The sequence below is a fragment of the Helianthus annuus genome, chromosome 7, assembly GCF_002127325.2.
Source record: "Helianthus annuus cultivar XRQ/B chromosome 7, HanXRQr2.0-SUNRISE, whole genome shotgun sequence".
NCBI lineage: Eukaryota > Viridiplantae > Streptophyta > Magnoliopsida > Asterales > Asteraceae > Helianthus > Helianthus annuus.
Window position 1 is genome coordinate 3202783 of NC_035439.2, and position 286937 is coordinate 3489719.

At 37.3% G+C, this 286937-nt stretch overlaps 22 protein-coding genes and 3 long non-coding RNA genes across 73 annotated transcripts; 1 reads left to right on the forward strand and 24 right to left on the reverse strand.

Moving 5' to 3' along the window:
- Window positions 1-29732: 29732 nt before the first annotated feature.
- Window positions 29733-36510, reverse strand: LOC110867598 (CMP-sialic acid transporter 3). Of its 2 annotated transcripts, none has more exons than XM_022116576.2 (16): window positions 36214-36510; window positions 34653-34871; window positions 34077-34193; window positions 33923-33979; window positions 33662-33739; window positions 33428-33472; window positions 33221-33280; window positions 32977-33099; window positions 32823-32900; window positions 32266-32335; window positions 31076-31183; window positions 30847-30980; window positions 30662-30738; window positions 30540-30579; window positions 30404-30464; window positions 29733-30038 (listed from the first exon to the last, which is right to left on the reverse strand). In XM_022116576.2, the coding sequence occupies exons 2-15, from the start codon at window positions 34821-34823 to the stop codon at window positions 30414-30416; spliced, it is 1209 nt and encodes a 402-aa protein (XP_021972268.1). In that variant the 5' UTR covers window positions 34824-34871; window positions 36214-36510; the 3' UTR covers window positions 29733-30038; window positions 30404-30413. The 2 variants fall into 2 exon arrangements, with proteins under 2 accessions (XP_021972268.1, XP_021972267.1); XM_022116575.2 differs by having other exon boundaries at window positions 34653-34882.
- A 16594-nt stretch (window positions 36511-53104) lies between these two features.
- Window positions 53105-58170, forward strand: LOC110867599 (chitinase-like protein 1). Its single transcript, XM_022116577.2, has 4 exons — window positions 53105-53469; window positions 54806-55193; window positions 56560-56719; window positions 57519-58170. The coding sequence occupies exons 2-4, from the start codon at window positions 54815-54817 to the stop codon at window positions 57934-57936; spliced, it is 957 nt and encodes a 318-aa protein (XP_021972269.1). The 5' UTR covers window positions 53105-53469; window positions 54806-54814; the 3' UTR covers window positions 57937-58170.
- A 12927-nt stretch (window positions 58171-71097) lies between these two features.
- LOC110866141 lies at window positions 71098-72135 on the reverse strand. Its single transcript, XM_022115445.2, has 2 exons — window positions 71956-72135; window positions 71098-71460 (listed from the first exon to the last, which is right to left on the reverse strand). Exons 1-2 carry the CDS (start codon window positions 72046-72048, stop codon window positions 71164-71166), a joined length of 390 nt encoding a protein of 129 aa, XP_021971137.1. The 5' UTR covers window positions 72049-72135; the 3' UTR covers window positions 71098-71163.
- A 918-nt stretch (window positions 72136-73053) lies between these two features.
- On the reverse strand, window positions 73054-74304 carry LOC110866142. The gene is made up of 2 exons (XR_002551186.2): window positions 73852-74304; window positions 73054-73611 (listed from the first exon to the last, which is right to left on the reverse strand). It is a non-coding gene; the product is annotated as an uncharacterized LOC110866142 (long non-coding RNA).
- Window positions 74305-79022: 4718 nt separating this feature from the next.
- LOC110867600 (F-box/FBD/LRR-repeat protein At1g13570-like) lies at window positions 79023-81679 on the reverse strand. Its single transcript, XM_022116578.2, has 5 exons — window positions 81544-81679; window positions 80482-81100; window positions 80301-80408; window positions 79571-79729; window positions 79023-79470 (listed from the first exon to the last, which is right to left on the reverse strand). Exons 2-5 carry the CDS (start codon window positions 81079-81081, stop codon window positions 79174-79176), a joined length of 1164 nt encoding a protein of 387 aa, XP_021972270.1. The 5' UTR covers window positions 81082-81100; window positions 81544-81679; the 3' UTR covers window positions 79023-79173.
- Window positions 81680-83655: 1976 nt separating this feature from the next.
- On the reverse strand, window positions 83656-88434 carry LOC110867601 (F-box/FBD/LRR-repeat protein At1g13570-like). 2 transcript variants are annotated; one of them, XM_022116579.2, is made up of 5 exons: window positions 88273-88430; window positions 85813-86446; window positions 85123-85230; window positions 84877-85035; window positions 83697-84096 (listed from the first exon to the last, which is right to left on the reverse strand). In XM_022116579.2, exons 1-5 carry the CDS (start codon window positions 88305-88307, stop codon window positions 83800-83802), a joined length of 1233 nt encoding a protein of 410 aa, XP_021972271.1. In that variant the 5' UTR covers window positions 88308-88430; the 3' UTR covers window positions 83697-83799. The 2 variants fall into 2 exon arrangements, with proteins under 2 accessions (XP_021972272.1, XP_021972271.1); XM_022116580.2 differs by lacking the exon at window positions 84877-85035 and having other exon boundaries at window positions 83656-84096; window positions 88273-88434.
- Window positions 88435-90086: 1652 nt separating this feature from the next.
- On the reverse strand, window positions 90087-186844 carry LOC110867612 (F-box/FBD/LRR-repeat protein At1g13570-like). Of its 3 annotated transcripts, none has more exons than XM_022116602.2 (5): window positions 93865-93963; window positions 91646-92251; window positions 91155-91262; window positions 90911-91069; window positions 90087-90562 (listed from the first exon to the last, which is right to left on the reverse strand). In XM_022116602.2, exons 2-5 carry the CDS (start codon window positions 92240-92242, stop codon window positions 90278-90280), a joined length of 1149 nt encoding a protein of 382 aa, XP_021972294.1. In that variant the 5' UTR covers window positions 92243-92251; window positions 93865-93963; the 3' UTR covers window positions 90087-90277. The 3 variants fall into 3 exon arrangements, with proteins under 3 accessions (XP_021972294.1, XP_035831385.1, XP_021972293.1); XM_035975492.1 differs by lacking the exons at window positions 90911-91069; window positions 91155-91262; window positions 91646-92251; window positions 93865-93963 and adding exons at window positions 184076-184234; window positions 184320-184427; window positions 184811-185416; window positions 186726-186844 and having other exon boundaries at window positions 90090-90562; XM_022116601.2 differs by lacking the exons at window positions 90087-90562; window positions 90911-91069; window positions 91155-91262; window positions 91646-92251; window positions 93865-93963 and adding exons at window positions 183181-183727; window positions 184076-184234; window positions 184320-184427; window positions 184811-185416; window positions 186726-186844.
- On the reverse strand, window positions 96032-99257 carry LOC110867604 (F-box/FBD/LRR-repeat protein At1g13570-like). 4 transcript variants are annotated; one of them, XM_022116587.2, is made up of 5 exons: window positions 97894-99257; window positions 97013-97660; window positions 96827-96934; window positions 96582-96740; window positions 96032-96500 (listed from the first exon to the last, which is right to left on the reverse strand). In XM_022116587.2, exons 2-5 carry the CDS (start codon window positions 97643-97645, stop codon window positions 96177-96179), a joined length of 1224 nt encoding a protein of 407 aa, XP_021972279.1. In that variant the 5' UTR covers window positions 97646-97660; window positions 97894-99257; the 3' UTR covers window positions 96032-96176. The 4 variants fall into 4 exon arrangements, with proteins under 4 accessions (XP_021972279.1, XP_021972280.1, XP_035831384.1 ...); XM_022116588.2 differs by having other exon boundaries at window positions 97013-97682; window positions 97894-98050; XM_035975491.1 differs by having other exon boundaries at window positions 97013-97648; window positions 97894-98037.
- Window positions 105291-107631, reverse strand: LOC110867607 (F-box/FBD/LRR-repeat protein At1g13570). The gene is made up of 4 exons (XM_022116598.2): window positions 106580-107631; window positions 106039-106146; window positions 105786-105944; window positions 105291-105701 (listed from the first exon to the last, which is right to left on the reverse strand). The coding sequence occupies exons 1-4, from the start codon at window positions 107192-107194 to the stop codon at window positions 105423-105425; spliced, it is 1161 nt and encodes a 386-aa protein (XP_021972290.1). The 5' UTR covers window positions 107195-107631; the 3' UTR covers window positions 105291-105422.
- On the reverse strand, window positions 109406-110305 carry LOC110869338. The gene is made up of 3 exons (XR_004863158.1): window positions 110296-110305; window positions 110108-110215; window positions 109406-109778 (listed from the first exon to the last, which is right to left on the reverse strand). It is a non-coding gene; the product is annotated as an uncharacterized LOC110869338 (long non-coding RNA).
- On the reverse strand, window positions 130350-131693 carry LOC110867617 (F-box protein At2g14710). Its single transcript, XM_022116614.2, has 2 exons — window positions 130623-131693; window positions 130350-130575 (listed from the first exon to the last, which is right to left on the reverse strand). Exons 1-2 carry the CDS (start codon window positions 131604-131606, stop codon window positions 130495-130497), a joined length of 1065 nt encoding a protein of 354 aa, XP_021972306.1. The 5' UTR covers window positions 131607-131693; the 3' UTR covers window positions 130350-130494.
- LOC118480535 lies at window positions 159573-163132 on the reverse strand. Of its 5 annotated transcripts, none has more exons than XR_004863157.1 (7): window positions 162396-163132; window positions 161987-162268; window positions 161355-161902; window positions 160751-161023; window positions 160630-160675; window positions 160303-160429; window positions 159573-159847 (listed from the first exon to the last, which is right to left on the reverse strand). It is a non-coding gene; the product is annotated as an uncharacterized LOC118480535 (long non-coding RNA). The 5 variants fall into 5 exon arrangements; XR_004863156.1 differs by lacking the exon at window positions 160630-160675 and having other exon boundaries at window positions 159573-160072; window positions 162396-162554; window positions 162889-163128; XR_004863155.1 differs by lacking the exon at window positions 160630-160675 and having other exon boundaries at window positions 159573-160072; window positions 162396-162554; window positions 162630-163128.
- LOC110867618 lies at window positions 169876-172123 on the reverse strand. Of its 22 annotated transcripts, none has more exons than XR_004863149.1 (5): window positions 171714-172121; window positions 170922-171165; window positions 170621-170703; window positions 170220-170263; window positions 169876-170090 (listed from the first exon to the last, which is right to left on the reverse strand). XR_004863149.1 is itself a non-coding variant. In XM_035975501.1 (4 exons), exons 1-3 carry the CDS (start codon window positions 171957-171959, stop codon window positions 170660-170662), a joined length of 534 nt encoding a protein of 177 aa, XP_035831394.1. In that variant the 5' UTR covers window positions 171960-172121; the 3' UTR covers window positions 169876-170090; window positions 170621-170659. The 22 variants fall into 22 exon arrangements, 9 of the variants coding, with proteins under 9 accessions (XP_035831394.1, XP_035831393.1, XP_035831392.1 ...); XR_002551707.2 differs by having other exon boundaries at window positions 170621-170828; XR_002551706.2 differs by having other exon boundaries at window positions 170217-170263; window positions 170621-170828.
- LOC118479256 (F-box/FBD/LRR-repeat protein At1g13570-like) lies at window positions 178831-181951 on the reverse strand. 3 transcript variants are annotated; one of them, XM_022116608.2, is made up of 4 exons: window positions 181806-181951; window positions 180336-180969; window positions 179754-179861; window positions 178831-179219 (listed from the first exon to the last, which is right to left on the reverse strand). In XM_022116608.2, exons 1-4 carry the CDS (start codon window positions 181838-181840, stop codon window positions 178923-178925), a joined length of 1074 nt encoding a protein of 357 aa, XP_021972300.1. In that variant the 5' UTR covers window positions 181841-181951; the 3' UTR covers window positions 178831-178922. The 3 variants fall into 3 exon arrangements, with proteins under 3 accessions (XP_021972300.1, XP_021972304.1, XP_035831387.1); XM_022116612.2 differs by having other exon boundaries at window positions 180336-180981; window positions 181806-181950; XM_035975494.1 differs by lacking the exon at window positions 181806-181951 and adding an exon at window positions 181632-181787 and having other exon boundaries at window positions 180336-180981.
- Window positions 186845-190242: 3398 nt separating the features above from the next.
- Window positions 190243-218546, reverse strand: LOC110867602 (F-box/FBD/LRR-repeat protein At1g13570). 6 transcript variants are annotated; one of them, XM_022116585.2, is made up of 6 exons: window positions 218417-218546; window positions 218156-218192; window positions 217392-218001; window positions 217211-217318; window positions 216975-217124; window positions 216511-216896 (listed from the first exon to the last, which is right to left on the reverse strand). In XM_022116585.2, the coding sequence occupies exons 3-6, from the start codon at window positions 217980-217982 to the stop codon at window positions 216603-216605; spliced, it is 1143 nt and encodes a 380-aa protein (XP_021972277.1). In that variant the 5' UTR covers window positions 217983-218001; window positions 218156-218192; window positions 218417-218546; the 3' UTR covers window positions 216511-216602. The 6 variants fall into 6 exon arrangements, with proteins under 6 accessions (XP_021972274.1, XP_021972276.1, XP_021972275.1 ...); XM_022116581.1 differs by having other exon boundaries at window positions 217392-217993; window positions 218156-218195; window positions 218417-218545; XM_022116582.2 differs by lacking the exons at window positions 216511-216896; window positions 216975-217124; window positions 217211-217318; ... (1 more) ...; window positions 218156-218192; window positions 218417-218546 and adding exons at window positions 190243-190654; window positions 190739-190897; window positions 190984-191091; window positions 191170-191817; window positions 192051-192195.
- On the reverse strand, window positions 204966-206295 carry LOC110867614 (F-box protein At2g14710-like). 2 transcript variants are annotated; one of them, XM_035975493.1, is made up of 2 exons: window positions 205612-206295; window positions 204966-205523 (listed from the first exon to the last, which is right to left on the reverse strand). In XM_035975493.1, exons 1-2 carry the CDS (start codon window positions 206260-206262, stop codon window positions 205506-205508), a joined length of 669 nt encoding a protein of 222 aa, XP_035831386.1. In that variant the 5' UTR covers window positions 206263-206295; the 3' UTR covers window positions 204966-205505. The 2 variants fall into 2 exon arrangements, with proteins under 2 accessions (XP_035831386.1, XP_021972297.1); XM_022116605.2 differs by having other exon boundaries at window positions 204966-206294.
- On the reverse strand, window positions 209236-211179 carry LOC110867610 (F-box/FBD/LRR-repeat protein At1g13570-like). Its single transcript, XM_022116600.2, has 5 exons — window positions 211055-211179; window positions 210193-210814; window positions 210014-210121; window positions 209768-209920; window positions 209236-209681 (listed from the first exon to the last, which is right to left on the reverse strand). The coding sequence occupies exons 2-5, from the start codon at window positions 210793-210795 to the stop codon at window positions 209394-209396; spliced, it is 1152 nt and encodes a 383-aa protein (XP_021972292.1). The 5' UTR covers window positions 210796-210814; window positions 211055-211179; the 3' UTR covers window positions 209236-209393.
- A 4733-nt stretch (window positions 218547-223279) lies between the features above and the next one.
- Window positions 223280-228734, reverse strand: LOC110867615 (F-box/FBD/LRR-repeat protein At1g13570). Of its 4 annotated transcripts, XM_022116610.2 has the most exons (6): window positions 228581-228734; window positions 226870-226877; window positions 225317-225950; window positions 224315-224422; window positions 224070-224228; window positions 223292-223698 (listed from the first exon to the last, which is right to left on the reverse strand). In XM_022116610.2, the coding sequence occupies exons 3-6, from the start codon at window positions 225926-225928 to the stop codon at window positions 223531-223533; spliced, it is 1047 nt and encodes a 348-aa protein (XP_021972302.1). In that variant the 5' UTR covers window positions 225929-225950; window positions 226870-226877; window positions 228581-228734; the 3' UTR covers window positions 223292-223530. The 4 variants fall into 4 exon arrangements, with proteins under 4 accessions (XP_021972305.1, XP_021972302.1, XP_021972299.1 ...); XM_022116607.2 differs by lacking the exon at window positions 226870-226877; XM_022116606.2 differs by lacking the exon at window positions 228581-228734 and having other exon boundaries at window positions 226870-227027.
- A 15878-nt stretch (window positions 228735-244612) lies between these two features.
- Window positions 244613-249156, reverse strand: LOC110867613 (F-box/FBD/LRR-repeat protein At1g13570-like). Its single transcript, XM_022116604.2, has 5 exons — window positions 249029-249156; window positions 246757-247362; window positions 245695-245802; window positions 245454-245612; window positions 244613-245103 (listed from the first exon to the last, which is right to left on the reverse strand). The coding sequence occupies exons 2-5, from the start codon at window positions 247351-247353 to the stop codon at window positions 244819-244821; spliced, it is 1149 nt and encodes a 382-aa protein (XP_021972296.1). The 5' UTR covers window positions 247354-247362; window positions 249029-249156; the 3' UTR covers window positions 244613-244818.
- A 2371-nt stretch (window positions 249157-251527) lies between these two features.
- Window positions 251528-253527, reverse strand: LOC110867605 (F-box/FBD/LRR-repeat protein At1g13570). 4 transcript variants are annotated; one of them, XM_022116590.1, is made up of 5 exons: window positions 253370-253527; window positions 252489-253136; window positions 252302-252409; window positions 252057-252215; window positions 251528-251972 (listed from the first exon to the last, which is right to left on the reverse strand). In XM_022116590.1, exons 2-5 carry the CDS (start codon window positions 253119-253121, stop codon window positions 251652-251654), a joined length of 1221 nt encoding a protein of 406 aa, XP_021972282.1. In that variant the 5' UTR covers window positions 253122-253136; window positions 253370-253527; the 3' UTR covers window positions 251528-251651. The 4 variants fall into 4 exon arrangements, with proteins under 4 accessions (XP_021972282.1, XP_021972285.1, XP_021972284.1 ...); XM_022116593.2 differs by having other exon boundaries at window positions 252489-253124; window positions 253370-253514; XM_022116592.2 differs by having other exon boundaries at window positions 252489-253139; window positions 253370-253514.
- Window positions 253528-256656: 3129 nt separating this feature from the next.
- LOC110867606 (F-box/FBD/LRR-repeat protein At1g13570) lies at window positions 256657-259050 on the reverse strand. Of its 3 annotated transcripts, none has more exons than XM_022116595.2 (5): window positions 258663-259050; window positions 257755-258388; window positions 257576-257683; window positions 257167-257325; window positions 256657-257082 (listed from the first exon to the last, which is right to left on the reverse strand). In XM_022116595.2, the coding sequence occupies exons 2-5, from the start codon at window positions 258367-258369 to the stop codon at window positions 256804-256806; spliced, it is 1161 nt and encodes a 386-aa protein (XP_021972287.1). In that variant the 5' UTR covers window positions 258370-258388; window positions 258663-259050; the 3' UTR covers window positions 256657-256803. The 3 variants fall into 3 exon arrangements, with proteins under 3 accessions (XP_021972287.1, XP_021972289.1, XP_021972286.1); XM_022116597.2 differs by having other exon boundaries at window positions 258889-259049; XM_022116594.2 differs by having other exon boundaries at window positions 257755-259050.
- Window positions 259051-270269: 11219 nt separating this feature from the next.
- LOC110869340 (F-box/FBD/LRR-repeat protein At1g13570-like) lies at window positions 270270-271690 on the reverse strand. Its single transcript, XM_022118641.1, has 4 exons — window positions 271061-271690; window positions 270873-270980; window positions 270628-270786; window positions 270270-270515 (listed from the first exon to the last, which is right to left on the reverse strand). The coding sequence occupies exons 1-4, from the start codon at window positions 271688-271690 to the stop codon at window positions 270270-270272; spliced, it is 1143 nt and encodes a 380-aa protein (XP_021974333.1).
- Window positions 271691-279052: 7362 nt separating this feature from the next.
- LOC110869341 (putative F-box protein At3g52320) lies at window positions 279053-280189 on the reverse strand. Its single transcript, XM_022118642.1, has one exon. The coding sequence runs from the start codon at window positions 280187-280189 to the stop codon at window positions 279053-279055; it is 1137 nt and encodes a 378-aa protein (XP_021974334.1).
- A 2593-nt stretch (window positions 280190-282782) lies between these two features.
- On the reverse strand, window positions 282783-283571 carry LOC110869342 (putative F-box protein At4g09870). Its single transcript, XM_022118644.1, has one exon. The coding sequence runs from the start codon at window positions 283569-283571 to the stop codon at window positions 282783-282785; it is 789 nt and encodes a 262-aa protein (XP_021974336.1).
- A 2455-nt stretch (window positions 283572-286026) lies between these two features.
- On the reverse strand, window positions 286027-286653 carry LOC110866143. The gene is made up of 2 exons (XM_022115446.2): window positions 286510-286653; window positions 286027-286423 (listed from the first exon to the last, which is right to left on the reverse strand). Exons 1-2 carry the CDS (start codon window positions 286624-286626, stop codon window positions 286136-286138), a joined length of 405 nt encoding a protein of 134 aa, XP_021971138.1. The 5' UTR covers window positions 286627-286653; the 3' UTR covers window positions 286027-286135.
- Window positions 286654-286937: the final 284 nt, after the last annotated feature.

A 286937-nucleotide genomic window follows, 5' to 3' on the forward strand; every position in this document is an offset into this window, starting at 1 on the left:
ATTTATCAGCGCCAGAATCGAATAGTACTCTTGCAAATATATTATTTACGAGAAAAGTACCTGTAAGCACATTGTCGTCCTTAACCGCTTCCTTTGCATCCATGCGAAAAACTCTCGCATTTGACTTCTTTGTCTCTTCCGCCTTCTTGGCATACTTTGGGCAATTACTCTTTATGTGCCCCTTTTCGTTACAACCATAGCAGGTTGCATCCTTTATCTTTTTGCACTCCACGGTCTTATGATCCTTGGACTTGCATAGCCCACAGGATGGAGTCTTTTGTTGCGACTGTGAACCAGACGCAAACCTACACTTCCCGGAGTGAGGTTTCTTGCAGACCTTGCAGTGAGGTCTTCCATCAGCTTGCCCCTCCTTCTTTGCCTCCGACCCTCTCTTGCCCTCACCGTTTCCACGGTGCTTTTTCCCAGACTTTCGTGAGGTATCATCCTCACGTTTTCGCTTTTCAGCCTCCTTGCTCCTTTGTGCCCTCAGACGGACAGCATCGAGTGTAAGAGACAAGGAGAGGTCAGTAACTGACCTGAAGGTCGTCGGCCTAGAGGCCTTCACACTGGCCTTGATCGCCGGCTCTAAGCCCCCAATGAAACGGGCAATCCTTCGAGGTTCTGGTGTCACAAGATATGGCACCAGGCGTGACATGGTGTTAAAGCTTGTCAGATATGCTTGACAATCCAGGTTTGTCATCACTAGTGAGACAAAATCCGCCTCAATCTTCTCAACCTCATGTTGAGGGCAGTAGTTTTCTTTTATGAGAGCAATAAACTCCCCCCATGACATTTTGTATAAGGCAGACTTACCTGAAGCCTGCACCAGAGCTCTCCACCACGCCAGGGCCTCGCCCTTGAATGACTGGGACACAAACTTAACCACGTCCCTCTCAGCGCACCCGCTGATGTCCACAATCGTGTCCATCTCGTCTAGCCAGGTGATACAGTCAACCGCACCTTTCTCCCCTGTAAATTCACGGGGCTTACATGATACAAAGTATTTGTAGGTGCAACCCTTAGCACTGGATGCATCAGTATATTCTCTATCGCGATGAACGCTGTGCTCAGTGGACGAGTGTTTGTCGTCATCTTTCTTGGGTTCAGAGGGTGGTTTGGAGTGTGTCTTTGGTTTAGAGGGTGGTTTTGACACGGTTCTGCCTTGGGACTCAGTATATTGACGATCAATAGCTGCCTGAACAGCATTGTCAATCAGAGCCTTCAGTTGTGCGCCTGTCAAATGCACTGACGCATTGTCATAGTCATCTTCATTTGTGTGGCTGTTCTCGCCATTGGGATCCGCCATGGTAACTTGAATCTGTTACAGAAGATAACAAAATTTTATTTAGGCGATTATTATATAATTGTCTTTTATGACAATTTGTCAACCATGGTACAGAGACCATATTTGGTTAACTTATTATTTCATTAAATATTAGGATTTGAATATATCCTATTTCAGCTATATAAATAGTATTAGCGGCATAAAGCCTAATCATGATGATGTTTTATAATATTAGCCGAGATTTCAGAGAATCAAAGGCATAGAGAATTGAACCGTAGTTCTTTTATCTCTTTCTGACAGGGAGTCATAGACTACCACCGCCTTTTGTCTTTATAGGACAATTATTATGGCCCATAGGCACTACACCTCTAACGGATGTTTTAATATGGTTGGCCCGTAGGCACTACATCTCAAACGGATGTTTTTAATAAGGTTGGCCCGTAGGCACCACATCACTAATGGATGTTTTTATAAGGTTGGCCCGTAGGCACTACATCTCTAACGGATGTTTTAATAATACTGGCCCGTAGGCACTACATCACTAATGGATGTTTTAATAATACTGGCCCGTAGGCACTACATCACTAATGGATGTTTTAATAATACTGGCCCGTAGGCACTACATCACTAATGGATGTTTTAATAATACTGGCCCGTAGGCACTACATCACTAATGGATGTTTTAATAATATTGATCACCTTCATTGGTGATTTAACCCACGATTTATAAATCATTTAGTGGGGTTTGAAATCCTTAAAGGATTATTGTATAAAAATGACGTGCGTGATTTTTAACGAATCACATCTGCCATGATTGTTAACATGCGTACAGAGGTTAACAGGGAATCAGAATCTTTTCAATTAGGTCGTACCATCTTGACTGGATCTTAAAAGACACCAAGCTAGGTTTCACCTTTAAAATTCTTTATTTAGGCAGATCAATATAAAAGGAATGGTTTTGATTTATTTTATACATATTAAGACAAAACTCATAACATACATTCCATAATTTCAAATACAATTACATATTGCCCTAAACGGGTCTTTCAAATAGTACATACCCCCATAGGAGTTTAAAATAAGTGACAAGTCCACGCAGGGACTAATACAAGATAGGTGTCCATGCAAGGACTAAAGATAGTCCATGTAGGGACTGAAATACGATAAGTTGTCCACACAGGGACTTATTTTAAAGTAGAAATTACATTCGTACAACTATTAAGGGCTAGTGGTCACGTTTCTTCTTTTTGCCCTTTAGTAGATTCGCCAAGCCTTTGAGAAATCCTCGGTGGCTTTTCTTCTCTTCCTCGAACTCTCTCTCCACACGATCTAGTCGATGGAGTATTTCTTCCTGTTCAGGAGGAGAGAAACGTGGTTGTGGCGCTTGATGCGGAACGGGAGGTCTGGGAGGTATTGGATACCCATGAGCTGAGTAGTCCGGTGGTCCCATGTTTCCATGTGCTCCGTCAGGGTAGCGCGCATTATATCTTGCCGACACCACATATGGGTCGCGCTCATAGCCGTAGTTGTATTGTGCTTGTGACGGTTCGAACGGGTTGTAAGCCGTCGGACCCGTATAAGCAGGTATGGGTTGGTCATACCCAAATGGCGGCGAATTTCGTGCAGTTGGTGCGGAGTTCGCCTCCTGTATAGGACTTGAAGGTCCTTCTTCTTGTAGCGGCGGATAGTGGCTACTACTAGAATGTCGAGGAGTGCTGAAGTGGATACCCCCTCCCCCTCGTGTAGACATACGAGCATTTGTCCTCCTACGCCTTGGCGGATCAGGTATTACTGGTTGTGCCGGTGGCGGAGGTGGTGGCGTAACTGCCTCAAAGCGTGAATCCTCAGAGGGATCCTGTGGATGTCTCGGTTGTTGAGATGTCTGTTGAGGTGGTGTGTAGTACCACTCATGTCGGTCAAACATCGCTTGGAAACTGTCTGGTCCTTGATAGGGCGTTCCATGGAAGCATGACCCATCAGAAACTTCTATCGGATGCGTGGGCGTACCACGAGCTGGTTCAGTAGGATCCTCATCTTCCTCCATGGGATCTTCAGAAAAGTGGTCTTGTGGACCAAGCGGAACAAATCCTGAAGGTTCCTGTATGTAGTCAGCCGGATTAAACTGACCTATGTAGTATGGAGTAGGGTCGTCATAATTCCGGGTCGATACCGAACGTTGTAGAGGTATGAAGGAAGGTTGTGGGTTGTTGGGATCATTTTCTGAATTTGGCCCAAAGGAGTGCCGGTAGGATGGCGTCGAGCTGTGCGAAGTGGAATGCCTCGCTGGTTCGTAAAGATCTCTTCGTCGTTGTGGTTCTTCGCTCCTTGTCATCGAAGGATGTCTTGTACCAGATGGTCCAGCTTCGTTATCGTGATGTGTCACGATTTCTCCTCTGCCTCTTCGTCCCCTTCCTCTTCCTCGGAATATAACAGGTGGCATTTTCCTGCTTAAAACTTATTAAAAATCGAATCGAAAATTAAAGACAAAAAGGAGTATCAATCCGAATTTGTCCTAAGTTCTTGTCTAGACTCAAGTATGTGCAATTGTGTCGTTGAGATTAAACACAATAGGATAGTGTCTAATTCACTCAATGTTGGCTCTGATACCAACCTGTCACACCCCGATTTCCACGTGTCTCACCGGTGGGCCCGGTGGGGGATTACCGTGACGATGTTGGCAACAATATAGTCAAACCACACAATTATATAATGCACAGCGGAAGCATGAGATAAATATATAAACTTCAACCTTTGATTGTAATATCAAATGTATTACAGGGGTTGAATATATCCACAGTGGATCGTAAATAAACATAAAGTATTTGTTCCATCAGATACTGCAATCAAGCTTGCGAGACTTATCCCGACGCTAGGGAGCTAATACCAGCCAATTTACGTTTAGGTACCTGCACTTAATCTTTTTGGGGAAAATACGTCAGTTTACACTGGTAAATACATTCAACTGACACATTTGAAAATGTTTATTAAAATTGATTTGAATGCACAAGGCACAAACTCTTTTATAACTTGGGAAAATTATAATAAAATCTTGTGAACGTTTTACATGTTCTTTTATGCGTTCAGTAGTCCGGGTCGTGCCGGGTTAAAGATTTATAGACACACCACGTTTGCGTAAAACCGTAGTATAAAAACCAACGGCTACGTCTTTTAAATTTAATGTCGACACTTTATACCGGGTGTACGCCTACACCGGGATGTCGATGGTCGTGGCCATTTCGTAAAATGATGCCAAGGATATCCGGGACAACGGTCATTAAACCCCCCAAAGGCTTATAAGCAACAAAACTGTTTAAATGAGCCGATCATATTTAATCAATTAACCACCTAAGCGATGGAATTATATAATGCTCAATCAAGCGGTATTAATATACCGTAACCCAAGCCCATATAGGGGAAATAAGTTAAAGTATTTACCTTTGCAAGTATATTTCCTTATTTTGGATTAAATCACCGATAGCTTTTACTGGGGCTCCTAATCTGGAACGAAGGTTTTAATTAACCTCTTAGAATCCTAACGGGTCGTTATAATGGCCGTAGCCTAGACCGGTTGGTTCCGATATATATAGATATGGCTTAATTGCGCGAAAAGGCGAAAACCGAGAATGGAGTGTGATTCTGTCCCAACAAGTTCAGATACTTGTTTTATATGGGTTAATGGTTCACACTCTGGATTTTGGGGTTCAAATGATATTATTTGACCCGTATCGGCTAAATTATGAAAACTAGTTTCATAAGCCGAACCGTGCGCGCAATAGGCGAAACGGTTAACCATGAGAGTCGTACGCTTATTTCCTAAGTCAATATGCCTTAAATGGGTTGTGGTATCAGTAGGATACCTTCCGTGATGCCCGTAACGAGTTTAAGTTAGTATTATGCCCCGTAGGGGCTTTTCGGTCATTTTAAAGACTTTAAAAGGGCTTTTCGGGTTCTACAGGAATTCTGAGTTTCCCGAACAGCTTATAAAGCTTAAAATACTTTATTTATTATTTAAAACCAGTAGCAACTGGAATCGGATCAAAAGACCTTGTAGAACTCATGTTTTGGCCAAAAAGGGCATATTCGGTATTTACCGAACCGTAGCCATAACCGCAGGTTATGAGCAAGGTAAAAATTATTAAAAATCTTTAAAATTCCCAAAATATTATTTTAATACAGTGGGTAAAAGTTTTGGTGACGAAATCTTGGTTTAGATAGGTGTTATGCTAATTGCGCCGTTTATTACTAAAGTTTATTTAAATTGCGCTTTTTAGCATAACTCTCATTCTAGACCTCGGATTGACGTGAAACTTTAAGGACATGCTTAGAATTTAATAAGCAAGGTTTTGGTCCGTTCACGTGTCCGAAATACTCGTTTTAATTTTAAAAAGGCCGTTACGGTCAACTTTTAGGTGAATGACGGAATTGCGCAAAAGACTCGGATAACTCATGAACCGACCACAGAGGTTTATTCCAACATGTGACCTGGTCCTAAGAGAGTCCTATGGTATATTTATACCTCACTAAAACGGGTCAGAACTGAAGTCAAAGCAAAAGTCAAACTTTTGCGACATTCGGCTCCGAACCGGTTCAATATAGCAAATGATCGATTCAAACGAGCGCAAACAAGTTTATATACTTATTATCATGTTTTATGATTGTCAAAACAGGTTCCATAACATATACATTACAGATTATGCATAAATCGCTAAAATAGCTTTCTGTTGACTTTTTAACCGCACGTTTGACTCGACATTTGACATAGTTAGAGTGGTGATCAGGGGGAACCATTTTTGAGGTTTATTACCCACATAAATACCAACTCATAACCACTTTTGATTCGTCATAAGACTGAACCATTACTGATTTATTGTAAAGTCAAACCGTAGTTACGACGGTTTGGTTCTTAGCCATTTACTAAGGAAATGTGAAACCACAAAGGGTTAGATCACTTACAGAAGTTGATTCTTGCTTAGAGAGCAGAGAAGGCTGCTTGGGAGCTCCTTAGAATGACCAGAGGTGTATGTTTAAGTTGTGTGAATGTTATGTGCAAAAATGTGGCTATTTATAGCCAATGCCAAGCATCAATGATCATTACAACCACCCATAACAGTCCAGGAATGATGGGTAGGTGTCCCAGAGGGCTATGGGTCGAGTAGGGGGCGCCCATGCCTCATTTATTGGAGATTGATCGTTCACCATGCTCAAAAGTCAAGAAAACAACAACTTTCTGCATCTGGGCGTCTAATGCGGCCCGCATGGAAGTTCCATGCGTTTATAATGCGGGCCGCCTGGGATTTAAATACCAGACGCGTAATTGAGGAGGCTCGCGGCCCGCCTCAACTTAACCCAATATGCAATGCGGGTCGCGTGAGGTTAAGATTTCAGAAATTTTAAATCTTTTGTCATGATTGCGAAATCCTGGTAATTAATAACGAAATCTTTCGTAATGATTTAACTGACCTTTCGGGTTTGAAGGGGTAACTTTGCGGTTTGGCCCTCGGTTATTTACCGATAGGGGCCTCGTGTTATTTACCCGCATTATAAAGTCCCTTGTTAGTTTATTAATTGTTCAGAAAGCCTTAACTTTCATTATTGACGCTTTTAACCCTTCTCATACGAATTTGAGTATAACTCTTTCGTTTTAAAACGGAACTTCGCGGAATTTATACAGTATATTCTAGTGAGCGTATAATACTGTTACGAAGTCTTGGGAACGTTAAAGGGTCACTCAGAGGTATAATTAAACATGTTGACACAGTTAACCCCTGTAGTTCGTAATCTCTCACTTTCTTCCGCGTTTTGCTTCCGTACGATTTATGATTTATTCGTTCGAAGGTACAAGCGTTATTTAGGGTTACTATACAGTATATTTACCCTTGTTGACATTTATAACCCTCGAATTTATATGCTTTCAAGGTTTGTCAAAATTAGTCCTTTATTTATTATAGACGCCACGTGCAAACAAATGACACGTGTTAACACATCATTGGACACAAAAATTCGAGGTGTTACAAAGACAGACAGAAAGATACGAGAGATAGAGAGAGTATTCTGTCAAGAACACACACACACTGGATGTCAGTTTTTAGAGACAGAATACTCTCTCTATCTCCTAAAAACTGACATCCAGTGTGTGTGTGTTCTTGACAGAATACTCTCTCTATCTCTCGTATCTTTCTGTCTGTCTTGCTTCTTGAGTGTCTAACTAATGAAGTGAACACACTACATGGGTATTTATACCCATAACAGATGATCTGGTCGAAGGATTAGGTTTACTGATCGAAACATCATCTATCGATCATACTGCCATCGAAGGATCCACATATACCTCTAAGGATGGTATATCCTTCGAGGTCCATGAGTATCCTTCGTGGGATATCTTTCGAGCTCATCGAAGGATAGAAACAATCCTTCGATGACCCAACCTTCGACACAGACAATTTACAACCATAATATAACTGTTTGGCCAAGTCAAACCAGGAGGATGGTTGACTTGGTCAAACTTACATGACTTACAAAGACATCGTTTTACATCATGACCGAATACAGACAAAGTACAGACACAAGTGCACCAACAAACTCCCCCTTGGCTGTAGCTTTGTCTCGATCTTTGTGTCTTCAAGTCTTTGACGTCCTTTTAAGTCTTCAATGTCGGAGGATCTTCAAAGTCTTCACGTCTTGAAAGCAGAAAGTGTATCAACAAACTACCCGTATCATGTAGGAAGTGTGTTGACAAACTCCCCCTTAACATAAGCTCCCCCTTGAGTTATGCTCGTGAATGACTTGATCTTCAATGCTTAAGATCCTTGTGGTGTTGATGATGGTCAGCGGCAACTCGATCATCTTCATCATTTGAGTGCCTTCACGTCGTGTCTTCATTCCGAAGCTTGTCATCGACCATGTTCTCCTTGCCTTTAGAATCTGCACATGCAAGAAATCTAAACGCGTAATGAGAACAACTGCTTGGAATATAGTTAGTATAAACAAATGACACACGAATGACCATGTCACAATCAAACACCGTCCGACAGTTTGAAAGTTTAATAAATTTGTCAGTTTTAGTTTCCAACTTTCAAAACTTGCAAATTTCGACCGTTTATGAAGATTTAGTCAATTCGGTTTTCAGTCAGGTTTCAGGTAACGAAGACTCGAGCTCCAACATCGTACGATCGAAAATAAAGTAGAAATAAAATCTTTTTGGCTTTTATAAAGTTTATATTAAAACTCACTTAAAATCTTTTTGGTATTTTTAATATTTCGAAATGTAAAGACTGAAAGCAGTAAATAAATATATACAGACATTCTTTTTGCGAGTTTCGAGGGTAAGAGAATCATATCAGTGTACGGTCATGCCAAAACACTCTTGTTGTTCAGTTAGTTAACATTAAGATAAGCATCCTATAACAATTATCGGTATTGTTGTCCACTTAAGCTCAACTTATCAGATGTAATCATGGCGAGGGGATACGTTAAGGTATGATTATACTTACCGACCGGTGTTCATCCACATCACGACACATTCCCGTATCAAGGTATGCACGAGGGTTCATCTTACCGGTGAGTATACCGATTATCATCTGTTTGACCGTATATGATGTGAGATTCTCACTTATTTTGATTTGAAAACAAGCCCTATGTGATAAAATCACTTATTGATGAGGAACTTGATTTTCATATGCATGAGGGCACAGGAGCAAGTCCGTGAACAGGTCAGTACTTTCGTACAGCAGAGAGACGAACTTGACTCCCGGATAGATGTGATATTTTATCACTTATTTGTTTGGACATGTGATTGTTTATCACTTATTGAGGTCGAATGCAGTATGAGATATGTACACGTATGTATAGTATCATGGAAGATCTAGACTTGCGTCCCCGTTATTTTTCGGTAAAAGATACAACCATGATACCCAGATGATAAGCAGCATAAAGACCGAATATCTCAGAACCTTGGCAATCTCTCAAACGAAATTTCGGTACTAAGATTTATATCACCCTGCACACTTTAAAATGATTGTGAGCCTACCGATACATCTTATATAGAGCTGCTTATCGTTTTTCATTTAAGGTTTAAAGAGGTTTGGATAGACCACTGATGTACTATCATTTTCTCTTTTGCTCGCCAGGAAACTCATTTTTGTTTTTTATTGTTTTTGTGTTTTTGAAATTTTTCGATGTTTTTGGATTTTCAGATTTTTGGATTTACTCCCCCTAAAATCAATAAACTAAGACAAATATAAAACACAAGGTATTTACAAAAATGATTTTCCGATGTTGGTTTTACTCTTGCTTGACCTTAATGCCGTTTACCAATAATAAAAAGTCAAATCTTGATTTGTCAAATGCTTTGGTAAAAAGGTCGGCACGTTGGTCATCGGTGTGGACCTTAACAACATCGATTAGCCTTTTCTCAAAGCAATCACGTATGAAGTGATATTTGATGTGTGTAAAATGCAACATATAAAACACATCAATTAAGGCATAAAACTAACCCTTTTTAAGTACTAATGTTGGAAAAAGAGTGTTTTTGTCTTCCTTTTGTATTTTCAGGATGAAATGAGCTCAAAATCACAAAAGAAGCAAAAAGACCACTAATTCTACCATAAATACAAGAAAAGGAACAAAAGTGGACTGCCCGGACCCTCAACGGCACCTCCCAAAACAAAGAGAAGAAAACAGAGTCTGAACACGCCCCGTGTCCAGCGAACACGGGGGCGTGCCCAGGAAGCAGCAGAAAAGACAAACCAGTAGAAGCTTCCATTGCTCACCACGGGGCCGTGCCCAGCGGGCACGGGGGCGTGTTGAAAGTACAGCAGGCGCATTAATTGTAATTCGCAATTACAATTAATGAAGAGAGAGAGTGTCAGACGGGCACGGGGCCGTGTCCAGTGGACACGGGGCCGTGTCCAGCGTTCTGTCCAGCCTATAAATAGAGGAGCTTGGTTTCATTCTCCCTCATCCCTTGGCACACCACCTCTCTCACACCTCATCCACCACCCACCACCACCATAACACCATCATCCACCACCATCATCCATTGTCCATCGTAGAGTGTGTGAGTCGTCTCGGGATCCAAGATTGATCGTAAGAGTTCTTGACAATCAAGGCCATGTTTGCCTAAGTCTCTTACATCACTTGGTGAAGACAAGTGTTTAGTATAATACTTTTTATTTTTAATCTTTTGCACTTTTTATTTGGTTTTGTATTAATGACTTTAATAACTAGTTACTTATGTTGAAGGTGATCTTTCCTTATCGTTTGTCCGTGGTGTCTTGGCATTATTTTACTGTCTATATAAAATAAAAGATTTTCACCATTCATATCTCCACGGTCTATATGGAGGTACGTTGGCTACCTGGTCGGGGGTTAAGGGAACGGTTTGGTAAAGGTCTTGCCCTTGTTCAGCGTTTAGAGGTCCTGCTTGGGACCTGGGTCAAATTTAGTAGGATCTCCTTCAATGCCCATAGGTATTGGATGGCGGGGATCCAAACTCTTTGACCCCCTCATAAGTTAACTACTATTAATACTATAACCCGGCTATTTAGGACTGTATCCCTGCTGACTCAGACTACTTAGCCGAGGGTAACGTCACCGCCAAAAGCGGGGCCTACCATAATTTGCATTAATAACTTAATTCATTATCTTTCAATAATCCGACCCTTTAGGATTGTATCCTTGCTGACTCAAACTACTGGGTTGAGGGTAACGTCGCCTTCAAAAGAGGGGCCTACTACAATAACTAAGATAATCTCTTAAACAAGTGCAAAAGTGCGAAAATAATCAAAGGTTATACTAATACACATGTCGGATCCAAGTGATTCATCTTGTCTATCTGTTTTTATTTTATTTTATTTTTCAGCATTTAGTTTATTTTTATTTTTCTTAGTTTAAAACATTTTTCTAACTTTTTGATTTGGTTAGACGTTGAGGATAAACCGGTATTAAAAGCTCTTGTGTCCTTGGACGACCTCGGTATCTTACCAACACTATACTACGTCCACGATGGGTGCACTTGCCCATATGTGTGTTTAGTGTTAGTGAATATCGTGTTTTATAAATTTAAAACTTGGTTAAAAGTGTAAAAAGGGCTTAATTATATATTAAAAACATATACACACTGACACGCATCAAGTTTTTGGCGCCGTTGCCGGGGACACAAGGATTTTAAGAAAGTTAGGAATCAACGGCCTAATCATCTTTTTATTTTTCTTTAATTTTTAGGATTTTTTTTTAGAATTTTCAGCTTCTGCAGAGCTCAGCACGGGGCCGTGCCCGCTGAACACGCCCCGTGCCCAATCATTGGAACTGGCAATCCTGTTTTATATCAGACAGTAGGCTGAACACGGGGCCGTGTCCACTCAACACGCCCCCGTGCCCAAGATTCAGTTGCTGAAAACAGAACCGTTTGATCCCGACGGTTGGTAATTTCTGATACAAACATGAGTAATAATGATTCTTTTTACTTTCGGCACTCTTATGGTTTGTGGTGTCGAATATGTGGAGGCGAACACGAGGAATTAAAATGTTTCTTCCTCACTTATAGGCCACACTATATAGACCCACCAATTCCTTGTAACCTTAAGAGGGGCGAAAATAAAAATAAACATTATTTCTCCCTTGAATGCGCCCAGCCAGACATTCTAGGAGAAATGCTCCTTGACGAGCTATTTCAACTAGAAGAACTACTTCTAAATTGGTCAAAAGAACTTAGGAAGGATTTTTTAGATCCATCCCAAGAAGATGACCATGAGGAAATGTTGGAATCGCATTCTGACAACCTCGTTGCTCCCGAAAATACCTTTCTTCCTAAACAAGACGTGGACGATAGTCGTCCCTGTGCCGATTGTGCCGTGAAGGACTCCCCATCGACCTCGTTCGGTGCATACATAGACCTGAGCGATTCGGCATACACCTTCTTTAACGAGAGCCCGGGAAAGGGTTGGACTTGTCCACCTAGAATGAAAATAGGAATTACCCTCACCGACAACCTCTTGCGTTCTCGCCTTAGTATAGGACAATTAAGGTATCTTAGGCACTTTGGGGTTGTTCCAACAAGTCAGGAGCCACCCGATAAAAGTTAGCTCCTTAGAAAAGACGAAACTCCATAAAACAGCCCTCCGACACGGGGCCGTGTCTGGCCACCACGCCCCCATGTTCGCTCAGAAGATTTTCTGCTGATTCTGTCAGAATACGGACAAAATGTGTCAGGATTTTCTCTGCACACGGGGCCGTGTCCAGCGGACACGGGGCCGTGTTCAGTGTGCTGTCGTTTTCTTTAAATGCAGCCTGAATCCTGCTCATTTTTGACCACTCCACCAAGCAGAGATCCCTGGAATCTTCACATATACCATCCTAGGTAAGTACCAAAAGAAGGTTCCTAAGGACCATCTTGTCTTTTCCACTTTTGTTCATTTCCTCTTCTTCCAAAAATTTTTCAAACCCTACCTCCATGGAAGCTTGGAAACCCATGATTCCAACCTTCTATGCAAGGTTTGTAGGAATTTTCGCTATGGATTCTTGTCTAAAGTTAGTTCTATAACTTTGTTTTTAAATTATCTGAGCTCATAACACGACGGAAGTATATAGAAATAATTTAAAAACCTAGAACCATTAGACAAAAAAAAAAAAAAAATTCCTGCAGACAGTTGAACACGGGGCCGTGCTCACTGAGCACGGGGCCGTGTTCGAGGTACTGTTTTGCAAAAATTTAGTTATCCTCGGCTTATTTCGCAGAAAATGGCCAGCTGAAACAGCGGAGCATCTTCAAGGAATAACCGAAATGGAAGGAGATCGTCCACCGCAGAGGATTCCCTAGTAAACTACGTTTACGCTTTAAGGGAAGCCGTGGACGAATTGACAAGTGTAGAAGAAGCTTTAGTGGACCGCGTTAATCATCTGACGATAAGTTTGGAGGGCTGCCTGCAAGAAGTAAACCTTCTGCACCAAAGGTTAAACCTTCTTGCTTCCCCGCCTTTGGTTCCGGTGATAACACACAGGGCGTGGAATGTAGTACCCGAGGTTATCATCCCAGCAGAATGGCACGCCTTGCACCAAGTACCGCAACCAAGGGTAGTGCAAGGAGTCCCGGTAAGCGCTCCTCCTCAAGATACCGACGAGAATGAGGCTACCTTCTACCTCCCAAGGGAGATAGAAGAATGGCTTTGAGTGAAAACCGAGGAGCCATGGGCTGAAGAATGTTTCTACATCGGGAAGCTATTCCCGAAATTTTGCTAAATAAGTAGAACCTTTATGATAACCTTATGTACCCCTTAGTTAATTAACTATCTTTATGTAATCTCTCTATTAGCAATGTTATGATGGTTTTTATGATTTATGGACTCATGGTGGTAATGGATGAAAAAGGGAACGAGAAAAATGGAACCATGCAGAAGAACAGAACAAACCGACAAAAATCTCCATAACAGAAGGCTCCACACGGGCCGTGCCCAACCAACACGGCCCCGTGCTGAGCCCCCTGCAGGAAATCACCCAGTTCAGGTAACTGGACACGGGCCGTGTTCAGCGGACACGCCCCCGTGTCCAGGCTTCTGTTTCACTTCTATAATTTTTGTTACTGGCACTTGACCACGGGGCCGTGCCCGGTCAACACGGGGCCGTGTCCAGAGTGCCAGTAACACAAATCTTTGTTTTTAAACACACTTTTACATATTCTAATCAACCAAAAATTTTATTTTTGGACACATTGAGGACAATGTGTAATTTAAGTGTGGGGGGGGGGGGTGCTAAAACCTTGAAATTTTGCAAAATCCTAAAACAAGCCTTACACAAAACTCTATTGGAACCGCTAAACACCCCAAATTTTTTCAAAAAAAAATTTTTTTATTTACTTGTCTTAGTTTAAGTTGGGAATAACAAGTTATAAAAAGGTTATATATTTTTTTTATTTTACAACCGATAGCGTCATGATAAAAAGAACTAACATAAGAAAATTACGAAACGGTATAACAAGTCTAGCTAAAATTCGATTATATATGCTTGGTCACATTAAAAACCCATTCCCACAAAAGTGAGTTTTGAGCCTTTATTGAGCATAAAAATATACATATTTAGATTAAATGCTCATTTTTCGTTTCTTGTGTGAATAGCCGCTCGGTCTTTACAAATCTAGAACTTGCCACGACGATACATTCCCGGTCCTTACCAACTTAAACCCAAGTAAGTAAATGATGGAGGCATTAGGACTAACTATTTTTCTTTCAAAACCATTATTTTTCATTTTTTTTACCTACCCAAAATCCCCCTAGAAAAACCCCTTTGAGCCTAAACCTTTCATTTCATTACCCCCAAAACAATTTTTTTTTTTACCCACCAAAAACCTTTTTTATTTTTTTTTTTTCACCCTTATTTTAGTAACAAGCTCGGTTTTTCATAAACATACCCTCTACGTGACGAAAAAAAAAAAATATGAATAATGAAGTCAAAAACAAACAAAAGCTACAAAAGCTTGTTTGGAGAAATACTTCAAAAATAAATGTCACTAAAAATAAGGTATGAAAACCGACACTTGTTACGATTTTCGCCCTTTTTACTAACCACTAACCAACCACCCACCTTTAAACCCAAGCCTTCACCCCAAAAGTCCTCTTGATATTTACAAAGGTAAAAAGTTAAAAAGGAGGAGGATTGATCGCTTGGCAAGCCTATGGAAAACGTAAGTCCGTGCCGCTCTCGAGCGATTCACTTAAATATACACCTTCGGCCGAGTGTTGAGTGATCTCCCGTGAGGTATGTGAACTTGTATATAAATGGAATTTTAATAAGTCATGTTATACCAAAATAAGTAATTTATCTTAGGAAAAGTTCAAAATAAATCATGACGAATAGGATTGTAAATAAAATAAAAATAAAACCTATAAAAACCTTGGATTCCCGACACTCTAGGACAAGCTAAAAAACTTCTCTTCTACCTATTCCATTTGGGAGTGTAAGCCACATTAAAAGAGTTTTGCTTGAGGACAAGCAAAAGTTCAAGTGTGGGGGTATTTGATGTGTGTAAAATGCAACATATAAAACACATCAATTAAGGCATAAAACTAACCCTTTTTAAGTACTAATGTTGGAAAAAGAGTGTTTTTGTCTTCCTTTTGTATTTTCAGGATGAAATGAGCTCAAAATCACAAAAGAAGCAAAAAGACCACTAATTCTACCATAAATACAAGAAAAGGAACAAAAGTGGACTGCCCGGACCCTCAACGGCACCTCCCAAAACAAAGAGAAGAAAACAGAGTCTGAACACGCCCCGTGTCCAGCGAACACGGGGGCGTGCCCAGGAAGCAGCAGAAAAGACAAACCAGTAGAAGCTTCCATTGCTCACCACGGGGCCGTGCCCAGCGGGCACGGGGGCGTGTTGAAAGTACAGCAGGCGCATTAATTGTAATTCGCAATTACAATTAATGAAGAGAGAGAGTGTCAGACGGGCACGGGGCCGTGTCCAGTGGACACGGGGCCGTGTCCAGCGTTCTGTCCAGCCTATAAATAGAGGAGCTTGGTTTCATTCTCCCTCATCCCTTGGCACACCACCTCTCTCACACCTCATCCACCACCCACCACCACCATAACACCATCATCCACCACCATCATCCATTGTCCATCGTAGAGTGTGTGAGTCGTCTCGGGATCCAAGATTGATCGTAAGAGTTCTTGACAATCAAGGCCATGTTTGCCTAAGTCTCTTACATCACTTGGTGAAGACAAGTGTTTAGTATAATACTTTTTATTTTTAATCTTTTGCACTTTTTATTTGGTTTTGTATTAATGACTTTAATAACTAGTTACTTATGCTGAAGGTGATCTTTCCTTATCGTTTGTCCGTGGTGTCTTGGCATTATTTTACTGTCTATATAAAATAAAAGATTTTCACCATTCATATCTCCACGGTCTATATGGAGGTATGTTGGCTACCTGGTCGGGGGTTAAGGGAACGGTTTGGTAAAGGTCTTGCCCTTGTTCAGCGTTTAGAGGTCCTGCTTGGGACCTGGGTCAAATTTAGTAGGATCTCCTTCAATGCCCATAGGTATTGGATGGCGGGGATCCAAACTCTTTGACCCCCTCATAAGTTAACTACTATTAATACTATAACCCGGCTATTTAGGACTGTATCCCTGCTGACTCAGACTACTTAGCCGAGGGTAACGTCACCGCCAAAAGCGGGGCCTACCATAATTTGCATTAATAACTTAATTCATTATCTTTCAATAATCCGACCCTTTAGGATTGTATCCTTGCTGACTCAAACTACTGGGTTGAGGGTAACGTCGCCTTCAAAAGAGGGGCCTACTACAATAACTAAGATAATCTCTTAAACAAGTGCAAAAGTGCGAAAATAATCAAAGGTTATACTAATACACATGTCGGATCCAAGTGATTCATCTTGTCTATCTGTTTTTATTTTATTTTATTTTTCAGCATTTAGTTTATTTTTATTTTTCTTAGTTTAAAACATTTTTCTAACTTTTTGATTTGGTTAGACGTTGAGGATAAACCGGTATTAAAAGCTCTTGTGTCCTTGGACGACCTCGGTATCTTACCAACACTATACTACGTCCACGATGGGTGCACTTGCCCATATGTGTGTTTAGTGTTAGTGAATATCGTGTTTTATAAATTTAAAACTTGGTTAAAAGTGTAAAAAGGGCTTAATTATATATTAAAAACATATACACACTGACACGCATCAATATTTGATTTCGATGTGTTTGGTCTTTGAGTGCTGCACAGGATTTCTAGTGATCTGTAATGCAGCAGAATTATCAACGTAAATAGGAGTAGTTAGGAATTCAAAACCGTAGTCGCGTAATTGTTGTTGAATCCAAAGAACTTGGGAGCAACAACTTGAGGCAGCAATGTATTCAGCTTCGCATGTTGATGTAGCGACGCACGTCTGCTTCTTGCACTGCCATGTGACTAGGCGATTTCCTAAAAACTGACATCCAGCCGTTGTGGATTTGCCGTCGATTTTGCATCCGCCAAAATCAGAATCACTGAATGCGATCAAGTCAAAGTTATTATCCCTAGGGTACCATAGACCGGTGTCAGGGTAACCCTTCAAATAACGAAAATCCTTTTGACAGCTGCAAGGTGTGAGGCCTGTGGGTTGACTTGATATCTGGCAAGCAGGCACGTTGGGTACATTATGTCTGGCCTTGATGCTGTGAGGTACATAAGAGATCCGATCATTGCGCGGTAGTATGAGGGGCTAACAGCTTCACCCTTCAAGTCTGGAGTAATTCCGTGATTTTGTGGCAGTGGGGTACCAATGGGCGTAGCATCAGACATCTGGAACCGGCTCAAGATGTCACCAACATATTTAGTCTGATGGATGAATATCCCAGACTCAGTTTGTTGCACTTGTAGGCCCAAGAAGAAGGTCATTTCCCCCATAGCACTCATCTCGAATTTATCCTGCATAATGCGCTCGAAATTCCTACACAAGACATCATTAGTAGAACCAAAAATAATATCATCAACGTATACCTGTACCAGAAGAAGATCTCCATCTTGTTCTTTGATGAAAAGAGTACAGTCGATAAGACCTCTTCGAAAACCGTTCTCCAGCAGATAGTTAGATAAGGTTGCATACCAAGCTCGCGGTGCTTGATGAAGACCATAGAGAGCTTTGTTGAGCAACCAAACCCGATCGGGATGGATAGGATCTTCAAAACCTGGAGGCTGTTCGACGTACACCTCTTCTTCAACCACACCATGTAAGAATGCACTTTTGACGTCCATCTGGTAGACCTTGAATCCTTTGAATGAGGCATAAGCCAGAAAGATCCGAATTGCTTCCGGACGTGCAACAGGTGCATAGACTTCGTTGTAGTCGATTCCTTCTATCTGACGAAAACCTTGAACGACTAAACGTGCTTTGTTCCGGATAACAACTCCGCGGTCATCCTTTTTGCATTTGAAAACCCAACGGGTACCAATCTTCTTGTAACCAGCAGGTTTCTCTACGAGTTTCCAGACACCAAGCTTCTGGAATTGTTGCAGTTCTTCCTGCATTGCTTCAACCCAAGAGTTATCTTTCATGGCTTCTTTCCAAGTTCTTGGCTCTTCCTGTGAGACATAACACGCGAAAGACCAATCGTTTTGTTGCCCGGATTCTCGAATAGCTGCACACAGGCCTGCATTGTTGTTGTTTCGCAACATGTTTCTTGTTTGAATGCCACTTTGCACATTTCCGATGATGTTTTGTTGAGGATGGGTATTATGAATCCTTGTTTCTGGATTATCTGGAACTGGAATATTTATACCCAGGTTGTTAAGATTGAGATCAACAACTAAATCAATGCCCGGAATTGACGAAGAGGATGATGCAGTAGCTTCAGCTGTTCTAGGAGCATCCACTGAAGGAGTACCCTCTGAAGTACCATGAACTGCTGTTGGAGCTTCTTGATCTGCATCTAGAAATTCATCATCCTCTGAAGATTCGTTCAATTCGGCTGCATCATGAAAATCCTCATTGTCGAGAGTATTATTGTTCACCGAAGAAGGTTCTTGATTGACAAGAATTGGACGAACCACCGGTGAAACTGTTGCATTGTCACTCTCGAAAAACATCCTTGCCGCAGCACTTTCTTCAACGGCTTCAACATTGATCGAATTGAAAAAGTCATCGTACTCAAACATCCAAGGTTGACCAGGACATTTGACTGGCAAAGTGTGCCTTTGTACTCTGACCTCAGACCATTCCTCGACCCTTTTAGTCTCTAGATTCCAGACTCGTAAGTTAGGGGTGGCATACCCAAGAAAGTATCCATCAATTGCTTTTGCCCCAAACTTTCCATTAGGATCGATGATTGTACATGGAGCTCCAAACGGTTCAAGATAAGACAAATCTGGTTTCCGTTTTTGAAGAAGCTCAAAGCAGGTCTTGTTGTGCCTTTTGACTGTAAGGACTCGGTTCAATGTGTAACATGCAGAGGCCACAGCTTCAGTCCAGAATGGAATGGGCAACTGCGACTCTACCAACATTGTCCTAGCAGTCTCGATCAATGTGCGGTTCTTACGTTCAGCGACGCCATTTTGTTGAGGAGTATAAGTTGCACTAAACTCATGAAGAATACCCTTTGAAGTGCAAAACTCCGCCATGGCATGATTTTTAAATTCAGTACCATTGTCGCTACGTATCCGCCTAACCTTTAACTTATACAAATTCTCAATCTGAATGATCAAGTTTTTGATAATACCAAAGGTTTCACTCTTGTGTGCCATGAACGCCACCCAAGAAAATCTTGAATAATCATCAGTAATCACGAGGCAGTATTGATCATTCCGAATACTCTTGTGCTTGACAGGACCGAACAAATCCATGTGCAAACGTTCAAGAGGAACTGCCACCGTGTTGATCTTCTTTGTAGGATGTCGTTTCTTTGTTTGTTTTCCTTTCTGGCACGAAACACAGACGTCTTGAAGATGGAAATTTTTGAGAGGAACACCATTCACCAACTCATTTGATACCAAATGATTCATTTTGCGTAAGTGAATGTGACCCATTCGTCTGTGCCAAGAGATAGAGTCTTTTTCTGTGGCTTTGGAAACGAAACAAGTTGCTTGTGCAGACGTAGTAATAGCTTGGCTCATATCAAGGACGTACAAATCATTTATCCTTGGAGCTGACAAGAGAATCCATTCTTTTGGAATTTTGAAGCCGGGTTTCAGCACATGACATCCATTAGCATCAAAGTGTACTGAGAACTGCTTGTCACAAATTTGAGAAACACTAAGAAGATTGTGATCAAGTTGTTGCACAAAATTGAACTTGTCAAAGCTGACAATCTCGTTGGATATCATTCCTTCACCCGTAATATAACCACCCTTATCTCCAGCAAAAGCAACATAACCTCCTCTAATAGATTTGACGTCATAGAGAAGCATCATGTCGCCTGTCATGTGCCTGGATGCCCCACTATCAACAATCCAATGACTACTGATAGTTCCTCCTGGAACACCCTGCACATGAACTCAATCAATTAGTTGGAGATGGGGACCCAAGCCATTGTGGTCTTGGGTCTTCCATTTTCATCAATAACAATAACTTCTTGTCTTTGATGATTGGTAAATTGTGATAGTCCCCTTGATTCAGTAACCGTTTTTGGTTTCCAGGTCTGTTTTGTTTTACCAGTGTTATTTTTTAAAATTTTAACTTCATGGTTGTCTGAAGTTTCTGAATTTTCTGGTTTGACAGAAACAGATGTTTTGTTAACCACATCGGTTTTAATCGCCTTTTCAATTTTCTTGACCTGTTGGCGTTTCTGTTTCTTTTCCCTTTCTTTTACAAGGCGGGAATCTTGCTTTACAGAAACAGATTGCTTACGGTCAGTTTGGTCACGGGGAACATCAACTTTTCCCTTTTGTTTATGAAGATATGGACAATTTCGAATTATATGTCCAATTGTTCCACACTCAAAACATGATCTTCGTTCAACAAACCCTGAAGTATCATGTGATTGTCTAGCCGATGATGATGAACTTTGTGATCCCGAGGTACTAGGTTTTGAACTACTTGGTTCATTTCTTTTCTGTACAGTTGCTTTCTTAACAAAATCTAAGTTAGATTTGTTTTCAAACGTTTCAATTTTGTCCGTTCCCGTCGATTTCACAAAGTTTACATTTTTGTTCTTCTTTTGATTCGGCTTCTTTTGTGCTTGAGCCGGTGATTTTCCTTTTGGCTTGGTGTGATTTTGCTATTTCTGCACTGTTGGTAATTTCTTGTTGCCATATTGTTTTCGAATTTCGTCCTTTGGAATAGGAGGACACTGTGTAACTGTAACACGTGGTCCTGTCTTTCCCAAAAACTTACTTGTCGAGTTTTCAAAAACTTTGCTGATTAAGGATTGATTCACATTCTTAATGGGAAAGTCTTTGTCTGAATAGATTTTATCATCACCAATAAGAGTGTACAGCAAGTTCACACTCTCCGACTCTTTTGCAGACGAGGACTCAATTGCAACAGTCTTAGCGGGTTTAGCAGGAGAATCACATAGAATGTGATTCTCGAGAGGTATGTCCTCATTTTTGACTACCGCATCAGACTTTGCTGGGACAGCATCATCAGATTCATCATCAGAAGAATCAGCATCCTCAGTAATGACTGGAGGATCCTGATTCAGTTCAGCAGAAGACACACATGTATCTGCTGATACATCCGAATCTGATGATACTTCCTTTGTATATCCGAGCCCTGCTACAAACTCTTTCACATCTAGAGGCACAGATGGTTCAAAGAACACTCTGTCCTCCTCATCCGGCATGGCATCATAATTATGTCTCACTGGTGGTGGACAATTCTTATAGCCTATGCACGTGACGTCCCTTTTCTCCTTTTGGACATCAATGATGTGATCCAACACATAGCTAGAACTCAAATAACTATCTAACTTGAGTTGGATTGCCTCACTTTCCGTTTTTACACAAGCCATCTCTTTTTGCATTGTCTCAAGGCGAGATATATACAAATTAATGTCAGTTTGTTTTCTGGAAACCATTTTAGTTAACTCGGTTTTATCTTTCTTTAACTTTTCGATTACCGATTTAAACTCCTTTTCATGATTTTCATAAAACATATTGGCTTCTGTACATTTGGAAAGGTCCACAGTCAATTTCTGATTGTGAATAAAAGTCACATCATACTTTTCTTGCAAAGCTTCATGCTTACTTTGCAAGTCACACAAATTCTCATTCACTGTAGTATGTTTGTCTTGCAAGTCAAACAAACGAGCTTGTAAAGCATCATGTTTGCCTTGCAACTCAGACATACTTTTCTCTACATCAGCACATCTAGCACGCAACCTATCACATTCATCACAATTTACAACAGTGGGTTCATCGACACATACCTGACTTGATGAACCGTCGACATTAGCCATAAAGGCTGAATGGAGAGAAGACGAAGAATAAGCAGCTTGATCCACCAGAATAGATCTTCTATCACTTAGTGCTGCAGCTTCCTCCAAAAGCTCATCAATGTCAGCATCAACCGAAACATTTGCTGTCTCACCCACATGATCATCACCTGAACTGGATGATTCTTCATCAACACTCTTGCTGTACCCAGAAGAGTCTTCATCTTCAGAAGATTCACCACCACTAGCGGAAGATTCTCCACCACTAGTGTGAACTGCCTCCTTCACAATTCTAGCAAAACAAGCTGTACCATTCTGAGCATCACCACTCAACTGGATTGACCAGTCACATCCTTCATCCACTTGAACCACAAGTGCCCGGTTGGCATTTGATGTTCCAGCTTGGCCCTGGTTGTTGACAGGCACTAATGTGCGCTCATTGTTTCTGTTCTGGTTCTGCTGGTTGCCTTGGTTTCTGAAGGGGTTCTGGTTCCCGTGCTGTGCTGGCTTTGTACATTCCCTTTTAAAGTGACCCTGTTCACCACAGTTGAAGCACTTTACTGCTTGTTTATCGAACCCATACTTGCTGTCTTTCTTGCTTTCCAAGCTGGTTCTGCCAGTACTTTCCATGAAAACCTTTGCCCTTCTTACAGCACTAGCAAAAGCCCACTTGATATCCATCAAGTCCATCTCTTCCTTATCAATCTGCCGATAGTCTTCTTGTGTCAGATTAATGTTGCCAATCTGACCTTCCACTAACCCACAGTACGCGCTCACTATAGTGTTAAGCAGCTCCATGTGTTCCCTTGCTACTTCTACACTGACCTTAGAGAGGCTTGAAGTGTCGAGCTGTACTGTATTTGGTTTTGATTGCTGACCAGCAGATGATGTCCCTCCATAACACGCATGTTGTTGAGCAGGAGGAGGAGGAGGTGGTTGTATTGGATTTCCATACATGTCTGTGGTGGGAGCTGGCTTGACAGGAACTTGCACTGGATTGCCATACATATCCGTGCTTGTGACAAACACCGTTTGTAGTGGAGCATGTGGACCGGTTCTTGCAGACGAATAATTGGTAGTTCCATAATACATTTCTGGATTTTGTGGCAATGGAACTCTTTTTGCTTTTAATGTTTCCTCCTGATCCTTGTTTTCTAAAAGCTGCACGAAGTCGTTGATATTTGTAGTTCTCAACACTCCGTTATACTTCAAGATTTCCAAGAAACTACTCCATTGGGGAGGCAAAGCATCAGCAAACTTCTTCACCACCTCTGCTGTAGTTGTCGCTACTCCAAAATTGTTTAGCTCTGTAAGCAAGTGATAAAACCGGCTTGTCGTGTCTCCCAAAGACTCCTTATCCATGCACGTGAAACAGTCAAATTCTTTCTTGAGAAGATCATGACGCAATTGGCGTGTTGCTTCATTCCCTACTCCTCTGGTTTTCAACCCGTCCCACAACTTCTTCGTTGTCTTGAAACTGACAAACTGGTGGTAGATATCTTTGCTTAACGCCTGAGTGAGAATGGCGTATGCTTTCTTTTCCAGATCATACGTTTTCTTTTGATCTTCAGGAAGATCGGCAAACGTAGCAGTATCTGAAGCAGCAACCTCTATAGCTTGATCAAAATCTGTAGTGAAACGTATCCACAGTTCGGTATTTTGACCAAGAACGTATGTACGAAATCTATCAACCCAGCCCGGATACTCGTTTAAGTGCATCAACTTTGGAGGACGATTCAAACTTCCGGTTTCGCTTTCGCTCAATAAGATACTTTGAATGCTCGGAGTTTGATTCGATACTAATGCCCATTGACCTGTCGATATGGCATTTGCTTGCGAAGATGTCGACACCGGAGATTCGGCCCGTGAAGGAGATAAACTTGTACTCGTGTACTTTCCACTGTCTGGAGCCGGTGTACCCCACCATGAGGGAGTGGAACCTGTACTTGTATATTTTCCACTATCTGGAGCCGGAGTTCCCCGCCAACTTGGATTCATCTTTGATAAGAAAAATAAATTCTATATCAATATCTCGAAAGATGACAGCCAGCCGAATGATCCAAGCTCGAAAGATCTGAGAAACACAAACTTGTTAAATCTAAACAGACCACAATCGAAGGATCAACACTTGTTCGAAGGATCAACAGTGTTCGAAAGATCACTGTTGAATTTCGAACAATGATTTCGAAAGATTCACAATTGAAAGATCCTTATCTTTCGAGTATATATCCTTCGAATAGATTCCCTGGATCGAAGGATAAGTTACCAGCTTCGAAGGGTGTTCGAAAGATGCTTATCTATCGAAATTCCCTTTAATCGAAAGATGATCTTTCGACTTCGAAGGATATCCTTCGAACACTACTGACACAACTGACAGAAAAATGACAGGTTGGTGAAAAAGGTGATGGGTTGGTAGTCAACTTTCGGCAGAAGGGTATGATCAGACCATGCTTTCTACCAACTCAGACTTTTCAAAAAAAAATATTGCCTAAAATGGAAAGTCTTATCCAGAAAATCCGGTCACCGGAGAAAGCCGGAAATACGGCCGGAAATCACCAAATTTCTTAAAAACAAGTTTTAAGTTACCCAACCCGTTCTTTAACACACCCGGTTAGTTTAGAACACGTTTTTATGTCAAGAAAAGCAAGAAAAATACTAAAAACGGGTGCTAAACCAAGTGTCCAAACACTCCAAAGTCTTGTAAAAACTCGGTTTTAACAAGGAAAAGAGCCAAAGCTCTGATACCACTTGTAGGTCCCTCGGAGGATGAGGTCAAACCTTAACCTTGTTATATGAAACACACTAGCAAGTGCGGAATCCAACCTAGAGTGCAAACCGAGATGAAACAAGCACAAACACAAGACACACAATGTTCACCGATTAACACCACTTGTATTAATACGAATGAAAGGTTCGGTTACAAGCTCAATGTTTACAAATCAGTTTTGCAAACTCTCTAAGTGTGTGTGTGTTCTTGACAGAATACTCTCTCTATCTCTCGTATCTTTCTGTCTGTCTTGCTTCTTGAGTGTCTAACTAATGAAGTGAACACACTACATGGGTATTTATACCCATAATAGATGATCTGGTCGAAGGATCAGGTTTACTGATCGAAACATCATCTATCGATCATACTGCCATCGAAGGATCCACATATACCTCTAAGGATGGTATATCCTTCGAGGTCCATGAGTATCCTTCGTGGGATATCTTTCGAGCTCATCGAAGGATAGAAACAATCCTTCGATGACCCAACCTTCGACACAGACAATTTACAACCATAATATAATTGTTTCGCCAAGTCAAACCAGGAAGATGGTTGACTTGGTCAAACTTACATGACTTACAAAGACATCGTTTTACATCATGACCGAATACAGACAAAGTACAGACACAAGTGCACCAACAGTGGAGGTGGTGGCGGAGGATGTGGTGGTGGAGGTGGAGGTGGTGGCAGGGATGTGGTTGTAGAGGTGGTGGAAGGAGATGTCTGCCAAGAAGAGGTTCCAAGAAGACATGGAATCATGTCTGTGTGGTGAAGAGGTCTCGCAGACCTTTTTAATGAAAGGTCTGCAAGAAAACAAACAAGTTGCGGACTCCAAACCTCTGCCCGCGTCTGCGCGGCGCAGACATAAGTGGCCAGAAGTGTTTCTGGCCAAAAAACAAAAACCACCTTAGTGTTTGGCAAACATAAAAGTCCTTTTCAAAAGAGTAAATTTCCATTTTAGTCCCTGTGTTTTGGCTTAAATTGTCACTTTAGTCCAAATCGTTTTTTTTTCTCCTATGGGTCCCTAACTTTTCTCTTTTTTTGCCATTTTGATCCATTTCATTAACTCCATCCAAATAAGTCGGTTAAGTCAAGGGTTTTGCTATTTTCACCCAACGTTTTTTTCTTAATTTATCCTTTTTCCTTTATATATATATACACACAAACCAAAAGCGATTTTCATATATACACAGACCAAAAGTGATTTTGATTTCCATTTTGGATCTATGAATGCAGGGGCGGTTCTTAGAAGGCCACTTGCAGGGCCACGGCCCGGGCAAGTTTTTCGGCTGTAGTGCTAATTTTCCGCATTTCGATTGAAATTTTTTATATATACTATGTTTGGCCCGGGCTTGCCCGGGCTTTTTTCAGTGACCGTGTTTTTCGGCCATGGCACGTTCAGAGGGCAAGATCCGCCACTGTGTGAATGGATAATACATTAAAAATCAATATTCAACCATTACAACATATCCTTGTCTAATTGCAAGGCACTAAGAATCATAGCCAAAACCCAGCTACAATACATCGCCCAACCGATCATTCGTGACCATGATGACTGTAACTGGTGGTGGTGTTATCGAGAGGGTAACTGTGACCGGTCTTTCGAGCAGAAAACAAAACAAAAAGCTTTGAACTCACCGGAGAACAACCAGCATATTTCAGTTTCGTGCAATCATCCGGTGCCAATTGATACTAAGTGCTCGATTCGAATCTCAAAACCAAAATAAAATCAGGTTTAGAATCGTTGGGCGTGTATTAAACGGTGGTGACGACGTTGGTGCACAGAGGCAGGAGAAACGATGGGGATAGTGGTCACCGGTGATGGTTGGGGTAGTGACGGTGGTGATGGTTTGGGGTAGTGACGGTGGTGGTGGTTTAAGTGTTGTGGAGGAGTTGTCGGTCGAAATTGGTAACCGGCGGTAGCTGTAGCAGTAGTGATGGTGGTGGTTGTAGCGGTAGTGACGGTGGTGGTGGGTGTTGATGATGGCGACGGAAGAGGTGGAAATGATGGTGGCGGTGGAAGTGGAAAAGAAAGGGTCTGTAACCTGTATTTATATGGCCCAAACTATCTACACACTTGGTGTGTAGATAGTCACCCCAAAAAGGTGTTTTTTTGTCCTTATGTGCACACCCTACAGTGTCGAACTGTGGCCAAAACATAGCGTTTTGGTCCATTTAACCAGACAAAGACTGACGGGTCTGTTGACCGGACCAAAACGCCTAGCTTTGGCCGCGTTTTGGTTCTGTCAACCAGACCGGGTGTCAGTCTTTTATCTGGTTGACAGGACCAAAACGCGGCCAAAGCTTGGCGTTTTTGTCTGGTCAACAGACCCGTCAGAAACCCGTCAGTCTTTGTCTGGTTAACCGGACCAAAACGCCGCGTTTTGGCCACAGTTCGACAATGCAGGGTGTGCATATAAGGACAAAAAACATATTTTAAGGTGTGTAAATAGGCAAATGGGTGTGCCAATAGGTACACCCCTTTATATATACAATATTAATTATTAATATATAAGTAAAAGAAAAAATATATTTAAAAGGGATTGGATGAAAATAGCCAAAAAAAATTGTAGACGGACCAAAATACCCCTAAGTTAACTGGGATTTTTTTGACTGAGTTAATGAGTTGGACCAAAATGGCAAAAAAATGGGAAAATTCAGGGACCCAGAAGAGAAAAAAAAAACTATTTGGACTAAAGTGGCAATTTGGGCCAAAACTCAAGGACTAAAATGGCAATTTACTCTTTTCAAAATGACTTTTTGAAAAGGAGAAAAAGCCATCAAAAAGGAGTTTTTGAGAAGTTGGGGGCTTGTGACTTTTTGATCAGCTTTTAACTTTTCAAAGACCAAATTACCTGATTACCCCTCAATTTAAAAAACAACTTATGAAAGAATGTCGCTTTTAGTCATTTTACATTAATAAGCCAAGCCAAACACTTTTAAAAAAAACAACTTATTGACTTATTGGCTTTTCTCATCCCATAAACTAATACAAACAGTTTTTTTAAAAAACTCCTTTTCAAAAAGTTATAAGTCAATAAGTCATTTTCACAAAAAGTCCTTTTTACCTTAAATAAGCTTAGCATGCCCTTAATGGTAACTTTTCTTATTATCATCTAATTGAAAACATGATCCTAGTATATGTTTAAATCTTGCTTGATTTATAATCTCATAAGCAAAAACAGATGGTTGCTCCTTCAGGTTATGATTTTTCCAATTCAGCTATTGATCCAACCAACATGTAGGAATGGCAATAATAAACCATTAAAACTACCACAATATAAACCGAGCCGAGCCAGGCCAAGCTCGGGCTCGGCTTGATTATAAACCAAGCCGGCTCGGTTTGGCTCGGATTTGAAGCCAAGCTAAAAATCTTAGCTCAAGCTCGGGTTGGTTTTTAATCAAGCCGGCTCGGCTCGAATTTAAAAATAAATATTAATAAAGCTTCAAAATTCTATAGTTTAAGATACGGTTCAATAGTTCAAAAAGAGATGTTGAAAATAAGTTCAACCTACTACATTACAAGCCAAATTTAAGATCAGCCATATACAAAATAAGTTTCAAATCCCAACGAAATACTACGGTATAAGTTTATTAACATCCAAATCAACTTCCTAACATGTCATAAATATCAACTTCCAAACATGCCATAGGTATCTAAGTGCACTTCTAGAGCTTCCAGATAGTTTACAACACACTACAAATCTGTCCATCTTAAACTTTAAAGGTTCGCTTGTTGTGCTTATTTACAATGAGGCTGAGGCTGAGGCTGCCCTGGTTTGTGATGTATGGACCTTGATAAAAACTGGTGATCCAATATCTTGGTTTACAAAAGTATTCACCGTTAGTTTAAAGCGAACAAGTGACAGAATAATTGGATTGAGGAAGAATGGTCAAATGATAACGGAGCACTTAAGTATGAGGCATGATAATTTAACAGGAACGACACTTGAAGTTTACGATTCCTACTCGGAACACACAATTATCTTCCAGTGTCTGTTTCCTTTGATTCGTATATCATGAAGACCTCTTACACAGAATCACTACTTCTGCTTAACCACTCTGCTTCTGTCATTCTGTAATGATGACCGTATTTCATCATGATATATGTTTGGGATAATTGGTGTTCAACCCATCACTTGCTGGTATTTATCTATGCTACTATTTTGTTACTTTCTTTTTCTCGCAAGTATACATCTCATAACATTTTTTGCAAGCAAACATGTGAGGATCGCAAACATCCTTGTTATACATATGTTTTTTTTCTATTAAACATTTTCTAGCAAGGATCATTGTGGTTGGGTTAGATTGGTTATGTTCTTTTCAAATATCCTTGTATATCATGATAGGTATCATGTGTTTGTGCATGTCTCTATATATATGTGCCACTACTGGTAGTGAGGATAGACTTGTTATACTTGGTTATGTGTCCACCCGTGTGTGTGTGTGTATCAAGCTTAAGAAGTGTCCTGACATGCTTAGTTACGATAAAAGAGCCATGGTCTACGGTGTATGAATGATGAGCAATAACGGAGATCCAAAAATCCTCGTTTATGATCGGATTTAGGAATAATGGTCAACCATAATTGAACACATATGTAATCGTAATGGTCTTTAGAGGGTGTTTGGGATTGAGTTTGGAAATGACTTATTAGCAAAAGCTAATAAGTCAATAAGTCATTTCCAAAAGCCAGGATTTGAAACTTTTCCAAATGACATGTTGACTTATTGGCTCCAATAAGTTAATAAGCCATTTCGAATCTCAATCCCAAACACCCCCTTAGTAACCGATAATTGAACAAGTATGTCAGCGTGATGACAATATTGAATAAACTATATTTGAATGGATGAATGGTCTAAAGTAAACAATACCAATAAATTGTTATTTTTCTATCTTCTGAACCTGTATACAGATAGTGAGGTCCGAAAACATGGCCGATTTCATCGGCTACTTAAAATCGTTTTTTGATTGGTTGTTAGTGGGGTAAACTCTTTCAACGATATCCACAAAGACCATAATACCCCTCATAGAGGGTTTTCTTTTCTTCTTAAAAATGGGAATCTTCCGTACCCTCCACAACTAGAGCCCGAAAAACTCTTCAAAGAAGAAACATGCATTGACCTTCACACATAAACAGGTCAATTAAGTTAAGATTTATCTAAGGGGTCAAAAGGGTCGAACGGTTTGAAAATTATCCAAAGTGTATTAAAAATGCCAAAAAAATAAAAATACTAAATCGTTATATTAGAAAAAAAAAATACTTGGTTTGATAATTTTGAAAGTTTAAAAGATATGGATGAACAAGTATTTGGATGTTGACCCAACCTGCTTGTTTTGACTTGCACTAAAAGCCAAAAGCTACCCTTTTGACCCGACCCGTTTTAACATGTTATCAACCCTGTCCATTTAGCCACTTTGAGTAACTTTTCCCATTTTACCGTTCAAAAAATTATAGCAAAATCAACACAGTAATTTTTGAAACTTACTCTGGTCGATTCAAGTAGGAAGTAGAGGCCTCCTTTCATCAGATTCTACACGATGACTAGCCTGCAAGAGTTAAAAAAAAGTCAAAAACAGTTTTTCTTAATAACCAAACTTATATAAATCACTGAACATCTGTACCTCCTCATTTGCCCCTGCTGCTATATTCACGAATTGGTCCCTATTTACACGTAAAAAAATGAACAGGCTTAAAAATAATTTTCTTATTAAACAAAGTGAAAATGTCATTAATAGTTGAGTACCTATGATTGTTCTCAACCGGTTCCAACTCCAATACCCCGTTTTCTTCTTCCTTGACTTTTGCAAGAGGTGAAAAAAACTAGAAAATAAACGAAACAAGGGGTAAATTAGTAAAATCACATAACAGGTTGAATGTATTAAGACTTAAGAGGACAACCTCTTCCTTAACTTTTGCAAGAGGTCATACCTGATGCATTGAGATGAAAACAATAGAAATTCCAAGCATAAAATTTATAGTCAAAGTGTGACCAAACAAAGCTGCAGATGCAAAGCCTGTGAAGATCGTGGCAACTGTTGACGAGTATTTTTTCAAAATCGTATCTGCATGCCATAAATCGGTTTTAGAACGAACTATATGTAAAACAACAATATTATGATTCGATTTTATAAACGTTGAACATGTTATATAATCTTACCAGCATATTTGAAGAAAAAGGAAGATAAAATTCCTTGTGCTGCGTTGTTTATAATTAAAAGCATTGTGGCTTTTGAATGTCCTTGCAAAATATCAAAGCTTTCGGGACCTGAAAAACATGATCATACCAAGTTAAGGTTTTAACTGTAGATAGGTAAAGTTTAACAGTCAAAACCTCTGATTCCTTTAAAAGTCACTAAATGCATTAAAGATTGTATTTTCAGGTCATCCTGGACCATATTGACCCATACCAAAAAGATCTCCGCTTTTAATCATTACCCAACCTGCCTGACCCGCTGAGTTTGATATCTCTAATTTACATGTAGGTAACATTGAACAGCAATTTACACCAAATAACAGTTAGTGTTATGCATAATTTCGTTATAGTTCATACAATAAGTAATAACTAATGGGTTACCACCCGCGCTCCGCAGCGGGTTCGAAACGTAGATTTAAAAAGAAACAAATTGCGAGAGTTAAAGTTATTTGATGATGCTTTATTTAAGGGGCTAAACATGTCATTATTTAAGTTGAGGGGATAAACATGCCATTATTAAAGTTAAGGGATAAAGTTGTTTATTGTTAAAGTTGAGGGGCTAATGTTGTTTTAGTTAAGGGGCTAAACATGTCACTATCAAAGTTGAGGTGCTAAACATGTCATTATTAAAGTTGAGGGGTAAAGTTGTTTGATGTAGTATTGTAATTATTAAAGTTGAGGGGCTAAAGATGTAATTATTAAAGTTGAGAGAATAAACATGTCATTATTAAAGTTGAGGGGATAAAGTTGTTTATTATTAAAGTTGAGGGGATAAAGTTGTTTATTATTAAAGTTGAGGGGCTACAGTTGTTTCACGGGGCTACAGTTGTTTCACGGGGCTACACATCATTACTAAAGTTGAGGGGCTAAAGTTGTTTTAAGGGGCTAAACATTTAATTATTAAAGTTGAGGGGCTAAAGTTGTTTTAAGGGGCTAAACATGTCATTATTAAAGTTGAGGGGCTAAACATGTCACTATTAAAGTTGATGGGCTAAAGTTGTTTATTATTTAAGTTGAGGGGCTAAAGTCGTTGATGTTTGATAGAATAGCATACTTATATTTATAGTATATAAAATATAAATAAACATGGAATGAGTTAGTCAAATTCAAAAAACATGCAAATTGGAAGACTGAATATTCAGGTCAATTAGTACCTTTGATGATGACGGTTCCAAGGATCCCTAGGAAGTTGAATATTGCACCATATCCATACAAAAACAAATTCTGCAATTTATAACAAGGTAAAAGTTTAAAAGACACAAAATATTGCACTTTAGTTGAATATTGCACCATGCCCATAACTCAAATGTACACAAAACTTACAAAGACTAAAACAGGACAAAAACTGAAAAAAAAAGTAAGTTGGTATTATATGAAAAAGAAAACACGTCTGTCATATTGGATGCTACAAATAAACAAATAAACGAACATTTAGATATTAGTTTTATATGTAACCGATAGTTGAAGAACTTGGTACACATGGCATAAGTTAATTATTAGTGTTTTGTACAAAAGGTCCACATAACGAACCAAATGTGACAAAAAGCCATCTTTTAATGACTCGTTTAAAAAAAGGAAGTGCTAAGTACTAAAACCGGACAAAATTAACAAATGAAATATTAAGATCACCTGTTAGTAACAACAGATGAATGTTCTATACAACTAAAAAGAGAAGATGATAAAGTAATTAATAAATGAATATTAAAACCACCTGCATGTAAATGCTTGTATCATATTGACTCTTGAGAGCGTATTCATTGAAAACTGATGCCATAGATGGAACAGTGACCTGTATATTGCACTCGTCAAGTTAAATTAAATATACAAACTTCAATAAAAACTACGAGGAACTCAAAGCAACTTACAAATATAACAGTGTAGATATATGCACCCATTGCAACTGGAAGCCCCATTGCCGTAGAGCCTTCAGGTAACGAACGCATTTGATTTATGCTAATTCCTATAAGCAACAGAGCAAGAGCCTCCCACTGTAAAAAAAAAAAAGGAATATATATGTTTAAAGCTTATTACTAATGCTCATAGAAAAGTGAATGTGGCGATTGATCTCATAAAAAAAATAGATAAAAAAGTTAAAAGCTCATCACAGACCTGAATTATTGAAAATCGACGCTTCATTATCATCTTCAACAAAATTGCAATCACCAAGACCTGCAATTTTAGTTGGTATTAGGGTTTATTAAGAAGAATAAAGAAAAAAAACAAATTTAAAACAGGGAAGACTGGAAGTAATGTTTATGTCAAAAATATGTGATCTAAAAAGTTAAGACATAAGGAGCGACGCAACAGATAATTTACCTTCAGATTGCTTAGCATCTTTACAGTTGCAGGATTAAAATAGAGCTGCAAGAAAGCTGTTCGTATTAGATAACAGGCTCCAATTAAAATTTCAAGATATATGCTGTTTGTCAGTGATCATCAAAACATACAATCAGCAATGTGACTGATACTAAATAATGTAACGAATGAAATTATATTGTTTTTCCTATTCATGTTCAAAAATGTATTTCCACCCTACTAGATTAAAAGTACCTGCATAGTGAACTTTAGATAGTTATTAATAGCATAAAGGAGTGCTGGAACAGCAAGAAGCACATTGTTGCGTGCTGCCTGCAGAAGAAAAACATGGCAGACATCAAAAAACAAGCTTACTGTTTTATAAATAATACAAAACAAATAATGCATCTATAGGTAGAAATTAAAATAACTTCAAGCTTAAAAAGATAAAGCAAATAAAATGATCTTCAGAACTCAATAACTCAAAACTGAAACTTGGTGACACACTAACATTACCTGTACAAAACTAGAGATAGAAAGAAGTGGCTTCTCTCCGATCTTCTGATTTCTAGCCTGAAAAAAATTAAGCAGTTTGTAAAACCATATAATATTAGACACATGTAAAATAAGAAAATAATATTAGACACGTTTAAAATAAGAAAAACCCTACCTGGAGAAGAAGCATTACAAGTGCAAAGATAACCTTTGCAACTTCTGTCAAAAAGTTAACACTTATGGGACTAAATTTGAACTTTCCATCAACCTTTGACATGTACACCAAAATTGGCTGTAAAACAAAATGAAAATCGTAAGCTGTGATAACATATGCAACATGAATATAGTGCACAACTTATTATACCAACATATTTCCAGTCAATAACAGTTTGGAATTTGGAAGCGTGAAATATATAAATGCTAAAAGCAAGAAAACCATATGTGTTTTTTATATTGTCTAGCAAGACCTCACTACAACTAAATATACAAAACGATTTACCATAGCCGTTTTAAATATGTGTTCTTGTAAAGTTTCTTGAACCTTTTGTTAGCTTGGTGAAAATGCCCATCAAAAATTGTATGAATAACCCAAGAAGATACAAACGCACCGGTTACAAAAGGTGCAAAAGGTTTATTTTAGAGAAATTTACAGTGGTGACTGGTGAACAAAAAGCAACAACTTTCAGACAAAATTATACACAAAAAGACAAATCTTACACGTGCAGAAGGAACATAACAGCAATAAAATTACCTGTAAGCCAACTAACATGCAATCACCAACAACCAATAGAACATTGAGCACCCGTTGCTTTTTCGAAAACTTGCTACGATGTCTATCATAAGCCCGGGAGACTGTTTTTGCAGACGGATTCACCAACTTGGAATGACAGACACTGCATTCTATCATCCCTTGTTTCATCATCCAATCCCTCCCTCCTTCACTCCCTTATCCTTCCTCTAAATGTCAAATCTACACTTGTTCTTCACAACAACACAAATCACCATTAATCAATAATCCAAAACCTAAATCAATGTCCAGACATACTATAAGCCTAAATCACAGGTCATATCCATTTATAATCATCATTACTATTGAGATATGCAATAACATTTCTGATTAACAACAACTTCGAAAAGTAGCTCCGGTTCACACTAAACCTCAATTCATTCAGATCTTAATTCATCATGATAATAAAAATAATCCAAAACCTAAATCAATAACTAGACATACTAAATCACAGCTCATATGCATTCATAATCATCTTCACCATAAAAATATGCAATAACATTTCTGATTAACAACAACTTCAATTCAATCGGATCTTAATTCATCATGATAATACAAATAATCCAAAACCTAAATCAATAACTAGACATACTAAACCACAGCTCATACACATTTATAATCATCTTCACCGTTGAAACACGCAATAACATTTCTGATTAACAACAACTTCAATTCAATCAGATCGTAATTCATCATGATAATACAAATAATCCAAAACCTAAATCAATAACTAGACATACTAAACCACAGCTCATACACATTTATAATCATCTTCACCGTTGAAACACGCAATAACATTTCTGATTAACAACAACTTCAATTCAATCAGATCGTAATTCATCATGATAATACAAATAATCCAAAACCTAAATCAATAACTAGACATACTAAACCACAGCTCACACGCATTTATAATCATCTTCACCGTTGAAATACGCAATAACATTTCTGATTAACAACAACTTCAATTCAATCGGATCTTAATTCATCATGATAAAAAACCTAAATCCATAACTAGACATACTAAATCACACAGCTCATACGCATTCATAACCTTCACCGTTAAAATACGCAATAACATTTCTGATTAACAACAACTTCAATTCAATCGGATCTTAATCCAAAACCTAAATCAATAACTAGACATACTAAATCACACAGCTCATACGCATTCATAACCTTCACCGTTAAAATACGCAATAACATTTCTGATTAACAACAACTTCAATTCAATCGGATCTTAATTCATCATGATAATAAACCTAAATCCATAACTAGACACACTAAATCACAGCTCATACGCATTCATAATCCTCTTCACCATCGAAATACGCAATAACATTTCTGATTAACAACAACTTCAACTCAATCGGATCTTAATTCAACATAAAATTAATAAAATTAATTCCAAAAACGGATCAATTAAGCTCCTGAGAGCTCAGATCTCGTAACAATCATATCAAAATCCACCTTCTTCACACAATGAATCGTATACAGGTAGAGATTAAAAGTAATTGAAACTGACCTAAAAGTATGACGTGGCAGTGTAGGTTAGCTGTAGATCTGAGAGCTCCGGCCACCGGAATTTGAGGTGTGGCGGTTGAATGAGGCGCGAAATAAACCCTAGAAGAAGATGCGAGAATGAGGATTTGAATGATGCGAAGAATATGGAGAGAGTTTGTTGTGCAGATCGAATAGATTTGGATTTGGATTTGGATTTGGATTATTATTTTGTTGCTTTAAAATGACAGCACCACCAAAGGGGTTGACGCTTTGCTGTGATGTGCAGAAAAGGTCACCGACATTGGGGGTAAGAGTCAAATCATGGTATGACTTGTAATTTACATGTACTAAAATTAAGAAAGAAACAAAATATGGTATCAGAAAATTACCAAAATTTACAAAATAGGCATAGACTTTAAACATTTTGAAAATAGACATTCAAGGCAAATCAGACAACGCTAAGGGGGTCCGGAGTGGGCGGTAGAGGGAGGCGGCAAACTCGGTTTGCCGAGCGGGAACACCACCGCCGACCCCTTTACTGATCGGCAAAGTTAAAGGGGCGGGGATGGCATACCGATTCGGGGAAGAAGATGATTGAGAGAGGGAGGGTATTGTGGGTGGGGTCCATTGCTATCTCAACCAATCACACTTTTTTTTCCTTTTTTTTAAATAGTTTACCACTTCACCAAGTGTTTAAACCATTGCCAACAATTTTCAACAAAGTTTAAACACTTTTGCCTGATTGACATGGCGCGCTCTGATTGGTCGGTTTTTTAGTTTACCACTCCAAAGTGTTTAACCACTCCTTACACCCTAAAACAGCGTCGGCTAAGGTGGCTTGGTCTGCACAATAAACGAAGAGAAGTATCAGGGGTCAACGAAACTATCCAATAAAACAAGTGCACATGCAAAGGCCGTAGCCTTCGGGTAAGACTTAACCCCTGCTTTTAAAATTTAATTTGAACATTGAAGGATTTTATATAATAACTAGAAAGTTGCTAGAACGAAGGTAAAGTATAAGTCACTAATGCCCATTTAGGCATTATGGAAATACAAAGCATTGTCACACTAAAGTCCTCAGCTTTTACATGTATTGCCCTATAATTGGTTTGCTTGTGGTCCCTGATGTACTCTACAGGAGTTTCCGTGCCTTTCCTAGCTCTGGCTTTGCTTCTTTGTCGGTTTAATTTACATGTCTAAGATGTTAGTTTTCAAATTTAACATGTCTAGTTTGGTGGTTTTCCTGGATATGTCTTTATAAATAAAATAAAAATGTTAATTTCTCACTTATTTTTAAACTAATCATTTTATAATATGATAAATGAACGGGTCGAGTTGATCTTGAGCTTGCATAAGCTCAAGCTCGATTCTTTTAAATTTTACAAGTCTAAAACTCAAGTTTGCATAGTGAGTAAGTTTAACTTTTACTCAGATTGTTTTTTATTAATCAACTAACTAGAATTAGTACCCGTCGCAATGCGACAGGGTTTGGTACGGACAATGACACACAACACACTCCAAGTCTAATTATTATTATAAAATCTACAATAAACACAACACACTTGAAGACAAACTGCCATTACAGAAACTTTTAAAAAGATACAACGTCAACAATTTTTTTTACTAAAGGGCTAAACCTAATGCATCTAAACTATGCTAATACATCTTTATGACACAACTGGTTATCTTGTCTTCGGAAAGCGGTTGCATAGAGGCAATAAACCAAAATAGCAGAGTCAGATGGAAATGTGGTAGCATCATTGACCCAAAACGAAGAGGTACCCACCACATAATTTGTCACACCCGGTGGAAACATGAGGAGAGACCATGACGGACCTTTCAAGCATACGATAAGAAAACATCTAATATGATTAAGCATCATCTATATTGGTAGTTTAAAGATTACAAACCAAAACAATATATTTAGTTTACATGTCACAAATTTAAAAGTACCATGTTTAAAGACACTCAACCAAAAGAACTATTGTTTATAAAGATCAAGGATTTGCCAAATATATCTCATATGTGAGGAGAAATACTAGCCAAATGCCATAAAGGTATCGCCAGTGGCGGATCTAGAAAATCCGCCAAGCCGTAACGTTTTATAAAAAAGCCGTAACGAAATCGTAAAAACGTCAAATTTTTCCAAAATTTACACTAATTTTACACTACCGCCGGAACGCCAAGCCGTAGCGGAGGTTGCCCCTTCTTATATGCTAGGTCCGCCCCTGGGTATCGCTCAAGATGCATGCAAACTTCCAAAAGTTGTGAACCGGAGTTCACTTATCTGAAAAACATGCTTAAAACGTCAGCATCATGTTGGAGAGTTCACATGCTTAAATGATACAAATGAAACCGAAATTATTTGATAAAAGTTTAGTCTAATGGAAATTACGATAGTCAAATCATGGTCTTGCAAAACCATGACGTATGTACCGACATAAGCCCGTAACCTAACCATAATGATGTTCCCTCGCCACATCGCCACGCAAGGCGATGCAAAACAAGTAGAACACAGTTGCACTCCCACAGGGTCACGGCCGACCAGGAGCGGGGTTCGTTAAACCCAATAGATATATTCGACTGTTCTGCGGTCATACCACAACTAATGGTTACTAAAAATGAAATACCACCAGAGGGTGAGGGTAGCGACATGGGTGTGTCACTGTCAGCCATGTTCAATTCTTGATGTATTCATGTTGTATGTGATGAATTCTTGTTAATTATGTTGAATATGGTATGAAATTAATTTGATGTTTTGTTGTGTTGATGAATGAAAGCAAGAAGTAGAAAGAAAAGTACGAAATAATTGTACATTATGCTTAGATAGTAGTACGCACACCAAGTATTTGATGAAATGCCTAGTATAGGGTTAGTATATGAAATTGTATGCTAATAATGGATGAGTATGAGTAGAATATGATAATGACACGATTGATAGTAAACTAACATGAGGAATGTGCTTTAGGTGGAAATATAGTTGATTGTATGATTTGGTAAGAAGTATGCATAACTAGCTTGTGTTCTATACATGAATGGTATGATACACACTATGTGTTTGATTGATTGTAGTTGAGGTTAAGAAGCGAGTTGATGCTAACTGTGACGAATGTGAATGTACTAGGAAGAAAAAAAAAGTTGGAATGATGATATAGGTTAGCTAACCATGGGTTATGGTAGGGCTGAGCAGTATGCGGTTCAGAACTGTCAGAACTGATGAACCGAACCGGAACCGCTAGATTCAAACTGTATTTTTGTATATAGGGTCTGGTTCCGGTTCTTAAATTTGGGTAAAAATGGTTAACCGGTTCGGTTCTGGTTAAAACCACGGTTCCGGTTAAAGAACCGCTAGAACCAGTTGGGATTGTAAATATTTAAACCCTATTTTATTAATGAGCTTTTCAACATCATACGACCATCCTAATTCTTATTCCCCCCTCTTATATTCATTCCACGATCTCATTTTTCATCTTCTAATTCTTCTCCATCTCTCAACCCTAACCCTAACTGCTATCATACAAGTTCATCTTTATCAACACCCTGCAAATACAGGTACGCTATTCTACATGACCTTTTTTTATGATTGCATATATTTTCTTTCTAGATGTTTGTTTTCTGATACATATAGTTTTCTGTATATGAAAATAAAAATTGAACAAAAATAATCAAATCAATGTTGATCAAATTGTAAATGTGTATAAATAGTGTATCGCTTTGTAAATACAGTAGATGCATTACTAATCAATCTATTCACATGAACCAAATACACTAGATGCATTATTCGTTTATTTTTTTAATTGCTAACACTTGGTTTCATTTAGATGTTTGTGAGAAGATTGAGAGGATGAAGATCGAATGAAGTTTGAAGATGTTTGTTTTAATTGTTAACACGATGGTTGTAATAGTTTTATTTAGAGTTTGTTTTATGGCTTGAAATTTTTTATTGTTGATTTTCTATTTTTATTTTGGTTGGTTTGAACTCTGAATGTTGCAACTCTTAGTTAATGTTTCAAATAGTTTGATTCGTTTTTATTGAAATGTTAATTTTATGATTTAATTGTCAACCGGTTCCCGCGAGAACCGTTTACACGAGAACTGTTTAACCGGTTCGGAACCGAACCGGAACCGTTATAATACGATTCGGTTCCGATTCTTAAATTTAGCAATTAACGGTTCCGGTTCGGTTCCGGTTTAGTTCGGTTCGGTCCGGTTCTAAACTGTTGCACAGCCCTAGGTTATGGTGCTACTTGTAGGATTATGGAAATACTAGTGTGGATAGAACTGACTATGTGTATATATATGTGTGTGTAACTAGGTGATTACATGGATGTATGTGTTGTACAACATGGGTATGGAATGTATATGGTGTTATTAGTATGGCTTAATACATCGATATGGACATATATTCTTAAGTTGGAAGTTTGTAGCTTGACCGTCGACTTTCTGAAAAGTCAACAAATATATGAGGAATGTGGTGACAATTGTGATCAAGTGACAAACAAGAGGGACTAAACGTAGAGATTTGAGTTAAAGTTTCAATTAAATAGAAAGTTCAGGGTTTTGTATGTGTGTGTCGACACCCGCAAGGAGAAAGAAGAGGAGGATGCTCAAATTGATGCATTTTGTTCAAAGTAAAGAGGAAATCCAACCCTATCTAATGCATGAACTCAAATCCTTAATCATCTAGACTTTCTAACATGTGGTAAGTTGTAGTTTTTGATTTGATGACGTTACAAGAAACGAGTATATATGACAAATCTTTGAATTAGTATGAAATTAAGCAAGTAGGTGTGTTATAGCTTGTCATTTAGTTTATATATACTATATAATATAAATAAATCATCGTTAGTTTAAAATTCAAAAACATTAAATTTACAAAATCTATTCATTTATATTAAATTTTCAAAATATTGTTAAATTCGAAGTTATGTTCGTTAAATTATTATAAAAAAAAAAAAGAATGGTACAATATTACCATATGAACATAACCATCCTCATCAGCATCAAAACATAACATACACCCAATTAGATCATATTAAATTTAACAACGAACAGTATACATACACCCCATCCACGACCCTATAAACACATTTATATGTTGTTAAAATTCCCTATTTTTAAGCAAGAGTTTACTTATTGAATCATAACACTTTGTTAACATTTTTAATGGTTACATGTTATATGATGTTCAATTGTCGATTATAATTCAACGTTGCCGTCAAGGTACGACCCAAAGAGTTACACTTTGGGCAACGAACATATAACGGTGTTTTAATCGTTAATCACCGGATCACGAAATAATAAGCGTAATAAATGCAACGGGTGATTATTTGGAATAATTACGGAGAGCCGATTTATGTGAATGTTGTCTAAGTGGCAAGATGACTAAGGCCCCTTTTACCGGAACTAGTGAAATGGCCAAAGACCTGTTAGGACTCATACATACTGATGTATGTGGTCCATTCAGGATTATGTCAAGGAACGGGGAAAGATACTTCGTTACATTTACTGATGATTATGGTAGATATGGATATGTTTATCTTATGAAGTTTAAACATGAAACCTTTGAAAAGTTCAAAGAATTCCAAAATGAAGTACAGAATCAACTAGGGAAAACGATTAAGGCACTTCGATCCGATCGAGGTGGTGAATACATTAATCAAGAGTTTGATGAACATCTCAAGAAGTGTGGGATTATATCCCAACTAACTCCACCTGGAACACCCAAACTTAACGGTGTGTCTGAGAGGAGAAATCGAACCTTATTAGATATGGTTCGATCAATGATGTGTCGTACAAACTTACCACATTCCTTTTGGAGTTATGCTCTTGAAACTGCTACACGTCTTGTGAATATTGCTCCTACTAAAAAGGTAGAAAAGACACCATATGAGATGTGGCATGGTAAACCACCTAAAGTCTCTTACCTTCGCATATGGGGATGTAACGCTTATGTTACCAGTGAGTCTTCGGACAAATTTGATCCTCGCGGTGAAAAAGTTGTTTTCATTGGATATGCATATCCGGTTGGTTATTATTTCTATAATCCTGCTGAAAATAGAGTTTTCACTAAGCGTCGAGTAACATTCCTAGAGGATGAGCTTATGGCGCGAGGAATTGGAGATAATCTTGTGGATCTTGAGGAAATTCGAGAACCACAAATTGATCAACCAATAGTCGAATCTGCCTCTCAACAAAATGTTGTTGGAGATGAACCTGATAGGATTCAGGAATCTGATGTAACACTAGGCATCCGCAGAAGTACGAGGGATCGTCATGAACCTAATCGGTATTCACCTAATAGGTACGTCTTGATAATAGATAAAGAAGAGCCCTCAACCTACAAAGCTGCGATTTCAGGTAACGAATCTGAAAAATGGCTCGAAGCCATGGGCGTCGAGATGCAATCCATGTATGACAACCAAGTCTGGGATTTGGTTGAACTTCCTCCCGAATGTCGGACTGTAGGAAGTAAATGGGTTTTCAAGTTGAAAACAGACATGGATGGAAATGTGCAAACCTATAAGGCTCGGTTGGTTGCTAAAGGATTTACTCAGACTCAAGGAGTTGATTATGAGGAAACCTTCTCACCAGTAGCCATGCTTAAGTCTATTAGGATTCTACTTGCCATAGCCGCGTATTATGACTATGAGATATGGCAAATGGATGTTAAAACCGCGTTCCTAAATGGACATCTTACAGAAGATGTCTATATGGAGCAGCCTGAAGGTTTTGTAGATCCTAAGAATCCTAAGAAGGTTTGCAAGTTGAATAAATCCATTTATGGATTGAAACAAGCATCTCGAAGCTGGAATCTTCGTTTTGATCATAAAATCAAACAATTTGGTTTTATCAAAAATGAAGATGAGCCGTATGTTTACAAGAAGGCAAGTGGGAGTTCTATTACTTTTCTAATCTTGTATGTAGATGACATACTTCTCATTGGAAACAATATCCCGATGCTGCAGGACGTTAAATCCTGGCTTGGTAAATGTTTCTCAATGAAGGATCTTGGAGAAGCTGCTTATATTCTGGGAATTAAGATTTATAGAGATAGATCTAAGCGGCTACTTGGACTTAGTCAAAGTACATATATTGATAAGGTCATTCGACGTTTTTCAATGCAAGATTCCAAGAAGGGTCTCTTGCCAATGGCAAGTGGAATCGTACTAAATAGTCATCGGTGTTCCAAATTGGACAAATATAAAAAGGATATGAAAAAGGTTCCATATGCCTCTGCTATCGGTTCCATCATGTATGCCATGTTATGTACTAGACCGGACGTATCGTTTGCTCTGAGCTTGACTAGCAAATATCAACAGAATCCTGGTAAAAGTCACTGGATTGCTGTGAAAAATATCCTAAAGTACTTAAAAAGAACTAAGGATATGTTTCTGATATTTGGCGGTTTGGAAGAAGAGATGAGAGTAAAGTGTTACACTTATGCAAACTTCCAAACGGATCGTGATGATTCACGATCTCAGACAGGCTATGTTTTTTACTTTAAATGGTGGTGCTATAACTTGGAAGAGTTCTAAGCAAAGCGTGGTGGCCCAGTCGACCACTGAATCAGAATATATAGCGGCTTCAGAAGCTGCTAAGGAGGCTGTTTGGATGAAAAAGTTCATTGCTGATCTCGGAGTTATACCAAGCATACATGTAACACCCCGTGTTTTCGAATGTCAAAGTCAAAGTCAAAGTCAAAGTCCAAGTCAACTTTGATTTCTTTGACTGGTAAATGTTCTTTTTGCTTTTTTGTATTATGTGGAGTAAGTGTTGTCTAAATAAAATGATCGAATGTTTAATCAATGCGACCGAACTACGACTGTGAATAGTAGGAAGTAACAATGCGATAAAGTTAATCAATCAATAATCAAGCTAATCGACTCATCAATCGAACTCGAGACTCGAACTATGCGAAACTGGTGTGGTAATACTTACGTGTGTGTGTGCCTTACGTGTTACTTGTGCATGTTTACTTTATGTTTTATGTGGTATTTAATCGAATCAATCGAAACTCGAATCGAAACTCGAATCGAAACTCGAAATTCAATCGAACTCAATCAAAACCGAAGTCGAATGGTAAATTAGAGATGATTGTATGTTAGATATAGTAGTTGGGACTGAAAGTAATTTTGACTAGGAACTCTATCGTATTCGTATCATCGTCCATCGAAATCGAAATATCAAAAATCGTCGCAAAACGCTCGAAAAGGGATGGCTGATCGAACAGGAAGCCCTGATCGAACAGGCCAGCCGATCGAACATGCTGTTCGATCGAGCAGGCCGCTCGACCAGAGCTCCTGGCCGATCGGTTGACACTTTCCCCTTTTGGAGGCCTATAAATAGCCCTGTCATTGTCACTCTTTCTACTTTTGGAAAGCTCTGACCGAACCTGCCTTGTTCTTCACCTTTTCTCAGATTTCTCTCAACTCTGGTAAGTTTTCATCCTAGTTCTTGTACGTTTTTGATCAATGCGTGAATCTTCACCTTTCTATCTTTCAAATCTTGAATTCTAACCGTGAAATCACCAAGATCTAAGTGTTCTTGGGTGATGTCATCATGGTGTTCTTGAAGAACATCATGTTTTGGCCTCATTCAACCATGAATAGCTTAGATCTAACCGATTTCCACATAAACAAACGAAAATCCATAATAGATCTTAACCTTTCCGTGGTGTGAAGGATTGAAAGAAGAATTCTTAACTTTCTTTCAACTCTTTTACACTCAATGCCTTAAAACTGGTAGAAAACGAAGCTTGAACCAACTCACTAGTCACTCTAACAGTTGGATGGTTTAAGGTTCGGATTCTATCTACGAGGTTCACCAATTTCGGGTTAGACATCAAACCGACGTTCCGAGCCGTTCACCGGCCGGACTTGGGTGATTCCTGTCCGAACGGGATAAATGGATAAGGACGAAGGTTCCATTGTTTAAACTCGTTGTCAAGGAATATCGAAATGACGTCAACAACCAAAACAGCCAAGTGTTAGACGAAAGGCCGACCAGGTCAGAATGCTGGCCGAACGGTTAGGCTGTTCGAACGAACAGCCCAACCGATCGACCGGGCCAGCCGATCGGCTAGCATGAGGTCCCACACTTTGACAAATTTCATGAAGTATGGTATTGAATGAGGTACTGTTCGATCGAACAACTGTTTATCAACATTACTCATCGGATCATGAGATACTATGCTTCAGCACTTAATCGATTCTACAACTCGTTCGTAGTATGGGGTGCCACTCGCTCGAGCCTGCTACTCGATCGAGCGACATCCAACTGAGGAACCACTATTGAAGTGTATAACCGATCGGATAAGCCGGCCGATCGAACAGACCGTTCGATCGATCGACCTGAAAGGTAAGAACACTTCAGTGTTCTCAAATACTGCAACAAAAACTTCAAAAGTTCAAACCATCATACACAAACACATCAGAGGAAGAAACAATCCACTCGAATGGTCCAGCCGATCGAGCCTACCGGCCGATCGAACAGGACTGTTCAAACGGACTTTCAAACCGAACGAACAGCCCGCTCGATCGAACCTGCCGTTCGATCGACCAGGCTATTCGATCCAATGCACTTGTTTCCATTTCACTTTTTGCTCATCGTTATGCTATCAAACTATTCAGGCTAACTCTACTTTCAAGCGCTCCCTTCAATCCATTCCAACCACTGTAAGTATACTCGAACCCTTTTTGTTTTAGCACTTTTAGGTGTTACATACGTTACTTATCAAAATCACAATCACACTATTCAAGCTATTTGAACGCTAACCGATTGCATGTATTACGTGACTAAATGAATGCTTGTTGTAATGTTTACACGTGGAATGCTGTCTACCTGCCTTAGCAACATAGTACTATAGTTTGGACTCAGCACCCGTTCACACGGGGGTTGTTAAGGACAATTACTTGCATGGATTACGGTGGTAACCATGTATTGCGAACTGTCTCGGACAGTCAACCCGCAGTCGTTGGTATCGATAGATCCATGTCGATAATTAACATGCTTCGTTTCCCTCTGTGTACGTGCTGGTTATGCGTAATCAATTTCGAACTCTATATGCTATTATCAAATTTGTGTGCTCACCTTTACATTATATGTATTGACTTTATTTTAACGTATGTGACAGGTGTTTAGGATGCATACTTGCTCTTCCTGCTGTGAAATAGAGGCTAGGAAAGAGTCTAGAAACCAAGACAATTTATAAATATTTATGTTAAATCTGAGTTGTCGGAACAGAATTACTTGTTTGGATGTTATCTGTAATAATGTATTTGATTATTCGGGATACGGTATGGGACGTATCTATAACTGAATTTTATGAATAGTTGTTGTGGAAACTTCTGAACAATCTGTTTCGCTCAGTGCAATTCTCCGATGATTCCGCCATCGGTTGGGGTGTGACAATACAGAAGCCTATCGAGATATTTTGCAACAATACAGGTGCAATTGCTTAGGCAAAGGAACCAAGGTCGCATCACAGCACGAAGCATATTCTCAGAAAATTCCACTACATACGGGAAGTTTTGGAAAGAGGAGACATCGTAGTAGAGAAAATTGATACTGATCAGAATCTAGCGGACCCGTTTACTAAGCCTATACCTCAAGTGAAACACGAGAAGCATGCAGATAGTATAGGTCTTAGATATGCTAGACAGTGGATCTGATTTTGTTATTTAGTAATTTGGTGCATTTTGAACTGTAAACAGTATTTTATGTTTATTTGAACTTAATGGTTGAATGTCTTTTAAACTATTATATCTGTGTTCAAATATTAGTACGTTAAGTATATATGAATATTGTATTCTAAAATGTCCGTAGTCTATCAGATTCGTGAGAACCAATCTGGTAAAAGACTATTGTGAATTAGATGGTTGATCCATATAATGGATAGTCAAAGTGTTGAGAACCATATTCACTGATATGATTAGTTGAATCATATTGGGCGTAACTCGTTTCAAAATGATCTTCATGGATCTTAGTCATAAGACGTTTTGAATAGATACGATCATTGTATCCTTAGACCTGTGGTACATACTAGAACTAACTTAAATGAATGGTTGCTCTTTGATTCTATCTAACGCTGTACGTAACTGGCAGTAATAAGGATAGTTTTGGGAATGATCTGAAGTTTAGTGGGAGTTGTTTGTAGCCAAAGGGATATGTGCTTCTATACTTAGGAGAGGAACACTCTGGCGCCTTTCGTTGATTTGAACTGGTGTTAAACGCGTGGCCACACTCGAACTAGTAATAGTTTGATAAACCACTTACAAATCAGGAACAAAATTGGAAATGGTTGAATAATATATGAGAATGAATTCGATCCATGTCTCATGTTCAACAAGTGTTCAATACAGAGGGATAAATGAGTCGATTACCAGGGCTATAGTATTTGATAACCAAAGAATTGATTAGTGCAAAGAATTAGTTGACATAAATTTGTCATACCTTACCGGGGGCAATATGATGCAGCTAGGCACCCACTATTGTCTACATTGAAACTTAATCGGCCAATCGACCAAGTGGGAGATTGTTGGATATGATGTTCAGTTGTCGATTATAATTCAACGTTGTCGTCAAGGTACGACCCAAAGATTTACACTTTGGGCAACGAACATATAATGGTGTTTTAATCGTTAATCACCGGATCACGAAATAATAAGCGTAATAAATGCAACGGGTGATTATTTGGAATAATTACGGAGAGCCGATTTAATATTATAATTAATTTGTTAATTGTAATAAATCGTATATATATATATTATTAGTTATCTAGATAATTAAAAGAATAGATAATTGTTTTAATTATGAGATAATTATGGAGGAGTTATATTTAGAATACGATTGGTTTAAAATAAAAGATATATATCTTTTATATATTTACTCCCATAAAAATCTCAATATTGAACTATCAATTTAATATATATTCGGAACCTTTGTTGAAAAGAAAGTATGCTTTTCAAAAGTATGCATGCTTTCACAGAAGTTTAAAAAGAAACAGAAGGTATTGAACTATAAAATTAATATAGTATACGGAACCTCAATTTTGGTGGTTTACTTGGCCGTCGCAAACAAAGAAGCAAGAGAAGGAGCAGATTCCTTTTGAAGTTTCAATTGGCTAGTAAAACAAACTCTTTTGTTTTTGATTACGCATAAGGTAAGGTTTTGAACTTTATTCTCTTTAGATTTAGGTTTCGTTTGAAAGTGTTTCAAACGAACAAATCAAATTTCGTGGTCAACGATCATCTAGCGAGATCGTTCGTTGAACCAAGGTGTCTTTCTTGGATGTCACGATTCTTTAATTTTTATAACCTATTTTGATTGTAATGAGATCACTGGTGGAAACGGTTTAGAACCGAACCTCGTGTACATGTTTTCCGCTGCGTTCAGTTTGTTTGACAAATTGATTAAAAATTATTTTCTAAAAGTTACACGAAAAATCCAACAATGTCAAATATGGAGGATTGGAACACCAAACTAAACTTGAGTGACCTGACTGGAACCAAAAAATATGAGTAACCTAATTCGAACAATCCTGAAACTTGATTACTATTTTACAAAGTTATACTTTAATGAAATTGATATTTGCAGTTTTGTTGAGTTTATCGGTTGAATTTGATTATCTGTATTGTCAACTCGAGTCAAAGCATTCCTCCCATTGGTTAAAGTCAGAGGCTTATGTGCCTGAATGTTCATTCAGGGTTTAACATTTGAGACATCGGGTTCAAATTTGTCAACAAAATTTCAATCTTTTAAATGTAACAATTTGAAAATGGATTTTTGTGTGATTTTTTGGTCTTAAGGATTGGGATCATAAACTTTCTATGAACACGTTGACAACGAATTGCTTTATCATGGATGTCATAGAGAAAGACTAAGGTAGCGTTCGTTTCATGGAATGGAATGGAATGGAATTAGGAAGTTTTTCTTTGTAAAATTGATCTTGGTTGGGGGAGGAAGGAATTTGAAATCCCATGAATTTCTTTAATCAATGAAATTTGTGACTATTTCAACACTCCTTAGAAATCCTTCACTCTAATGAAGGAATGGAATGGAATGTTGAAATAGTCACAAATTTCATTGATTAAAGAAATTCATGGGATTTCAAATTCCTCCCTCCCCCAACCAAGATCAATTTTACAAAGAAAAACTTCCTAATTCCATTCTATTCCATTCCATGAAACGAACGCTATGTAAAAGCATAGGAATCCTTGTTAAAGACCAAGTGGCTTAGTGTTTTGGAGGAATTGGGCAATTTTTTTTAGTGTTGAGTTGATTAGCCTTTCTAAAATTTATTGCTTTGTACAAGTTATTGGTTTATCATTATCATTATTTTTAGATGGGTGCTACTTTCTACACCCCCCTATTTACTTTTTTCATCCCCCTCCTCTCACATACTTACAGGTGGGGCCTGCGTGGGACCGACAGTTTCCCTCTCACAAGGGGGGTGTAATCAGGAAGGGTGGGGGGTGCGTATAGAATGAGCCTTTTAGATTTATGAATTATGTAATTTATATTATTTAACTCGCAACACGGATACATATTCTAATTTTATTAATAAGATCACAAAAAATAACTAATGGGTCCTAAATTTTGATTTGGTGATGTAACAAATAACGGTGGTTAAATTTTACGTGATCATACCTATATACTTTTCTACAAAACACAACTATATAGAGTAATTTCAAAGTTATTATCTTACAACACATTGATCAATAATGTATTTTATATGTACACATTATACATATACTTTGTCCAAAACACAAACCAAGTCAATCAGGGGCGGACCCAAGCCCACTCTAAGGTGGGCGGGCGCACCCCCGGGGAAAAAAAAATTTAATGTTAAATTCCGTCGAAAATCCCGTCCGCACCCCTTGGAATTTTTCGTCCGCACCCTTGGAATTTTTCGACCACACCCTTGAACGCACCCCTTAGGTAAAAAGTGTTATCAATTTATATTTTATTTTTTTAGTAAACTCTTATTCAAAAAAAAAATACTACCTAAATTATATAATTTTTAATACCTAACTAACTAAACCCAAATACCCATACATTTACCTACTTATAATTCCTAACTAGCTAACCCACTAAGTCTTAACCCATTAACCAAACCCAACAATATTTCAAACTATAATAAAATAATTAAAGCCCAAAACCTTTAGAAATTCTCTCTCGCTCTTTCCCTCTCTTGCGTCCCTGCACTGCCAACGAACAACATCACCCAGCGACAACAGTCCAGCAGCCGGCGACCACCGTAATCAGCCACCATACCATCGTCGTTTGACACCAAGTCTAACTGGAATCCGAACACGGGTAAGTTTCTTTGTTATTTTGATGATTTTGGTTGATATTATAGGAGAAAAAAAGGTAATAAAGTTGTTAAATAGGTTTGAAATTTTGTGTGATTTGACGTTGTTTATGGGTTTTTAGATGATTTTTAGGGTAATTATGTTGTTTATATATTTTTAAGGTGATTACAACTAACGTTATGATTTCTAGGCTTGAATAGTTGAAAATTAAAATTGAAACATTATGTTATGGAGCGATGAACTTATGTTATATAGAGAAAGAATTGTTTAAAAAAATTTAGTTTTAAATGATGTTTTGGATAGATTTCAGAAAATGAAAACCCGTAGGGCGTCGACGTTTTAATTATGTTTGTAACAAAGTTTACATGTTTTTGATTATTATATAAATTTAGTTTAATGTTCGTTTGTTTTACATGACCCGACCCGATACGAACCGATTTTTTTACTCATATACCTAGGGGCCTAAAATTTTTAAAAATGTTCCGCACCCCAATGGAAAAATTCCTGAGTCCACCACTGAAGTCAATTTGTATTGAATAAAGTAATTTCAAAGTTGTAGTTATTTACAACACAATGAACAATAATGTACTTTTGTATTTATATGTAAATTTAGTAGAACGTTTATTATTTGAGAAACAAAGGTTAAAGAAAAATTTACATCGAAATAGTTGGTAAACGTGCAACAAGCTGCGCCGTTACTCCTTTTTGAATAGCAAAACTAAGCCTTTTAAAAACTACGTTCATAGATCTCGGGGTCATAACATTACTATGCATGACCCTTTGAACTCGACTAAGTAGGTCCACAGCCTCTGACGCCAGAAAACCAAAAGTATCAAAAGCAAATGGGATAAACACGTGTTGGTTGTGCATGGCCGTCTAGCAAGACATTTGTGATTTGCAATCATCCTAGTTTCTCAAGTCTCAAATATATAGTAATTGGTGTGCTTCTTTTGAACAATGTATCTCACTCACAAAACAAATTTGTAAATTCATATAGAGGAAACCAGGTGGTGGCGCCCTTGTATTGCTACGGGTTCATTACACAAAAGAATTCAGATGATATTACTTTGGTCCGTTACAGTACCAACACTAAGTATAGAACCCGCAAACCCAAAACTCGTCATCCATCTAACCAAACATGATTGATTTCCTTGCATTACTTTGTAGAGTAATGGGATAATATCTACTTTTTATGGCACTCGAATATCAATCATATATAGAAATCTCGAACATTAAATTGCCCTATACTTTAAATTAGTATGTTGTAAAAAATGAATAGAGTAGTAGTAATAATAATAGTTAGTATAGAGTTTTATTAAAATACAAACTAAATCATACGGGTTATGCTGTATTTTTATTATTGCTTTAATTTAATGGATGAAGAGTTAAAGTTATTAAAAGAAGAAAAATAAAATTTACTAATATAAATGTGTATTTTTATTAATGCTTTGGGTAGCGGCGTAGCTTGTTGTCCGTTTACCAACTATTTCGATGTAAATATTTATATCAAAATGTACAGCAGTTCATTGTTTGTACACTTTTTTATATGAATTATTTTTAGTGGCTAAGTAGATTGACATGGATACTGTGGAGTATCATCGCGAGACGTGTGACTGCAAGGATCAAGCCACCAATTATATTGAACATTTATCATAAGTAAAATAAAACCGTCATCAATATGATCAGTGACATAACGTTTAAGTCTAAAATGTAGTAAGTTCGAATTAAAGTTCAAACATAGCAAAAATAAAGTTCAAATGTTTAGTGGAAGCATTAAGTTCCTAAGTAGTTTAAAACATAAGTTTAAAGGTAGGAAATTCCACCTGCGGAGTATCATCGCGAGGCGCGTGACTGCCCAGGATCAAGTCACCAATCACATTGAACATTTATCATAAGTAAAATAAAACCGTCATCAATATGATTAGTGACATAACGCGTAAGTCTAAAACATACTAAGTTCAAATTAAAGTTCAAACATAGCAAAAATAAAGTTCAAATGTTTAGCGGAAGCATTAAGTTCATAAGTAGTTTAAAACATAAGTTTAAAGGTAGGAATCCAACAATGAATTCTAAACGACCACCACAACGCTTCGAGCAAACTCCAGCGCAACATCTACGGACCTGCAATATTAACAACCCATAGCCCTGGTCATTTTTTTAATTTAGTCGACCGCTCAACGGTCATTTTTTGAAAACATAAATTTCTTCAGCGTTATGACCTTCGCAAGGAAACAAAATTAACAACCCATAGCCTTGGTCAAGGGCGTAGCTTAAGAGGGGCCGGGAGGGGCGCCCGACCCCCCGAACTTTTCGCTCAGTAGTATTATATATGTAGTTTTCGTATAGAAATTTTTGGGTATATACGTTTTCGACCCCCGGTTCTATATAAATTTTTGGGTATAAATGTTTTTGACCCCATCGTTTTCATGGTTAAGCTTCGCCACTGGCCTTCGTCATAGCGGTGTAGCCGCTACGGGACCATGTGCCGCGGTATACCACCTAATAATATGCGTTGATATTTTAAAGATATTTTAACGTGCTTTTAAACAAACCGACAGGTTTTAAAGATATTTTTTTAAACAAACCGACAGTTGAGACTCACCGAGTCAAACCCAGATCCAAAACACTGAGTTGTCGGTGGCGAGTTCACTTCCACCTCTAGTTGGTGAGTCGTGATTGAAAGCATCCATCCAATACATTAACTTGATTCCAAATCCAGCCAGCCTGTTCACATCAAGTACTCCATTTCAATGATTCATACTCCCGAACCCAACCCCATCTCCTCCACACCCTCTCCATTATTATTATTCATTTGACAGAGATACTTTAACACTTACACACACCTTCCACCTTCATTGCCTTGCAGTCTAAGCAATATTTTTACCTACAAAAACCACTTACATTTTGATCAAATAACACACACTCAGTTCTTGTGTTGTGTTGGTTACAAGTCTTCACTCTTAGTAAGTTGCTTGTTATACTTTCACTTAGATCCCTAATTATTGTTAGTGAAACCCTTAATGGGTTTATTGTTTTATTTCCATTTGTTCTTTATGATATGTGTTTTCAGGAAACTTGTATCAGATGCCCTAAATTTAAGAAAATGAGTTTGATTTATTTAGTGTTGGGTATTATTTTTTTTTATATTTTTATTAAATACCTAAAAAGAAACAAACTTTGTTGATGGGTATATTGTTTTAGTTCATTTTAGTATATGGGTCTTGTTGTTCTCAGCAATCTTTACTAAATTCCCAAAATATTCAAGAAAAAGGAGCTTGATTTGCCTTTGAAATCACATAGATCCTTGTTGTCTATATTGTGAGCAAGATCCTAAATGGGTTTATTGTTTTAGTTTTCATTTGTTCTTTATGGTTTTTGTATTTTCAAGAATCTTGCATCAAATGCCCTAAAATTAAGAAAATAAGTTTGATTTTGTATTGGGTATTTTGGTTTTCTTAAAAATTTCAGTTAAATCCATAAAAAGATCCAAACTTTGTTAAAGGGTATTTTGTTTTAGTTCATTTTAGCATCTGGGTCTTGTTGTTCTAAGCAATCTTTACTAAATGCCCAAATATTCAAGAAAAAGGAGCTTGATTTATCGTTGGGTGTTTTGTTTATTATCTTCAGCTGATTTCAGATTCGAAACAAATTTTGTTATCGAGTTAGCATCTGCGTCTTCTTATTTTTGTTTATTATATACATATTTGTTTATTTATCTTCTGCTCATTTCAGATCTGATTTTTGTCAAAATTTCATTAAAACTCTAGAATGAAACATTATTTCTGCATACATGTCTCTATAATCCATGCCTTTTCTTAATAAAAGTTCACCAAAAGAGCAAATATTCATGAAACTCGATTCCGTACTTAATAAGCCTAGTGGTATCTTGGGGGTGGGATAAAGCTTATGACCATTAGGTCATGGGTTCGATTCCCACAAAGGGGTTTTTTCCAGATTTATTGGGTTTCCTCCTGAATTGGTGTATAGGCATTATTGCCTAGTGGAGATGGATATGATCGGGTGGTTCTGTTAGTGGCACGATGACTGTCAGTGATCCAAATTTGCCGTTAAAAAAAATATGTCTTTAGCTATGTTGTTCTGTTTGTCTTCCACAATTCGGTGTCATCTTAAATATATCCTAATTAATTGCTGTCTATTTATTTTGCATATCATACCTTCATTAATTTATTTATTCAAAAGCATCTGTGTATCTCTTAATTTATGTTATTTCGTATCTTCTTCGGTTAAATGAGCTTACTTTGTAACCGGGTGTTCTTTTTTTTTTTTTTTTGGTTGCAGCAAAGAAGAATGGAGACAAAACATATGTGCCTTTTGGTGTTAAGTATACTATTTGTAATAGTTTCGATTGCGGACGCCGACACTTCACCTGTGTTGGTGAAAAAAGTGAAGGGGAAAAAAGTTTGCGATCAGGGTTGGGAATGCAAAGGGTGGTCACAATATTGTTGCAACCTTACGATATCACAATATTTCGATTATTATCAGTTTGAGAATCTTTTCTCAAAAAGAAATACTCCAATAGCACATGCTGTCGGTTTTTGGGATTTTAAATCTTTTATCACTGCTTCAGCCATTTATCAACCCCTAGGGTTTGGTACCACAGGCAACAAGACAACACAGATGTTGGAAGTTGCTGCTTTTCTTGCTCATGTTGGAAGTCAAACTTCTTGTAAGCTTATACGTCTTATGGTTTGACTTTCGTTTTTTTATTGATGATGAGGAATTTTGTTATACATAGAGGTGGTAATCTTGACCCGCTTACTTATGAACGGGTCAATTTGGGTTGCATGTTATCGTAACGGGTTAATTTGGGTTATGTGTTACTGCATATGGGTCAGATTAGATCTTTTAGATAAAACGGAATGGGTCAACTGTGTTGAAAATGTGACGGTCACAGAAATTTATTTTTTAGTGCATAAAGCCTTACAAATATTTCTTATCCAAAGATTTATATTATTATTGTAATAATATTGTTTTCATATTCCTACTTAACACTGGATTGATAGGTAATCGTGTTATGCATAGAATATTTGCTTAAAAGGGGAACGGGTCATATGGGTCAAAGAAGTAGATAATAAGGCATTAATTATTTATATAATTTAGAGTAAACTGCTATTTTGGTCCCTGAGGTTTGGTCACTTTTGCCACTTTAGTCCAAAACTCAAACATTTTGCATCTGAGTCCCTGTGGTTTCAGTTTTATTGCCATTTTGGTCCAAAAATGAAATCAGTCATATTTGTCTCATAAAATCCTGCAATTTTGTCATTTTCCTTAGGGGCAAATCAGGTCATATTTGTCTTATAAAATATGGTATTTATTTATAAAAAAGAAATGATCATTTTGCCTCTGCGGAAAAGGACAAAATAGCAGGATTTTATAAGACAAATATGACCTGATTTCATTTTTGGACCAAAATGGCAATAAAACTGAAACCACAGGGACCCAGATGCAAAATGTTTGAGTTTTGGACTAAAGTGGCAAAAGTGACCAAACCACAGGGACCAAAATGGCAGTTTACTCTATAATTTAAAATGGATACAAATGATTTTCGCCTTGTTGGTGGGTCCGACATGGCTGATTTCAACCCGACTTTGTTTGACTTGTTATCCAACTCGTCCATCTTGTCGCCTCTAGTTATTCAGTATTTAAATCATGAGATCAAAATTCTTGGGATTTTTAGTTGGAATTACTGAATTAGATTAAAGGAACCATGGGTTGGTTTGATATTTGCTTGAAACGTAGTTCAATGGCATAATTTAGGGGGTGTTTGGATTTTATTTTAAAGGATTATCGCGACTTAGTCAGTTCATAATTTCTGATTATTTAGGGTCAAAGTATATATATTTCGATTAAGTAAATAGTTAATGTAAGAAACTTATTAGTGACTACTTATCTTGAGCTTTAATCAAGTGGTAATCTTTGTGATCGTCGAAATAATCACTTTCATAAAAGCCATTATACCCCCCCCTCCAATGATGGCTTGTTAAACTACTAAACGGAAAATAACATGATTTTTGTTATTGAAATCAATTTAGGTGGATATGGAGTGGCAACTGGTGGGCCCACAGCATGGGGATTATGCTACAACAAAGAAATGAGCCCTATGCAAGATTACTGTGACGATAACTACAAATACACTTACCCTTGTGCCCCCGGTGCTTTATATTTTGGTCGTGGTGCTTTGCCCGTCTTTTGGTATGAACTTAGCTTCCCTGGCTCGTGAAAGTATAAAAATTCTATTTATTTTTATTCGTTTTACACTACAAAATAGTTGATTCTTAAAAAGTGGAAAATATATGAGCAGGTTGGACGATGTGGTAGAGGTCAAAATGTGATTTTTTGTATCGAGTCAAAACAGGTTTGGTTAATCTGAAGCACTTTTTGTCCGTGTTCTTATAGGTAGTTGATGTGTGAGATACGACTACAAGTAAAATGCCATTTTCGTCCTGAGGTTTGGCCAGTTTTGCGATTTCGTCCGAAGATTTGTTTTTCTGCATCTGGATTTAAAAGGTATAAAATCTTGCCATTTTCATCCTGCTTGTTAACTCAATCCATTTTTCTCCGTTAAATCAGGGGTATTTCCGTCTTTTTGTTAACTTAAAGGGCAATTCGGTCTTTTTCACTTAGCATAATGTACAAGTATTCAAAAGCCCGAATTGCTCTTTAAGTTAATAAAAAGACTGAAATACCCTTGACTTAACGGAGAAAGACGGATGGAGTTAACAAGCCGGATGAAAATGACAAGATTTCAAACCTTTTGAATCCAGATGCGAAAAAACAAATCTTTGGACCAAAGTCGCAAAACTGGCCAAACCTCAAGGACGAAAATGACATTTTACTCTATGAATAAAATAGTTTAGGATATTTTACCTATTAGACGTACCGTTTGGATGATATTTCTTCTGCTTCGATTTTATTTTTCGTCGGAAAATGCACATGCATTCACTGTTTTTATCCTGGATAAAACAAAACCGTAACCATCGAGTTGTTTCAGGAACTACAACTATGGATACATCGGCGACTGTATAAAAGCCGATCTTTTACACCACCCTGAATACCTCGAACAAAACGCCACATTAGCCTTCCAAGCGGCAATCTTTCAATGGATTACCCCGTTGAAAAAGGGTCAACCATCACCTCATGATTGCATGGTTGGGACATACAAACCGACCAAAAACGACACTGCATCTGGCAGGTTTCCGGGATTTGGGTGCACCATGAATATCCTATATGGCGAACGCACGTGTAACAAAGGTGACGTCGATGACATGAACGCCATCATCACACATTACTTGTATTATCTTGACTTGATGGGTCTTGGCCGTGAGTATGCTGGGCCCCACGAGGTGCTCACGTGTGCTGAACAGAAACCGTTTAACCCATCAACTACTAAAGACTCAGCTTCGACTTGACCTTGGGGTTAAAGTCAACGTGGCTCGGATCTTGAATGAAATAAAGGTGAACCCTTTGGGATGTTTGTAGGTTCAAATTCATTGTGTTTTTCTTGGTTATTATTTTGTTTTTATATATGGAACTACAGACACAACAAGTCTTGTATAAGTTTTTATTCAGATTGTGTTTCTTGAGCTTGCTTTGTATTATAAATATTGCAATGAATTTGTACATAGTGTGTTACCATGTGTCCATTGTTTTTCTTACAAGTTACTCTCATCAACTTATTTCTTGGTTACTCTTCATTTCAAGATTAATACTTGCAATATTGAAGAAAATAAAAATAAGTACATCAATAGATAAATTGAGTATTTTAAAATTTTGGTTGCTGCACAGAGTATGCAAAATATGAACTTCTATTTTCTATTTTTACGTCCCGCTTGCGGTATGAGCATATAATGTATATATGTGTGGGTCATCGGGGGGCAAAAGTGAAAGTGCATTAATTTTAACATTATTTTACTAATTTCGTGAAAATAACGTTAAAAGCTGAGGACGGTTAATCATGCATCATGTGGTGGCGTTGATAGCTGAAAGACAAAAGGGTACATGCACTAATCGGTCTTTGTCCCGATTGTTGAGTGTTATGTGCTTCATGTCCAAGGCTTGATGCAAAACTACTATCGAGTCGGGGGTCTCACTGGAAGTAGCATCTCTATTCCTACGGGGTAGAGGTAAGGCTGTCTACATTTTACACTCCTCAGACCCTACCTTTACTTTGCTATTGGTGGGATTTATTGAGTATGATGATGATGATATTCTCTATTTTTAAATTTGGGTAAATTACATTTTTCGTCCTTTATGTTTGTAGCGGGTTGCAATGGATAATCTTTAACTTCAATAATTACAGTCACAGTCCTTTATTTGGAAAACTCATTACACTCTACGTTCTTTGGCCCTAACCAGATTATAATTTTCAGTTAAATATGCCATGTACATTGCACATGAGAGTAATTTAGTCATTTTAGAACTCTTTTAACAATACATATATAGATAAACCCCTTTCTCTCCTAAAGCCTAAAAACCCAAATCCCCTTCTACCTTCCTCCTTCTTCTTCTTCTTCTCCACCTACCCACCACCACCGCAATAGTCAAATGGGTTTCAGTTAAAGTTTGTTGTTTTGTATGGAGGTTGTTGCAAAACCGAAATTCCATTAACATCAAACCTACTACTAAATTCCATTAACATCAAATTGTAGTCAGCTACCTACCTATTAATATGTCTCGTACTCATCCCTGCGCTCCTAAGCCCCACCACCCTCACCTTTCTACGGTACACATTTCATTCGTTCTCTTATTCACATTTTTATTACAATTTCAATTCAATAATCGTATATCACAATGGGTTTTTATTTATGTGTTTTTAGGGAGTTGATTTTAGTGAAAAAGTTCGAATCCAAGGCAAACTGAGCATATGGGGTGTTTCTGTATGTGTTCCGTTTGAATTGAACCCTGTAAAGTTTTCAGCCCTAAAAAAACCCCAATTTGGGGCTTCTTTTTAGGCTATCAAGAGTCCCGCAAGAAACGAGGTTTCCTCTGCTGCTCTGATTGATAATGAGATGGTGAAGACGAACCTTGATATATCCTTGGTGGTGCTAGACTGGTGATGGTGACATGTGGTGGTTTCCGACGACTCAAGGGTTCAGATTGGGGGGACGGTAATAGTGGTGGTGGTGGTGTGTAGTGTGGGTAGTGGTGTGGTGGCAGGTGGCGATGCTGTGGTGGTGGTGGTGGGTTAGTGGAGAAGAAGGAAGAAGGTGATTTTGGGTTTTCAGGTTTTGTAGGAGAGAAAGGGCTTTATATGTATATGTATATTTATTATTATTATTATTATTATTATTATTATTATTATTATTATTATTATTACTATTATTATTATTATTATTATTATTATTATTATTATTTTGTTTAAAGATACTTCTAAAATGAATAAACTACCCTCATGTGTAATGCACATGTTATATTTAACTGAAAATTATAACCTGGTTAGGGTGAAAAGACGTAGAGTATAATGAGTTTTCCAAATAAAGGACTGTGACTGTAATTATTAAAGTTAAAGGTTATCCATTGCAACCCGTTACAAATATAAAGGACGAAAAGTGTAATTTATCCTTTAAATTTTAAACATGCACATCAATAAATATTTTAATTATTATTTTTGTTTTGTAAAAAGAAAAAAATTATACACGTGTTTTCTATTATAAAAATAGGAATATTGATCACAGAAAATAACTTATAATAACTTCATTTGTGCATAAAGAAAAGGAATCGAAACAATATCATACAAGATCTGGATATACAATTGAGCCCACAAAATTTTACGAGCCGAGATTGAGCTTTGAATATAGAGGTCGTGTTGAAACAAGTCACTCGGCTCATTTACACCCTAGTGATAATCCATCCTCTTGATATGTTACTTCCTTGCTACAACTTGTGATGATATAAAACATAAGATGGTTAGAAAGGTTGCTGATCATATCCATATCAGGGTTTTCTTGTTGGCTACAAGTTTAGCTAGTAGGTACTGTAAAAATCTATATATATGTGTGATAAACTCTGTTTGATACAAAACGTTGGGTTCTAAACGGGTCGTGTTTACGGGATGGCGGGTACAACCCGAAAATTTTAGATGAACCTGAACACGATCAGAACCCGAAAATCGTGTCATACATATGAACCCGAACATAAGGTTACCCGATTATTCGCGGATTTACCCGAACACGAACAGTTCAACCTGAATTATTTTATTTTTCAATTTTTTTCCTGCAAATTAATATATTATAATATTAAAATTTATTAAAAAAACACAAACATATATAATACTACATTTAAATTATAAAATCTTATCTCAGTTTCTCTTTTAAAGTTATAATTAATAATTATGGCATAAAATATAATTAAAATTATCCCCAGATTGAAATTACGATTTTGTCCCCAGTTCAAAATAAAATTTTGGCTTTGCCTCCAGTTAAAAATTACGATTTTGTCCTCATTTAAAAATTACGATTTTTGCCCCCAGTTCAAAATAAAATTATGGTTTGCACTCAGTTCAAAATATGATTTTGCCTCCATTTCAAAATTACGATTTCACCCCAGTTCAAAATTGCAATCTTGTTATCGTTTTTTTTTTTGGCAAAACTATGGTAGTGTTTTATTTTACTAGGTTCTCTCAATATAGTTTTCATTCGTGCCAACAGCCTACCACTTGCTAATTGGTCCTGACAAATTATTGTTTTGCCCCCAGCTCTAAATTACATGCTTGCCATTGTTTTACTTATTTCTTAAGCATAACTATGATAGTGTTTTTGGTTTAATTGGTTGACTCAATGCATCTTTTTTTAAGATCGTGTTACAAGTAGCATGTATAACTAACCGAAATAAAGGCGTAAATGTTATTAAACTAGGAAATATTTGGTTTGGCGCCCCACAACGCGGGCGACGCATAACCCTAGTATAATAACAATTGTTGAAGGAGCTTATGAACAATGGGATAATTAGACAAATTTTGCGTCTTATTTACAGAATTGCTATGACTTCCTTTTAGGTTAAATAGTGTAGAATAGTTGGATAAATTTTGGGTCTTATTTACATAGTTGCCATGGCTTTCTATTGGATTCAATAGAGTAAGAGGACCGACTTTGCACATTAGAAACTACAAGTCATTTTATAGAAAGTAGAAGTTTAATTTTTAATGCAACAAATACGTGTGTATATATATCCTTTTTATTTAATATATATTATTAACAAGTCATTTTAAAGAAAATAGAACTCTAATTTTTAATGTAGGAAATACAACCTATATATACCCTTTTTATTTAATATAGATTATCATATCTATTTTAATTCCTTCATACATATACATTTATATATAAACTCTTTTTTTACCTTAATGTATTATGCATATGACGTAACCTTTTGTCATTTCGTGACTAGACGTTACGAAATTTTTTATTTACGATTCAATATTCAAACACGAGCCGTCATTACTTCATACATGTTTCTTAACGTACATAACCATGTTAATGTTACCGCTGCAACGTACGGAAGTCAAACTAGTGATATGTATAACAATTGAAAGATTCAGTGACCTTCTTTCCTTCTCTTTTTACTTTTTTTTCTTTTTTATCTTTTAATTAAAAGTTATTTTACTTTCTTTTATTATTACTTTTATATTTATATTTTAACAGAGGCGTCTCTAAGAATTCACGTACCCTGTTCAAGATTGAAAAAATGTGCCATTCTGTTATGTTTTGTTATTATTTAAAAAAGATCAATTCAGTATTAGGCTTAACAAACCTAATTCCAAGTGGGCTAAATTCTAAACTATAAAAAATGATTTGTAAATTGACCTATATTGAAAGTGATATGTGTTTACTATTCAAAAAAAAATAAATAAATAACATATACGTATCGGTTTTTTTTTTAAATCGCATGCCCCTTGAAACTGTGGGCCTTGTGCGGAGGTCCTCCCCGCACACCATCAAAGCCTCCCATGACTAGAAGTGTCGAAAAATGTTGAACGAGGGCTACAAGTGTAATACGAACTATTGAGAACATAACGTAAACAAATATCACTTGATGGACTAATTATTATCATTTCAAATCTTAGAAAAAAAAAACTATAAATATAAGTGTGTCAAGCCGTTTATTACCCTAACCCGTTTATCTTCATGTCATGTAAGCGGATCGTGTAAAACTTTCCAACCTACTACTCATAAACTTGATGCGTGTTAAATTTGTCCTTTCAGAATTTTAGATGTACTATGGAAAGGTCTATTAACTAGCTCATGGCCAATGATTCACAGAAGGTCTAACATTATTTTCTCGCATAAATTTCTTCATGTGATGTAATTATTAATTCTAGGTTAAAAAAAACCATAACATAGTTTTTTTTTTCTCAGAAGATGCACTTATTAATTCTAAGTTTAGGTTGATATGTTAAGAAAGCAATTGTTGGATGATTGCATGGTCGTAGTAAAACTGATTTTTCCTTATAGTATTTAGTTATCAATTTTTATGATTGTTTTTTCTATATGGGTTTGCATTGGCATTTTCCGATATATTTGCACTCCTAGTTCAAACCGGTATGTAATGTTGTTCTACTGTGTATAAAGACTTACCGCGCAAAGCACAAAGTAATTATACTAGTTCTTTATAATAAGGAAATGGGGTAAACCATTCACTTAGAGCAGGTGTTAATGTGTTATGGTTAGTGAGAGAAGAAACGTGAGAGGAGGCATGGGGAATTACACAACATGGAAACACATAGCAACCTTTGATTCAATCAGAATTAATTGCACATGTTTACCTGTCTCCTTTACATGACGACGATAAGGACTAAATATTTATGATGAAAAAAATCAAGCTCTAATATTTTTATAAACATATCCTGTTTGTTTTATGTGTTTTAATTGATACCAATAGCATGTATTTATACACTATGTGAGTTATAATTCATTTGAGACAACCATATTTTGGTATTTTGTTTGTAATTGCACGTAACCAATGAATAAATAAAACTCAAGGGGTTGGAGTTTATTAGTATAACAAGACTTGCATTAGTTACTTATTTGTCTGAGAAGTGCTTATATGTACATTCTAAGATCAAAGAAATACTAGTAACACAATTATGTGTTTAAATAAATCGTTTCTGTGTTGCATACTTATCCGCTAACAATGTGTGGTGTAACACCTCGAAATTTTTGCGTCCAATAATGTATTGACACGTGTCTTAGGTTTACACGTGGTGTTGAATACTAAATAAAGGACTAAAGTTGACAAACATTGAAAGTATGCAAATTCGAGGGTTAAAAATGTCAACGATGGATAAATATACTGTACAGTAACCCTAAATGATGCTCGTACCTTCAGACGAATGAATCATGGATCGTACGGAACGATTTGTGAAAGAAAGTGAGGAATTACAAACTGCAGGGGCCAAATATGTCAACATGTTTAAGTTATACCTCTGAGTGACCTTTGGGCATACCCGAGGCTCTGTCATGGTAAATTATACTCATTAGAATGCGTGATTTAAATTTCGCGAAGTTCCGTTTTAAAACGAGAAAGTTATGATCGAATTCGTTAAAAAGGGTTAAAAGCGTCAAACTTTGAAAGTTAAGGCATTTCGGGTAATAATAAATTAACCAAGGGTTAATAAGATGGGTAAAGGTTCCGAGGCCCTTATTTGTAAATAATCGAGGCCCAAATCGCAAAGTTACCCCTTCGAAACCGAAAGGCCAGGGCAATAACGGCAAAAGATTTAAAAATCTTGAAATACAGGCCTCAGGCGGGCCGCGTCGAAGAAACCACGAAGCTTACGCGGGCCGCGCGGGCAGTGCAGATCCGGTTCCTGACATTAGGATTCAGGCGACCCGCGTAAGGGTAGCCTGATCCTTAACGCGGGCCGCGTCAGGCCGCCAGATGCAGAATACGGGGACAGGAGCACTGTTTGCTATTTTAACCGACTTATATGGCAATTATGGCAGCATGGGCGCCCCCTAAACGACCCCTAGCACCCAGGGACACATGTTGATGATCAAGGAACCCTTATAGCCTTAGTTGTGATGATCTTGTGCTTCCATTTTCACTATAAAGGGCCATGAGTTGTGCACTTAGTAAACACACCTCAAACCTGCTTTCTTGATCACATCTGGAGCTCAAGAGCACTCTTCTAACATCTCTGGTCGTGTACCAAACTTCTGTAAGTTTGCCTAACCCTTTGTGGTTTAGTTTTTCATAGTTATAGCTTAAAAGTCAATCAGTCGTAATTAACGATTGACTTAGCGATAAATCACAAATGGTCCAGTGGTTTGTCGAATCAAAGGTAGTTATATGTTGGTAATCATGTGGGCTTTAAACCCCTAAAAGGGCACCCTCTGATTCCCACTCTAACTAGTCCGAATTTCGAGTCAAACTTGCTTAGAAAAAGTCAACAGAATGCTATTTTGCGATTTTATGCATAATCAGTAATGTAGATGGCATGTAACCTATTTTAACACTCATATAACATGATAATAAGTATATTAACTAGTCTAAGCTTGTTTGATCCGACCATTTACTGTTTTGAACCGGTTCGGAACCGAAAATCGCAAAACTTTGACTTTTGCTTTGACTTCAATTCTGACCCGTTTTGGTATGATTTAGATATGCCTTAGGACTCTCTTGGGACCAGGTTACATGATGGTATAACCCTCTGTAACCGGTTCGTTGTTTGTCCGAGTCTTTAGCACATTTCCGTTAAATGCTTAAAAGTTGACCGTAACGCCCCTTTTACTTTAAAACGAGAATTTTGGACATGTGAAAGGACAATAACCTTAGTTACTGATTTCTAAGCATGTCCCTAAAATTTCACTTCAATTCGAGGTCTAGAATAGGAGTTATGCTAAATAGCGCAATTACGGAAACTTTAGTAATTAAACGGCGCATTTAGCATAAAGCCTATCTAAACCCAAATTTCGACACCAAACCTTTTACACACTGATGTAAAATAATATTTTGGAATTTTAAAGATTTTTAATTATTTTTAACCTGCTCATAACCTGCGGTTATGGCATCGGTTCGGTAAATACCGAATATACCCTTTTCGAGCATAACTTGAGTTCTACATGGTATTTTGACCCGATTCCAGTTGCTACTGATTTTAAATAATAAATAGAGTATTTTGGACTTTATAAAATGTTCGGAAAACTCAGATTTCCTGTAGAACTCAGAAACCTCTTTTATAATCTTTTAAATGACCGAAATACCCCTATGGGCATATAATGGATTTACACTCGTTACGGGCATTATGGAAGGTATCCTAATGATACCACAACCTCTTTAAAGCATATTGACTTAGGAAACTTGTGTAGGACTCTTACGGTTACCCGTTACGCCTTTTGCACGCACGGTCCGGTTTATGTAACTAGTTTACATAAACTAGCCGAAACGGGTCAAACCTTATTGTTTTGACCTCAAAATCCAGAGTGTGGTTATATTACCCATATAAAACAAGTCTTCAAACTTGTTGGGTCCAAACCACATTCCATTCCCGGTTTTCGCCTTTCACGCGATTAAACCGTAATTATCCTTTGAAACTGACCGGTCTAAGCTAAGGCCAAATTAAAGACCCGTTAGGATTCTAATAGGTTGTTTTAAACCTTCGTTCCAGAATAGGAGACCAGTAAAAGAAACTTGCATTTGTTTATTAAGGATATTACTTGCTCAGGTAAATACTTTTAACTTATTTTCCCTATACGGGCTTGGGTTACGGTATATAAATTACCGCTTGGTCGGGCATTAAATCTTCCATCATATGGTGGTTAATTGAATAATTTAATCGGCCCGTTTAAATACGTTTTGTTGGCTTTACGCCTTTGGGAGCTTAATGACCATGTCCCGGATATCCTTGACAGCATTTTACGAAATGGCCACGACCTAGACACGCGGGTGTAGGCGTACACCCGTCAATGTGTCCTTAATTATAAAGGTATAGCCGTTGGTTTTCCCGCCGCGGTTTTATGCTATGTGGTGTGTCTATTAACCTTAAACCCGGCACAACCCGGGCGACCGAACGCATAGTGAACATGTAATTCTTTTACAAGATTTGATTATAAATTATCCCAAGTTATAAAGAGTTTGTGCCATGTGCATTCAAATCAATTTTATTAAACACTTTACAAAAGTGTCGGTTGAATGTATTTACCAGTGTAAACTGACGTATTTTCCCCAAAAAAGATTAATGCAGGTTCTACTCGTAATAGGTTGGCCACTCCTTAGCATCGTTAGAGTCTCGCAAGCTTGGGATGCCAATATCTGTTGAACAATTATTTTTCTATCTTATTTTGATCCCCTGTGGATTATATTTCGACGATTGTGATACTTGAATATTACATTCAATAGTTGAAATATATTTATCTTTATGCTTCCGCTGTGCATTTATATATTGTGTGGTTTGACTATATTGTTGCCAACTACGTCACGGTAATCCCCCACCGGGCCCACCGGTGATACACGTGGGAACCGGGGTGTGACATGTGGAGACTGACGTTATATTTAATTTTTATTATATAATATAAATAATCCTTAATAATATCAATTATTTTTATTTTTGTACCTTACAACAACTTTTTATTTCCTTACAGTTTATTTCGCAGAAATCTTTACTTATACCAAAGTATTTATTGCAACAATACCAATTTCCTAAAATGTCTTTACAACGTGGAGTACAGTCTTTTGGCGGTGGAACTCCAAATGCTTGTGTGTGATGGTGTTCATTTCTTTCACCTATTGATCCAAAACTAATAACATCAATTGATATGTTTATCTAAAAAGCATAACATGATAAAATGGTAATGCGTATAGAACTTACACCAATAACACACAAATAAAAATATAAAGCTTATGCAGAAGACCCTCACATGCGGTTTCATGAGCCTCGCCATTGTATGACGTTTTACTCCTATTAAATATAGATAAGAATGAAAATAGTGTGTATTATAATAGTGGAGATAGAACTATATTTATATGCACAATTGAGTATCATCTACTATGCATGTTCTCATATATTGCTTAAATCAAGGTGTTATTTTTGAGTTGTGATATACAGTGATATGTTGTGATGGAATGGGGCATCTCATCTATTCAAGAGGTGGAAGTTCAAATCTTACAAGTTGCATATATATGTGGTAAAAAGTATATTAGTATTAAGAGGTTTACTCAAAATATTTGATATTTTTAAGCGTTACCATCTATAATTCTATATATAACATCAGAATAACTTACATATTATATTAAATTATTGAATATATATATATATATACATATATATATATATATATGAGTTAATAATATCTAAAGGTTTAATATTGTTGTGGGGGCAATTTGGAGAAGATTGATCTCCAAAGTTGCCATCAAGAAAGTTGGGAAAAAAGCTGTTAAATACTTGGGGGACTACCAGTTTGGGGTGGGGGTCCCTAATGGGGGGGAGGCGGTGTTGCACAGCGCTAACAGTTTCCTTAATTCTTTTCATTCAGATGGCTCGCTGGCCATGCTCACGGTTGATTTTTCCAACGCTTTCAAGTTAGTTGACCGTTCGGTTTTGCTTCGCGAGGTCCATCGCCATTGCCCTTCCATATTCTCATGGGTTCAATTTATGTATGCCCAGCCTGCTAGGCTATACATGGGGAATGACCGCATCGGGGCGTTCATAGGGGTCCAACAAGGGGATCCCTTGGGACCTTTATTTTTTTCCCTACCCTTACACCCCTTAGTGGTTCAGGTGTAGGAAAACTGCAAACTCCCCTTCCATGCTTGGTACTTGGATGACGGGATGTTTATCCGGGATGTTGTTCATGTTGCTAAAGCTCTTGACATCATCAGTTCGGAGGGTCCAACCTCGGGGCTACGACTTAATATTAGAAAAACTGAGATATTTTGGCCGACATGCAACAGGGTGGAGGTCCGACCAGGGCTTTTTCTCAGTGAGATTGGGAGGCTAGAGAGAGGTGGCAAACTGTTAGGAGGGGCAGTCAGCCGTGATGCCAGTTTTATTAGTGGTCTAGCGGCTAAGAGGGCAACGCGGGCAGTTGACATTATAGGACACCTTCCCTTGTTGCGGGATCCTGAAGCGAACTCCTCTTGCTTAGATATTGTATGGGGATTGCAAAGTTGCTATTTGGTTTGCGAACTTTCCAGCCCCCTTTGTGGATGATGCTGTTTCATGTTTTGATAAAGGTCTTTGGGAGGCAATATAAGACATTGTCGTATGTGGCGGGCCTTTTTTCGCTGAACTCCAGTGGCGGATCGCGACCATGCCGATGCGGCTTGGTGGGTTGGGCCTTTTCTAGGCCCGGGATATGGCTGCCTATGCCTTTATGGCTTGTAGGTCTCAATCTTGGGAGTTTCAGGTAGGGGTGTTCAAAAAACTCGTGGCTCGTAGCTCGCTCGAAACTCGCTCGAAGAAAGCTCGGCTCGAAATTGGCTCGGTTATTAACGAGCCAGCTCGGCTCGGTTTGTAAACGAGCCGAGCTCGAGCTTGGTATGGCTCGGCTCGTGAGCTGGCTCGATAAGATTTACATCCTTCATTTTTTTGTCCCACATCGCTTAGAAAACAAAAACTAAGGGAGTATTCCCCCTATAAAAGAAGGAAAAGACAATGTACAAAGTGAATTAACTATCTATACTTGCATATTTAGCCATATGGTTAAATTAAATGGCAATTATGTTCCTTAGTTTATGAAGAAATTCATTTTTAAGGGCTTTTTAAGTAATAAATTTTGCGGTTTTTTGTTAGTTCGAGCTAGATCGAGCCGAGCCGAGCTAGCTCGAATTCTAATCGAGTCGAGCTCGAGCTTCAAATCTCAGCTCGATTTGAAATTCGGGCTCGAGCCGAGCCAGCTCGAATCAAGTTCGAGCCGAGCTCGAGCTGGGTCTAGCTCGGCTCGATTCGGCTCGTTTACAGCCCTAGTTTCAGGACCACATCTTACGTAACAGTGGGGTTTGTAGGACCGGTTTTGACCCCCGAACGATTGCGTATGACACGTACGACGTGCGGAATTCGTGCACGTGTGTGGACCGAACACAAAAACGTAATACAAACGTGATTCTATTTAATGATTTTACAAGTATTACACCACGACTCACCTTGAGCACTAGTTTTAACATTTGGGGAATTGGGGTTGTATTTTAATAAATCAAATGATATACACATGCTTTACTCGTCATCTTTGATTATGACCCGTCGTCGAAGACATAATACAAGCAACAAAATCTGTTCAAAACAACTTATCTTGTCAATCAAATATGTCTTATAGTGGGCATCAAATTCGGCTTAAAACAACTTATCTTGTCAATCGGATTATGTCTTATAAACTATAAGACATAAATTAAATATTGGCTTTATGAGTTGTCCAAAAATGGTTCACGAAGTCGCTAAAGGGTCGATAAGAGGGGTTATATATACTTATTCGAGGTGTGAGTGGCTTTGCATTTTGCAATAGTTGACCGAAGATATGCAAAGTCACCAAATTTAAGGCAAAATGGTCTGATTTTTTTAAGAGTAAATTGCCATTTTAGTCTCTGAGGTTTGGTCCAAATTGTCATTTTAGTCTGTAAATTTGAATGAAATGAACTGGGGAAAAGTAAAAAGTTTATTGAAGATGAGCTATTTATAACCCTAATTACAAAACAGAAAAACTAATATCCAACTGACATCCAACTAAAACAACCAACTAACTAACTGAAACAAAACTAACTACCAAATAATATAAAATACTGATTAAATAAACTAACATAGTCCAAATAGTTTTTTTTCTCCTCTGGGTCCCTGACTTTTTCATTTTCTTGTCAATTTGATCACATTGCCTAACTCAGTCTAAAAATCTGGTTATAACCAGGGGTATTTTTGGCATAACTGTTGTGTAGTGATAACCAGGGGTACTTTACAACATAATTTATAAACCTCATAATAATTTAATGCCAAAAATACCCCTGATTATAACCTGGTTTTTAGACTAAGTTAGCCAATATGATCAAAATGGCAAAAAAAAAAAAGGAAAAGTCAGGGACTCAGAGAAGAAAAAAAAACTATTTGAACTAAAATGACAATTTGGACAAAAACTCAAGGACTAAAATGGCAATTTACCCTTTTTTTTTAATTTGTTATAATAAAACGTTAAAATACCATTTTGCCCTTCATTAAAAGGAAGAAAAAGACAAAAAAGTTGGATGTTAACTGAAAAATCTGACCACATTTTAATATTGGATGAAAATAGCAAAAAAATTGAAACCACAGAGATCCAGATTCAAAATGTTTGAGTTTTGGACTAAAGTAACAAAAGTGACCAAACCTCGGTGACCATTTTTACAGTTTACTCAAGAAAATATTATTTACTCAATTCAACCATGTTAAACTTTCATATTGTTTCAGCTTTGGCTCGAGTTTATATTGATTATGACGTAAGATTTATTAATTTCAACTATATTGTTTATTAATTTCAGTTATATGGTTCATTCTTTTTTCTCACAACTTTCATAAACATAATGGGTATCAGTTATTTGCAAAATTGTTAAGTCTATCATGTTTAATAATCAGATTATGTATGGGTTGCTATACTTAACTTGTTTTTAACAAATCCAAGTTGCAATCAAAACAAAATTGTTCATATCACTAAATAGTCAACAAAACCATCAAGTGCTACGACTAATTAGTTTTGAACTGAACTAACAATGATTTTTACCATAGGTGATGCACATGTGAAACTTAAAACTATTTCCGAAATCTCCAACTTTTCATCCTCATCAACCTGATCCCATATGAGTATCCGCACATTCTTTAGTGCAGGTGACTTGGCCAAAATAAGCTTCACAACAGCCAACTCACTCTCCTCGTTGCTAATATGTAAAATCTCTAATTCGTTAAGATGCTCCAACATAATATCTGAATAATCTTCATGTGGAAAAGAGCTCGTCTCAGATTCATCAAATAAGTCATAGACCGAAAGCTACATCAAGTGTCACATGTGAGCGTATTTTGACATAAATATCAAAACAAGTAGAATACATTATAGAGTGAATTTCAAGAATTGTCCTTTATCTTTATATCCATTTTCAGGGGCTGTCCTTTATGTTCAAAATTGACGAGTTTTGTCCTTTATGGTTTCATATCATACACGTTTTGTCCTTTAGGCCTAACTCAGTTAGTTTTTTCAGTTAAATTTGGTCATGTGCTTTGCATATGAGGACATTTTTGTCAATTCAAAGGTTGCAGAAGCTTTGAGCTGTAAATCTGCGGTTGAACTTACCTTTGAATTGACAAAAATGCCCTCATGTGCAAAACATATGATTAAATTTAACTGAAAAAAACTAACTGGGTTAGGCCTAAAGGACAACGCGTGTATGATATGAAAACATAAAGGACAGCGCCTGAAAATGGGTATAAAGATAAAGGACAATCCTTGAAATTTACTCTACATTATACATAGATTCTTGTCATTTACCTCTAGCTTAAGTTTCTCCAGGTTTGGGGAGTTTCGAATTAAAAGAACAAAAAAAGGTACTGCATATTTGTGCCTAAACCATACCCATTCCATACACAAGTATTTCAAGTGGATCAATGGCGTTGGAAGCTCTTTCGGAAGTGGAAGAAAACACTTGAACCATGGACAAAACAAAGATTAGTAATAACTAGATAGTATCCCCGCCTCTAACTCCATTCAAATTGTTTGTTTTTCCATTTTGCTCCTCGCAGGGAGCAAACTGGCAACAAAACCAAAACATCAGGGAGTAAAATGGCTATTTTTAAAGGTTTAGGGCAAAACCGTTAAAGTGACCAAACCACAGGGAGCAAAACGGAAGTTTACTATTATATTTTTAGGTAAAAGATCAAATAAAAATAAAATAAACGTACGAACTGTACGAATTGAAAGAAAAGTCAAAAAGTGGCGGTGGCAATATGGTAATTATCAGCAATTTCAATAGTACTGTACTGGGGAAAAGCAAAAAGCATCTGTAGGGTAATTTTGAGCATCAATAGGGTAATTTTGAGCATCTGTAGAGTAATTTTGAGAAATGTAGGGTAATTATCAAATTACTCTAGTAGAGTAATTTTGACTTCTGTAGGGTAATTTTGGGAAATGTCTTGTAGAGTAATTTTGTTAGCATTTAGTTATGGGGTTTAGCTTTATGGTTTAGTTTTTAGCTTTTAGTTTGGGTTGGGGGGGGGGGGGTTAGGTTTTTTTAGGTTTTTGGGGGTGGGGGAGGGGGGGGGTTAGGTTTTTTTAGGTTTTTGGGGGGTGGGGGGGTTAGTGTAATTTTGATAATTACCCTACAATTTTGATAATTACCCTACACGACCAAAATTACTCTACTTGAGCTTTTACAAAATTACCCTACAGAAGTTCAAAATTACTCTACTAGAGTAATTTTGAAGTTGCTGATAATTACCAAAATGCCACCGCCACTTTTTTGACTTTCTTTCACTTCGTACGTTTTGTACGATAATTTTATTTTCACAAGAACTTAACTCTATATTTTTATTATAAACTTACAATTGACAATCTCTTAAGTAATGGACAACTCGATAAAAGACGCAGAAGTGTTTTTTCACAGGTCCGTATATCTTGCAAATATAAGGTAGTAAGGCTACCGAATACATAGGATGATGGTTGATGGTCAAGAACAATATAATTGATGTAACGAGAAGAGAGATAAGGGTAACCGATAGCTCCCATAAAAGTCAAGTGTTAATATCTTGAGAGTCTTTTTCTTCGATAAATGAAGTAATACATGGTCAATCTCAACACAGGAGCCATCTATATGCATAGAAAGACTGAACTCAAGTACTGGACCCTCGTGGATAAGAAGAACTTGGTATATCGCATAGAAAAGTTTACACCTCTCGGCCATTTCTTTCCTTTTACTTGGTTTGTCAAACGTCTGCTCCAAAACGGACAACTCAGCCCCATCATTCGATACTTGAAATGTATTCTCGTTAAACACAAGTTTAGGGATTTTGGTCCAGTGGTACCTCCATTCCTTAGAGAGGATGCTTGTTCTTGCCGCCTCTTGAATCGGTAGCAGACATAAGATGGTTTCTATTACGCCTACAGGAAGCTTGCTGATTCTATCCATCTTAGGATACCCTTATTAGCTAGCTGCAAAATTAGCTACTCTGTTTAATACAAGCATAATACATGACAGATAAACTTTAAAATGATACATTGTAGCAAGTATTGTTATGAATTTTGAAACCAAACATAGCATTTGTCAATCGAATAAATACCATGACATAGGTAAAGAAAATTCATGTTATTTTTGGAAGATCAGATATGAAAGTGATAACAGCCCTAAAATCCCCAAAAGGTAGAGAAACAAATCAGAACCAAGAAGACTACCCTTTTACACTTTTGAGGAGCAACAGCCAACGAACCAGCCACCAGCGTTGAGGAGCAGAAGCAGAAACAGCAATGGGGTTAGCAGAAACAGCAATGGGGTTAGGGTTCAAATCTAGACACATTTCGTCTCTGTATTTTATGAAGTTTGAGTCTGGGTGTTGGGGGTTTCTCATTGAGGGGTTTAAATTGGGGATCTATTATGCGAGGGAGCTTACCACTTGGCTATACTCCATACGGCCTGTTTTGGACGGTAAACGGGGAGAGGGGGAAGGGGGAAGCAGGGCTCGAAGAACGAGCCGAGCCGCGCAAGGACGCGGGGTAAGCAGAAAGGTTCTCCCTTTAGGACCGACTACAACAAGCTCACGACTCTAATAGAAAGAAAGGGTAAGCTCTCTGCTCTATTTGCTTGCAATGCTATGCCTATCAAAGTTGGCGAACGCTTCTGTAACCTTAGACTCGGTTAAACAACGTATGCTAGAACTTCCGATATTCACAAATAATTCACACCTTTCAAAAAAAAGTTAATATTTCACGTTAAACAGAATGAACCATTCATTTTTTTTCAATCCTAAAAACCTAAAAAGCAAATAAAAATGTTACAAATTTAAGATTTATTGTTTCTTAAATTAGAATTCAAAACAAAATACGAACAATTTTCGCTTTTTATATAATCTACACATATGTAGGTAAATTACTTACATGTATCTAGGGGTGTTAAACAGGTCGTGTTCGTGGGTTGACGGGTTCAACCAGACCCAAACATGACAATTTTATACGAACCCAACCCCAAAAATTGTGTCATACATATAACCTGAACACAACCCGCATATTTATGGTACCCACACCGCAACACGCACGGGCCTTATCATTGATTTGAACTTACAAAGCAAATACTATTGACACCCAAGTAAAATTCATTTGTCCCGTCTTAATCCAACATCAACCATAGTTGTTAAAAGTCATCGCCTCTTGCGTCTAGGCCTATTTTTCAAGCGAGGCGAGGCAATTGCGCCTTAAGTCAAGGCAATTGCACTTTAATTCTCCAGGTGATGGTTCTAGAACAGATTCCGGTGAGATTCTAGATCCCGGAGAGTTTCCGGCCAAATTCTCTAAATTCCGGCAATATTCCAGCTAAATTTCTACTTTTATCTGACGGAAACTACTTTTCTACACTAATATTTTAGAACTTTTGGTATTAACTAAATGATATAAAATGTTATATAATAGCTTTCGTTTATTTTATTTGAAGAATAGTGTTAATTTTCTAATACATAAAATAATTTTTATTTTTATTTTTTTCGTTGTGCGCTTTTATTTTCTTAGGCCCTCACTTTTCTTACGTCTTGCGCCTAGGCTCCAAGCAAGACCTATGCGCCTTGAATGCGCCTAGCACCTTTAGGTAGCGTTTGGTATGAAGGAATGGAAGGTGGAATGGAATGGATCATTCTGATGGAATGAAAAGAAACATGTTTGGTTATCATGTGGTAATGGAATGGAGCATTCCAAAGGAATGCAACTCCTTCCAAATATAATAATTTTCATTCCTTGGTATGTAGGTGTTTTTTTCCATTCCTTCAAGGAATGGAAAGAAATATCTTCTTCATATTATTATTATTATTATTATACTTATACTTTTATTTATATTTATATTTATATTTATTAATATTCATACTAATATTAATATATATCAAAAATCTATAACATTAATATATTATTATTATTATTATTATATATATATACTTATACTTTTATTTGTATTTGTATTTATATTTATTAATATTCATACTAATATTAATATATAAAAAATCTATAATATTAATATATTATTATTATTATTGAGGCAATTATATTTTTGTCGTTTTTAATACAGTTGTGTTTCGTTACTTCATCTTTTTTTGTTTATCAAATTGTACAAAGTTATGATTCATTATATTCACATATGATTAACCAAACATCACAATGAAATGGAATGATCCATTTCATTCCGTTGTCCATTCCATTACTTCGTCTATTCCATTCTCTCATTTATTCCATTACCCCATACCAAACCAAACAGACTCTTAATAACTATGATATCAACACGTCAAAAGGGATTGGTTGTATTTGAGACAATGCATTGTTTATGTATTAGATATCTCACTCTGAGCAATTTAGAACGTTGTGAGATTTGTTTAACGTGGTATTAGACCCATGTTATTTTTAGTGGGTGTCGATGATTTTACTATTGATGTATATCACTCGATTATAGATTTTTTATCATTCATCTGGTTTGGATTGAGTCACATAATAAAAATATTAGAGTAAATTGTCATTTTGGTCCCTGAGGTTTGGTTACTTTTGCATTTTAGTCCAAAACTCAAACCTTTTGCATCTGGGTCCCTGTGGTTTCAGTTTTATTGTCATTTTGGTCCAAAAATGAAATCAGGTCATGCTTGTCTTATAAAATCCTGTAATTTTGTCATTTTCCTCAGGGGCAAATCAAGTCATATTTGTCTTATAAAATATGATATTTATTTATAAAAAATAAATGATCATTTTGCCCTTGCCGAAAATGACAAAATAACAGGATTTTATAAGACAAATATGACATGATTTCATTTTTGGACCAAAATGACAATAAAACTAAAACCACAGGGACCCAGATGCAAAAAGTTTTAAAGTTTTGGACTAAAGTGGCAAAATTGACCAAACCACAACGACCAAAATGGCAGTTTACTCAAAATATTATATGAAACATAATCAGACATTGGATAATAAAAGGGAGTTAATATATTCACACATCCCTCCCCTCTATCTCTCTCTATACATACACTGATATATTTAGATGACAAAAGATCAAATACAAATAAACTTAACATACTAAACATACAAATTGAAGGAAAAGTCAAAAAGATAAGGTGACATTTTTGTAATTACCACCAACTATCAAAGTTACTATACAAATGTGAACTCAACCAAAAATACCTAAAAAACACAATTTTTTTAATATTTTTTTATAAAAAATCGCTACATTTTGTTACAATTTTTTTTGCTACTAAAAGTAGCGATTTTTTTATAAAAAATATTAAAAAAATATTTTATGTGTTTTTTTTTTTGTTTTTTTTTTAGATTTTTTAGGTTTTTTGGGGGTTTAGTTTTTAGCATTTTAGCTTGGGTGGGGGAGGGGGGTTTAGTTTTTTTTTTTTTTTTTTTTTTTTGGGGGGGGGGGGTTTGGGTTTTTTTAGGCTTTTTAGATACATTTGTAGAGTAACTTTGATAGTTATAGATAATTACAAAAATGTCACCTTGTCTTTTTGACTTTTCCTTCAATTTGTATGTTTAGTATGTTAAGATTATTTGTACAAGAACTTTCCCCATATTTAGATAGAGATAAAGTGAAAAGGGATGTGAAATAAGATTCAGCGGTGTGAGAATAGCGGAAGCCATAATAAAAATATGTTATATACGATGTAGGACAAAAAGTTTTGTGGAAAATCGTGGCTTCCTAGCCCACACGGAGTGGTGGACGTGAGATTTTTCACTGGCGCGGGGGGGGGGGGGGGGGAATGTTTGAGTGATGTGGCGCAAGTTGATTTGTGGTTTGTGGTAAGAGATTTGTGATTTGTGAGTTTTTTTATTTTTTTTTAAACACTAACAAAAAAGGTGGGGCCCTTTCCACGCCCAACACCACTCATGGTTTTTTAGGGCTTGAAGGTGACTGTCACATGACATTTCAATCAAATATGCCTTTTGAATCAATATTTTTGGTTAGGGTGATATGAAGAAGTTAATTTTCGTTTGGAAGGATTATAGGAGATCTTTCAAATGAATTTGTTATGGAGTTATCAAGTCAAGTTTTCTTTTCTTTTAAAAGTTTAAATTCAAATCAACCAAGTAGTTCTATGTATATGACTAATCAAGTAATCAATATTAAAAGTTCTAAACAATAAACTTGAACCAATCAAAATATCAAATGACTAAACATGCTATGCAAACTTGTAAGATGTGTTTTTTTTAAATGGAAATTATTGTGGTTCGTGGGCTTACTTCTGTGTTAAATGTTTTGTCAAAAAATTGTATAAAGAAGTGCATGCTCCATGAAAATTGAAAAACTGCTTATTTGTTTCAATTGTGTTTGTTACAATTTATTCTCTTCAATGTACTTGTTAGTTGCTCTTCATTGAGTTAAAGTACCGGATAATAGGGGTGTTCTTCAGGTTATATTTTCGGGTTTCGGGTTTTTCGGGTCGGGTTGTTCGGGTTTTAGGCTAGGATAAAGTGACCCAATAACCGACCCATTTAAAGTTCAGGTTGTTTGGGTATGGGTTATTCGGGTCAGTTCAGGTCAGGTTGTTAAGTTTTCGAGTTTCGATGTAAAGAAATAAGAATGTTTTTTTCACAAAATATCATTAAATATATTATGTTTATCACCACAATTCAAACATCATTTAATAAAATATGGTATAATAGAGTAAATTGCGAAAATGGTCCCTGAGGTTTAGTCACTTTTGCCACTTTAGTTCAAAACTCAAACCTTTTAAATCTAGGTCCTTGTTGTTTCAATTTTGTTGCTATTTTCATCCAAAATCAAAATCTGGTCAGGTGTTAACTGGAAAATCTGACCAAATTTTGATTTTGAATGAAAATGGCAACAAAATTAATACCATAAGGACCCTAATTTAAAAGGTTTGAGTTTTGGATTAAAGTGGGAAAAGTGACCAAATCTCAGGGACCATTTTGACAGTTTACTCGGTATAATAATATTCAAAAGTCTCAAAACTTAATGTTTCAAATATAAAACACTCCAAATCAAATCACATCCATAAAAAAGACAATTAATGTTCGGGTTTTTATTCGGGTTTCGAGTTTCGGGTCGGGTTGTTCGGGTTTTTTGGTTGGGAAAAAGTGACCCAACCGACCCATTTAAGGTTCGGGTTGGTCAGGTTTTGGTTATTCAGCTCCGGGTTTTTCGGTTATTCTCTAATTCGGGTTCAGGTGGCTTCGAATTCAGGTCGGATTTCGGGTTTTGAATAAAAAAGGACAGCCCTACCGGATAATAATTAGCATGACAATGTAACTAGTGATTAAACTTCTAGCAAGTGATAAGTGTGGGGTTATTTTTCCAGTGCTTATGGTTAATACTTAATAGCCATATGCTTTTTCATTCCAAATCACAACCTCTCCCTTAGCACTAAGACCCGAAAAAACACAACATTTTAACAAATTGAAGATGCAAAAGATCATCCATATCCAAACCTCATACCAAACTGAAACAAATATGTTCATTTCGCTAAACCGTCAACAAAAGAGAACAAAACCACGCTAAATGCACGACTCATTGGACTAAAACTTCCCGACGCTGATGTCTACCACATGTGATGCGCAAGGGGTACAATCACATACAAGGATTTTCAAAATCTCCGCTGCTTCATCCTCATCAATACAACGATGTGGATTTATCCTCACCTTCTTTAGCACAGGTGACTTGGCCAATACAAGCTTCACAAAATCCAACTCATTCTCTGTGTCGCCAAAATGTATAATCTCTAATTCGTTCAGATGCTCAAACATAATATCCGAATAATCTTCGAGTGTAAAGGAGCCAAAATCCTCTTCGTCAGGCCAATCTATGTCTTCCATCTACATGATGAAGTGTCGCGTGTGAGTGTAATTTGAGATAAAGATCAAAACAAGTAGAATACAACACAGACTCTTGTTAGTTGTTAGTTGTTAGTTGTACCACTAGCTGAAGTTTCTCGAGGTTTGGGGAGCTTCTGATCAAAGGAACAAGAAAAGGCAACCCATGTTTGTGACTAAAGCAAAAAAACTTCATTCGCAAGCATTTCAAGTGGACCAATGTTGTTGGAAGCTTTTTCGGTAGTCTCTCTGGTTTAAAACACTGGAACAATAGACAAACCAAAGATTAGTAATAACTAATAAGCAAACCAATGTATAATCAAGTATGCAGTATGCATCATGTGTAGGGGTGCAAACGAGCCGAGCGGCTCGCAAGCTACTCGAGATCGGCTCGAGAAAAAGCTCGAGCCCGAGCCGAGCTTGAGCCTAAAATAAAGCTCGTTTGTTTATCGAGCCTGAGCTCGAGCCTCGCATGTGAAGCTCGTTAGGCTCATCGAGCCTTAGTGTAAATGAGACGAGTCGAGCCGAGCTTATTCAAACTTGTTTACAAGCCGACATCGAACCTAAAAATAAGCATATTTAGTAAACGAGCCCGAGCTTCACTTATCGAGCTCGCGAGCCTGAAAAGTCTAATATTTATATAATTTTTATTTAATATATTAATTAATAGATAATAAACGAGCCGAGCCTGAGCCGAGCTCGAGCTTGAGAAAATACAAACGAGCCGAGCTCGAGCCCGAGCTCTCATAAGTTAATCGAGCTCGAGCTCCAGCCTGGTCAAGCTCGGGCTCGGCTCGGCTCGTTTGCACCCGTAATCATGTGGATAAAATTACCTCAACGGTGTAAAGCCGAACAGACAGATATTCAATCAGCGGTAAACACTCAAATAGATCAACAATGGTGGAACCTCCACAACCAATGATAGTCGCACCATCGCTATGCTGCAAAAACTAAAATGGTTAGATAAGTTATGAAAGACAATGAGATTGACATTTTATTTTTTTATAAACTTACGAGAGACAATCTTTTAAGTGACGGACAGCTGGATAAAAGACGTATGAGCGTTTTGTCATATGTCGATATACGTCGCAAATATAAGGTTGTAAGGCAAGGAAACTCATAGGATGAAGGGTCATGGAAAAGAGTACAATCATAGAGATACATTTCTGTTACTTGACGAAACGAGAAGAAAGAAAATGGTAACCTATACCCGTCATACATATCGTCTAACTCAAGTTTTAACATCTTGACAGTATTTTTCTTCGACAAATGAAGTAGTATGTGGTCAATATCAACACACGAGTTATCTACTTGCATCTCAAGGGTGAACTCATGGATCGGACCCTCATGTATTAACAAAACCTGGCATATAGCATGGAAAAATTTACTTCTCTTGGCCTTTTTTCTCCGCTTACTTGGTTTGTTAGAAACAGACAGCTCGGCCCTATCGGTTGATACTTGAAACTGATCCTCAATAAACACAAGTTTAGGGATTTTGATCCAATGGTACCTCCATTCCTTAGAGAGGATGCTTGTCCTTGCTGCCTCTTGAATCGGTAGCAGACATAAGATGGTTTCTATTACACCTACTGGAAGCCTGCTGATTCTATCCATCTTAGGATACTCTTATTAGCTGCAAAATTAGCTACTCTGAAAACCGATTTAAGATAAACACACACACACAAAAGAAGCATAATGCATTAAATTAGGGATGAGCTCCGTACCGACCGATACCGGAACCGAAAGTATCGGTACCGAAAATCCCCAAAAGTAGGTACCGGGTACCGAATATACCCGGTACGACGGTACGGTTTGGTACCGGTTCGGTGCAGGTACGATACCGGTATTTGAGGGTAAAAACCGGTAAATACCAGTACCGAACCGGTACTGTACCATGATACAAAAATGAAACAGACATAAAGTTCTACCAGCCTTAAAATCTCCAAATGATAGAATCAAACAAAACCAAAACCAGAACCAAGAGCAAGTAGTTTTCAGTAAAAAAAAAACATGTAAAATAAATAAAATTTCCCAAATTCAGTAATCAAACAAAGCGTATAATGTATAAGAACTAACCGAAATGGGAAGAAGAGAATATCTGTTGCACTGCTGGCGAAGCAGATGCATACGCCGGAATAGGGTTAGGGTTCAAAACATCTCATTATACACAAGACGATGGTCACTTTTTTATGTTAAGTTTTTGGGATTCAATTTATACCCAACTTTTTTATTTGATAAATTCTTATTTTTGTTTTTTTTTTTATAACTTTGACATATAATGTTTTATTAAAAAATATTTTTATCTATGTTTTAGTATAAATTTTATAAAAAACGAAATATAAATTTTATAACGAATTATAAAACGTTATATTTGATACAGCTCCGTTTTTTTATAAAATTTATATCAAAACGTAGATAAAAATGAGCACATCGCAAAACCATATTCGCTTTTTAATAAAGGCAAATTGGATTTAAATAACTCAACTTTGTCAATTTGGTTGATAATGATCTCAACTCAGTTATTAGCCGATAATAATCTGAACTGGTCCACTTTTGGCCGATAATAGTCCACCGTTAAAAATAGCTTAATGGAGTTAAGCTTTTTTCCGAATTACAAACTGATGTTTTATGGATTTTGATCAGAACGAGGATACGAGTCGATTTATGTAAAACTTACCACGAAACGATGCTTCAAACGACTTGATTTTTGTTAATTGAAAGTTTAAACACCCGAATTGAAGCACCGTTTTCGTCGTTTGGGGCAGTATTTCAAGGTAAATTTTACATCAATCAACTCGTATCCTCGTTCTAATCAAAAGCCCTAAAACATCAGTTTGTAATTTGGAAAAAAAAACTTAACTCCGTTAAGCTATATTTAACACAAACTATTATCGGCCAAAAGTGGATCAGTTGGGATTATTATCGGTTAAATTAAGAAAGCTGATATTATTTAAATCCAATTTGCCTTCAATAAAACATTATATATTGGAAGTTATAAAAGAAAAACACAAATACGAATTTGTTAATGTCAAATCATTTGGTATAAATAGCAAAAAGTTAGTGTAAATGGTAGGATCCTTAAGTTATTGAGGGATCTCAACATTAAATTACACTATTAGTCGTTTTCAAGTTTTCACCTTGAAATTTATAAATTATAATAGTTGTCCTTTATTACAAAACTTTTCTCAATTTTTATCTTTTACATTAGTTGTCTTTAAATTTTTGGGTTAGCTGTTTGCGAAATGACAAAACTACACTTAAAGGACGAAAAATATAATTTACTCTTATAATTTACGGATCATATAACACTTTTCATAAAGAACTTTGCATTATTTAAGGGTAACTTTGTCATTTTACACACAAGTAACATCAAACTTTAACGCGTATTAGTGTAAAGAATGTAAGATTCGATAAAGGTGTCATTATTAGTTTTTTTCATTCGGTGTGGGTTTTTTTTTACCAGAGTTGCATGTCTTTTACTATAGTTTTTATTGCATTTTAACCACAATTATCAATCAATGTGTAATTTATAGTAACCAAGTATAATTGCATAAAATACACAGTACACAGTAACATATTCACAACGTTCCAATACACATTGATAGGTTACAAAAATTATTAATCCTCTCATTTGTTGCATTCAGTAATTATATTCTTTCACATAGTATTTTCTTACAAATTAGTAGCCCCTAGCTTCGGCCTTTGAGGGACAAATGAGCATGTTTAGGTTCACGGGCCTAGTCTAGCATGGTATATGAAGCTCGGACTAAGATGAGCTAAAATTTAGGCCCAAACTCATTTAAGTTTTTTTTTGAACGGCAAAGAACGACGTGTCAACCATCTTGACACCGGACGCTGTGGCCAAGGTCGGCAAGGAACGACGTGTCAACCACCTTGACCGCCGCCAGCCCCTTGGCTCTCCTAGATGCGAGGAAACCCGACCTCCACCCGCCCGAAGGTACGACAGTGGAATAATTGGTAAAACCTCGCCTCACGAACCGGCGCCACCCGTATTCTCCCTTCATCTGGATGACGCTGAAAATAATGGGGAGAGTGGGAGTCAAACCTGTGTCACAACAAACACCAAGTTTTTCCCCAACCACTCCACCACTACCTCATCTGGGTTAACTCACGTTTACTAGGTATGACTTCTTAAGCAAGCACTAAATACTAATTATAATAACCTAGTTATCTAAATAAATTCTTTGTGACAGAATAGCTTAAATCCATCTGAAAACATCATGCAGATCGAAACAACTTTGTTCAATTCACAAAAACAGTCAAAAAGAACACAACAAAAACAGTAAAAAAGAACATAACAAAAACACACGACTAATTAGGCTCCAAATGTATGACGACTTCTCCTACCGGTGCTGCGCATGGAGAAAGCGAAAGGCTTTTTAAAATCTTCGATTCTTCTTCTTCATCAAACTTAACACATGGGAATATGCCCACCTTCTTAAGTACAGGTGACTTGGCCAATATAAACTTCCCAAAGTCCAACTCATCCTCCGCGTCTCTATAATTCAAAATATGAAATTCGTTTAGATGCTCCAACATAATATCTGAATAATCTTCTAGTGTATAGGCGCCCATTTCATCTTCGTCAAGCCAATAGTCTTCATACATCTACACGATGAAGTATCTTGCGTGAGTGTATTTTGAGTAGGGTGTAAATGAACCGAACGCTCAGCGAACAGTTCGTGAACCGTTCTGCGAGAAGTTCGTTTATGCTCGTTCGATTAGCTTATCGAACGAACACGAACAAAAAATTTCGTTCGGTTAGCTTAGCGAACGAACACGAACACAGGTCTCGTTCGTTCGACTGTGTTCGTGAACGTTCGGTAATATGTTCGTTTGATTATATTAAAAATTAATAAATAATAAACCTTTTTATCCAAACATATTAAAAACTTAAAACCCTATTTTTTTCTTAGTTAGCTAAAATTTGGCCATTCTAAGACATTTTTGGGGATAATTATGTCTAAGTTAGTTAAACTTTATTCATTGCTTGCTTGCTTGCTGGTGTGGTAAACTTCTTGTGTTTTGATTTATCATTTGATGGTTGTATTTAACTACTTATATCCAATGTTTAATGATAACAATATTTTCATTTTTTTTATTTTCAAGTTAAACGTTCGTTTGCGTTCATTTTTATTTGCTTGCGTTCGTTTGTGTTCGAGACCAGTGTTCACGAACTGTTCGTGAACAATTGAATTTCCTTAACGAACGAACACGAACATAAACTTATGTTCGGTATGCGTTCGTGAACAGTTCACGAACATGTTAATTTCCTTAACGAACGAACACGAACATGACCTTGTTCGTGTTTGTTCGGTTCGTTTACAGCCCTAATTTTGAGATAAGAATCAAAACAAGTATAATACAATATAGATTTTTTTTATTTACCACTAGCTTAAATTTCTCCAGGTTTGGGAAGCTTCTAATCAAAAGAGCGAGAAAAGGTAACCCATATTTGTGACTAAAGCAAAAGTGATCCATACACAAGTATTTCAAGTCGACCAATGCTGTTGGTAGCACTTTCGGAAGTCTCTCTGGAACAAAACACTTAAAACCATAGCCAAAACAAAGATTAGTGATAACTAATATACAAACCAAAGTCTAATCAAGCATATACCATGTAGATAAAATTACCGTCACGATGAAAAACCTAACAGAGAGAAATTCAATCATTGGTACACACTTGAATAAATCAACAATGGTTGTACGTCGACTATCTGAGATAGTTCCACCGTCACAATACTACAAAAATTTACAATATTTAGATAAGTTACAAAAGGCCTTGGGCATAGTTGTCAATAGCAAATAGCGGACGATAGCGACAAGCTACCAATACGCTACATAGCGATGGCGATGAAATAGTGGGCGCTATTTTATGTTTAGCGGTACACTTGAAGAAAGCTGTAGAAATATTTTATATGTATATTTTATCAAAATACGCTTTATTTATCATTTAAATACGCAATTAATACAGAAAAAAAACCCCTAAAATCCCGCTATGTATATTAAAAAAAAAACCTGAAATCCCGCTAATTTCACGCTAGGGAGTCGCTAACAATCAGATTGCAAGATAGGAGCCAACACCACTTTGGTGGGGTGGTAGGGGCTTTGTGCCTCTTGGGGAGAGATCAGGGTTCAATTCCTGGCATGGGGTAAAATTTGGTGTAATTTAAGAGTAGTGTTATGTAACATTTGCTGTTAAAAAAAAAAGATTGCCAGATAGGGTCGCTCCGCTATGAAGCGCGCTATAACGAACGCTATTATCGCTATTGACAACAGTGACCTTAGTAAATGGAAGTGGTATTTTATTAATTATGAACTTACGAGCATCAATCTCTTAAGTACCGGACAACTTGATAAGAGACGCAGAAGCGTCGTGTCATATGTCGATAGACCGTTCAAATATAAGGTTGTAAGGCAACTAAATTCAGTGAATGGACGCTCATGGAAAAGAGCACAATCATTGAGATACAACTCCGTTAGTTGATGTAACGAGAAGAGAGAAATGGGCAACACATACCCCTCATAGCCATCACCAATAATATCAAGATTTAACATCTTGAGAGTATTTTTCTTCGACAAATGAAGTAGTATATGATCAATCTCAACACCCGAGTCATCCACTTGCATATCAAGGGTGAACTCATGGATCGGACCCTCATGTATTAACAGAACCTGGTATATAGCATCGATAAATTTACTTTTCTTGGACATTTTTCTCCTTTTACTTGGTTTGTTATAAAGAGAGAGCTCAGCCCTATCAGTCTGATCGGTCGACACTTGAAACTCCTTCTCAATAAACACAAGATTAGGAATTTTTGTCCAAAGGTACCTCCATTCCCTAGAGAGGATGCTGGTCCTTGCTGCCTCTTGAATCGGTAGTAGACATAATATGGTTTCTATTATGCCTAAAGGAAGCTTGCTAATTCTATCCATCTTATTAGGATATTCTTGTTGACTGCAAAATTAGCGACATTGAAAATTCTTTTAAGAATGAAACAGATATGAAAATGAAAGACGAAAATCAAAGTTTTTCAATCGATAAAACCATGTAACATAAACAAAAGGCGAATTGGAAATAAATAATCCCACATTCCCACCTGACTCAATTTGGCCGATAATAATACCAAGTCAGTTATTGGTCGATAATAATCCGAACTGGTCAATTTTTTTTGGAAAATAGTACGCCGTTAAAATAGCCTAACGGAGTTAAGTTTTTTTTCCGAATTACAAACCGATGTTTTAGGGCTTTTGATCAGAACGAGGATACGAGTCGATTAATGTAAAACTTAACTCGAAATTGTGCTCGAAATGGCTTGATTTTTGTTAATTGGAAGTTTAAACACCCGAATTGAAGCATCATTTTCGTAGGTTGGGGCAGTATTTCGAGGTAAGTTTTACATCAATCGACTCGTATCCTCGTTCTGATCAAAAGCCCTAAAACATAGTCACAGGAAACGCAAAAATACCCTTGTATTTCGTACCAGATTCGCCGTACCGAATCGGGGTACAGAGTCGTCCCAATCGCCTCCGGTACGCATACCGGATCGCTAATTTGGACCGTTCCCGATTGTGTACCATAGTAGCATCCCAAACAGTGAATACCCGTTTTTAATTAATAGGAAACACGTTTCCGTTTGTAGTGTACCGGTGTTCTGGCATTCCAAAAGTCAGATTCCGGTACAACCAGGACCTGAACAGTTTTTCCCTCCATTAATTTTTTCTCGCTTTTTATAGGTAACTGAACAGTTTTTCCCCCCAATAACTTTTTCCCATGTTAACTATAAATACATGTTGTAACAATCAATCTAGCACACAGAAAATTTTTTCCCGCTTTTTAAACTGTAAGCGAGCGAAAAATTGGTTTTTATACATTCAAACATCAGACTTCAGTCTCGTTTCTCAGAAAGTTACAATTTTGGGCCAACAAAAAAATGGGATATGAATCCAGAAAATGATTACTTGGAAGGGCCTAGTTCGAGGTACGAAGATATGAGATGGGAAAACTTAGAAGGAGAAGAACTATAGGACAATGGCAACCCAAACGGAAAAAAACAAAGGATAGATTGAGTTTTATGAAATTTATGTATTGATTATGAATTTTCTTTTATGAAGTTTCTGTTTTGAATTTTGATTATGTTTTTGAAAATTTAATGAAAGATCTATTTTATACTTTAGTGTATATATGATATGTGTACCAAACTACGGTGGTACGCCATAGGATACACCGTACCATGTACCGAATTAGCGTTTCCCAAATGAACCTACCCCCCAACGTACCGATTTTTAGAAAGGCCCGAATTGCGTACCCGTTTTCATACCGCGTACCGAAGCGTACCGCGTTCCATGTAACTATGCCCTAAAACATCGGTTTGTAATTTGGAAAAAAACTTAACTCCGTTAAGCTATTTTAACCGCGGACTATTTTACAAAAAAAAATGACCAGTTCGAGTTCGGATTATCATTGGCCAATAAATAACTGACTTAGGATTATTATCGGCGGCCAAATTGAGTTAGGTGTGATTATTTATTTCCAAATTGCCTAAACAAAAACCCAAGAAAATAAAATGAATTTGAACCAATTAGGTTAGTAAATGTATCAACGAAAATTAACCGCACATACTTGTTTATGAATTTTGAAATCGAACATAGGAGTTGTCAACTAATACGACGTCGTAGGTAAAGAAAAATCATGTAATTTTGGAAGACAAGATATGAAAGTGATAACAGCCCTAAAATCCCCAAATGTAGAGAAAGAAACAAAATCAGAACCAAGAAGACTACCTTTGACACTTTTGGTATGTATAACGACGACGCATAAGCAGCACCCAACGAACAAGACACCAGCATCGACGAGCAAAGAAGCATAGACAGGAATGCGGTTAGGGTTCAAATCGAGCGGAAGTTATCAATTGTTCTAATTTTCTAGACTAAATTTTGCCATGAGGCTCCTTGTGATTTTCAAAGTTCATCTTTAATCCTTACTTTTTAATAAGAGTTTAAAGGTTTGAAACGTCCCATTTTAGTACAAATAGTTTCAAACATTGTCATTTTAGTCAATTGGATTAATTTCATCTACTTTTTCTGTTAACTAGAAGGCAATTCGGTTATTTTATATGTAACTCGGTTAACTAGAAAGGCAATTCGGCCATATAAAAAGACCGAATTGCGCTTTTAGTTAACTGAAAAAATGGATGAAGTTAATCCAGTGGACTAAAATGGCAATGTTTCAAACCTTTCGACTAAACTGGCAAAATGACCAAACCACAGAGATTAAAATGGCATTTAACTCTTTTAATAATTACACATATACTCCATATGGTTCATTTAACTGTAATGTTAGTGGTTCTTGGAACGGATGGACATTAATTTTTCTAGTTAACTTGTGTGAAACATCCTTTTTCCTTAAAAAACGAAAAATAATAATAAAACGGGACCCACTCGTCTAATCATCAAAACCTTTCTTCTTCTTCACACAGTGGTGTCGAAGTTCCTCTTTCGGACTAGATTCATTTTTCGGCATCAAGTCCGACGATCTTAAATTGATGACGGTTAGCAATCTTCTCTATTGTCTTGTTTTCAGAATATAAATAACCACCTAATGAGAAAAACGTAACCCGTTTGAATAACTATATCGATTGTGTTAAAATGTTACAAGATTATGCATAATTTCAATTTGTGTTCAGTTAATGTATATGATTAATGTTTAAAAAAAAAACTCACACATGTCATTATTCATCTCTATCTTTATCTTACCGACAAACAATTATTTCATTATTTTTTTCTTTTTTCTATACACTCACATCAATTATATAGAGATGAATAGTGACACTCTAAATATACTGAGAACATTCACATTGGAGGTTTTAAATCGAGGAAACAACAAAAACCACACTATAATGGAATCTCTATAATAGAGAAAATTATATAGATATTAAAAGTACATCTCTATATTTAGAGGCTCATATCCAAGCCTTTATATTTTTGTTGTGAGCGTGTAGGAAAGCGAAAGAAATAATAAAATAAGTGTTTGTGAGTAAGATAGACATATAAATAGAGACGTAGAAGTGGAAGTTTTAAAAAATAAATATAATTTAGAGAAAAATGTATTTTTGGTTAAATTATATAGATGGAGTTAGATGTTCCATTGTCAAGGCTCTTAGTTATTCATTCTCTGAAACTTATCTCTAAAATAGAGAATGGGATGTGGACCTTTATAGCTTAATTCTCTATTTTTTTCTCAATCTTGTAAAAAAAAGGTGGGTTTAGAGAATGAGATATGAACGCTCTAAATAAAATTATTTTAAGCAAAGAACAATTTACATCCCTGTGGTTTAGAAGAGGTATCAACTTGCACCCTTCCTTTTAATTTTTTTGTCATTCTATACCCCTGTGGTGTACATTACTACAAAAATTCTTAATATAAGTATTTACCTCCACAAGAGCTCACATATTTGGTTTTTTGTCTCCTCTCATCCAAAACTAATACACGAGTTGAACAATAAAAATAAATTTTGTATAATGATATCATAGCATTTTCTCAAGAATATTTCAACAAATGAGCAAATAAAATGAAATGGAACTCAATTTCTTTCGAGTAATTAACTCAAATTTTATTATAATCAAGTGATAAGTAAGCGAGGTGGGCTTATTATTTCAATGATTATTGTAAATAATCATATGCCTTCTCATTCCCCTTCACAACTTCAAGATGCAAAAGACAATCCATCTCAAAACCTCATATCGGAACGAAACAAACAAACGAAAGGCATGACTAACTGGATTTCAGTTATTCGAGCATGATTTTTACCGCAGGTGATGCGCGTGGAGAAAGATAAAGCCTTTTTAAAATCTCTTCAACTTCACCTTCATCAAACTTAAAACATGCGAATACGCTCACCTTCTTAAGTGCAGGTGACTTGGCCAGTATAAGCTTCACAAAATCCAACTCATGCTCGGCTTCCATAAATTGTTGCATTTCAAATTCGATCAGATGCTCCAACATAATATCTGAATAATCTTCGAGAGTAAAAGAGCCAATTTCATCTTCTCCAAGCCAATCTTCAAAATACATCTACATGAAGAAGTGTCTTGTGTGAGTGTGTATGTTGACATAAGAATCAAAAGAGTAAATTACGATTTTGGCCCCTGTGGTTATATCATTTTTATCCTTTTAGCCCCAAAAGGAATCTTTTAACATGAGCCTCCAACTTCTTTTTTTCTAACCCTTATGGCCCCTAACACTAACCCCATCCATATACTTTTAGAGGCCAAATGGGTTAGAAAAAAAGACGTTGGGGCTCAGATGTTAAAAGATTCCTTTTTGGGCTAAAAAGGTAAAAGTGATATAACCACAAGGGCCAAAATCGTAATTTACTCGAATCAAAACAAGAAGAATACAACAAAGATTCTTGTTCTTTACCACTAGCTCAAGTTTCTCGAGATTTGGGGAGCTTCTAATCAGAAGAGCAAGAAAAGGTAACCCGTATTTGTGAATGAAGCACACATTATCCAAACACAAGTATTTCAAGTGGGCTAATGCTGTTGGGAGCTCTTTCGGAAGTCTCTCCGGAACAAAACACTCGAACCATAGCCAAAACAAAGATTAATGATAATATTAAGCAGACCAAAGTCTAATCGAGTATATACCATGCAGATAAAATTACCTCAATGGTGAAAAATTTAAAATAAAGATAGTCAATCACCGGTAAACACTTGAATAGATCAACAAAGGTGGTATCTCCATTATTAGTGACGAGTGACCTCTCAACATCCTGCAAAAATTACGATATTTAGATAAGTTATGGAAGACCATGGGAATTAAATTATAATAGAGTTAATTACTGTTTTCGTCCCTGTGGGTTGTCAAAAATCACTATTTCAGTCCATTAGTTTAAAAGTTGCGATTTCAGTCTCTGTGGTTTCACTTTCGTAACCATTTCTGTCCCTTTGGTTTCACTTTCGTAACCATTTCAATCCATTATTTTGTTAAGTACAGGGATTGAAATGGTTACGAGGTAGATTGTAATGGTTACGAAAGTGAAACCACATGGACTAAAATCGCAATTTTTAAACTAATGGACTATAATAGTGATTTTTGACAAATCACAGGGACGAAAAGAGTAATTAACTCAAATTTTAATTATTATAAACTTACGAGAGTCAAACTCTTAAGTAATGGACAGCTGGATAAAAGACGCAAAAGCGTTTTCACAGGCGTACATACATTTTCCACATGTAAGGTTGTAAGGCAACCAAATTCATTGAATGAATGTTTTTCGTAAAGAACACAACCATGGAGATACAAACTTGTTAATTGGTGTAAAGAGAAGAGACATATAGGTAACCTATGTCCCTCAAAAGCTCCCGCATCGAGGTCAAGTTTTAATATCTTGAGAGTATTTTTCTTCGACAAATGATGTAAGAAATGGTCAATCTCAACACACGAGCCATCTACTTCCATATCAAGGGTGAACTCATGTATTGGACCCTCGTGTATAAGCAGAACTTGGTATATAGCATAAAAAAGTTTACGCCTTTCACTTGGTCTGTCACGGTATTGCTCCAGAGCAGCCAGCTCAGCCTCATCAGTCCATGGATGAGGCCGATTCTGTATAAAGACAAGTTTAGGGATTTTGGTCCAACGGTACCTCCATTCCTTGGAGAGGATGCTTGTTCTTGCTGCCTCTTGAATCGGTAGTAAACATAAGATGGTTTCTATTATGCCGATAGGAAGCTTGCTGATTCTATCCATCTTATTAGTCTACACACAAAACAACGAAACAGATACGAAAACGAAAGAATAAAGTCAAAGTTTTAATCAACAAATGTTACAAATCCATGTAACATAAACAAAAACCGAAGAAATCAACAAAGCCATGTAATATAAACTATTATAAGCTAAGCCCATACAAGGCCCAATCGACCAGCCCGGTTCGTGTGACCCAACATAGCTCGAGAATAATAGTCGGATTCAGGGTGCATTGACATGGATATCTGCATCTGGATCTACAGGAATCAACATTTCTCCATATGCATGCAGGATCTGATTTCTTCACACCCTACAACCGATCCTCTACCTGATAATCTGGATTCAGGGTGCCTTGACCCGGGCTACATTTGCTTCTCACCATCCTCTATAACCTCAGTTAACTACTACTTACCTACAATCAGCTAGGGGCGGCAATTCTTAACACGACCCACCAACCCGACACAAAAATACAGGTTTGGGTCGACTAATATGATCCGTTTAAAAAGACTGGACGGGTTTGGGTTGACCCATTAACCCGTTTAACTATTTAGAAAAAAAAAAACTTTTATATTTTTGTTTTTTTAGTTTCTATTTTACATGGTCAGTTATAATAATACATTATATTATTTATATTTCATACTCATACTCATCATTAAATATATTATCGATAACCCGCTTAAAACCCAACAACTCGCTTATAAATCGTCAACTTGTATAACTCGTTTAAAAATACTGGTTAAATGGGTCAACTTCGAGTTGACCCGAATTTATATGGGTCGGGTTAGGGTTGATGCTTCTGTCAACCGATGATTCTCACAAACAAGCACATTTAGTCTTTTGTTTTTTTCAAGGTACTTTTGATGCAAACATTCATGGTTACCCAAATCCAGTAATGAATAAGGTGTTAGGGGGAGCGGGGCACCCTCGGTGACCCCGTGCGGGGACCAATTTTGCCGATGAGGGGGGGGGGTGGCCATCCAGGCGGGGAGCCAAATCGGGGACCAGTTTCGGGGAGGAGGCACCGAAGAAAGAAGGAGAGAGAAGGTGGGCCACCCTTTTTTTCAACCAATGAAAATTTTTCCTTTTTTTTTTTTGAATAAAAAAACAATTCCCCCCTAAGAGGGGTGCACCCGTACGTTTTTGAAGGAAGTTATAGAGGGGAAATGACATGATAACATATGATTGGGTTACAAAAAGTTTCCCCTCACCTCATTAGACCATGTGTAGTGGGGCATTATGGGGCATTATAGGGCAAAGAAAACGCCCCCTTTACCATTACATAGGGCATTATAGGGCATTATAGGGGAGAAAAAAATGCTTTGGCGTTTTAATGAAAACGCCTAATATCAATTGTGGAAGGTTTGAATGGGTTTGACTAGCCAATGAGAAAATACTATGTTTTTTTTTTTTTTTTGTTTAATGATTGATAGGGGCATTATAGGGCATTATGCCCACTACACCACTTTTGCTATAATGCCCAAGTGTGACTAGGATGCCACATGTCAGATAATGCCCCATGATGAGGGCATTATACATTGTTACCACTACACATGGTCTTAGGGGAGTGCCCCCTTCACCCTTATATTATATTGTTTATGAAAGTAATCGATGTGAAAAGAATATACCTGTTGCTCAACTGATAAGCAAATCGTCGACAAAAGAACCAACCACCAGCAGCCACATCGACGACCAGAAGTTAGGGTTCAAACACAAGTGGTTCTGTTCTGACTTCTGTACCTATTTATATATTCGTTTTCTAGTTTTGTTTGGGGCCTGCTTTAATGTTTTTATTTATTACCTTTTTAATCAATTTAACGGTAAACTAACCTTTATTATATTTGCACTCTATACCATTTGAACCTTACAATTTTTTACAAACCTGACTTAAAATTTTTAGGTGAACCCGAGCCCGATCCGAACTCGAAAATATTGCGATACATATGAACTCGAATATTCCCATGTTGACCCAAACACGACCCGATCAACCCGGTTTTTTTTCTTTAATATATTAAAATTGTAATAACTTATGTCAATTTCTCTTTTTAAATTATAATAATTGTAGCATAAAATACACACGTAATCATCATTATCAATATCATCAATCATCATCATCATCGATATATTAAAAAAGAAAGCTAATGAATAGTGGTTGAACCACTAAGAAGTTGCCATGATCACTTTTTTTATTGTTTTTTTAATTCATGCTATGTAATTTTACTCAAATAACTCGTGTTTGTTAACTTAGAAAAAACTAATTCGTAACTTTGCTTAATTTTTTACAGGCGTTTCGTTGTAAATTTTGTTAAGAGCAGAGTTGCATTAAAAATAGAGCGTACCACTTATTTTTTTTATATATGCTATATGAGTGCATGCCAGTATCATGGTGGTACACTAACGAACCGATTGTTTTCAATCAATGTAGATCACATGTTGATATTTTTTTGGTCATATCATGATTTTATCGAGAGCAGAGTTGCGTTCAAAATAGAGTGTACCACTTATTTTATATATATATATGCTATATGGGTGCATGCCAGAGTCATGGTGGTACCCTAACGAACCGAACCGATTCCTACCAAACAATTGTTTTCAATCAATGTAGATCACATGTTGATATTTTTTTGGTCATATCATGATTTTATTTATTTGTTTTTTCTTTTTCGGATGCTATAACGAGCGTCTGTACTGTAACATAACAAGATGAAGCACCGGCGCAACGCGCCGGTTTTCATACCACTAGTTTAATGTATAACAAAAAAAATATTGTAAAAAATATAATATAATATAATATAAATGGGTTAAACGGGTTAACCCGCCAACCTGACCGAGTTGACCCGAACCCGACCCGTCTAGCCAAACGGGTTCGTAGATTCAACCTGAAACTGCCCTGAACCCATTTAAACTAAACCATCCACAATTTTATGTTAGTTTCGTGTCGTATAAGAAATTCATATCCCTACCACTAACCATTATTACTCCATAAAGTCTTTCACGATTCACATTTAGAAATGTAAAAAAAAATAAGATTATACATTAAAGAAAGAAATAGAAATTAAAAGAAAAGGAGGGAGTATGATTAAAAACCATACCCCTATTAAAAATCAGCTGAATTAGAGAAGACAAATGACACAACATGTAATTTTATATGTGTAATATTATATATAATTGAAAGGCATAATTTGTATTTACGTTCAAAAAACTAAAACTAAGTGACATCCATTATAAAGGTCGTTCTGCCAATTCATGTTATTTGTGAGTGAATAGTAGGATCCAACTTCTCATACTTGGAGATAAAAGGCGTAAAACAGGTTTACCATAAAGACCATTCTAGTAGTTAACTAAATTTTTATAAGAGTAAATTACAAGTTTTGTCCTTTATGTATGTATCAAATTGCAAGCGGCGTTCTTTAACTTCAAATTTGACTGTCCTTAACGTTTCAAAATCATACATGTTATGTCCTTTAACCCTAACACAGTTAGATTTTTTTGATTAAATCTTATTACACAAGGGCATTTTAGTCTTTTTACCTATTTATTTAATATTATTTTAAAAAAGAAAACAAAACATTTTTTTAAAATTATCATTATCATTATCATAACTCTCTGTCTAGCACTACCACCACCAGCAACCCACCACCAGCAACCCACCACCACCAACTTTCTCTCTCTCTCCGGCGCTGCCGCAAAGTAACGTAAATTTTGGGTTTTTCAGCTTTGACTGCTATTTATTTCTTTCTATTCACAAGCTAATTTGGTGTCAAAGCTGCTTAAACAAATAGCAAAAACTTGAAACGCAGATAAGATAACGAGTCCGATAATCCATTGTGAACATAACATTTTAACAAATTTAAGATGCAAAAGATCATCCGTCTCAAAACCTCATATCAGAACGAAACAAATTTATTCATGTCACTAGAGTTAACAACAAAGAACAAGTTCACCAAGGGCACAAACGATCGGATTTGTACGGTCCAACGATGATTTCTACGACAGGTGATGCGCATGGGGAGCAAAAAAGGATTTCTGAAACCTGTGAGACTGATTCTTCATCTTTATCAAAAAAATAATGTGGGGATATCGTCATCTTCTTTAGTACAGGTGACTTGGCTAATATAAGCCTCACAAAATCCAACTCATTCTCCGAGTCGGTAAAATCTTGAATCTCAAATTCTTTCAAATGCTCCAACATAATATCTGAATAATCATCAAGTGTAAAAGAGCCCACATCATCATCTCCACCAACGAAAGCTTCTTCCCACATCTACATGAAGTGTCTTGTGTGAGTGTATGTTGACATAAGAATCAAAACAAGTAGAATACGACATAGATTCTTGTTATTTACCACTAGCTTAAGTTTCTCCAGATTTGGGGAGCTTCTAATCAAAAGAGCAAGAAAAGGTAACCCATATATGTGAGTAAAGCAAAGAGTATCCACACACAAATATTTCAAGTGGACTAATGGTGTCGGGAGCTTTTTCGGAAGTCTCCTTGGAAGAAATTCCTTGAGCCATAGCCAAAACAAAGGTTAGTGATAACTAATAAGCAAACCAAAGTCTAATCAAGTATATATCATGTAGATAAAATTACCTCAAAGCCGAATACCACAACATAAAGATATTCAATCACCGGTACACACTCGAATAGATCAACAATGGTGGAACCTCCATCATCACAGAGAAATGCCATCCCATGACCCTGCATAAATTACAATATTTAGACAAGTTATGGAAGAGGAAGACCATGGGAATTAAATTTTAATTATTGTAAACTTACAATAGTCAATCTCTTAAGTAATGGACAGCTGGATAAAAGCCGGTGAAGCGTTTTCTTATGCGTCCATACGCTTCTCAAATATAAGGTTGTAAGGCAACCAAATTCATTGAATGAACGTTGTTGGTAAAGAGCACAACCATGGAGATACAAACTTGTTAAATGGTGTAAAGAGAAGAGAGAAATGGGTAACCTATGCCCCTCGTCACCTCCATCCTCAAAATCAAGTTTTAATATCTTGAGAGTATTTTTCTTCGACAAATGAAGTATGATATGGTCAATCTCAACACACGAGGTATCTACTTTCATAGAAAGAGTGAACTCGTGTATTGGACCCTCGTGCATAAGCAGAACTTGGTATATCGCGTAGAAAAACCTACACCTCTTGGCCATATCTTTCCTTTTACTTGGTTTGTTAAGATGTAGCTCGATAGCAGACGGCTTAGGCCCACGAGTCCATTCTTGAAACTGATCCTCAATAAACACAAGTTTAGGGATTTTGATCCAATGGTACCTCCATTCCTTAGAGAGGATGCTTGTTCTTGCTGCCTCTTGAATCGGTAGCAGACATAAGATGGTTTCTATTACGCCTACAGGAAGCTTGCTGATTCTATCCATCTTATTAGGATACCCCATTAGCTGCAGAATTTGCTACTTTGAAAATTTGGTTAGTCTACACACAAATCAACAAAACAGATATGATAAGGAAAGAAGAAAGTCAAAGCTTTCAAACAACAAAATGGAATGGAACTGAGCCGATTAGGTTAGCGACTGTATCAAGGCACACATTTGTTTGAAGTATTGACGCAAAATTACCCAAATCCAGTAATGAACAACGTCTTATGATGTGTTTATGAGAAGTGATCGATATGAAAAGAAAATACCTGAAATGGATTATGTTATTTGACAAGCAACGAACCAGCCGCCACCAGCGACATTGACGAGAAGCATACACCAGAATAGAGTTAGGGCTCAAACACAAGTGGTTCCTGTACTTGTGTTCGTTTTTGTTGGGACTCTGCTTTGATGTTTTTATTTATTATTGAGTAAACTGCCATTTTGGTCCTGTGGTTTGGCCAGTTTTGTCATTTTAGTTCAAATCTCAAACTTTTTACATCTGGGTCCCTGTGGTTTACATTTTGTTGCCATTTTAGTCCAAAAGTGATATTTGACCAGAATCCCCAAATTAAAACCTCCTATTTTGTCCTTACCCTCAGGGGTATTTTGGTCATTTAAAATTATTGGATGGTGTTGATGCGGTTGTTGCTATAGTCACCTTTCACATTTACCATTCAGAGCTTCCTTTCCATCCTACTGCATCAATGGTTTCTCTACACAGCTTTGACTGCTTCAAAGATTGCATTTTTTCCCATTTCCCATATGGGTTTTCATCTAAAGATTCACTTTTTAGCTTCAAATTGTTCAAAGATTGAATCTTTTCACAATTCCCATATGGGGTTTCATCTAAAGATTCACTTTTTAGCTTTGAATGGTTCAAAGACTGAATCTTTTCACAAAACCCATCTGTTTTTCCATCTAAAGATTGAATCTTTTCAAAATACCCATCTGGGTTTTGATCAAAAGATTCATTTTTTAGCTTCAAATGGTTCAAAGATTGAATCTTTTCATCAAAAGATTCATTTTCTAGCTTCAAATGTGTTAAAGATTGAATCTTTTCATCAAAAGATTCACTTTTTCGGACCACCCATTTCTCAACGGAGCGAGCCACCGTCTCTGTGTAGTGAGAACCAATTCCGCTAGCAACAACCACCATCGTGGGACGGAGAGTGGAGGACAAGATGACCAAGTGTTGGATAATGGGTTAAATATTAAAGGGTGTAGAAAGGCCGGAACTAGTAAACTCCGGTGGACGGCGGTGGCGATGATGAGAACAAGGTTGCCGGAGATAGAGACCGATTGAATGGAAAAATTTCGGGACATGAACGACGGATGCCGGAGGCACATGTGGTGGAGATAGGGCGGTAGTGGCGGAGATTCGACGGTGATCCATTTGGAAGAAATAGGGTCAAAGGAGAAAAGTTTGACCGCTTGACCGCCTTCAACGGCGGCGGTGGTGGGTAGAGAGAGAGTGTAAAGTGACCGGAAAGGTGGGAAGGTGACGGTGTAGATGAGGCGGCGCCATGACCGGCAAATGGAGTATAGGGCGGAGGGAGAGATGAGAGAGAGACAAAGGTGGGCTATGTGATCCGGCAGCCTTGGTAGTAGAGAGTGGTGGTCGTCGGAGAGCTTACGCATGGTGTTAATGCGGATGTTGTTGATTGAAAAGTGGGATGGGAGTGAGAAATGGATGAAGATGATGATGAACAGGTGAGTTCGTTGAAAAGGGGGAAAGAAGAAAAGGAGAGGGGGGTGGGGGTGGGGGTGGGAGTGGGAGTGGGGTGGGGTGGGTAGGTTGGCAAGTGGGCAAAATGACTAAAATGCCCTTTAGAAAAGGACAAAAAATCAGGCTTTTTTTTTTAAATCTGAGCTGACTTTGCTTTTGGACTAAAATGGCAACAAAATGCAAACCACAGGGACTCAGATGTAAAAAGTTTGAGATTTTGGACTAAAATGACAAAAATGCTCAAACCACAGGGACCAAAATGGGAGTTTACTCTTTATTATTTTTTTAGGAGTTAAATGTAATTTTAGTTTGTGTGGTTTCGACTATTTTGACAGTTTAGTCCAAAGATTTCATTTTATTTCATCGGATGAGTAAATTGCCATTTTAATCCCTGAGTTTTGTCTAACTTTGCCATTTTAGTCCAAATAGTTTTTTTTTGCCTCTGGGTCCCTGACTTTTCCCTTTTTTGCCATTTTGATCAGATACACTAACTCCATCTTTAACCAAGGGTATTTTGAGGATTTTCATTTTAAATGTTTTCAATTGCCATTTTGATCCAATTCCAAAAAAATCAAAAAAATTCCAAAAAATTCTAAAAAATAATAAAAATTCTAAAAAATTCTAAAAAAATAAAAAAAATCCGTTTCGGCAGGAACCGTTTCGAACCCGTACCGTTTCGAGCCGAGCCGTTTCGAACCGAGCCGTTTCGAGCCGAGCCGTTTCGAACCGAGCCGTTTCGACCCGACCCGTTTCGAGCCGAACCGTTTCGAGCCGAACCGTTTCGAGCCGTACCGTTTCGAGCCGTACCGTTTCGACGCGAACCGTTTTCGAGCTGAACCGTTTCGACCCGTACCGTTTAGAGCTGAACCGTTTCGACGCGAACCGTTTCGAGCTGAAACGGTTCGCGTCGAAACGGTTCAGCTCGAAACGGTTCGCGTCGAAACGGTACGGCTCGAAACGGTACGGCTCGAAACGGTTCGGCTCGAAACGGGTCGGCTCGAAACGGGTCGGCTCGAAACGGCTCGGCTCGAAACGGCTCGGCTCGAAACGGCTCGGCTCGATACGGTTCCGCTCGAAACGGTTCGGGTCGAAACGGTACGGGTCGAAACGGTTCGCGTCGAAACGGTTCGGCTCGAAACGGTACGGGTCGAAACGGTTCGCGTCGAAACGGTTCGGCTCGAAATGGTTCGGGTCGAAACGGTTCGCGTCGAAATGGTTCAGCTCGAAACGGTTCGGGTTCGAAACGGTTCGCGCCGAAACGGATTTTTTGGATTTTTTAGAATTTTTATGATTTTTCAGACTTTTTGGAATTTTTTTGATTTTTTGGAATCGGATCAAAATGGCAATTAAAAACATTTAAAATGAAAATCACCAAAATACCCCTGGTTAAAGATGGAGTTTTTGGATGGAGTTAGTGTATGTGATCAAAATGGCAACAAAAGGAAAAAGTCAGGGACCCAGAGGCAAAAAAAAAAACTATTTGCACTAAAATGGCAAATTTGGACAAAACTCAGGGACTAAAATGGCAATTTACTCTCCATCGGATTAACTTCATTCATTTTTTTTGTTAACGAGAAGGGTAATTCGATCATTTTATATGTAATTCTGTTAACTAGAAGGACAATTCGGCCTTATAAATTCACCAAATTGTCCTTCTCGTTAACAGAAATAATGGATGAAGTTAACCCAGTGGACTAAAATGGAAGCGGTGAAACCTCTTTGGACCCGCAGACGAAAAATGAAATCTATGTACTAAACTAGCAAAATGATCTAAACCACAGGGACTAAAATAGCATCTAACTCTTTTTTTAGTGTGAAACTAATCTAATTATATTTTCACTCTTCAGTCTTCACAATTTAAATTCTACATCTTTTGTATAAATTAGGTTATGGTAATGTTTCACACTTGTCTTGGTGGGGTGAAATCAATGTTTTAAAAACCGGTTCAAATCGCCCGATACACCCAGTTGAATCACCCGATACATTCAGTTAAACCGTTTCTAAGTCCAATCCGGTATAGCATAAAAACTAGATTTTAAAACATTGGGTGAAATGTGAAAGAATAAGATTATACGTTAAAGAAATAAATGAATAAAAAAATTAGAAAAAAGAGAGAAAAATGTCCGGATAGCCCGTATGGTTTGGTGAAATTTCACCTATAGTACAACCTTATTCCTTATGGTTTGTACACTTGATTCTCGGACAGTCTCTAACATATGTGAATTAACTAAAATGCCCTTACTATTAAAAATACAAACTAAAACACTAAAAGATAAATTTAAATAATCATTTTAAACTCAAGTGGCCCACCATTAATTAAACGTCACTTATGTAATAAAAACAATTTAATTAACAAAAGCCTTGTGGGCCCCACCCTCACTTCGCTTCTTATAAAGCACCACCTACAACCACCTTATCACCACCCACATGCTCCATAACCACCACTTGCAACCACCTTGTCACCGTTCGTCTTCACTCTACCACCGAACTCCACAACCACAACTACAACCTTCGCCATCCCCAATTTATCCCACTCCACAACCACACCTAATCTGAACCTACCTCAACAATCTCTCCACCGCATACAATAACCAAACCAAACCAAATCGAACTCCAAACCTACAAATCTGAAATCAAAAGTACTTTGTTGGGGTCATTCAATTCAGGTTTACGTCTCCGAACCAGTCAGATTACAATTCATCGGATGCACCCTCGAATCGGAAACCTAGTTGGTCTCCATCACTCAACGTTACCACACCATTTAACAATGGTGTGCTTACGATGACAACAATGATATTATGAAGAAAAAGATTACAGTGGGGTGGGGTGGGGTTAGGTTATTTATATAACCTTAAAATAGAAGGTCGGTGGCTGCCAAATCACAGCCACCGCCTTTTTTCTTTATATAACATTTGTTCGCGTAACTCTAATCAAAATGAAATTCTGCTTTGGTGGTTGCTGCATTCAAATCAAGAGGTCAGGTGTTCGATCCTCAAGTAACCTTTTTATTCTCCAATGTAGTTGTAGTTATAATGTGAATACCATAGCAATGCTTTAACACATGGCACTAAGACTAACCGTACTGGGGCGTGTTTCCCCCTTATACCGCCGGAAAACGCCGGAAAACACCGGCACCCCCATTACGGTAGGCGTTTTTTTCGAAAAAAAATCAGGTTGGCGTTGTTTAAATAACGCTGGAACTTCATTTCTTTGTCCAATGATACCTTGCCATGTGTGTATAATATTTGTGTGTGTTTATAATTCGTTTTTTTTTTTTTAAAAAAAACAAAAGAAGAGGAAGAAGAGAATGATTTAATTTCTGGGTTTTTTTTGAAGTTACAGGTGGTGGGGAAGAAGAAGAAGAAGAAGAAGAAGAAGAAGAAGAAGAAGAAGAAGAAGAAGAAGAAGAAGGGGTAAAGAAAGTGGGATCTTTGTAATTTTTTTATGTTTTAAATAGTGTAATTTTTTATGTTTCAAAAAAAGAATGATTTAATTTCTGGGTTTTAAATAGTGTAATTTTTTTATTTTCTGTTTTTATTTTAGGTTTTTATGTTTTAAATTAAAAAATTATTGAGAAATGATTGAATGGGGGTTATTGGCATAATCCCCACTACGCCACTTTTGCTATAATGCCCCAACGCTGACTAGGATGCCACGTGTCAGATAATGCCCCATGGTGGGGGTATTAGGGTGTTCGGTGTGGGGAGGGGCAAACCCATATTACCGAATCGGCAATGGGTGGCAAACCAATGCCAACCCATTTGCCGCATGTGGTGTTTGACGAAATGGACTTAAATCGGTGATGCATTACCGAATCGGTGAGGGGAGGAAGGAGAGGGAGGGGGGTTGTGGGGTGGGGTCCATTTCAATCTCAACCAATCACATCTTTTTCTTTTTTTTTTATTTAAAAAGTTTACCACTTCACCAAATGTCTAAACCATTGCCAACACTTTTCATCAAAGTTTAAACACTTTTCACTAATTGACGTGGCACACTCTCGTTGGTTGATTTTTTAGTTTGCCACTCTCAAGTGTTTAACCACTCCTTACACCCTTATGTTTGTTCACCACTACACATGGTCTAACAAAAACCCATACATAAGTGTCAGATTTTTATTACTACGTTTCTTATCATCTAACAAATGTTTTTTTTTTTTTTAATTTTCTTTAATAATATTCTTTTACATCAAAATTCCAATAATTGACGTCTACACTTCCTACAATTTTTTAAAAACTTTATAAACTATTATTTTCATCCCAGATTCATTCTTTATGTTAAAAGGAAAAAAAAACTATTTTCTAACGACGTTATTTTTTTTACGTGTCATTATAATTTCACGTTTAGACGTAGTTGGGTTAAATATAATCTGCATTCATTCTTATTTTTATGTACGTTTTTCAGTTGGTGTACGTGTTAACATACATGTCTGTATAAATTAATACACCGACATCTTATTTTTACATTATTTTTTGGTTGGTCTACGTTTTGAGGTAAACTGTGTTTGGAAACGAGTCGGGTCAAATATAATACGTTTTCATTCGGCGGTATAAATTTGAGTTAATGTAAGTTTTGACGCCGATAAGTTTTGGTGCAAGGTAAGGGTGGTATAGTGGTTAGGTGGAACTCTCACTAAATGAACCAATCCGGGTTCGATTCCGTTTCTTTTGTAACTGCAATGCTTACATAGGTTATACTGAGTTAGACAAGATACATTGAAACTTGCATTTTCATACAGTTAATGGATCACATAACTTGCCGCTACCAATAAACAACTAACGTGTTGCCGCTGCAACGCGCGGCCTGTAGAAATAATCTAGTTTTTATTAAATAATAATGGTGGAGCCCACTTGAATTATTAAATAATAAATTAGATTTTTATAATGTCTTATTTATTATTTTTAATAGTAAGGGCCTTTTAGTCAATTCACATCCATTTAACACCCAAAGCTAACCCTCGTCCATTTTAAGGACTAACCGAGAAACGAGTGTACAAACCGTAGGGAACAGGGCTGTCATTTCAAAAAGGTGGGGACTGTACGTGAAATTTCACCAAACCAAATGGGCTGATCGAAAATTTCCTAAAAAAAGAGTATGATGTAAATCAACTTGAGAGATGCGAATTACACCAACGGTGGTTGATTGTGGGAATCTGTGATAGATCAAGAAGACATGTGGATTTTATGCCGAATCGGTGATAGATCAAGAAGACATGTGGATTTTATGGCGCCGGTTATGGTGAATATGTTCTCCCATTTACTTACCTAATATGATGATCCTTAGAAAATTGAGAGCATAGAAGCTTGATCGATGATTCATGTAAGTACTAGCTAAATCAAACCAGATTAGAGCTTGGATAAACCCAATTTTGTATTCATGGAATCAAATTTGACTCGGATATTTTGAAGAGTTAATTACTGTTTTCGTCCCTATGGTTTGTTAAAAATCACTATTTCAGTCTATTAGTTTAAAAAATGTGATTTTAGTCTCTGTGGTTTCACTTTAGCAACCATTTCAATACAGTTATTCTGTTAGTACAGAGACTGAAATGGTTATGAAAGTGAAACCACATGGACTGAAATCGCAATTTTTGACAAACCACAAGGACGAAAACAGTAATTAACTCTATTTTGAAACAGAAGATGAATTGCTGTATTGTCATAGTTTTGCATAAAGAAGTGCATGCATGCCACATGAAAATTGTAGAAGTTTTTTTGTCCATTGGTTTCTGTTACAAGTTATTCTGTTCGACTCACTTGTTAGTTGCTCTTCATTGAGTTAAAGTAGTGCATAATAATGTAACTGGTGCTCTAGCAAGTGAAAAGTAAGCTGGTATGGCTTATTATTTCAGTGGTTATAGTAGATAATCATATGCCTTCTTATTCCCGAGTACAGCATCAAGACCCGAAAGGCATAACATTTTAACAAATTCAAGATGCATAAGATCATCGTCTCAAAACCTCATATCAGAACGAAACAAGTTTGTGCATTTCAGTAACGTCAACAAAAAAAAAAAAAACCACAACCATCAAACGCAGGACCAATTGGATTTCAATTATCTGACCACGATTTCTACCACATGATGTTTACCAGAGGGGCCGCGCATGGAGTAAAGCAAAGGATTTTTATAATCTCTGATTCTTTATCTTTATCAAAATCATAACATGGGGATATCCATACCTCCTTTAGTACAGGTGACTTGGCCATTATAAGCTTCACAAAATCCAACTCATTCTCTGCGTCGCTAAAACGTATAATCTCTAATTCGTTCAGATGCTCCAACGTAATATCTGAATAATCTTCGAGTGTAAAAGAGCCCATCTCATATTCTTCAAGATCTTCGTCATACATCTACATGAAGAAGTGTCTTGTGTGAGTGTATGTTGACATAAGAATCGAAACAAGTAGAATTCAACATAGACTCTTGTTATTTACCACTAGCTTAAGTTTCTCAAGGTTTGGGGAGCTTCTAATCAGAAGAGCAAGAAAAGGTAACCCATATATGTGACTAAAGCTCAAATCATGTATACACAAGTATTTCAAGTGGACTAATGCTGTTGGGAGCTCTTTCGGATGTCTCCATCGAAGAAAATCCTTGAGCCATAGCCAAAACAAAGATTAGTGATAACTAATAAGCAAACCAAAGTCTAATCAAGTATATAGTTATATACCATGTAGATAAAATTACCTCAACGAAGGAAAACACAACATAAAGATATTCAATCACCGGTAAACACTCTAATAGATCAACAATGGTAGTATGTCCATCATCATAGATAAATGTACTCCCATTATCCTGCAAAATTACAACGTTTAGATAAGTTACGGAAGACCATGGAAATTAAATTTTAGGGTTATTAGATTTTATCACCTTTAACTATTGGCCATTGGTCGCTGCCACCCCCAACTATCACTTTGACGTCTGCCACCCCCAACTTAACACTTAGTGTGTTCTGTCACCAGATCACTAACTTTTGATCCTGTTACTATACTTTTGGGGGTGTTCCGAGATCCCTAAAACCTTCCCAAGATCCCTATGACACCCCAAAAAGTGTAGTAACATGTTCAAAAGTTAGTAATCAGTTAACGACGTGGTGACAGAACACACTAAGTGTTAAGTTGGGAGTGACGGGTGTCAAAGTGATAGTTGGGGGTGGCAGTGGCCAATAGCCAACAGTTAGGGATGATAAAATCTAATAACCCTAAATTTTATATTATTATAAACTTACGAGAGTCAAACTCTTAAGAAATGGGCAGCTGGATAAAAGACGCAGAAGCATTTTCTCATACATCCATACACCTTCCAAATGTAAGGTTGTAAGATAACCAAATTCATTGAATGAACGTTGTTGGTAAAGAGCACAACCACTGAGATACAAACTTGTTAATTGGTGTAAAGAGAAGAGAGAAATGGGTAACTTATACCCCACATCACCTCCCGCACAAAAAGAAAGTTTTAACATCTTGAGAGTATTTTTCTTCGATAAATGACGTAGTATTTGGTCAATCTCAACACACGAGGTATCTACCCCCATAGAAAGAGTGAACTCGTGTATTGGACCCTCGTGCATAAGCAGAACTTGGTATATCGCGTAGAAAAACTTACACCTCTTGTGCATTTCTCTCCTTTTACTTGGTTTGTCAAACGTTTGTTCCAAAACAGACGGCTCGGCCCTATCGGTCGACACTTCAAACGTATACTCGTTAAAAACAAGTTTAGGGATTTTGGTCCAATGGTACCTCCATTCCCTAGAGAGGATACTTGTCCTTGCTGCCTCTTGAATCGGTAGGAAACATAAGATAGTTTCTATTATGCCTATTGAAAGCTTGCTAATTCTATCCATCTTATTAGGATACCCTTATTTGCAGCAAAATTAGCTAGCTACTATGGGAATATGTTTTGTCTACACCCAAAACAACAACAAAACCAAGTAACATAAACAAAAAACCGATGAAAGTGAAAGGGATTGGCTCAATTAGGGTTGGAACAGAAGCAATTAGGTTAGTGACTTTAACAGCGAAAAATCATTGCACACATTTGTTTGAAGTATTGACGCCAAATCCAGTAATGAACAACGGCTTGGTTATGAAGTTTATGAGAAGTAATCGAATATGAAAAGAAAATACCCGTTGTACAACTGACTGATATGGCTTAAGTTATCTGATAAGGAAGCAATCAGGCGACCAACGAACCAGCCGCCACCAGCAGAAGAAGCATATACCAGAGTAAGGTTAGGGTTTACTAAGTATACTGTATACACGACACAAGTGGTTCTTGTACCTTATATCGATTTCTGTTGGTTCTTGTACCTTATATCGATTTAACAAGCTACGCTACTGAAGGTTGACTACCTGATTAAACTACGATTTTGAGACAAAAACATACTAGTGAATTTTAAGGATTGTCCTTTATCTTTATACTTATTTTCAGGCGTTGTTTTTTATGTTCAAAATTAACGAATTTTGTCCTTTATGTTTTCATATCATACACGTTTTGCCCTTTAGGCCTAACCCAGTTAGTTTTTTCAGTTAAATTTGGTCATGTGGTTTACACATGAGGGCATTTTTGTCAATTCAAAGATTGCAGAAGCTTGTAAATCTGTTGTTGAACTTACCTTTGAATTGACCAAAATGCCCTCATGTGCAAAACATATGACCAAATTTAACTGAAAAAACTAACTGGGTTAGGCCTAAAGAACAAAACGTGTATGATACGAAAACATAAAGGACAAAACTCGTTGATTTTAAACATAAAGGACAACGCCTGAAAATGGGTATAAAGATAAAGGACAATCCTTGAAATTCACTCAAAATATATTAAAGAAAGAGTTAATTGCCAAAATTGTTCATGAGATTTGGGCGTGTTAGCCATTTTCGTCCAAAATGACTTTTTTGTACCAAATAGCCCCCCACGTTTATAACTTTTTGTCATTTACATCCAAATGCCTAACTAGGTTAGAAACAACCATTTGATGAGGGGTTTTTTTTTTTTTTTTTTTTTTTTTTGAAATTTCACAAGTACAGGGCCTCCTGAAATGTAATTTCTTTTTAAACCTAAAACCATCACCAAGACCTGATTCCGATTTCATCATAGCAAAAGTCATTAACTAAACTTGCGATTTCTAAAACGAACCGAACAATATTTTAATTCACAGATCTACCGAAAAACTCGAATTTGACTACTAACTTACAAATCAAATTCCATTAGACAATAATAATTCTCTTTCACTACTGTGCAAAGCATCCTGAACTTGTGCAGCAAATTGCATATTCCACAACATATCCTCCACAGAAGGTCTCTCTAATGGATCATTTACCAAACACCTGCAGCAGATTTCCGCTATTGTTGTTAACGATTGATCGGAACATTCATCACGAACTGCTGGATCAACCATCTCCTTTGTAGCCGCATCGTCGGCTGTAATTCTGGCTTGAAACTGTTCTTTTACGGACTCTATTTCCTTTTGTGTGCATGGCGGTTTTTAATATGATTTCGAGTAGCATTACACGGAAATCATACACTTTCTCCGGATTGATGATACGAGTCATGAGAACAGTTGCAAGAATACTAGCTAACAGAACCACACAAAACAATGATCAGCCCTGCAATTGTTGCATGGTGACTGCAATTTGAGAACACAGATAACCTGAAGGAGCCACCATCTGTTTTTGCTTTTGAGATTATATATCAAACAGATAACCTGCAGTTTGAGAACACAGATAACCTGCAATTTTGTATAAGAAGTGCATGCCACATGAAAATTGTAGAAGTTTTTTTTGTCCACAGGTTTTTGCTACAAGTTATTCAGACTTATTCTCTTTGACTTACTTGTTAGTTACTCTTCATGGAGTTAAAGTAGTGCATAACAATTAGCATGATAATGTAACTGGTGAATAAATCTCTAGCAAGTGATAAGTAAGCTGGTCTGCCTTACTTTTTCAGTGGTTACCGTAAATAATCATATGCCTTCTCATTCCCGAGCACAACTTCAAGACCCAAAAGGCATAACATTTTAACAAATTTAAGATACAAAAGATCATCCGTCTCGAAACCTAATATCGGAATGAAACAAATTTGTTCATTTAACTGAACTCGACATTAAAAAAAACAGAATCACAAACGGCATGACCAATTGAACTTCAACGTCTGACGATGATTTCTACCATAGGTGATGCGAACGGAGAGCAAAAAAGAATTTCGGAAATCTGTGGTTCTTCATCTTTATCAAAATTATAATACGGGGATACCGTCACCTTCTTTAGCACAGGTGACTTGGCTAATATAAGCCTCACAAAATCCAACTCATTCTCTGCGTCGCTAAAATTTCGAATCTCAAATTCTTTCAAATGCTCCAACATAATATCTGAATAATCATCAAGTGTAAAAGAGCCCAAATCATCTTCGTCAAGCCAGTCTCCGTTATACATCTACACGATGAAGTATCTTGGGTGAGTGTATGTTGAGATAAGAATCAAAACAAATAGAATACAACATAGATCATTGTTATTTACCACTAGCTTAAGTTTCTCTAGGTTTGGGGAGCTTCTAATCAGAAGAGCAAGAAAAGGTAACGCATATATGTGCATAAAGCATAAACTATCCACACACAAGTATTTCAAGTGGACTAATGCTGTTGGGAGCTCTTTCGGAAGACTCTTTGGAGCAAAACACTTGAACCATAGCCAAATCAAAGATTAGTGATAACTATTAAGCAGACCGAAGTCAAATCATGTATTTACCATGTAGATAAAATTACCTCAACGATGAAAAGCACAACATTAAGATACTCAATCAATGGTAAACACTTAAATAGATCAACAATGGTGGTATCTCCACTCCTAAAGATGACCGAACACTCACAATCCTGCAAAAATTACAATATTTAGACAAGTTGTTGAAGACAATGGGTCGATGGGAACTAAATTTTGGTAATTATGAACTTACAAGAGTCAATATCTTAAGTAATGGACTGTCACACCCCAACCGATGGCGGAATCATCGGGGCGCGGCACTGAGCGAAACAGATTGTTCAGAAGTTTCCACAACAACTATCATACAATTCAGTTATATAACACGTCCCATACCGTGTCCCAAATAATAACAAGTTATCATAGAAATCAACTAAACAATATGGGAACTGTTCCGACAACTCAAATTCTTAATTATTACAGACCGAATTAAATATTGTCTTAAGACTTCTAGACGGCTAACTGTAGGTCTTACTGACTACAGGTGCCAGTACAAGATCTACAGATAATTATGGCCCTGGAGCAGGTATGTGGACACTGTCCTAAGGTCACAGGCTCCTAGAAGCTTATTATTGCCTCGCTTCCCTAGCACGCTAGTAGCTTAAACACCTGTCACATACGTTAAAATAAAAGTCAATACATATAATGTAAAGGTGAGTACACAAGTTTGATATAGCATATAGAGTTCGAATAGTTTACGCATAACCAAGCACGTACACAAGGGCAAACGATGCATGTAAATTATCAACATGGGACCATCGATACCAATGACTTCAAGTTGACTGTCCGAGACAGTTCGCAATACATGATTACCACCGTAATCCATGCAAGTAATTGTCCTTAGCAACCCCCGTGTGAACGGGTGCTGAGTCCAAACTATAGTACTACGTTGCTAAAGCAGGTAGATAGCACTCCACGTGTAAACATAATAAACAGCAATCATTTAGACAAGTAATACATGCAAGTAGGTTAGCGTTCAAATAGTTTGTGTTGTTTGTGAATTTGATAGATTACGTATGTAACACCCAAAAGTGCTGAAAGCAAAAAGGGATCGAGTATACTCACAGTGGTTGATCGTGGATTGAGAGGAACACTGAGAATAGGTTAGCCTGAATAGTTTGATAACACAACGATGAGTAATGCGGAAAAAGTAAACAATGTACTTGGATCGAGTAGGCCATTCGATCGGACAGCAGTTCGATCGAGTGGGCTGTTCGATTGGTTTGAAAGTCCGTTCGAACATCCATTCGATCGGCCGGCTGGCTCGATCGGCTGGTTCCTTCAAGTGGATTGTTTCTTCCTTTGATGTGAAGGATGTGTTTGTGTATGATGGTTTGTACTACCTTTCAAGTTGGCCGATCGAACGGCTGTTCGATCGGTTAGCCCAACCGATCGGCTAGCACTTCACTGTTTTCAAGTATGTCACTCGATCGGTTGGCATGCTCGATCGGATGACATTCCAATGTTTCGAAAAGTCTAAGTGTTTTGAAGTGTAGTATCTCATGATTCGAGTAGTGATGATCACAATCGAGTGGCTCGATCGATCGAATAGAACTCTGTCAATATTACACTTCATGAGTTTGTGGGACTAAGTGCTAGTCGATCGGTTAGCCTAGTCGATCGGCTGGCATAGTCGTTCGGTTGGGCTGTTCGATCGAACAGCCTAGCCGTTCGGCCAGCTTCTCGATTCGGTTAACCTATCACTTAACACTTGGTTATTCCCGTTAATTGTTGATGTTTTAGAGATATTTTGACTACGAGTTGAACCACAAAACTGAAGTCCCCACTTAGCCTACTGACTCGAGCAGGAATCACCCAAACTCGGTCAGAGACGGTTTGGAACCCAAGTTTAACGTTTAACCCGAAATCGGTATATCTCTCGGTAGAACCCGGATCTTGAACCATGTGTTTGTTTAGATTGATTTGTAAGTCGGTTCAAGTCTCGTTTTCACCTTTTTGAGTGTAAAAGAGTTGAAAGATAGATGAAAACCCATCTTCCAATCCTTTTCCACCGTGAAATGTTAAGATCTTTGGAAGATTTTAGGTTATTTATGTGGAAATCGGTTAGATCTAAGTTATTCATGGTGGAATGATGCCAAAACTTAGTGTTCTTGAAGAACACATGATGACATCACCCAAGAACACCTAGATCTTGGTGATTTCATGGATGAAATTCAGATTTTGAAAGATAGAAAGATGTAGAATCGATTAATGAACAAAAACGTACAAGGATTAGAGCGAAATACTTACCGGTTTGAGAGAAATCTGAGATTTAGTGAGAAGAAGAGGCTGGTCGGTCAGAGCTTTTCCAAAAGTGGAAAGCTTGACAAGGACAGCCCTATTTATAGGCTTCCAAAAGAGGAAAGGGTCAGCTGATCGAACAGCATCCCTGATCGAGCAGCTGCCCGATCGAACAGCCTGTTCGATCGGCTAGCCTGTTCGATCAGGTTGCCCTGTTCGATCGGCTAGCCTGTTCGATCAGGTTGCCCTGTTCGATCGGCTAGCCTGTTCGATCAGGTTGCCCTGTTCGATCGGCTTGCCTGGTTTTGAGTGTTTCGCGACGATTTTTGATATTTCGACTTCGATGAACGATGATTTGAGAATGATAGAATTCCTAATCAAATTACTTTTAGTCTCAACTACTATATCTAACATACGAGCATCCTTACAACCATTTCGGGTTCGATTTCCATTGAGTTTGATTCACCTTTGAGTCTTGATTGATTTTGATTGATTCACCACACACTTTAACATAAAAGTAAACATGCACAAGTAACACATAAGGCACACACACACGTATAAAAAGTACTAAAATCCCCACACTTGAGTTTGATGATTGATTTGATTAGCTTGATTATCGATTGACTAGCTTTATTGCATTGTTACTTCCTATCATTCACAGTCGGTCGTTGATTCGCAGTTCGATTATTGGTCGATTAGTTTGATTATACAACACTTACTCCAAATAATATGAAAATCAAAATGAAACTAAAATGAAATTAATCTTTATTGATCTTTAATTCCAATAACAGTCAACACTTGACTTTGACTTTGACTTTTTGGAAAACACGGGGTGTTACATGGACAGCTGGATAAAAGACGTAGAAGCGTTTTCACATATGTCCATACACTTCCCAAATGTAAGGTTGTAAGGCAACCAAATTCATTGAATGAACGTTCTTGGTAAAGAGCACAAGCATGGAGATACAAACTTGTTAAATGGTGTAAAGAGAAGAGAGAAATGGGTAACCTATGCCCCTCATCAATTCCCGCATCAAGGTCAAGTTTTAATGCCTTGAGAGTATTTTTCTTCGACAAATGATGTAATATATGGTCAATTTCAACACACGAGCCATCTACTTCCATATCAAGAGTGAACTCATGTATTGGACCCTCGTGCATAAGCAGAACTTGGTATATAGCATAGAAAAGTTTACACCTCTTGTCCATATCTTTCCTTTTACTTGGTTTGTTAAGATATTGCTCCACAGCAGACAGCACAGGCCCATCAGTCCATTCTTGAAACCGATTCTCGATAAACACAAGTTTAGGGATTTTGGTCCAATGGTATCTCCATTCCTTAGAGAGGATGCTTGTCCTTGCTGCCTCTTGAATTGGTAGTAGACATAAGATGGCTTCTATTATGCCCGAAGGAAGCTTGCTGAGTACATCCACCTTAGGATACCCCATTAGCAGCAAAATTAGCTACTTTGAAAACCTGTTTAGTCTACAGACAAATGAATAAAACAGATATGAAGAAAACCATGCAACTTAAGTTTACTTAAATCCAGTAAGCAACGAAACTTAACAGCAGACATTTGTTTGAAGTATTAAACAAAATGACCCGAATCCAGTAATGAACAACGGCTTATTATGTTTATGAGAAGTAATCGAAATGAATAGAAAATACCTTATGTTATTTGATAAGCAAATCGGCGACCACCAGCGACATCGACGAGCAGAGGTAGGGGTTAGGGTTCAAGCACAAGCGGTTCCTATAATTTTTTATGTCGATTCTTTTTCTAGTTTGTTGAGTGTCACGATCCGCCTAAATTCAAAATTTTTCTCGCGAGTTCCGGAAGATTCCGGAACACTAAAGAAGCATCTAGGGCTGCCCGGAAGTTTCCGGAACAGCCTACAAGTTGCTGGAACATCTTGGCACCATCGGAAGACTCTAGATCAGCCAAGAATTCTCTAGAGACACCTTGAAAACACTTGATATTTTGCAAGAAGACTCTAGAAATCAACTTATAAATATCCAAGATATTATGTTTAGAATTATCTAGATGGAATTCTCTAGAACTAGAAAGGACTAGTATAAATAGGATGATGAGGTCTCATTTGGAGATCACCCAACAATATCACAAGTAAACACACTTGTACTTGTAAACACACTCTTGTAAATCTTCTTGTAATCAATACAAAGTTGTTTCTTTGTATACACAATTTGCAACCATCACTTGAATCACTCAAAACACTACATCGTTGGGGCACACAGCTTAACTTAGATCAAGTCTAAGTTGCTACACGTGAGTTAAAAGTTTACTCCGTGACAAGTGGTATCAGAGCGGGACGATTCATTTGGGATGGCATCCGAAACAAAAGGCGATGAAAGACGCACAACTAAGAAAGAACGAGAGGCAACATATGACAAGCGCATTGGCGACACCAAGGTGGCGGTCACTGAATTGGGTGCGCAACTTGACCTTGCATTCCAACGAGTACAGGCATTGGAAACTGATTTCAAAACTTTCAAAGACGACGTCAAGTCTCTCATGGGAGTTTGGCGTCACGAGCTTACGAAATTGTTCAAGGAGGAAATGTCGAAGCTACGAAACGAGGTGGAGAATAGTATTCGAGATTGTCACCACAGCTTCTTGGACCTAGAAGCAAAAGTGAAGGAAAATAAACAAGTAGTTGTGCATTCAGCCAACACCGATCTCTTCACTCCTAGAGTCGAGATCCCAAAGCCAACTCCATTCCTTGGCAAAAGAGAAGCACGAGCGGTTGACGACTTCGTATGGGAGATGGAACAATACTTGGGTGGAGTGCAAATCAAGGACGATGCCACCAAAATCAAGACGGCCAGCATGTACCTAAAAGACACGGCAGCACTATGGTGGAGACGTCGATACACGGACATCACCAAAGGTACGTGCACTATTAACACTTGGGCTGAATTTGTCCAAGAACTAAAGAAACAATTTTACCCGGTCAATGCTGAGCACGAAGCTAGGAGCAAATTGAGAAAGCTCAAGCATACCGGAACCCTCAAGGACTATGTCAAAGAATTCACGACACTTGTCCTTGAAATCCCCGATCTGTCGGAAAAGGATTCCCTTTTCTACTTCCTCGACGGGCTACAATATTGGGCTAGAACAGAATTGGATCGTCGCAATGTTCATGATTTAGCTACTGCCATCGCCGTAGTTGAAAGCTTGATCGATCTTAAGGAAAAACGCCCAGCTAAACTCGTAGTCGAAGAACCTGATGACGACGTAGGTGGGGGAGCAAAACCAAGTTACACTCGAAGGACGGAAGGTCCAAAACCCCCAAGATATAATAGCAACCAGCCCGCAAGGAAAGGATGCTTCATTTGCGAAGGGTCGCACGATGCACATGATTGTCCAAAGAAGTCTAAGTTAACAGCCCTTATCAGGACTGAAGATGATGAAGCCGAAGATAACGAGGAGGCTCGTCTAGGAGCAATGCAACTTCAAGCCCTCAATGCTTTAAGTCTAACCCAAAGGAAGCCGTTAAAAATGGTTCATGACCCCTCGAGAAAAGCCAAGGTTAGTCATTCAAATGGAGAGCAAAAAGGTCTTCGGTTCGTAACTCTTGAGATTAACGGAGAACAAGCAAAAGCCTTAATCGATACCGGAGCCAGTCACAATTTCATTACCCGGGACGAGGCCAAAAGACTTGGTTTGCGGATCACTACCAAAGAAGGACTAATGATGAAGACTGTTGGCGGGGAACCTAAGTCAATCGAAGGCGTAACCTATGACGCCAAAGCCAAGATCGGGACATGGAAGGGCAAAATTACTTTCTCAGTCGTTCCCATGGACGACTACAAAATTGTGCTCGGGTTGTCATTCTTCGATAGGTCCAACGCCATCCCCGATGCATTCCTCAACACCTTGTACCTCATCAAGGACAAGGAGGTTCACACGGCACCCATGGAGACGGATACAAGGCACCGAGGCAAAACCTTATCCGCCATGCAGATCGTGAGAACAAAGCAACAACCACGTAAGCGACACGACGAGGGCGTCGTGTATTTAGGTGGGGGAGAATGTCACGATCCGCCTAAATACAAAATTTTTCTCGCGAGTTCCGGAAGATTCCGGAACACTAAAGAAGCATCTAGGGCTGCCCGGAAGTTTCCGGAACAGCCTACAAGTTGCTGGAACATCTTGGCACCATCGGAAGACTCTAGATCAGCCAAGAATTCTCTAGAGACACCTTGAAAACACTTGATATTTTGCAAGAAGACTCTAGAAATCAACTTATAAATATCCAAGATATTATGTTTAGAATTATCTAGATGGAATTCTCTAGAACTAGAAAGGACTAGTATAAATAGGATGATGAGGTCTCATTTGGAGATCACCCAACAATATCACAAGTAAACACACTTGTACTTGTAAACACACTCTTGTAAATCTTCTTGTAATCAATACAAAGTTGTTTCTTTGTATACACAATTTGCAACCATCACTTGAATCACTCAAAACACTACATCGTTGGGGCACACAGCTTAACTTAGATCAAGTCTAAGTTGCTACACGTGAGTTAAAAGTTTACTCCGTGACATGAGGGACTCTATTTTAGTGTTTTCCTTTTTTGTTTTTCTAATGGATAATTAGTTAATTACCCGAATAATAAAAAGATTGATATGTGAGAGACCGAGATTATACGTTAAACAAATAAATAAAAAAGACTATGAGGTGTGTGAATGCGGTTGTGTCATCAAACATAAAAAACTAATCATACGGTCATCCACGGATAGACGAGAGGGGATGGGTTTTTGGAGGAACTTTATGTCGGCTGCCCTTTGACCATCCATTGCCAATTGGATCTCTTGTTCCTTTAGCGAGAGAATTCGAGCAAGTTTCTCGTCTAATTTGGAGAAGCCACTTGATCCACCCACAATATTTGTTGTCATTGTAGAAGTGAATTTGCCTTTTCTTGCTCTTGCAGCAACTACCTTGCTTTTGTCTTTATCTGGTGAGCGTTACAATTCTTGTGGTTCCTCAAACTTTAGCTCGTTGTTGGAGTCATTTAGGTCTAAATAAGAATGAGCATCTGATCCGCCAGCAGACGAGCTTGGCTAAGGCGTGCCTGAAGTAGTCTTGGAATGCTTTGATGATTGGCCATTTGGAGAATATATAAGCACCTCCCAAGCTTTCACCATGGCAAATGGACAACCGTATGTTGCTTAAATTCATCATGGACGGTCGACATGATTGTCGAATACCCAACCTCCGGCTGACGTTAGCTGGATCTTCGGTGACGTCAAGAGCTTTTATCCTTGTTTGCTACAAAAGAACAAACCGTTAGCCTCGCCACGGGGGACCCCGGGAGGGGGATCCGTGACCAAGCTCCGGCGTGAGAGTAAGTAAACTTGCCGGGAAGTGAGAGGAGTTTCTTCCGATGAGGATATTCACCAGAAGGTTCCTTCTTTGGTGTGAATCTAATTAATGAGTGTGTGTAGTAAATGTGAGGAATGTTTGTCGGAGTTTTATGAGAGGAGAGTTAATGAGAGGGTAGTAAATGAGAGAATGCCGGAGATTATACCTGCCTTAGCCCTTTCTTCTTCTCTCTTATATATTAGCAAGCCCTTATCTTGTTAAGGGTTTTCCCACGTATAATCCGACGGTTTTTGGAAGCTCTTGGGAAGGTCAGACACGTGTCTGACCCCCAACGGTGGGATATCCTTCTCCATTAATGCTCTGCCGGATAAGTACAGTGATTTAGACCAGATCCGCTTCTTATCAAGCATTTAATGAACACTGTTTCTCTTAGCTGTTTCCCGCTCGTTGCAACCGAAAGAGAAACCTTGGTGGGCAAGGTTATTCTGTCTGATGGGCCTTTATGTAACTGGGCTTCCAAAGAAAAGGCCCAAAGTGGGTGAAGTGGGTTTCCCTACTGGCCCGTCGTCAAGTCATCTTTAGTCCCTGGTTCTGAGACTCGAGGCTCATAATCCGGGGCTGAGTCACAACCGCTTAAGAGAGGTGGTTTCTCTTTTGGTGGGCCCACTCCGGGTCAGTTACTGCCTGTTGTTCCCATTAATCATGGCATCGCCAGACGCATATAGCGGGAGTTAATCCCCTAGTAGCACGTGCTCCTGTTTTAATTTTGAAGAGACCGCTGATGTGATGGTTACTTGCATGTCAGTGGTATCTCTTTAAATACCCTATTTGGCCTTTCCGATTTCTCATTCAAATTCTCCAACTCCTTTTTCTTCTTTGTAACCATCTTCCTGAATCACAGTTTTCTCTAATCATGAGTCGCGGTGGCCGGTCCTCGATAAGGTCCATACTGACGGCGAAGGACTTGAAATCCTTCGTTGAGGCATACAACATCCCGGATCGATTCTCTCCTTCCTTGCCCAGCCCTAGTGAATCGGCAGAATGTATGCCGGACAAGATACCCATTTACACCCTTGCCTTTTCTTCCTGTGGGGTCCGATACCCCCTTTCTGCTTTTAAGATTTCTCTGCTCCATCACTTTGGCGTCCATTTCTCTCAGATTCACCCTTTGGGGTTCATGAGGGTGGTTCATTTTGAACTATCCTGTGCAGCTATCTCAGGGGAGCCCTCTGTTCCTCTGTTTTGCATGTTCTATAGGCTTATCTCCGACGGAGATTGGTTTACCTTCGCGAAGCGATAAAACAATGTTTCGAGGCCTTGCTATAGCTTTATGCCCACCTCTACTTATCCAAAGGACTGGAAGTGTAGATTCATCTTCGTTTCTGTCGCTATGTTGCCGGAGTCCCCTTTGCCAAAGGATCTTGACGCTGCTATTGAAGACACTATCCCTACCCTTTCTACGGCCGAGACCATTCAGTGGAAAAGGATGTGTGACAACCCAACGAGGGCATTCACTTTCTCCGAAGGGATGCTTGCTATGGGGGGCTGAGTCCCTCTTATCCAGTCCGTCCGAGAGCTTTTTTCGGCAAGAAAGGTACTTCTTTGTTCTTGATTTGTTTCTTATAGCCATTCTCTTTTTTACGTCTTTGAAGATCCTGTAGTCATCTTTAGTGTCTTCTTTTTGTGCAGAGATAACTTTGTGGAGGCTTCTCCAGGGTGACTCCAAGGATGTAAAATATGTGGTTGATAACGAGGTTGATCCTAGGTTGAATGCAGAAGTGCAGGTTACAGGGGGATCCGCCCAGGCAGGAGGTTCTGCTGCCCTGGGTGGTGACGAGGAGAATCCTTCTGGTGAAGAGGAGAGTTCTCCTGACTTTCCTCCTGTTCATCCCTCTGGTCAAAGTGACGACGAAGACGTGGAGATCCAGTTAGTTCGTAAGAGGAGATCTGCCAGTCCCCAACCGGCTCCTGCACCCCGTAACATCCGTCAGAGGCTTCGGAGTGCCAGTGGTCAGAAGCTTCCCCCTTCCTCTAAAGCTGCTTCTGACCTTCCTCCTGCTGGGGTCAAAGGTTCCTTGTCCAAACATTTGAGGTCCTCAAGCTTAGTGAGTGCTCCTTTGTTGGTAAGCTCTCTTTTCTCCTATTTTTTCTTTGTCTTTCTTGTCTTGTTTCTGATTGTTCTTTTTTCTTACTTCTTAGGGGAGTTCCAGGGAGCCTATAGAAATTCCAACTGGTCCCTCTCCTTCCCGTATCCGGGATAAGGCCTCTGAAGTGGGGGTGGCTCGCTTTTCCTCGGCTTTCGAGCTCTCTCCTTCACATGCTACTGGGACTAGCAAACCTACTCTCTTCGAAGGCCTTGCACATCGATCCCCTCTTGCCCCTTTGTTTGCCGATGCCATCCCCTCTACTTATGTCCCTAAATGGAAGGTAACTAGTTCTTCCGTGATAGGGACTCCTGAAGCTGCTAGGGATTTTCTGAACCATGCTGTTCCTCCCTCACATAAATTTGTAAATTCTGCTCCGAGGGATGATCTCTTTGAAGATCAATATAGCATGTCTTTGTGTGAAAGCTTTTTTAGGGGCGCTGGGATGTTGCAAAGGATCGATGATTTGAGGAAGGCAAATGAAGGGCTTAAGGTTGAGCTTAAAGCTTCCCAGTCGGTTGTTGCCGGGCTCAGGGGCCAGGTGGTTGATGCCGAGAGGAGACTGCAGGAGGAGAAGGTACATAGTCCTCCCCCCCCTCTTTTTTTATGTACATACTTACTGATCCTTTGCCTAGGGGGATGGAGCTATGCTTGAGAGGAAGGAACGAGCTTGGGAGCGGGAGATGGCGTCGTTGGTTGAGGAGAAAGAGGGGCTTGCTGCTGAGCTGAAGCATCTGAAGGAAGTTGGCTCCGTTTCCCAGGAACAGCTCAATACTATGTATGCAGACTACGAGATCACTTCTGATGATAACCAACGATTGGCGGGGGAGAAGCACTTGTTGATTACTGAAGGTTTTGGGGCTTTTCTTGCTGCTGTTGCTCAATCGGAGGACTTTAAAAGTGGCTTGGAGGAGGTGTACAGGGCATATAGGGATGTGGGCTACCAGGCGGGATTAAAGGATGGCTATGCCTATTCTGCTCAGGGCCTGGGCAGAAAAGAGACTCCTCTTTATAACTTTAAGGCAAAAAAGAGGTTGTCCAAGCTGAACGAGGAGTTTGGGCGTAAAACCCCGGCCATCCTTGTGAAAATCCTGGAGTATCCCCTGATCTCTATTGATGAACTGAAAGCCCTGTTCTCCTCTGCCGGTCCTTCGTCTCCACCGTCTCTTTCCGGGGGTAATCCCCAATGAATTCCAAACATTTGATACACTTCGATATGGTTGTAATAACTTTTGCTTACTGTAGGATACTTGTATGTTTTGCCTGACTGCCTGGAGGGGTCCTTTGTGTCGGGGACCACCTCAACCTTTAATCGTATGGTTTATGGTTATGTATAGCCTCTTTGCTTTGTTGCCCGTTTCTTGTCATGCCTGTTTGTTTTGCAGGGATTCTTACCGGAGGCCAGCTTGGTGCTTTACTGGGGATTTTCAGATTGCTTAGTGAGTAGCCATGTTTTTGCTTCACCTTGCTGTGTTTGCAATCTTGTATATTGCTAATTCTTGTCAAAGTTATTGGGGCTCTCCTTTGTACATGTATTTTGTATTTAAATAAAGCATATTCCCCTTCGTAGTTTTGTATATACGAGTGTGTTTGCATTATTTATTTTTTCTTTTTTGTTTGTTTCGTTAAACTGTGATTGTCTGTTCGAGGCCAATCGGTGGACAAGTTTATAATGCGGTGTTATGTTTTTAACTTGCTTTGTCCGTTTTGGGTTAGCTAGACCCTTATGAGCCCCACGGCTGGGCTTTTGGCATGTTTTGAATGCCTTGTACACGTGTGTTTGGTTGCTCTAGTTTAGATTTAATGGTGTTCCTAGGCACGTCTGCCTAGGTGTGATTGTCCATTGTTTTCTCAAAATGGGACGTCTTCGTCCGTCTTTCATTTAATCTTTTTTGGGGGGGGGGGGGTTTATACTTCCCGTCGTAGATTGTTTACAAAAGGTTCACTTTCTTGGGGGAAAGTCCCTGTACATATAGTTACCTATTACAAAAGTGGCCCTTGGCCGTGTTCCTTGGGGGTATACCCCTTACATATAATACTTCCTGAGCTGCATGAGGTTCCAGGTCCTGGGGACCTCCTTGCCTTCCAGCGTTTCCAACTTGCAAGTCCCTTTGCCATTCACCCACGTGACTCTGTAGGGTCCTTCCCAGTTGGGGCCTAACTTCCCGGTGTTTTCTTGCAGACTGGCCTCGTTGGCTCTAAGAACCAGATCCCCTGGGACGATGTTAAGTTTCTTCATCCTGGTGTTGTAATAACTTTCCAGGAGCTTTTTGTATTGGGCCTCCTTAACTGCTGCTATTTCCCTTCTTTCCTCCAACAAGTTTAGGTTCATTCTGAGGTCCTGCTCGTTCTCCTCATCCCGAAGCTTCATCCGGGCAGTTGGGGATCCGATTTCAGCGGGGATGACAGCCTCCGTCCCGTAGGTAAGGCTGAACGGGGTTTCCCCGTTGCAACTTTTGGGGGTGGTTCTGTATGCCCACAACACGAATGGAAATTCTTCCAGCCAGCCTTTCTGTTTCCTTCCAAGCCTACCCTTCATTCCTTTAATAACGCTTTGGTTAGCTCTCTCCACCAACCCGTTACTCTGGGCATGGGTAACGGAAGTAAACACTTCATGAATCCGCATCTGCTCGCACCATGGTTTGAAGGGTCTCCCGGCAAACTAGACCCCGTTGTCGCTCACCAACTCCTTCGGAACCCCATATCTGCATATGATGTTATCCAGCACGAACCTTCTCATTTGGTCTCCAGTAATCTTTGCCAATGCTCTGCCGGATAAGTACAGTGATTTAGACCGGATCCGCTTCTTATCAAGCATTTAATGAACACTGTTTCTCTTAGTTGTTTCCCGCTCGTTGCAATCGAAAGAGGAACCTTGGTGGGCAAGGTTATTCTGTCTGATGGGCCTTTATGTAACTGGGCTTCCAAAGAAAAGGCCCAAAGTGGGTGAAGTGGGTTTCCCCACTGGCCCGTCGTCAATGACGTCTGTGTCGCTTGAACTTCTTGTTCTGTTTCGACTGTTTATATGGCGGTTCACAACGTTGTTGAAGTAGTTGCATTTCGTCCTCATTGATGACCACTTGCCCGAGAACGATCGTTTGTACGGTACGGTTCGTGCTTCATATCGTTAATATTTTTTCGCGAATCCGCCCATGCACGATATACACAATGGGTATTGAGCTAGGTATAAGACACAATTTTATAATCAGGTATATGTATTTTGTCATCAATAGTGGTTCTCATGATGGTCAAATGTGTGAAAATACAGTGAATAAATATTAGACGTGTCAAAATATACCAAGCTAAATTGAAACGGGTAAAACGTGTCAAATTACAGTGATTAATGCTAATCGGGTAAAAATTAGACAACTAAAATGAAACGCTTATTGCCAAGTATGTGTTATATTGTGTTCAAAGTTGACTTTAGAATTGATAATACGAGTTATGAGAACAATTACAAGAAACTTAGCTAACAGAATCACACAAAACAATATCATCAAAATTTTGCCTGGACGTTGATGTGTTACAATTTAAGATCAGCCCTGCAATTATTGTATGATGACTGCAACTTGTGAACACAAACAAAATATTGCGGTAGTTTTAATGGTTCGTTATTGCTATTCCTACATGTTGATTGGATCAATAGCCGAATTGGAAGAACCATAACCTGAACAACCATCTGTTTTTGCTTATGAGATTATAAATCAAGCCGGATTTAAACATTTACTAGGAGCATGTTTAGAAAAGTTACCATGAAGTCTGATGGAAGCAAAACTAAAGCTACAAAAAAAAAAAAAAAAAGAACAGTACAAAACTAAGAAAACTAGGATTTTAAAAAAGTAAAGTCATCATTTATGAGTGAATGATAGAATCAGAATAATTAAGCAGAAGTAGTGATTCTGTGTAGGAGCTCATCTCCGACCCATAAATCCCAAGACCTTTGATGCGTTCCGAGCAGGGTTCATAAGCTTCTTCTAGTTCACCATCATATCCACCCGTCCGATCCATTATCGGTTGGCCATTCTTCCTAAATCCAATCATACTATCAACCTCAACATTTGTAAGAGGGATACTTCAAACCCCAACGGGTACTTTTAATAAAATAACGGGTATACCCGATGCCCGTAGTTATGCCCGATACACGACGGGTAATTACCCGTCCCATACCCGACGGGTTTTAGGCCGGGTATGTGACAAGTTTTCGTAACCGGGTATGGGGTTCGGATTAGCCATACCCGCCCCATTGCCATCCCTAGTGTAGGAATTGAAAATAGTTACTACCATGCCCCCCTTTTTCGAACAGAGAACTAAAGTTCAATATTCTTTTGAACCCGATGCCCCAAAATGAACCAGTCCGAAACTGTTAGAAATCGAACCAAATTACATATTTGGGTTTAAGGCGAATATGAATTGTGCTTTTCCACTTTTTATGCATATATAACTCACCTTTAAAAGTGTGCATTTATGTTGATGTAGTAATTTGTTTTAAATTTGATTACCACACATTGCAAAGTAAGATGAAATAAAAAAAATGAAGCTCACATTTATAAAGAAAACAAACTGGTAAATTGTATTTATGAAGGTCATATGAGCTTTAACAAACTGACAAATTGTATTTTTGTTTGTATTGAACATAGCCGGATTGACACTAATTATAAAATATAATCTGCTTTCTAAAAACAACAAGAAAATTAATTAAGTACAAATAGAATGTGATGCCTGCATAGGTAATAAACCCGAAGCCTTTTTAAATGCTTGAAACCTTATCCATCATGGCTGCAAACAACAATTTTAGCTTATAGTTGACTTCTAATTACATAACTATGTAAATTAAAGGTGAGTTGGGCAGTGGTGCATAACGCTTTTGGGTGGGTTCACCCAAAACGCTTGTCCAAAATTAACAGCCATTCCAGCGATAGTTGGGTGGTAAAGGCTCTTGCCTCTTGCCTCTTGAAGAAAAGACCAGGGTTCAAATCCTGGCATGGGGTGTAATTTAGTATTTATTGGTGCAGTTTAGAAGTAGGAGTAATGTAATATTTGCCATAAAAAAACAAAACTAACAAACAAACTTGCATTTAAAGTTACTTAGTAATAAAAGTTCCATCTTTATAAAAAAAGACAGAGAACAGTACAAAAATAAGAAAACTAAGGTATAAAAAGTAGATTCATCATCCATCACTGAATGACAGAATCAAAATGATTAAGCAAAAGTAGTGATTCTGTGTAGGAGGTCATCATGAAGGCCGACCCATAAATCCCAAGACCGTTGATGCGTTTCGAGCAGGGTTCATAAACTTTTAGTTCACAATCAAATCCACGCGTCTTCGAATGATCGATTATCGGTTGGCCATTCTTCCTAAATCCAATCATACTATCAACATCAACATCAACATCTGTAAGAGTGAATAGTTTTGTAAAAGAGGGCTGTGAAACACCATTTTTCAACATCATCCATACGTTACAATCACAAAATCCATTCGGTGTTAGCACAATAAGAGACTCGTTGATCTTAGATATATTGTACATACAAATATTTCTAGGGCGTCCTACTAAGTAATAAGGAACGGCTATGTTTATGTTTACTACTTCTCCAAATTCTTCACTTGCCAAATCAAACGAACATAACCTAAGTTTATCTGTAATATCATCATAAGCAAGCCAATAAATAACCCCATCTATAACCACCTGTGTATTCCTCCGAAAGTGCAACGATTTAAACGGCGTATTCATTAGTACGCTTCTCCAAGCCCCAGAGCTTAATGTGAAAACCTTCGCCTTAGCTTTACGTGTAATCTTTACGATCTTAGGGTCACTAGTCTTAGGACACACCCCAAAACCAATAACATCATCCCGTTGATGATCCGGTATAGATATACAAACAGATTTCCTAATTAACGGATTCCAAAGAACAATCAGTTTCTTTCTCTTCACTCGATCCCGAGACCATCCATGCAAACATACCAATCCGTGAGAGCAATCGAGCATGAACGGATGCGCACGAAGTTTAACGGTTGGAGGAACAACAGGGGAAAACTTGTGATGGGGAAAGCTATCATCATCAACAATGGAAACATATTTGACCTCATGCAAACATTTGTCATCAGAAAAAAATCTGAACCTAGAAGCTCTTGTTATGTACCTTACTAGTAGATGTTGCGGCTGAGTCTGGTTGAGGGTGTGATGAGTGATGAATTCAGAGCTATCGATCAGAGACTTCCATTGCTTTGAAACGGATCTGAACCGAATCAAAGATTTGACAGGAAGAACCCCTTTGATGATTTCCGCTTGGAGTTCGAACGGAATGTTGTCGGACATTTTTGGACGGATTTTGATGTTTAGGGTTTCACCATTCAGGAAGCGTTGAAGGGAAGAATTGAAAATTTGAAATATGAGTTTAGGGTTGTTGGGCTTCATTTACAATGGGCCTTGGATCATGGATGAGTGCAGATTAGAAATGCACATTTCGGTTCATTTTAGTAACAGGTTTAGGTTTAGACAGTTATTTTCTGATTTGTGCTTTAAGTGGTTATTGCTTTAACTTGTTATTTTTGGTTAATTATCATTTTTTTCGTTTTTTCCTGGTTAAGGTTAATCGGTACATCGTTTAAAAACCGGTTATTTCTAAAGAAATAGGTTACCAATCTACGGTTAAAAATAACTACTAATCGATTTATTCCTCGAGTGGTTATTAATTGGTCACAGTTATTTTGTGCACATCCAGTCCAAATATGATCTAAGTAGGGTCCACTCTAGTTTGCTTAAAGGTTGTTTAAGATTTGACTTGTTTATTATGAAATTATTTGTGTATAATATAATCAGTATATATAAAGGTGTCAATATGTCAGTCAACATATGACAAATTCACTCCTTAAGGAAGAAATACACACAAAAGAACTAGAAAATACATTTTTCTTAGAAAATAATTTTATGTGTGGGCGCTCGGTGGGAAAAAGTGAAAGTGCACTAATTTTAACGTTATTTTACTAATTTCGTGAAAATAACGTTAAAAGAGGGGGATGGTTAATCATGCATCATGTGATGGCGTTGATAACCGAAAGACAAGGGAGTACATGCACTAATCGGCTTTTGTTTTAATTGCTGAGTGTTATGTGCCTTATGTCCAAGGCTTGATGCAAAACTACTATCAAGCCGCGGGTCTCACTAGAAGCAGCCTCTCTATTCTTAACGGGTAGACGTAAGGCGGTCTACATCTTACCCTCCTCAGACCCTACCTTAGTTTTGCTATTGGTGGGATTTACTGAGTATGATGATGATGCTGACATGCCATAAGACTCAAACACAATACTATTCAAGATAACAAAGCTACTAGTGTTTTGGCATAATGTAATGGGATTAATGTTTTATGCATTATAACTTAGCATAAATGGTAAAAAGACTATGTATCTAGTCTGTGTGTACTTATATTTTTGTAACATCTGAACTGATTAACAAAAAGAATCCAGTATTTTTGTCAATAATGTGAGCATATCAACTGCTAACACCACAAAGGAATCATTACAAATTGCATTTCAAGACTAATTTTGTATTGTCGATAACCGAAGCTGGGGCTTGGGCTCGTTTACTACACGAGCTTGTTTCAAGTTCGGGCTCGAGCTCGGTTAAGCTCGGCTCGTTTCGAGTTGAGCTCGCGTACCTCGGTTGGTTTGCACCCCTATAATAAACCAGCCAACATGAGCAACCTATACCATCAATCCATCATCATGGTGTTGATATTGTATAAAAAACCCACTTAATAAGGAGCATTTAAATGGCCTGCAAATGTGTGAGGTGTGAACCTCCCTTCAAGACCTACTGAGCTTTGATACACACCCATTTTCTTTTACTTTTATTTTTATTCAAGACTAATCTTGCGACCCATCCTTTAAGCCCAGCAAATGAGAATCCATTTATAGAGATGATTTTACAGGATTGACGATTGTGTCCATACTTTCGACCCCTACTCATGCCAAACCACAAGTTTTCGCTGAAGATTAAAATCCCACCAAACATGCCACTCTAAATGTGACATTTTCACCCTGTGTTTTAGCCATATGAGCGTGCATGATTTTATCTCTACCACAATCTTCTCAAGTGACATATTCTACCCATTGAACTGCTTAACGTTTCCGGCCTCCACAAAGCCACCATAAAAATCACCCGAATGGTTTCGCTAAGCACCCAGGGATTCATATTCGTTTATGACCTTCCCATTTTCGTTTCAAAATTTCTTCGATTAGTTATATGACTAGAAAAGAATCATCAATAAATGACATAAACAATGACTCAATAGCCAAAAGTTCATCGAACAATAATGAAAGAATACGAATATTTACAAATACTCAACTATTGTCATTGGAACCATGAAAATAATTCGGATCATTTGTATCTCTTGGTTATCAAATTAACATGAACGGTTCACAAAAACAAACCAGCAAACACATATCCAACTAAACAAAAACAGAAGCTCATTAGAACGTAGGTTTACGTAGAACTAACCTTCAAGCAATTAACACACAACCAAGACACGAAACACAATTATTCATGATGCAAAAACAATTCATTAGGCCATGGGCTTGGGTTGGGGCGTGGGTTGGGGGAAAACGCCCAAGGCACCACCCCGGGTGGGCGTGGGTTGGGGGAAAACGCCCACACACTGACGATTCGATACCTACCCCGTTTTCACAATCGCCTATCGACCTTTCACCAACCTCCATCGACCTTTCACAAAACGAATCCGTTCCCGAAACTCAACCACCCAATGATGGTCCTTCCGCATCGAAACCCATCAAAAAGAGAAGTCATAAGAAGAAAACCGTGGAGGATAAAGTAGTTGAAACCGCCAAACGAAAACTACAAAAATGGGTCGTTGCTGAAGAAGTTGCATTGGCCAGGGCTTGGTGTGAACAATCTCAACATTTAACTTTAGGTATTCTTAACCTTTGTTTTTATTAATGGTTATTTTTTATATAAGTTTGTAATATATTAATTTTTTTTAATTAAAATAGGAAATTCGCAACATCGAACCGCCCTGTGGGAATCGGTTAGTAGACTATTCCATCAAGAAATGGGTAGGGAGACCTATCGTGAAAACGATAGCTTATCCTCAAAGTGGAGCGAGATAAGCACCCAACTTACAAAATTTAGTGGTTTTTTAAATAAAGCAAAGCAAAACCCTAAAAGTGGTGAAACCGAAGCCGTCATTTTGACAAATGCAATGGTCACATTCAAATCAAATATGAAGACCGACTTCCGTTTCATGCATTGTTGGGAGATTTGTAAGTTCCATCCAAAGTGGGCGACTATCCCCATTGGTAGCGAAACTAACTCGTCTTCCAAAAGGTCAAGGGTCTCGTCCCAAGCCCAATCTGATGCACGAGATCAAGAGTTTGAGGACCTTTTGGATGATTCGCCAAACCCAAACCGGCCTGAGTATGGAAGAAATGCCTCAAGAAGGCGTGCTCAAAAATCTAGATCTGATACGGCATCGCCTTTAGCTGGGAGTTCTGGCTCGCGTAGGGGAATATGCAGCGAGCAGTTGGATGACATTTCATGCAAGTTGGATACATTCAACGTATTCCAACAACAAAGGGCCGAAATACGAAGAAGCAAAGAAGCTAGAGATGCCGCTAGAGATGCCCAGAAACAAAAACGGGATGATTTGAAATTTCTATCCCGGCTCATTGATCACCTACAGGGTGACGAGTTAGAACTAGTCTTGGCGTTGAGAGAAGAGATAAAAAAACAAATATAAAAGTTAGGAATTTTTTTTTTTGTAATTTTCTTTATTTAAAAATATTAAAAAAATTAAATTTGTTGTTTTAAATAATATTGAAATAGCCCAGCGGGTCAGCCCAGCGAAGCCCACCAAACCCACGCCCCAAACCCCCGCCCCACCATACCGTGTTGAATGTGGGTTTACAACAACCAGATGAGATGAGGTGATTTGAAACCGAATCGTTTCAGACAAATAACCCATATCAAATTATTACCCAAATTAACCCAAAAGCTTGTCTTTGGGTTATATTTGCCACCTCTGGTAATGGGTGTACCTGATACCTGCGGGTATACACGATACACACAACGGGTATTAAGCTAGGTATGAGACCCAGTTTTAAAATCAAGTATGGGTATTTTGTCATCAATGGTGGTTCTTATGATGGTCAAATGTGCCAAAATACGGTAAATATATATTGAATGGGTCAAAATATATCATTCTAAATTAAAACGGGTAAAACATGTCAGATTATAGTAAATAAATGTTAAACGGGTCAAAAATTAGACAACTAAAATGAAACGCTTATCGACAAGTATGTGTTATATTGAGTTCGAAGTGGACTTCAGAATTGATGATACGAGTCATGAGAACAATTACAAGAATATTAGCTAACAGAACCACACAAAACAATGATCAGCCCTGCAATTGTTGTATGGTGACTGCAGTGAGAGAACACAGATAACCTGAAGGAGCCACCATCTGTTTTTGCTTATGAGATTATAAATCAAGTAGGATTTAAACATATACTGGGAGCATGTTTTCAGTTAGATGATAATAAGAAAAGTTACCATTAAGTCTGATGGAAGCTAAACTAAAAACAAGAAAACAAGGATTTAAAAAGTAGATTCATCATCTATGAGTAAATGGTCGAATCAGAATGATTAAGCAAAAGTAGTGACTCTTTGTAGGAGGTCATCCTGAAGGCCGACCCATAAATCCCAAGACCGTTGATGCGTTCCGAGCAGAGTTCATAAACTTCTAGTTCATCATCAATATCACCCGTCCGATCCATTATTGGTTGGCCATTCTTCCTAAATCCAATCATACTATTAACCCGAACGTCGTTAACAGTGAATAGTTTTGTAAAGGAAGGTTTTGGAACACCATTTTTCAACATCATCAATACGTCACAAAATCGTTTCGGTGTTAAATTAGTAACAATACAGTGATGACTAAGCACCACAAGAGAATCATTGATCTTAGATATACGGTACAGCCTTCCAGAGTGACCTGCTAAGTTATAAGGAAAGTCTGCTGCTTCTCCAAATTTTTCACTTGCCAAATCAAATGAATAAAACCTATGTTTATATGTAATTTTATCATAAGTAAGCCAACGAATAACCCCATCGATAACCACCTGTGAATTCTGGAAGTGCAATGATTTAAACGGAATATTCATCGGTACACTTCTCCAAGCCCCAGAGCTTAATGTGAAAACCTCAGCCGTGGCCTCGACAAAACGTGAAATCTTGACGATCTTAGGGTCGCTAGTTTTAGGACACACCCCAAAACCAATAACAATATCGGCTCGATCCGGTATCTCTATACCAACAGATTTCCCAATTAGTGGATTCCAAACAACAACCAGTTTCTTTCGGTTCACTCGATCTCGGGTGTATCCAAGCAAACACACCAATCCGTGAGAGTAATCGAGCATGAGTGGACACACAAACAGCTTAACGGTTGGAGGAACAACAGGGGAAAACTTGTGGTGGTGGAAGCTATCATCATCAACAATGGAAACATATTTTTCCTCGAGCAAACATGCATCCGCAGAAACAAATCTGTGCCCAGTAGCTCTTGTTATGTACCTTACCAGTAGATGTTGCGGCTGAGTCTTGTTGTTGTTGAGGGTGTGATGAGTGATGAATTCAGAGCTATCGATCAGAGACTTCCATTGCTTTGAAAAGGATCTGAACCGAATCAAAGATTTGACAGGATGAACCCGGTTGATGATTTCCGCTTGGAGTTCGAACGGAATGTCGTCCGACATTTTGGACTTGGATTTTTGATTTTAGGGTTTCAAAATTTTGGAGACGATGGAGGGAAGAATTGAAAGGTGTAGGGATTCATAGACGATGGGCTCTGGATCATGGGTCAGTCCAAATATGAGAAATTTGTCCGGTCCAATTACAGAGTAATGTTGTTTTAAATTTGTTTAAGGTGCGGTGTAGAACTTAAATAGTTTTTATTAGGGCTATCCAAAAAGCTTGCGGTTTGAAGCTCGCCAAGATTTAGCTTGGAAAAAGTTTGTTTGATATGGCTTGGTTTGGCTCGCTTGTTAGCTCGGTTTGGTTTAGATTTGATTATTTTACTTTAAACTTACTTTATTCTAATATGTATATAATATATTAACGAAAATCGGTTATAATATGCAAGTATTTAGAAGTGTACTTAGATATCTTTGACATGTTTGGAAGTTGATTTAGATGTTGATAAACTTGTATTGTATTTCGTTGAGATTTGAAACTTATTTTGTAGATGGTTGATCTTGATTTTGGCTTGTAATATGGCAGGTTGAACTTATTTTCAATTTGTCTTTTTGAACTATTGAATCGTATATTAAACGTAAACTTTTGAATCTTGAAGCAATGTATTAGTATTTATTTTTGAATTCTTGCCTAATTGAGCCAAGCCGGCTCGGTTAAAAACTAAGCAATGTATCAATAATTATTTTTGAATGTCTGAGTTTAAACTGAACTAAGCTGTCTTAAGCGGCCCTTCAGCTATAACAGAGGTAGGTGCTGCTGTTTGAAGTTCTTTAACTTGAAGATTGTATCTGACTATAACCGTGCATGATGTTCTTATTTTGTACATTCATTCATTCTATCCATGCCTTAGATACATTTGTTTTATTATAACGATGTTCTTTTTAGCTTTAAGGATAAAAATAAAGGCATAATTAATGTTCGAGAAGAAAATAAGTCGATATGATCAAATGAGTTTGTTTGTAGGGCTTATAGTTGTTCAAATACCCCTCTGTAATAGAATCATTATAGTGTATGATGAAACATAGAACGGAAATTATTGTAGATTGTTGGTGGGCAAACTACAAGCTGGTATAGAAATGGTAATATAAATTAAAGTAGTGCAACTGAATCTTTTGAAGAAGAGTAGGACTGGATCGATCGCTACCACTGGACCGTTTAGGTACTCTTAAGTTCAAGAGTTAGTTTTAGTGGAAAGTTATCATATTTGTTAGATTGCAAAAACCGAAAGAGAACCGAAGGAACAACCAAATTTATGGATGTTGTCATTGAAGTGAGAGATGCTAGGATTCCAATGTCTACAAGTCATCCACAGGTAATTAAAGTTTCTATTTATAAAAAGGCTGAATCATTTTAACAATACTATTTGCTTTGGTCATTGTATTAATTAATTTAAAAAATAGTTTAACCAAACGTTTAAATGTTTGATTAAATGATCATTACAACTTCACACAACAAAAGCGCATACAAACACTATCTTAATACTTCTCATTTCGTTACAGTTGATTATCTTATTGTAATTACTGAGTATCGTGTAATCCTAAATGATGTTATATGCTGTTGATTCCAAATAGTTATACTTGTAAACCTACGTGAATGATTAGATGGATTCATGGCTCGGTAACAGATATTGGTGTTGAACAGAGAAGACTTGATATCAGCTGCAGATAGGAATGCTTCGGTAGATTATTATGGCAGGTAAGGAATAAAAATTGTCTTCTCCAATGGACAGCTTGGGATGGTACGTTAGCAGATCCTTTTGTATTAAAAAAAACACGATAGGAGTTAATGGATTTGCTATTAAATATGCAGGGAACCATGAAGTTACGGAGATTAGCAAAATCAGTAGCTGCAGCAGTTAATATGAGGGTTGCTTCCTCATCCAGTGAATTTTTTTGCTAAAACAATGGTATTGCGGTGAATCAACAACAAACTAACAAAGACAAACAACAAAATAGCGACAAAACGTGACAAAACTCTTATTAACCCAAACCAAAACGATTACCCCCCAAATCCCAAACGATCTTACAATAGTAAGATCTAACAAATACAGAAGTACAAAACAAATCTGATGATCATCTACAGATGATGATCATCAACCAAACCGTATCAATAATCTCTCAAAACAAAGGAGAGACAATAACAGGAATGAATACAGCTGCAACACTTGCAGTGAAACCCTAGATCTAAACAGAGAGAATGTAAACAACTTTTGGGAGTGAACAACTGAACGGATAAGAGAGAGTACACCCTTTTATATGCCAGTTCACCACAATTACACTCTGCCCCACAAGATATCAAGATGACGATCGCAGCCCTTGTATTTTACACTTTACATCCTCCAAAATATCCTGCCCAAGATAACAGTTGCAACAGACTAACAACTTAAACCATTAGAAACAAGAAGCCCACTTTAACAGGCCCAATCTTAACAAAACAATATAAGCCCAGATAAACAATATAAGCCCAAATGGATGACCAATGTCACATAATATTTTAACATCCCCCCTTCATCCATTTGGTTTAAACATGTCTATCATACCCAGGTGTTTACAAAATATATTATGCTGGGTAATGCTCAACCCCTTAGTAAAAATGTCAGCAAGTTGATCTTCAGTATCAACCTTTCTTGTAACTATAAACCCAATTGACACCTTTTCTCTCAGAAAATACAAGTCAATTTCGAAATGCTTTGTACGTTCATGAAACACTGGATTTGCTGCTATAGATATAGCAGCACTAATGTCACAAGATACCTGAATAGGTAATTTACAACTAACATTAAGCTCATTAAGAACATTCACAATCTAGACAAGTTCACAGGTGGCTGAGCACATAGCTCTATACTCAGCCTCTCCTGTTGATCTAGAAACAGTTGACTGTTTCTTACTTTTCCATGACACAAGATTCTCTCCCAAAAATATGCAAAAACCAGTAACTGACTTCCTAGTATCTACACACTTAGCCCAATCGGAATCAGCAAAACATGACAGTTCAAAACTATTACTTCTTTTGAACAATAAACCTCTTCCTGGACTAAGTTTTAGATATCTTAGCAGCCTTAAAGCAACTTTAAGATGAGCTGACAATGGTTTATGCATAAATTGGCTCAAATATTGCACAGCATAACTTATATCTGGACGAGTCAATGACAAGTAGATCAATTTACCAATCAACTTTTGATAATTTGTAACATTAACTAACTCTTCCTGTTCATTAACATTTTTCTTATTGACAATATGACTCAACTCAATTGGAGTACCTACAGGTTTACACCCAAGATACCCAAACTCAGCCAATAACTCCAAACAATACTTTCGTTGATTCAAACATTAACCAGACTTATCATACACAACTTCTAATCCAAGAAAGTATTTTAAAACTCCTAAGTCTTTGATCTGAAAACTGTCACTTAACAAACTTTTAACCCTTTTAATTTCAGTATCACTATTACCAGTTACAATTATATCATCAACGTACACAAGTAACACAATCATCACAGAAGATTTACACATAATGTACAAGGAATGATCACATGAACTTTGTACAAATCCAACATTAACTAACACATCAGTTAGTTTCTCATTCCACTTTCTAGGGGCTTGCTTAAGCCCATACAAAGATTTAACCAACTTACACACTTTTGACTCACTTTTATCATAATAACCTTCAGGCAAGGTCATATAAACATCTTCAGTAATTGAACCATATAGAAAGGCATTATTGATGTCTAACTGGTATAAAGTCCAATTATGTTGAACTGCTAAACTTAAAACACACCTAATTGTGACCATTTTCACAACCGGTGAAAATGTTTCACCAAAATCAAGACCTTCCCTTTGGTTGTACCCCTTCGCAACCAACCTAGCTTTATAACGTTCAATTTCACCATTTGCCTTATATTTTATTTTATAAACCCACTTGCAGCCTATTGGTTTTCTACCCTTAGGCAACTCAACCAGTTCCCATGTTTGATTTCATAATAAAGCTTCCATTTCAAGATTCATAGCTTCAACCCACTTGGGGTCCTTTGAAGCTTCACCATAACTACTAGGTTCAGTAGACTTACTTAAACAACTAATAAAACTAGTATTTTCAGCAGACAAACACGAATAACTCAGCACTTTATTAAGATCATATTTAACAGAACAATTAAGCACATAATCTTGAAATTTTTTAGGCACAGAAACATTCCTAGAAGATCTTCTTAGACCTACTTGGGTCCCCTCAGATGGGTTAATCTCATCTACTGACACATCAGTGTCCTCTGCCTCGCCTAACTCCACTCTATTACTACTATCAACACTAGAATCAAAACCACGACTCAAGTCAGTTGGTTCTGGAGTGGCAGATGTAGAGGGAGCTGGCTGCTGATCATCACTGACTGTGTCATGAGATTCAGTAGCACCCTCTTCATCATTGGGAATTGAAGAAACTTCAGGTGTATTTGTCTCGTATTTATCAAAAAAGTTTAACAAATTTAAACTCTCATCATGCACAACATTACCATTACCTTGTTTTGATTTAAAAGGATAAACATGTTCATAAAATTTAACATCCCTTGAATAAAAAACCCTTTTTTCATCTAAACTCCAAAGTTTATATCCTTTTTTTACATTCGAATAACCTATCAAAACACACTTATCAGCATGATAAGCAAATTTATCTAGTTCATTTAATATAGTACTAAAACAAAGACACCCAAAATTTCTAAGATGTGACAAAGAGGGTTTAAAACTAAACATGAGCTCATAAGGACTCTTTCCATTTAACACAGAAGATGGCAGCCTGTTGATAATATAAACAGCAGTTAGCACACAATCACTCCAAAATCTCAGAGGTAGGCCACTCTGAAACATCAAAGTTCTGGCTATATTTAAAAGATGTCTGTGTTTCCGTTCAACTACCCCATTTTGTTGTGGGGTATATGAACAAGAAGTTTGATGTATAATATCCTTTTGTTTACAAAACATAGACATTTGATTATTTATAAACTCAGTCCCATTATCACTCCTAAACATTTTAACTTTCCTTTTAAACTGAGTTAAAATAAGTTCATAAAAATATTTTAGATTTTCAAAAACCTCCATTTTATTTTTAAGCATATAACACCATACAGATCTAGTAAAATCATCAACAACATTTAAGAAATACCTATACCCTTCATAACTAGATATTTTGTAAGGACCCCATAAGTCAAGGTGAACTAAATCACCTAACTCTTTAGATTTATGATCACTCAAAGGAAATGGGACTCTAACTTGTTTAGACCTATGAAAAATATCACAAGGACCATGTTCAATTGATTTAACATTCAAATCATCTTTTAAAACAGCCAAAACTTGATCTGAAGGGTGACCTAACCTACTATGCCACAAATTTGATCTTACAACACTATTAAAACACATATTCACAGTATTACCATTTTTACCTATAAAATACAACTCATTTTCTTGTTTACCAATCACCAGAATTTTCTTTGATCTCAAATCCTGTAACATACAATTACTTTCATTAAACAACACAGCTATTTTATTATCTTTTGCTAACTTATGAACAGACAAAAGATTAACACTGTAATCAGGAACATAAAACACATCTTTAATTATCACATCATTAATCAGTCTAAGTTCTCCAATTTTTAGCACATTAACACTAGTTCCATTAGGGTGACCAACCTTCAAACCACATTCAGAAACATCAACACAATTAAACATATCTTTATCACTTTTAACCATATGTTGATTAGCTCCTGAATCAACAACCCAATTACAATCATGACTAAAACTCACACTGCTGGAACAACTAACAAACTCAGACATACAAGCAGAGATACCTCCCATATTGGACTTCTCCTGATCTCCCTCAGATTTCTCACCAACAAGACTTATTAACTTTGCAATCTGCTCAGGAGTAAAAGGTAATGCAGAAGTAGCAGAACTAGAGGGTCCAGAAGACATACTGGATTTATTAGTATTATTACTACTGTTGTTTCTTACAGAAGACCCACTACTTCTCTTTTTCATACCAGGTGAATAACCAATTATCTCAAAACACCTATCAATTGTATGACCTATCATGTTACAATGAGTGCATTTTAAAGTTGAATTAGGTCCTCTAAAGTTTCTTCTAGATGTATTTTGATTAGATTGGTTAGACCTAGCCACATATGATACACTTTGGCCCTTAGACCCACTACTTGAGAGTCTATGTGACTCTTCTCTAGAAATTAAGGCATAAGCAGCCTTAACAGAAGGAAATGGTTCTCTTGTCAACAAGTTAGTCCTCACAGGTTGATACACATCATCAAGACCCATGAGGAACTGCATTAGTTTGATTAAAGTAGAAAAATCATTGTAGTCTTTGGCTGCTTGACAAGAACATGAAGGCAGATGCACCATTGCATCAAACTGCTTCCACATAGTTGTCAATTTATTATAATACTCAGCCACAGAACTACCATTTTGAGAAATACAATTGATCTTTTTATATAAGTCATAGACAACAGAACCATCAACCTTATCATAAGTCTCTCTCAGATCTGTCCAAACTTCAGAAGCAAGCAAGTTTGGAGAAGACCTGCCCTAAAAACAACTCTTCAGACACAGAATTCAATAACCAAGTTAACACCACAGAATTGCATCTATTGATGTGTGGTTGAAAACCGGCGTTCGTTAATGTTTAAGTTGATGTTTTTATTGACTTTTAATCTTGAATAGCCTACTTTTAATTAGATTTGTGTTTTGCAGGTTTAATGAAGTTTAAGGAGCTTTTCAGGAGCTTTACGGATCACCGGATCGAAAACCGGAGCATCGGAACGCATTACGGATCAAACGGGAGCGAAACAAGCAAAATCTGAAAATGAAGTTTCGAGAACCCGTCGCCGACGGGTCCCAAGCCGTCGCGACGCCCTCAGGAAATGCCCGTAAGCAACAAAACCCGTATCCAGTCAATTAAGCCGTCGGACGCACATCAGTTTTTGGGGACCCGACGGCGACGGGGTCAAGCCCGTCGGCGACGGGTAGTGGTTTTTCAGAACGCGAAATTTGGGTTTTTAGGTGTTGGGATCAATTTTTATTGGATGTTGACCAACTAATACGGGAGTTACACTTTGAGGGGAGTTTGAATCTTGAGTTTGGAGCCTAATCTCACCAACTATCACCTACCATTCAATCATCTTCATCTCTACAACCCGGAATCATCAAGAATCGTGACCACCAATCATCAAACCCTAGTTCATACAATTATTCACCACTTCACCATCATCATTCCATAAACCCTAATTCTCCATCATTCCTCCATCCAATCAAGCTTCAAGATGAATCCTTCCGCGTTCCAAACATCCGGTGATCAAGCTTCGTCAACCATGAGCGGCTAATCATCTCGGTTTCACCCCGGTGTAGGTAGTTGTTAATTCTAGGGTTTCGAATTGTTCTTGTTTTAACTTAGTGACAATTTGTATTTGGTTTTTGACACTCTTGACAATAGTATTACATTTGTTACGAATTCGTGAATTGTCGAGCGATGTTAAAAGTTATGACTTTGCGAAACGGTGATACGTAATTGTACATTGTCATTGTTAGGATTTACTTGTGTTGATTACAAAGTGTCTTTTTGTCCGTTCTTCGGAGCGTTGATAGTTAGTAGCACTTAAGTCACGGTACACTAAATCCGTTAATCAAATGCATTTGAGTTGAAGCTAGAACTTGTAGAAATCCTAGGTTAATAATTACCGAAACCGGGTGTGATTCCTTTTTATTATTATTGTTCTAGTATCCAAAATTCTTGCAATCGTTAATTAGTAGTTGTTAATTAATTAATCCACTTCCAGTAATTCAAATTCACATCTTTTTATTAAACAAAAATACAAAAACACTTTAGCAAGCTTCATAATTGTGACAATTCTTTATAATTCAGTCAAATCCATACACAAACCACATACTCTTCGTGGATCGACCCCTTACTACCACTAACACATTGTTAAGGGTAATTTGGGCTTATAAATATTATCTTTGACCGGAGTGCGACACTCCGATCAAATTTTGGCGCCGTTGCTGGGGAGTGCGTGCGCTTTGTGTTTGGATATTGTTTGAATTTGCGTGATTAACTGTTTAAATTGTTTAGCTTCTTTTTGAACTTTGTCTTTTTCCTTGTTACGCGGGGTGTGTTACTTGTGCAGGTTACAGGTAGTGCATGCATACGCGGAATTCCGGAAGGACTTCACCGTTAGTCTACGAACCGGAAATCGAAAGAGTCGCAAGAAGGAACCTAGCAAGCCGGTTAGAAGCAACTCTTGCTTCTAATCAAACCAACCAAACACCACCACTCACACCGACCATTGAAACCGATTCAATGGCAAACCACAACTCCAACCAAGACTTCAATCCCAACCAAAACCTCAACCCAAATCAATTCCAATCTCGAGGAACCTTTTATCCCGCTCAAAACACCCAACCTATACCTCAAGAACAACCGGGTGGTAACACCAACGCAAGACCACCCACTCCACCTTTCCGAAACCAAAATACCAACAACACCCAACGAAGACCTCAACAACAACCCCTTCACCGACAAGCATCGTTACCTATCAACCTTGATGATCGGAATGTCAACTCCGATCGTAGAGGTAACCGTGATCGCGGCAATCCCGCAAATGAAGACCCGTTTTTCAACATCGACGATTTACGGAATGCAATCCCCGATGATGAACCATATAGTGTTCCCGGTTATCAATCGCCGGAACAAAAGCATCCATACCGAAAATTCAGACGATGGGGGGTATTACGATGATCGGGCTAATGATGATGAAGATTGGGCCTACGTGAATAGGGGAAACGTCTACAACGCTAGAAGGTATGACGATGAGGAATTTGGTTACCAAAACGCCAATTATGTTGGGGACGATGAATACGGTTACGGAGGTGGAAGAAATGATGGTTATGGGAACCACCGTCAACCACGAAACAATAACCAACGGAACCGGAATGATGGGTTTTACAACAACAACAACAACAACAACAATGCAAACCCTAACCGGATTCCTCGTTTCGTGGGAGGTGGTAACCCAAGGGATAATCGAAGGGGGGATCAAAGAGGTGAAAGAAGGGATAATCGAAGACCGGTCGATCAAGAAGTTAATGGTCCACAACGTCGTCAACAACCTCCACGGGGAGTAAATGACCGTTTCCGCCTGATAGTGACTGAGAATAATTCTCCGATAGTATGTGAAAGGAGGATGTTTGATTGTAAACCGCATTACATCAACATACTTCCTCACTTCAATGGGAGGTCCAATGATGAGCCGTACACACATTTAACGGAGTTCTCTTCCATTTGTGATACTATTGGGGGGCACAATTTCGCACTAGAGGAAGTTAAGCTTCGGTTATTTCAATTTTCGTTGAAAGACAAGGCAAAACAGTGGTTCCTTACCCTTCCGGCCAATAGTATTCGAACTTGGGAACAAATGCAACAAGCGTTTTTGGACGAATACTATTCTATGGCAAAGACCGACGATGCTAGAGATGAAATTCGGTCGCTTCGTCAACTTTCAAGTGAGCCGTTACATGAAGAATTTACCCGATTCAAAGAGCTAATGAGGAGATGCCCGCATCACCAAATAGAAAAATGGGAGTTGGTGAAATGCTTTGTACGGGGTTTAGATGACGCAACTTGGAATCGTCTCGAGACAACAAGCAATGGTACACTCTTGAGCAATCATGAGGATGATGATTGGGAATTCTTGGAAAGGATGAGCAAACGATCCAAGGAAAAAGAATCGGCCGATAGAGCAAAAAGACATCCAGTTTCCCGGTCACTTCCCGATCTCGATTCCAAAGACCGGATCTCCACCTTAGAACGGGAAATAGCTCAACTGAAAAAGAAGAAAGAGGTAAATGCGGTTCAGTTTGCGGTTTGTGAAGAATGTGGAGATATTGGGCATGCGACCGAGCAATGTTCAATGGGGACGAGTGGTTACACCGAAGAAGTTAATCAAGTGTATGGAGATAGAAAACAATATGACATGAACTCCAACACTTACCATCCGGGTTTGAGAAACCACCCCAACTTTCGGTATGGCAATGCTTCAAATCAAATGAACCCGAATTTCCAATCGGGTAATCAAGGAGGAAGTGGGTCATCATATCAAAACCGTCAAGGTGGTAACCAAGGAGGTTACCAACGAAATTACAACCAAGGGTACCAAGGTGGGTACCAAAAGAGTTACAATAACCAAGGCGGTAACGGAAGTGGGTCAAATAACCAAACCGGTGGTGATGACTTGAGTGCCAAGATAGATGCTTTGCTCAACATGCAAAAGGAGACTCACAGTGACGTTAAAGAGATAAAGAAGGCAAACGAGATCCGAGACAAAGCACACGAGGCATTGGCGAAACAAGTGGGTCAACTAGCGGAAGAAGTGGCCCAAATAAAGGGAGGCATGGGGAAGCTTCCAAGTGACACCACCATGAACCCTAAGCATCAAGGGTCGAGCTCGAGGAACACACGTGAGGTACCAATTAATAAAATTACTTTACGTAGTGGTCGTGTTGTCGATAGTGGTGTCGAAACACCACCACCCCAATTTGTTGAAGGGGTGGTGGAAGATGCGAGTGAAGATGAGCGTGAGGATGGTCAAACGGGTCAAAATAAAAATGACTTGAAAAAGAAAAACAACCCACCCGTTGGGACCATCCCCGTCCCCAAGGCTAAGGAAAAGGGTGTGGAGGCTAATACCGCCCCTTATCCCGAAGCATTGAAGGGACCCACGAAAAAAGTTGTAAACAAAAGAGGTCCACAACAAGAAGAGTTGTTGGAAATTTTCAAACAAGTCAAAATCAATTTACCTCTTTTGGATGCAATTAAACAAGTACCGTCGTATGCTAAGTACTTGAAAGATTTGTGTACCCAAAAACGCACTCACAAATTTCCAAAGAAATTAGATTTAACCGAAAATGTGAGTTCGATTATCTCGGGTGCACTTCCACCTAAGCTCCAAGATCCGGGTGCGCCTATCATTTCAATTCAAGTAGGCGATTTTAAAATCAACCGGGCGCTTCTAGATCTTGGTGCTAGCGTAAGCATTCTACCGGGTAGCTTGTATGACCAATATGAATTTGGTCCACTTCAATCGTCGAACACCACCGTGGTGTTAGCCGATTTGACACCCAAGCTACCCCGTGGAGTTGTTTCGGATGTGATAGTGAAAATCGAGGATTTTTATTATCCGGTGGACTTTCTAGTACTTGATTATGTGGCCAAGGACCCAACCAAACAACCTACGGTGATTTTGGGTCGACCGTTCTTAGCAACTGCAAATGCTCAAATCGACTGCAGAACAGGAACGGTTGACATGACATTTGGAAACCGAAGGTTGAGGTTGCATGTTTTTTCCGGACTTATGAGCCCTGCAGTTGATGATGAATGCTATATGGCAGACATTGTTGACACGTGTATACCTCTTTGCGACACAGTCGTTTATGGGGAAAACACAATGGAGGATTGTTATATGTTTGACAGGTCACAGGTGGAGGTGGAACAAAGCATGGACGAGGAAGTAAGGAGTTTGGAGGTGCTTGCGGTTAGAGAAGGAAAACCGACATGGACGCACCAAGTTGAAAGCTTACCGGAGAGCATTGATACTAAATTGAAGCCGTCTTTAGTGGAGCCTCCGGAAGTTGAGTTGAAGGAATTGCCAAAGCATCTCAAGTATGCTTATGTTGGAGAAGGCAATACCCTCCCGGTTATTATTGCATCGAATTTAACCGTGGAGCAAGAGAAAAAGTTAATGGAGGTGTTGGTCACCAATCGGGTGGCGATTGGATGGACCATTGCGGACTTGAAGGGTATTAGTCCCTCGGTGGTGATGCACAAAATCATCACGGAAGAGAATGTGCCTCCCGTTCGAGATGCACAAAGGCGGTTAAATCCTAATATGTGGGAGGTCGTGAAGAAAGAAGTGTTGAAGTGGCTTGATGCGGGTATCATTTACCCGATCTCGGATAACCAATGGGTGAGCCCAACACAGACGGTTCCCAAGAAAGCCGGTATACAAGTCGTCAAAAACGACGCAGGTGAAGAGGTAGCTACCCGGCCGGTAACCGGGTGGCGAATTTGTATTGATTATAGGAAGTTGAATACCGCAACTTCCAAAGATCATTTTCCTTTACCCTTCATAGATCAAATAGTTGAGAAATTATCGGGGCAAAAATTTTATTGCTTCCTAGATGGTTATTCCGGTTATAACCAAATTGCCATCCATCCGGAAGATCAATCAAAGACTACACTTACATGTCCTTACGGTACTTTCGCATTTAGGCGGATGCCGTTTGGATTATGTAATGCTCCCGCCACCTTCCAAAGGTGCATGATGAGTATCTTCTCCAATATGGTGGGAAAGTCTTTGGAAATCTTCATGGATGATTTCTCAATTTTTGGATCATCGTTTGAGACTTGTTTGGACCAACTAGATAAAGTGTTAAAAAGATGTGTTGAAACTAGTTTGGTCCTAAGTTGGGAAAAGAGCCATTTTATGGTTCAAGAGGGAATTGTGTTGGGGCACGTGGTGTCAAGTCGTGGGATAGAGGTTGATCGTGCTAAGGTACAAGTCATATCTACTTTACCATATCCCACGACTGTTAAAGGTGTTAGGTCATTTTTAGGTCATGCGGGGTTTTATCGGCGATTTATTAAGGGTTTTAGTGATATAACGAAGCCTTTATGTAATTTGTTGTTAAAAGACCAACTGTTTGATTTCAATGAAAATTGCCAAAATGCTTTTAACAATTTAAAAGAGAAGTTAGTGGAGGCCCCAATCTTGCAATCGCCAAATTGGTCTTTACCCTTTGAAATAATGTGCGATGCAAGTGATTATGCGGTGGGGGCCGTGTTGGGACAACGGGTTGACAAGAAACCCGTTGCCATATATTACGCAAGCAAGACTCTTTCGGATGCTCAATTGAACTACACAACCACCGAAAAAGAGCTACTTGCGGTGGTATATGCATTGGATAAATTTCGGTCTTATATATGGGGTAGTAAAGTGATTATTTACTCGGATCACACTGTAGTTAGGTACCTCATGGAGAAGAAAGATGCGAAGCCGAGGTTAATCTGATGGGTGTTGTTGCTCCAAGAGTTTGATTTGGAGATACGGGACAAGAAAGGCATTGAGAATGTGGTAGCGGACCACTTGTCCCGGTTGATGGTGGAAGATGATCCGAAAGCCTTAGAGATCAATGAGTCTTTCCCAGATGAGCATATAATGAAATTAGATAAATTGCCATGGTATGCTAACATTGTCAATTATCTTGTTACAGGTGACATGCTGGCACATTGGGATAGACGGAAAAGGCAACACTTCATGTCCCAAATCAAGTACTATCGGTTGGAAGAACCGCATTTGTGGAAGGAGTGTGCGGATCAAGTGATACGAAGATGCATTGATGACGAAGAGATTCCAAGCGTGCTGCAACACCTACACTCGTTTGCATGTGGTGGTCACTTTAGTGGTCACAAAACGGGTCACAAAGTGTTGAATAGTGGCCTTTATTGGCCTACTATTTTCAAGGATGCAAATGAGTTTGCCAAAAATTGCATAGAGTGTCAAAAATTAGGGGGTATTTCAAAAAGGGATGAGATGCCCATGCAACCAATCCTTGTAGTCGATGTTTTCGATGTATGGGGTATTGATTTCATGGGCCCATTCCCCAATTCCTATGGCAATTTGTACATCTTGGTGGCCGTTGACTATGTGTCAAAATGGGTCGAAGCAATAGCCACCAAGACAAACGACCATTCCGTAGTATGCAACTTTGTCCAAACCAATATTTTCTCAAGGTTTGGGATTCCTCGTGTCATCATAAGTGACGGAGGATCTCATTTTAAAAATTTTCAGTTTGGCAAACTCTTAAAACGGTTTGGTGTTGACCATAGGATTGCTACCCCCTATCACCCGCAAACAAGCGGGCGAGTTGAGGTGTCAAATAGGCAAATCAAACAGATTTTGCAAAAGACCGTGTGGGCGGACCGTAAGGATTGGTCAATTAAATTGAACGATGCTTTATGGGCCTATCGAACGGCACATAAGACACCCATAGGCACTACACCTTACCGGTTGGTCTACAGTAAAAACTGCCATTTACCGGTTGAACTTGTGCACAAATCGCTATGGGCTATTATAGAGGTTAATGTGCAATATGATGATGCAGGTAAGGAACGGAAGCTCAAGTTGTGTGAATTGGAGGAGCTAAGGGAGATGGCATATGAATACGCATCTCAATACAAGGACGGAATGAAGAGAGCGCATGATGCCAAGTTGAGGAAGAAAGAATTTGAAGTGGGTCAAAAGGTGTGGCTCTACAATTCAAAGCTCAAATTCTTTCCCGGAAAGCTCCGAAGCAAATGGATGGGACCCTATGTTGTCACCCGGGTCGGACAATTGGGTGATGTTACTATCGAGGACCCGAAGGACGGGGTACGACAAACGGTAAATGGTCATCGGCTAAAACCGTTTCTCGAGGGTAACGAGAAAGTGGATGCAAACAAGGAATCGGTAAGCTTTGTGGTAAGTTTCCCGGTTTACGAGGTCGAATGAAAAGGACTGGTAACACTTTGTGTAAAGTTATGTACAATCTTTTAATTGTTTGTGTATTTTACATATAATCGTTTTCGTTTGATACTAATCTTTCTTGATTGTGTGAAGTCCGGACATTCCGAACGGGTCATGAAGACACAAGGTATGTGTTTAGGCCTTGTTTATGTGTATTGAGGACAATACACGATTTTTTTGGGGGGTGGTAGGGCCGTTAACGATTATCGCATTTTTAGATTATAACTTAGAAAATTACAAAAAGAATTTTATAATTTTTAGGAATTTTTAATGTATATTGTTCTTTTATAAAAGTTTCAAAAAAAAAAAAGCCCCTGCCCGTCGGCGACGGGTTCTCAATAACCCCGTCGGCACATGTTGCCCATATCCAGGTGATTAGCCCGTCGCTGCCACCACCATTTTTCCTTGCCCGTCGGCGACGGGTTGCCAAATGTTGTCCGACGCAGGTCATGTCTAGGGGTTTAAAAACGATTTAAAACCCTTTTTCACTTAACCAAACATCACCCAAACTCACTATTGACCACAAATTCGGTCTCACATCATCCCACCTCATTCTTTACCACAAAAATCCCTGCGTACTCTCTCACCTAACTCATTCTCTCTATTCATCTTCTCCATTACCATTCAAGAACCCTAGAAACCTTTAAGTCTCCATAACTTTCTCAAATCTTCACCAAATCCACTGATTTTCGGGTCCATCTTGGGTAATTTTTCAAGAGGAACAAAACCCCCAACACGGTTTTCATCAATTCTTGCTATTTTGCAAGATTTCTGGGCGTGTTACTTAGGGTTTTTGAAGGGGTGTTCATCAAGTTGCTTATTTGCTATCTTTTCTTAGTTCTTCTTGTTTAACAACAACAAAGGTATGGATTCTTCTTAAATTTATGCTTGATTATCATATGTTAGTGTTTTTCTTCCGAAATTTTAAACTTTTTGGTTTATGAGTAGGTTGTTTAGACAATGTATGTTATGATAGCATGATTTTGAGTAAGATTAGTTGTTTTGAATGGAATTTGAGTATGTCATAAACATAGTGAAGTGATTACACTGTTATGAACATGATTGAACATGAAGGTGATGTTGACTTTTGTTGAAATTATAAGAGATTGTAAGATTAACAAGAAAATTAATAAGTTTATGATAAAGTGAGCGACTTTGGAAGTTTAAAGAGGCGATTTTACATTCACTTGTTAATTTAAATGTCAACATCATACCTCATGTTCAAAGTTTAGGAGTTAATGAAGGTTGAATTTATATTGATGTTTGCTTGTTTGTGATTGTAGTTATGGCGGGAAGCAAGAGACAAAAGACTACAGGCCAAGCTTCATCATCCGGGGTTGGTTCTTCTTCCGGTTTAATACCGAAGAAGTGGGAGCAACTAAGCTCCATGGAGGAGAATGATGCAAGATTATACAGACAGGATTGGGAATGGGCGAAGTTCAGGGATAGCCAAAGTGCTAAAATTTGGGATGACGAGAAGAACAAACCGTTGTCCCATTATCAAGACAGGAAGTTAGAGGCTAAGTTGTGGAAGTGGAAGATGGTGAACGGTGTGAATACCTCAGTGCCAACAAGGGTAATATGTGAAAGGGTGGTGAACGTGGAAGAATTTCGTAACATCGGGATTGTGCAAATGTTTGAGCGTTTAGGATGGGAAAGCGTTCTTGATTGGTGCGAAGATAATACTTCCAGGATTTACTTGTCGGAAGTATGTGAATGGTTGTCTACCTTGAAGCTTGTGAACAAGAATGAATCTCCTTCACAGTGGAAGTTGGTGGGGAAGACTACTCGAGGGAGCATGACAATGTCTTTCGAGACCATGAATCGTATTGCTCGTTTCGACTCTTTGGGAGTACAAGCTTATGATTACCCATCCATCGAGCAGTTTTTGGATAATCATTTGAACAACAACGATTTCGAGCAACTGTTGGATATTATCTTACCGACCCACCAAGGAGGAGAGATGAAACGAAAGCAAATGTCGCTTGAAGGAAAGATTCTTCAAGGGATCTCAGTCGAGAACATCTTGGCAAGGTTTGGTGACCGTGGAGGAGTGAGAGTGAGTGACTGTAGGGTGGTGCATGCCTTACTGTATGGGACCCCAACACTGTCGTGGAGACATATAGTGATGATGAACACATGGGCTACCAGGGAGTCATCCCAGAGGCGTTTTATTCCGTATGTACGCCTCATTAGCGCCATGATTGTGCAACAAAATTGTTTACCCCCGGAATCACTATGGGTTTCTAAGCCGGTGGAGGAGTTTAATTTGGGGTACATGCGGAAGAATTGGAAGATCGAAGTCAAGTTCTCGGGAAACAAGTACGTTGTGACCGATGATTTGGGGAACAAGTATGAGAAACGTACTGCTGGAGCACCACCCGTAGCGGAAGAAGATGAGGAAATGGGGGAAGAAGAGGAAGTTGAACCCTCCGGTACACAAAGACCGAGGCAACAGTACATGCGGCCACATAGGGAAATTAACGCAGACGTGGCGGGTTTTGTGACCATGAGACGGGTGCCTTCCTACAAGAATTTTGATCGGGGGCAGCAGGAGATATATGACAATGTCTCCGCTTGTATAGGTGAAGGAAGGGAGTACAGTCGAAGAAGGGAAACTTGGGAGGGGTCGCATGGATCCGCAATGCAAGAATATTGGGCAGCTCAAGAAGCCCAGAGGGAAAGAATGAACAAGTTTATGGAAGAACAAGAACTGTTCCGAGCAATGCAAAGATCACACATGGAACAGTTGGCAAAGATGCAGGAGGATGAGGCAGCCTGAAGACGGGCATGGGAAGAAGCAGAAGCAGCGCGTCGACAGGAAGAAGAAGAATTGAACCGACGCCGTTGGAGTGCCATGTACGTTTCTCAACAAATGGTGATCAATAACGCCAAAGTGCTGCATGATCAGGAGCGGCACCAGAGAGACTACCAAGCCGGCCTCCCATACGCCGAGCACTCGGGGTGGACAAATTACCCCGAGCTTCCCTACCCGCAAGGCCCATCCGACCCGACTCCACATTGGCCCGAAGCAGTAGGGTCTAGCTTCATTCTCATCCCGTACCAACCGCCACCTCAAGGGGAGCAAAGCCCCCTAGATAACTATAGGGAGATGTTCGAAGCTCTCACTGGTTATCCATACCAACCCAACCCGCCAATGGATCCAAACGAGCGATATCAGCGGTAGAGGTATGGTATGTTTTATGTTGTTGTTGTTGTTGTATATTTTGTTCCGTTATTTCTTTTTGTTTTTATTTAATTTATGTCTAGTTAAATGAACTTTGTGGGTGTGTTCCCTATATAACCCTCACGAGACCTCTCGTCCTCCCAAGCTATTGGGGGGTTTAAAAGGGCTTGTTGCATAAGCTAAATGCAACCGTGATTCCTACGAAAGTGATTTAGGCTTGTTGTTGTTGTAAAATATTTTCCACATAAAAATCAAAGTAAAATAATGCATGACTTGGTAATATGTTCATAAAAAGGGTAGAACTACGTACTAACAAATTTTGATAGTTGTGAGAAGCATGCTTCTACACAAGGATTAGAATTTGTAGGTACAACATGTTTGCGGGACAACCATTTTTATGAAGAGACGAAGGATATGAGCATCAAGCGATAAAAATCAGGTGCATGCGTTTCTTTTTACTTTGATTGATAGTTTAGAATAAGTGGATTATAATGTGTATTTTAATTTTCGGGGTGAAAATTTGGGAAGGTTAGTCGTGTCACATCCCTTGTGCAATTCTAAAACTCTAGTTCTTACACATTGAGGACAATATGTACTTCAAGTGTGGGGATGGGGGAGTAGTAAAAATTTTCGATTTTGACCCGTTCATTTAAACACTACACATTGAGGACAATGTTTACCTCAAGTGTGGGGATGGGGGAAAATGTCAAAAAATTTTCAAAAATGTCTTGTTTTCAAAGCAATCTCAAAAGCACAAGTAACCAAGTCAACGAGGGATGTCACAACCCATTTGGTCTTTTTTCATGGTCAAGTTCAAATTAATAAGCATAACGGGTATTTAGCGGGTGGTTATTTGGGAATAATTCGCCTAAGGAACTAGCAATTTATGCATATCACATATCATACCCTTATACGTGAGGTTTGAGCCACTTATATATCATAGATTTACATTTACATGTTTCTTTGTTTGAGTGGACCATTAGTCGCGTATTGTAGAACTTGCAACTTTTGATACGTTTGAGACTATAGACCAAATACAAGCACGAGAATGATTAAGGCATTAGGTAAACCTTTTTCTCTTAAAACCATTTTTCTATCCTTACCCGAACAAATTCCTTAGTCGCCCATTTTGAGCCTAAACCTTTCGTTTGACCACCATATAGCCCATAAACCTTAAACCTTTTCTTTTTAAACCCGTGTGATGAAAATTCGATTATAGGAGTCGTATTTGTATAGTTATTCTTGATTGTTTGCATTGTTGAAAAAAAAAAGAGAGAAAAACAGAAAATGTGTGAAAAAGAATTGAAAATTGTTGAAGAAAAACACAAAAAGAAGCGTTAGTAGTTGTCGAATAAAAGGGTGAAAGATTATTGCCCATAGTTGATGTTTATAGTTTACTTTTGTTTAGGATAGTCTTTTGTAATAAAAAGTCGAATTTTCATCACTTTAGCCACTTTAAAAATATCCTATTTCCTACCCTTCGCCTAGCCCCGTTACAACCCTTCAAAGACCTTTTGACTTGTGCTTAGTATTTGTGTTCGATAGTGGAGAATGATTGAGTTGCAAGCCTATGCGGGTACGTGTTCTAATCGGTTTTGAGCGATTAATTGTTGAAACGCTAATACATTATACATGTTAGCAAATTTTAAGCCGAGTGGAGAGCACATTGTGAGGGATATGCATGAGTTGTTAGTTTTACGGGCAAGTTGATCTTGGATAACCATTAGTATATGTGATTATTCACTTAACCGGTAAATATGTGAAATGTGTAAAGAGTTTGAACTTTTGTATGACAATAGACTTTAACCTCTGTCTCGGGAATGGGATGTGCATTTGTTGTTCGACCCACGTGAAAGTGAAAAACAGATTTGCTTGTGGACAAGCAAAAGACAAGTGTGGGGATGTGATGTGTGGTTGAAAACCGGCGTTCGTTAATGTTTAAGTTGATGTTTTTATTGACTTTTAATCTTGAATAGCCTACTTTTAATTAGATTTGTGTTTTGCAGGTTTAATAAAGTTTAAGGAGCTTTTCAGGAGCTTTACGGATCACCGGATCGAAAACCGGAGCATCGGAACGCATTACGGATCAAACGGGAGCGAAACAAGCAAAATCTGAAAATGAAGTTTCTAGAACCCGTCGCCGACGGGTCCCAAGCCGTCGGCGACGCCCTCAGGAAATGCCCGTAAGCAACAAAATCCCGTATCCAGTCAATTAAGCCGTCGGACGCACATCAGTTTTTGGGGACCCGTCGGCGACGGGGTCAGGCCCGTCGGCGACGGGTAGTGGTTTTTCAGAACGCGAAATTTGGGTTTTTAGGTGTTGGGATCAATTTTTATTGGATGTTGACCAACTAATACGGGAGTTACACTTTGAGGGGAGTTTGAATCTTGAGTTTGGAGCCTAATCTCACCAACTATCACCTACCATTCAATCATCTTCATCTCTACAACCCGGAATCATCAAGAATCGTGACCACCAATCATCAAACCCTAGTTCATCCAATTATTCACCACTTCACCATCATCATTCCATAAACCCTAATTCTCCATCATTCCTCCATCCAATCAAGCTTCAAGATGAATCCTTCCGCGTTCCAAACATCCGGTGATCAAGCTTCGTCAACCATGAGCGGCTAATCATCTCGGTTTCACCCCGGTGTAGGTAGTTGTTAATTCTAGGGTTTCGAATTGTTCTTGTTTTAACTTAGTGACAATCTGTATTTGGTTTTTGAAACTCTTGACAATAGTATTACATTTGTTACGAATTCGTGAATTGTCGAGCGATGTTAAAAGTTATGACTTTGCGAAACGGTGATATGTAATTGTACATTGTCATTGTTAGGATTTACTTGTGTTGATTACAAAGTGTCTTTTTGTCCGTTCTTCGGAGCGTTGATAGTTAGTAGCACCTAAGTCACGGTACACTAAATCCGTTAATCAAATGCATTTGAGTTGAAGCTAGAACTTGTAGAAATCCTAGGTTAATAATTACCGAAACCGGGTGTGATTCCTTTTTATTATTATTGTTCTAGTATCCAAAATTCTTGCAATCGTTAATTAGTAGTTGTTAATTAATTAATCCACTTCCAGTAATTCAAATTCACATCTTTTTATTAAACAAAAATACAAAAACACTTTAGCAAGCTTCATAATTGTGACAATTCTTTATAATTCAGTCAAATCCATACACAAACCACATACTCTTCGTGGATCGACCCCTTACTACCACTAACACATTGTTAAGGGTAATTTGGGCTTATAAATATTATCTTTGACCGGAGCGCGACACTCCGATCATCTATCCCATTGTGCAGCTAGGACATCATTATCTTTAGGTTTCTCACATTTACCATTTATAAACCCAAACTTGTTTTTTGCTTCCAGTGCAAGTTTCATCGCACTGGACCATACAGAATAATTCTCAGTGCCTTTTAGTTTTATGTTAACTATGGTCAGGGCACTTGAGTCACTAGGATGTAAATAAAGAGGGTCTCCTATATCCAACTTACTGATCAGGGTAACAAAAGTTCCCTCACCACTAGCCATAACGAACAAACAACAACAGATAACACAGATATCAACAAGAAACAACAGATAACACACAAAATATCAAACAAACAAGGGCGAAGCTGAGTCAGGGACCAGATTCCAGGTTCGTCACTCAGAGGTGCCTGGACAAGCCTTTACTCAGGAGCCACACTAAAAACTAGACAGCCAAACAACCAACAGAAACAGATAAAAGGTGCCAGTCCTCACTACCCCGACTTCAACTAATCAACAACAGAAAAAAAAACAGAGGGATAAGAACGATCTTACAGCGGGTGCAAATATCTTCAACAAACACCAGATTTGTAGTTTTCAAAAACTACAAGACCTGATTCTAGAAAACCAGCAAGAAACTCTTCTGGTTAGTTTGCCCTGAACCAACTAGGGTTTCAGAGACTAACGCAGGAGTTAAATCGGAGAAGAATACCAGAAGTCACCAAACCCTAACTTAGGGTTTCGTCCAGCAAGAACAGATAAAGCACCAGAAACACAGATCTGAGAAGATCTGTCACCAATCACCAGTTTCCAAGAGTCAGAAACCCTAAACGGAAAAATAGACAAAAATCAGGCAAATATGCAGCGGATAATCCAAGAATCAACAACACCAGGAGCTATATAGCTCTGATACCATGCTAAAACAATGGTATTGTGGTGAATCAACAACAAACTAACAAAGACAAACAACAAAATAGCGACAAAACGTGACAAAACTCTTATTAACCCAAACCAAAACGATTACCCCCCAAATCCTAAACGATCTTACAATAGTAAGATCTAACAAATACAGAAGTACAAAACAAATCTGATGATCATCTACAGATGATGATCATCAACCAAACCGTATCAATAATCTCTCAAAACAAAGGAGAGATAATAACAGGAATGAATACAGCTGCAACATTTGCAGTGAAACCCTAGATCTAAATAGAGAGAATGTAAACAACTTTTTGGAGTGAACAACTGAAGGGATGAGAGAGAGTACACCCTTTTATATGCCAGTTCACCACAATTACACTCTGCCCTACAAGATATCAAGATGACGATCGCAGCCCTTGTATTTTACACTTTACATCCTTCAAAATATCCTGCCCAAGATAACAGTTGCAACAGACTAACAACTTAAACCATTAGCAACAAGAAGCCCACTTTAACAGGCCCAATCTTAACAAAACAATATAAGCCCAGATAAACAATATAAGCCCAAATGGATGACCAATGTCACATAATATTTTAACATTTTTAAACAATTATGTGGTCATTAAGAAGTTACAAAAACTATATTGCTTGAATACTAATCTGATATATTATGAGATTTTGGAATTTAGAGCATTGAAAACACATCAGATAACTTTCATTTTATTTGATGGGGGTCAACCCATTTGACATGACTCATTTTAACTTAGCTTTAAGTAGTTATCTGTTTGACCCATTGGACCTAAAATACGGCGAAAATCGACCCAATATAGGTAAATCGAGCGATATTGCCATATGCACATAGTATTGGTGTACACGGTTCGATTTAAACCCTGAAACCGCCCAAACTGGTCATCGGTTTAGTTTCACGGTTGGTTTTTTTTTCTAGAACTTCCGGTCGGTCAGCTTCAAAATTTCAAACGGTAACAAATGGTAAGATTTAATAATATATATTTATTGCTTATGTATCTCATATTTTATGTATATATATTATAGGTATTTTCTATTAAGAGTTTATATATATTTTGTTATGTAGGAAAAAAAAGGGTTTTCATCTTATTTGTTAGACGGTTTGTTATATTTGAATCACAATGACTCTTATGTTTATGTCTTTGTTTTAGACACTGCACTTCTTTTGTAATTATTTTATGTATTTGGTTTAAGTTTGTATTCTACAGGTTGTTTTGGACACCAAACAATTTTTATGCATTTTGATACTTTGTTTTAAACTTGTATTTTGGATCACATTTGTATTTGGACAACACTTGTATTGAAGGTTCAGTTAAGCCCAAACTGTGAAACCAAACCATTAGCAACGGTTTGGTTTGGTTTGGTTTGGTTCGGTCTTAAATCTCAACGGTTCACTTCAGTTTTCAATAATAAAAACCGTTACTAACGGTTTGGCTTACGGTTTGACATAAAAACCTTCCAAATCGGACCGTGAACACCCCTAGCACATAGCATTTTCAGCCAACTCAGTTATACTCCTGGACTGAACAAATAAAGTCAATATTGATCAAAGTGCTATGTAGTCACCCGCTTTCTTCCTGTATTTGTCTTACAAATGGTATAACCCTCTTCTCTATTTGTACTGCAAAGTTTACTAGATCTACCAAGAATTCTAGCATATGAACATGCATATAAATCATGTAAACGTGCTTCAATTTTGTTAGTTGCATTTGTTATTGTGTGTATATAATTGCAAATCTTATAATTTCTTTATTAGTTCACTATCCTAATGTTGGAAAGTTATCTCTAATCAATCGTATTACTAAAACGTCGTATGTGTCCTGCCACTTGTGTAACAGACCGGAAAACATGCCAAAATGGTTTCATGTCAAAACATGTTTTATGTGCCGATAAAACCAGGTTGGGTTGACCCATGAACACTTTCTTTTATGTGCCGATAAAACCAGGTTGGGTTGACCCACGAACACGATATACACAACGGGTATTAAGCTAAGGTATGAGACACAGTTTTAAAATCAAGTATGGGTATTTTGTCATCAATGGTGGTTCTTATGCTGGTCAAATGTGCCAAAATACGGTAATTATATATTAAATGGGTCAATATATCAATCTAAATTAAAACGGGTAAAACATGTCAAATTATAGTAAATACATGTTAAATGGGTCAAAGTGGTTTTAAGATATACTTATTTTTATCTATGTTTTAATATAAATTTTATAAAAAATGAAATATAAATTTTATAACGAATTTTAAAACGTTATATCTAATATGGTTCCGTCTTTTTATAAAATTTATATCAAAACGTAGATAAAAATGAGCACATCGCAAAACTATATTCGTTTTTTAATAAAACATTAGATATCAGAAGTTATAAAAGAAAAACACAAATATAAATTTGTTAATATCAAATCATTTTGTATAAATAGTAAAAAGTTAGTGTAAATAGTAGGATCCTTAAGTTTTTGAGGGATCTCAACAGGAAATTACACTATTAGTCGTTTAAGCTTGTTCAAGTTTTCACCTTGAACTTTATAAATTACAATAGTTGTCCTTTGTTTCAAAACTTGTCTCAATTTTTATTTTTTACAATAGTTGTCTTTAAATTTTTGGGTTACCTTTGTGCAAAATGACAAAATTACACTTAAAGGATGAAAAATGTAATTTACTCTAATGATTTACGGATCATATGACACTTTTCATAAAGAACTTTGCGTTATTTAAGGATAATTTTGTCATTTTACACGCAACTCACATCAAAATTTAACGCTCATTAGACTATCTCCAATGCTAAGGGTGCCCTTAGGCGCCCTTAGCTGCCTAGTCAGCTGCCACATCATATCCTTGTAAATCCTTAAAAATCCTTAGAATCCTTAAAAATCCTTAAAACCTTCCAATTTCTTCTCCAACCATACAAACATCCTTACACATCCTTATATTTTCCACATCACTTGTTTTTTTCTTTAAAATAAATTAAGAGAAGTAAGGATTTGAATAATAAAAAAAAATATAAACATAATATTGAAATTGCTTAATTTTTATATAGTCGATTTGGTAAATATTATTTGTGTATATAAAATTTTAAGGTAGATCATAACTATATACAAGAAATAAACGAGGCTGGCAAGTTAAATTAAACAAAACAATGTCGGTTGTTTTATATCAAGTGAAATAATTAAAATTAAAAGAATAAATAGTCAAAAACATTTTTAATGTTTGACCCATTTGTACGTGTGACTATGGGCTTTGTTCTAATCTTTAGAAATATTTAAATGTATTGGGCTATAAATTATAAAGAGATTTTTACATATTTCTCTCTCCTAAACTGACTTATTATGTATTTCCCCAAATAAAAAAAAAACAATTACATATTTCCCCTTCATAACCCATATATATTACATATTTCCCCTTTTCATTAAAAACTCTTATTAAATGACTATTTTACCCTTAATGAACTATTAAATGAATATTTACATATTTTCCATTTCTAGTATCATCAATCAATCACATATCTCCCCAATTCATGTAATAATTTATTAATTCTTCTACTTGCTACTATTCTCAAACAATACCATAATAATCATAATAAAAATCCAAAGAATACATTAAGAAATACCTGAACATCTCTTATGCAACCTTCACAAAACATGTGACCGCACCTTGTGGCCATCTGTTCAACTAGCGGCCCCATGCAAATTGGACACTCGAAGGTAGGTGGCTGCAGTTATAAAAATAAATCAATTTTAAATGATATGTTCATTCATAGCCAAAAAAAATAAATAAAGTACTTGCAACATTTAATCACAACGATGCTAATCAAATAACAATAAATTGTTACTAAAAAGCCATAGCACACAAGCATGACAGCCCTTTAAGCATCAATCATTGTAGCATCTCCTTCAAATCAAATACACATACACACAACACATATGTTTGTTTACACACAGAGAACATTACCATTGAACTACTAGCTTCTAGTGGAAAGTAGATCCTGTTGATTTGCCTGTCAGCATACTTTTCCCTTTTGGAGAAGAACGCTAAAACTGGTTGATGAGAGACTAAGACTAGTGTTATTTTGTCTAATTTATGTAGCTTCTAAGTTGGAGAGATATGTAATTGATTGATGATATTAGGAATGAGAAATATGTAAATATTCATTTAATAGCTCATTAAGGGTAAAATAGTCATTTAATAAGAGTTTTTAATGAAAAGGGGAAATATGTAATATATATGGGTTAGGGAGGGGAAATATGTAATTGTTTTTTTTATTTGGAGAAATACGTAATGAGCCAGCTTAGCAGGAGGAAATATGTAAAAATCTCAATTATTAAGAAAGCCCAATTCATACTTATTAGATATAATTAGGTTATCTTCTCCAATAATCATAGTGATATTGAAGAGCCGCTACTGCCTTCTGGTTAGGCTTCCACTTTCCAAAGTTAAGTCAAAAAAAAATTCCGAGCATTCACAATTCGCAAGTCTTCCTTCATCAGAACTCCTCTCATGCAGTAGTCCCTATATAATGTATTTGTTTATTCTTATTTTTTCTGAAACTTGGCTCAATAACCGAGGAAAACCACACCCAAAATTACGGGCTTTTCTTTTCAGGCGGCCATCGGACAATGGCCTCCAATGCAGGGACGGATTCGGGCGTGGCTGAGGTGGATCTCGGGCGGGATGGGATAGGCGCATTGGAGACAGACTTCAAAATAAATGATCAAAGTTGTAATTTATGAACTTAAAGAACAAAAGATGAAAGTTTGAACAAACCTAAAGAACGAAAAATGTAATTCTATTATTTAATTTGATTATATTTGTTATTTGTGTAGAGAAAATTACTATAAAAAAATGTTAAACCAAGTTTTAAGCCAAAAAAAAACATTAAAGTTAGACCATGGGGTATTGTTTGGATAGTCCCCAAATGTACCATCCGTTACGTAGGCGTCAATTCAGCAATGGTGAAGGACCATCCCCCTGGGGACTACCCAAGGGTGTGGAAGACTACCCACATAATATAAGGGGAAGGTTCTATGCAGAACACTAAAAATTACGAGAACACGCAGAACAAAATGAATCACCCATTTTTACAATCCTAAAAACCTAAAAAGTAAAGGAAAATGTTACAAATGGAAGATTTATTGTTTCTCACACTAAAATTTAAAACAAAATATGAAAAAAAAATCATTTTTTATATAACCTACACATATGTGCATTCTGTGTAGGTTAAATTACCTACATGTATGTAGGCTAAGTATAGGTAAAAATATAAGGTTTTCCATGCATATATAATATACATACGAATGTAGGAAATATAAAATTTAAAAAATATGGATTTTAAATCATAAAATCTAGTGATTTAGAGTTGTTCTTTTTGTTCTTGCAATAATTAGTGTTCTGTAATGATCCTCATCCCATAATATAATATATAATATATAATAAAGAGGAGAGAGAGAGAAGTCAGAGGGGAAAGAGGAGAGGGGGCCCACCGTTTGCATCGTCGCCTCCGTCTTGCAGATGCCGGGAGGGAAGCGACGCAGCCCAGGGGGTCGGTGTGGGACGCCGAGGACGATCCAGGACGGGGGGAGACGACCCCCATACCGCACGGTCTTAAAGCCTTTCAAAATAAATATTCCCAAAAGCAACCAATTATATACTTATACAAAAACCAACTCGCGTCGGTTAAAAACAAACTAGTTTAATACCCGTCCGGTGGACGGGTTCTTTATTGTCATAATCTCATAACTACACTTCCTTGCTTTCAGTGGCGGATCTAAAAAATTATTATAGGGGTAACGTTTCAAATAAAAGGGGTAACGAAATCGAAAAAACGTTAAATTTTTCAAAAATTTACACTAAATTTACACTACCATCAGAGTGCCAAGGGGTAACGGAGATTACCCCTTCTTGAAGGGTAGATCCGCCCCTGCTTGCTTTTTAAACGAAAAGAGAACATGTAAAATATGATATTAAGACATATAACCAAGGTGGGGTTTGGTTTTTAAATGTACTGGCAATGTGTACACAAAAGGAGAGAGAAAAAGATATAAATGTTTATGAACTATTTGTTTTATGAAGGTTGCAATCAACAGTTAACTTGATCAAATATAGAAAGCAAAATGTTATCGCTTACAACCCTCTAAACCCATTGCTCTCACGCGTGTCCGCCTTCCTTTTTCATCCTTGCTTCTAGCGACCTCTTCACTCTCTCAATTGTGCTTTCTAAATTCTTCATCTGTTTCATCTGCGTATCATGTCAGTCTCGTAAATAAATCCGTCACAACACGAGATATACAATGCTTAATAACTACTGTTTGCAATCCTGTTGTGTATGAACATCCCGTGAGCCCGATATAGAGAACCAAACTATAACTCACGGCACTTTCTTTATGTATGTGGCCATCTTAACTATTTCACATTTATACAAAAAAATATATGTTGTGCTTTCTAAATTCTTCATCTGTTTCATCTGCGTATCATGTCAGTCTCGTAAATAAATCCGTCACAACACGAGATATACAATGCTTAATAACTACTGTTTGCAATCCTGTTGTGTATGAACATCCCGTGAGCCCGATATAGAGAACCAAACTATAACTCACGGCACTTTCTTTATGTATGTGGCCATCTTAACTATTTCACATTTATACAAAAAAATATATGTTACGTATTGAAATTATATATCAAGATTGATCATACCATGGCGCTTTTGCAAGAAAGTGGAGTTAGAGAACTCGTGTGCCTGCCTACGGTGTGAATAATAAATTGACTTTGAGCAGCTAGTCTGTCATGCTCTTCTCAAGTCATTTTCCATCATTTTGCACCCCTAAATTTGGGAATTTATAATAAGAAAGTGTGATGTAAACTCATGAAAACAAAATGACATTGTATGTTATGTTTAACCTCAGTTTCAAAAATCTTAGGAAAAAATAGCATAATATTCATCCTTTAACCTTCATACATAAAGTTTAGATATCTTTATGTATGATGGTCAAAGGATGAATATTATGCTCATTTTTTTCTTACCGCTTTCTAGCCCAAACATAGGATGAGTACAAACCAAATCCGAGTCCTAAAAAATTATCTTAATCGTATTAATATCTACATTTAGTCTTTAAGTGGACCCAGCCTTAAGTAGCGTAATCACCTGTAATTGCTACCCAAACCACCTGTAATCTCCGACTGAGAACTGAACAATCAGCGCCGATCGCCGAACCTCCTGTAACTGCCGCCAAACCACATGTAATCTTCCGAACCACCTGAAATTGCGGACTGAGAAGAAGAATGAACAGTTGGGCGTTTGATCCTACCTCGCATCAACGCCTCTTTAAAGCCTAGAGGGGAGTTCTTCTAATGTCTGAAACCTCATCCCTCAAGGACCTGATAAAATGATCACCATCGTCTGTATAGTGTATAGTAGCTGCCAATAAAAAATTTAAAATCTTGAATTAGAACATGTAATTTTATGCTAATGATGCTAATTTAAATCCAAAATGATGAATTTGTCTCGTAGAACCCACATAAGCATTTTATCAAACACCTTAAGTGCATAAACATAAACTTGCCACATTCGATGACACACATCGATGGATATCTTCAATTGTCAAATGTCAAAAAAAGGTATAACATTCAGAACAATAAGAACCGATAATCAAGTAACTCAAAGTGTAGAAAACAAACATTTTAAAACAAATTGATGTCAATTGCAAAAAAAAAAAAATAATAATAATAATAATTAAAATAAACAATACCTCCAATGTATACTATACTGATGTTAACGTGGGAAAGGAGGTTGTGGTTGTAGCAATGGAGGTGAACTGGCATTCGGCAAGACGGTAGGTGACTGCAACTTGTGATTCTCGTCGTCTACATCAACACTGTCTCTACTTTCTCTACCACCGATGGTTTTCCGACGAGTTCTACATCTAGTAAACCGTCATTCAGTGGGCAGCGTCGGTATCATCATGCCATCCGGAGAGCCATTGTCGCCGGCTGGAACGGACGCCGGAAACGGCGAACCCCATCTCGAATTTGATCCAAGAAAGCCATGAACGGAGACATCGTCATCTCCTCTCTGCATCTCTCTCTCTCTCTCTCTCTCTCTCCGTATCTGAATGAACCTATCTTAGAACCCACTAGAAAAAAGATAAACAGAAGGCCTTCAGAGAGGATGTGTGTTACAACCGTCCATATGAACCAATCAGAGATGACCACAGTATACAAACACTATTCATTCCACTCCTCTTGTTAATAGATAGAGATGTATTCCAAAACTCTAATCACAAGCCACTGCCTCAACCTGAATAATCAAAATCAAAATTAATAAATAATAGCAAGAAATAACGTTTTTTCATATATTTTTTTGGTTAAAGCATCCAACAACCTTGTAAAGTATTGTTAGCTTCCAATTTGAGGAGTCAATGTGTGTACTGACATTATAATTTGCTATATCAGAAGGTGACCAAAATTCTCTAGAGCTAATGCAGTAATGAGTAAACTCATGACAATGAGTAAGCAAATAAAGTAGGGGCTTTAATTACTTCAACCAAGTGCTCACATAAAGAACCAAAATTGGCTACCATGACAAAGCTTGCTCATCATTACAGTAATGTAGCATCCAAAATCCTAGGAGATGAGTCCTTGTAGCTTTAGCCCTTTCAGTTTGCTGTTTTCAAAAGTGACGAAAACAAAAAGAAACCTATTATCCCCCCATTTTAGTTTAAACACGATCAAAACCGATGAACTAAAGATTGAAAGGTACAAACTTTCATATAGTATAGCGTGGGATATACCTTTCGATTGGGAAGCTTGTGAAAGGGCCATCAAAGGGTATCGATTGGGAAGCTTGTGAAAGGGCCATCAAATGGTATCTTACAAAACACCTCCCAATGTGGTCACACGTTCTTTTCGTGCCTAAGGATTCTTCTTCATCATCCTAACCGAAAAACCAACTACAGTCACAGACATTGAACAACAAAATTAGCACTGAAAAAAAAAACAGTTATAAATTTAAACTTTCAACATACCTGACATCTATCAATGGATTTCAGAAGATATTATTGAAGGATTTTGGGCAGGGCATAATTAGGGCAAATCGATTTAGGGCAGAAACTATTTATGACAGAAAATTACCTTCAACACTTCCATCAAGTAATTAACACAATGGATTTCAGAAGATAAGAAAATATTATTGAAGGATTCAATTAGAAGAAACTAATCAGATTTCAGAAGTTTGTTTGAGGGAATCAATCAAGTGAGCAATAAACAGGATTATAGACGCATTACCTTCAAGACTTCAAATCAATATTAACCCACAAATCAAACGATTGAAGGTACGACCTTTTTGATTCAAGGGTTTACATTATATAAGGTTGTTCAACAACTGCATTGAACCCACGATCCATTTTTTGTAGTTTGTAGGTAACGTGATTTGTGGAAAACATGGCAGGAAAAGGCGGAGGCTAAAAAACTGCCGTGAACTGCTGTGTTAGCAGTTAAAAAATGAGTTTAAATGGTCAGGATTTTATTTCACCAAGATCCAATGGTGGAGAAAGATTTGAAAAAACAGTTAGACTTAATGGGAACCATATATATATATAATATTGTTGAAGTCGCGTCGGTTTAAAAAGGATGTCGTTTCGGTTCATGTTTGATAACCGTATATTTGATAACCGTCCACATGTTTCCACGTGTCATCTTAGATATAGAACACACATACTGTGCATTAGTGTGTCTCTTTTTTCTTTTTATATTTAAAAAAAACATATTTTTGTTTTTCTTCTCTCTAAAACTTTAACCCAGATTTATCAAACCTTTCAGATTCTCTCTTTAACACAAAAAGATCCATTTGATCTCAAATCACTGTAACTATGAATATCAGATTTCATCAACAAGAAACCATCAACCGATTTCATTAACACGAAACATCAAATTTTGTTTTGAAGTTTCAGTCTTCTTCTACGATGATGATAGCCCGATGAAGTTAAATCGGTGACAGCCCAATGAAAAAAACAATAATCTTTTAAACTCAAATCTCTGATCGATGTACATACAATGATATAAACGGTCGCAAATATTCAAGAACCGTCATAACTTTGTACTCCGAAGCGTCCTCTCCAACCGTCGTCACCATGGCGTCATCTGCCACCGTTTCACACCCTTTATAACCCTCAACAGCGTTACGCCACCGACACACTCACTCATGCTAATATTATCAATTACCCACAGAGAAAACAGAGCAATGATCCTGATGGTTTGCCGAGAGTTATGTCTCATTGTTAATGGCGAATTTGGTGGTAACAAACTTCAATCTCAAACACCAAATTTGGTTTTTCTAATTTTGTTTTGATGCCTAAGACGTTCGATTTGTAAGTTTAATTTTGTTTGTTAATTTGACTATGTAAGTATATAGGATGAAGTTGCAAATCTAAGGATAAAGTCGAGTAGGATGAACTTGCATGGTAAATGATTTTATTTTGCTTTTGCAGTTTTGCTCGAGGTTAAATGCAAATTTATCCAAGGTGAGTAAATGTTTTGATTTTGACCGGATTCGATGATGAAGTCAATGGATTCATGGAAAATAAAATATCACCAGGGTACATTATTTGTTATATTTTGAGGGATTTTTGAAAATTGGTGGGCTCATTTACCACTATTATGTTACCCAGATTCAATTATTCAAGATGGATTCATGGTTTGATTAATGTGTTGTGTTCAAAGAATAAGTCCAACAATGGTGTGGATTGTGGACATCAAATGAAGAAGTGGTTTTTTATCGACCGAGGAATGTAACAGTCAAACAAACTCCGGCATTTATATAATACGTAGTTGCAGACTTAGATACGATTTGAGCGAGAATCAAAATAAGTAGATGATATCTAAATCGGGTATGAGATGTGTCTATATTTTGAACAAGTAGATTATGTACTTTTTGTGGGATTCAAGAATATGATGATTTATGTTTTATCCTAGATCTCAAAATAGGAAATCAAATGTGGCTTCAAATTCAACAAGGCAAAATTGAATGTTTTTTTTTTTTTTTTTTTACCAAAAAACAGACCATTTCATTAAACATTACGACACCAAATATACAAGACTCCCAGTTACACAACATTAATTGACACATGTTTTGAATAAATCCGGTGTAATCAAAGTCTGTTATTTTTTGTCTTTAAAGATATTCATTTTTATCTTCCCAAAAGTATATGTTTACTCCGTTCAAATTCAAGCAAGAAAAATTGTGTGTTGATCAAAATCATCCCGCCAACGGTAGGGGTAACAAGGTTACAATGTTAAAGAACTTAGGGGAACAACAATAACGCACAACTACAATGCTAACGTCCGCACAGTATATGGCAACCTTCGTGACAGCCAACCGGTTTCCGGAAAACTTCAAGGTTGCAATCGATAGACTAACGGTAGCATAGCGGATTTTACGGTGTGGATAACGGTCAAATATATTGCCTACAATGTTGGCTTATACATATAGTGTAGGAGGCAAAATTTATAATACATATGCTAATCTTTTTAGATGATATATATGACAAACTTTATATTTTATATTGTTTTCTATAATTTTTTTCTTCACTTATAAAAATACTTGGTTAGTACATTAATGACATTACGTTTTCTTCTTCTTCTGAAAATGAAAAGAATCTTTCCAAGTAAAATGATTTAGTAGGCGTTAGACAAACATTAGATTTTTCGCGTATGATATAGTGATGCTAAATACATTCATAAATAGTGTCCCGCCGCAACGCGCGGATAAGCAATAACTCGTTAAAAAACATAACATAAGTTCGTCTGAATAACTTGGAGCACGCATAAAAAAAAACACACATGAGGTCATAAAAACAAACATTCAAAAACGCCAAGAGGACCAGGCGAATTTTAGCCGACTTCTTCCCAACCCGGCTAAAATATAGCATGGTTAGCATATGTGGTTTTTTTAACAACTAACTAATCTACATCATAGCATTGGGCTAGATTAACAAGCAATTAATTATTTTAACAATAAATTAAATTTAGTAACGCGTGGGATCCTCATCACTCATGTATATCAAGTATCACAACGATTAATTACATCAGGATCATTAGCATGATATGAGTATCACATCAGGATTGGTATATACCTTATCCTTAAATTACAAAGGGAAAAATAAGGTTTGAGGTAAGAGTGCTACATCATATTCTTTAAGCATTATCCCAATTCATAAAATTATATGGAAATGAAAAGTATTAACCTTAAATATACCAATTTCTTACTATTTCCCAGAAAAATATAAGATGAAGGAATGAGATGTAGGATGATTTTTAAAAATAAGCATATTTTATCGAATGGTGGTTTTTAATTATATTATACGTTTAAGAAAAAGGAACATGCTTACGATTATATTTTCTAAGGTTGGGTGGTGTGGAATAAAGCTCTCATGTATCAGGTATGCGTCATGTCAGAGTCACATAGACAATAGGCTTTAACTAACTCACCCACTCACTAGCATGGTGCGGAATAACGCTCCTTCAACTATAAATAAAACAAAAAAAAAAAAACGAAAACAAAGAAAAGAAAAGAGGAAAAAGAAAATAAGTGATTGGTGGACAAGAAAAGGGGACCTGCACACACACGCATGGCGCTCACCATTTTCTTAGCGGAACAACCATTGACGTCCCCTTAAACTAAGACGGGGCAGTGTTGAGAGATGTTAAAAGACTTTATTGGCTGAGGTGGCCGGGGTAGCCACTCCACATCCACTGGCCTAACAAGTGCCTATGGTAAATAATCACATGCCTTCTCATTCCCAATCACCACCTTTCCCTTTCACTATGACACCAAAAGCATAACATTTTAATAAATTAAAGATCAGGGGCGACTCTGAGGGTGTGCGGGGTGGACCACCGGTCAGGGCCCGTGATTCCGAGAGGCACATTTATATATAAAAAAAAATCCGTTATGTATTCTAGTTCAATTGTCTCGATTATCTGTTACGGAGTATCTGAAGTCAAAAAAAGTAGGGAAATTTTAAAGAAATTCCGGTGGTTAGCCGGTGTCACTGTTCATGCGAGGTTCTTGTGAGTTGCAGAAAGAATAGAGAAGGAAGAGTGATAAAGAAGAACTGACAAGACCCAAACGACCTTACTTGATTAATTTAAAAAAGAGTTAATTGCCAAAATCGTCCCTGAGGTTTGGGCATGTTTGTTATTTTCGTCCAAAATGACTTTTTTGTACCAAATAGCCCCCCACGTTTGTAAATTTTTATCATTTTTATCCAAATGCCTAACTGGGTTAGAAACAACCATTTGATGAGGGTTTTTTTTTTAAATTTCACAAGTACAAATGTAATTTCATTCAACAAATTTCACTGTTTAGCACCTTGATGTTTAAAGTTGTTGCCATTTTTTTTCACAAATTTATGCAACAAAATGGATTTGTTAAATCTCAGACGGTCTTCTACATGTTTTTTTCTAACCGAACTTTGTGTGAACTCGTGCAGAAAATATTTGTAATATGACTTGATGAATTATCAAGATTACAAAGAACACCTATATAAGCCATTGTATGTAGACTGTAGAGTCTAAATCCTCAATATTGGTAATTCTCATTGAATAATGTAAAAATATCACCCAAACAAACACGTGAAAATCAAAAATCAAAACCTATTGATTTCACATGATGGTGCCTTTGTTTGAAAGTTGTGGCCTACTAAAGTTATGTTTTTATTTCCTAAACTTGTTTGGAGCGATGAGAATAAGACTAGAAATATATAATTTCAATCTCGATTATGTTTCAACCCATCAGTGTATCCTTTATTACAATAGTATCCATCGGGTTCTTGGACATACCAGCATATTATTATTAACAGGTATTTGTCTATCAGATATACATGTTTATGATCTTATGTAGTTAAAGATCACTCGATGCTCATTGCCCGAGACTTGATCTAAACTCACCTAAAAAACCGACTTAAATATAACATATTCGACTTAAACGGTTTTAGGTTTAAAAAGAAATTACATTTCAGACCCTATACTTGCGAAATTTAAAAAAAAGGAAAAATTACAAGTTTTGTCCTTTATCTTTATATCACTTTTCAGGCGTTGTCCTTTTTAACTAATGTTGACAGGCGGTGTCCATTACTAAGTATTTTGTTGCAAGTTTAGTCCTTTACACCCAACCCAGTTAAAATACCCAGTTAATTATTGACAGGCGGTGTCCTTTACTAGGTATTTTGTTGCAAGTTTATCCTTTACTTGGATATTTTGTTGCAAGTTTAGTCCTTTACTTAGATATTTTGTTACAAGTTTAGTCCATTACACCCAACAATTAACAGAGTTTTTTAATTGAGTTGGGTGTAAAGGACTAAACTTGCAACAAAATACCTAGTAAAGGACACCGCCTGTCAACATTCGTTAAAAAGGACACCGCCTGAAAAGTAGTATAAAGATAAAGGACAAAACTTGTAATTTTTCCTTAAAAAAAAAAAAAAAACCCTCATCAAACGGTTGTTTCTAACCCAGTTAGTCATTTGGATGAAAATGGAAAAAAGTTACAAATATGGGGGGCTATTTAGTACAAAAAAGTCATTTTGAATAAAAATGACAAACATACCCAAACCTCAAGGACGATTTTGGCAATTAACTCTTTAAAAAATGTTTTATGGGCCTTTTTCTAAGAGAACCCATTTCAATTTCAAATATTTTAAAAGCCCAACAGGTTAAAATAGTATTGTATTTTTTAACCTACTGTCTTACCCGTAGCCAGCTACGGACTTCTGTATCCATTAATTCAAACACTGTTCATGTATGTACAACTACTCTGCAACCTACCAGTTTCCTTTCTGTTTTCAATTGATAATTATTTATTGATTAAATTAATAGCATATGTAATTTGTTTTATACTAGTTTTTGTCCCACCCGTGTTGCGGGGCAATAAGGAAAATATTTCTCTCATAACATGTATGTCTGTACAGAGGGCAAAATCGGAATTATATTTTGAACATGAGGCGAAATCATGATTTTAAACTGAGAGCAAAATCATAACTTTGAGCTAGGAGGAAAACATAATTTTATTTTTAACTGTGGGAAAAAACGTAATTTTGAGCTGAGGGCAGAATCGTAATTTTGAGCTAGAGGAAAAAACAACATTTTATTTTTAACTTGGGGCAAAAACGTAATTTTAAACGTAGGGCGAAATCGTAATTTTAAACTGGGAACAAAATTAAAAAAGAGTTTTTGAACCGAGGGCAAAAGCGTATTTTGAGCTAGGGCAAAATATAATTTTATTTTAAGCTGGGGGCAAAAACGTAATTTTAAACGAATGACGAAAACTAATTTTAAACTGGGTATAAAATTAAATAAAAAATGAGTTGGTCCAATAAGGAAGTGACGACAACTAATAATTTTGAGCTAGGGGGAAAACATAATTTTATTTTGAATTGGAGGCAAAAACATAATTTTGAGTTGATGGCAGAATCATAATTTTGAGCTAGAAGGAAAAATTACATTTTATTTTGAACTTGGGCAAAAACGTAATTTTAAACGGAGGACGAAACCGTAATTTTAAACTGGGAACAAATATAAAATGAGTTTTTGAATCGAGGGCAAAAGCGTAATTTTGAGCCAAGGTCAAAATTATAATTTTATTTTGAGCGGGGAGCGAAAATGTAATTTTAGCTAGGGGCAAAATTATAATTTTATTTTTTAGCCGAGTACAAAACCATAATTTTAAACCAAGCACGAAAACGTATTTTGAAGCTGAGAATAAAATTAAATTAAAAACTAGAAAAGTGCCCCGCGCGCGTTGCGCTGCGGGCAAAGAAATTGACCACACGTCAACAACGTGTAATCGATCAGAGTTACAAACTCCGGTTATAATTGACCTCCGGGTCATACTTTGTAGTAAGTAGTAACTATAACCAGGAAAAAAAGCCGTGAAGTGTCAATCAATCGTACCAACTTTGGTATGATTTCGATAACCTCTAATAATATTATTTTCAGACAGCCGTGTTATTGTCACACCGGGGAAAAAAGTCAACTTGATCAAAACTAATCGACCCGTCATCGGTTAGACAGGTTACTTGGTTCTATATTCTCCGGACGTTTTGCGCAAGTGTCAAAGTCTCGATTGGCATGCGTATCACTCGTCCCCATTAACATCCATATTACAATTCTCAAATGCCACAAACTACTACAAGTGAACAGTGTACTATGTATCGTCCCACCACATGTAGATGTATAACCTTTCTAAGAATATGTAAACATAGAGACATATACACATTTGCACATAATCATCATTTATATCATAAATGTGTATTTAGTCATTTTTCAGGTTTGTTATAGTTAGATTCGATAATATAAATGTGTATTATCTAAAACATTACACAAAAATACAATCTAAATAACAGAACGGTTCAGGCATATGATATGATTATACCTCTCGGAAGATCGTCCTTGACTGCGATTAATCGGCACAGAAGTTGCTCGAACACCCCCTGAATACAACACCAATATAACAATCCATAAATACAAATTTCATAAGGGTGGCACTGGCAACTCTACAATTGGTGTGGGTCCCATTAAAGTAAAACATAAAAAATAAAAGTTGATACATAGCTTACAACCATTGATGCATAACCAACTTTACAATTCATCCTTTCCGCTATATCTACAACTCCAAAACCATAAAATAATAATCATGTTTTCTACACTTGCATGTCCCTTTACTGGCTGTAAGAAATCAAGCATTCAAGCCTCAATGAGAATGGCATGCAGGTGCTGGCATGTGGTATCATGTTTTCTACACTTTATGACTTTAAACCAATAAGTTAAACCTACAATCCTACATCCAAGCACCTGAAAATTAGAGAGATCTATACAAATCTTGGACTGTTACAACACACAACTTCCCAATAATAAATATTAATTAGACTTTAACAGCCAAATTGGCTATCCGTATGAATCATTATTAACATTCTAATATTCAATTTCAACAAAATTTATGTAAGATTAAATTGATACTTACATAATTCACTCCGAAACCCGAAATCTAGCTGCACTTTAATTATGAATCCTTTGACCAAAAAGTGAAAATCAAATCCAAGATATCTGCAGTCCCGGAGATCAAAGAATAATCGCCGCCCGATTGCAATCAACTTATTTCAGCCAATTGAATCAAAGTTTAAAATACAAAAAAATGGGACCCGAATTGCTGAGGCCTGCCTGTTGTAGGCCTAGTATCAGGCGATTTGTATAGAAGAAATTAGAATCTCTGCTCACAAACATAACAGATATATGCAGAACAAATTACATAAACCCTATAATACCTTGCGTTGGTGTACTGGCTGGAGACCACCATGCGTCACCAATAGGTGGTTTTAACATTGCCAGAAACCGATTTGCTAACTTGTGACGTTGACAATGCACCTTCATATCTCTGATCATACATGCAGGCCCATTGGAGACATAATTCGACGAAGATCTCACTGTTGCTGGAAGCGTGACCGGCCGTTCTACTCTCTCTATCAGAGGTTCTCTCCATCTTTCCTTCAAGCTTTCTCTCTCTATCATCTGATTGTAAACATGCGCATCAAATAAGGGAACCGAATACAAAATAAGCAACAATTACAACACGCTGCACCATATAAAAGTCTTCAAGCACAATGTACAAACCAGTTAAGCCTGAACATGTGACTTTAACAATTGCATGCACAAACAAATTATTTCCAAAACATTTTCAGATCAACTATATAGTAATAAAAAAAAAAAAACCTCAGATCACGGTGTCATTGTTATTCACATCCAAATCAACGACAATTACAGAAGCTTTGAACTATATTGAAGCTGATAACAAATTAACAATACTGACTGTACATAATTCAAATTCGAAATTAGATTTAAATGTAAATAGTTACGAGGATCCAGATCTACTTCAAAAGCAAATTATAAATTATAGAAGCTTGAAACTATGTTGAAGCTCATAACAAATTAACAATACTGCTTCTACACAATTCAAATTCGAAATTAGAATTTAAATAAAAACAGTTACGAGGATCAGATCTGTTTCAAAAGCAAATTATAAGTTGTGAAGTAAACACTAAACAGAAAGCGAATATTACCTTCCAATCGGAGAAAGCGGAGTCGTGTTTCGTGCGTGAACAGTTTTCTCTCTTTAACGCCGGTGCGGTGGTTACGGCGGTGTTGACGGTCCGTACCATCGATTCCGCCGTGACGTTTGCCCATGATGATGATGGAAGAACCCTAGGTTCGCCAGAATCAGGGTTGTGTCCCATGTTATCTTCACCACCGTGACGATGTCGCTGCCGCGACGTCGCCCTAGAACCACCGCTGCTGCCGGCCTCCATCTCTTTTACGGTCTCTCCTCTTTCTCTCTAGATCTCATCTGATCCCACTTTTTGTTGATTATGTTTAAGGTAGAAAAGGACACGTGGGGATAGCAACCAAATATTGAAAACCAAACCCATAAAGCCAACATTCAAAGCAGAGTGTACCTACTTCATTGCATCAAATTGTTGCAAATTAGAAGTATATATAATATATAATGATTTGGTCCAATAGAAAAGTGGCACGCAAACTGCATGGCACTATTCCTTTTAACTTGTAAGGTAATGCAAATGCAAATGTAAATGTATAGGTAGGTAATGTTTTAAGATGTTTAGATTATTTATTATTTGATTAGTTAATGATTATTATCTTTTCTATATTACACTAACGAATTCCGAATGTAAAAGATTCTATTATGACTCCCGGTAAAAAAAAAATCTAATTCGCCACTAATATGTGTTATAATTTTTTAAATAGTATATTCATATGAAGACCAAGTTATTGATAAGCCCATTTACAAAACAATTTCTTAAGTTTGATTTAAAAAAATAATAATAATTAAACAATATCCGATGTTTCTTTGGGCGGCAATTGAGACACATTTTTTCGAGCTCGGACAGGGCACCTGAATTCTGAGGGCTGGCCCAGTTAAAGATACATGATTAATTGGAAAGTTGTAGAAAAATGTATCACTAAGACATTCTTTTTTTAACCATGAGAACTAATCCCGAGTCAGATAACTAAAACTATTCAAATATAATCAGAAACCTATTTAAAATCCATCCAACACCTGAAAATTGCTGTAAAAATTTACTCAACTTCATTGTAGCATTTTATAACTCCTACAAAGTTAAACAACAATCTTCTCTGTTCTCTCAAATCTCTATATAAGTGTTATGTGAAGGGGTGCAAACGAGCTGAGCGGCTCGCGAGCTACTCGAGATCGGCTCGAGAAAAAACTCGAAACAAGCCGAGCCTTATCGAACCCGAGCCGAGCTTGAGCCTAAAATAAAAACTCGTTTGTTTATCGAGCCCGAGCTCGAGCCTGGCATGTGAAGCTTGTCAGGCTCGTCGAGCCTTATCGAGCTTTAGTGTAACCGAGCCGATCTTATTTGAACTTGTTTACGAGTCAATCCCGAACATAAAAATAAGCTTATTTAGTAAACGAGCTCGAGCCCAAGCTTCACTTATCGAGCTCACGAGCCTCAAAAGTCTATTATTTATATTTTTTCATTTAATATATTAATTAACACATAATAAACGAGCCGAGCTCGAGCTTGAGAAAATACCAACGAGCCGAGCTCGAGCTCTCATAAGTTAACCGAGCTCGAGATCGAGCCTGGTAGAGCTTGGGCTCGGCTCGGCTCGTTTGCACCCCTAGTTATGTGCTTCTCCCCACATATGAAAAACTCTAATTCACTTCGTTTTGGTTAGTTGAATCAAGAAACCAGGCAAACGACACTTCTGGTAACTATGGTGTGGTCAAATGAACCAACTTTTGAGGAGGTGTAAACGGTGCGGTTGATGGCTACATAGAAGGGTACGGGTTCGGCCGAACCCTTACGAAAGTTTTATTTTAGTGTTATATATACGTGTATTTCATTTCGATATCGTACCCGTAGAAATTTTGACATCGAACCACCTTAGAAACCTTGACGCCGAATGCCGTCTCTTCCTTGCCAGAGCGGGTATGTTTATTTTCCTTTATTCACTTTCAATTGCCTCACAATTTCTTATTTATGTAGAAACTACAAAAATTGGGGCTTCTTATTATGAATGAAATAATATTTTTATAGTTATAGACTTATATTTGTAGAACAAATGTGTGAAATTTGTGTGTTAATGAGTATTTTAGGGTTTGAATCATAAATAAATATAGAGCGATGTTGTAAAATGTAAAATAAAAGGCGAAGGACTTGAATCTTCAACTTCTAGGACAATGCATTCTCATCCCCAATCACAATCTTGCCCTTTGCACTAATACATGTGGAAAATAACATTTTAACAAATTCAAGTTGCAAAAGATCATAATTCTCAAAATCCCATACGAGGTAGAAGCAAAAGTGTTCATTTCACTAAACAGTAAACAAAACCACCAAGTGCTACAAATGAATGGATTTCAACTTACACTGAATTTTACTACAGGTGATACACATGGGGAGCGTAAAAGGATTTGTGAAATCCGCAATCTTTCATCCTCATCAATCTCATCCCATAGGAGTATTCTCACCTTCTTTAGTACAGGTGACTTGGCCAATATAAGCTTCACAAAATCCAACTCATTATCTGCATCGCTAAAATGTAAAATCTCCAATTCGTTAAGATGCTCCAACATAATATCTGAATAATCGTCAAACGTAATGGAGCCCGCAATAAATTCATCAAACAAGTCATCATCGACTGAAAGCTACATCAAGTGTCTTGTGTGAGTGTAATTTGACAAAAGAATCAAAATAAATAGAAATGTAGAATACATAGATTGTTGTTATTTACCTCTAGCTTAAGTTTCTCCAGGTTTGGAAAGCTTCTGATCAGATGAACAAGAAAAGGTACCGCATATTTGTGCCTTAACCATATCCATTCCATACACAGGTATTTCAAGTGGACCAATGTTGTTGATGGAAGCTCTTTCGGAAGTGGAAGAAACAACTTAAACCATAAACAAAACAAAGATTTGTAATATAACTAATTAGAAGACCAAAATAGAATCAAGCATATACTATGTGGATTAAATTACCAAAAAGATGGAAAACCAAACAGACAAATATTCAATGTTGGGTAAACACTCGATGAAATCAGCAATGGTGAAATCTCCAAAGACATCGATAGTTGTATAATCACTCATCTGCAAAAAAAAAAAATACGGTATTTTGCTAAGTTATGAAACACCATGAGGAATGACATTCTATTTTATTATGAACTTAGTCACTTACAATAGTCAATGTCTTCAGTAATGGACAACTTGATAAAAGACGCATAAGCGCTTTTTCACTGATCCATATTTCTTGCAAATTTAAAGTTGTAAGGCTACGAAATCCATTGGATGATGGTTGACGGTCAAAAACACAAGAAGTAATATAGAGTTCCGTTATATAGTGTAACGAGAAGAAAGATGAGGGTAACGAATAGTTCCCCCTAAGGTCAAGGTTTAAAATCTTGAGAGTATTTTTCTTCGACAAATGAAGTATTATGTGGTCAATCTCAACACAGGAGTCATCTACTACCATAGAAAGGGTGAACTCATGGATTGGACCCTGGTGCAATAACAAAACTTGGTATATAGCACCGAAAAGTTTACACCTCTTGGTCATTACTTTTCTGTCACTTGGTTCGTAAAAGGTTTGCTCCAAAATGGACAATTCATCTCCTTCGGTCGATACTTGAAATGTATCCTCAATAAATGCAAGTTTAGGGATTTTGATCCAATGGTATCTCCATTCCTTAGAGAGGATGCTTGTCCTTGCAGCCTCTTGAATCGGTAGGAAACATAAGATGGCTTCTATTATGCATAGAGGAAGCTTGCTAATTCTATCCATCTTAGGATACCCTTCTTAGCTGCAAAATTAGCTACTCCGTTTAATAAACGTATACACAAAAGAAGCATAATACATGACAACTATCTCGATGTAAATTCATAACATGAAAAGATATTTCAATTGTGGTTTTCATCTATAGTAATAGTAATAGTAATAGTAATAATAATAGTAATAACAATAATAATAATAATAATAAACTTTAAATAGCAAGCATTGGTTATGAATATATGAAAGTTTTAACAGCCCTAAAATCTCCATATGTACAGAAAAAAAAAACTACCCTTTACACTTTTAGTAGCATGATAAGGTAAACTTACATTAAAATTGTATGAACTACCAAATGCACTAAACAATAATGTAAATCCTAATAATTCAATCAACCCAGAACGTGTATTGTCTATTTTAGAACTTACAAATATGAAAAGAAACTACCTGTTGCAAAATTGATAGGGTTTTTGTTATTTGATACACATTTGGTTAGGGTTTATCAAGCAGAAGCCAACGAACCAGTCACCAGCGTCAACTAGTATAACCATAAACAGGAGTAGGGCTAGGGTTCAAGTCAAGCAATTATGCACATTTGGTCGCTGTATTTGTGATAGGTTGATACGTTTAAATTTAATATTAATCTATACAACATAAAAAATTACAAATATAATAAACTTGTGGCAATATTTCTCTCTTGTAACATGTATGTCTATGTTTCGGTTACTTATACATACTACTCATAACACGATCTTAAAAAAGACTGGGCCATGGCCGCTAGCGATTGGGGCTTGAATCCCTAATTACATGTGAAATCTTGAGTTACATTCCCGGGATAGTATAATTACATGTGACATTTACACATTTCAATTCTTGTACGATTTTGAACTCTCGAAAAGCTTTTCTGGAAGTTATACATAAACTGTTACACAAACGTAATCAGTTTAACACAACGTATACTCCGAAACAGTGACATAAGCTAAACATAACCTAAATACCTGATGTGTGAAAATGTATATATTAAATTCGAACAAGTTTTAAAAAGGAATCCTAACTAAACCACACACAATCGGCAAGTGCACCGTTCGCAGTGTAGTGTAGATGGCAAGACCGGATATCAATCCGTGGACACTATATGCAAACTCTAGATAATGAACCTCTATCAAATACAAAGTCAATAATTGATTTGATTTTAGTGTTTAACTAATACCCTAAATGATTAAGAAGGTGGCAGACACGATAAACAACGTGAAACGAACACGAGAGCAAAGGTTGATCAAATATATATGAGACAAGGACTACCTAGGTGTCGAATCCCTAGAATCATGCAATGCTACTCTGACAGTGACAATGGTTAAATATCCTACTCCCTCGATTAACCCCCCGCTAGAGATGTATCAAACGAAAGATAAAGACGAAATGTGAAGTGCTAGAACAAACCGGCTTGACCTATCGATACCAAATCCTACGAGAATCAAGCAATGAAAGTAACTCTACCCCCAAAACTCTCAAAGCGCAAAGCAAACCAAACCTTGAAGATTGAAATCCTAAGAAACCTTAACCACGATATAATAAACGAGCCCGAGCTATCGGTCACCCAATCTACCCACCAATGATTAGCTAATAACCTAGCTCACCTTAATCGTCTTTCGAGTCACAAGATGAGGATGCAAGTTTTAGTATATTGATTTTAATTATTAATCGAATTGGTCAATTTCTCAACTCAATATTCAAACCGAAAACCCTAAGATCAACGATTCAAATTAAACTCTAAGTCTAGGGGATATTTCTATGTACCTAAACCGCTGAATTCATCAACCAATAATCAATCAAAACACACCAACATGCAATATCAAGATCAATCACAAGGCAAAGTTATGTAAATCACATCAAATAACCATAATCATATCAAAATCGCATTACGATCATCAAGTTCATCTAAACCCAGGTAGTTTCAAACGTTTAGCTACTCATAATATTCAAAAACATAACAAATTCAGTTCTAAAAATCAAATAAGACATAGGTTCAATGAAAAGAATTAGAATAATAAGAATAATATCGATCCGTATGCGCCAACAAACACACAACAGCCGGCTTCAACTGTTAATTAGGCTTCTGTGCTTTGTTTTGAAAACAATAATTGGTGGTCTCCTGTTTGCTTTTTGATTTTCGAAAAGAATAAGGATATATGAATCCCCCTTTTTGCCTACTGTTGTCGCCAATGAGAACTCCCTTATTCCTCCACTTATATTTTCAAAAATATATATTAGGTAGTAATCCTCCCCCCTTCACGTCCCCATATTATGGATATATATTGCCTCCTTTCCATTAGGGTTTTTTTTCTTTTGTCTTCCACTAATTGTCGAGAGTTTGCATGGCTGAATTTAGCGGCCCACTATATGCCAAGCCCAAAGAATGAAATCAATTCCCTAACTATGATCGTAGACTTGCATGTGGCAGTTGTTCTCATCTCATGTGGGCGGCCCACTTCTCTTTGTAAACTTGAAAGACAATCGTTTTTACTTATTTGGTTTTGTCAAAACAATGAATCTATTAACAAAACTTCAAATACCATGTGCTGTGAATCAATTTCCTGTAATGTGACTCCCCGATATTTCCGCCACGGTTTGTTGTATTACGTGATCAGGGTGTTACGCTCATTGTATAAAATACACTGTAACACATTCACAACGTTCCAATACACATTGGTAGGTTAAAAAAATTATTAACCCTGTCATTTGTTGCATTCAGTAATTATATGCTTTCACATAGTATTTTCTTATAAATTATTTTCTTATAAATGAGTAGCCCCTAGGCCCCCTAGCTTCGGCCTTCGATGGACAAATGAGCATGCTTATGTTCACGGGCCTAGTCTAGCATGGTATATAAAGCTCGGGTTAAAACTCATTTATTAAATGAGCTAAAATTTAGGCCCAAACTCATTTAAGTTTTTTTTTTTTTTTTTGAACGGCAAGGAACGACGTGCCAACCACCGTGACACCGGGCGTTGTGGCCAAGGTTGACCACTCGACCGCCGCCAGCCCCTTGGCTCTCCCAGATGCATAGAAACCCGACCTAAACCCGACCTCCACCCGCCAGTAGGCACGACAGTGGAATAATCCGTAAAACCCCGCCTTCCATCTAAGATGAACCAACGCCACCCGTATTCCCTTCACCTGGATGCCGCAGAAAATAATGGGGAGTGGGAGTCGAACCTGTGTCATAAGGAACACCAAGTTTTTCCCCAACCACTCCACCACCTCATCTGGGTTAACTCACGCAACTCGTTTACTAGGTATGACTTCTTAAGCAAGCACTAAATACTAATTATAATAACCTAGTTATCTAAATAAATTCTTTGTGACAGAATAGCTTAAATCCATCTGAAAACATCATGCAGATCGAAACAACTTTGTTCAATTCACAAAAACAGTCAAAAAGAACATAACAAAATCACACGACTAATTAGGCTCCAAATATATGACGACTTCTCCTACCGGTGCTGCGCATGGAGAAAGCGAAAGGCTTTTTAAAATCTTCGATTCTTCTTCTTCATCAAACTTAACACATGGGAATACGCCCACCTTCTTAAGTACAGGTGACTTGGCCAATATAAACTTCACAAAGTCCAACTCATCCTCCGCGTCTCTATAATTCAAAATATGAAATTCGTTCAGATTCTCCAACATAATATCTGAATAATCTTCTAGTGTATAGGCGCCCATTTCATCTTCGTCAAGCCAATAGTCTTCATACATCTACACGATGAAGTATCTTACATGAGTGTATTTTGAGATAAGAATCAAAACAAGTAGAATACAACAAAGATTTTTGTTAGAGTTAATTACTGTTTTCGTCCCTGTAGTTTGTCAAAAATCATTATTTCAGTCTATTAGTTTAAAAATTGCGATTTCAGTCCCTATGGTTTCACTTTCGTAACCATTTCAGTCCTTGTACTAACAAAATAAATGGATTGAAATTGTTACGAAAGTAAAACCACAGGGACTGAAATCGCAATTTTTAAACTAATGGACTGAAATAGTGTTTTTTGACAAACCACAGGGACGAAAACAGTAATTAACTCTTTTTGTTATTTACCACTAGCTTAAATTTCTCCAGGTTTGGGAAGCTTCTAATCATAAGAGCGAGAAAAGGTAACCCATATTTGTGACTAAAGCAAAAATGATCCATACACAAGTATTTCAAGTCGACCAATATACCATGTAGATAAAATTACCGTCACGATGAAAAACCAAAGTCTAATCAAGCATATACCATGTAGATAAAATTACCGTCACGATGAAAAACCTAACAGAGAGAAATTCAATCATTGGTACACACTTGAATAAATCAACAATGGTTGTACGTCGACTATCTGAGATAGTTCCACCGTCACAATACTGCAAAAATTTACAATATTTAGATAGGTTACAAAGGCCTTGGGCATAGTTGTCAATAGCAAATAGTGGACGATAGCGACAAGCTACCAATACGCTACGTAGCGATGGCGATGAAATAGCAGGCGCTATTTTATGTTTAGCGACACACTTGAAGAAAGTTGTATAAAAATATTTTTTTAATATACATAGCGGGACTTTAGGGGTTTTTTTCCGTATTAATTGCGTATTTAAATGATAAATAAAGCGTATTTTGATAAAATATGCCTCTTGGGGGGAGACCAGGGTTCAATTCCTGGCATGGGGTAAAATTTGGTGTAATTTAAGAGTAGCGTTATGTAACCTTTACCGTTCAAAAAAAAGGATTGCAAGATAGGGTCGCTCCGCTATGAAGCGCGCTATAACGAACGCTATTATCGCTATTGACAACAGTGACCTTAGTAAATGGAAGTGGTATTTTATTAATTATGAACTTACGAGCATCAATCTCTTAAGTACCGGACAACTTGATAAGAGACGCAGAAGCGTTGTGTCATATGTCGATAGACCGTTCAAATATAAGGTTGTAAGGCAACGAAATTCAGTGAATGGACGCTCATGGAAAAGAGCACAATCATTGAGATACAACTCCGTTAGTTGATGTAAGGAGAAGAGAGAAATGGGCAACACATACCCCTCATAGCCATCACCAATAATATCAAGATTTAACATCTTGAGAGTTTTTTTCTTCGACAAATGAAGTAGTATATGATCAATCTCAACACCCGAGTCATCCACTTGCATATCAAGGGTGAACTCATGGATCGGACCCTCATGTATTAACAGAACCTGGTATATAGCATCGATAAATTTACTTTTCTTGGACATTTTTCTCCTTTTACTTGGTTTGTTATAAAGAGACAGCTCAGCCCCGTCGGTCCGATCGGTCGACACTTGAAAATTCTTCTCAATAAACACAAGATTAGGAATTTTTGTCCAAAGGTACCTCCATTCCCTAGAGAGGATGCTTGTCCTTGCTGCCTCTTGAATCGGTAGTAGACATAATATGGTTTCTATTATGCCTAAAGGAAGCTTGCTAATTCTATCCATCTTATTAGGATATTCTTGTTGACTGCAAAATTAGCTACATTGAAAATTCGTTTAAGAACGAAACAGATATGAAAACGAAAGACGAAAATCAAAGTTTTTCAATCGATAAAACCATGTAACATAAACAAAAGGCGAATTGGAAATAAATACTCCCACCTAACTCAATTTGGCCGATAATAATACCAAGTCAGTTATTGGCCGATAATAATCCGAACTGGTCAATTTTGTTTTGTAAAATAGTCCGCCGTTAAAATAGCTTATCGGAGTTAAGTTTTTTTTCCGAATTACAAACCGATGTTTTATGGCTTTTGATCAGAACGAGGATACGAGTCGATTAATGTAAAACTTAACTCGAAATTGTGCTCGAAATGGCTTGATTTTTGTTAATTGGAAGTTTAAACACCCGAATTGAAGCACCATTTTCGTGGGTTGGGGCAGTATTCCAAGGTAAGTTTTACATCAATCGACTCGTATCCTCGTTCTGACCAAAAGCCCTAAAACATCGGTTTGTAATTCGGAAAAAAAACAACGGCTGACTATTTAAAAAAAACGACAAGTTCAGATTATTATCGGCCAAATTGAGTTAGGTGGGATTATTTATTTCCAAATTGCCTAAACAAAAACCCAAAGAAAATGAAATGAAACTGAACCAATTAGGTTAATAAATGTATCAACGAGAATTAACTGCACACATTTGTTTATGAATTCTGAAATCGAACATAGCAAGTTGTCAAGTAATACGACGTCGTAGGTAAAGAAAAATCATGTAATTTTGGAAGACAAGATATGAAAGTGATAACAGCCCTAAAATCCCCAAAAGGTAGAGAAACAAACAAAATCAGAACCAAGAAGATTACCCTTTTACACTCTTGGTATCTATACCGACGACGCATAAGCAGCACCCATAGAACAAGACACCAGCATCGACGAGCAGACAGGAATGCGGTTAGGGTTCAACTCGAGCGGAAGTTATCAATTGTTCTGATTTTCTAGACTAAATTTTGCCATGAGGCAGTTTCATCAAACTTCATCTTTAATCCTTAAGAGTTAAATTAAATGCTATTTTAGTCCCTGTGGTTTGAGTTATTTTGTCAGTTTAGTCCAAAGGTTTATAATGTTTTTATTTTAGTCTAAATAGTTTCAAATGTTGTTATTTTAGTCAACTGAGTTAACTTCATCCATTTTTTCTATAATTGAGAAAATTATATAGATATTAAAAGTACATCTCTATATTTAAAGGTTCATATCTAAGCTTTTATATTTTTGTTGAGTGTTTAGGAAAGCGAAAGAAATAATAAAATAAGTGTTTCTGAGTACAACAACAACAACAACCGTACCCAGTATATCCCACAAATAGCAAAGCTATTTATAGGGTCTGGGGAGGGTGGGATGTAGACAGACCTTGCCTCAATCCCTAAGGATAGAGAGGCTGCTTCCAGAGAGACCCCCGGCTCTAAAACCATCAACATACCAACACACCAAGTCACGAAAATATATAAATATATAAATAAGAAGTCTGAGAGTATACCAACACACAACATACCAACATACCAAGAAAGTGATTAGAGAGTGACACAATATAATATATAACATGTATGATAGCATACAACATCATATGGGTATAAAAACAAGAAGGCAGTCCCCTGTAAAGTCACTTAAAAGATAAGAAAAATCTAAGTGTTTCTGAGTAAGAAAGACATATAAATAAATAGAGAGTTGCAAGTGAAAGGCTTTTAAAAAAACAAATATAATTTAGAGAAAAATGTATTTTTGGTTAAATTATATAGATGGAGTTAGAGGTTCCATTGTGAATACTCTTAGTTATTCATTCTCTTAAACTTATCTCTAAAATAGAGAATGGGATGTGGACGTGTTATAGCTTATTTCTCTATATTTTTTTTTTTTTTGAATTGTAAAAAAAGGTGAGTGTAGAGAATGGGATGTGAACGCTCTAAATAAAATTATTTTAAGCAAAGAACAATTCGCATCCCTATGGTTTAGAGGAGGTATCAACTTGCACCCTTTTAATTTTTTGACGTCTATACCCATGTGGTGTACATTATTACAAAATTCTTAATATAACTATTTATTTACCTTGACAAGGAGCTCACATATTTGGTTTTTTGTCTCGTCTCATCCAAAACCAATAAAAATAAAACTTGTATTACTGATATCATAGCATATTCTCATAAATATCTCAACAAATGAGCAAATAAAATGAAATGGAACTCAATTTTCTTGCTTGTATATTCTTTTATTAACCAAAAACCTCAATAAAGACAACACAGATGTTGGAAGACTATTCGAGTAATTAACTCAAATTTTATTATAATCAAGTAATAAGTAAGCGGGGCGGGCTTATTATTTCAATGATTATTGTAAATAATCATATGCCTTCTCATTCCCCTTCACAACTTCAAGACGCAAAAGACAATCCATCTCAAAACCTCATATCGGAACGAAACAAACGAAAGGCATGACTAAATGGATTTCAGTTATTCGAGCATGATTTTTACCGCAGGTGATGCGCGTGGAGAAAGATAAAGCCTTTTTAAAATCTCTTCATCTTCACCTTCATCTAACTTAAAACATGCGAATATGCTCACCTTCTTAAGTGCAGGTGACTTGGCCAATATAAGCTTCACAAAATCCAACTCATGCTCGGCGTCCATAAATTGTTGAACTTCAAATTCGATCAGATGCTCCAACATAATATCTGAATAATCATCGAGAGTAAATGAGCCAATTTCATCTTCTCCAAGAAAATCTTCAAAATACATCTACATGAAGAAGTGTCTTGTGTGAGTGTGTATGTTGACATAAGAATCAAAAGAGTAAATTACGATTTTGGCCCCTGTGGTTATATCATTTTTACCCTTTTAGCCCAAAAAGAATCTTTTAACATGAGCCTCCAACTTCTTTTTTTCTAACCCTTATGGCCCCTAACACTAACCCCATCCATATACTTTTAGGGGCCAAAAGGGTTAGAAAAAAAGACGTTGGGGGCTCAGATGTTAAAAGATTCCTTTTTGGGCTAAAAGGGTAAAAGTGATATAACCACAAGGGTCAAAATCGTAATTTACTCGAATCAAAACAAGAAGAACACAACAAAGATTCTTGTTCTTTACCACTAGCTCAAGTTTCTCAAGATTCGGGGAGCTTCTAATCAGAAGAGCAAGAAAAGGTAACCCGTATTTGTGAATGAAGCACACATTATCCAAACACAAGTATTTCAAGTGGGCTAATGCTGTTGGGAGCTCTTTCGGAAGTCTCTCCGGGACAAAACACTCGAACCATAGCCAAAACAAAGATTAATTATAATACTAAGCAGACCAAAGTCTAATCGAGTATATACCATGTAGATAAAATTACCTCAATGGTGAAAAATTTAAAATAAAGATACTCGATCACTGGTAAACACTTGAATAGATCAACAAAGGTGGTATCTCCATTATTAGTGACGAGTGAACGCTCAACGTCCTGCAAAAATTACGATATTTAGATAAGTTATGGAAGACCATGGGAATTAAATTATAATAGAGTTAATTACTGTTTTCGTCCCTGTGGTTTGTCAAAAATCACTATTTCAGTCCATTAGTTTAAAAGTTGCGATTTCAGTCTCTGTGGTTTCACTTTCGTAACCATTTCTGTCCCTTTGGTTTCACTTTCGTAACCATTTCAATCCATTATTCTGTTAAGCACAGGGACTGTAATGGTTACGAGGTGGATTGTAATGGTTACGAAAGTGAAACCACATGGACTGAAATCGCAATTTTTAAACTAATGGACTAAAATAGTGATTTTTGACAAATCACAGGGACGAAAACAGTAATTAACTCAAATTTTAATTATTATAAACTTACGAGAGTCAAACTCTTAAGTAATGGACAGCTGGATAAAAGACGCAAAAGCGTTTTCACAGGCGTACATACATTTTCCACATGTAAGGTTGTAAGGCAACCAAATTCTTTGAATGAATGTTTTTCATAAAGAACACAACCATGGAGATACAAACTTGTTAATTGGTGTAAAGAGAAGAGACATATAGGTAACCTATGTCCCTCAAAAGCTCCCGCATCGAGGTCAAGTTTTAATATCTTGAGAGTATTTTTCTTCGACAAATGATGTAAGAAATGGTCAATCTCAACACACGAGCCATCTACTTCCATATCAAGGGTGAACTCATGTATTGGACCCTCGTGTATAAGCAGAACTTGGTATATAGCATAAAAAAGTTTACGCCTTTCACTTGGTCTGTCACGGTATCGCTCCAGAGCAGCCAGCGCAGACTCATCAGTCCATGCATGAGGCCGATCCTGTATAAAGACAAGTTTAGGGATTTTGGTCCAACGGTACCTCCATTCCTTGGAGAGGATGCTTGTTCTTGCTGCCTCTTGAATCGGTAGTAAACATAAGATGGTTTCTATTATGCCGATAGGAAGCTTGCTGATTCTATCCATCTTATTAGTCTACACACAAAACAACGAAACAGATACGAAAACGAAAGAATAAAGTCAAAGTTTTAATCAACAAATGTTACAAATCCATGTAACATAAACAAAAACCTAAGAAATCAACAAAGCCATGTAATGTAAACTATTATGAGCTAAGCCCATACAAGGCCTAATCGACCAGCCCGGTTCGTGTGACCCAACATAGCTCGAGAATAATAGTCGGATTCAGGGTGCTTTGACACGGATATCTGCATCACTGGATCTACAGGAATCGACATTTCTCCATATGCAGGATCTAATTTCTTCACACCCTACAACCGATCCTCTGCCTATGCCGGTCGATTTAATCGACAGGGATAATCTGGATTCAGGGTGCCTTGACCCGGGCTACATTTGCTTCTCACCATCCTCTATAACCTCATTTAACTACTACTTACCTACAATCAGCTAGGGGCGGCAATTCTTAACACGACCCGCCAACCCGACACAAAAATACAGGTTTGGGTCGACTAATATGATCCGTTTAAAAAGACGGGACGGGTTCGGGTTGACCCATTAACCCATTTAACTATTTAGAAAAAAAAAACTTTTATATTTTTGTTTTGAGTTAAATGCCATTTTAGTCCCTGTGGTTTAGGCCATTTTGCCAGTTTAGTCCAAATGTTTCATTTTTAACCTGTGGGTCCAAAAATGTTTCACAGTTGCCATTTTAGTCCACTTGGTTAACTTCATCCATTTTTTCTGTTAACGAGAAGGCCAATTCGGTCATTTTGTATGTAATTCTGTTAACTAAAAGGGCAATTCAGCCATATAAAATGACCGAATTGGCTTTCTCGTTAACAGAAAAAATGGATGAAGTTAACCCAGTGGACTAAAATGGCAACTGTGAAACCTTTTTGGACCCACAGGTTAAAAATGAAACCTTCGGACTAAACTGGCAAAATGGCTCAAACCACAGGGACTAAAATGACATTTAACTTATAATAATTACATTATATTATTTTATTTGTCATACTTATACTCAACATTAAATATATTATCGATAACCCGCTTAAAACCCAACAACTCGCTTATAAATCGTCAACTTGTATAACTCATTAAAAAATACTGGTTAAATGTGTCAACTTCGAGTTGACCCGAATTTATATGGGTCGGGTTAGGGTTGATGCTTCTGTCAACCGATGATTCTCACAAACAAGCACATTTAGTCTTTTGTTTTTTTAAGGTATTTTTGATGCAAACATTCATGGTTACCCAAATCCAGTAATGAATAAGGTGTTATATTATATTGTTTATGAAAGTAATCGATGTGAAAAGAATATACCTGTTGCTCAACTGATATGCAAATCGTCGACAAACGAACCAACCACCAGCAGCCACATCGACGACCAGAAGTTAGGGTTCAAACACAAGTGGTTCTGTTCTGACTTCTGTACTTATTTATATATTCGTTTTCTAGTTTTCTTTGGGGCCTGCTTTAATGTTTTTATTTATTACCTTTTTAACCAATTTAACGGTAAACTAACCTTTATTATATTTTCACTTTATACCATTTGAAACTTTACAATTTTTTTACAACCCTGACTTAAAAGTTTTAGGTGAATCTGAGCCCGATCCGAACTCGAAAATATTGCGATACATATGAACTCAAATATTCTCAGGTTGACCCAACACGACCCGATTAACCCGGATTTTTTTTATTCTTTTATTTTTTTCGGCAAATTTTAATATATTAAAATTATAATATCTTATGTCAATTTCTAATTGTAGCATAAAATAGACATGTAATTTATCTTTATCAATATCATCAATCATCAATATCATCATATATTAAAAAAGAAAGCTAATTAATAGTGGTTGAACCACTAAGAAGTTGCCATGATCACTTTTTTTATTGTTTTTTTTTAATTCATGCTATATAATTTTACTCAAATAATTCGCGTTTGTTAACTTAGAAAAAAATAAATTCGTAACCTTGCTTAATTTTTTTACAGGCGTGTCGTTGTAAATTTTGTTGAGAGCAGAGTTGCATTCAAAATAGAATGTACCACTTATTTTTTTATATATGATATATGAGTGCATGTCAGTATCATGATGGTACCCTAATGAACCGAACCAATTCCTACCAAACAATTGTTTTCAATCAATGTAGATCACATGTTGATACTTTTTTTGGTCATATCATGATTTTATTTATTTGTTTTTTCTTTTTCGGTTGCTATAACGAGCGTCGGTACTGTAACATAACGAGATGAAGCACCGACGCAACGCGCCGGTTTTCATACCACTAGTTTAATGTATAACAAATAAATTATTGTAAAAAATATAATATAATATAATCATATATTAAAAAAGAAAGCTAATGAATAGTGGTTGAACCACTAAGAAGTTGCCATGATCACTTTTTTTATTGTTTTTTTTTAATTCATGCTATATAATTTTACTCAAATAATTCGCGTTTGTTAACTTAGAAAAAAATAAATTCGTAACTTTGCTTAATTTTTTTACAGGCGTGTCGTTGTAAATTTTGTTGAGAGCAGAGTTCCATTCAAAATAGAATGTACCACTTATTTTTTTATATATGATATATGAGTGCATGTCAGTATCATGGTGGTACCCTAACGAACCGAACCAATTCCTACCAAACAATTGTTTTCAATCAATGTAGATCACATGTTGATACTTTTTTTGGTCATATCATGATTTTATTTATTTGTTTTTCCTTTTTCGGTTGCTATAACGAGCGTCGGTACTGTAACATAACGAGATGAAGCACCGACGCAACGCGCCGGTTTTCATACCACTAGTTTAATGTATAACAAATAAATTATTGTAAAAAATATAATATAATATAATCATATCATATATTAAAAAAGAAAGCTAATGAATAGTGGTTGAACCACTAAGAAGTTGCCATGATCACTTTTTTTATTGTTTTTTTTTTAATTCATGCTATATAATTTTACTCAAATAATTCGCGTTTGTTAACTTAGAAAAAAATAAATTCGTAACTTTGCTTAATTTTTTTACAGGCGTGTCGTTGTAAATTTTGTTGAGAGCAGAGTTGCATTCAAAATAGAATGTACCACTTATTTTTTTATATATGATATATGAGTGCATGTCAGTATCATGGTGGTACCCTAACGAACCGAACCAATTCCTACCAAACAATTGTTTTCAATCAATGTAGATCACATGTTGATACTTTTTTTGGCCATATCATGATTTTATTTATTTGTTTTTCCTTTTTCGGTTGCTATAACGAGCATCGGTACTGTAACATAACGAGATGAAGCATCGACGCAACGCGCCGGTTTTCATACCACTAGTTTAATGTATAACAAATAAATTATTGTAAAAAATATAATATAATATAAATGGGTTAAACAGGTCCACCCGCCAACCTGATCGAGTTGACCCGAACCCGACCAGTCTAGCCAAACGGGTTCATAGATTCAACCTGAAACTGCCCTGAACCCATTTAGACTAAACTACCCACAATTGCATGTTAGCCTCGTGTTGTATCAGAAATTCATATCCCTACCACTAACCATTATTACTCCATAAAGTCTTTCACGTTTCACATTTAGTGACATGTATTGTGGTGGTGAAATGTAAAAAAAAATAAGATTATACATTAAAGAAAGAAATAGAAATTAAAAGAAAAGGAGGGAGTATGATTAAAAACCATACCCCCATTAAAAACCTGCTGAATTAGAGAAGACAAATGACACAACATGTAATTTTATACGTGTAATATTATATATAATTGAAAGGCATAATTTGTAATTTACGTTCAAAAAACAAAATAACATCCATTGTAAAGGTCGTTCTGCCAATTCCTGTTATATGTGAGTGAATAGTAGGATCCAATTTCTCATACTAAGAGATAAAAGGCGTAAAACAGGTTACCATGAAGACCGTTCGAGTAATTAACTAAATTTTGATAAAGGTTACTTAAGTATGGGAATTATGTTACATGTATACATAATACATTTGCATTTTTCGTCCTTTTAGTATATACCTACTTAAGTTTGTGTTTTAACATAAGGTAGTTACAAAAAGACATTCTTTATTTCAAAAGTTGCAACAAATTTCATAGTTTTCCACAAATTGACGTAATCATTTTCTATTAAGATGGTGTGAAATGATTAAACTACCCTCAATAATAAAAGAATAATAATATAAATAATAAATAAATAAATCTCTTGTCTAGTTCTCCCTCATAAATCATCAAAACGACTAGTTGAGTTTTTTTTACGTCACTGTCTAAATAAAAATTGAAATGTTTTTTGATGAAATGTTTGTTGGTGATGTATAATAGCGGTCGTTTACCCGCGACGACGTGATGGAACAATGGTGGTTTCGCATGCTATTGTTTTGATCTATATTCTCACCGGAATTTTCAATCTCTCCCTCCTCTCTTTCCATATGGCCAGACACAGAGGATTTTAAAAGGTTAATAAGATTCGTATCGATCTATATGGAACTATCAAGATAGCCGCGATCAATGACAGACCTACTAAGCAATCAAATACTGGGAATGACCAAAGGAAATCACACAGTCGCATAAGCGGAAGAAACCAGATCCAAGAAGGTGAATGGAATGATGAAGGGACCGATTTAGTGGGAAAGGTGAGACCAGATTAGCAGACGATATGCTAAATCAATCAAACCTCGCTCGCTAAACAGATCTCTTCACTTCATCGAGCCACCGGCGACCGGATGTTGTTTGATTTCCGGCTACTGTCCGTATACTCTCTCTCCTATCTTTGAGAATTGGCAAGTGATAAGTAAGTTGGGCGGGCTTATTAGTTCAGTGGTTATGGTAAATAATCATATGCACTCATTCCCAATGACAATTTCAAGACCCGAAAAGCATATCAGAAACAAATTTATTCATGTCACTAGAGTTAACAACAAAGAACAAGTTCACCAAGGGCACGAACGATCGGATTTGTACGGTCCAACGATGATTTCTACGACAGGTGATGCGCATGGGGAGCAAAAAAGGATTTCTGAAACCTGTGAGACTGATTCTTCATCTTTATCAAAAAAATAATGTGGGGATATCGTCATCTTCTTTAGTACAGGTGACTTGGCTAATATAAGCCTCACAAAATCCAACTCATTCTCTGAGTCGGTAAAATCTTGAATCTCAAATTCTTTCAAATGCTCCAACATAATATCTGAATAATCATCAAGTGTAAAAGAGCCCACATCATCTTCAATAACGAAAGTTTCTTCCCACATCTACATGAAGAAGTGTCTTGTGTGAGTGTATGTTGACATAAGAATCAAAACAAGTAGAATACGACATAGATTCTTGTTATTTACCAGTAGCTTAAGTTTCTCCAGATTTGGGGAGCTTCTAATCAGAAGAGCAAGAAAAGGTAACCCATATATGTGAGTAAAGCAAAGAGTATCCACACACAAATATTTCAAGTGGACTAATGATGTCGGGAGCTTTTTCGGAAGTCTCTTTGAAAGAAAATCCTTGAGCCGTAGCCAAAACAAAGATTAGTGATAACTAATAAGCAAACCAAAGTCTAATCATATATATATCATGTAGATAAAATTACCTCCAAGCCGAATACCGTAACATAAAGATATTCAATCACTGGTACACACTCGAATAGATCAACAATGGTGGAACCTCCATCATCATAGAGAATTCTCATCCCATGACCCTGCATTTATTACATTATTTAGACAAGTTATGGAAGAGGAAGACCATGGGAATTAAATTTTAATTATTGTAAACTTACAAGAGTCAATCTCTTAAGTAATGGACAACTGGATAAAAGCCGGTGAAGCGTTTTCTTATGCGTCCATACGCTTCTCAAATATAAGGTTGTAAGGCAACCATATTCATTGAATGAACGTTGTTGGTAAAGAGCACAACCATTGAGATACAAACTTGTTAATTGGTGTAACGAGAAGAGAGAAATGGGTAACCTATGCCCCTCGTCACCTCCTGCCTCAAAATCAAGTTTTAATATCTTGAGAGTATTTTTCTTGGACAAATGAAGTATGATATGGTCAATCTCAACACACGAGGTATCTACTTCCATAGAAAGAGTGAACTCGTGTATTGGACCCTCGTGCATAAGCAGAACCTGGTATATCGCGTAGAAAAACCTACACCTCTTGGCCATATCTTTCCTTTTACTTGGTTTGTTAAGACGTAGCTCGATAGCAGACGGCTTAGGCCCACGAGTCCATTCTTGAAACTGATCCTCAATAAACACAAGATTAGGGATTTTGATCCAATGGTACCTCCATTCCTTAGAGAGGATGCTTGTTCTTGCTGCCTCTTGAATCGGTAGCAGACATAAGATGGTTTCTATTACGCCTACAGGAAGCTTGCTGATTCTATCCATCTTATTAGGATACCCCATTAGCTGCAGAATTTGCTACTTTGAAAATTTGGTTAGTCTACACACAAATCAACAAAACAGATATGATAAGGAAAGAAGAAAGTCAAAGCTTTCAAACAACAAAATGGAATGGAACTGAGCCGATTAGGTTAGCGACTGTATCAAGGCACACATTTGTTTGAAGTATTGACGCAAAATTACCCAAATCCAGTAATGAACAACGTCTTATGATGTGTTTATGAGAAGTGATCGATATGAAAAGAAAATACCTGAAATGGATTATGTTATTTGATAAGCAAACAGGGGACCAACGAACCAGCCGCCACCAGCGACATTGACGAGAAGCATACACCAGACCAGAATAGAGTTAGGGTTCAAACACAAGTGGTTCCTGTACTTTGTGTTTGTTTTTGTTTGGGGACTCTGCTTTGATATTTTTATTTATTATTTTTTTAGGAGTTACATGTCATTATTTTAGTGCACGTGGTTTGAATCATTTTGTCAGTTTAGTCTAAAAGTTTCATTTTTCGTATGTGAGTTAAAAAAATGTTTCATCGTTGTCATTTTAGTTCATTGGGTTAACTTCATCCATTTTTTCTGTTAATGAGAAGGGAATTCGATCATTTTATATGTAATTATGTTAACTAGAAGGGTAATTCGGCCTTATAAAATCGCCAAATTGTCCTTCTCGTTAACAGAAATAATAGATGAAGTTAACCCAGGGGACTAAAATGGCAACGGTGAAACCTCTTTGGACCCGCAAGCAAAGGAAAACACAACATAAAGATATTTAATCACCGGTAAACACTCTAATAGATCAACAATGGTAGTATCTCCACCATCATAGATAAATGTACTCCCATTATCCTGCAAAATTACAATGTTTAAATAAGTTATGGAAGACCATGGATATTAAATTTTATATACTAAAACTAACGAGGGTCAAATTCTTAAGAAATGGGCAGCTGGATAAAAGACGCAGAAGCATTGTCTCATACATAAACTAAAATGACATTTAACTCTTTTTTAGCGTCAAACTCATCTAGTTATATTTTCACTCTTCAGTTTTCACAATTTAAATTCTACATCTTTTGTATAAATTAGGTTATCGTATTGTTTCACACTTGTCTTGGTGGGGTGAAATCAATGTTTTAAAAACCGGTTCAAATCGCCCGATACACCCAGTTTGAATCATCCGATACATCCAGTTAAACTGTTTCTGAGCCCAATCTGGTATGGTATAAAAACTGGATTTTAAAACATTGGGTGAAATGTGAAAGAATAAGATTATACGTTAAAGAAATAAATAAATAAATAAAATTAAAAAAAGAGAGAAAAATATCTTGATAGCCCATATGGTTTGGTGAAATTTCACTTATAGTACAACCTTATTCCTTATGGTTTGTACACTCGATTCTCGGACAGTCTCTAACATATGTGAATTAACTAAAATACCCTTACTATTAAAAATACAAATTAAAACACTAAAAGATAAATTTAAATAATTATTTTAAACTCAAGTGGCCCACCATTAATTAAGCGTCACTTAAGTAATAAAAACAATTTAATTAACAAAATTCTTGTGGGCCCCACCCTCACCACCTACAACCACCTTATCACCACCCACATGCTCCATGACCACCACCTCCAACCACCATGTCACCGTTTGTCTTCACTCTACCACCGAACTCCACAACCACAACTACAACCTTCGTCATCCCCAATCTATCTCACTCGTGACCAACACACACAACCCACAACCATTATTCTTCACTACCTTCACCGGCCAACCACTACGTTTACCACCAATCTCTGCAACCATTGCTCACCTTTTCTACCCCTATTCTGAACCAACCTCAACAATCTCTCCACCGCATACAATAATAAAACCAAACCAAATCAAACTCCAAACCTACAAATCTGAAATCAAAAGTACTTCGTCGGTCATTCAATTCAGATTTACGTCTCTGAACCAGTCAGATTACAACTCATCGGATGCACCCTCGAATCGGAAACCTAGCTGGTCTCCATCGCTCAGCGTTACCACACCATTTAACAATGGTGTGCTTAGGATGACAATAATGATATTACGAAGAAAAAGATTATAGTGGGGTAGTGGTGGGGTTCGGTTATTTTTATTAAATAATAATGGTGGAGCCCACTTGAATTTTTAAATAATAAATTAGATTTTTGTAATGTCTTATTTGTTATTTTTAATAAAGGGCCTTATAGTCAATTCATATCCATTTAATACCAAAAACTAACCTTCATCTATCTTAGGGACTAATTGAGAAACGAGTGTACAAACCGTAGGGAACATGGCTACAATTTCAAAAAGGTGGGGATTATACGTGAAATTTCACCAAACCAAAGGGGTTGTTCGAAAATTTTCTAAAAAAAAAAGAGTATAATGTAAATCAACTCGAGAGATGCGAATTACACCAACGGTGGTTGATTGTGAGCATCAGTGATAGATCAAGAAGACGTGTGGATTTTATGGCGCCGGTTATGGTGAATATGTTCTCCCATTTACTTACCCAATATGATGATCCTTAGAAAATTGAGAGCATAGAAGCTTGATCGATGATTCATGTAAGTACTAGCTAAATCAAACCAGATTAGAGCTTGGATAAACCCAATTTTGTATTCATGGAATCAAATTTGACTCGGATATTTTGAAGAGTTGATTACTGTTTTCGTCTCTGTGGTTTGTTAAAAATCACTATTTCAGTCCATTAGTTTAAAAATTGCGATTTCAGTCTCTGTGGTTTCACTTTCGTAACCATTTCAATCCATTTATTCTGTTAGTACATGGATCGAAATGGTTACGAGGTGGACTGAAATGGTTACGAAAGTGAAACCACAGGGACTGAAATCACAATTTTTAAACTAATAGACTGATAGTGATTTTTGACAAACCACAGGGACGAAAACAGTAATTAACTCTATTATGAAACAGAAGATGAATTACTGTATTGTCATAGTTTTGCATAAAGAAGTGCATGCATGCCACATGAAAATTGTAGAAGTTTTTTTGTCCATTGGTTTCTGTTACAAGTTATTCTCTTCGACTCACTTGTTAGTTACTCTTCATTGAGTTAAAGTAGCGCATAATAATGTAACTGGTGCTCTAGCAAGTGAAAAGTAAGCTGGTATGGCTTATTATTTTAGTCGTTATGGTAGATAATCATATGCCTTCTTATTCCCAAGTACAGCTTCAAGACCCGAAAGGCATAACATTTTAACAAATTCAAGATGCATAAGATCATCGTCTCAAAACCTCATATCAGAACGAAACAAATTTGTTCATTTCAGTAACGTCAAAAAAAAAAAAAAAAAAAAAAAAAAAAAAAACATAACCATCAAATGCATGACTAATTGGATTTCAATTATCTGACCACGATTTCTACCACATGATGTTTACCAGAGGGGCCGCGCATGGAGTAAAGCAGAGGATTTTTATAATCTCTGATTCTTTATCTTTATCAAAATCATAACATGGGGATATCCATACCTCCTTTAGTACAGGTGACCTGGCCATTATAAGCTTCACAAAATCCAACTCATTCTCTGCGTCGCTAAAACGTATAATCTCTAATTCGTTCAGATGCTCCAACGTAATATCCGAATAATCTTCGAGTGTAAAAGAGCCCATCTCATATTCTTCAAGATCTTCGTCATACATCTACATGAAGAAGTGTCTTGTGTGAGTGTCCTGAACTTGTGCAGCAAATCAAATTTTAATTCACAGATCTACCGAAAAACTCGAATTTGACTACTAACTTACAAATCAAATTCCATTAGACAATAATAATTCTCTCTCACTACTGTGCAAAGCGTCCTGAACTTGTGCAGCAAATTGCATATTCCACAACATATCCTCCACAGAAGGTCTCTCTAATGGATCATTTACCAAACACCTGCAGCAGATTTCCGCTATTGTTGTTAACGAGAACATTCATCACGAACCGCTGGATCAACCATCTCCTTTATCGTCGGCTGTAATTCTGGCTTGAAACTGTTCTTTTACGGACTCTATTTCCTTTTGTGTGCATGGCGGTTTTTAATGTGATTTCAGAAATCATACACTTTCTCCGGATTGATGATACGAGTCATAAGAACAGTTACAAGAATACTAGCTAACAGAACAACACAAAACAATGATCAGCCCTGCAATTGTTGCATGGTGACTGCAGTTTGAGAACACAGATAACCTGAAGGAGCCACCATCTGTTTTTGCTTATGAGATTGTAAATCAAACAGATAACCTGCAATTTTGTATAAGAAGCGCATGCCACATGAAAATTGTAGAAGTTTTTTTTGTCCACAGGTTTTTGCTACAAGTTATTCAGACTTATTCTCTTTGACTTACTTGTTAGTTACTCTTCCTGGAGTTAAAGTAGTGCATAATAATTAGCATGATAATGTAACTGGTGAATAAATCTCTAGCAAGTGATAAGTAAGCTGGTCTGGCTTACTTTTTCAGTGGTTACCGTAAATAATCATGTGCCTTCTCATTCCCGAGCACAATTTCAAGACCCGAAAGGCATAACATTTTAACAAATTTAAGATACAAAAGATCATCCGTCTCAAAACCTAATATCGGAATGAAACAAATTTGTTCATTTAACTGAACTCGACATTAAAAAAAAAAAACAAAATCACGAACGGCATGACTAATTGAACTTCAACGTCTGACGATGATTTCTACCACAGGTGAGGCACACGGAGAGCAAAAAAGAATTTCGGAAATCTGTGGTTCTTCATCTTTATCAAAATTATAATACGGGGATACCGTCACCTTCTTTAGCACAGGTGACTTGGCTAATATAAGCCTCACAAAATCCAACTCATTCTCTGCGTCGCTAAAATTTCGAATCTCAAATTCTTTCAAATGCTTCAACATAATATCTGAATAATCATCAAGTGTAAAAGAGCCCAAATCATCTTCGTCGAGCCAGTCTCCGTTATACATCTACATGATGAAGTATCTTGGGTGAGTGTATGTTGAGATAAGAATCAAAACAAATAGAATACAACATAGATCATTGTTATTTACCACTAGCTTAAGTTTCTCAAGATTTGGGGAGCTTCTAATCAGAAGAGCAAGAAAAGGTAACGCATATATGTGCATAAAGCATAAACTATCCACACACAAGTATTTCAAGTGGACTAATGCTGTTGGGAGCTCTTTCGGAAGTCTCTTTGGAGCAAAACACTTGAACCATATCCAAATCAAAGATTAGTGATAACTATTAAGCAGACCGAAGTCAAACATGTATTTACCAATTACCATGTAGATAAAATTACCTCAACGATGAAAAGCACAACATTAAGATACTCAATCAATGGTAAACACTTAAATAGATCAACAATGGTGGTATCTCCACTCCTAAAGATGACCGAACACTCGCAATCCTACAAAAATTACAATATTTAGACAAGTTATTGAAGACCATGGGTCCATGGGAACTAAATTTTGGTTATTATGAACTTACAAGAGTCAATCTCTTAAGTAATGGACAGCTGGATAAAAGACGTAGAAGCGTTTTCACATATGTCCATACACTTCCCAAATGTAAGGTTGTAAGGCAACCGAATTCATTGAATGAATGTTGTTGGTAAAGAGCACAACCATGGAGATACAAACTTGTTAAATGGTGTAAAGAGAATAGAGAAATGGGTAACCTATGCCCTTCGTCAATTCCCGCATCAAGGTCAAGTTTTAATATCTTGAGAGTATTTTTCTTCGACAAATGATGTAATAAATGGTCAATCTCAACACACGAGCCATCTACTTCCATATCAAGAGTGAACTCATGTATTGGACCCTCATGCATAAGCAGAACTTGGTATATAGCATAGAAAGTTTACACCTCTTGGCCATATCTTTCCTTTTACTTGGTTTGGTAAGATATTGCTCCACAGCAGACAGCACAGGCCCATCAGTCCATTCTTGAAACTGATGCTCAATAAACACAAGTTTAGGGATTTTGGTCCAATGGTATCTCCATTCCTTAGAGAGGATACTTGTCCTTGCTGCCTCTTGAATCGGTAGTAGACATAAGATGGCTTCTATTATGCCCGCAGGAAGCGTGCTGATTACATCCACCTTAGGATACCCCATTATCAGCAAAATTAGCTACTTTAAAAACCTGTTTAGTCTACAGACAAATGAATAAAACAGATACGAAGAAAACCATGCAACTTAAAATTACTCAAATCCAGTAATCAACGAAACTTAACAGCACACATTTGTTTGAAGTATTGACACAGAATTAATTACCCAAATCCAGTAATGAACAAAGGCTTATTATGTTTATGAGAAGTAATCGAAATGAATAGAAAATACCAACTGATATGGCTTATGTTATTTGATAAGCAAATCGGCGACCACCAGCGACATCGACGAGCAGAAGCATACACCAGAATAGGGTTAGGGTTCAAGCACAAGCGGTTCCTATAATTTATTTATGTCGATTCTTTTTCTAGTTTGTTAGACAACTAGTTGATGCCCCGCCCGCGTTGCGGGGCGATAACCGAATAATTCTCAATCAATTAAAAAACACTATTATAGTTTTGTTAGGAAAAAAAAAACTAAAACGATGACAAGGCCGTAGTTCTGAGCTCAGGGCAAAACTGTAGTTTGTCAGGATTAATGAGCGAGTGTTAGGCAGCTCCTTGACATGGAAAAAATTAAATCCAGTCAACCAAATAAAAAAACACTTTTATAGTTTTGCTAAAAAACATTAAAACCATAGCAATACTGTAATTTGAACTGAGGACAAAGTTGTATTTGTTGACTTGGGTAAAATCGTAATTTGCTAAAAGTTAAAGTGATGGCAATACTATAAATTTGAACCGGAGACAAAATCGTAATATAACTATGCACTAAGGATAAAATCGTAATTTTAAGCTGGGGACAAAACTATATTTTTAATTTGAAATCGGTCAAAATCAAAATTTTGAAATGAGGGAAAAATCGTAATTTGAACTGGGGGGCAAAAGCATATTTTTATTTTGAACCAGTCAAAAAGATAATCTTAAACTTAAGGCGAAATCATAATTTTTGAAAGGGGTGAAAATGCAAAATCGTCATTTTTAGTTTGCGGCAAAAGCGAAAATTTATTTTAAACTGGGGCCAAAATTGTAGTTGTAATCTAGGGATAAAATCATAATTTTGAACTGAGGGCAAAAGCGTAATTTTGACCGAGGGACAAAAACGTAATTTTATTTTACAATTGGGGCGAAAACATAATTTTATTTTAAATTAAGGACGAAACGGTAATTTTAAAACAAATATGAAATAATAAAACTGATGGTCAAATAGGGGAGTGCCACACAGTTGTGTGGCACTATTCCCCTAACTTCATTTTGTATATGTTGAGAATGTGTAGTGGGGCGTTATGCACCCACATAAAGCCACCCACATAAAGCCCTTATAAAGCCCTAAACACCATTACGAAGGGCTTTATGAGACAAAAAAAATTAGTGGGGCGTGATATATATAGTGCTAGTATGGAGGGAGGTTTTCAAACTTTAACCAATCAAATTTATGCAAGGTTTTTTATAATTAATTAATAAAATCGAAAATTAATAATTAGGTATTGATGGGTAGGGGATTTATGACTACGGACTCTAGTGATATAATGCCCCATAAAGCCTCTGTGTCACGTAGCACGACACGTGTCGCATAACGCCCCACAAAGGGCTTTATGACTACGGATGGCCTTAAGGGGACTCTATTTTTATGTTTGTTGACGTATCAACCTTTTTATTAATTTTCGGGTAATTAACTAATTCTCCATTAAAAAAAAAAACACTAAAAATAGAGTCCCCTCAACAAACGAGAGGGGATGGGTTTTTGGAGGAACTTTATATCGGCTGCCCTTTGACCATCCATTGCCAATTGGATCTCTTGTTCCTTTAGCGAGAGAATTCGAGCAAATTTCACGTCTAATTTGGAGAAGCCACTTGATCCACCCACAGTATTTGTTTGTCGTTGTAGAAGTGAATTTGCCTTTTCTTGCTCTGGCAGCAACTACCTTGCTTTTGTCTTTATCTGGTGGGCGTTACAATTCTTGTTCCTCAAACTTTAGCTCGTTCTTGGAGTCGTTTAGGTTTAAATAAGAATGAGCATCTGATCCGCCAGCAGACGAGCTTGGCTAAGGCGTGCCTGAAGTAGTCTTGGAATGCTTTGATGATTGGCCATTTGGAGAATATATAAGCACCTCCCAAGCTTTCACCATGGCAAATGTACAACCGTATGTTGCTCTAAACTCATCATGGACGGTTGACATGAAGTCTGTGTCGCTTGAACCGCTCGTTTTGTTTCGACTGTTTATATGGTGGTTCACAACATTGTTGAAGTAGTTGCATTTCGCCCTCATTGATGACCACTTGCTCGAGAACGAATCGTTTGTATAGCACGGTTCGTGCTTCATATCGTCAATATTTTTTTCGCGAAACGGGTAAAACGTGTCAAATTATAGTGATTAATGCTAATCGGGTAAAAAAATTAGACAACTAAAATGAAACGCTTATTGCCAAGTATGTGTTATATTGAGTTCGAAGTTGACTTTAGAATTGATGATACGAGTTATGATAACAATTACAAGAAAATTAGGTAACAGAACCACACAAAACAATATCATCAAAATTTTGCCTGGACATTGATGTGTTACAATTTAAGATCAGCCCTGCAATTGTTGTATGGTGACTGCAACTTGTGAACACAAACAAAATATTGCGGTAGTTTTAATGGTTCGTTATTGCTATTCCTACATGTTGATTGGATCAATAGCCGAATTGGAAGAACCATAACCTGAACAACCATCTGTTTTTGCTTATGAGATTATAAATCAAGCAGGATTTAAACAATTACTAGGAGCATGTTTTCAATTAGATGATAATGAGAAAAGTTACAATGAAGTCTGATGGAAGCAAAACTAAAGCTAAAAAAAAAAAGAACAGTACAAAACTAAGAAAACTAGGATTTTAAAAAAGTAAAGTCATCATTTATGAGGGAATGATAGAATTAGAATAATTAGCAGAAGTAGTGATTCTGTGTAGGAGCTCATCTCCGGCCCATAAATCCCAAGACCTTTGATGCGTTCCGAGCAGGGTTCATAAACTTCTTCTAGTACACCATCATATCCACCCGTTCGATCCATTATCGGTTGGCCATTCTTCCTAAATCCAATCATACTATCAACCTCAACATTTGTAAGAGGGATACTTCAAACCCCAACGGGTACTTTTAATAAAATAACGGGTATACCCGATGCCCGTAGTTATGCCCGATACACGACGGGTAATTACCCGTCCCATACCCGACGGGTTTTGGGCCGGGTATGTGACAAGTTTTCGTAACCGGGTATGGGGTTCGGATTAGCCATACCCGCCCCATTGCCATCCCTAGTGTAGGAATTGAAAATAGTTACTACCATGCCCCCCTTTTTCGAACAGAGAACTAAAGTTCAATATTCTTTTGAACCCGATGCCCCAAAATGAACCAGTCCGAAACTGTTAGAAATCGAACCAAATTACATATTTGGGTTTAAGGCGAATATGAATTGTGCTTTTCCACTTTTTATGCATATCTAACTCACCTTTAAAAGTGTGCATTTATGTTGATGTAGTAATTTGTTTTAAATTTGATTACCACACATTGCAAAGTAAGATGAAATAAAAAAAATGAAGCTCACATTTATAAAGAAAACAAACTGGTAAATTGTATTTATGAAGGTCATATGAGCTTTAACAAACTGACAAATTGTATTTTTGTTTGTATTGAACATAGCCGGATTGACACTAATTATAAAATATAATCTGCTTTCTAAAAACAACAAGAAAATTAATTAAGTACAAATAGAATGTGATGCCTGCATAGGTAATAAACCCGAAGCCTTTTTAAATGCTTGAAACCTTATCCATCATGGCTGCAAACAACAATTTTAGCTTATAGTTGACTTCTAATTACATAACTATGTAAATTAAAGGTGAGTTGGGCAGTGGTGCATAACGCTTTTGGGTGGGTTCACCCAAAACGCTTGTCCAAAATTAACAGCCATTCCAGCGATAGTTGGGTGGTAAAGGCTCTTGCCTCTTGAAGAAAAGACCAGGGTTCAAATCCTGGCATGGGGTGTAATTTAGTATTTATTGGTGCAGTTTAGAAGTAGGAGTAATGTAATATTTGCCATAAAAAAACAAAACTAACAAACAAACTTGCATTTAAAGTTACTTAGTAATAAAAGTTCCATCTTTATAAAAAAAGACAGAGAACAGTACAAAAATAAGAAAACTAAGGTATAAAAAGTAGATTCATCATCCATCACTGAATGAGAGAATCAGAATGATTAAGCAAAAGTAGTGATTCTGTGTAGGAGGTCATCATGAAGGCCGACCCATAAATCCCAAGACCGTTGATGCGTTTCGAGCAGGGTTCATAAACTTTTAGTTCACAATCAAATCCACGCGTCTTTGAATGATCCATTATAGGTTGGCCATTCTTCCTAAATCCAATCATACTATCAACATCAACATCGGTAAGAGTGAATAGTTTTGTAAAAGAGGGCTGTGAAACACCATTTTTCAACATCATCCATACGTTACAATCACAAAATCCATCCGGTGTTAGCACAATAAGAGACTCGTTGATCTTAGATATATTGTACATACAAATATTTCTAGGGCGTCCTACTAAGTAATAAGGAACGGCTATGTTTATGTTTACTACTTCTCCAAATTCTTCACTTGCCAAATCAAACGAACACAACCTAAGTTTATCTGTAATATCATCATAAGCAAGCCAATAAATAACCCCATCTATAACCACCGGTGTATTCCGAAAGTGCAACGATTTAAACGGCGTATTCATTAGTACACTTCTCCAAGCCCCAGTGCTTAATGTGAAAACCTTCGCCTTAGCTTTACGTGTAATCTTGACGATCTTAGGGTCACTAGTCTTAGGACACACCCCAAAACCAATAACATCATCCCGTTGATGATCCGGTATAGATATACAAACAGATTCCAAAGAACAATCAGTTTCTTTCTCTTCACTCGATCCCGAGACCATCCGTGCAAACATACCAATCCGTGAGAGCAATCGAGCATGAACGGATGCGCACGAAGTTTAACAGTTGGAGGAACAACAGAGGAAAACTTGTGGTGGGGGAAGCTATCATCATCAACAATGGAAACATATTTGACCTCACGCAAACATTTGTCATCAGAAACAAATCTGAACCTAGAAGCTCTTGTTATGTACCTTACTAGTAGATGTTGCGGCTGAGCATGGTTGAGGGTGTGATGAGTGATGAATTCAGAGCTATCGATCAGAGACTTCCATTGCTTTGAAACGGATCTGAACCGAATCAAAGATTTTACAGGAAGAACCCTTTTGATTATTTCCTCTTGGAGTTCGAAGGGAATGTTGTCGGACATTTTTGGACTGGATTTTGATGTTTAGGGTTTCAACATTCTGGAAGCGTTGAAGAGAAAATTGAAATATGAGTTTAGGGTTGTTGGGCACAATGGGCCTTGGATCATGGATGAGTCCAGATTAGAAGTGCACATCTCAGTTCATTTTAGTAATAGACGGTTATTTTTTGATTTGTACTTTAACTGGTTATTACTTTAACTTGTTATTTTTGGTTAATTATCATTTTTTTTTTCGTTTTTTCCCGGTTAAGGTTAACCGGTACATCGTTTAAAAACCGGTTATTTCTAAAGAAACCCCTAACATATTACCAATCTACGGTTAAAAATAACTACTAATCGGTTATTCCTCGAGTGGTTATTAACTGGCTACGGTTATTTTGTGCACATCTAGTCCAAATATGATCTAGGTAGGGTCCACTCCAGTTTGCTTAAGGTTCGACTTGTTTATTATGAAATAATATGTGTATAATACAATATAATCAGCATATATAAAGGTGTCAATATATCAGTCAACATATGACAAATTCACTCCTTAAGGAAGAAATACACAAAAGAAGTAGAAGATGCATTTTTCTTAGAAAACAAATTTATGTGTTGAGATTTACCATTTCTACATACCATAAGACTCAAGCACAATACTATTCAAGATAACAAGCTCGCTTAACTGATTAACAAAGAATCCAGTATTTTTGTCAACAATGTGAGCATATCAACTGCTGAAACCACAAAGGAATCATTACAAATTGCATTTCAAGACTAATTTTGCATTGTCGATAAGCGAAGCTAGGGCTTGGGCTCGTTTACTAAACGAGCTTGTTTTAAGTTCGGGCTCGAGCTCGTTTAAGCTCGGCTCATTTCGAGTTGAGCTCGAGTACCTCGGCTGGTTTGCACCCCTATAATAAACCAGCCAACATAAGCAACCTATACCATCATCTTGGTGTTGATGTTGTATAAAAAACCCACTTAATAAGGAGCATTTAAATAGCCTGCAAATGTGTGAGGTGTGAACCTCCCTTCAAGACCTACTGAGCTTTGATACACACCCATTTTTTTTTTACTTTTTTGATTCAAGACTCATCTTGCGACCCATCCTTTAAGCCCAGCAAATGAGAATCCATTTATAGAGATGATGCTATTCTTCTGCACCGAGAAAATAGAGCCAACAAAACATATAAACACAGCAGCCCAACCCCCACCCTAAACCATCCAAAAATAGAAGCAGATATGAATGAATCCCACAAAACAAAACACACACCACGTGAAGGAAAAACCTGAAAAAGAAACAGACTTATACTGCTAGAAAATGACAAACACGTCCACAACCCACCCCCCCCCCCCACCCCCTCCTATTAAAACTCATGCCAAAACTTACACACAGCAGCTGAATAGCGGTATAGAATCCAGCCCAAACACACCCACACCAAAATACGGTAAATATATATTAAATGGGTCAAAATATATCAATCTAAATTAAAACGGGTAAAACATGTCAGATTACAGTAAATAAATGTTAAACGGGTCAAATATTCGACAAGTATGTGTTATATTGAGTTCGAAGTTGACTTCAGAATTGATGATGATACGAGTCATGAGAACAATTACAAGAATACTAGATAACAGAACCACACAAAACAATGATCAGCCCTGCAATTGTTGCATGGTGACTGCAGTTTGAGAACACAGATAGCCTGAAGGAGCCACCATCTGTTTTTGCTTATGAGATTATAAATCAAGCAGGATTTAAAAATATACTAGAAGCATGTTTTCAGTTAGATAATAATAAGAAAAGTTACCATTAAGTCTGATGGGAGCTAAACTAAAAGCTATGAAAACCAGAATAGAACAGTACCAAAAAAAAAAACTAGGATTTAAAAGTAGATTCATCATCTATGGGTAAATGATAGAATCAGAATGATTAAGCAGCAGTAGTGATTCTGTGAAGGAGCTCATCCTGAAGAGCGACCCATAAATCCCAAGACCGTTCATGCGTTCCGAGCAGAGGTCATAAACTTCTAGTTCACCATCATATCCATGCGTCTTCGTCCGATCCATTATCGGTTGGCCATTCTTCCTAAATCCAATCATACTATTAAGCCCAACGTCGTTAACAGTGAATAGTTCTGTAAAGGAAGGTTTTGGAACACCATTTTTCAACATCATCAATACGTCACAAAATGGTTTCGGTGTTGAATTAGTAACAACACAGTGATGACTAAGCACCACAAGAGAATCGTTGATCTTAGATATATTGTACAGCCTTCCAAAGCTATAAGGAAAGTCTACCGCTTCTCCAAATTCTTCGCTTGCCAAATCAAATGAATAAATGGTAAATTTATCTGTAATATTATCATAAGTGAGCCAATAAATAACCCCATCTATAACCACCTGTGTATTGAAGAACTGCAACGATTTAGACTTAAACGGCATATTCATCGGTACATTTCTCCAAGCCCTAGAGCTTAATGTGAAAACCTCAGCCGTGGCCTCGGCCTCGCTGTCCACAAAACGTGAAATCTTGAGGATCTTAGGGTCGCTAGTTTTAGGACACACCCCAAAACCAATAACAATATCGGCTCGATCCGGTATCTCTATACCAACAGATTTCCCAATTAGTGGATTCCAAACAACAACCAGTTTCTTTCGGTTCACTCGATCTCGGGTATATCCAAGCAAACACACCAATCCGTGAGAGCAATCGAGCATAAACGGACGCCCAAGAAGTTTAACCGTTGGAGGAACAACAGGGGAAAACTTGTGATGGGGGAAGTTATCATCATCTACAATTGAAACATATTTGTCCTCGGGAAAACATGTATCCGTAGAAACAAATGTGTACCCAGTACCTCCTGTTATGTACCTTACCAGTAGATGTTGCGGCTGAGTCTTGTTGTTGAGGGTGTGATGAGTGATGAATTCAGAGCTATCGATCAGAGATTTCCATTGCTTTGAAACGGATCTGAACCGAATCAAAGATTTGACAGGAAGAACCCTTTTGATGATTTCTGCTTGGAGTTCGAACGGAATGTTGTCCGACATTTTTGGTGGACGGATTTTGATTTTAGGGTTTGGAAGGAAGGATTGAAGGGTGGTATGAGTTTTGGGCCGTTGGGCTTCATACACTATGGGCCGTGGATGATGGGTGAGTCCAAATATGAGATTTGTCTTTGTCCAGTACTCATATTGTATCACTACTCGTACTGATTTTACCGTATATGGTACCCGTACTGTATTGGTACCCTATTTTACCTATTTAGTACTCGTACGAGTGCTCGAAAGATAAAAAAAAAACTATATTTATTGCAAGGCCCAACTAAAGAACGAATATTAGAACTAAGAGCGTTGGCACATTCCTTGCTAATACACCACAAACATTGTGGATTTGATACAGACACAAATCCCTTCAAACAATTTGAAAATTCAAATTACAGAAACTCCTAATTCTCAAAATCCCATATCGAATCGAAACAAAGTTGTTCATTCCACCAAACAGTCAACAAAACCACCAAGTGCTAATTGGATTTCAACTAACATTGATTTTTACCATATGTGATGCGCATGGGCAACTTAAAAGGATTTCTGAAATCTCAATTTGTCATCCTTAGGCAACTCATCCCATAGGAATATCCACACCTTCTTTAGCACGGTTGACTTGGCCAAGATAACTTCACGAAAACCAACCCATTTTCAAAGTTTCTTAAATGTAGAATCTCTAATTCGTTAAGATACTCCAACGAAATATCTGAATAATCTTCGAGAGTAGAGGAGCCCATATATGATTCATCAAGCACCTCATCTTCAGTAACCTACATGAAGTGTATTGTGTAAGTTGTTTTTGACATAAAAATAAAAACAAGTAGAATACAACATAGATTTTTGCTATTTACCACTAGCTTAAGTTTTTCGAGGTTCGGGGAGCTTCTAATCAAAAGAACGAAAATAGGTAACGCATATATGTGACAAAAGCATACGCATTCCATACACAAGTATTTCAAGTGGACCAATGTTGGAAGCTTTCTTGGGAGTGGAAGAAAAGACTTGAAGCATAGACAAAATAAAGATTAGTAATAGTTAAAAAATTAAAGAGTAAATTACAATTTTGACCCCTGTGGTTATATCACTTTTACCCTTTTAGTCCAAAAAAGAATTTTTTAACATCTGAGCCCCCAACGTCTTTTTTTCTAACCCTTTTGGCCCGTAACACTAAACCCATCCATTAAATGTTAGGGGCCAAAAGGGTTAGAAAAAAAAAAAAGATGTTGGAGGCTCAGATGTTAAAAAAATCTTTTTTGGGCTAAAAGGGTAAAAGTGATATAACCAAAGGGGCCAAAATCGCAATTATGTATGTTCACTTGTTTTTAACCCTTGTTTGAGTTCTTACATTTTGTTATTTTTTTTCTTGGAGCGGCTTTTTATGTATGTTACTAAAGGGCAGCATCAACTAACGTTGATCATAATTTTATAAATATATACCTACAAACTAAGGGTGTAAACGAGTCGAGCTATTCGAGGTCAGCTAAAAAAACTCGAAACGAGTCGAATTTAAACAAGCTCGAGCCCAAGCTAGAGTTTATTAATAAGTTAGTTTTGGAAGCGAGCTCGAGGCAGCTCGCGAGCCTAAACAGGTATTATGTATTTATTTATATAATAACAATGATTATTTATAAAATTATGATCAAACTAAATATGTGTCTGATGTTATATATAAATTTAGAAAAGAAATATAAATTATAATTAATACAAATTAACTAATAGATAATAAATGAGCCAAGCGGCCCAAGCCCGAGCTTGAAAAATTACCCACGAGCTAAGCTCCAGCTTTGAAACCAAAGTTCAAACCGAGCCAAGTTTGAGTTCTCATAAGTTAAACAAGCTTGAGCCAATTTGAGCTCGGACTTTACTCCTTTGCACCCAAACTACAAAGTGAATTTGGAAGAAGAAAAAAAGGAAAGTTAGCGGTTTCCAAGTGGCCATGTGGGAAACCGCCACATGGCGACTAATAGAAATGAGATTTTTTCCCAAATATTTGTACTTGTACTCGTACCTATGTTGATTTTAAGTATACGGTACATGTATGGGAAAAAAGAAGTTAATGGTTTCCACGTGGCTAAATGGGAGGCCGCCACGTGACGACTACTGTAGACACAAACGTGTAAATGTATGTATCAGTAATAACAATTTTATGTACGTTATCTAGAAACAAATTTGCTATCCTTAGGAAAATGGACACTAGGTCAGGCGAGGTAACAGTTCATGAAAGGTTCGGTTTAGAACGGGTGGCTTTAAAACCTGGTCATTTTGGTACGAGTCAGAACGACCTTTGAACCAATATGTTCAGGTAATAACGGATTATAATCAAAAGAGGTTTGAGTAAAAACAAACTCTTGTAGAAAACAATCAGGCGACGACTTTTGTAACCTTGAGAACGATTACCGGATCAGATGACTAACACTATCAAAATATAATCAAAAATTTTTACAAAATCTATTCAACGCTCTTCATTCAACTGCACACATTGTACATATCTATGTGTTATATGCTTATCTCCACACATGAAAACTTCTAATTCATTTCACCATTTTGGTTGGTTGAACCAAAAACACCCGGTAACTGATGATGTGGTCAAGTGAACCAACTTTTGAGTACATGTAAGCGGCGCGGTTGATGGCTCAATGGTGTATGTTGAGAAAACTTGTGGCGAAACCATGTTTCATGAGCGCAAGGCCGCACAACATAGTAAGCAGCTACGTGATTGGGCAACAGATGGTGATTTTGATTGAAGAAAAGATGCTCGAGGGTGGCAGAGCAAGCCCCTCGCTAATATCCAACAAACATATCGAAATGATTTTTGACCCGAAGGAAATTCCATCATAATACTATACTGGCATATTTTATCATATAACATGACCGACAAGAGGAGATACGTTAGTTGAAGTGCCAAAACTAATTAGCGTGACAATATAACTCATAAGTATCATTGGCTAAACAATAATATATGCATTTTATCCCCAATGATCTTGCCCTTTGCACTAATGCGCATGAAAAATAACATTTTAACAATTTTTTGTTGCAAAAGATCATAATTCTCAAAATCCCATATAAGGTAGCAACCAAATTTTTCATTTCACTAAACAGTAAAAAAACCACCAAGTAACTCAAATTAGTCGGTCTCAACCAACACTGAGTTTTACCACAGGTGATGCGCGTGGGGAGCTTCTAAGGATTTTTGAAATCTGCAATTTTTCATCCTCATCAATCTCATCCCATAGGAGTATTCTCACCTTCTTTAGTGTAGGTGACTTAGCCAATATAAACTTCACAAAATCCATCTCATTATCGGCGTCGCCAAACTGTAGAATCTCCAGTTCGGTAAGATGCTCCAACGTAATATCTGGATAATCTTTTCGTGGAAAGGAGCCCGTCTCAGATTCCTCAAACAAGTCATCATCGGGGAAAATCTACATCAAATGCTTTGTGTGAGTGCAATTTGACATAAGAATCAAAACAAATAGAAATGTAGAATACATAGATTCTTGTTGTTTACCTCTAGCTTAAGTTTCTCCAGGTTTGGGGAGCTTCTAATTAAAAGAACAAGAAAAGGCACCACATATTTGTGCCTAAACCATACCCATTCCATACGCAAGTATTTCAAGTGGACCATTGTCGTTGGAAGCTCTTTCGGAAGTGGAGGGAAACACTTGAACCATAGACAAAACAAAGATTAGTAATAAGTAATAACTAATAAGCAACTAAAAGTATGATTAAGTATATACCATGGGCATAGAATTACCAAAAAGATTAAACACGAAAGAGACAGATATTCAATGCCCGGTAAACACTTGATGAAATCAGCAATGGTGATGTCTCCGATGCCATTGATAGTTCCAGCGTCACTCAACTGCAAGAATTATGATATTAAGCTAACTGAAAGACCGTGAAGGTTAAGATTCTATTTTATTACAAACTTACAATTGCCAGTCTCTTTAGTAATGGACAACTCAATAAAAGGCGCATAAGCTCTTTTACGCAAATGTGTATCTCTTGCAAATGTAAGGTTGTAAGACCACCAAATCCATTAAATGATGGTTGATGGTCAATAGCACAATCATTGAGATACAGATCCGTTAATTGATGTAACGAGAAGAAAGATACGGGTAACTTATATTTCCCAATAAAGTCAAGTTTTAAGATCTTGACCGTATTTTTCCTCGATAAATGAATTAATATATGGTCAATCTCAATACAGGAGCCATCTGCTCTCATACACAGGGTGAACTCATGTATCGGACCCTGGTGCATTATCACAACTTGGTATATAGCATAGAAAAGTTTACACCTCCTAGTCATTACTTTCCTGTGACTTGGAAAGTCAAACGTTTGCTCCAAAACAGATGGCTCAGCCCCATAAGTCGATACTTCAAACGCATCCTCATTAAACTCAAGTTTAGAGATTTCGGTCCAATGATACCTCCATTCCCTAGAGAGAATGCTTGTCCTTGCCGCCTCTTGAGTCGGTAGTAAACACAGTATGTTTTCTATTACGCCTAAAGGAAGCTTGCTGATTCTATCCATCTTATGCTCTTCTTGTTGGCTGCAAAATTAGCTATTAATAAAATCTATTTAAAATAAACTCTGTCCAATATATATTGTAATCATGTAAATCCACATAGTTCATTCTAAGGGTTTTTGAGTAGATAACGTGAAAGTCAAAGTATTCAAGGTATCAATCAACAAAACCATTTAAGATTACAAGAAATGTCAGAAAATTACCCGAATCCAGTAATCAACATTCAACAACGTCGTATAATGTTTATGACAACTAAGAAAATACCTGTTGTGTATGGTTTATTTGATGAACAAACCGGCAGAAACCGGCGAGCCAGCCACCATCGTCGACGACCAGAAGCGAGGTTAGGTTCACATTAAGTTGTCGATTCTTCTCCTTTTTGGTTTTTTGAGGGAACTTTTTTCTTTCATTCTTAATTTTTTTTAAGAGTTAAATGTAATTTTAATTCATATGGTTTGAGCTTTTTGTCACTTTAGTAAAAAGTTTTATTTTTTCATCTATGGATACAAAAAGGTTTTATAGTTGTCATTTTAGTCCACTGGGTTAATTTCATCTTTTTTTTTGTTAACGAGAAGGCAATTCGGTCATTTTATTTAACAGAATTACATCTAAAATGACTGAATTGTCCTTCGCGTTAACAGAAAAATGGATGAAGTTAAACCAGTGGACTAAAATGGCAACGGTGAAACCCTTTTGGACCCACATATGAAAAATAAAACTTTTGAACTAAACTGACAAAATGACCTAAACCACAGGGACTAAAATGGCATTTAACTCTTCTTTTTTAAAGGTGATTCATTTTTTTATACATCTTATTTATTGATTAGAGATTTTTTATACATATTACATGGAGATTTGATTTATTGATTAGAGATTTTTTATACATCTTACATGGAGTTGGAATAAAAAAGACGTAACAAAAAATATTAATAATTACATCATACATTACATGTACTAATAAAAAAATTACAAATTAGTGTTATAATTGCAATTTACAAATCTATTAAGACAAATTTCTAAAAACTTCTTTGTAGAGAGTATTGGATGTCCTACTCAAAAATTACTATCTTTATCAACAATTAACATTTTAAGTCGTCTATACTTTTGACTCTGAAAATACGTACGGACCATGCGAAACACTACATAGGTTATTTTAAAAATAAACTCTAGATAGCGATTGTACTTGAATTTTATTGATTGACATCGCGAAACATGCATCAAGAGAAAATTTTCTTCTTTGGTCTCATGTGTTATACTTGGACTAAATAAATTATACAAATGTGAAATGAAAAAGCACACATGTTTATTAAAAATTTAAATTGAATTAACAAAGTATAAATTAACAACATTTGTGTGTATAGAGGTATGTATCTCATGCTTTGGGAGGTTTTAAAGAAAAGTGATATTTCACTTTTAACCCAAAACTATTTGTTTTTCTACTTATAGCACCAAAAGTTTTCATCTCTTGCAATTTAAACTCACAACTTTTGTACTTTCAACTTTTGTCCCCACACTTTTCATATTTCGCAAATTTTTCGTTTTAAATTTTGCGAGTTAACATGGCATAACGTGTGTGTGGTTCAACGTTTTAACATGTCGTTTTACGCTTCGTAGTAGATTTTACGAGTTAACACAACTCAACGTGCGTGTGTGGTTCAACATTTTTACATCGTCTATCTTTTCCTGGTTTGACAAGTTCGTTACAACGCATGGGGTCCTAAATCGACTTAATTATTATTTTCTAGGTTTGACGTTGCAGACTAATTTACTCGCGTTAACACACCGTAACTTCAATATTGGTTGTCGCTGGCAGTGGTGTGGCATTGGTGCTATTCGGCACGATTTTACGCCTCCGCCGCATTGCGGCGGGTGGTAAATCTAGTTTTTATAAATTAGTTTTTCATAAGTTATATGTTTTTTATATAGTCTAAACATGGTATCAAATTAAATAGTAAACTTTTTATTAAAAAAGAATCATATAGGAAGTTTTTAAATCATAAAATTAAAATTATAAATAATAACAAAAATTAGTTTGAAGATAATTTAGGCATTAATTTAAATCTATAATTATATCAATTACTATAAAACCCGGTATTGAATATTTCACTTACCAAAATTTTGGCATTCATCACCATAAATCAGTAAAATTTATTTTAAATTCATAATTAGTGATATTCATGTAATAATTTTAAAAAAAAGTATATTAAATTAAAATAGAAGTAAAAATTATGAAGTTGAAGGAAAGAGTGTTGCGTGTCATTAGTTGAAATTGTTTATTTAAAGTTAGATTTATACTAACTTTAAGATAAACCATCTCAAAAGATGAACTAAATTTTTTTAACTTTTTTTGAAGCAACATTTTTAGCACATCTCATTAAAGTTTTTTTTTTTTTTTTAATTTGTGTGAAATAGATCATATTATATTATAAAATTATAAATAAGTAACATGTTTATGCTTAAGGTTGTATTATTAGTTTTGGGAGTTTTTCAAAAAAAAAAAAAAAAAATTGAAATTTTCATTTCTAGCTCTAAAATTTTAATCTTTGACAATTTAAGTCTAAAATTTCAATCTTTAGTAATTTAACCCCTTTGATTAATCTGATTTTCACTTCTAATTCAAAAGTTTTCGTCTTTTGTAATTTAACCCCTTTGATTATTTTGCTTTATAAAACTATAAATAAGCAACATGTTTATGCTTAAGGTTATTGTATTATTGGCTTTGGGAGTTTTTCAAAAAAAAATTGAAAATTTCATTTCTAGCTCTAAAGTTTTAATCTTTGGCAATTTAAGTCTAAAGTTTCAATCTTTAGTAATTTAACCCCTTTGATTAATCTAATTTTCACTTCTAATCCAAAAGTTTTCTTCTTTTGCAATTTAACCCCTTTGATTATTTTGCTTTTAACCCAAAGCTTTTCATCTTTTGCAATTTAACCCCAACACTTTTTTACTTTCAATTTTGATCCCTTATACTTTTCATCTTTTGCAAATTTTCCGTTTAACGTTTCATTCAAAATTTTCCGAGTTAACACGCCGCAACGTGCGTGTGGGGTTCAACGTTTTTTCATCTACTTTTCCCGTTTGATTGGCCCATCGTAGCGCGTCTATTTTTTCCCGTTTGATAGGTCTGTCGCAACGCACGGGTCAGAGATCGACTTAGTTATTCTATTCTATGTTTTATGCACAGGCTCGCAGTCATGTAAGAAACATTTGCATTTCATCTGATATTATATATAACCAATGAATCCCCCGCCACATTGCGGCGGGTGGTAATTCTAGTTCTTATAATTTGGCATGATGCACTTGTTGGCTGCAAAAGTAGTTCCTCTGAAAATCTATTCCACTCTGTTCAATACACACACAAAAGAAGCATAATACATAATAGGTAAATCTTAAAACAATACAATGCAGCAAACAATACCAAAAAAAGGATGAAATAATTCATGTTATTATGTTTTTATCGGAGAATTAGCAGGGCGGCGGGCATTAACAGCGGTTGACCTTATGAAACTCTTGCCCTGCTTCCAGGACCCCCAGTGCGAGCTTCTTCTTTTAAGGTCATGCATGGGGGTAGCTAAGTTACTGTTTGGGTTGCGGACCTGCCAACCCCACTTGATGGCCAATGCGGTATCTTGTTTTGATGATGGTCTTCGAGAGGCTATCGAAAACATTGTTGTTTGCGGGGGGGTCCTACTTCGGTGACCTTCAGTGGCGTTTGGCATATTTGCCGATGCGTCTGGGTGGTTTGGACCTCCTTTCAGCTCGGGATGTTAGAGTTTATGCTTTTGTGGCGTCTAGAGCTCAGTCGTGTGTATTGCAAGACCATATCCTTCGGAACAGTGGGGTTGTTAAGCTTGACGTAGACTACCAACAGGCCCTTGAGTACTTAAGTATCTCTCTTCCAGACTTTGATATTGGCGGTTTCTCTAATATGGACACCGCCCCCCCAAAGCCACAAAAAACTTTGGCGAATACCCTATTTGACAAAATCGCTCGGAGTCTGGGAGAAACATTCGATTTGTCTCCCCGCCAGAAGGCGATGATTGAGTGCTTGAAAGGCCCCCATGCGCAAGATTTTTTGACTGTTATCCCGATCGAGGGACTGGGGCAATGCATGTCGGCTGTTGAGTATAGGGCTATCCTCAAATACCGGCTGATGATCCCTATGTATTCAGAAGATGAAACCTGCCCAATTTGCCGTAAAGCCTGCATGGATAAATATGGGGAGCATGCTATTCATTGTAAGGAACTCCCTGGTTTCAAATATCGGCACGACTGGGTGAGAGATGTTTTGGGGGACATCTTGAGAAGAGCGGGGATTTTTGCCAAGAAGGAGGCCCCTGTGAATTTCCTTACAGATCCGATGGAAGGGAGATCTACATTGAGACCAGCCGATCTGGTCGTCTTTGGCTGGGCGGGAGGGAAACATGCTTGTGTGGATCTCACGGGAGTCTCCCCCTTAGCTGGTTTAAGGGAAAGCGGGTTTGTAGCAGGACAAGCTATAAGGAAAGCGGAATCTAAAAAGGTGGATAAACACGCTAAAGCATGTGCTGATAACCAACATGCATTTGTCCCCTTCGCCTTCGACACCTTTGGCTCCCTAGCTCCAGAAGCTATCCGTTTGTTGACTAGGGTCCAAAAGATTGTTCACAACAGTTGCTCATCAACAGGGGGCAGGGGTTTGTCTTTAATAGGCTAGGGTTTGCTATTCAGAAAGGGTAGCGGCGCAGCTTGTTGCTCGCTTACCTGCGATATTGATGTAACTCGGCCAGTATTTTATATATAAATAAAAGTATGTTGTGAGTTATTATGTTAACTTCAGAACACAAGAAAGGAACATATATGAGAAAGTTCCACGATAATAAAATCTCCAAATGTATAGGTAACAAACAAAATCTGAACGAAGACCATTACTCAAAATCCCTGTATTTATCAGAAGTTGTCAATTCTTTTTCTTTGTTTTCTTAAGGATCTTTCATTTTCTAAAAGTCAATTCTAAATTATTTTTCTATACATGTTACTGTAATATCGAATTATGTATGTTACCGGTGGTGGTAAAAATATAATACCGTAAAGATTTGTAAGCAGATGAGGAAATATCTGTCAGACGGGTGAGGTATGAGGTCAGGACGGATCGCTTTACAACCAGGTCATTTTGGTTCGCCAATAAGTTCAGGTCAGAACAGGTTTTAAAGAAAGTAAGTTCGGGTCAAAATGAACTCGTTGTAGAAAAAAGCGTCACATGACTTAAGACTTTTTTTTAACCATGAGGACCGTTACCGGATCAGATGACCAAAACTATCAAAATATAATCAGAATTTTTTATAAAATATATCCAATTAAATTCAACTTTGTTGTAACATTTTGTAAACCCAGCAACCAACACAGTTATGTTGATGATCTGGTCAAACGAACCAACTTTTGAGGTTCGGTTGATTGCTCAATGGTATATGTTGAGAACACTTGCGGTGAAACCAACCATGTTTCATGAGCGCAAGGCCACACGACAAACATTATAAGCCACTAGGTGATTGGGCAGCAGATAGGTGAAAACCGTCTCAACCCACCTATTGAATAAATCTCTATTGAAAAACCGTCTCAATTGAAAACCTCTCGAGAGGATGGAGAGCAACGAACGAAAGGACCACAAAAGATGGTCGAGACGGTTTTCAGTTGTTCTAGTAAGTGTTATATTTTTAACAAATTCAAGTAGCAAAAGATCATAATTCTCAAAATCCCATATTAGATAGAAACAAAACAATTCATTTCATGGAACATTCAAAATAAACAACCAAGTGCCATGACTAAGGGGATTTCAACTAACAATGATTTTTACCACAGGTGATGCGCATGGGGAGCTTAAAAGAATATTTGAAATCCGCAATTTCTCATCCTTATCAATCTCATCCCACATGAGTATTCTCGCCTTCTTTAGTACAGGCGACTTAGCCAGTATAAGCTTCACAAAATCCAACTCATTAAGGGCGTCACTAAAATGTAGAATCTCCAATTCATTAAGATGCTCCAACATAAAATCTGAATAAGCTTCGTGTTGAAAGGAGTGTATTTTGACATAAGATTCAACTAACGTTTCATCCTCGGGGGAAATCTACACAGAGTGTCTTGTGTGAGTGTATTTTGACATAAAAACCAAAACAAGTAGAATACATAGATTCTTGTTACTTACCTCTAATTTAAGTTTCTCCAGGTTTGGGGCGCTTCTAAGTAAAAGAACAAAAAAAGGTACCGCATATTCATGCCTAAACCATACCCATTCCAAATACAAGTATTTCAAGCGGACCAATGTTGTTGGAAGCTCTTTCGGAAGTGGAAAAAACTTGAACCATAGACAAAACAAAGATTAGTTATAACTAATTAGCATACCAAACTACAATCAAGTATATATCATGTGGATAGAATTACCAAAAAGATGAAAAACAAAACACACAGATACTCAACGCCTGGTATACACTTAATGAGATCAGCAATGGTGGAATCTCCACTGTCATCGATAGTTCCACCGTCACACATCTGCAAAAATTACAATACTTAGCTATGTAATGAAAGACCATGAGGGTTGACATTTATTTTATTATGAACTTACAATAGTCAATCTCTTTAGCAATGGACAACTTGATAAAAGACGCAGAAGCGCTTTTTGACTGCTTCCAATTTCATACAAGTTTAAGGTTGTAAGGCTACCAAATACAGTGGATGGTGGTTGATGCTCAAGATCACAATCACAGAGATACAGATCCGTTAATTGATGTAACGAGAAAAGAGACAAGGGCAACGTATATTTCCCATGAAGGTCAAGTTTTAACATCTTGACAGTATTTTTCTTCGACAAATGAAGTAGTATGTGGTCAATATCAACACACGAGTTGTCTACTTGCATCTCAAGGGTGAAGTCATGGATCGGACCCTCGTGTATTAACAAAACCTGGCATATAGCATGGAAAAATTTACTTCTCTTGGCCTTTTTTCTCCACTTACTTGGTTTGTTAGAAACAGACAGCTCGGCCCTATCGGTTGACACTTGAAACTGATCCTCAATAAACACAAGTTTAGGGATTTTGATCCAATGGTACCTCCATTCCTTAGAGAGGATGCTTGTCCTTGCTGCCTCTTGAATCGGTAGCAGACATAAGATGCTTTCTATTATGCCTACAGGAAGCTTGCTGATTCTATCCATCTTAGGATACCCTAATTAGCTGCAAAATTAGCTACTCTGAAAACCGATTTAAAACAAACACACAAAAGAAGCATAATGCATAATAGTTGAATTTTAACAATATATGATGTGGCAAACATTATTATGAATTTTTTATTCCAAAATAATGAATATAAACAGAGACGATTACATACCAATGGCAGGTACCCCTCCTGAATAGCAAACCCTAGCCTGCTAAACACAAATAAAACATACAAAAAGAATCATGTTAACCTGAAAAAACAAATGAAACAGACATAAAGTTCTACCAGCCTTAAAATCTCCAAATGATAGAATCAAACAAAACCAAAACCAGAACCAAGAGCAAGTAGTTTTCAATCAAAAAAAGCATGTAAAATAAATAAAATTGCCCAAATTCAGTAATCAACAAAGCGTATTAATGTATAAGAACTAACCGAAATGGGAAGAAGAGAATACCGGATGCACTGCTGGCGAAGCAGATGCATACGCCGGAATAGGGTTAGGGTTCAAAACATCTCATTATACACAAGACGATGGTCACTTTTTTATGTTAAGTTTTTCGGGATTCAATTTACATCCAACTTTTTACTATTTGTATAAATTGATATGATATTAACTAATTGAGTTAATTGCCAAAATCGTCCTTAAGGTTTGGGCAGATTTGTCATTTTCGTCTAAAATGACACTTTTGTACCAAATTGCCCTAACGTTTGTAACTTTTTGTCATTTTCATCCAAACCACTAACCTAATTTATTTTTTCTGCTAAGTTGAGGATATTTGGATGAAACTGGCAAATATAAAACCATATGGACTATTTTGGCAATTTACTCAAACTCTTTTAAATTGCTTTTATTTAATTAATTTGTTACATATATAATAAAAAAGAATATACATGCAATTTTTATATGAAAAAAGTAATAGCTTTGTCACATAATTTTTATAAATTTTCATCAAACCACTAACTAAGTTAATTTTTCTATTAAGGCGAAGGATGTTTATAAACTAAGACAAAGGTTAATTTCTATTTTTTTTATACAGATCAGTTTTATAAAATCAAAATCTACGTAAACCTCTAAATTTTATAAAACTAAAATGTTGGTGACCTTATTGAAAAAGGTCAAATAAAAAAATCTTATCATATGTACCAAGTTTGTAATTCATCTTCTACTCTTTTAAATTCACTCCTAAGGAAAAACAGAAGCCAGTGCCCCCCCCCCAATCAAACAACGTATCGTTTATCAAACCTTAAATTTACCCACCAAATTGTAATTATAATGCTATGAACCAAAAGTTTCTTTACTCAAGCCACTCATAATAAGTATTAGTTAGTTACATTCATAATCTTAATTAAATAAATATTTTATTTCTACCAACATATTTCCTAGGTGCTTAGCACATTTAAAAAATATGAAACGTTTTACAATTTTTTTCTATCTTTACAACTGATAAATACTAAAAGTTGTAACCGATTGTTATGTATTGCACGCCAATGACGTTTTCTCTTTATAAAACTGATTTATATAAAGAAGCTGTAAATTAATTTCTGTCTTAATTTATAAAATTTAAAACATCCTTCACCATAACAGAAAAAATAAATTGAGTTAGTGATTTGGATGAAAATATATAAAAATTATGTGAAAAAACTATTAATTTTTGTTTCTAAAAACTCCATGTATATTCTTATATATGTAACAAAAATAATTAAATAAAAGAAATTAAAAGGGGTTTGAGTAAATTGCCAAAATTGTCCATGTGGTTTTATATTTACCAGTTTCATCCAAATATCCTCAACTTAACAGAAAAAATAAACTAAGTTAGTGGTTTGGATGAAAATGGAAAAAAGTTACAAACGTTGGGGGCAATTTGGTACAAAAGTGTAATTTTAGACGAAAATGGCAAATGTGCCCAAACCTTAGGGACGATTTTGGCAATTAACTCTAACTAATTCGTATTTGTGTTTGTCTTTTATAACTTCTGACATATAATGTTTTATTAAAAAAACTATGGTTTTAAGATATACTTATTTTTATCTATATTTTAATATAAATACAAATTTTATAAAAAAAAACCAAATATAAATTTTATAACTAATTATAAAATGTTATATTTGATACGGCTCAGTTTTTTTATAAAATTTATATCAAAACGTAGATAAAAATGAGGACATCGCAAAATTATATTCGTTTTTTAATAAAACATTATATATCAGAAGTTATAAAAGAAAAACACAAGTATAAATTTAGAGTGAATTTCAAGAATTGTCCTTTATCTTTATATCCATTTTCAGGCGATGTCCTTTATGTTTAAAATTGACGAGTTTTGTACTTTATGTTTTCAAATCATACACCTTTTGTCCTTTAATCCTAACCCAGTTAGATTTTTCTGTCAAATCTGATCATGTGCAATGCACATGAGGGTAAAATTGTCTTTTCACCCTATTCTTTAAAAATACATATAAAAGAAAAAAATATTTATATATCATAACAAAAGCCCTTCTCTTCCCCAAATCAATCTCATTGGGATTGTTGTTGTTTTGTTACTTGCTGCTGTTAAAGATACGAATGATGTGATCGATTGTCTTTTCACCACATCAAAATGATGTCTGTATGCAGAGAGATCGGCTTTAGCCACTTCTTTAGCTAAACGCGTCATCTTCTTCTCCATCCTATCTCCATGACTCGACCCATTCTGTTATAAAAAATAGCTCACAAAAGATATGATGAAAACTTTCAGTCCTTTACTTTCTAGCCATTGAAGAAGCTCTCCCAGTGTAGGGTCATCTCTGAGGATCCAACGGTCCCAAACAGTCCAACTCAATTCCTGGTGTTTGATCACCTTTGGTGGAACAGGTTCAGCCATGGAGAATAGAGGGGGTGCCAGGTTGACATAGGTGTTCCTATATGTCCTCCACTTTGTGACCTTCGTTCAGGACCTTGTTGAGCTCCAGATAGACATAGGTGTTTCTTTTATATGCATTTTTAAATAATAGGGTGAAAAGACAATTTTACCCTCATGTGTATTGCACATGACCAGATTTGACAGAAAAATCTAACTGGGTTAGGGCTAAAGGACAAAACGTGTATGATTTGAAAACATAAAGTACAAAACTCGTCAATTTTAAACATAAAGGACAGCGCCTGAAAATGAGTATAAAGATAAAGGACAATCCTTAAAATTCACTCATAAATTTATTAGTGTCAAATCATTCGGTATAAATAGTAAAAAGTTAGTGTAAATAGTAGGACTCTTAAGTTTTTGAGGGATCTCAATAGTAAATTACACTATTAGTCGTTTAAGCTTGTTCAAGTTTTCACCTTGAACTTTATAAATTAAACTAGTTGTCCTTAATTTCAAAGCTTGTCTCATTTTTTACCTTTTACATTAGTTGTCTTTAAATTTTTGGGTTAGCTGTTTGCGAAATGACAAATTACACTTAAAGGACGAAAAACGTTATTTACTCTAATAATTTACGGATCATACAACACTTTTCATAAAGAACTTTGCATTATTTAAGGGTAATTTTGTCATTTTACACACAAGTAACATCAAAATTTAACGCGCATTAGTGTAAAGAATGTAAGATTCGATAAAGGTGTCATTATCAGTTCTTTTTCATTCGGTGTAGGGTTTTTTTACCAGAGTTGCATGTTTTTACTATAGTTTTTATTGCATTTTAACCACAATTATCCATCAATGTGTAATTTATAGTAACCAAGTATAATTGTATAAAATACACAGCAACACATTCACAACGTTCAAATACACATTGATAGGTTACAAAAATTATTAACCCTCTCATTTGTTGCATTCAGTAATTATATTCTTTCACATAGTATTTTCTTACAAATGAGTAGCCCCTAGCTTCGGCCTTTGAGGGACAAATGAGCATGTTTAGGTTCACGGGCAGGGGCGTACCTATAGTTATATGGGGCGTAGCACGGGCTATGGCTCAACTTTTTACTAGTAGTGTTAATTTTTATTTTTATTTTCGATTTTTATACATAGGACACCCCTGAACAAGTACGAGGACACCTCTCAAATTTTTTTTTTTTACAAAATAATAAGATGTTGGTAAGCCCAAATAAGTAAATAATAACACATTAGGTAAGTCCAAATAAGTAAATAATAACACATTTGCTAAGCCCAAATAAGTAAATAATAGCCCAAAATTGAATGATTATTGATTTGGGCAATTGGGCGGCATGTTTAATCACTGTTGGATATCGAACAGACGTGAACGAACAAAGAGCCAACAACATTGAACGAACATCAGTGGCACTTCGGCAGATCATTGAACGAACAGACGTGAGAGACGTCGACTCCAAAAAACGAACGAACGGAAGTACATAATCGGCACTTGAACTTCGGCAGGTTTGTTCGATTTCGAACAATAATACAGATGTGTTTCGATTTCGTCACACAATAAGCGATGATGATAACTTTGACAACTTGAATGGAATAAGTGATCTTGCGCGTCTTATGGTTGAAACAGGAACACATATTTCTTGTCCTTTAGTTTATCGGGTAGTTAAGTTAGCTTTGCTTGTACCGGTTGCAACTGCAACCGTTGAAAGATGTTTTTCGAAATTTAAGCTTGTCAAGACGGATTTACGCAATCGAATGGGCCAAGAATTTTTGAACGATGCTATGGTTTGTGCGGTCGAAAAGGATTTTTTACGTGAAGTAAAAGACGAGGATGTGATGGAACGATTTCAAGCTATGAAAAAAAGAAGAGGACAAATCTATTAGGTAATTGTTTTACTTTATTTATTTATTGTCATTTTTTTTTTATTTTATGATTGCACATTAAAAAAAATTGGGATACCCCTGAGTTGATGTTCTAGTTCCGCCACTGTTCACGGGCCTAGTCTAGCATGGTATATGAAGCTCGGGCTAAAACTCATTTATTAAATGAGCTAAAATCTAGGCCCAAACTCATTTAAGTTTTTTTTAAAGGCAAGGAACGACGTGCCAACCACCTTGACACCGGACACTGCGGCCAAGGTCGACTACTCGACCGCCGCCAACCCCTTGGCTCTCCCAGATGCGCGGAAAACCTCGCCTCCCATCCAAGACGAACCGGCGCCACCGGTATTCGCCCTTCACCTGGATGCCGCAGAAAATAATGAGGAGAGTGGGAGTCAAACCTGTGTTACAAGAAACACCAAGTTTTTCCCCAACCACTCCACCACTACCTCATCTGGATTAACTCACGCAACTCGTTTACTAGGTATGACTTCTTAAGCAAGCACTAAATACTAATTATAATAACCTAGTTATCTAAACAAATTCTTTGTAACAGAAAAACTTAAATCCATCTGAAAACATCATGCAGATCGAAACAACTTTGTTCAATTCACAAAAACAGTCAAAAAGAACATAACAAAAACAGTCAGAAAGAACATAACAAAAACACACGACTAATTAGGCTCCAAATATATGACGACTTCTCCTACCGGTGCTGCGCATGGAGAAAGCGAAAGGCTTTTTAAAATCTTCGATTCTTCTTCTTCATCAAACTTAACACATGGGAATACGCCCACCTTCTTAAGTACAGGTGACTTGGCCAATAAACTTCACAAAGTCCAACTCATCCTCTGCATCTCTATAATTCAAAATATGAAATTCGTTCAGATTCTCCAACATAATATCTGAATAATCTTCTAGTGTATAGGCGCCCATTTCATCTTCGTCAAGCCAATAGTCTTCATACATCTACACGATGAAGTATCTTACATGAGTGTATTTTGAGATAAGAATCAAAACAAGTAGAATACAACAAAGATTTTTGTTAGAGTTAATTACTGTTTTCGGCCCTGTGGTTTGTCAAAAATCACTGTTTTAGTCTATTAGTTTAAAAATTGCGATTTCAGTCCCTATGGTTCACTTTCGTAACCATTTCAGTCCTTGTACTAACAAAATAAAAGGATTGAAATGTTTACGAAAGTTAAACCACTGGAACTGAAATTGTTACGAAAGTAAAACCACAGGGACTGAAATCGCAATTTTTAAACTAATAGACTGAAATAGTGTTTTTTGACAAACCATAGGGACGAAAACAGTAATTAACACTTTTTGTTATTTACCACTAGCTTAAATTTCTCCAGGTTTGGGAAGCTTCTAATCAAAAGAGCGAGAAAAGGTAACCCGTATTTGTGACTAAAGCAAAAGTGATCCATACACAAGTATTTCAAGTCGACCAATGCTGTTGGGAGCACTTTCGAAAGTCTCTCTGGAACAAAACACTTAAACCATAGCCAAAACAAAGATTAGTGATAACTAATATGCAAACCAAAGTCTAATCAAGCATATACCATGTAGATAAAATTACCGTCACGATGAAAAACCTAACAGAGAGAAATTCAATCATTGGTACACACTTGAATAAATCAACAATGGTTGTACGTCGACTATCTGAGATAGTTCCACCGTCACAATACTGCAAAAATTTAAGTACAATATTTAGATAAGTTACAAAAGGCCTTGGGCATAGTTGTCAATAGCAAATAGCGGACGATAGCAACAAGCTACCAATACGCTACGTAGCGATGCCGATGAAATAGCGGGCGCTATTTTATGTTTAGCGATACACTTGAAGAAAGTTGTAGAAATATTTTATATGTATATTTTATCAAAATACGCTTTATTTATCATTTAAATACGCAATTAATACAGAAAAAACCCCTAAAATCCCGCTATGTATATTTAAAAAAAAAAAAAAAAAACTGAAATCCCGCTAATTTCACGCTAGGGAGTCGCTAACAATCAGATTGCAAGATAGGGGCCATCACCACTTTGGTGGGGTGGTAGAGGCTTTGTGCCTCTTGGGGAGAGACCAGGGTTCAATTCCTGGCATGGAGTAAAATTTGGTGTAATTTAAGAGTAGTGTTATGTAACCTTTGTCGTTCAAAAAAAAAAAGATTGCAAGATAGGGTCGCTCCGCTATGTAGGGGTGAGCAAGTTTAGGTCCGGACCGAAAATAACCGAGAACCGAACCGAAAATATACCCAACCCGACCCGAACCCAAGTACCTAGGTATTTAGATTGGTTCCAATTTTTCATATAAAATAGGGTCGGGTCGGGTCGGTTCTCGGTTCTTTTCATGGTGAAACCCGACTTGGACCTATGGACCAGAACCGACCCTATATTTAGGGTAGTGAATCGGTTCTGTATTTTATGTTTGATCGGTTCTCGGGTCGGGTAATGGTCGGGTCGGGTTTTTCCTTTTGCTCACCCCTACCGCTATGAAGCGCGCTATAACGAACGCTATTATTGCTATTGACAACAGTGACCTTGGGAAACGGAAGTGGTATTTTATTAATTATGAACTTACGAGCATCAATCTCTTAAGTACCGGACAACTTGATAAGAGACGCAGAAGCGTTGTGTCATATGTCGAGAGACCGTTCAAATATAAGGTTGTAAGGCAACTAAATTCAGTGAATGGACGCTCATGGAAAAGAGCACAATCATTGAGATACAACTCCGTTAGTTGATGTAACGAGAAGAGAGAAATGGGCAACACATACCCCTCATAGCCATCACCAATAATATCAAGATTTAACATCTTGAGAGTTTTTTTCTTCGACAAATGAAGTAGTATATGATCAATCTCAACACCCGAGTCATCCACTTGCATATCAAGGGTGAACTCATGGATCGGACCCTCATGTATTAACAGAACCTGGTATATAGCATCGATAAATTTACTTTTCTTGGACATTTTTCTCCTTTTACTTGGTTTGTTATAAAGAGACAGCTCAGCCCCGTCGGTCCGATCGGTCGACACTTGAAAATTCTTCTCAATAAACACAAGATTAGGAATTTTTGTCCAAAGGTACCTCCATTCCCTAGAGAGGATGCTTGTCCTTGCTGCCTCTTGAATCGGTAGGAAACATAAGATGGTTTCTATTATGCCTAAAGGAAGCTTGCTAATTCTGTCCATCTTATTAGGATATTCTTGTTGACTGCAAAATTAGCGACATTGAAAATTCGTTTAAGAATGAAACAGATATGAAAACGAAAGACGAAAATCAAAGTTCTTCAATCGATAAAACCATGTAAGATAAACAAAAGGCGAATTGGAAATAAATAATCCCACATTCCCACCTAACTCAATTTGGCTGATAATAATACCAAGTCAGTTATTGGTCGATAATAATCTGAGCTGATCAATTATTTTTTTGTAAAATAGTCCGCCGTTAAAATAGCTTAACGGAGTTAAGTTTTTTTTCCGAATTACAAACCGATGTTTTATGGCTTTTGATCAGGCTTTTGATTAGAACGAGGATACGAGTCGATTAATGTAAAACTCAACTCAAAATTGTGCTCAAAATGGCTTGATTTTTGTTAATTGGAAGTTTAAACACCCGAATTGAAGCACCATTTTCGTGTGTTGGGGCAGTATTTCGAGGTAAGTTTTACATCAATCGACTCGTATCCTGAACGATCAAAAGCGCTAAAACATCGGTTTGTAATTCGGAAAAAAACTTAACTCCGTTAAGCTATTTTAACGGTGGACTATTTTACAAAAAAAAATGACAAGTTCAGAATATTATCGGCCAATAACTGACTTGGACTTGGGATTATTATCGGCCAAATTGAGTTAGGTGGGATTATTTATTTCCAATTTGCCTAAACAAAAACCCAAGAAAATGAAATGAAACTGAACCAATTAGATTAGTAAATATATCAACGAAAATTAACTGCACATATTTGTTTATGAATTTTGAAATCGAACATAGCAGTTGTCAACTAATACGACGTCGTATGTAAAATAACTCATGTTAATTTTGGAACACAAGAAGGAAACAGATATGAAAGTGATAACAGCCCTAAAATCCCCAAATGTATAGAAACAGACAAAATCAGAACCAAGAAGACTACCTTTTACACTTATGGTATGTATACCGACGCATAAGCAGCACCCAACGAACAAGACACCAGCATCCACGAGCAAAGAAGCATAGACAGGAATGCGGTTAGGGTTCAAATCGAGCGGAAGTTATCAGATTGTTCTAATTTTCTTGACTTAATTTTGCCATGAGGCTCCTTGTGGTTTCATCAAAGTTCATCTTTAATCCTTACTTTTTAACAAGAGTTAAATGCTATTTTAGTCCCTATGGTTTGAGTTATTTTGTCAGTTTAGTCCAAAGGTTTAAAATGTTTTCATTTTAGTTCAAATAGTTTTTTAACGTTGTCATGCTAGTCAACTGTGTTAACTTCATCTATTTTTTCTGTTAACTGGAAGGCAATTCAGTCATTTTATATTGAGTTAATTACAGTTTTCGTCCCTGTGGTTTGTCAAAAATCACTATTTCAGTCCATTAGTTTAAAAATTGCAATTTCAGTCCCTGTGGTTTCACTTTCGTAACAATTTCAGTCCACCTCCGTTAACCCCATCCATTTATTCTGTTAAGTACATGTGAATTGACCATAACGCCCTTGTTAATAAAAAACAAAAAGATATGTAAATGAGTTAATTACTATTTTCGTCCCTGTCGTTTGTCAAAAATCACTATTTCAGTCCATTAGTTTAAAAATTGCGATTTCAGTCCATGTGGTTTCACTTTCGTAACCATTTCAGTCCAGTCTCCGGCATCACAACCCCACCCTCTTAGTGTCCGGCGACCCATTACCCCACCCCAATTAATATCTTTTTAGCAACATCAATTAACATAATAACTTTGAAAAATAATGCTTACCTGGACATTTTCTCATTCTAAAATCCAAAGTTAAAATTTTAGAACCATATATGTAAAAATAATGCCAGACTTCTACTTCTACTAAAGCATGGTGGGTCGAACCCTACAATCCAATTTTAGTCCATATGTCATACAACAATAAAATCATATAAATCCAATAATAAAATCATATAGGTCCATATTTAATTAACACAAGGGTAATTTAGGTATTTCATTAAAAACTTAATGGTAAAATATACGGTGTTAGGAGACTGGAGTGAAATGGTTACGAAAGTGAAACCATAAGGAATGAAATAGTGATTTTTGACAAACCACAGGAACGAAAACAGTAATTCGGTCATTTTATATGGCTGAATTGCCCTTTTAGTTAACAGAATTACATACAAAATGACCGAATTGGCCTTCTCGTCAACAGAAAAAATGGATACGTTAACCAACTGGACTAAAATGGCAATTGTGAAACCTTTTTGGACCCACAGGTTAAAAATGAAACCTTTGGACTAAACTGGCAAAATGGCCCAAACCACAGGGACTAAAATGACATTTAACTCAAAAAAAAAATGATAAGTTCAGATTATTATCGGCCAATAACTGACTTGGGATTATTATCGATCAAATTGAGTTAGGTGAGATTATTTATTTCCAATTTACCTAACAAAAACCCAAGAAAATGAAATGAAACTGAACCAATTAGGTTAGTAAATGTATCAACGAAAATTAACTGCACACATTTGTTTATGAATTTTGAAATCGAACATAACAAGTTGTTAACTAATACGACGTCGTAGGTAAAGAAAAATCATGTAATTTTGGAAGACAAGGTATGAAAGCGATAACAGCCCTAAAATCCCCAAATGTAAAGAAAGAAACAAAATCAGAACCAAGAAGACTACCTTTTACACCTTTGGTATGGATACCCACGCATAAGCAGCGCCCAACGAAGAAGACACCAGCATCATCGACGAGCAAAGAAGCATAGACAGGAATGCGGTTAGGGTTCAAATCGAGCGGAAATTATCAATTGTTCCGATTTTCTAGACTAAATTTTGCCATGAGGCTCCTTGTGGTTTCATCAAACTTCATCTTTGTTAGATTAAATGGTATATCAGTCCCTGTGGTTTCGGTTATTTTGTCAGTTTAGTCCAAAAGTTTAAAACGTTTTCATTTTAGTTCAAATAGTTTCAAACATTGTCATTTTAGTCAACTGAGTTAAGTTCATTTATTTTTTCTGTTAACTGAAAGGCAATTTGGTCAATTTATATGTAACTCTGTTAACTAGAAGGGCAATTCGGCCATATAAAAAGACCGAATTACGCTTTTAGTTAACAAAAAAAAATGGATAAAGTTAACCTAGTGGACTAAAATGGCAGTGTTTCAAACCTTTCGACTAAACTGGCAAAATGTCCAAACCACGTAGACTAAAATGGCATTTAACTCTTTTAATAATTACACATATACTCCATGTGGTTTAACCGTAACGTTAGTGGTTCTTGGAATGGATGGACATTAATTTTTCTAGTTAGCTTGTGTGAAATATCTTTTTTCCTTTAGTATTTAAAAAACGAAAAAAATTATAAAACAAGACCCACTCGTCTAATCATCAAAACCTTTCTTCTTCACACAGTGGTGTCGAAGTTCCTCTTTCGGATTTGATTCATTTTTCCTGCATCAAGTCCGACGATCTTAAATTGATGACGGTTAACAATCTTCTCTATTGTCTTGTTGTTTTCAGAATATAAATAACCACCTCACGAGAAAAACATAACCCGTCTGAATAACTTTATCGATTGTGGTCGTGGGTTCGAGCCCCATGGTGGGCGCCAATGATGAAACACTGGTTAACACTAGGGCTAACCAGCTGGGTCGTTTCGTGTGTGGGGTTCAATCTTCTTCTCTACTCGCCGATGACTGATATCCTGCAAAACAGAACACCGGTGACTCGCCACAAGGAGGAGAATAGGGGAGGTTCTCCTTGTGACCACTGATGTGGAAAAAGTAGTTCAACTAAATAAACTAAATTACCCTAAATTAAGACTCAAGTAATAAAAATCTAGACTCTTTAACCTGACTAAACTACTCACCGGCAAGTGTACCGGTCGACTCTAGCACAGCAAAGTAAGTCCGGATGTCGAACCCACAAGGACTCTAATGAATTACGTTAACGACTAAACTTAGACTAGACACTGACACGACTAAACAAATATTGTGTTTGGGGGGTTTTACTAAAATTCTAAAATTGCAATTAAATTGAAACTAAACTAAATTACGAATGAAACTAGGGTTTTAATTCAGATGCGATTAAGGACTACCTAGACTTGAATCCAGTTTAACTACAAATGGACTTCTAACGGTTTTATTGATGTATGGAGCCGGGATCGTAAAATACTAAACCTTAAGGTATTTCAATGCTAAGACTTCCCGACCCTTCTCAGGAAGAAACCTAGGAAACCCTACAAGGCTGTTATGATTACCGACTGTTAGATTTCCTCTCAGTCCTCTAACGACTCTAAAAGTGCCCTAATACGACTATCTACCTCTCAGCGCGACAATCTAAGGCAATTCTAGGTTCTGACTTGGTTTACCAGACACAAATGCAATTAGGGAACTAACGTCGACTTCTCTCAAAATCTAAATTAGCTATATACTGCACCGCGACCTAATAACTAACTCGAGCCTCTCAGCGACAAGTTAAGCAGAATATTTACTTCTAATTATATTTTAATTACTGTTTCTAAGGCTATCGGCCGATTTACCCAAAGATCACCCGAACCCGCAAGGATGCAAATAATCAACACAGATCTATTATGTGAAAGACATCCACCAAAATCTATGTGAAACAGTAAACAATCCACAATCAAAAGTAAATACGCACACGCACCAAATCAGAAAATCTAGAACACGTTACTTTCGAAGTCAATCCATAATCAATTCAATAAAAACCGTTAAAAGATCCATAAGTAAATTAAACCATCATCAAATCTAGGTAGTATCTAAAGTCTAGCCAAGAAACATGATGTTCAAAACAAACAAAACAAGTTCAAAACAAGAATTCATCGTAAAGTATCGAAAACGCGAAAATAAGGAACACCGGGAGATAAAACCCGAAAGATCTTCACTCTCACGATCCAAGCTTCAACCGGATGATTCCCGTTCGGCAAAATACTCCAGAATGCTCAAAATCACTCCCGAAATTCGTCCTAGGGTTTCTTGATTCGTATTCAGAGTTGTGTTCGGTTTCTTTCCCAACAATCCAACAAAACCCTAATTTTCTTCAGATTTCACACCCCTCGCGTGACGCCTAGGGGGGGTCGTGTCACGCGGCGCCTCCATTGTATATTTTTTATTTTTTTATTCTTATCAGCTTCCGGCTCTTCCCGACGCGCGTACGAATCCCGATTTTCTTCCAAACTGCTCGGTTTTGCTCGTTTTTCAACACTTTAAGCTACGAGACCTGAAATCAAAGCTTAACGTCAGCAGTATCGCAGTTCTAACCTAAACTAGACTCTAAACGACTGAAAATTGACCGAAATATACACTATAAACATATGTACTTTGCAGTACATCAAACATCCCCACACTTACTCTTTTTTCGTCCTCGAAAAAGAATTATGCAACGGAATCAGAGATAAATAATTACTTGGGTCGAGAATTATATGTATAATTAATTAAAACCAAGGCTTGCGTTAGCTGCGATTGCGAATATACTTTATCCACTTTAAACCCGAATCCAATCCTAAACCCTTATCATGTGAATTTAATTTAAGTGCGGTCAATCCACCTAGGGTCTCACACTAGAATCAACAGTCCACCTACTCTCGCCTCAAGCTTATAGGACTAAAAGAACGATCATTTGACCAATTCCCAACCGTCTTATATCAAAACCAAGAGATTTTACAATCAAACTTTTTTTTTCTTCTTTTTTTTTCTTTTTCATTCATTCGTGAGACTAAACGGTGCTTTCCCTAGCCAAGAGGCAATCCGGCTGTAGAGTCGCTATCCCCAACCACAGATTACTTAGGTTTCGGTACTTATTTATTTATTCTCTTTTTTTTTAGCACGGTCGATTTCACACACCCTAGAGGTAATTCGGCTGTAGAGTCGCTATCCCCAACCACAAACTACAAAGGAATGCATTACTTTCATTTAGTTTCTAGCCCACTTTTTATTCTATTTTTTTTATGATCAAAAACTCTAACGGTTTTAACTTATAACGGTGCCCCTTATACTATTATTGGCGGTTTTAGTTTCCCATATCTCCAGGCGAAAACCCACTAGCGGACCGACAATTAAGGTATATTAGCTCAAAGGGACTTAAAACCAAACCCGGGCCTACCCACATATCCCTAACTAGACGCAAGCTCGATTTATTTAAATCTCATATTATTATTATTCGAACCCAAGCAAAAATTTTCTTTTCTATCATTTTCCGCTTTATTTTGCAAACTTCTTTTTATTTCGAAAGACATTTTCTGATTTTTTAATTTTTTTTATTTTTTCAATTTTTTAATTTTTTTGGATTTTTATAATTAAGACTCGATTATTTACATATATTCCCATCCCCACACTTAGAGATTGCATTGTCCCTAATGCAAGAACGAAAACACGACTCGACACTACCTAAAACTACGAAATAAATAACGAACTAACTAACTAGACTAGACGACGAAATAAAAAAATAAAAATAAAAATAAAAATACAACAATAAAAAGAAGGAAAACGACTTAACTCAATATGTGAGACTGTCAAAGTGCCAGTCGTTTCCACATAGGCCCTCCAATACCGAACGTGCTCAGCAAACAATACCAAACTCTCTCTCACACGAACGGAAAGCGGCTCCACATCATTAACCTAACATAAGTACCATACCAAGCATACTTCTACAAACGTTTATCGTAGCAACATCCCAAGTTCAAACAGAAAATAAAAATATGTCTAAAAGATACAACCATATCGAACTACAGAAACAGCGTAAAGAAAAATAAAACATGAAAGGATATATATGCTGCTGCAGTCTGCTACATCACTCCTCCTCAGAATCTTCCTCCATCTGTTGCGTCCCTGAACCGCCAGCCTGCTGCCACCCGAACTGACCACTATAAGCATACCCACTCTGACCTCCCCACTGGTCATACCATGGATACTGACCATAAACATACGGGGTCTGCTGCTCTCCTCCATAAACTGGTGGAGGTAGTAATCCTGCAAAGGGTGGGGGTATCGGAGCATTTAGTGACATACCCGACATCATGTACCTAAGCATGTCGTCCTGTCGGTGGTGGCTCTGCATGGTCCACTGGTGGTCAACCCGTATCCTGCTCTCAATCTGATCAACCCTCTGCTGCGTGTAGTCAAAAGCAGCCTCAGGAGTGAACGGGTCGGGTCTCGGCGGTCTAACTGGCTGCTGTGGAGGAATCTCACGCCTCTGTCGAGGTGCCGGCTGTCGTGGCGGAGGAGCACCAACCTCGAAGTTCCACTTTGGTGGATCCGAGTGTGTAAGAATACCTGCCAACTGTAGGTTCGCAACATCCCATCGAACCGTTGGCATACCCACATTCATCTGCTCAGTCTTGTACTTTGTAAGGGCCCGGATATTCTTCGCCAACCTAGCTATGTAAGGGCCTAGATCCATAGCAGCCCTTTTACCTCCCCGACGAGGCCTATTGAACGACCACGCAAAGAAACTAGCCAAGTTCCAGTTCCGCTTCTCCACCATACACATCAATGCGAAAATATCCAACCAATTCGCCTTGTTTTCCCCTGACTTCCTCGCTACAACTGTCGTCGCCAACATCTTCAAAATATACCTGTATATAGGATCACGAACCGATGTGATAAGGTTCGTACGCGAGAATGGTTGAGACGCAATTGTATCCCAAAATCTTTCCAAATCCACCGAATTCAAACACTTGGGCCGAGGGTGATTAAACACACCCCTTAAACCATTAATGAACTCCTCCGTCGCCACTTCTTCCGGAGAGTACAAACCCAACGCCATTCCAAACTGAGGTATGGTCATCTCATAAAGATTTCTACCCAAAGAAAACGATACCGCATTAGCTTCAGAAAAAGCACCCTCTTTGTGATGGAAGGTACAATGAAACTCGATAGTAAGCTCAGTATATTGCGTCTCGTCACAAGCATCCACAGCCATCCTCAACCTCGGTCCTAACAATTCTGCCACCCGCTCACTTGCTCCCATACTTTGCAACCATTCCCAGTCTATGACACGATGCTCCAAAGTCTGAGTTACCACATACTTTTTGAGCTTTACCCTTTCTTCGGTATCTTCTTCAAAATCCAACATCGGATGATCAACCAACCTTTCAATCCGGGCATACACTCTCCTGTCATTCCCACGATACTTAATTTTTCTTTTCCTTGGGTTTGACGAGGAACCTGCACCTGACATGATCTGCAAAACAAGAAATATTTGACAAGAAAAACAACGCAGATTGTTAGTATCACAAGCTATTTTTGGTACTTTTAATTTTTTAATTTTTTTGTGTTTTTATCTTTTTTTTTATATGAAATAAAAAACATTTAAAAAAATAGCCGTATAGCATTTCATTCGCGGCTAATTTCGAAAATATGGGTCACCGTTTACAAAAGCTTAAGTTACACATCATTCTACCCGAATGGAGATTGAGTACGGGCAAAAAGTTGTGAACTTGTACATGCATATAAGTAAACCCGACACTAGACTCAAACTACTATCCTAAAGACACTTCTAAACTCAACGACTCGAACGACCTACGACTCAATGTACATTATCTCCTCCCGGCACTTTAATTGTCCTCAATTAAGCTTAAGTGCCAAAATATCCCCACACTTGAGGCGAACACACGTGAGAGTTTGACATTTTAAACCTTGACACAACTTTGGTGGCAACAAAATCTGTTTAGAAAACTAACTTCATTTGCAAAAATCAGTTCAAAAACTTATTTTTTTAGCAAAAATTCATAGTTATACCCAAATAAACCCATAAAGCTCAAACGTGATACCTAGTAGTCCAAACATACCCCACAAGTGTTAAACAACCTCAAGCAAACCAACCCGAACCATCCGCAGACCCGATTTGTATGTAAACATCCAAACATAGCCACCCGGATACAACTAACATGAGAACAAGTTCAAAAATTCTAACTTTAAGACCCTACACAAACCCTAAAACAAGACATGACTGACCTGACACTAAAGCAAAGCAATAAAGCTACCTACTAGTGAGAAATCACAGAAAACATACCTTGGAATCGGATTGAACAAGAAAAATGAAGTCTTGAACTTTTTGCACACGAATTTGCCCAAAAACATGAAAATGGAGTGCGAAATCGGGTGAAATAAATGGTTAAGATTGTGGGGAATGTGATTGTGGTGATTTAGGAAGAAGAACGGAGTGATTTGGTGAAGAAATGAGTGAGTTATGGTGATTTTAGTGCATTTTCGCGTTCTAGGGTTTGGAAAAAGGGAAAGGAACAAATGCAGCGAACAGGGTCAAAAGAAACAATTTTAAACGGTTCATTAGGGCGTCGCGTGACGCGGTGTGGGTCCCTGGGGGCCTCGCGTAATGCGGCGGGGCAGAAAAATTTTGTTTTTGAACCTTTACCCCTCGCGTGACGCGAAGGGGCTAGGCGTCGCGCGAGGGTCTGTTTTTGGCAGAATGTTACGTCCAATTTTCACTTCCATGCCTTGGAAAAATTTGTGAAAGCTTCCCAACCCATCCAAAACCCTCAAAAATGTTTCTAAGTGTCCAAGACACTTACCTGGGACCTCTTTTCTCATGCCTTCTCCGTTCCGTATCGGCGATGAAACCTGCAAAATTCTCAACGACACAAAACAAACACCGAAAAACTACGAAAAACACGAAAAATTAAGAAATTTACAAATGGTACATACTCTACACGCGAAGCTTTTCGCGCTCACTGTTCGGCAAAGGTCGGTGGGTTCTCTAGAGGAATTTCTTCCTCTTCAGTAGTATCAATAGGACCTCCCAAGTAATGTTTCAGCCTATGGCCGTTTACCTTCCACACACCTTTGTCGACCTCATCGTATAGCTCAACCGTGCCGTATGGAAACACTTCTTTCACCACATACGGGCCACCCCACCTCGATTTCAATTTTCCTGCTATCAATTTCAACCGTGAATTGAACAAAAGTACTTTGTCACCTACCTTAAAATCTTTCAAACCTCTCAACCGCCTATCATGCAATGCCTTGGTTTTCTCCTTGATACTCCATGATCTTTCATAAGCGGCATCCCTCAATGCTTCCAACTCATGAATCTGGAAGAATCTCCTCCTTGCGGCTTCGGTAAGGTCAAGGTTTACGGTTTTTAATGCCCACAATGCCCTATGCTCTAATTCTACCGGAAGATGGCAAGCTTTGCCATACACGATCATAAAGGGTGTTGTGCCTAACGGTGTCTTATAGGCGGTACGGAATGCCCACAAAGCGTCGTCGAGCTTTTCCGACCAATCCTTTCTACTTTTTCCTACCGTTTTCTCTAAGATTCTCTTCACCCCTCGGTTAGCATTCTCTACTTGGCCACTAGTTTGCGGGTGGTACGCGGTAGAAAGACGATGAGTGACACCGTAGCGTGCAAGTGCCTTTTCCATGGCGGAATTGCAAAAATGCGTGCCACGGTCACTTATGATAGCTTTAGGGACTCCGAAACGCGTGAACAACTTCTTAAGGAATCTCACCACCACTCGGGCATCATTGGTGGGCAAAGCTTGAGCTTCGACCCATTTCGAAACGTAGACAATGGCCACGAGGATGTACCTATTCCCACTAGAGGATGGGAAAGGTCCCATGAAGTCAATGCCCCATACGTCAAAGATTTCCAAGACTTGGATGGGATTTTGAGGCATTTCATCCTTGGATGAGATGTTGCCGGTACGTTGGCAACGGTCACAAGTCCTAACAAACTCTACGGCATCCTTAACTACCGTTGGCCAATAAAACCCACTATCAAATACCTTTTGTGCCGTCACATTCGCCCCGTGATGGCCTCCCGTTAAACCCTCGTGCACATGTCTAAGGATGTCTAAACCATCCTCCTTTGAAACGCATCTCCTAAGCACTCTATCTCCACCTATCCTAAAGAGGTTAGGGTCGTCCCAAATATACTTCCTAGCCTCCCTAAGAAGCTTTTTCTTTTGTTGGTAGGACATACCCCTCACAAGATCTCCGGTTGCTAAATAGTTTTCCAAATCCGAGAACCATGGCAAACCCTCTACCTCGGCACTAACGAAGTCTATGGTTTCGTGGGGAAAGGTATCTCCTATGGAATCCTCATGAACCTCCTCTCTCTTTGGATCCTCTAATCGTGACAAGTGGTCGGCGGCCACGTTTTCCGCTCCCTTTTTATCCTTAATTTCTATATCGAACTCGGAGAGCAAAAGAATCCATCTAATAAGACGCGGCTTTGCGTCTTTCTTTTGAAACAGAAATCGCAAAGCGGAATGGTCGGTGAACACGGTGGTTTTAGAAAGCACGAGATATGAGCGAAACTTATCAAACGCAAACACTACGGCTAAGAGTTCCTTTTCCGTCGTGGTATAGTTCTCTTGAGCATCGTTTAGAGTTTTGCTCGCGTAGTAGATTGGATGAAAGTGTTTATCGACTCTTTGACCTAGGACCGCACCTACGGCATAATCGCTTGCGTCACACATGAGCTCGAAAGGTAAGCTCCAATTGGGCGAAACAAGTATCGGGGCACTAACAAGTTTTTCTTTCAAGAAGGCGAACGCCTTGATGCACTCCTCGTCGAAGACGAAAGGTACATCCTTCTCTAAAAGCCTAGTCATCGGGCGTGTGATTTTGGAAAAATCTTTTATAAAACGCCTATAAAAGCCCGCATGACCTAGAAAGCTCCTAACGGACTTAACACTAGTAGGTGGAGGCAATCTACTTATGGTATCTATCTTGGCCCTATCCACCTCTACGCCCTCTCTCGACACCTTGTGTCCTAACACTATCCCCTCCGTCACCATAAAGTGACACTTCTCCCAATTCAACATAAGATTTGTCTCTATGCACCTCTTAAGCATCCTATCAAGATTAGAAAGACATTGTTCAAAATTGGTGCCATAAACCGAGAAGTCATCCATGAAAACCTCCATGGAAGTCTCAAGCATGTCTTGGAATATGGCAACCATGCATCTTTGGAAAGTTGCCGGAGCGTTGCATAACCCGAAAGGCATGCGGCGATACGCATAAGTGCCGTAAGGGCATGTGAATGTCGTTTTATCTTGATCCTCCGGGGCGATGGAGATCTGAAAATAACCCGAAAATCCATCGAGAAAACAATAGAATTGTTGACCCGCTAGACGCTCCAACATTTGGTCAATGAATGGTAAGGGGAAGTGGTCTTTCCGGGTGGCGTCGTTTAACTTTCGATAGTCTATGCATACACGCCAACCGGTAACGGTACGGGAAGGGATTAACTCGTTCTTTTCATTCATGATCACCGTCATCCCACCTTTTTTTGGGACGACTTGGGTTGGGAACCCATGGTGAATCGGAAATGGGGTAGATCTCCTCGGCATCTAACAACTTAAGAACCTCTTTCTTAACAACCTCTTGCATGTTCGGATTTAGGCGCCTTTGAGGTTGCACCACCGGCTTATAGTCATCTTCCATGAGTATCCGGTGGGTACAATAGGCGGGGCTTATGCCCTTGATATCCGAAAGACGCCATGCAATGGCTTCCCTATTCACTCTCAACACCTCTAATAACCTACCCTTCTCTCCCTCCTCTAACTTAGACGAAATAATGACGAGAAACTCGGAACCCTCACCTAAGAAAGCATACTCTAAGTGGGACGGGAGGACTTTGAGTTCTAAAGGGGCGGGTTTCTCTATAGGAGTACTCTCACTCTCACTCTTAATTTCACTCAATTCTAGCACTTCAGGGACCCACTCGTCCTCGTCTACCTCTTCACTCTCACTAACAATATCCTCTACCTTCTCAACTACCTCCTCTATCCTACTCTCGGCTAGGTCGGCTCCACTAATATAGTCAAAGCAATGGTCAACACAAGATAAGAAAGACTCTATGAAATAGACCGAATGACAAGGACTACTAAGATCGTCGGAACCACTAGGGTGTTCCATGGAGCGTGCTATCTCGAAAGTGACCCTCTCCTCGCCGACTTGAAGTGTGATTTTCCCGTCAAAGACATCGATGATGGCCTTGGCGGTACACAAGAATGGGCGTCCTAGAATGATGGGAACCTTTTCGTCGGCTTCCATATCAAGAACGACAAAGTCTACGGGGAAGACGAACTTATCCACTTTGACTAGAAGGTTTTCAATAATGCCTCGTGGATACTTAACGGACCTATCGGCTAGCGACAAAGACATGCGTGTAGGTGACAACTCTCCTAGACCTAACCTCTCATACAAGGAATATGGCATTAGGTTTATACTCGCTCCTAGATCGGCTAGGGCCCTACACTCGGTATCACTCCCAAACAAGCACGGGATAGTAAAAAGGCCCGGATCCGTCAATTTTTCCGGAACCTTATTCAACACTACGGCGGAACATCCTCCACTAAGGGGGATGTTAGAAACCTCTCCTAACCTATCCTTGCGTTTTAGAAGGTCTTTTAGGAATTTTGCATAGTTCGGCATTGATTGAAGAGCTTCTATAAAAGGAAGGTTGATCCTAAGCTGCTTAAAGATCTCTAAAAATTTCCCGTACTCTTTGGAATAGGTTTGATTTTTAAGGCGGGAAGGAAACGGAGCACGGGAAATATCAACATTGGATGATGAAACGACTTGAACGGGTTTCTTTCCTACACTCTTCTCACTCGAAGGCCCCCCGGTGTGTGCGGTACTTTCTGGGATTAACCTAGGTTGCACTTTACCGGGCGTCTCCATTTCAATCTCCTCATCTACGAGGTCCTCATCTTCTATCTCAACACTCTCGGGTCTCACTACCTCTCCTAAGGTCCTACCACCACGGGTCGAAATTGCCTTCAAAGAGCCAGATGGGTTGGGCCTTGTGTTGCCCGAAAATTGACCGGGAGGTCGTTCTTGCAACTGGCGTGCAATATCCCCAACTTGCCTTTGAAGGTCTAAGAAGCTTGAATGATTATTCTTTAGGAGCGTAGCGTGGTCCTCTAAGGTACGTTGGGTAGCCTGATCCTTAACCAATAATTGGGAAAGAAGGTCCTCTATCCTAGACAAACTACCACCCGACCCCTCACTCTTAGGTTGAACCTCTTGGTTTGACCCCTCACCTCTGAACTGCCCCCCTGAACCTGAACTAGCAAATTGACCTGTTTGACCCGACCCCCCACTAGAATAAAAACCTGGCCCCCTACTTTGGTATTGACCTGACGGAAAACCAGGGGTGTTAGCTGAGGAGCGATAATTGTTAGCATGCCAATTAGAGTTACTATTGTTGAACGGGTTAGTTGGACCCCTATTTTGACCTGCTAAATACTCGACCTGCTCTAGGGTGATGGTTGGGCAGTCTATGGTGTCGTGTCCCCCTCTACAAACCTCGCATCTATCTACCTTCTTCTTAATTTCTAGCAACTTTTTGGTGATGTAGTCAAGCTGAGATATTACCTTTGAGTCTGAAACGACTTGATTCACTCCTCGAGAAGATGAGGAAGTAATCACAGGATTGGAATTCCTGCCGGTAGCACTATGATCTATATCCGCATGAGCGAAGCTCTCAAAGAGGTCGTTGCAGTCAGCCATAGTTTTCTTTCCCATTAGGTGGCCTCCTGCGGATGTGTCGAATCGGGCCTTGCACTCAGGGGTAAGACCGTTATAAAATTTTTCTACTAAGGCCCAATCCGACAGTCCATGTTGGGAACAACGCGAGAGCAATGTTTGAAACCTCTCCCATGCTAAGTGATAAGGTTCGTCAGGCTCCATTCTGAAGGAATGGATCTGATCTCGAAGGCGGGAGGCCTTCGCAGATGGGAAATACTTAGCAAGGAAGGCATCTCTAAGTCCAACCCAAGTGGTGTAAGTACCTGCCGGCTGCGAATCAAGCCAGGTGGCTGCGCGGCCAGCATGCGAAAAGGGGAAGACTTGGAGATAGCGGGCATCAAGATTCACACCTTCGATGCCGAAGGTGCTACACAGACGGGTGAGACAGTTGATATGTGCTGGCGCGTCTTCATCATCACGACCGTGAAACTGACAAGAGTTGTTAATGGCAGTCATGATGTATGAAGGAATTTGCCAAGACTTATCATTGGTGATTTCAGGGAGGGTGATGGGTGAGTTTGCGGTAAAACCCGCGGTGGAACGCTGGTGGACAGTTTGTTTTTCGGCCATTTGGTGAACTGGTGGTGGACTAGGGTGACGGGAGGGTGGTGGAGAATTATGGGGTGATGACTTCGGGGTGAAGTCGTAGTTCGGTGGTTTAGATGGAAGTGTAGAGTCAGAAAGGGCTGAAGATGAAGTTGGGGGTTTTCGAACCTGAGGGATTGGTGTGGAGAAGGAAGACTTGTCAATTGGTGGCTTCACTGGTCCCTGCAAACGCGTGTGGGGCATGAACTGCAAAACCAAGAATAAAACAAGTAAGTCAACTCCAATAAAAGACTCAAAGAAATACGAAAAAGACACTAAAACTACTTGGACTCCTACGACTCACAAACACACAAAAAGCACGTAACGATATCAGTTGAAATCCAAACAAAGCAGTTAACGCAATTGCCAAGAGTCCCCGGCAACGGCGCCAAAAACTTGATGTGGAAAAAGTAGTTCAACTAAATAAACTAAATTACCCTAAATTAAGACTCAAGTAATAAAAATCTAGACTCTTTAACCTGACTAAACTACTCACCGGCAAGTGTACCGGTCGACTCTAGCACAGCAAAGTAAGTCCGGATGTCGAACCCACAAGGACTCTAATGAATTACGTTAACGACTAAACTTAGACTAGACACTGACACGACTAAACAAATATTGTGTTTGGGGGGGTTTTACTAAAATTCTAAAATTGCAATTAAATTGAAACTAAACTAAATTACGAATGAAACTAGGGTTTTAATTCAGATGCAATTAAGGACTACCTAGACTTGAATCCAGTTTAACTACAAATGGACTTCTAACGGTTTTATTGATGTATGGAGCCGGGATCGTAAAATACTAAACCTTAAGGTATTTCAATGCTAAGACTTCCCGACCCTTCTCAGGAAGAAACCTAGGAAACCCTACAAGGCTGTTATGATTACCGACTGTTAGATTTCCTCTCAGTCCTCTAACGACTCTAAAAGTGCCCTAATACGACTATCTACCTCTCAGCGCGACAATCTAAGGCAATTCTAGGTTCTGACTTGGTTTACCAGACACAAATGCAATTAGGGAACTAACGTCGACTTCTCTCAAAATCTAAATTAGCTATATACTGCACCGCGACCTAATAACTAACTCGGGCCTCTCAGCGACAAGTTAAGCAGAATATTTACTTCTAATTATATTTTAATTACTGTTTCTAAGGCTATCGGCCGATTTACCCAAAGATCACCCGAACCCGCAAGGATGCAAATAATCAACACAGATCTATTATGTGAAAGACATCCACCAAAATCTATGTGAAACAGTAAACAATCCACAATCAAAAGTAAATACGCACACGCACCAAATCAGAAAATCTAGAACACGTTACTTTCGAAGTCAATCCATAATCAATTCAATAAAAACCGTTAAAAGATCCATAAGTAAATTAAACCATCATCAAATCTAGGTAGTATCTAAAGTCTAGCCAAGAAACATGATGTTCAAAACAAACAAAGCAAGTTCAAAACAAGAATTCATCGTAAAGTATCGAAAACGCGAAAATAAGGAACACCGGGAGATAAAACCCGAAAGATCTTCACTCTCACGATCCAAGCTTCAACCGGATGATTCCCGTTCGGCAAAATACTCCAGAATGCTCAAAATCACCTCCGAAATTCGTCCTAGGGTTTCTTGATTCGTATTCAGAGTTGTGTTCGGTTTCTTTCCCAACAATCCAACAAAACCCTAATTTTCTCCGGATTTCACACCCCTCGCGTGACGCCTAGGGGGGGTCGCGTCACGCGGCGCCTCCATTGTATATTTTTTTATTTTTTTGTTCTTATCAGCTTCCGGCTCTTCCCGACGCGCGTACGAATCCCGATTTTCTTCCAAACTGCTCGGTTTTGCTCGTTTTTCAACACTTTAAGCTACGGGACCTGAAATCAAAGCTTACCGTCAGCAGTATCGCAGTTCTAACCTAAACTAGACTCTAAACGACTGAAAATTGACCGAAATATACACTATAAACATATGTACTTTGCAGTACATCAACCACCCTCCGGCGTGAGAATAAGTACTGTTCTGAGGAGAAATAGTGTGTGTTATAGGTGAAATGTAAGGAGAGCAGAATGTTCTACCTGAATGATGAAGGGTTCCATTTATTGCCAAAGGATGAAAGAGGGATAAGAGGCCTTGGCAGCTACCACCGAGCGCCAGCTGCCTCTTGGTCTCCTTTGTTGTGGTCAGGATAGTGGATGACGTGGCGCGCCGTGACTCGTCCAGGTAGGAGAATTAGTACCGCAGCTGTCGCCCTGTCCTTAGATCGTGTTGCAGGTCCACATGGCGTCTGTTTATTGGTGACACGTGTTGTCCTTTTTGTCTGGAGGAGCATTTTCGGTGTCACTTTGATATCTTCCAGAAGCTTGTGGATACGCTTGCTGATGTAGACGCCATGTTGGACGAAAAAGGTGGTGTGGTCCCTGCCATGTGTACATGGAATTGGGACCATAGCTCTTCATGTTCTTTAGAATGTTACAAGATTATGCATAATTTCAATTTGTGTTTAGTTAATGTATATGATTAATGTTTAAAAAAAAAATTCACACATGTCATTATCCATCTCTATTTTTATCTTACTCACAAACAATTATTTTATTATTTTTTTCTCTTTCTTTACACTCACATCAATTTATATATAGATGAATAGTGACACTCTAAACATACTTAGAGCATTTAGATTGGAGGTTCAGTAATAACATTTTCTATATAATACTGAGGAAGAAATAGAGGAAACAACAAAAGCCACCCTACAATGGAATCTCTATAATAGAGAAAATTATATAGATATTAAAAGTACATCTCTATATATATAGAGGCTCGTATCCAAGCCTTTATATTTTTGTTGTGAGTGTGTAGGAAAGCGAAAGAAATAACAAAATAAGTGTTTCTGAGTAAGATAGACATATAAATAGAGAGTTGGAGTGGAAGGTTTTTAAAAATTAAATATAATTTAGAGAAAAATGTATTTTTGGTTAAATTATATAGATGGAGTTAGAGGTTCCAATGTGAATGCTCTTAGTTATTCAGACTCTGAAACTTATCTCTAAAATTGAGAATGAGATGTGGAAGTGTTATAGCTTAATTCTCTAAACTTTTCTCAATCTTGCAAAAAATGGTGGGTTTAGAGAATGGGATGTGAACGCTCTAAATAAAATTATTTTAAGTAAAGAACAATTTGCATCCCTGTGGTTTAGAGGAGGTATCAACTTGCACCCATCAGGTGTGCACCGGTTTACTTGTCCCTTCTGTCGGCGATGCGCTCCTACCCTTAACTGGGCGGGTCGTGCCCCTTCCTTTTAGTTTTTTGTCGTCTATACCCATGTGGTGTACATTATTACAAAATTCTTAATATAACTATCTAGTATTTACCTCCACAAGGAGCTCACATATTTGGTTTTTTGTCTCGTCTCATCCAAAACTAATACACGGGTTGAACAATAAAAATAAATCTTGTATAATGATATCATATCACTTTCTCAAGAATATTTCAACAAATGAGCAAATAAAATGAAATGGAACTCAATTTCTTGCTCATATATTCTTTATTAATCTTCTGCTCATTTGACATAATCTTGTATAGTCATATTAACCAAAAACCTCAATAAAGAGAACAAAGATGTTGGAAGACCATTCGAGTAATTAACTCAAATTTTATTATAATCAAGTGATAAGTAAGCGGGGCGGGCTTATTATTTCAATGATTATCGTAAATAATCATATGCCTTCTCATTCCCCTTCACAACTTCAAGATCCAAAAGACAATCCATCTCAAAACCTCATATCGGAACGAAACAAACGAAAGGCATGACTAACTGGATTTCAGTTATCCGAGCATGATTTTTACCGCAGGTGATGCGCGCGGAGAAAGATAAAGCATTTTCAAAATCTCTTCAACTTCACCTTCATCAAACTTAAAACATGCGAATACGCTCACCTTCTTAAGTGCAGGTGACTTGGCCAGTATAAGCTTCACAAAATCCAACTCATGCTCGGCTTCCATAAATTGTTGCATTTCAAATTCGATCAGATGCTCCAACATAATATCTGAATAATCTTCGAGAGTAAATGAGCCAATTTCATCTTCTCCAAGCCAATCTTCAAAATACATCTACATGAACAAGTGTCTTGTGTGAGTGTGTATGTTGACATAAGAATCAAAAGAGTAAATTACGATTTTGGCCCCTGTGGTTATATCATTTTTACCCTTTTAGCCCAAAAAGGAATCTTTTAACATGAGCCTCCAACTTCTTTTTTTCTAAACCCTTATGGCCCCTAACACTAACCCCATCCATATACTTTTAGGGGCCAAAAGGGCTAGAAAAAAAGACGTTGGGGGCTCAGATGTTAAAAGATTCCTTTTTGGGCTAAAAGGGTAAAAGTGATATAACCACAAGGGCCAAAATCGTAATTTACTCGAATCAAAACAAGAAGAATACAACAAAGATTCTTGTTCTTTACCACTAGCTCAAGTTTCTCGAGATTTGGGGAGCTTCTAATCAGAAGAGCAAGAAAAGGTAACCCGTATTTGTGAATGAAGCACACATTATCCAAACACAAGTATTTCAAGTGGGCTAATGCTGTTGGGAGCTCTTTCGGAAGTCTCTCCGGAACAAAACACTCGAACCATAGCCAAAACAAAGATTAATGACTAAGCAGACCAAAGTCTAATCGAGTATATATACCATGCAGATAAAATTACCTCAATGGTGAAAAATTTAAAATAAAGATAGTCAATCACTGGTAAACACTTGAATAGATCAACAAAGGTGGTATCTCCATTATTAGTGACGAGTGACCTCTCAACATCCTGCAAAAATTACGATATTTAGATAAGTTATGGAAGACCATGGGAATTAAACTATAAGGGTCTGTTTGGTATGGGGTAATGGAATAGATGAGAGAATGAAATGGACGAGGTAATGGAATGGACAACGGAATGAAATGGATCATTCCATTCCATTGTTATGTTTGGTTACTCATATATGAATAGAATGAATCATTACTTTGTACAATTTGATAAACAAAAAAAAAATGAAGTAAACACAACTGTATTAAAGCGACAAAAATATAATTGACTCAATAATAATAATAATAATATATTAATGATAAAAAATTAATAATAGATTTTTCATATATATTAATATTAGTATGAATATTAATAAATATAAATACAAATAAAAGTATAATAATAATAATAATAATAATAAAAATAATAATAATAATAATAATAATAACATATTTCTTTCCATTCCTTGAAGGAATGGAAAAAAAACACCTACATACCAAGGAATGGAAATTGTTATATTTGGAAGGAGTTACATTCCCTTGGAATGCTCCATTCCATTACCAATGATAACCAAACATGTTTATTTTCATTCCATCAGAATGATCCATTCCATTCCACCTTTCATTCCTTCATACCAAACGCTACCTAATAGAGTTAATTACTGTTTTCGTCCCTGTGGTTTGTCAAAAATCACTATTTCAGTCCATTAGTTTAAAAGTTGCGATTTCAGTCCCTGTGGTTTCACTTTCGTAACCATTTCTGTCCCTTTGGTTTCACTTTCGTAACCAATTCAATCCATTATTCTGTTAAGCACAGGGACTGAAATGGTTACGAGGTTGACTGTAATGGTTACGAAAGTGAAACCACATGGACTGAAATCGCAATTTTTAAACTAATGGACTAAAATAGTAATTTTTGACAAATCACAGGGACGAAAACACTAATTAACTCAAATTTTAATTGTTATAAACTTACGAGAGTCAAACTCTTAAGTAATGGACAGCTGGATAAAAGACGAAGAAGCGTTTTCACAGGCGTACATACATTTTCCACATGTAAGGTTGTAAGGCAACCAAATTCATTGAATGAATGTTTTTCGTACAGAACACAACCATGGAGATACAAACTTGTTAATTGGTGTAAAGAGAAGAGACATATAGGTAACCTATGTCCGTCAAAAGCTCCCGCATCAAGGTCAAGTTTTAATATCTTGAGAGTATTTTTCTTCGACAAATGATGTAAGAAATGGTCAATCTCAACACACGAGCCATCTACTTCCATATCAAGGGTGAACTCATGTATTGGACCCTCGTGTATAAGCAGAACTTGGTATATAGCATAAAAAAGTTTACGCCTTTCACTTGGTCTGTCACGGTATTGCTCCAGAGCAGCCAGCTCAGCCTCATCAGTCCATGGATGAGGCCGATCCTGTATAAAGACAAGTTTAGGGATTTTGGTCCAACGGTACCTCCATTCCTTAGAGAGGATGCTTGTTCTTGCTGCCTCTTGAATCGGTAGTAAACATAAGATGGTTTCTATTATGCCGATAGGAAGCTTGCTGATTCTATCCATCTTATTAGTCTACACACAAAACAACGAAACAGATACGAAAACGAAAGAATAAAGTAAAAGTTTTAATCAACAAATGTCACAAATCCATGTAACATAAACAAAAACTGAAGAAATCAACAAAGCCATGTAATATAACCTATTATAAGCTAAGCCCATACAAGGCCCAATCGACCAGCCCGGTTCGTGTGACCCAACATAGCTCGAGAATAATAGTCGGATTCAGGGTGCTTTGACACGGATATCTGCATCTGGATCTACAGGAATCGACATTTCTCCATATGCAGGATCTAATTTCTTCACACCCTACAGCCAATCCTCTGCCTATGCCGGTCGATTTAATCGACAGGGATAATCTGGATTCAGGGTGCCTTGACCCGGGCTACATTTGCTTCTCACCATCCTCTACAACCTCAGTTAACTACTACTTACCTACAATCAGCTAGGAGCGGCAATTCTTAACACGACACGCCAACCCGACACAAAAAAACAGGTTTGGGTCGACTAATACGATCCGTTTAAAAAGACGGGACGGGTTGACCCATTAACCCGTTTAACTATTTAGAAAAAAAAAACCTTTTGTATTTTTGTTTTTTTTTTCGTTTCTATTTTACATGGTAAGTTATAATAATATATTATATTACTAGAATTACCACCCGCCGCAATGCGGCGGGGGATTCATAAGTAATATATCATGTTAGATAAAAGGCAAATGTTTCTCACATGACCACGCGCCTGTGTGTAAAACCGAGAAAAAAATAACTAAGTCGATCTCTAACTCGCACGTTGCGACAGACCTATCAAATGGGGAAAAATAGACGCGCTGCGACGGACATGTCAAACAGGAAAAAAATAGATGAAAAAACGTTGAACCACACACGCACGTTGCGGCGTATTAACTCGGAAATTTAGAACGACATGTTAAACGGAGAACTTATGAAAGATGAAAAGTATGTAAGAGACTAAAGTTGAAAGTAAAAAAAAAGTGTTGAGATTAAATTATAAAAGATGAAAAGCTTTGGATTGAAAGTAAAAAAAAAATTAAATGGGTTAAATTGTAAAAGATGAAAACTTTTGAAATTAGAAGTGAAAAATCAAATTAATCAAAGGGGTTAAAATACCAAAGATTGAAACTTTAGAGTTAAAAGAGAGATTATGAAAACAAAAGAGATAAATAGATTTAGTTAAATTGATGTTTATTATTATTATTATTATTATTATTATTATTATTATTATTATTATTATTATTATTATTATTATTATTATTATTATTATTTAATAAAAGAGACAAATAAAAAATCAGAGTGAGAAATTACCAGAAAATGACATGTGTCCAAAAAGGATTTTTGTTTATTAGTATAGAAAGATTTATTTGTCCTACTCATACTCATCATTAAATATATTATCGATAACCCGCTTAAAACCCAATAACTCGCTTATATATTGTAACTTGTATGACTCATTTAAAAATACGGGTTAAATGGGTCAACTCGAATTTATATGGGTCGAGTTAGGGTTGATGCTTCTCTCAACCGATGATTCTCACAAACAAGCACATTTAGTCTTTTGTTTTTTTAAGGTATTTTTGATGCAAACATTCATGGTTACCCAAATCCAGTAATGAATAAGGTGTTATATTATATTGTTTATGAAAGTAATCGATGTGAAAAGAAGATACCTGTTGCTCAACTGAATAAGCAAATCGTCGACAAACGAACCAACCACCAGCAGCCACATCGACGACCAGAAGTTAGGGTTCAAACACAAGTGGTTCTGTTCTGACTTCTGTACTTATTTATATATTCGTTTTCTAGTTTTGTTTGGGGCCTGCTTTAATGTTTTTATTTATTACCTTTTTAACCAATTTAACGGTAAACTAACCTTTATTATATTTTCACTTTATACCATTTGAACTTTACAATTTTTTTACAACCCTGACTTAAAAGTTTTAGGTGAACCCGAGCCCGATCCGAACTCGAAAATATTGCGATACATATGAACTCAAATATTCCCAGGTTGACCCAACACGACCCGATTAACCCGGATTTTTTTTATTCTTTTATTTTTTCGGCAAATTTTAATATATTAAAATTATAATATCTTATGTCAATTTCTAATTGTAGCACAAAATACATGTAATTATCTTTATCAATATCATCAATCATCAATATCATCATATATTAAAAAAGAAAGCTAATTAATAGTGGTTGAACCACTAAGAAGTTGCCATGGTCACTTTTTTTATTGTTTTTTTAAGTCATGCTATATAATTTTACTCAAATAACTCGCGTTTGTTAACTTAGAAAAAACTAAATTCGTAACTTTGCTTAATTTTTTTACAGGCGTTTCGTTGTAAATTTTATTGAGAGCAGAGTTGCATTCAAAATAGAGGGTACCACTTATTTCTTTTTATATATGCTATATGAGAGCATGCCAGTATCATGGTGGTACCCTAATGAACCGAACCGATTCCTACCAAACAATTTTTTTCAATCAATGTAGATCACATGTTGATATTTTTTTGGTCATATCATGATTTTATTTATTCGTTTTTCCTTTTTCGGTTGCTATAACAAGCGTCGGTACTCTAACATAACGAGATGAAGCACCGACGCAACGCGCCGATTTTCATAACACTAGTTTAATGTATAACAAATAAATTATTGTAAAAAATATAATATAATATAAATGGGTTAAACGGGTCCACCCGCCAACCTGACCGAGTTGACCCGAACCCAACCAGTCTAGCCAAACGGGTTCATAGATTCAACCTGAAACTGCCCTGAACCCATTTAGACTAAACTACCCACAATTGCATGTTAGCCTCGTGTCGTATCAGAAATTCATATCCCTACCACTAACCATTATTACTCCATAAAGTCTTTCACGTTTCACATTCAGTGACATGTATTGTGGTGGTGAAATGTAAAAAAAAAAAATAAGATTATACATTAAAGAAAGAAATAGAAATTAAAAGAAAAGGAGGGAGTATGATTAAAAACCATACCCTCATTAAAAACCTGCTGAATTAGAGAAGACAAATGACACAACATGTAATTTTATACGTGTAATATCATATATAATTGAAAGGCATAATTTGTAATTTACGTTCAAAAAACAAAGTAACATCCATTGTAAAGGTCGTTCTGCCAATTCCTGTTATATGTGAGTGAATAGTAGGATCCAATTTCTCATACTAGGAGATAAAAGGCGTAAAACAGGTTTACCATGAAGACCGTTCGAGTAATTAACTAAATTTTGATAAAGGTTACTTAAGTATGGGTATTATGTTACATATATACATAATACATGTGCATTTTTCGTCCTTTTAGTATTATACCAACTTAAGTTTTTGTTTTAACATAAGGTAGTTACAAAAAGACATTCTTTATTTCAAAAGTTGCAACAAATTTCATAGTTTTCCACAAATTGACGTCATCATTTTCTATTAAAATGGTGTGAAATGATTAAACTACCCTCAATAATAAAAGAATAATAATATAAATAACAAATAAATAAATCTCTTGTCTAGTTCTCCCCCATAATCATCAAAACGACTGGTTTAGTTTTTTTACGTCACTGTCTAAATAAAAGTTGAAATGTTTTTTGGTGAAATGTTTGTTGGTGATGTATAATAGCGGTCGTTTACCCGCGACGACGTGATGGAACAATGGTGATTTTGTACGCTATTGTTTTGATCTATATTCTCACCGGAATTTTCAATCTCTCCCTCCTCTCTTTCCATATGGCCAGACACACAGGATTTTAAAAGGTTAATAAGATTCGTATCGATCTAGCTGGAACCATCAAGATAGCCGCGATAAATAACAGACCTACTAAGCAATCAAATACTGGGAATGACCAAAGGAAATCACACAGTCGCATAAGCGGAAGAAACCTGATCCCGGAAGGTGAATGGAATGATGAAGGGACCGATTTAGTGGGAAAGGTGAGACCAGATTAGCAGACGATATGCTAAATCAATCAAACCTCGCTCACTAAACAGATCTCTTCACTTCGTCGAGCCACCGGCGACCGGATGTTGTTTGATTTCCGGCTACTGTTTGTATACTCTCTCTCCTATCTTTGAGAATTGGCAAGTGATAAGTAAGTTGGGCGGGCTTATTAGTTCAGTGGTTATGGTAAATAATCATATGCACTCATTCCCAATGACAACTTCAAGACCCGAAAAGCATAACATTTTAACAAATTTAAGATACAAAAGATCATCCGTCTCAAAACATCATATCAGAACGAAACAAATTTATTCATGTCACTAGAGTTAACAACAAAGAACAAGTTCACCAAGGGCACGAACGATCGGATTTGTACCGTCCAACGATGATTTCTACAACAGGTGATGCGCATGAGGAGCAAAAAAGGATTTCTGAAACCCGTGAGACTGATTCTTCATCTTTATCAAAAAAATAATGTGGGGATATCGTCATCTTCTTTAGTACAGGTGACTTGGCTAATATAAGCCTCACAAACTCCAACTCATTCTCCGAGTCGGTAAAATCTTGAATCTCAAATTCTTTCAAATGCTCCAACATAATATCTGAATAATCATCAAGTGTAAAAGAGCCCACATCATCTCCATTAACGAAAGTTTCTTCCCACATCTACATGAAGAAGTGTCTTGTGTGAGTGTATGTTGACATAATAATCCAAACAAGTAGAATACGACATAGATTCTTGTTATTTACCAGTAGCTTAAGTTTCTCCAGATTTGGGGAGCTTCTAATCAGAAGAGCAAGAAAAGGTAACCCATATATGTGAGTAAAGCAAAGAGTATCCACACACAAATATTTCAAGTGGACTAATGATGTCGGGAGCTTTTTCGGAAGTCTCTTTGAAAGAAAATCCTTGAGCCGTAGCCAAAACAAAGATTAGTGATAACTAATAAGCAAACCAAAGTCTAATCATATATATATCATGTAGATAAAATTACCTCCAAGCCGAATACCGTAACATAAAGATATTCAATCACTGGTAAACACTCGAATAGATCAACAATGGTGGAACCTTCAACATCATAGAGAATTGTCATCCCATGACCCTGCATAAATTACAATATTTAGACAAATTATGGAAGAGGAAAGACCATGGGAATTAAATTTTAATAATTGTAAACTTACAAGAGTCAATCTCTTAAGTAATGGACAGCTGGATAAAAGCCGGTGAAGCGTTTTCTTATGCGTCCATACACTTCTCAAATATAAGGTTGTAAGGCAACCAAATTCATTGAATGAACGTTGTTGGTAAAGAGCACAACCATGGAGATACAAACTTGTTAATTGGTGTAAAGAGAAGAGAGAAATGGGTAACCTATGCCCCTCGTCACCTCCATCCTCAAAATCAAGTTTTAATATCTTGAGAGTATTTTTCTTGGACAAATGAAGTATGATATGGTCAATCTCAACACACGAGGTATCTACTTCCATAGAAAGAGTGAACTCGTGTATTGGACCCTCGTGCATAAGCAGAACTTGGTATATCGCGTAGAAAAACCTACACCTCTTGGCCATATCTTTCCTTTTACTTGGTTTGTTAAGACGTAGCTCGATAGCAGACGGCTTAGGCCCACGAGTCCATTCTTGAAACTGATCCTCAATAAACTCAAGTTTAGGGATTTTGATCCAATGGTACCTCCATTCCTTAGAGAGGATGCTTGTTCTTGCTGCCTCTTGAATCGGTAGCAGACATAAGATGCTTTCTATTACGCCTACAGGAAGCTTGCTGATTCTATCCATCTTATTAGGATACCCCATTAGCTGCAGAATTTGCTACTTTGAAAATTTGGTTAGTCTACACACAAATCAACAAAACAGATATGATAACGAAAGAAGAAAGTCAAAGCTTTCAAACAACAAAATGGAATGGAACTGAGCCGATTAGGTTAGCGACTGTATCAAGGCACACATTTGTTTGAAGTATTGACGCAAAATTACCCAAATCCAGTAATGAACAACGTCTTATGATGTGTTTATGAGAAGTGATCAATATGAAAAGAAAATACCTGAAATGGATTATGTTATTTGACAAGCAACGAACCAGCCGCCACCAGCGACATTGACGAGAAGCATACACCAGACCAGAATAGAGTTAGGGCTCAAACACAAGTGGTTCCTGTACTTTGTGTTCGTTTTTGTTGGGACTCTGCTTTGATGTTTTTATTTATTACTTTTTTAGGAGTTAAATGTGATTTTAGTTTGTGTGGTTTGGGCCATTTTAACAGTTTAGTCCAAAGATTTCATTTTAGTTCATCGGATTAACTTCATCTATTTTTTCTGTTAACGAGAAGGGCAATTCAATCATTTTATATGTAATTCTGTTAACTAGAAGGGCAATTTGGCCTTATAAAATCACCAAATTGTCCTTTTCGTTAACAGAAATAATGGATGAAGTTAACCCATTTTTTCTCTTTGGACCCGCAGGCGAAAAATGAAAAATATGTTTTAAACTGACAAAATATCCAAACCACAGGAACTAAAATGGCATCTAACTCTTTTTTTAGTGTAAAACTAATCTAATTATATTTTCACTCTTCATTCTTCACAATTTAAATTCTTCATCTTTTGTATAACTAGGTTATGGTATTGTTTCACACTTGTCTTGGTGGGTGAACTCAATGTTTTAAAAACCGGTTTAAATCGTTTGATACACCCAGTTGAATCATCCGATACATCCAGTTAAACCGTTTCTAAGTTTAATCCGGTATGGTATAAAAACTGGATTTTAAAACATTGGGTGAAATGTGAAAGAATAAGATTATACGTTAAAGAAATAAATGAATAAAAAAATTAGAAAAAAGAGAGAAAATTGTCCGGATAGCTCGTATGGTTTGGTGAAATTCCACCTATAGTACAACCCTATTCCTTATGGTTTGTACACTCGATTCTCGGACAGTCTCTAACATATATGAATTAACTAAAATACCCTTACTATTAAAAATACAAATTAAAACACTAAAAGATAATTTTAAATGATCCTTTGGTGCAGTGGTGGAAAAGATTGTTGTCCTCAATAGAGGCGGCAGTTCGATCCCCACTCACCATAAGAGGTGAGGTCAGGGGGTTTTACACTAGCCATGGTTGCGTGGTTTCTTCCTGGAACGGACCGGATGAGAATGAAATACCTATGATATCCATTCTCAGTGGGTTGTTACCCTCAAGTGGATTCAGGGCCAGGATGTACCTAGCCCAAAATGGAGGGTCTCCTGGTTTCGAACCCAGGTCTCTCGTGTACCTCTGAGTTTAGTGCGAAAGCTCAACCAGTTGGTCGTCTAGCCGTTCAAAAAAAATCATTTTAAACTCAAGTGGCCCACCATTAATTAAACATCACTTATGTAATAAAAACAATTTAATTAACAAAAGCCTTGTGGGCCCCACCCTCACCTTCGCTTCTTAGGCTGGCTATATGGTGTGGTCATGACCCTCATGACCACCATGACCCTACACATAGGCAACATGTCATCCATATTTAATCCACCATTGAAAACCACTACCCTAAAGGTGTGGTCATGACCCAAACCACTACCCCTTTATTTTTAAATTTATTTTTGTCTTAAATTATCAAATAGGAGGGTCGTGGTAATCGTGGTTTAATCCATGGGAACCACCATTAATCAATGAGGGGATGGTGTACCATTTAATTAATGGTCCTATGTGGAAATAATGTTCCAATCCATGGCCCCCACACCCCATAGCCTTATAAAGCACCACCTACAACCACCTTATCACCACCCACATGCTCCATAACCACCACTTGCAACCACCTTGTTACCGTTCGTCTTCACTCTACCACCGAACTCCACAACCACAACTACAACCTTCGCCATCCCCAATCTATCCCACTCGTGACCAACACACAACCCACAACCACTATTCTTCACTACATTCACTAGCCAACCACTACATCTACCACCAATCTCTGCCACCATTGCTCACCTTCTTCTACCCCTAATCTGAACCTACCTCAACAATCTCTCCATCGAATACAATAACAAAACCAAACCAAATCGAACTCCAAACCTACAAATCTGAAATGAAAAGTACTTTGTTGGGGTCATTCAATTCAGGTTTACGTCTCCAAACCAGTCAGATTACAACTCATCGGATGCACCCTCGAATCGGAAACCTAGCTGGTCTCCATCGGTCTGCATTACCACACCATTTAACAATGGTGTGCTTACGATGACAACAATGATATTACGAAGAAAAAGATTACAGTGGGGTGGGGTGGGGTGGGGTGGGGTTAGGTTATTTTTATTAAATAATAATGGTGGAGCCCACTTTAATTTTTAAATAATAAATTAGATTTTTGTAATGTCTTATTTATTATTTTTAATAGTAAGGGCCTTTTAGTCAATTCACATCCATTTAACACCAAAAACTAACCCCGTCCATTTTAGGGACTAATCGAGAAACGAGTGTACAAACCGTAGGGAACAGGGTTGTAATTTCAAAAAGGTGGGGATTGTATGTGAAATTTCACCAAACCAAAGGGGCTGATCAAAAATTTTCTAAAAAAAGAGTATGATGTAAATCAACTCGAGAGATGCGAATTACACCAACGGTGGTTGATTGTGGGCATCGGTGATAGATCAAGAAGACGTGTGGATTTTATGGCGCCGGTTATGGTGAATATGTTCTGCCATTTACTTACCCAATATGATGATCCTTAGAGAATTGAGAGCATAGAAGCTTGATCGATGTTTCATGTATGTACTAGCTAAATCAAACCAGATTAGAGCTTGGATAAACCCAATTTTGTATTCATGGAATCAAATTTGACTCGGATATTTTGAAGAGTTAATTACTGTTTTCGTCCTTGTGGTTTGTTAAAAATCACTATTTTAGTCCATTAGTTTAAAAAATGCGATTTTAGTCTCAGTGGTTTCACTTTAGTAACCATTTCAATCCATTTATTCTATTAGTACAGGGACTTTAATGGTTACGAGGTAGACTGAAATGGTTACGAAAGTGAAACCACAGGGACTGAAATCGCAATTTTTAAACTAATAGACTGATAGTGATTTTTGACAAACCATAGGGATGAAAACAGTAATCAACTCTATTTTGAAACAGAAGATGAATTGCTGTATTGTCATAGTTTTGCATAAAGAAGTGCATGCATGCCACTTGTTAGTCACTCTTCATTGAGTTAAAGTAGTTCATAATAATGTAACTGGTGCTCTAGCAAGTGAAAAGTAAGCTGGTATGGCTTATTATTTCAGTGGTTATGGTAGATAATCATATGCCTTCTTATTCCCGAGTACAACTTCAAGACCCGAAAGGCATAACATTTTAACAAATTCAAGATGCATAAGATCATCCGTCTCAAAACCTCGTATCAGAACGAAACAAATTTGTTCATTTCAATAACGTCAACAAAAAAAACATAACCATCAAATGCATGACTAATTGGATTTCAATTATCTAACCATGATTTCTACCACATGATGTTTACCAGAGGGGCCGCGCATGGAGTAAAGCAAAGGATTTTTACAATCTCTGATTCTTTATCTTTATCAAAATCATAACATGGGGATATCCATACCTCCTTTAGTACAGGTGACTTGGCCATTATAAGCTTCACAAAATCCAACTCATTCTCTGCGTCGCTAAAACGTATAATCTCTAATTCGTTCAGATGCTCCAGCGTAATATCTGAATAATCTTCGAGTGTAAAAGAGCCCATCTCATATTCTTCAAGATCTTCGTCATACATCTACATGAAGAAGTGTCTTGTGTGAGTGTATGTTAACATAAGAATCGAAACAAGTAGAATTCAACATAGACTCTTGTTATTTACCACTAGCTTAAGTTTCTCAAGGTTTGGGGAGCTTCTAATCAGAAGAGCAAGAAAAGGTAACCCATATATGTGACTAAAGCTCAAATCATGTATACACAAGTATTTCAGGTGGACTAATGCTGTTGGGAGCTCTTTCGGATGTCTCCATCGAAGAAAATCCTTGAGCCATAGCCAAAACAAAGATTAGTGATAACTAATAAGCAAACCAAAGTCTAATCAAGAATATACCAGTGGCGGATCTAGAAAACCCTTATAGGGGCAACGTTTCAAAGAAAAGGGGTAACGAAATCGAAAAAACGTCAAAATTTTTCAAAATTTACATTACCGTCGGAGCGTCAAGGGGCAACGTAGGTTACCCCTTATTAAGAGGTACATCCGCCCCTGGTATATACCATGTAGATAAAATTACCTCAACGAAGGAAAACACAACATAAAGATATTCAATCACCGGTAAACACTCTAATAGATCAACAATGGTAGTAACTTCATCATCACAGATAAATGTACTCGCATTATCCTGCAAAATTACAATGTTTAGATAAGCTATGGAAGACCATGGAAATTAAATTTTATGTATTATAAACTTACGAGAGTCAAACTCTTAAGAAATGGGCAGCTGGATAAAAGACGCAGAAGCATTTTCTCATACATCCATACACCTTCCAAATGTAAGGTTGTAAGATAACCAAATTCATTGAATGAACGTTGTTGGTAAAGAGCACAACCACTCAGATACAAACTTGTTAATTGGTGTAAAGAGAAGAGAGAAATGGGTAACTTATACCCCACATCACCTCCCGCACAAAAAGAAAGTTTTAACATCTTGAGAGAGTTTTTCTTCGATAAATGACGTAGTATTTGGTCAATCTCAACACACGAGGTATCTACCCCCATAGAAAGAGTGAACTCGTGTATTGGACCCTCGTGCATAAGCAGAACTTGGTATATCGCGTAGAAAAACTTACACCTCTTGTGCATTTCTCTCCTTTTACTTGGTTTGTCAAACGTTTGTTCCAAAACAGACGGCTCGGCCCTATCGGTCGACACTTCAAACGTATACTCGTTAAAAACAAGTTTAGGGATTTTGGTCCAATGGTACCTCCATTCCCTAGAGAGGATGCTTGTCCTTGCTGCCTCTTGAATCGGTAGTAGACATAATATGGTTTCTATTATGCCTAAAGGAAGCTTGCTGATTCTATCCATCTTAGGATACCCTTGTTAGCTGCAAAATAAGCTAGCTACTATGGGAATATGTTTAGTCTACACATAAAACAACAACAACAACAACAAAACCGAGTAACATAAACAAAAAAACCGATGAAAATGAAAGGGATTGACCCAATTAGGGTTGGAACAGAACCAATTAGGTTAGTGACTTTAACAGCGAAAAATCATTGCACCAAATTGTTTGAAGTATTGACGCCAAATCCAGTAATGAACAACGGCTTGCTTATGAAGTAAGTTTATGAGAAGTAATCGATATGAAAAGAAAATACCCGTTGTATGGCTTAAGTTATCTGATAAGCAAGCAAACAGGCGACCAACGAACCAGCCGCCACCAGCAGAAGAAGCATATACCAGAGTAAGGTTAGGGTTTACTAAGTATACTGTATACACGACACAAGTGGTTCTTGTACCTTATATCGATTTAACAAGCTACGCTACTGAAGGTTGACTACCGGATTAAACTATGAGAAGTAATCGAATATGAAAAGAAAATACCCGTTGTACAAGTGACTGATATGGCTTAAGTTATCTGATAAGCAAACAGACGACCAACGAACCAGCCGCCACCAGCAGAAGAAGAAGCATATACCAGAGTAAGGTTAGGGTTTACTAAGTATACTGTATACACGACACAAGTGGGTATTGTACCTTATATCGATTTTTGTGGTTCTTGTACCTTATATCGATTTTTGTTGAAAGAGTTAGGGTGAGAGGGGCACTCCCTCTTACGGGAGTTTCTTTTTTACGCACACTCAATCAAGTTATGTCACGTCAATTTCCCTCTTAAACTCCTCTTACACCCTTAATTTGATGGCTGCACTACCCTCACACAATTATTTTTTTATAAAAAAAGAAGAAAAAAATATGATTGGTGGACCCACATTAACAACCAATCACCCCCTCTCTCTCTCCTCTCTCTCATGCGGTAACTACATCCCGACCCACCTCGCCGAATTCGGTCACCGCAGTGACGGCGGCGGTGTTCCCGAGCGGGGACTTCGCTCACCGCATGAGGTCACCGAGAGTGCCCCGTATATCCTTGTGATGAAGGTTGTGTGGTCATGGTTGTTGGAATATGATTTGTTGAAAATGGAAGGCAAAAATATATAATAAAATAATAAAAGAGAAAGTTGTTTGATCATTACCACTTTCTTAGGGTGAGGGGGTGCATGTCTAAGACTAGTGGGTATGGTGAACCTTATCACCAAAGGGATGGCCCGGCGCCAGAGCAGGGGTGGGGGAAACGGGGCGGCGAGCATGGGACGGGCATGGGGACGACCCCCATACCATTTAGTCTAATCCCTTTAGGCAATTCCTTCCACCCAATTGAATTGTGTCATATAATTTGCCTATCACCTAAAAAACACAAGCGGTGCATGCCTATTTGAGATTAGCCAAACTAATTTAAAAAAACACACATGTGATTGGTGGACCAAGTATGGGCCCATCAAATTCTTTCCCTCTCTCTTCTTTCCCCATTGGCAACTTCCCGCCGAATTCTTTCCCTCTCTCTTCTTGCATGTAACCTTCACTCCCTTGGCGGTGGTCATGCCCAAGTGGCAAAGGGTTGCCGAAAGGGGTTTCCGAAGGCACCCCGTTGGCACTTAGGATGGTGATTTTGGATGTTGGGTTGGAGGTGGGTGACATGGCGTCTTTGTGGAAAGTCATGACCACATTATTTGGCCTTATTTGTAGTAAAATAGACTTGCACGGATAAATCTAAATTAAACTAAGATTTTGAACTTAAGATCTAACAAGTGAGCTAATCATATTGGTGCTTTTGATTTTTTTTTTCTACTTTTGTTTAGGGACTCTATTTCTTCTTCATATTATTTTCTTTTTTTTTATATATTTTTGACTAACAAACTGGGATAAGATCAAACAGAAAGTTAATTTTGCCTAATTAATATAAGAAAGGATCTTAACCTTTCATTTTCAAATCAATGGCTAATATGAAAATGTAGGAAAAAAAAAGAGTGCAAGGGCATTCTTGGAAAAAACTATTTGTTGACTATGTCTCTTCACATGCATGCACATGCATATTCCTGTCGTTTTATAAATGTCTATAACTTTTTTATACGACATTTAAAAAAAATGCACGATAAAATCGAACATTTTTTATCTTTAATTTAAGTATTATATTGCTATATAAAATATAAAAATGTAAAAACCCGAAAATTGTGTTTATTTCTATGTTGTATAACATTTTTATGCAATTTTGTGCTGAATTTTTTGTACTATATATTTTTATACTAGATCCGTTCGCTAGAATATGACTCGATACATAGCAAACATTGGCGTGTGTGTTTGCCTACTTGTTGCAACGGTGTTTGTAAAATATATTATAAGCTTATATTTTAACATCTATACTTACTCAAGATTCTGCGTATGCATTGCATTAATGGTTAATTAGAAATAAATTTATGTGTTTATAGAAAAGAAATAGAATATGACAAATACGTAAAAAGTAGAATAAAATAACATATAGAATATGACAAATACATAAAAAAGTAGAATAAAATAACATATGCATGATGAGTTATAACCATCATCACTGAATGATAGAATCAGAGTGATTAAGCAGAAGCAGTGACTCTATGTAGGAGGTCATCATGAAATGGAGATTATGTAGGTAGGCCAAACCATAAATCCCAAGACCATTGATGTCGTCCATACCGGGGTCATAAACTTCAAATTCTATTACTAGAAGATCACCATACCTATATGAAGAAACACTGGTTCTAATCCACATGGGAAAGAACCTAAGATGGTAGTCTCAACATGGGGTTAATTCTCAATCACTTTTGGATCAAACAACCGATGATGTCATGTGAGCTAAGCCGCAAAACAGAAACACCGTGAGCTCCTTACGAGAAGAGGTGGAGGATTCTTCTGGTAACCACTCTCTGACGTGAGAATAAGTATTGTTTTTTAAGGAAGAAACAAGTGTGTGTTAAGAGTGAGAGTGAGAGAATTCGGATCTTTAAACCTTTGGTTGAAGGTTGGTATTTATAGCCGAATGGTTTGGAAAAGGAGGTGGGTTGATAGGCCTTGGGCCAGACCCCGCCAACAAAGAATATCCTCCTTTTACCCTCTGCCACGACAAGTAGTGTTTGTAAAGGAGGAGAGACGTTGGCCGTTGGCGCAAGGTGATCGGTGCCATGTCGCCTGGCGAGTATACTTGTTGTCGGGTCTGTAATCGACCTCGAGTGTCGATCGTGGAGCAACGAGTGGCGAGAGATGAGACACGGTTTTATATCTTACTCAAAATAACCCATAACCTTCAAATTATTACCCAGATAAACCCAAAAGTTTGTCTTTGGGTTATTTTTATACTTGATACCCGCAGGAATACACGATACGATATACACAACGGGTATTCTGCTAGGTATGAGACACAGTTTTACAATCAGGTACGGGTATTTTGTCATCAATAGTGGTTCTAATGATGGTCAGATGTGCCAAAATACAGTGAATAAATATTAAATGTGTCAGAATATATCAATCTAAATTAAAACGGGTAAAACATGTCAGATTATAGTAAATTAATGTTAAACGGGTAAAAGATTAGACAACTAAAATGAAACGCTTATCGACAAGTATGTGTTATATTGAGTTCGAAGTTGACTTTAGAATTGATGATACGAGTCATGAGAACAGTTACAAGAATGCTAGCTAACAGAACCACACAAAACAATGATCAGCCCTGCAGTGGTTGCATGGTGACTGCAGTTTGAGAACACAGATAACCTGAAGGAGCCACCATCTGTTTTTGCTTATGAGATTATAAATCAAGCAGGATTTAAACAAAATCAACCAGATTAGAGCTTGGATAAACCCAATTTGTATTCATGGAATCGAATTTGACTCGGATATTTTGAAACAGAAGATGACATGCTTCTGTATTAATAGTATTGTAATAATTTTGTATAAAGAAGTAACTGGTGAATAAATCTCTAGCAAGTGATAAGTAAGCTGGTGTGGCTTACTTTTTGAAAGAGAAGATGACATGCTACATGCTTCTCTTTGGCTTACTTGTTAGTTACTCTTCATTGGGTTAAAGTAGTGCATAATAATTATATTATATATCCATACAAAAAGCAACTTGGGTTGCCTCTCTTAAGTGAAAAGTTGTGACTTTTAAAAAACCACAAATACATACCCTTTGCTTAATTATTATAATATTATATATAGCAATTTAGATCATATTCGTATTTGTTTAAAAGTCACACCCCTTAGATACCAAATTGGGTCATGCCCCTTTGTTTAAACATCACATCCTTTAAATACAAATATCCTTCAACTGTCGTTTCATATAATAACAAAAATAAACATTCTATAATGACAAGACACATTATACGCCAAGTTCTTTCAAACACACCGCTTGGGATCCAAATTCAAACATTCTATAATAATTAGTTTCACATTACCAACCGCTCCCACCCTCGAAATTCTTTCTAAGCCCCTCAATCTCCCTTCGGAATAAAAAACAACCAACGATCGTCATTAATGGTGTTAATTCCGTTCATTCAATCTGTTTTGTTTTCTATTATTTATTCTTGGCGAATCGCCTTCAATTGATCTCTACGAATAGCCATCAAATTGACCTCTGAAAATTGCCATATGCAAGTCGCAATAAATTTAATTGGTACTCTTTGCATATTAGCAATAAAAAATTTCAAGCACTGCCCTCAAAAAGGTTTCTGTTATAAATTGCTTACATCGAAGGTTCAAGATAAAATTTGAAAACAGCGACTGTTCTTCAAAGTTGGAATCATTAAAAGTTGGAATCCACGACAAAGGATATAACCGAAATTTTGAATCATTAAAAATCGGCATGGGCGACAAAGGAAATAACTGAGATCAAGCGGATAAATCTTTGAATAAATGGGCCCCAATTGCAGGCAATGTGTTAAAAACCCGTATGAACTGGCCGGTAATACCGGTACTACCGGCTATCAGACATGTCCCTGATACATTCAAGGCCGGTAAATATAGAAGACGGAGAACCGCCGATGAATGTGGTTTTACCGGTTCAAACTATTAAACCATTTATAAGAATCTTCAGACGTGATTTTGAAATTTAAAAAAAAAAAAAGATAATACGATATGAAGATCGACATTCCATATTCCCGGTTATTAACCTAGCGCCCAAGGGCGAAGGATAAGAGGCCCCCCCCCCCCCCCCCCCCCGAATTTTTCGCTGAGTAGTGTTATATATGTAGTTTTCGTATAGAAATTTGTGGGTATATACGTTTTCGCCCCCCGATTCTATAGAAATTTTTGGGTATATACGTTTTTGCCCCCCGGCCGAAAAATTCAAGCTTCGCCACTGCGCCTTCCATATTCCAGAAAGTTCCATCCCTCAATCGACCTTGGTAAGCATTTAATTTATAAGTTTCAACAAGTTCATGGTTGATGAATGTAAACTGTTTGCTTTAATACATGCATGAAACATTGATATATAACCTGTTCGTATGGACAAAGATGAGTGTAATAAGTTGATGATTGTAATCTGTGTTGATGAATGTAATCTTTTTGACTTAATGCATGTAGGAAACTTACTGGGTTAATGGATCATGTTCGATATTTCTTGATTAAATACGTATATTTACCATTTATAATACGTAGATTTAGTACGTATATTTAAATACATATATTCACCATTTATATCACCATAGTACCATACATTGATATTGTACATTTTGTATCTCGGTTTATAGTTATAAGGTTAAGTTATTCTACAAATTCAAATTCCAATTCTGTTGACATTTTAAACTTACAAGTGAATAAAGATGCTTTGCCAGAATCATTTAATTTAATGAATGAACAAGAGTTATTAGAATTCATTTTTAATACAGTTACAACAATAGAGTGATCAAGGAACTCTAAGCATAAACCGGTATAAGCATATATAAAAATCACTAAAGAAGACTTTAGATTCTCAGTTAAAAAGAAAGAATTTGAGTAGATACATAATACATATATGTGTATATCGTTCATTAATCACAAACTTTTTTATTATATATGCAGCTTCATTGAATCAAGAACAAGATCTTTCCTCAAGAAAATGATATTCGAATAAAAAATCTTAAGGAGAATAACAATATTCTTCGGTTGTTAAATTGTATGTTACGCAAAAACATATAAAACTTTAAATCCTATCTTACCTTAGCTTTTTCGCAAAATCTAATTTACTAAACCTATGAATTTCAAAACCTGTGACTTTTATAATCAACGTCCCGCCGCAACGCGCGGGATGGCGTTTAACTCGTTAGCATGATAATGTAACTGGTGAATAAATTTCTAGCAAGTGATAAGTAAGCTGGTCTGGTTTACTTTTTCAGTGGTTACCGTAAATAATCATATGCCTTCTCATTCCCGAGCACAACTTCAAGACCCGAAAGGCATAACATTTTAACAAATTCAAGATGCATAAGATCATCTATCTCAAAACCTCATATCGGAATGAAACAAATTTGTTCATTTCACTGAACTCGATGTTAGGATCGGAGCACACACACGAACACGAGTCACACGCACGCTCAGCTCACAAGAACACAAAGATTTATAGTGGTTCGGTCCGGCTCTGACCTACGTCCACTCTCGGTAACTAGGAGGTTTTTATTTCTTTCGTGATACCACGATTACAATACAGATGGATCTCTTATAAAGAGATTAGATAAGAATTTGTCAAACAAAGAAATTAATGCAGCAGAAGAAATGGATCAACACACTGTTGTCTTCACCCACTTCTTTTGACAGGCTGCAAACATGGTTGCAGGTTTCCCACATGTTTTCTACCGCTACTTTTGACAAACCACAAGAGTGGCTTCACACTCAACAATCTCCCACTTGAAGCCACGGAACAATCTTCACCTGTGCTTCAACTGTGCATCTGTATTCTGTAAGAAACTTTAGCTCATTCCTAGTTACCCGGCCTTCTCTTCAATTATACTGAAGGCCAGTTGAAGCTATGCAAAGCTTCAACTTCTCTAAGGTGACAACCTTAGTCAACATATCAGCTGGATTTTCAGTTCCTTTGATCTTCTCCAACTTCAGAGTGCCATCATTAATTCTTTCTCTGATGAAGTGATATCTCAGCTGTATGTGCTTTGTCTTCGAATGGAAGACAGGATTCTTTGCAAGATGAATTGCACTTTGATTGTCACAGAATAGTGCACAATCATCTTGTTCTTTTCCAAGTTCGTTGAGAAAGTTCTTCAACCATATAAGCTCTTTGCTTGCTTCAGCAACTGCCATATACTCCGCTTCTGTGGTTGATAGGGCAACACTTTTCTGAAGTTTGGACATCCAACTTACAGCAGTGCCTCCCACAGTAAAGACATACCCCGTGGTGCTTTTGAATGACTCTTTACACCCACCAAGGTCAGCATCTACAAAACCTTTCAGAATAACATTTTTCCCTTTAAAATTCAATGCCACTTTTGAAGTCCCCTTCAAATACCTTAGCAGCCATTTAACTGCTTCCCAATGTTCTCTCCCCGGATTGGACATAAACCGACTAACAACTCCTACTGCATGAGCTATATCTGGTCTCGTGCATACCATTGCATACATGAGGCTACCAACTGCAGATGCATACGGAACTTTAGCCATTTCTTCCTTGTCTTCATCTGATTTGGGTGACTGATCTTTAGAAAGCTTAAAGTGACTTCCCAAAGGTGTGCTTCTGATCTTGGCATCTTTAAGTTTGAATTTCTCTAACACTTTCTCAATGTATTTCTCTTGAGATAGTGTCAAAGAACCATCTTTGTTTCTGAAAATACTCATCCCGAGTATTTGGTTTGCAGCTCCTAAGTCTTTCATTTCGAATTCTTCAGACATTTGCCTCTTCAACTTCTTGATTTCTGACATGTCTGAACCGGCTATCAACATATCATCTACATAGAGTAGTAGAATGATGTAAGAACCCTTAAACTTCTTGATGTAACAACAATGGTCATTGTCACATCTCTTGTAACCAACTCTTCCCATGAAGTTATCAAACTTCAAGTACCATTGTCTGGGCGCTTGTTTCAGACCACACAAACTCTTCTTCAATTTACACACCAAGTTTTCTTTGCCTTTAACCCGAAAACCTTCTGGTTGCGTCATGTAGATGTCTTCTTCTAGGTCACCATGTAGAAAAGCTGTCTTGACATCTAGTTGCTCTAGATGCAAGCCCTCTGCTGCTACAATACTGAGAACAAGTCTGATGGTAGTCATCTTCACCACTGGAGAGAATATTTCATTGAAATCAATTCCCTCTTTCTGTTGAAATCCCTTGACTACTAATCTTGCTTTGTACCGCTTGGCACCGTCATGTTCATCCTTGACCCTGAAAACCCATTTGTTCTGAAGAGCCTTCTTCCCAGGTGGAAGCTTTATCAAGTGCCAGGTCTTGTTCTTCTCAAGCGACTTCATTTCATCTTTCATTGCAAGCTCCCACTGCAATGAATCTTTCAACCCCATAGCTTCAGAGTAACACTGGGGTTCACCATTTTCTGTCAAAAGTATGTAGTTGACTGATGGTGAGTACCTGTTTGGCGGTCTAGTGGCTCTAGACGACCTTCTTGGTTGAACTTGAGGTGTTTCTGGGGAGTTTGGAGTTGAAGGAGCAGCTTCTTCTTCCTCCGAATCATTACTAGAATCGTCCCCTAAGCTCCCACTGTCGCTTGACTCATCCCCATTTTCTGGAATGTCGACTGAAGCTTCTTTTCTTTTTTCACCACTTTCAAATTCAACATATTCTTTCTGAACTTCTGGTCCTTTGGTGTTTCTGTCTTTGTACAATTCGTTTTCATTGAAGACGACATTCTTGCTTCTGATTACTTTTCTGCCTTCATTATCCCAAAGCCTGTAACCCATTTCTTCTGACCCATAACCAATGAATGTGCACTTCTTGGACTTTGAGTCTAGCTTATCCCTGTCACCAACTTCTAACAAATCGTAAGCACTACAACCAAAGACTCTTAAGTGTTCGAGACTTACCTCATTTCCTTGCCACATTTCTTCTGGCAATTTGAAATCCAAGGGAACAGATGGTGAACGGTTAATCAAGTAGGCTGCAGTGTTAACTGCATCGGCCCAGAATGTCTTGGGCATTCCGGCATTCAACCTCATGCTTCTAGCCCTCTCATTTAGAGTTCTATTCATTCTCTCAGCTACACCATTCTGCTGAGGAGTTCCAGGAACCGTCTTGATCATCTTTATCCCTTCCTTAGCACAATAGTCAGTGAACTGCTTGCTTATGTATTCACCACCATTGTCCGACTTTAAGCACTTTACCTTCAAATTAGTTTCATTTTCAACAGCAGATTTCCATATCTTAAAAGCATCAAATACACCAGATTTATGTTTAAGAAAATATACCCATACCTTGCGTGTTGAATCATCGATAAAGGTAACATAGTATCTCGAGCCTCCTAGAGATATAACTGAAGTTGGTCCATATACATCCGAGTGAACAAGCTCCAACTTCTGAGCTTTCGGTGTCCTTCCTGTCTTCACAAAAGTAACCCTCTTTTGTTTTCCAAGAACACAAGGTTCACAAAATTCAGTTTCCACTTTCTTCAAGTCTGGAAACTTTCCTTTCTGAGCCAACATCTTCAATCCCTTCTCGCTCATGTGCCCGAGTCGGTTGTGCCATAAATTTGATGGACTCGGACCGGTGGTCATTGCATGAACACCTTCAGCAGAAACTTCTGCCATGTATAGAGTGCCTTTCTTCTTTCCTTTGGCAATCACTAAATTGCCTTTGATCACTTTCCATTGTCCACCCCCAAAGTGAACATTAAACCCTTCATCATCCAATTTACCAACTGAAATCAACTTTCTTCTCAAGTTAGGAATAACCCTGACATTTTTCAATGTCCATATAGTTCCTAATGAGGTCTTCAAGTCTACATCTCCAATACCTGTAATATCAAGCATTTGATCATCTGCTAAACGAACTTTACCAAAGTTACCTGTTCGTAGATTCTTGACCATATCTGGGCATGAGATAGCATGGAAAGAAGCACCCGAATCCATAATCCAAGATTCAACTGAATCTTCAACAGAACAGATGAGAGCATCACCTAATTCTTCCGAGGATACACTGTTTACTTCTTTCTTTGCAGCTGGTTTTGTACATTGGCTTCTAAAGTGACCTTTTTCTTTGCAGTTCCAACATTCAATGTCTTTTCTGTTCTTTGACTGTCCCCTTCTTCTAGACTTTGACCTTCCTCGATTATGCCCTCTGTCATTCCTTCTTCCTCTATTTTCTGTGTGCAACAGAGAACTAGAACTGGAAGATTCTCCATTACTTCTCCTTCTAATGTCTTCATTCAAAATCAAGTCACGAATGCTATCAAACGTTAGCTTAGTAGTACCAGATGCGCTGCTAACGGCTGTGACTGTGCCTGACCAACTGTCGGGCAAAGATGATAAAAGGAGCAAAGCTTGTACTTCATCTTCAAACTTTATTTCAACGGAGGCTAAACGAGAGATAATCGAATTGAACTCGTTTATGTGAGCGGCAACCGGCATGCCTTCCTTCATCTTGGTGTTAACCAATTGACGGATGAGAAACACCTTGTTTGAAGCAGATGGTTTCTCGTACATGTTGGACAAAGCTTTTAATACACCGTATGTAGTTGTTTCATTGACAACGTTATACGCAACGCTCTTTGCCAAAGAAAGCCTAACCACACCCAAAGCTTGTCTATCCAACAACTTCCATTCTTCATCGTACATGTCATCTGGTTGTTCGCCCAACATAGGCAAATGCAAACTTTTCTGATACAACAAGTCTTCAATTTGCATTTTCCAAAACCCATAATCACTACCATCAAACTTATCAATCTTAATTTTACCATCCTCTGCCATTTTAACGGATAAATTACCAATTTACTACTAACCAACAGGTTCGTACTGCAAATGGCAATTATACGAGCGGAAGTAATGAAATAGAAACACACTTTTCTATTTCGCGTGTTAAACGGCATTTGACAAAAAAAAACTTGATTCAAAAAAATGTGAGGGGCTGGTTTTATCAAACTTAATAACTTATGGACTTAAAGAAAAGAAATTCTTTTTCTTTCTCTTAAAGTCAACAAGCCTACGTTCTCCCCCAAAAAAAGAAATCAACTTTTTGTCTTCAAAGAAAGTGTTCTCTTCCCCAAAAAAAGAATTCTGCACTTTCTCCACAAAAAAGATCAAATCGATCTGGTCTTGTCTTCTGGCGATGGCGACTAGAACGCGAGCAATGGTTGTGGACCGATTGCTAGGTTGGCGGTGACGAGCAGGGGGCAACGGCGGCGGCGGCGGTTTGAACAGTCGGAGATGGCGGTGGCGGGATGAACTCCAGCAGCGATAGTGACGGAGACTGTCACTGGTTCTGATTTGCAACTCTAATCGGAACCCTAGTCTCACAGGTCAGTACTTCCTCCACCCTTTCTGTTCGTGTGTCAATCGAGAGCCAACGGCTCTGATACCAGTTATTAGGATCGGAGCACACACACGAACACGAGTCACACGCACGCTCAGCTCACAAGAACACAAAGATTTATAGTGGTTCGGTCCGGCTCTGACCTACGTCCACTCTCGGTAACTAGGAGGTTTTTATTTCTTTCGTGATACCACGATTACAATACAGATGGATCTCTTATAAAGAGATTAGATAAGAATTTGTCAAACAAAGAAATTAATGCAGCAGAAGAAATGGATCAACACACTGTTGTCTTCACCCACTTCTTTTGACAGGCTGCAAACATGGTTGCAGGTTTCCCACATGTTTTCTACCGCTACTTTTGACAAACCACAAGAGTGGCTTCACACTCAACACTCGACACTAAAAAAACAAAATCACGAACGGCATGACTAATTGAACTTCAACGTCTGACGATGATTTCTACCATAGGTGATGCGCACGGAGAGCAAAAAAGAATTTCGGAAATCTGTGGTTCTTCATCTTTATCAAAATTATAATACGGGGATACCGTCACCTTCTTTAGCACAGGTGACTTGGCTAATATAAGCCTCACAAAATCCAACTCATTCTCTGCGTCGCTAAAATTTCGAATCTCAAATTCTTTCAAATGCTCCAACATAATCAAGTGTAAAAGAGCCCAAATCATCTTCGTCAAGCCAGTCTCCGTTATACATCTACATGATGTAGTATCTTGGGTGACTGTATGTTGAGATAAGAATCAAAACAAATAGAAGACAACATAGATCTTTGTTATTTACCACTAGCTTAAGTTTCTCTAGCTTTGGGGAGCTTCTAATCAGAAGAGCAAGAAAAGGTAACGCATATATGTGCATAAAGCATAAACTATCCACACACAAGTATTTCAAGTGGACTAATGCTGTTGGGAGCTCTTTCGGAAGTCTCTTTGGAGCAAAACACTTGAACCATAGCCAAATCAAAGATTAGTGATAACTATTAAGCAGACCGAAGTCAAATCATGTATTTACCATGTAGATAAAATTACCTCAACGATGAAAAGCACAACATTAAGATACTCAATCAATGGTAAACACTTAAATAGATCAACAATGGTGGTATCTCCACTCCTAAAGATGACCGAACACTCACAATCCTGCAAAAATTACAATATTTAGACAAGTTATTGAAGACCATGGGTCCATGGGAACTAAATTTTGGTTATTATGAACTTACAAGAGTCAATCTCTTAAGTAATGGACAGCTGGATAAAAGACGTAGAAGCGTTTTCACATCTGTCCATACACTTCCCAAATGTAAGGTTGTAAGGCAACCGAATTCATTGAATGAACGTTCTTGGTAAAGAGCACAACCATGGAGATACAAACTCGTTAAATGCTGTAAAGAGAAGAGAGAAATGGGTAACCTATGCCCCTCATCAATTCCCGCATCAAGGTCAAGTTTTAATATCTTGAGAGTATTTTTCTTCGACAAATGATGTAATATATGGTCAATCTCAACACACGAGCCATCTACTTCCATATCAAGGGTAAACTCATGTATTGGACCCTCGTGCATAAGCAGAACTTGGTATATAGCATAGAGAAGTTTACACCTCTTGGCCATATCTTTCCTTTCACTTGGTTTGTTAAGATATTGCTCCACAGCAGACAGCACAGGCCCATCAGTCCATTCTTGAAACCGATTCTCAATAAACACAAGTTTAGGGATTTTGGTCCAATGATACCTCCATTCCTTAGAGAGGATACTTGTCCTTGCTGCCTCTTGAATCGGTAGTAGACATAAGATGGCTTCTATTATGCCCGAAGGAAGCTTGCTGATTACATCCACCTTCGGATACCCCATTAGCAGCAAGATTAGCTACTTTGAAAACCTGTTTAGTCTACAAACAAATGAATAAAACAGATATGAAGAAAACCATATTCAAATCCAGTAATCAACGAAACTTAACAGCACACGTTTGTTTGAAGTATTGACACAGAATTAATTACCCAAATCCAGTAATGAACAACGGCTTATTGTGTTTATGAGAAGTATTCGAAATGAATAGAAAATACCTTATGTTATTTGATAAGCAAATCGGCGACCACCAGCGACATCGACGAGGAGAGGTAGGGGTTAGGGTTCAAGCACAAGCGGTTCCTATAATTTATTTATGTCGATTCTTTTTCTAGTTTGTTGAGGGGACTCTATTTTAGTGTTTTTTTTTTTAAATGGGTAATTAGTTAATTACCCGAAAAATAATAAAAAGGTTGATATGTGAGAGAGCGAGATTATACGTTAAACAAAGAAATAAAAAAGACTTAGGTGTGTGAATGCGGTTGTGTCATCAAACATAAAAAACTAATCATACGGTCATCCACGGATAGACGAGAGGGGATGGGTTTTTGGAGGAACTTTATGTCGGCTGCCCTTTGACCATCCATTGCCAATTGGATATCTTGTTCCTTTAGCGAGAGAATTCGAGCAAGTTTCTCGTCTAATTTGGAGAAGCCACTTGATCCACCCACAATATTTGTTGTCGTTGTAGAAGTGAATTTGCCTTTTCTTGCTCTTGCAGCATCTACTTTGCTTTTGTCTTTATCTGGTGGGCGTTACAATTCTTGTGGTTCCTCAAACTTTAGCTCGTTGTTGGAGTCGTTTAGGTCTAAATAAGAATGAGCATCTGATCCGCCAGCAGACGAGCTTGGCTAAGGCGTGCCTGAAGTAGTCTTGGAATGCTTTGATGATTGGCCATTTGGAGAATATATAAGCACATCCAATGGCAAATGGACAACCGTATGTTGCTCTAAACTCATCATGGGCGGCCGACATGGCGTATGTGTCTCTTGAACTACTCGTTCTGTTTCGATTGTTTATATGGCGGTTCACAACATTGTTGAAGTAGTTGCATTTCGTCCTCATTGATGACCACTTGCCTGAGAACGAATCGTTTGTACGGTACGGTTCGTGCTTCATATCATCAATATTTTTTCGCGAATCCGCCCATGCACGATATACACAACGGGTATTGAGCTAGGTATGAGACACAATTTTATAATCAGGTATGTGTATTTTACTATTTTGTCATTAATAGTGGTTCTGATGATGGTCAAATGTACGAAAATACAGTGAATAAATATTAAACGTGTCAAAGTATACCAATCTAAATTGAAACGGGTAAACCGTGTTAAGTTATAGTGATTAATGCTAATCGGGTAAAAAATTAGACAACTAAAATGAAACATGAAACGCTTATTGCCAAGTATGTGTTATATTGAGTTCGAAGTTTACTTTAGAATTGATAATATGAGTCATGATAACAATTACAAGAAAATTAGGTAACAGAAACAGAACCACACAAAACAATATCATCAAAATTATGCCAGGACGTTGATGTGCTACAATTTAAGATCAGCCCTACAATTGTTGTATGGTGACTGCAATTTGTGAACACAAACAAAATATTGCGGTAGTTTTAATGGTTCGTTATTGCTATTCCTACATGTTGATTGGATCAATAGCCGAATTGGAAGAAACATAACCTGAAGGAGCAACCATCTGTTTTTACTTCTCAGATTATAAATCAAGCAAGATTTAAAGATATACTAGGAGCATTTTTCAATTAGATGATAACTAGGGTCATGGTTACCCGCGCGTTGCGCAGGGACGCGGTTGGAATTCAGAACGTATTGCACACTATGACAACAGATAAATAAATTTGTAAAATTAGTTAAAATTATATATTAATGGGTTATGCTATTTGCGCCGTAATTTGGCTCTGAACATCAAAATAATAAAAATAATAACGAGGTAAAATGATATAGTAAATAACAAAGGTAAAATCAAGGTAAACGAAAAAGAAAACGATAGAAACTTTGTCGGTTTTGGTGCGCTCGTTATAGCAAATAAAAAAAAGTTAAAGATTATGTTCAAAAGAGTATCGGCGTGTTCGTTAAAAAATATTAAACTAAAAAATCATTTGCCACACTCGTTATAGCAAATAAAAAAAATTAAAAAATATGTCTAAAACACTATTAACGTGTTCGTTAAAAAAACTGTTTAGGGGTAGAAAAGTAATTTGGTTAAAGTAAAAGAAAAAAAAAACAGTTAAACTATATGGGTTGTAAATGAAAAAGTTTACACTAAATGACGAAATAGAATAAAAGACAAAAGAAATTAATGAACTTGTAAAACATGCATTAGATATTGTACAACACTATTTATCTTCTCTTCTTTAATATTATATATAACTAGTATTACACCCCCCCTGTTGCGGTGGGCGCGTAAAACCGTGACAAATAGCACCAAGGTCACAACACCGCCAACGGCCACCAACACTGAAGTCGCGACGTGTTAATGCAGAGAAATTAGACGGAAACATAAAACATAGAAAATAATAATTAAGTTGATTTAGGACCCGTGCGTCACGATGAACCTATCAAACGGGAAAAATTAGACGGCCATAAAAACGTTGAACCACACATGCACGTTGCGTAATGTTAACTCGCAACATTTAGAACGAAGCGTAAAACAAAATGTAAAAACGTCGAACCACACATGAACGTTGCATTGTGTTAAATTGCAAAATTTAGAACAAAACGTAAAACGGAATTTTTGCGAAATATGAAGAGTATGGGGTATCAAAGTTGAAAGTAAAAAAGTTATCAGGTTAAATTGACAAAAATAGAAAGCTTTGGGGTTAAAAATAAAAAAACCAAAATAGTTTTAGATTAAAATTGCAATTATATCAATTTTTTTTAAAACCTCCCTAAGCAAAGGGTACAACTACTCTATGCATCACAATATTATTAATTTATAATGGGTAAATAAGAAAAGTTACCATAAAGTCTGATGGAAGCAAAACTAAAGCTAAAAAAAAGAACAGTACAAAACTTATAAAACTAGGATTTTAAAAAAGTAAAGTGTGGAGGAATGACCCGACCCTAGTGTGAGGATTGAAAATAGTTACTACCATGCCCCCTCTTTCGAACAGAAAACTAAAGTTCAATACTCTTTTGGACCCAATGCCCAAAATGAACCAGTCCGAAACAGTTTGAAATCGAACCAAATTACATATTCGGCACCCGAATATGAATTGTGCTTTTCTACTTTTTATTTTTTATGCATATCTAACTCACCTTTAAAAGTGTGCATTTATGTTGATGTAGTAATTTATTTAAGTTTGATTACCACACATTGCAAAGTAAGATGAAATAAAAAAAAAATGAAGCTCACATTTATAAAGAAAACAAACTGGCAAACTGTATTTATGAAGGTCATATGAGCTTTAACAAACTGACAAATTGTATTTTTGTTTGTATTAAACATATCCGGATTGACACTGATTATAAAATATAATTTGCTTTCTAAAACCACACGAAAATTAATTATATAACCTTACAAAAAGTAACTTGGGTTACCACTGGATTATATAACCGTCGTGTCCACACAAACACGCCGTTTAAGTCACAACCTTTTGAATAAATACGATCACATCATGCCATCAACAACTTCCGGTGAACATCATATGCCAATCAACACAGTTCATATTGATACGAAGTAAGCAATGGCAAGCGCACATCTCTTCGATCAGGAGGGACGACACCAAAATATAAGCCAGAAGAAAGCATGTTGTTAATGGAAGAAACCCCACAAAACAAGAAACCCTAGACGGTGTTGAAGATTCTAATTGGCACAGAACCGGCAGAGAAACAGTTATTGCATGAAGATTCAAAATTGCTTCAATCGTTATGTTAGGTGATATAAAACCCTCTCTCAATTCACAGTTTCCACCATTGTTATCGCTTAACAGAAACGGTTTCTTCCTTTCCTCTTTATTGGGTATCTAGAATTTGAGAATTGTAATTGTTATACATCACAACTATCATATGTCAAATTCTAGATGTTGTATCTTTTTTTCTTACATCGTATTGTCTTTTAACTTTATAGGTTTTCATATAATCATAGATATAGGCTAATCAAATTATCGCCCCATTTCTCAAAGGTCCATTAGAAAAGTAGATTTTTGACAATTTTTACCTATAGTTAAAAGAATTATTAACGATGCATGGATGGATCTTCTCAACATTTGTTTCCCTTTCCACATATTAATGATGCCTGAATAGAATTATCAAAAGATCACCATAATGCTTGGATCAAAGATATTGTTGTCTTTACAAGAGAAAATGTGATTGGTGTTCTATTTTGTGCTGATGAATAGGATTATGGTTGACCCACCATTTGTAGGAAATAGGGAAATCATATTGACGACTTTTGGCAAAAGAATAATTCTTTGTAAGGCTGAAAGGTGTGAGGTCATGGTTGGAACATGATTCGCCATGTAGGAAAGGCTACACCACCCCCACTCAATGATTCATGGTGGTTGGAGTGGATTGAACCACGATTACCACAAGCCATCTTTTGAGACAAAGACATATTAAAAAATAAAGGGATAGTGGTTTGGGTCATGACCACACCCTTAGGGTAGTGGTTTTGGATGGGGGATTAGAGGTGGGTGACATGCATGGCGCCTATGTGGGGGGTCATGAGGTTCGTGACCACACCCTTTAGCCTAAGCGTACTGAGTTCAGTTTTGGAATTTTTTTCTCATCTGATGGCGCATAAAACTTTGATTTATGCATGCAGTGTTCGTAAGACATTGATGTTTCATATGTAATAATAATCCATACATTGGTATTCTCTTTAATTTATGTATGAATGGTTTATGAAATTTTGACATTTTGTCTAATTTTTATATGTATAATTCCTGAAATTTTATTGGAAATTGATTGTTGGAGCTATGTGAATGGACTGGACTGATCACAATAACAGGAAGAGTATGTGTTACAGTAATGATTGGACAACCTTTAAAACATTTTGAAAGAATCCAATTTTGTTGATGGTTGTAAAGGTATATGATTTAACTTATGATTTTTTGTTTAACAACATCTAGGCTTCAATATGTACAGCCATAACACATCCAGAACAAGTTAAAAAGTTCCATGACATAAAATACGATCCCACTTTCGCAGTGTGTAATCATCTGATCTTAAATAAGAAACAAAGAAAAGAAAGTAGCCCCAAAATAATATAACTCCTCCAACTGTGTGTGTGGTTGGTGCAAACAAAGTGTGGGCAAAATGGAATGATAATCAGTAAATGCCAAAATGGTCTGCTTCTGTCTCTGGTTTCTTTTGGTTTCTTTTGGAATGATAATCAGTAAATGCCAAAATGGTCTGGTTTCTGTCTCTGGGCAAAAGTCAACACCCTTTCACAAGTCTTATAAGTTCTACTTATGGATTGTAAATCTAATCATTTGCTAAATTTTTAGTTCATAAAAGCAATTTACAAAAGAGCTGAAATTTTAGTTTTATATTCTTTCGAAGAGATCTGAAGTTCCAAACCTGCATTTTAGTCGTAAGTAGTTGGAGATCTTTCGAAGAGACCTGAAGTCCCAGATTGCTTTGTATGCCGAATTATTTAAATTTAAAAGTATTCGAAACATGTTGTAATGGGGTGAAGAAGTCTTTCAAGTCCTATGTTGTTTGCAGTTCTTTTGGTAGTGTGCAGATAATCATAATCATAATCATGGTCAAGGTACGCTTTCTTCTTAGCCCATGGTTGGCAAGGAGTTAGAGGTGGCCCGTTCTTCTCCGTACTTATGTGTAAATACTTTTAATTGTGTGGAAGAGGTTCAAAATCATCAAACCAGTATTTGCAAAGTTTCAACCGGAGGCGGAGCTACTTACGCTGCATTGATTATAGATCGTTTGGAATTAGTTGGTGCTACTGTGGGGTTGATGTTTGTTGACCACCTTATTATGTTTGTGTCCAAAAAAAAATCCCAACATGTAACACATTTGAGACCCCCCCCCCCATTTGCCGCTGTAACACACAGGTAATATCCCAACTCTGTTTTTGTATACCCTGTTTTCGTAAAGGATGAGCCACGAAACTGAAATTGTTATTTTATTTGAAATTAGTTTAAACATATTTCTATTACTATTTTATAACCCAATTTGTGTTCATAATACATGTTTGTTTACACTAAAAATATCAACCAAGTTGCTTCGTTTTCTGGGTTCTGCTCCCTTGACCCCTTAGAATTTATCATGTCCCCTTTACCTTTTAACATTTTTCCTGCAATAAATCATTTGACCCGTGTCAAATTTATTGGATGAAACTACCAATGTGATCTTCAGATTGATAATGGTTTTTATTATGTTACTTTTTGATGGTAGGTACACAAAGATAATTATAATTTTTTCTTTGAAACCTATTTTGTACCAAAACTTTACATAATTTTCAAGATATAACATTTTTTTATTAAAAATAAAAATAATTTGAAGTTATTAAGATGTTGATGTCGGTTTATTTTAACCAACTTTTTGTTCTTTAGCACTACTAAGAAGTTTTGTTAAAGATAATTAACTACTATATGCTGACGAAATTTTTGAGCATTGGCATACTAATGATCTAGAGCAAAAATTGCTTTGGATTGAGCTCAGGGATTTTATCAGAATGGGCTTTCGGGTGGTGTGTTTCCTTTAGAGTAGTGGCGGACCAGGTCACCAGCGCCGCCTATCTTTGTAGGCATGGGTGACATTTTGTCATTTAGTTTACTCGGGTGATCGGGCTTTTGTTGGTTGTTCAAAAAACATTTTACTACTTTAGTTTTTAAAGACTTTCATATTCAACATCTCGCTGCAACGCGCGGGTAGCGTTAACTTGTTAAGTACAAATAGAATGTGATGCCTGCACAGGTAATAAACCCGAAGCCTTTTTAAATGCTTGAAACCTTATCCATCATGAACATTAGCTGCAAACAACAATTTTAGCTTATAGTTGACTTCTAATTACATAACTATGTAAATTAGAGGTGAGTTGGGCAGTGGTGCATAACGCTTTTGGGTGGGTTCACCCAAAACGCTTGTCCAAAATTAACAGCCATTCCAACGATAGTTAGGTGGTAAAGGTTCTTGCCTCTTGGAGAAAAGACCAGGGTTCAAATCCTGGCATGGGATGTAATTTAGTATTTATTGGTGTAGTTTAGGAGTAGGAGTAATGTAATATTTGCCATAAAAAAAAAAAAAAAAAAAAAAAAAAACTAACTAACAAACTTGTATTTAAAGTTACTTAGTAATATAAGTTCCATATTTATAAGAAAAGACAGAGAACAGTACAAAAATAAGAAAACTAAGGTATAAAAAGTAGATTCATCATCCATCAGTGAATGACAGAATAAGAATGATTAAGTAAAAGTAGTGATTCTGTGTAGGAGGTCATCATGAAGGCCGACCCATAAATCCCAAGACCGTTGATGCGTTTCGAGCAGGGTTCATAAACTTTTAGTTCACAATCAAATCCACGCGTCTTCGAATGATCGATTATCGGTTGGCCATTCTTCCTAAATCCAATCATACTATCAACATCAACATCAACATCGGTAAGAGTGAATAGTTTTGTAAAAGAGGGCTGTGAAACACCATTTTTCAACATCATCCATACGTTACAATCACAAAATCCATCCGGTGTTAGCACAATAAGAGACTCGTTGATCTTAGATATATTGTACATACAAATATTTCTAGGGCGTCCTACTAAGTAATAAGGAACGGCTATGTTTATGTTTACTACTTCTCCAAATTCTTCACTTGCCAAATCAAACGAACACAACCTAAGTTTATATGTAATATCATCATAAGCAAGCCAATAAATAACCCCATCTATAACCACCTGTGTATTCCGAAAGTGCAATGATTTAAACGGCGTATTCATTAGTACACTTCTCCAAGCCCCAGAGCTTAATGTGAAAACCTTCGCCTTAGCTTTACGTGTAATTTTCACGATCTTAGGGTCACTAGTCTTAGGACACACCCCAAAACCAATAACATCATCCCTTTGATGATCCGGTATAGATATACAAACAGATTTCCTAATTAACGGATTCCAAAGAACAATCAGTTTCTTTCTCTTCACTCGATCCCGAGACCATCCGTGCAAACATACCAATCCGTGAGAGCAATCAAGCATGAATGGATGCGCATGAAGTTTAACAGTTGGAGGAACAACAGGGGAAAACTTGTGGTGGGGGAAGTTATCATCATCAACAATTGAAACATATTTTTCCTCATGCAAACATTTGTCATCAGAAAAAAATCTGAACCCAGAAGCTCTTGTTATGTACCTTACTAGTAGATGTTTCGGCTGAGTCTGATTGAGGGTGTGATGAGTGATGAATTCAGAGCTATCGATCAGTGACTTCCATTGCTTTGAAACTGATCTGAACCGAATCAAAGATTTGACAGGAAGAACCCTTCTGATGATTTCTGCTTGGAGTTCGAACGGAATGTTGTCCGACATTTTTGGACTGGATTTTGATGTTTAGGGTTTCAACAACATTCTGGAAGCTTTGAAGGGAAGAATTGAAATATGAGTTTAGGGTTGTTGGGCTTCATTTAAAACGGGCCTTGGATCATGGATGAGTCCAGATTAGAAGTGCACATTTCGGTTCATTAATTTTAGTAACAGGTTTAGGTTTACACGGTTATTTTCTGATTTGTGCTTTAACGGGTTATTGCTTTAACTTGTTATTTTTTATTAACTAACAGGTTATTTTCAAGTTTTTATCATTTTTTTTTGTTTTTTCCTGGTTACGGTTAACCGATACATCGTTTAAAAACCGGTTATTTCTAAAGCAATCCCTAACAGGTTACCAATCTACGGTTAAAAATAACTACCAATCGGTTATTCTTCGAGTGGTTATTAACTGGTTACGGTTATTTTGTGCACATCTAGTCCAAATATGATCTAGGTAGGGTCCACTCGAGTTTGCTTAAAGTTTGTTTAAGATTAGACTTGTTTATTATGAAATTATATAAATGTGTCAATATGTCAGTCAACATTTGACAAATTCACTCCTTAAGGAAGAATACACAAAAGAACTAGAAGATACATTTTATGTGTTGAGATTTAACATTTCTACATACCATAAGACTCAAGCACAATATATTCAAGATAACAAAGCTACTATTATTTTGGCATAATGAAATGGGATTAATATTTTACGCATTATAACTTAGCATAAATGGTAAAAAGTCTATGTATCTAATCTGTGTGTACTTATATTTTTGTCAATAATGTGAGCATATCAACCGCTAAAACCACAAAGGAAGCATTACAAATTGCATTTCAAGACTGATTTTGCATTGTCGATAAGCGAAGTTGGGGCTTGGGCTCGTTTACTAAACGAGCTTGTTTTAAGTTCGGGCACGAGCTCGTTTAAGCTCGGCTCGTTTCGAGTTGAGCTCGAGTACCTCGGCTGGTTTGCACCCCTATAATAAACCAGCCAACATAAGCAACCTATAGTCTTATACCATCATCTTGGTGGTGTTGTATAAAAAACCCACTTAATAAGGAGCATTTAAATGGACTGCTGAGCTTTAAATGTGTTAGGTGTGAACCTCCCTTCAAGACCTACTGAGCTTTGATACACACCCATTTTTTTTACTTTTATTTTTATTCAAGACTCATCTTGCGACCCATCCTTTAAGCCCAGCAAATGAGAATCCATTTATAGAGATGATTTTATAGGATTGTGTCCATACTTTCGACCCCTACTCATGTCAAACTACATGTTTTCGCTAAAGATTAAAATCCCACCAAACATGCCACTCTAAAGTATAAATGTGACATTTTCACCCTATGTTTTAGCCATATGGGCGGGCATGATTTTATCTCCACCACAATCTTCTCAAGTGACATATTCTACCCATTGAACTGCTTAACATATCCGGCCTCCACAAAGCCGCCATAAAAATCACCCGAATGGTTTTGCTAAGCACCTTCATATTCGTTTATGACCTTCCCATTTTTGTTTCAAAATTTCTTCCAATAGTTATATGACTAGAAAAGAATCATCAATAAATGACATAAACAAAGACTAAATAGCCAAAAGTTCATCAAACAATAATGAAAGAATACGAATATTTATATTCACTCAACTATTGTCATTGGAACCATGAAAATAATTCACATCATTTGTATCCCTTGGTTATCAAATTAACATGAACGGTTCACAAAAACAAACCAGAAAACACAGATCCAACTAAACAAAAACAGAAGCTCATTAGAACGTAGGTTTACATAGAACTAACCTTCAAGCAATTTGCACACAACCAAGACATGAAACACAATTATTCATGATGCAAAATCAATTCATTACAACAACCAGATGAGATGAGGTGATTTGAAATCGAATTGTTTCAGACAAATAACCCATGTCAAATTATAACACAAATTAACCCAAAAGTTTGTCTTTGGGTTATATTTGCAACCTCTAGTAATGGGTGTACCTGATACCTGCGGGTATACACGATACAGGGTATTAAGCTAGGTATGAGACCCAGTTTTAAAATCAAGTATGGGTATTTTGTCATCAATGGTGGTTCTTATGATGGTCAAATGTGCCAAAATAAGGTAAATATATATTAAATGGGTCAAAATATATCAATCTAAATTAAAACGGGTAAAACATGTCAGATTATAGTAAATAAATGTTAAACGGGTCAAAAATTCGACAGGTATGTGTTATATTGAGTTCGAAGTTGACTTCAGAATTGATGATGATACGAGTCATGCGAACAATTACAAGAATACTAGCTAACAGAACCACACAAAACAATGATCAGCCCTGCAATTGTTGTATGGTGACTGCAGTTTGAGAACACAGATAACCTGAAGGAGCCACCATCTGTTTTTGCTTATGAGATTATAAGGATTTAAACATATACTAGGAGCATGTTTTCAGTTAGATGATAATAAGAAAAGTTACCATTAAGTCTGATGGAAGCTAAACTAAAAGCTATAAAAACCAAAATAGAACAGTACCATAAAAAGAAAACTAGGATTTAAAAGTAGATTCCTCATCTATGAGTGAATAATAGAATCAGAATGATTAAGCAAAAGTAGTGATTCTGTGTAGGAGGTCATCATGAAGGCCGACCCATAAATCCCAAGACCTGCGTTCCGAGCAGAGTTCATAAACCTCTAGTTCACCATCATATCCACCCGTCTTCGTCCGATCCATTATCGGTTGGCCATTCTTCCTAAATCCAATCATACTATTAACCTCAACGTCATTAACAGTGAATAGTTTTGTAAAGGAGGGTTTTGAAACACCATTTTTCAACATCATCCATACGTCACAAAATGGTTGCGGTGTTAAATTAGTAATGACACAGTGATGACTAAGCACAACAAGAGAATCGTTGATCTTAGATATACCGTACAGCCTTCCAGAGCGTCCTGCTAAGTTATAAGGAAAGTCTACTGCTTCTCCAAATTCTTCACTTGCCAAATCAAATGAATAAAACCTATGTTTATATGTAATTTTCTCAGAAGTAAGCCAATGAATAACCCCATCTATAACCACCTGTGAATTCCAGAAACGCAATGATTTAAACGGCATATCCATCGGTACATTTCTCCAAGCCCCAGAGCTTAATGTGAAAACCTCAGCCGTGGCCTCGGCCTCGCTGTCCACAAAACGTGAAATCTTGAGGATCTTAGGGTCGCTAGTTTTAGGACACACCCCAAAACCAATAACAATATCGGCTCGATCCGGTATCTCTATACCAACAGATTTCCCAATTAGTGGATTCCAAACAACAACCAGTTTCTTTCGTTTCACTCGATCTCGGGTATATCCAAGCAAACACACCAATCCGTGAGAGCAATCGAGCATAAACGGACGCCCAAGAAGTTTAACAGTTGGAGGAACAACAGGGGAAAACTTGTGATGGGGGAAGTTATCATCATCTACAATTGAAACATATTTGTCCTCGGGAAAACATGTATCCGTAGAAACAAATGTGTACCCAGTACCTCCTGTTATGTACCTTACCAGTAGATGTTGCGGCTGAGTCTTGTTGTTGAGGGTGTGATGAGTGATGAATTCAGAGCTATCGATCAGAGACTTCCATTGCTTTGAAATGGATCGGAACCGAATCAAAGATTTGACAGGAACAACCCTTTTGATGATCTCTGCTGGAGTTCGAACGGAATGTTGTCCGACATTTTTGGTGGACGGATTTTGATTTTAGGGTTTGGAAGGAAGGATTGAAGGGGGGTATGAGTTTTGGGCCGTTGGGCTTCGTACACTATGGGCCGTGGATGATGGGTTAGTCCAAATATGAGATTTGTCTTATCCAGCTATAGAGTAATGTTGTTTGAAATTTGTTTAAGGATAAGAAAAGAAAGTAAAAGTGAGAAAGGAAAGGACGAGAAAGAAAAATAAAAGATGACTTTCCCATTATTTCCTTCCAAATCGGAAGGAAAGAAAAATTAAAGAGTTTAGCCTAGTTTTCCTTTTATTTCCCATCTTTTCCTTCCTTAAATGAAACTCGGGAACATGACATGTTTTATTTTCCTTTCTCTTCCTTTTTTAAATGAAACTCTGGAACACAAAATATTTTTACTTTTTTTTTATTTCTTTTCCTTTCCTTCCATTAGTAAACTCTGGAACACAGTGTAAATCTTAAACCACTTGCCCCTCCTACCCTAACCCCCACTAATTCCGCTAAGTCACGTCATCCACTCCATCCATCAACGACCTTAAACTATCAAACTTTGTGACACCACTATCCTAAACTATCCTCTTCTTTTTTTCTTTAAGAAATAAACTAAGTTTCTACATACCATGAGACTCAACCACAGTAATATGAGTTGAACTGTTACTGAAGAATAATTAGCATGACGTGACAACGTAACTCTTGATTAGATTTCTAGCAAGTGATAAGTGAGCTGTGTGGGATTAATTTTCCAATGCTGATAGAAAACAATCATATGCAATCTCATTCCCAATCATGATCTTTCCCCTTGCACTAAGACACGACAAGCATAACATTTTAACAAATTTAAGTTGCAAAAGATCACACTTCTCAAAATCTTGTATCAGTTTGAAACAATGTTTTTCATTTCACTGATAAGTCGACAGAACCACCAAGTGTTACTACTAATGGATATTAACTAAAATATGAAAAACAAAAAAGAGTTAAAAAAGACAATGCAGAAGGGGAAAAAAGGAAGAGGGGAGCAGGAGGGGTAAATCCTCAAAAATCGGATGTGGGTGGGTTAACCTCTTGAATCAAATTCTGTATATCTACAAACATAAATTGGAAAAAAAGAAGTTGATGGTTTCCACGTTTAGTCCACGGGAGGCCGCCACCTGACGAGTACTGTAGACACTTATAAATGTATGTATCAGTAATTTTATGTATGTTATCTAGAACCAAATTTGCTATCCTTAGGAAAATGGACAGTAGGGTCAGGTGAGGTTACAGTTCATGACAGGCTCGGTTCAGAACGGATCGCTTTAAAACCTGGTCATTTTGGTACGAGTCAACTTTTGAACCAATAGGTTCAGGTAATAACGGATTTTAATTAAAAGAGATTCGAGTCAAAACAAACTATTGTAGAAAAAGTATCAGACGACTTTTGTAACCTTGAGAACGATTACTGGATCAGATGACTAAAACTATCAAAATATAATCAGAAATTTTTACAAAATCTATTCAACGTCTAAAAATTGTTATACAAATCATTCAGTTTCATTGTAACATGTTAACTCCATACAAAGTTTTGCAACAATTCTCTCTATCTTCTTTCGCCCACTCTCTTTATTCCACTGCACACATTGTACATATCTATGTGTTATGTGCTTAGCCCCACACACGAAAACTTCTAATTCATTTCACCATTTTGATTGGTTGAACCAAAAAACCTGGCAACTGTAAGCGGTGCGGTTGATGGCTCAATGGTGTATGTTGAGAACACTTGTGGCGAAACCAACCATGTGATTGGGCAACAGACGGTGATTTTGATTGAAGAAAAGATGCTCGAGGGTGGCAGAGCAAGATCTTCGCTAATATACCACAAACATATTGGATTTCATACGCCACTAATCCCTTATAAAATCGAAAGAAACTTTTGACCGAAGGAAATTCCATCATAATACTATACTGGCATATATTATCATATAACATGACCGACAAGAGGAGATACGTGAGTTTAAGTACCAAAACTAATTAGCGAGACAATGCAACTCATAAGTATCATTGACTAAACAATAATATATGCATTTTATCCTCAATGATCTTGCACTTTGCACTACTGCGCATGAAAAATAACATTTTAACAAATTTAAGTTGCAAAAGATCATAATTCTCAAAATCCCATATAAGGTAGCAACAAAATTTTTCATTTCACTAAACAGTAAAAAAACCACCAAGTAACTCAAATTAGTCGGTCTCAACTAACATTGAGTTTTACCACAAACGATGCGCGTGGGGAGCTTCTAACGATTTTTGAAATCTGCAATTTTTCATCCTCATCAATCTCATCCCATAGGAGTATTCTCACCTTCTTTAGTATAGGTGACTTAGCCAATATAAACTTTACAAAATCCAACTCATTATCTGCGTCGCCAAACTGTAGAATCTCCAATTCGGTAAGATGCTCCAACGTAATATCTGGATAATCTTTTCGTGGAAAGGAGCCCGTCTCAGATTCCTCAAACAAGTCATCATCGGGGAAAATCTACGTCAAATGCTTTGTGTGAGTGCAATTTGACATAAGAATCAAAACAAATAGAAATATAGAATACATAGATTCTTGTTGTTTACCTCTAGCTTAAGTTTCTCCAGGTTTGGGGAGCTTCTAATTAAAAGAACAAGAAAAGGCACCACATATTTGTGCCTAAACCACACCCATTCCATATGCAAGTATTTCAAGTGGACCATTGTCGTTGGAAGCTCTTTCGGAAGTGGAGGGAAACACTTGAACCACAGACAGAACAAAGATTAGTAATAACTAATAAGCAACAAAAAGTATGATTAAGCATATACCACGTGCATAGATTTACCAAAAAGATTAAACACGAAAGTGTAAGGCCTCCTAATCCAAGATCTCACTCAGCTAAAGCTACCAACAGGTGTGCGGAGTCCACCTCATGATCAACCACTGTAGATGAAACACAAGAATGCAAGGATTTGAGAGAGAAATCAAGAATACACTGAGTATTCTTGATGAAGATGAATGACGTCACTCACAC

What these genes read in the sequence shown, in the direction of transcription:
- LOC110867598 (XM_022116576.2), bottom strand. Translation starts at nt 34,823, where the DNA reads ATGATGAAACAAGGGATGATAGAATGCAGTGTCTGTCATTCCAAGTTG. An exon ending in CTTTTTCTTCAAATATGCTG is followed by an intron (nt 30,981 to 31,075) that starts GTAAGATTATAT and finishes TATGGCATGCAG; the next exon opens with ATACGATTTTGAAAAAATAC. An exon ending in TTTTCATCTCAATGCATCAG is followed by an intron (nt 30,739 to 30,846) that starts GTATGACCTCTT and finishes TTTATTTTCTAG; the next exon opens with TTTTTTTCACCTCTTGCAAA.
- LOC110867599 (XM_022116577.2), top strand. Translation starts at nt 54,815, where the DNA reads ATGGAGACAAAACATATGTGCCTTTTGGTGTTAAGTATACTATTTGTA. An exon ending in TGTTGGAAGTCAAACTTCTT is followed by an intron (nt 55,194 to 56,559) that starts GTAAGCTTATAC and finishes AAATCAATTTAG; the next exon opens with GTGGATATGGAGTGGCAACT. An exon ending in GGTGCTTTGCCCGTCTTTTG is followed by an intron (nt 56,720 to 57,518) that starts GTATGAACTTAG and finishes GAGTTGTTTCAG; the next exon opens with GAACTACAACTATGGATACA.
- LOC110866141 (XM_022115445.2), bottom strand. Translation starts at nt 72,048, where the DNA reads ATGGAATGGGTATGGTTTAGGCACAAATATGCAGTACCTTTTTTTGTT. An exon ending in TGGAGAAACTTAAGCTAGAG is followed by an intron (nt 71,461 to 71,955) that starts GTAAATGACAAG and finishes CACTTGATGTAG; the next exon opens with CTTTCGGTCTATGACTTATT.
- LOC110867600 (XM_022116578.2), bottom strand. Translation starts at nt 81,081, where the DNA reads ATGGATAGAATCAGCAGGCTTCCAGTAGGTGTAATAGAAACCATCTTA. An exon ending in CACTTAAAAGATTGTCTCTC is followed by an intron (nt 80,409 to 80,481) that starts GTAAGTTTATAA and finishes TAGTTTTTGCAG; the next exon opens with CATAGCGATGGTGCGACTAT. An exon ending in TCGAGAAACTTCAGCTAGTG is followed by an intron (nt 79,471 to 79,570) that starts GTACAACTAACA and finishes TTCATCATGTAG; the next exon opens with ATGGAAGACATAGATTGGCC.
- LOC110867601 (XM_022116579.2), bottom strand. Translation starts at nt 88,307, where the DNA reads ATGCGTCGTCGTTATACATACCAAAAGTGTCAAAG. An exon ending in ACATACCAAAAGTGTCAAAG is followed by an intron (nt 86,447 to 88,272) that starts GTAGTCTTCTTG and finishes CTAATTTTGCAG; the next exon opens with TCAACAAGAATATCCTAATA. An exon ending in TTAGGTTTTTCATCGTGACG is followed by an intron (nt 85,036 to 85,122) that starts GTAATTTTATCT and finishes TATGGTTTTAAG; the next exon opens with TGTTTTGTTCCAGAGAGACT.
- LOC110867612 (XM_022116602.2), bottom strand. Translation starts at nt 92,242, where the DNA reads ATGGATAGAATCAGCAAGCTTCCTATCGGCATAATAGAAACCATCTTA. An exon ending in TACTTAAGAGTTTGACTCTC is followed by an intron (nt 91,263 to 91,645) that starts GTAAGTTTATAA and finishes TAATTTTTGCAG; the next exon opens with GATGTTGAGAGGTCACTCGT. An exon ending in TTAAATTTTTCACCATTGAG is followed by an intron (nt 91,070 to 91,154) that starts GTAATTTTATCT and finishes CTATGGTTCGAG; the next exon opens with TGTTTTGTTCCGGAGAGACT.
- LOC110867604 (XM_022116587.2), bottom strand. Translation starts at nt 97,645, where the DNA reads ATGGGGTATCCTAATAAGATGGATAGAATCAGCAAGCTTCCTGTAGGC. An exon ending in TACTTAAGAGATTGACTATT is followed by an intron (nt 96,935 to 97,012) that starts GTAAGTTTACAA and finishes TAATTTATGCAG; the next exon opens with GGTCATGGGATGGCATTTCT. An exon ending in TGGAGAAACTTAAGCTAGTG is followed by an intron (nt 96,501 to 96,581) that starts GTAAATAACAAG and finishes CACTTCATGTAG; the next exon opens with ATGTGGGAAGAAGCTTTCGT.
- LOC110867607 (XM_022116598.2), bottom strand. Translation starts at nt 107,194, where the DNA reads ATGGATAGAATTAGCAAGCTTTCAATAGGCATAATAGAAACTATCTTA. An exon ending in TTCTTAAGAGTTTGACTCTC is followed by an intron (nt 106,147 to 106,579) that starts GTAAGTTTATAA and finishes GTAATTTTGCAG; the next exon opens with GATAATGGGAGTACATTTAT. An exon ending in TTGAGAAACTTAAGCTAGTG is followed by an intron (nt 105,702 to 105,785) that starts GTAAATAACAAG and finishes TTCTTCATGTAG; the next exon opens with ATGTATGACGAAGATCTTGA.
- LOC110867617 (XM_022116614.2), bottom strand. Translation starts at nt 131,606, where the DNA reads ATGTCGGACGACATTCCGTTCGAACTCCAAGCGGAAATCATCAACCGG. An exon ending in AGAATGGCCAACCAATAATG is followed by an intron (nt 130,576 to 130,622) that starts GATCGGACGGGT and finishes TTATGAACTCTG; the next exon opens with CTCGGAACGCATCAACGGTC.
- LOC110867618 (XM_022116615.2), bottom strand. Translation starts at nt 171,959, where the DNA reads ATGGAGGCCGGCAGCAGCGGTGGTTCTAGGGCGACGTCGCGGCAGCGA. An exon ending in CCGCTTTCTCCGATTGGAAG is followed by an intron (nt 171,166 to 171,713) that starts GTAATATTCGCT and finishes GTTTACAATCAG; the next exon opens with ATGATAGAGAGAGAAAGCTT. An exon ending in AGCCAGTACACCAACGCAAG is followed by an intron (nt 170,091 to 170,921) that starts GTATTATAGGGT and finishes TGTTGTATTCAG; the next exon opens with GGGGTGTTCGAGCAACTTCT.
- LOC118479256 (XM_022116608.2), bottom strand. Translation starts at nt 181,840, where the DNA reads ATGCGTCGTCGGTATAGATACCAAGAGTGTAAAAG. An exon ending in TACTTAAGAGATTGATGCTC is followed by an intron (nt 179,862 to 180,335) that starts GTAAGTTCATAA and finishes AAATTTTTGCAG; the next exon opens with TATTGTGACGGTGGAACTAT. An exon ending in TTAGGTTTTTCATCGTGACG is followed by an intron (nt 179,220 to 179,753) that starts GTAATTTTATCT and finishes TTCATCGTGTAG; the next exon opens with ATGTATGAAGACTATTGGCT.
- LOC110867614 (XM_022116605.2), bottom strand. Translation starts at nt 206,262, where the DNA reads ATGTCGGACAACATTCCGTTCGAACTCCAAGCAGAAATCATCAAAAGG.
- LOC110867610 (XM_022116600.2), bottom strand. Translation starts at nt 210,795, where the DNA reads ATGGATAGAATCAGCAAGCTTCCTTTAGGCGTAATAGAAAACATACTG. An exon ending in TACTAAAGAGACTGGCAATT is followed by an intron (nt 210,122 to 210,192) that starts GTAAGTTTGTAA and finishes TAATTCTTGCAG; the next exon opens with TTGAGTGACGCTGGAACTAT. An exon ending in TTTCGTGTTTAATCTTTTTG is followed by an intron (nt 209,921 to 210,013) that starts GTAATTCTATGC and finishes CTATGGTTCAAG; the next exon opens with TGTTTCCCTCCACTTCCGAA.
- LOC110867602 (XM_022116581.1), bottom strand. Translation starts at nt 218,467, where the DNA reads ATGCATCTGCTTCGCCAGCAGTGCATCCGGTATTCTCTTCTTCCCATT. An exon ending in TGCTAAAGAGATTGACTATT is followed by an intron (nt 217,319 to 217,391) that starts GTAAGTTCATAA and finishes TAATTTTTGCAG; the next exon opens with ATGTGTGACGGTGGAACTAT. An exon ending in TTTTGTTTTTCATCTTTTTG is followed by an intron (nt 217,125 to 217,210) that starts GTAATTCTATCC and finishes CTATGGTTCAAG; the next exon opens with TTTTTTCCACTTCCGAAAGA.
- LOC110867615 (XM_022116607.2), bottom strand. Translation starts at nt 228,612, where the DNA reads ATGCGTGGGTATCCATACCAAAGGTGTAAAAG. An exon ending in TTAGGTTTTTCATCGTGACG is followed by an intron (nt 224,229 to 224,314) that starts GTAATTTTATCT and finishes CTATGGTTTAAG; the next exon opens with TGTTTTGTTCCAGAGAGACT. An exon ending in TGGAGAAATTTAAGCTAGTG is followed by an intron (nt 223,699 to 224,069) that starts GTAAATAACAAA and finishes TTCATCGTGTAG; the next exon opens with ATGTATGAAGACTATTGGCT.
- LOC110867613 (XM_022116604.2), bottom strand. Translation starts at nt 247,353, where the DNA reads ATGGATAGAATCAGCAAGCTTCCTATCGGCATAATAGAAACCATCTTA. An exon ending in TACTTAAGAGTTTGACTCTC is followed by an intron (nt 245,803 to 246,756) that starts GTAAGTTTATAA and finishes TAATTTTTGCAG; the next exon opens with GATGTTGAGAGGTCACTCGT. An exon ending in TCGAGAAACTTGAGCTAGTG is followed by an intron (nt 245,104 to 245,453) that starts GTAAAGAACAAG and finishes TTGTTCATGTAG; the next exon opens with ATGTATTTTGAAGATTGGCT.
- LOC110867605 (XM_022116590.1), bottom strand. Translation starts at nt 253,121, where the DNA reads ATGGGGTATCCTAATAAGATGGATAGAATCAGCAAGCTTCCTGTAGGC. An exon ending in TACTTAAGAGATTGACTCTT is followed by an intron (nt 252,410 to 252,488) that starts GTAAGTTTACAA and finishes TAATTTATGCAG; the next exon opens with GGTCATGGGATGACAATTCT. An exon ending in TGGAGAAACTTAAGCTACTG is followed by an intron (nt 251,973 to 252,056) that starts GTAAATAACAAG and finishes TTCTTCATGTAG; the next exon opens with ATGTGGGAAGAAACTTTCGT.
- LOC110867606 (XM_022116595.2), bottom strand. Translation starts at nt 258,369, where the DNA reads ATGGATAGAATCAGCAAGCTTCCTTTAGGCATAATAGAAACCATATTA. An exon ending in TTGTGTTTTCCTTCGTTGAG is followed by an intron (nt 257,326 to 257,575) that starts GTAATTTTATCT and finishes CTATGGCTCAAG; the next exon opens with GATTTTCTTCGATGGAGACA. An exon ending in TTGAGAAACTTAAGCTAGTG is followed by an intron (nt 257,083 to 257,166) that starts GTAAATAACAAG and finishes TTCTTCATGTAG; the next exon opens with ATGTATGACGAAGATCTTGA.
- LOC110869340 (XM_022118641.1), bottom strand. Translation starts at nt 271,690, where the DNA reads ATGGGGTATCCGAAGGTGGATGTAATCAGCAAGCTTCCTTCGGGCATA. An exon ending in TTGTGCTTTTCATCGTTGAG is followed by an intron (nt 270,787 to 270,872) that starts GTAATTTTATCT and finishes CTATGGTTCAAG; the next exon opens with TGTTTTGCTCCAAAGAGACT. An exon ending in TAGAGAAACTTAAGCTAGTG is followed by an intron (nt 270,516 to 270,627) that starts GTAAATAACAAA and finishes GGCTTGACGAAG; the next exon opens with ATGATTTGGGCTCTTTTACA.
- LOC110869341 (XM_022118642.1), bottom strand. Translation starts at nt 280,189, where the DNA reads ATGTCGGACAACATTCCGTTCGAACTCCAAGCAGAAATCATCAGAAGG.
- LOC110869342 (XM_022118644.1), bottom strand. Translation starts at nt 283,571, where the DNA reads ATGCTCGATTGCTCTCACGGATTGGTGTGTTTGCTTGGATATACCCGA.
- LOC110866143 (XM_022115446.2), bottom strand. Translation starts at nt 286,626, where the DNA reads ATGGTCCACTTGAAATACTTGCATATGGAATGGGTGTGGTTTAGGCAC. An exon ending in TGGAGAAACTTAAGCTAGAG is followed by an intron (nt 286,424 to 286,509) that starts GTAAACAACAAG and finishes CATTTGACGTAG; the next exon opens with ATTTTCCCCGATGATGACTT.